The sequence below is a fragment of the Phyllobates terribilis genome, unplaced genomic scaffold (assembly GCF_046119375.1).
Source record: "Phyllobates terribilis strain yellow unplaced genomic scaffold, ASM4611937v1 Scaffold_5__5_contigs__length_657084704, whole genome shotgun sequence".
Lineage (NCBI taxonomy): Eukaryota > Metazoa > Chordata > Amphibia > Anura > Dendrobatidae > Phyllobates > Phyllobates terribilis.
Window position 1 is genome coordinate 416,051,517 of NW_027362765.1, and position 288,358 is coordinate 416,339,874.

Below are 288,358 nucleotides of genomic sequence, written 5' to 3' on the forward strand. Positions count from 1 at the left end.
ACGCACAAAAATCAAAGTATTGTGATCCATATGTAGCGCCCCTGCTGTGCATTAGTGTCACAGATCCTAGAGGGGTGCATGGATGGATTCCTCCACAAGAGGCCTTCGCAGCATACACGCACCTCCACCTTCCACCTCAGACCACCAGAGGGAGCCCGGATAGGGATATAAGTAGGGAAGGTGGAGCTAGGCAGTTCAGTCTAGTCCAGACAACACAGCTAAAAGTTCCTGCAGTAGTTAAGCCTGAGAGAGGTCAGCCTGCAGTGGAGCTCAGTCCACAGAGAGCTCAGTTTAGTGAGCCCAAGGCGTGCCGACGCCATAAGAGCGGTGAAGCGCGGCAAGCTGCCGCTACTGTGTATAGCCTAGTGAGGGCCCGAGCGAGGCCGAAGGCTAGAGGAGTGAGTAGCATTGGGGGCAGAGAAGCCGTACAAGCTCACCCCAGAAAACATATACCGGACACCAGGTCCGCGTCTACAGGGCCGTATATCCCCCTGTAGAGACAACCGGAGACCCCTGGAAGACTTCAGGTCCCAGGATCACCGAAGAGCTGATACGTATCAGAGCCAGGAGTTACAGAGGCCCCGCAAGCTGGGAGCGTGTACTCCAAGAGAAGGCCCTACCACAAAGTCAGCCGGTGCAGGACAGCGACAAAGTTAGGCCTAGCTCCAGGCAGGTGAGAAACTTACTACACAAAGGCAAGAAACAGGAGGCCCTATACCTGCTCACTAGGGAGAATCCTGATATGCACCCTTCACCCTACAGTGCTCCGGGATGTGCCTGAACTTCCATCAGTAAAAGGTACTGAAGTGAACTGTGTGTTTGCCTATCCTTCTGCAGACCCGGCTGGGTCTCCTCTGTCCTGCATCCCTTCTCCTACGCTGCCTTGAGGCCTAGCTCCACCTGTGGGGAGCTATACCACCCAAGCTGCCTTAACACCGGCCTCAGTGGGCTGCCGCAGCGCTGGTGATCCTCACCAGACACCACAGGTGGCATCACGAATAGAGATGAGCGTTGTTCTACTCGAACTGTTCGCCAATCTCAAATTCGAGCTGTTTTGGGCGGTGTTCGAGCCGGTCGGCGAACACGAACAATTTGAGAAAAATTCGGCTGTTCGAGGTTATGTTCGATAACTGTTCGTGCACCAAAATCATAACTGGATTTTTTCTCAGTAATGATGAAAATTAATGTTAATACGCAGTTTGAGTGTACAGCGGGGCGGGGGGAGGGGCAGGGGATGGATCTCTGCAGGAACAATGAAGATCTCCATTTTTTTTTCTCTTTCCCGCATTTGCAGTGGGGAGGTGCAATCTGTCAGCCTATCAGCAGCGCACACACGGAGCGAAGTGCTTTTTTTCACACAAGCAAGGGCATGTGTGATTGGCAGTGTATGTCACATGTCCTTGCCCTATAAGACCAAGCCATTTTCCCCGTCGCCACCATTTTCTCACTGCTGCAGCTGCGTGTTAGACGGCACCGCTGTTGCTGTGTGCGCTATACCTTGTTAATTTCAAGCCAATTTTCGCACAAATATACAGATAGCTTGGGAGTAGGGAATAGTTGTGATTGCAGTCCTTTTAAGGACTAGGTTAAAGCATTTCCTACGACTTTTATCAGGCAGGTCTGTGCTCTTAAATAGATAGATTGTGGGAGTAAAGACTAATTGTAATTGGAGTCCTTTTCAGGACTAGGTTACATCAGTTCCTATCAGTTTTTGCCAGGCAGGTCTGTGCCAGTGCTGTTCAAGTTTTTTTCACAGCATTTGGCTGAATCTAGCAAAGCTAATCCTTTTTGGCCTATTGCAGAGTGTGTTAGTCAGTGGAGTAGCCTATCTGTGTTGCAAGATATACCACCTGTGTATAGAATACCAATTTTTTTACTGCACCTAGTGAAGTAAAATCTTTTGGGCATAGCATCATTCTATTAGTCCATCTATACTGACCTCCATCAGGTTGCAAACTGAATATAATTTTTTTCTGCATCTAGCTCTGAAAAAATATTTGGGCTTCTAGCAGTGTGTGGGACTTGGTCTATTAGTCCATCTATACTGACCTCCATCAGGTTGCAAATTAAAAATAATTTTTTTCTTCATTTAGCTCTGAAAAAATATTTGGGCTTCTAGCAGCGTGTGGGACTTGTTCTATTAGTCCATCTATACTGACCTCCAACAGGTTGCAAATTAAAAATAATTTTTTTCTGCATCTAGCTCTGAAAAAATATTTGGGCTTCTAGCAGTGTGTGGGACTTGGTCTATTAGTCCATCTATACTGACCTCCATCAGGTTGCAAATTAAAAATAATTTTTTTCTGCATCTAGCTCTGAAAAAATATTTGGGCTTCTAGCAGTGTGTGGGACTTGGTCTATTAGTCCATCTATACTGACCTCCATCAGGTTGCAAATTAAATAAAAAAATTTTCTGCATCTAGCTCTGAAAAAATTTTTGGGCTTCTAGCGGTGTGTGGGACTAGGTCTATTAGTCCATCTATACTGACCTCCATCAGGTTGCAAATTAAAAATAATTTTTTTCTTCATTTAGCTCTGAAAAAATATTTGGGCTTCTAGCAGTGTGTGGGACTTGTTCTATTAGTCCTTCTATACTGACCTCCAGCAGGGTGCAAATTGAATATAATTTTTTTCTGCATCTAGCTCTGAAAAAATATTTGGGCTTCTAGCGGTGTGTGGGACTTGGTCTATTAGTCCATCTATACTGACCTCCATCAGGTTGCAAATTAAAAATAATTTTTTTCTTCATTTAGCTCTGAAAAAATATTTGGGCTTCTAGCAGTGTGTGGGACTTGTTCTATTAGTCCTTCTATACTGACCTCCAGCAGGGTGCAAATTGAATATAATTTTTTTCTGCATCTAGCTCTGAAAAAATATTTGGGCTTCTAGCGGTGTGTGGGACTTGGTCTATTAGTCCATCTATACTGACCTCCATCAGGTTGCAAATTAAAAATAATTTTTTTCTGCATCTAGCTCTGAAAAAATATTTGGGCTTCTAGCAGTGTGTGGGACTTGGTCTATTAGTCCATCTATACTGACCTCCATCAGGTTGCAAATTGAATAAAAAAATTTTCTGCATCTAGCTCTGAAAAAATATTTGGGCTTCTAGCGGTGTGTGGGACTTGGTCTATTAGTCCATCTATACTGACCTCCATCAGGTTGCAAATTAAAAATAATTTTTTTCTGCATCTAACCCAGCCAATAGTTTTGGCCTAATACCACAGTTTGGCCACTCAGCTCTGCTCGGTTACCATCCATTGTTTTTTTGTGCAAACAACTCCAGAGTTGTGAATTAGTTAACCACCAAAATGAGTGGAAAAAGGCCTGCTGCTGGTGGAAAGGGGAATAGGCGTGTTGGGAAGGGGAAAAAAGGTTGTGTCCGTGGGGTAGGTGCAGAAGAAAGACCATCTTCCAGCCAAACTAAAATGTCTACTTCTTTTAGCGGACAATGTGATAAGATCCCTTTCTTACGGCCACGCCAATCGCTACAAATTCCAGATGAGGCACAAAAACAGCAGGTGCTTCAACGGATATCAAGTGCTCCTTTAAGTGGGCTCTCCTCCACATCAACTTCAACATCACAAATACTCCAGTCCTCAAAGGTGTCACCCAAATCGCACTTGCTTCCTCACAGCTCCCAAATCTCCAGCTGCCCGTCTGAGTATGAGGTAGAACAGATGGTTGAGTCTGCAGAGCTGTTTACTCATACTATAGCCTGGGAATCAGAGGTCGACTCCAGCGCTTCTGTGAATCCAGACGAGGAAATGATCTGCACTGATGCCCAGAATCTTTATGAGTCGGATCCAGGACCAGACGCAGAAGGTTCTGACCATAATGTAGACCCTCATTCCCAAACTGTAACTCCTGTTGGTGGAGACAATGAGGAAGACGATGATAAGACTCAAATACCTGATTGGAGCGACAACTTTAGTTTTTTGTCAGGGCAGGAACAGGTTGGCTCTGAGGACGACGGGTGTGATAACGCACAGGGTGATGATGATGAGGTCGGAGATCCCACTTACTGTCAACCCACAGTCAGCCAAGAGATGAGGTCAGCAGAGGAGGTGGAGGAAGATGCTAGTGACGACGAGGTCAGGTTGCGCCTTCCTGGACAGAGACGTAGTACTGGAAGCACGTCAACAACTGCATCCTCAAACACAACTCTGCCTCTCACCACAAGTCGTGGTGGCTCTTCAGGTCGCATGGGTGCTAAGCCTTGCATAGCCTGGGCATTTTTTCAGATCGATAAAGATGACCCAACTCGTGTTATCTGTAACATTTGTCAGCAAAAGCTAAGTAGAGGCCAAAAAATACATAGTTTGAGTACTTCATGCATGAACCGGCACATGGACATGAAGCATAAGTTGCAGTGGGAAGCTCAGTGTGCTACAATGCGGTCTAGCCGGCCGGGCCAAACACCATCTGCCATATCTTGTGCATCCGCGGCCTCTTCATCCTCTGTGACTGGGGGGACAGCAGTCACACCTGTTTTGGGGCGCAGACCTGCCACCTCTTTACCCGCAACAGCCAGCATGATTGGCAGGTCATCATTTTCTTTGGAGGTGGTAACACCAGCTGGTCTTGAGCGCTGTCCGACATCGATAGCACCACTTTTGGATCAAGGCAACCTAACATGTCCGCCTGCATCTTCCTCACAGACCGGCAGTTTGCCGGGGACACCCTTATCAACCCCGTCTAAGCACAATAGCCAGCCCTCGGTCCCTCAGATGTGGACAAGTAAAAGACCATTTCCTCCTAGCCATGAGAAAGCTAAGAGGTTGAATTTCACCATCTGCAAGCTCTTGGCTACAGAAATGCTGCCTTTCCGCCTGGTGGACACAGAGGATTTTCGAGACCTTATGTCCGTCGCAGTGCCCCAGTACCAGATGCCCAGTCGGCACTACTTCTCAAAGAAAGGTGTGCCTGCGCTCCACCAGCATGTCGCACACAACATCACCGCTTCTTTGAGAAACTCTGTGTGTGACAGGGTGCATTTCACCACAGACACTTGGACGAGTAGGCATGGACAGGGGCGTTACATGTCGCTGACTGTGCACTGGGTAACTATGGTGACAGCAGGACAAGGGGCTGCTGTCCAAGTCTTGCCGTCCCCACGAGTTGTGCGTCAATCCTCTTTATGTCATTTTTCCTCCACTGCTTCTGCCTCCTCAACCTCCTCTCGGTCTTCCACCTGCACCCAAAGCCTGTCTGGGCATGCCACAAGCTTTCTAACTGCGCAGAAGGGATCCTGCACACCTCTTTACTATGCTGGCAGTAGGGCTCAACGTCATCAGGCGGTTTTTACGTTGAAATGTCTGGGAAATGTGAGTCACACAGCTGAGGAGTTGTGGTCAGCTCTGGAGAACCAATTTCATGAATGGTTGTCTCCACTGGACCTGAAACCAGGGAAGGCCGTGTGTGACAATGCTGCAAACCTGGGTGCGGCCCTTCGCCGGGGCAATGTCACACACGTGCCTTGTATGGCTCACGTGTTGAACCTGGTTGTCCAGCAATTTTTAGCCCACTATCCCAGACTAGATGGCCTTCTGCAGAGGGCACGGTCGCTGTGTGCTCACTTCCGCCGTTCGTATCCCGCAGCTCAGCGACTTACATCTCTACAGAAGTCGTTGGGCCTGCCACTTCACCGGCTAAAATGCGATGTGCCTACCCGGTGGAATTCAACTCTGCACATGTTGCAGCGACTGTGGCAGCACCGACAAGCCCTGGTGCAATACGTTCTGACGTATAGCCTGGGCCAACGAGATTCAGAGGTGGGGCAAATCACGCTGGAGGAGTGGTCTCAGATCAGGGACCTATGCACCCTTCTGCACAGTTTTGAAATGGCGACGAAGATGTTTAGTGCTGACGATGCCATTATCAGCATGACTATTCTGGTGATTTACATGCTGGAGCACATGTTAAACAGAATTCGGAGTCAGGTGGTGGCACAAGAGGAGGTGGAGGAAGTAGAGGAGGAGGAGTTGTATGCGGAAGGGCTAACATCTGCAAGGTCCAGACGGTCGGCAGCACCAAGGCGGCAGGCATGTGAGGGTGGGGGAGATGATTTTACCAGGGCGCATGGTAGCAGCCAAACTAGTGAGGAAGGTGCAGGAGCCCAGGAAGAAGTGGAGGACGAACTGATGGAAGACTCATCAGATGAGGGAGACCTTGATCACATTTCTGTTGTGCGAGGTTGGGGGGAGAGGACAGAGGAAGGAAGCATGATTGCTACCTCGCCACCAACACAACAGGGACTTGGTGCTCCTGGATGCGCAACACACATGAGTGCCTTCTTGCTGCACTACCTGCAACATGACCCTCGAATTGTGAGAATTAGAAATAATCCTGACTACTGGGTTGCCACACTGTTAGATCCCCGGTACAAAAGTAAATTTGCAGAAATTATTCCTGCCATAGAAAGGGATGCACGCATGCAGGAGTATCAGCAGAGACTGTTGCAGAATCTTACATGTGCTTTTCCACAAAATACCAGTGGTGCACGTAGTGAATCTCACAGTTCCAACTTGCCAACCGTGGGACCGTCAAGTGTTCAGCACTCAAACCGTAACAGAACCACAGTATCTGCTGGTAACATCAATTTTGCGGAATCATTTTACCACTTTTTTAGCCCATCCTTTGCAAGGCCACAGGAGACAAGAAGTCTGACACATAGTCAACGCCTAGAGACGATGGTACAGGAGTATCTCCAAGTAAACATTGAAGCCACGACTGTGTCACTGGACCCTTGCTCTTTTTGGGCTTCCAATCTGGATAAATGGCCGGAGCTAGCCACTTACGCCTTGGAGATCTTGTCATGCCCCGCAGCCAGCGTTCTGTCTGAACGTGTGTTCAGCGCTGCTGGTGGTGTGCTGACAGATAAGCGCACGCGGCTCTCCACTGATAATGTAGACAGACTCACGTTCATAAAGATGAACAAATCATGGATCCGAAACGACTTTTCTACCCCTGTGTCATCCTGGGGAGAGTAAAAGCTTGATGATTGGTTAAAATCACCCTACCAACCGTTTTAAGCTTTCAAATTACTAATCATGTTTATCTGTATCTTGACTGGAAAATAATTTGGGCTTTGTAGCAGTGTGCAGCACTGATCCTATTAGGCCATCTATAATAAGCTTCACCAGATTTAAAATTAAAAATAATTTTTAGCTGCATCTAGCCCGGAAAATAATTTTGGGGCTCCGAGATGCGCAAGACACATAAGTGCCTTCTTGCTGCACTACCTGCAGCATGACCCTCATATTGTCAGAATTCGAAGTAATCATGACTACTGGGTTGCCACACTCTTAGATCCCCAAAACTTTTCGATCAACCTTTTCATTTTAATAAAGACCAAAAAAATGGTCATTTTTGAAATTATAAGCATTAGCAGGTTGTTAGAAACTGAAATCAAACAGTTTTCAACTCAAAACTTTATTCTAGGTGATGTTACATTTTCACATAGGACCCCTTGTTCGAAAGGAGCTTCTGAACTCTCTCGTCCATTGAATTTGTCAGGTTTTGGATGGTTTCTGCTTCAATTGTTTTGCATGAGGACAGAATACCCTCCCAGAGCTGTTGCTTAGATGTGAACTGCCTCCCGCCATCATAGACACTCCTTTTAATGATGCTCCAAAGGTTCTGAATGGGGTAGAGGTCAGGGGAGCATGGGGGTCACACCATAAGTTTGTCCCCTTTTATGCCCATATCAGCCAGAGATGCAGATGTTTTATGTGCAGCATGAGATGGTGCATTATCATGCAGAAAAATGATCTTGCTGTGAAATACACGGTTCTTCTTCTTGAACCATGGCAGGAAGTGCTGTTTGAGAAAATCCACATACATTATGGAGTTCATCTTTAGCGCCTTCAGGGATCCTAAAGGGGCCGACAATCTCTCTCCCCATGATTCCAGCCCAAAACATTACTCCACCTCCTCCTTGTTGGCGCTGTAGCCGTGTTTGCGTGGGGTGTCCATCAACCAGCCATCCTCCACTCCATTCATCTGGACCATCGAGCGCTGCACGGCACTCATCCGTGAACAAAACAGTTTTGAAATCAGTCTTCATGTAATGTTTGGCCCACTGGAGCCGTTTCTGCTTGTGTGAAGTGGATAGAGGAGGTCGACAGGATGGCATATGCACAGCTGCAAACCTCTGAAGGACCCTGCATCTTGTTGTTCGGGGGACGTTGGAGGCACAAGCAGCTTCAAAAACTTGTCTGCTGCTATGACAAGGCTTTTTTGCCGCTGCTGTTTCAACCTGACGTAATTGCCTGTAGGAAAGAGTCCTCAATTTGCCCTTATCAGCATGCACACGTTTGTACTGTGAATCAGCTACATACTTCTTGATTGCCAAGACACTTCATCCTGATCATCGCACAATGTTGATTGTAGTCATGCCTTGACCTAAACACTCCACAATTTGTTGCTTCTCAGCAGCCGACACATCCTTTTTCTTTCCCATTTTGGCAGAAAATGTAGGCTGCTTAATAATGTGAGAGAGCCTTCTTAAGTAGTCTTGCCTTTCATTGGACACACCTGCCAAACTAATTAGCACAGGTGTCTGCAATTGCTTACAGTGATATAAAGAGCCCTGACACACATCACCATCAATGAGTTTAACTGACAAACAAACAAATTCTTCCCTTATCACTCCTAAACACTTTTTGCATAATAATTTGGAACGCGGTGTACATGTGCTTTTCCACAAAACACCAGTGGTTCACGTAGTGAATCTCACAGTTCTAACTTGCCAACCGTGGTCTGTATGGAATTGTTCAATAAAGGGCCCAAAATTAAGATAACATAGATGGGAGAGGTCTCTATGAATAGGAATTCCTAAGTATTTGATACCCTGTGAGGGCCAGGCAAAGGGAAAGTTGGACTGGATGGAATCCTATATGGATTTAGGGAGGGAGACATCGAGGGCCTCAGACTTCGCTGCATTGATTTTAAAATTTTACCATGTAACAAAGTGATCTATTTCAGCCATAACAGCAGGGATGGATATATGTGATTGAGTGATATATACTAGGACATCATCAGCAAATAGAGAGCACTTGTACTCGGTGCCTCCCACCTCAATCCACCTAATATTGGGGTTATGGCGAATTGATGAGAGCAGGTGCTCCGTCACTAGGATGTATAAGAGAGGGGACAGAGGACATCCCTGCCTTGTCCAATTGGTGATTGTGAAAGGTGATGAAAATGTTCTGACGCACCCCCTGTGCCTTGGGACACCCGGAGCCGGACCCTTTTGGTGGATGCTGGTGGTTGTAGTCTTCGTGGCGGCGATCCGGTTCCGTGGCTCAGGGCGGTCAAACCAGTGGCGGAACTATTTATGTGGTTTTGATGTTTAAATGTCCGACTACGCCACCCGTGGATTGCGGTCAGAGTGAACCGCCGCTACAGGGCAGACCGCTAAGGCTGGTGTTGTGGGTGCAGCAGAGCGTAGCATAACTCCCCACGGGAGGAGTGTAGCCTCAGGGCAGTGTATGCGGAGGATGGGGGTGATGGTGCAGGGCAGCAGCAGTAACGACACGGAGTCAGTGATGCAGTTCAGGGCCTTTACTCACAGTTCTTATTATCCAGACCACGTCTGCAGGTAACGGCTGCCCACGTCGTACTGTGCTCACCAGGTGAGGGGCTCAGACAACTCCCAGATAACTTTGGAGCGCTTCACAGGACCCCCTTTGTGTGTCCTTTGTCTGGCCTTTCTTACCAACACTTCTGTCCGGCTGCCTCGGGCCTCCTCTTGGTAAACTTGGCGCCAGTTTCCCTGACCCTATGTGGTGCCTTCCTAGCGGGTGGAGCAAGGGGCTGCGCCACATAAAATGTCAGAGCCTCCGGTTTCTAGCTGAGGGTCGTTTCCTGCCTCCACTAGTTCGGGTACCGGTCTCCCCCTTTGGCCTGACCCCTCCACGCAGGTGGATTCGGGCGTGCGGTGGCGACTCGCCCGTCCGCACCCCTGGGATCCCTTCATTCCTCGTTCCTGGAGCCTTCTCCGCTCCTCTTCCTTCCTTCTCCCTCTTGCAGGCCTGGGCCTCTGTTACTAGGCCCGCCTCCGGAGCAGAGCTCATGCAGAGCCCCTGCTCCCTGCCACTTCTGCTCAGACTTCTCTGCACTGAACTAAGATGGTGCCCACCTTTTATACTCCCTTCTCAATGCACCCAGGAACTGCTTCCTCTCTGCTCCTGCACTGCAGGGTTCCCCTTCCTCAGTGTTCCCTCCCCCCACTCCAGCCAGGGACAGGGACTGTCATGCCCATCTCAGGGGCATATTGGTCGCCCTGCCCCACGGCAATGTGGTGTAATGCATGCAGGTGTCGGGTCCTGATCCACACTCCATCCTTATCTGAGAGTGAGATATCACACCTCTGGGTGAGGTGCAATACGTCTGTAGCAACCGAGCCCTCGGTGCTACAGTTCCATTTATCTTCAGCCTAGGTGACGTATTGTGATACAGGGCCGTGATTTTGGCTATAAAAGGGTCCCCTAGACCCCTACCCCAAGCTTTTTAAGAGAATCATATATGGCGTGCCAGGAGACTCTATGGAATGCTTTCTCAGCATCCAACGAGAGTATCTACTTACAAATTTTTAACTGCATCTAGCCCAGGAAATACTTTGTGCCTAGTAGCAGTGTCTGCTAGTCAGCGGATTATCCCGGCTGTTAAGCAAGCTACACCACCTGTAGTTTGGACACTTAATTTTTTCAAAGGAAATGCTTCGGGACCACGGGATACTTAGTGAAGAGCATCAGGAGGCACCCCAAGGCATAGGGGCTGGGACTGGCACTAGGATGCCTTGCGGTGGACAGCCGAGCTCGATCCTTATAAAAGCTTTTTAACTGCAGCAGCTTTAGTGGACGCTACTGGAGCTGGAATTACGCGGCTGCTGGCATGAGACTTGCCCTCCAATAGATCCTTGTAAATGGATTTAAAGTGTATTCATTCAAATTAGAGGGACAATTTAAATTAAAAAGCTTAGAGCTGCCTCCACCACAGGGGGGCTCTCTCGACCCACCAGCGGACAGGCACCAGTATTGGGAGAGGGGGGCTGGCCGTCAGGGTTCACCGCGGCTCTGGCACAAACCCGGCGACACGGAGGTGGCACGGGCAGGAGCGGACTGGCCGTCTCGGCTTCTCACTTTTTGGATTTTAGAAGGGCATGACATGCCTATATCTGTGTCTCCCCCTCCTTTTACTCCTCCACCTCTTTTCTTTTCGCATGACTATATGTACTTGTCACTTTTCCATGTGTTAGTTGTGTCTTCTGAGCAGTTTGTCAGCTTTTGGACACCTTTGAAGGTGTTTTCTATGTGTTTCTATGTGTTTTTGTTTGCCTGCCATTGGTTTTAACGGTGTTCGAAGGTGTTCGACGAACAGTTCGACGAACAGTTCGGCGAACACAAGGGTGTTCGACGAACCGAACCGAACTCGAACACTACGGGGGTGGCTCAACACTAATCACGAACTTTCACATAATTATCCACCCTTTTAAAAGAGAGGCCCAGGGTACGGGCCCGGGAGCCGACTACCGCGACATCCCCCAAAACTAACAACAAGGCCCAGGCGCTGAGTCCTCCCCATCCCCATTGTCACATACACCATTTCACTCCAATTTGATTCCTCATGGCAGGAAAGATCAACATCAGCACACAAGGCCAGTACTGCTATACCATACTTTAGGTGCCGTATGTACGGAGTCATTGTTCACTAGACAAAATGCTTTTAGAGGAAAAGACTCCATACATAAGTCATTCAAGAGGACATGCCACAATTTTTTTCCCTGTCCTGTCAAATTAGTCTAAAATTTCAAAGAATAAAAACTATGTATGCTTTCACTTGAAATTAAAGGATGTCTGTAACCATCAAAACTGAATTATAACTACTTATACAGTCCCATAAGGGACTTAGTCTTTATAAAACCCATACCTGAAGCATAGATTTCACTTCTTTAGTTAGATCTAAAATGTTTTTATGTAATATCTATATGTGGGCTCCTCCGTGCACCCTTGGCATGGCCAAAGACTCAGTGCACCATTCTTCCCCCTCAATTAACATTTCACACACCCAAATGTCAGCACTGACACTGCAGGAGCTGAGCTCACTCACAGTGTCAATGTGGCTCACTCTCATCCTTCTCCGATTTTCAGGGAATATGCTCTAATTTTTGTTCATGCAGTGGGCGCAGCAGAAGGAAAGAAGCATGAGAGTGCACCCGCACTTACACTGTGTGTGCCCACTCGGCTCCGGTAGTGTCAGTGCGGACGTGCAGGGTGAGGGATTCAAATCAGGCAGTACTCTCTCTGAGCAAGGAGGCACTGTATAAGTAGTTTAAATCTCACTTTTGGGGTGATATACTCCCTTTAAAGGATATATGTGTATCCTATTATGGCTCCATACAAAACCTTGAGTATGAGGCCAAAGCTATTATTTCAAAAGTTGCATATCCACCCATACACACAAACTTACCATCTGGATATTTACTTCAGAATACCAGGGTTAATACCTACAGTTGTGTACTTTACCTTTTCTCTTGGCTTGACATGAGATGAGTGGTGCCCAAGGACCAGCTTTGAAAAACACAATTGGGCAATACTCTGTCAGAAGATGTCTATGCTAAGTAGGTCTATGTGTGATCACACAGTGGTACTAGTGCGAATTACAATCTGTCAAATGGTTTTGCTAGCACGTTGCAATACTGTTTTATTATATATAAGTATGTTTTGTATAGTAAGAAATTGGAGTTACTTCACAGAAAGGTTTAGCCAATTTTCATTTATTTTTGTGGAGTGTTTTGCGACTTTTCAGGTGTGTTTTTTTTCTTTTTGTTATATTTCTTATGTCTTTGCACCTTTTTTCCACTTAGTACTGTTTTCATCAGTTTGGATTTATTATTAGAAAAGGGGGCTTGTTTTAATGGACTGACAATTTTATCAGGATTTACTACTTGCAATTTTTTTAATTCTTATAAAAAAAAGTCACAAGTTGTTTTTCTGACGTTTGTGACTTTTTACACTTTGATGTCAACTTGCCACTTTTAATAAGGAGGTGGGAATGTGGACGGAGCTAGCTTAGTATATATGGTTTAAGAAAGATTAAAAAATCATTATTATTTATTATTATAGCACCATTTATTCCATGGCGCTTTACATGTTAAAAAGGGGTATACATAGCAAAAACAATTACAATAATCTTGAACACAATGTGACAGCGACTGGTACAGGAGGAGCGAGGACCCTGCCCTCGAGGGCTCACAATCTACAAGGGATGGGTGAGGATACAGTAGGTGAGGGTAGGGCTGGTCGTGGCGCGGTATGGTGGAGTGATGGTTAATGCAAGTTGTAGGCTTGTCGGAAGAGGTGGGTCTTCATGCTCCTTTTGAAGGTTTCCATGGTTGACGAGAGTCTGATATGTTGGGGTAGAGAGTTCCAGAGTAGGGTGAAGCACGGGACAAATCCTGTATGTGATTGTGGGAGGAGGAGATAAGAGGAGAGTAGAGAAGGAGATCTTGTGAGACTAGGTGAGAGATATATGTAGAAGACAGGTTGTGAATGGCTTTGTATGCCATGGTTAGGGTTTTGAACTGGAGTCTCTGAGCAATGGGGAGCCAGTGAAGAGATTGACAGAGAGGAGAGGCCAGGAAATAGCGAGGGGACAGGTGGATTAGTCTGGCAGCAGAGTTTTGGATGGATTGGAGGGGCGTGAGAGTGTTGGAAGGGAGGCCACAGAGCAGGAGGTTGCAGTAGTCAAGGCGGGAGATGATGAGGGCATGCACTAGTGTTTTTGCAGATTCATGGTTGAGCAATGTGCGGAACCGGGAGATATTTTTGAGTTGGAGTCGGCAGGAAGTGGAAAGGGCTTGGATATGTGGTTTGAAGGATAGTTCAGAGTCCAGGGTAACCTCAAGGCAGAGAGCTTGAGGGAATGGGGAGAGTGGGCAGCCACTGATGTTGATAGATAAGTCAGTAGGGGGGGTTGAATGAGATGGCGGGAAGATGATGAATTCTGTTTTGTCCATGTTAAGTTTTAGAAATCTAGCAGAGAAGAAGTATGAAATAGCGGACAGACATTGTGGGATTTTGGTTAGTAGGGAGCAGATATCGGGAGAGGTAGATCTGTGTGTCATCAGCATAGAGGTGATAATGAAAGCCATGAGACTCTATGAGCTGTCCCAGGCCTAAGGTGTAGATGGAGAAGAGTAGGGGTCCTAGAACTGAACCTTGGGGAACACCGACAGATAGGGGCAAGATGAGGAAGTGGTGTGTGAGTGCTAGACACTGAATGTCCTGTCTGTTAGGTATGAGGAGATCCAGGATAGGGCCAAGTCTGTGATGCCGAGAGATGAGAGAGTTTGAAGTAAGAGGGAATGGTCCACTGTGTCGAAGGCAGATGACAGGTCTAGGAGGAGGAGGACAGAGTAGTGTCGCTTGGATTTGGCAGTTAGTAGGTCATTGGTGATTTTAGTCAGTGCAGTTTCAGTAGAATGGTGCGGTCGGAAACCAGATTGTAGGCGGTCGAAGAGGGAGCAGGAGGAGAGGTGGGAGGACAGTTCAGAATGGACGTGTTGTTCCAGTAGTTTTGAGGCATAAGGGAGAAGTGATATGGGGTGATAGCTAGTCAGAGAGGATGGGTCAAGAGAGGTCTTTTTGAGGATGGGTGTGATTGAGGCATGTTTGAAGCATGAGGGGAAGATGCCAGTTGTTAATGACAGGTTGAAGAGGTGGGCTAGGGTTGGGATGAAGATAGTGGTAAGGTTTGGGATGAGGTGGGACGGGATTAGGTCAAGTTCACAGGTGGTGAAGCGTGATTTGCAAAGTAAAGAGGAAAGTTGATCTTCCGTAGTGGTGGAGAAGGTGGTTTTGGAGGAGAGGTATGAGTAGGTGTGGGGAGGGGCTGTGGGGGCTTTAGGCAAAAGCTTTGTCTGATGGTATCAATCTTCTGCTTTAAGAATGAGGCAAAGTCTTGGGCTGAAATAAGAGGAGAGGGAGGAGGCACTGGGGGACGGCGGAGTGTTGGCTGTCGGCTGACAGGAAGTGGGAGGAGGCCTGACAGGAAGTGGTGGAGGCGGAGCCTGCCGTGTGCTGCAAGAGTTGTGCTGTGTGTGGAGAGAGCTCCTGGGAAGGGAGGAGAGCCAGGCGGAGGTGACCGAGCGGACCGGGAGGACCAGTAGGAGGCGACCGGAGGGACGAGCGCAAGAGAGCGCTGTGGCAGCGTGCAGTGCCGGCCAGCGGAGGGTGCCAGGTGGTGGTGACCAGGAGGTGATCAGGAGGACCGGTAAGAGGCGACCGGAGGGACAAGCGCGCTGTGATAGCGTGCAGCGTCCCTAGAGGAGGTGAGTGAGGGGCAGGAGGCCGCGATAAGCGGCCCTACTGAACCCAAGTGTGTACTGTACTGTATTGTATTTGTATCTGTATTGTAATTGTATTGTATTCCCTAGTCCATATTTAATTGATTACCCCCCGTCCATATTTAAATTGATTCCCCTGAACACCCCCGTCCATATTTAACTGATCCCTCTGACCACATTAAATTGACCCCCCCGTCCTCATTTAATTGATCCCTGACCACCCCCCGTCCATATTAAAGTGATCCCCCTGACCACATTTAAATGATTGACCCCCCCAGCCCATAATTGATTGATCCCCCTTGTCCTATTTAATAGATTCCCCTTGTCCACTTTTACTCATCCCCTGTCCCTATCTATTTGCCTTATCCCCCACCATATTTAATTAACCCCTGTCCATAATTAATTGATTGATTCCCCAGACCACAATTAATTATTTCCCCAGTCCATATTTATTGATATTATTGATACTTATTGATCCCCAGTCCTTAGTTAATTGACCCACCGTCCATACCTATTTATTTGCTTTACCCCCCATCCTATTTAATTAAACCCCCTGTCCATAATTAATTGATTGAATCCCTAGTCCACAATTAATTATTTCCCCAGTCCATACTTATTGATCCCAGTCCATAGTTAATTGACACACCGTCCACACTTAATTAATCCACCTGACCCACTCAGCTGATCCCCCGTCCATACTTAATTGATACTTAATTGATCCCCCGTCCATACTTAACTGATCCCGCGCCGATATCTAATCGATACACTTGCACATCCCTAATTGATCCCCGTCCATACACCTATATATAAATAATTGTGTTTTGTACTTGTACATATATACTGACTGTATCCCCATATTTAGAATGACGTCCATGTTGGCCGGAGCCGTGCAGTGTACATCTTGCGCAATGTATGCATTCCCTGAGCTACCGCTCAGGGATCCATACTGCTGCGAGAGATGTGAGCATATCGTGCACTTGGAAGCCCAAATCCTGGATCTAAGTGCTCAGATAGCGGTACTGAGGAGCATCGACAACATGGAACGGAGTTTGCTGCTCACCGAGCAGACACTCAATGGGTCAACACTGGGGGTGGAGCTTAGTGGGGAAGCGCAGGCTGAACAGGCAGGGAGCTGGGTAACGGTTAGAAGGGATAGAGGGAAGAAGTATAGGAAGGCTGGTTCAGAACCGGCATTATTGGAGCACGACAGATCCTCTGACCGCCGGGGGAGTGTATGCTCCAGTAATGAGGGGGAGGGGGGAAGTGTAGGGCAGGCTAGACAGGTCCTGGTAGTGGGTGACTCTATTATTAGGGGGACAGACAGGGCAATCTGTCACAAAGACCGGGATCGCCGAACGGTGTGCTGCCTCCCTGGCGCTCGAGTCCGGCACATCGCGGATCGGGTTGACAGGTTACTGGGTGGGGCTGGCGAAGACCCAGCGGTCATGGTCCACATTGGTACCAATGACAAAGTGAGTGGTAGATGGAGGGTCCTTAAAAATGATTTCAGGGATCTAGGTAGGAAGCTTAGGGCAAGGACCTCCAAGGTAGTTTTCTCAGAAATACTACCAATCCCGCGAGCCACACAGGAGCGCCAACGGGAGGTTAGGGAGGTGAATAAGTGGCTAAAGAGTTGGTGCAAGGCAGAAGGGTTTGGGTTCATGGAGAACTGGGCCGACTTCGCTGTCGGCTACAGGCTCTACCGTAGGGACGGGCTGCACCTCAATGGGGAGGGTGCAGCGGTGCTGGGGAAGAAGATGGCTAATAGGTTGGAGGAGTTTTTAAACTAGAGACGGGGGGGGGGAACCAAGGAAATAGGTGGGATGTGAGGCAAGCAAGGGGGAAGGGGAGAAGTGAATATAATGAGGGTGGAGAGGGGGGTGGGGATAGTACAGTTAGATCGTTAGAGAAGAATAGGATGCTAAATAACCCCAAAGTTTTATCTTGCATGCTGACCAACGCAAGAAGCCTGACCAATAAGGCGGATGAGCTGCGGGCGCTTATATCGGAGGAGAGGTATGACATCGTAGGTATAACAGAGACTTGGCTAGACGATAGCTACGACTGGGCGGTAAATTTAACAGATTATAGTTTATTTAGAAGGGACCGGAAACAGGGGAAGGGCGGAGGAGTCTGCTTATATGTAAAGTCACGTCTAAAGCCCAGACTAAGGGAAGATATAGGAGAGGGAGAAGAGGGGGTCGAGTCCATGTGGGTAGAGATAGAGGGGGCAAAAAATAATAATAAAATATTACTGGGGGTCTGCTATAAGCCACCCAATATAACAGAGGAGAATGAGAAACTGCTATTAGGACAAATAGACAAAGTAGCAAAACATAATGAGGTGATTGTAATGGGGGACTTCAACTACCCGGATATTGACTGGGAAACAGAAACCTGTAGATCGCAGAAAGGAAAAAGGTTCTTGACAAATATCAAGGATAATTATCTCTCCCAACTAGTGCAGGAACCAACGAGAGGGAAGGCAGTGTTGGACTTAATATTGACTAATAGGCCTGATAGAATAACTGAGGTACAGATAGGGGGGCACCTAGGTAATAGCGATCATAATATTATCAATTTCAAAATGCCCTTCAGTAGGGTTATCAATAAGGGAACAACTAAAACATTAAACTTTAGGAGGGCGAAGTTTGATCAGCTGAAAGAAAACCTTCAACTTATAGACTGGGACAAAGTTCTTAATCAAGGAAATACGAATAGTAAATGGGAAACCTTCAAAAGAATTCTGAATACTCAGTGCGAGAGGTATATACCGTATGGGAATAAAAGGGCCAGAAATAAGAGGAAACCAATATGGTTGAATAAGAACGTAAAAGGGGCATTAAATAGCAAAAAAGAGGCATTCAAGAGATTAAAACAGGAAAACAGCAAGGAGGCACTAATGTGTTACAAGGAAAAAACGAGAACCTGCAAAAAACAAATAAAAATAGCAAAGGAGGAAACAGAGAGACGTATTGCTAGGGAAAGTAGATCAAATCCCAAACTGTTCTTTACGTATATAAATAGTAAAAGGATTAAATCGAATAATATTGGACCGATAAAAAGTGATGAAGGCAAAATCAAAAAGATGAGGATAAAGCTAATCTATTAAATAAATTTTTTTCGTCAACTTTCACAAAGGAAAAAGAACTAACAGGCGAAATGAGAAGTGACAAGCTTAATCCTCCACTAAGTATGACAAATCTAACCCAAGCTGGGGTACAGAAACGCCTCAGTAACATTAAAATAAACAAATCACCAGGACCTGATGGCATACACCCACGGGTACTAAGGGAACTAAGTAATGTGATAGACAGACCGTTATATCTTATATTTAAGGACTCTGTTGAGACTGGTTCTGTACCACTTGATTGGCGACAGGCGAATGTAGTGCCAATATTCAAAAAGGGAGCAAAAAGTAACACCGGAAACTATCGGCCGGTGAGTCTGACGTCCGTTGTGGGCAAAATTTTTGAAGGCTTTATTAATGAGGCAATCATGGAGCATCTTGACGCTAATAATCTATTAACCCCGAACCAACATGGATTCATGAGGAATCACTCCTGCCAAACAAACCTGATTGACTTCTACGAGGAGGTTAGCTCTCGAGTAGATCAGGGGGAACCAGTGGATGTCGTGTATCTCGACTTCTCAAAAGCGTTCGATAGCGTGCCACATAATAGGTTGGTATACAAAATGAGAATGATGGGGCTGGGGGAAAATGTCTGCAAGTGGGTAGCTAACTGGCTAAAGGATAGAAGGCAGAGGGTGGTTATAAATGGAATATACTCAGATTGGGTAAGCGTCACTAGTGGGGTACCACAGGGGTCTGTACTAGGCCCAATGTTATTTAATATCTTTATTAACGACATAGTCAACGGGATAAATAGTAAAATATCAATATTTGCAGATGACACAAAGTTATGTAAAACAATTAATACAAAAGAGGATAGTGAAGACCTACAGAGGGATTTGGATAAGCTGGGTAGGTGGAGCATTAAATGGCAAATGAGGTTTAACGAGGAGAAATGTAAGGTCATACATATGGGAAGGAAAAATGGAAGTCACCAGTACTCACTGAATGGGAAATCATTGGGGAATTCAGAGATGGAGAAGGACTTGGGCATCTTGATTGATAGCAAACTAAATTGAAGTGCCCAAAGTCAGGCCGCTGCTGTAAGGGCAAACAGGGTAATGGGATGTATCAGAAGAGGTATAGCTGCAAAGGATGAGAACATTGTTCTTCCACTGTACAAAGCACTGGTCAGACCACACTTGGAATACGGTGCTCAGTTATGGGCACCAATATATAGAAAGGATATAAATGAGCTTGAAAAGGTACAAAGGAGGGCAACAAAATTAATAAAGGGAATGGAGGGACTGCAATACCCAGAGAGGTTGGCAAAACTAGGACTATTCAGCCTGGAAAAGAGAAGGTTGAGGGGGGACATAATAAATGTGTACAAATATGTTAGGGGACAGTATAGAGACCTTGCCCGGGATTTGTTCAAAAGGAGGGATATTACGGTAACAAGAGGGCACTCACTAAGACTGGAAGAGAAAAGGTTTCAGCACCAGCATAGGAAGGGGTTCTTTACGGTAAGAGCAGTGAGAATATGGAATTCACTGAGTGAGGAGACGGTAATGTCGGATTCACTACACCAGTTCAAGCGGGGACTGGATGCATTTCTAGATACCAGGCAGATTTCAGCATATACTTAAAAATAAAATAAAATAGTAGGTTGATACAGGGATTTATTCTGACTGCTGGTTTCAGAGTCGGGAGGGAATTTTTCCTCAGGTGAAGATTGGCTAAATCATTTGGGGTTTTTGCCCTCCTCTGGATCAACTTTAGCAACTACAGAACTTACAGGTCGAACTTGATGGACGCAAGTCTTTATTCGGCTTTACAAACTATGTAACTATTGAAGGTGTTGAATAGTTGTTTGGGGTTGTGAGACAGGGAGGATATGAGAGATGTGAAGTATGTTTGTTTTGCTGTAGTGAGTGTGGACATGAAGGTAGTGAGGGACTGTTTGAATGTGATGAAGTGCCCATCTACGCTCAGCAACTCTGGAGGCCTGTCGCAATTCTTTAGTTAGGCTGGTGTGCCAGAGTTGTCTCTGTTGATTGTTAGCAATGTGTGAGGGCGGCGACCGAATTGAGAGCTGCAGCTGTTGTGGTGTTGTATAAAGTGGCACCAATATCTGCATCATGTAAGGAGCTAATGTCTGTAAGAGGGAGAAGGGATTCAGAGAGTGAGTGTTGGTCAAGGTGTTTAAGATTTCTGCAAGGGTATGCAAGTTTGTGGAGTGGGTATTGTTGCCCTGGTGAGGAGAGGGTAGAGAATGTAAGTAGGTTATGGTCAAAGAGAGGGAGAGGTGAGTTAGTTTGGAAACATAGGCGGGTGAAGATGAGGTCCAGTGTGTGGGCGCCTTTGTGGGTGGGTGCCGAAGACTACTGAGTAAGGCCGAAGGAGGAAGTGAGGGATAGGAGCTTAGAGGCAGCTGAGAGGGAAGTGTCAATGGGGATGTTGAAGTCGCCCATGAGGATAGTAGGGATGTCAACGGAGAGGACATCCCCACTAAAAAATTAAAAGCTTTTGAAAGAAAGTGTCAATAGACAGAAGCATTATATCTAAAGATGTGTCAAATTTGACAAGCAATGTGTGACTCTTTAAAGAGGACCCATCACTTGTCCTAAATATGTAATTTTTTAAATGGAATAAATGCCGCTGTTCTCTTGAATCTGTTTTTCATTTGTTTCTTTGCCTCTCGATTCCTTGGAAATGGGCTCCTTTTCCTTGTATGTAAATGTAGTCTTATTAGATGAGAAGGGGGGCATGGTCTACAAGAAGACACCTACAGAATAGGAAGAGTTGAGGAACATGCCCACTTAGCAAAGAATGCAAGATTTATATACAGGGAAGAGGGGGCCATATCTCAGGAATGGATTGGTGAAGGAACAAAAGGAAAACAACACCAGATAAATAATTGAAATATTTATTACAAGTGACATATCCTCTTTAATAAATTTGAGGCAATGAATTTGCCTGCTCTAAAATATTTTTATGATCATATGAAACTATCCCGTGCCATTCTAGCACTGCCAATTCAATAGTCCAACGCCGGTGTGTGTTTGACTCCGGAAGAAATGACTATTGGTAGAATATGTGTCTCTTGTTTCACAGCTGAAACTTTTAGAAAGGTTTCAGCCTAAGGTGAATGGAATGGTCTACTTGGTATTGGGCTTTGTAGAAGAAGTTTTAATCCTGATGACAATAATAAGTAAATAGGGAATTGCAGAGTTCAGTGTTAGCTATCTCCAGTGATCCCATTAACAATGAATTAAGAGGAGGTGCTCTGCTATATTCAGACGAGACTCTGCAGAACCTCATTTTTGGGATTGTTGGGGTTCCATTGGTCAGACCCTCAGTAATTGGGAAGTTATCACCTCTTCTATGAACAGGGTGTGACTTCTAATCTTGGTACGAACCCTTTAAATCAAAATTGCAGTACGTTAGTAATCAGAAGCAGATTTTGTAACGATCAATGTTCATCCAAAAACTGTCAAAATGCAAAATATATTATATCGCAACCAGTCTAAAGTCTGTTTATTTTGGCTCAGCAAATATTGGTCAGATGTTAGGCCATATTAAATCCTCCCAAAACCTTGATATGTTAGGATAAAGCAAATAAAATGACATAACTTCAGTTGTTAGCTTTAAGCAGAGGCGTAAATTGAAGTTACTGAGTGCCATTGTAAACAGTCTTACGATGAACCCCATGGTCCCATCATGCGCTATTAATAATACTGCTTACCAAGACTGGACTTTAGGTAATAGGGGACCCCATCTAACATATGGAAAACCAGAGAGCACTTAGTGGGATTTTCCTCATGCTAGTGACTCAGAAACCATTATTAAGGAATGTTTTTTGCCACTCAAGGGGACGTTCACTGCATATCAATTTATTATTGAAGGGAAGCTGTCATCGGGATATTATACCCCTAAATAAAGGCAGGTGTGTAAAAGGCATTTAATAATTATTAAATCCACACATTGATTGTAATATTATATTTGGAAATTGCACAGAAATACAGCATTGAAGTTTTAATCACAAGTGCATGGGCGGACACTGCATTTCCAGTTCTTCTGCCTCTCTCCCTATTTCCCTTCCTGTCACAGGCCTCTTAAAGACAGGTTTCTCTTCTCTCAGTGACCTATCTACCCTGCCTGAGAGTCTGCACAGGTGAAGTCATTGCTTGGGATCATCTCGTTACAGAGAGCAACTCAGATCAATAGTCTGGCTCGTCATTAGAAACCAACTGCGTATGCACCACCATCTCTGACGAAGCAATCATGTGCAATGACATCGCCAGCACAGAATCTCGCAGTGAGAGAAGAATGACCTAACAGTTGTTGGTTATTTTTAAATCCACCACAAGGTTCCTCTAATATGAGCTTTTTTATTAGTGCTAATTTTTATTGACTTTACCACTAGTGCATGGCTCACAGGGTAATAATGCAAAGCAGTCTAAAGACATGTCCCCAGAGAATCCTGTGAGCCACAGCCTCTTAGTAAAGACCATAAAAAGTAACACTAAAAAAAAAAATCACTGCATGCCCGAGTTTGATCAGATCGCACTTGGCCATGCAAGTCAACGGGTCAGTAGAAAACATTGAACCACACGCAGATGACTTCTTAGTGCAGACCTATTTCCATAGACTGACAGAATGGAAAAGATGAATAATTTTTCTTTCTCCTTCTTCTCCTCATCCGAAAGAATGAGATCACATTGTGATCTTACTCTTATTAAACTCTGATCAGAGTTTGATCACAGTGTGGTTTGTATAACTGATAGTGATGGGCGAGCACTAAAATGCTCGGGTGCTCATTGCTCGAGTCGAGCAAATCGTAAAGCTTGAGTGATCGACCAGAGCAACGAGCCCAATGTAAGCCAATGGGAAACTCGAGCTTATTTTCATCGGACCCCCCAGAGGTCTGGAGGTTGCCTATAAATTGGCTTAATCAATGGAAACAGTGCTCAAATTATATGGGAACAACATGGTGAAGACCCCTGGAAGCATCTCTGACTCCCAGGTCACTGCTGTGAACAAAGTTGTCAGAGTATTACTCCACTTTTACAGACTCACAATAAAACATACAAAAACGAAACCAAAATGGATTTTCCTGGAAAAAATGTTAAGGAACATTCTTTCCAGGGTAATGACTTGTATATAACGCAAAATAAATAACCAAAACCAAAAATACTCTTCCACACCTTGGGCTATGTTCACACGTAGCGTTTTTGATGCATATTTGCACTTTTGCATTGCTTTCAACGGTGAAAAATACATTCACCAGTAAATGTAATTTTAACATTTTACTACCTTATCTGGTCACGTGGTGTATGAGACATGATCAGACACATCCATGTAGTGTTGAAATGACATGGGAGCAGCATTGGGAAGACCCCTGGAAGCATCTCTGCATCCCAGGTCACTGCCTAAAACCGTGGTCATCAGATGTGATCCTATAATACTGCAGTAAAAATACAGACATTTTTGGCAACATGACAAATATAAAACTCCATTTAAAATGGGCATGGCGCGTGGCAAGGGATGGAAAAGTGGGCATAATGGTGATGGTGATGGTGCACGCAGAGGCAGAGGCTGTGGGCAAGATGAAACTGTGCATGCTGAGGGAGCACAACAAGTACCAACATCATGTCGACCTACCTCATCCTCATCCTGGTCCTCCTCCTCATCCTCCCCCTCTTCAGGCCATCCACGCTGAACAAACGGTATGAATGTGGTGTGGGTAGTACGGTTTGTAAAGCAGGAAACTAGCTCCTGTTCCTCCTCCTTCTGCTCCATCTCCTCATTATCACCCAATCCGTGTTGAGATGAGATGAGGCTGGGCTGTATAGCATCACCCTGTATAGTTCCTTGCTCCAGCTCATTGTGCTCCGCCTGCAATGCCTCCTCTTTAATTGTGAGCAGCGAGCATTTCAGTAGACAGAGAAGCGGGATGGTGATGCTAATTATGGCATTATCGCTGCTCATCATCTTGTTGGAGTCCTCAAAGTTTTGGAGGACGGGACAGATCTCTGACATCCATGCCTACTCATTAGCTCTTATGTGCGGAGGCTGACCTGAATACCGACAAGCGTGAAGCTGGTACTTAACAACTGCCCTCTGCTGCTCACAAATCCTTTCCAACATATGCAACGTTGAGTTTCAATGCATGTGGTGACATCACACACCAGTCGGTGAGCTGTAAGCTGCAAATGCTGCTGAAGTACTGTCAAGGCGGTGGAAGCTGTAGCTGACTTTCTGAAATGGGCACACACGTGGCGTACTTTCACAAGAAGCTCAAGCAGATCTGTTTAGGTTTTGAGAACCTGCTAATTCTCTAGGTTGAGCACATGGGCCAAGCATGGTATGTGTGCGAGGTCGTCAAGCTTCAGAGCCGCCATCAGGTTCCGGCCATTGTCACACACAACCATGTCTGACTGTAGGTTCAGCGGTGAGAGTCACAGATCTGCCTGATATGTTACAGCTTTCAACAACTCTGCAGCAGTGTGCATTTTTTCACCTTAGCAGATAAACTTCAGCACAGCATGTTGCCACTTGGCCGAGGCAGTGCTGCAGTGCTTCCAGCTTGCGACTGATGTGGTTATTTTGGAGATGGAGGCTGAAGAAGAGGAGGAAGATGACAAGTTGCAGGAGCTGTAGAATGTGGGAGCAACCCTGATTGATCCAGGGCACACAATCCTTGGCGTCGAAAGGACGTGTTCCTTCCCAGGGTCCGACTGGTTCCCGGCTTCCACAATATTAACCAAGTGTGCTGTCAGTGAAATGTAGTATCCTGGCCACAAGCACTTGTCCATGTGTCCGTGGTTAGGTGGACCTTCCCAGTAGCTGCTTTGTTGAGGGCACGGTAATGTTCTGGGACACGTGCCTGTATAAGGTGGGGATGGCACACCAGGAGAAATGGTGCCGGCTGGGGACCAAGTACTGAGGGAAAGCTGCCTCCATGAGGTGTCTGAAAGCTTCCGTCTCCACGAGCCTGAAGGGCAACATTTCTAGTGAAATCAGTCGAGAAATGTGGCAGTTTAGTATTGTGGCCTGTGAGTTCGTGGCTGTGTATTTGCACGGTGAGAGGCTTCTTCGCCTGCTTCATGGACAGAGGGTTGGCATGCACGCATAACCGGGTGAGAGGCAGTGGTGTCACCCGCAGACATTGTTTCTGGACCCTGGCATTTGGCCAAACTAGTCCAGTGCTTTGCTGTCATGCTGGTGGTGATCAGGCTGCTAGTTTTTCTGCCCCTGCTGATGCTGGCATGGCCAATGTTGCAAATGGCCTTTTTTGGGTTAACTGGACAGTCTTAAAAAAAACAGCCAGACTCGTGAAGACCTAACAGTTGGACTGGCAACTTCCCTGATATTGTTTTTTTTTCTGGAACAGTTGCCCACCTTTTGTCTGTGGCCACCCCACTGCTTCTTTCTGCCTGTTGTGGTGCTGCGCCTCCTTCCCCCTCTATGAAGCTGTCCTTGCTATGCATGTCACCTTAGCAGGTTGGGTCAGTGACTCCATCATCCACCACCTTGTCTTCCACGTATGCACCCTGGGCCTTCTCTTGACTTGATGGCAATTGTGTCTCATCATCATCATCCACTTCTTGAGACAGTATTTGCACATTCCCACCGTTGCCTTTGTGTGACCATGGCTGCTCAAATATTTGGGCATTGTTACATGCAACCTCCTCTTGCCCCACTTGAAGCACATCGAGTGAGATGCCAGAATCTATAAATGGAAATGACACTTGGCATGGAGGGAGGAAGGAGGATCAAGGTGAGGAATATGTGGTCCAGACTCACGACTACTGTGACTGGACCGTGTGGAAGATAGGGTGGTGATGGTGGTGGCAAACTGACTGGAAGTCAGTTTTAATCTGAATCTGAGTTGGTTGAATCTGCTATTCAACTAATAACCTTTTCATACTGCTCTGGCTTCAAGAGTTGTGTTCTGTGGCCCCCTAAAAAGTGGGACAGGAAGGTAGGTCGACATGATGTGGGTGTTTGTTGTGCTCCCTTAGCAGGCACAATTTCATCTTGCCCACGTCCTCGGCCTCTGCGTATGCCATCAGGATCACGTCCACTTCCCCGTCCCTTACCACGTGCCTTGCCCACTTTAAATGGAGTATAATTTTTTACAGCTTGCCAAAAAATGTCAGGATTAATACCGCAGCATTTGATCACATCAGATGACCAATTTTTTTGCTCAGCGATGGTATAGCGATGCTATTGGTCAGGGAACAAGTGTGGATATATTTTGGACACACAAGTAGCAGACTTTAAATGGAGTATAATATTTTGCAGCTTGCAAAAAAATGTCAGGATTAATACTGCAGTATTTGATCACGTCTGATTACCATTTTTTTTGCCCAGTGACGGTATAACTATGCTATTCGTCAGCGAACAAGTGTGGATATTTCTGGACACACAAGTAGCAGACTTTAAAAGCAGTATAATCTTTTGCAGATTGCAAAAAAAATCAGGATTAATACTGCAGTAATATTTGACCACCTGAGGTGATGGACAAGTTTCTGTGCTTTCACAATACAGCAATGCTATTCAAATCAACCAAGTCTGGCAGTATACTGCTAACAAGCAAATGGAGCAGTGAAAATTGTGTATTATATTGCTTTTCACCAAAATTAGCAGGATTAAGAGCAAAAACAATATTATCAGCCCTGATATCTAGGGCTATTGATAGAAGTTCCAGCAGTAGAAAGAACGTGCAATGGACCCTATTCTGTACTATACTAGCTCTTCACAAACTCTCGCTAACTAGTGCTATCAGCAGGATTAATATTTTCTTCAGAATGAGCCCTTACAAGGACTGTTAGAGTATATTTATAATAATGGTGTGGAATCCCTGATTAAAATAACCGCCAATTCTCTCCCTCGCTCACCTGCAGCTCTCTCTACTCTGTGTCTTTGACCGGTAGACTGTGTCGAGCATAGGGTTCTGGGTCTTATATAGACACGATGACACTACATGGATAGCCAATCACTGTAACGCCACAGCCAACATGTCTACGGCATTACACCAACTGTCAGACAATCCCTGCATGTTAATTGGCTGCTTAAAATGCGCCCAACAGCTCCCACCCGAACATTCAAAAAATACTCGCCAAGCATCTCGAGCATTTTGATGCTCGGGCGAGTAACGAATAGTGGAGAGCATGCTCGCTCATCACTAATCGACAGTTGTAACAGGCAATTGAATGACAATTTAAACAAACATATGATTGAAGACATAAGCAAAAACTGAGTGGCTGTAGAGCTATCAATCTATTTATGTTGCTATCAGCAATCACAGGTTTGTTTAACATGTCATTCAATTGTCTATTAGAACAGACAATCAATGTATGTACAAAGAGAGTTCCTATATTGTATGGCTATTGTTCTAAATAGACAAGGCCTTATCAGATGATAAAAGGCTCAAACAAATTGTGTTCCCACCCTATATATGCTCCTATATCCCTGATGAAGCCAGATTAACAGTGAAACATGTTGGGGACAGGGGCTTGTATGATAGGTTGTAACAATTGTGTGGCTTTCTCTGCTACGAGTAATGTGATGTATACTGCAGACTCACCATCAACACAAGTATTTCAGCAATTGGAGATATTAGAAATATTGGTAAATTAACACATTAGGGCCTTACTCCACCAGCTGGCTTTCAAGTCAATCACTTGCCATATGGGTCAGACCTAGCTGAAGCTGTGTCCTGTGTGCACAGTGGAGTCAACTCAGTTTACATTCAAGTTTAGATTTAGATTCAAGATTTAGTAGTGGACATGCACATGTACTGTATAGGTGGAGGTCGGTTCTTAATAGTCTTTTTTCCCATGTCACGCCAAGAGACTCCAGACTGGTACATTTTACTTAATATGAGTTGTATGTGGCAATGTTATTTATACTGGATTCTTTCCATCAACACAAACTCCACAGGAGATAACAGGTCACAGGTTAACGCTGAAATCTTGCTAATAAGCCAAAATTCTCCTACACAAGTTTATTGTCCCCACAAATCTCCACACAAGGGCTGAGATGGATTTGGAAAGAAACTGCTATATTGCTGTATTGGTCAGAGGATGATAGTGGCTCCTCCTTCATCTATCATTATTATAAGAGAGAGAACATTTCGGAGACCCAGTGAAGGTGACAAGTGATCCAACATGTGGCTTCTTTTGTTATCCGTCTGCCTGGCAATCTTCCACTCATCCTGTACATCATCATCAGAACCGTAAGATCCAAATTATGATTGTTTGTAACACAAGTTACTATTTTATCACAAGGTGTATAATACATCAGAATAATGTTTTATCTGAAAATTACTAGATTGAAAGCAGAAAATAGTTATCCATAGACGATATGTTGTAAGTTGCTCTCAGAGGCATTGCTGCTTCTTTTGGAGTTTCAGCTGACAGTAATGTTACTGGAAAAGTGTGTGAAATAGCTCTCCACCAGAGGAATAAAATGGTGCCTCAAGTGCCACATATTAATGGATATTCTGTAAATGTATATCTAGCTCTTTAATAAGTAAAAAAAAAAAGTTAAATCAGTTGAGCGGTTGTCAGAAAAATTAGCATAATCAGTGCTATTGCCGAAACCGTGCTGTCTAGAAATGTCTTGGCTGATAAAGTGTCATGTTTAAAGCTCTTTAAACTTGGACATGTTCTTACATAGAATAAATTTTCAGCCCAGACAAAGGGCGGCCACACCCTTTTATATGCACTAAAGCATACTGACTGCAAAAGACAAAACCTGAAGGTCTGAACTGAAACGTAAGTTGATGTGCATGCAAAATGTAAATGCATGTTCACACAAGGCCATTAAACATTGAGAAACCAAAGACAAGAAAAATACCCAAATAACTGAAAGTAAATGTATAAATCGAACAGTGCAAAAATAATAATAAATAATAAAGGGTATTTAGTTAACATAATTTTGATCAAAATAATGTGAAAGCCATCCCGCCACTTCATAAGGGTTGCCGTGAAGTGGCGGGATGGCTTTCACATTATTTTGATCAAAATTATGTTAACTAAATACCCTTTATTATTTATTATTATTTTTGCACTGTGCGATTTATACATTTACTTTCAGTTATTTGGGTATTGTTCTTGTCTTTGGTTTCTCTCTATAGAATAAATTTTGCATTTGTTTGTGCAGAAAAACTGTTGCATTTAACTGTTCAAACTCTATTTGATTAAATGACAATTCCTACCTACTGTGCATCTAAAGCCACTGTTTAACTGCAATTTTGGTGTGTGTTTTTCTCTATAGGGAGCCTGAAAACTGGGGAAACAACACATATAAAAATAACCATGCATAAAGTTGTTTTTAAGTGCAGAAAGAAAGTTTTTCTGTAACCAAATGAATTAAAAATTTTGCTGCTTCAGTTCTGCACAAAAATGCATCAAATAAAGATGAAAATGCATTAAAAAATGTAGAGCAAAACACAATAATCAAATATGGTTGTTATTGCATATTATGGTGCGAATATATGTAGATTTTCCAGTTCTCTTAATGCTGAGCTCTGTATAACCTCGCCCACACCACTGATTGGCAGCTTTCTGTGTACACTGTGCATAGGCAGAAAGATACCAATCAGTGGTGGGGCGGAGCTCCTGAACATGGAGGACTACAAGGCAGCAGGCTTAATAGTCCTCTAGTGATAGTCTCCTGCTGATAATACAGTGATTTTATCAAAACTACAGCAAGCAGCTCAGTAACTAACACATCGCTGGAATCAGGGTCTCTACATCATGCTGCTCTCAGATTAGCTGATAAAAACCTGGTGACAGATTCCCTTTAATTCTTTATTTCCATTATTTTATTTTTAATATTTTACCACAAATATTTTACCAATTTAATTATAATATGCGATCAAAATAAAATCAATGGATATGAAAAAATAAGGAGAGGAATTAGTTGGATATTTGGGGGGAATTTTCCTTATTTTGTATTTATTTGTAGTTAATAAATATACATTTGTCAGCCATCAACAGTAGCAATAAATACACCTCTACTGTCATTCTACTTGTTTTCTGATATATTGACAATTATTTTTCTTCCCTTACAGCCATTATGTGATTACAACTCCGAATAACTTCCTATCGGGGACAGAGCAGAAACTCTGTGTGACCTTCCTAGATTTTAAGGGAAAAATTGATATTGAAGCAGAACTAGAGATAAATGATGAAAGTCACGTGCTAGTGAAACATAGAATAGATGACTATCAGCATTCTGAGTGCTTTGTCTTCCAGGTCAGTATACATTTCTAAAACTAGCCCAAGTTGACAGAACAATGTACAATACATACTATGTGAAAGTTTTCCAAACATATCTAAAATAAAATACAGGTCATCAGAAATGTCCCATTGACATGAGGATGATATTGATTGAGTGACATGTAGTGTACATTGTACTGTCCGATACCTCAGTTGATTTAACATTATATTATATACAATCAATGTTATTTTTTTGGAAAATATGAAGGAGTTTTATATCAATCAGTTGTGGACAGCTATCCCCCCCCTACATTAGCTGTTGCAGAATCTCTTTTTTAAAAGGTTTAAGCTTCCTATCCATTAAGATTAATATAAAGGTTCCCACCAGGGCAGGTCAAGCTCTCTTGGCCCCTGAGGCAAATTCTACAAAATATGTCACCCCCTCTTTCCAACTTTTCTGCATTTCAGTGAGACAGCATACACTTATGTCATGCTTTTGACAACCGCTTCTCTGAGACAATCCTGACAGCTGGATGGCAAATAGATAAGGGATTAGTGAAACCATGCCCAAAAGCTGAGACACACACAAATTAGTAACATCACGCGTACTGCACGCTATACAGATTCTCCAGTGCTGGCGCGGAGAATGGGCGTTCAAGTGACCACAAGTATATGATATGCCCAGGGTTGAACTGGGACACCGGAGAACCGTAGAATCCTTCGGTGGGCCCGCCATATGCATACTCCCGGACACATTCTGACTAGACTATTTCCGGCCTGCTCAATACACTTGCATTGAAAGAGGCCGCACCCATCTAGTCTGAGTGTGGCCAGGAGTATGCATAGCACATACACGTGCATCTCACAAATTAGAATATCCTCAAAAATGTAATTTATTTCAGTTCTTCAATACAAAAGTGAAACTTATATATTATATAGAGTCATTACAAACGGAGTGATCTATTTCAAGTGTTTATTTCTGTTAATGTTCATGATTATGGCTTACAGCCTATGAAAACACAAAAATCATTATCTCAGTAAATTAAAAATAATTAACAAAAAACACCTGCAAAGGCTTCCTAATCATTTAAAAAGGCCCCTTAGTCTGTTCCAGTAGGCTCCACAATCATGGGGAAGACCGCTGACTTGACAGATGTCCAGAAGGCAGTCATTGACATGCTCCACAAGGTCACAGAGTTCCAATTTTCATTTGGAAATCAAGGTCCCAGAGTCTGGAGGAAGAGTGGAGAGGCCAAGCTGCTTAAGGTTTAGTGTGAAGTTTCCACAATCAGTGATGGTTTGGGGAGCCATGTCACCTGCTGGTGTAGGTCCACTGTATTTTATCAAGACCAAAGTCAGCGCAGCGGTCTACCAGGAAATTTTAGAGCACTTCATGCTTCCCTCTGCCAACAAGCTTTTTGGATATGGAAATTTCATTCTCCAGCAGGACTTGGCACCTGTCCACACTGCCAAAAGTACCAATACCTGGTTTACACACAACAGTATCACTGTGCTTGATTGGCCAGAAAACTCACCTGACCTTAACCCCATAGAGAATCTAGAAGAAGATGAGAGACACCAGATCCAACAATGCAGACGAGCTGAAGGCTGCTATCAAAGCATCCTGGGCTTCCATAACACCTCAGCAGTGCCACAGGCTGATCGCCTCCATGCCACATTGCTGCATTGATGCAGTAATTGATGCAAAAGGAGCCCCGACCAAGTATTGAGGGCATTTACTGAACATACATTTCAGTAGTAGTTACATTTCGGATTTTAAAAACATTTTTCAAGCTGCTGTTATATAGTATTCTAATTTACTGAGATAATGACTTTTGTGTTTTCATTGGCTGTAAGCCATAATGATCAATATTAACAGAAATAAACACTTGAAATAGATCACTCTGTGTGTAATGACTCTATATAATATATGAGTTTCACTTTTTGTATTGAAGAACTGAAATAAATTAGCTCTTTGATGATATTCTAATTTAGTGAGATTCACCTGTATGTGCTGTCACATCACTGCCGATTCCTGGCTCTGGCACAGGAGAATGTGCACAGCGAGCAATTCGCACAATGAGAGGATTCACAAGTCTTCAGTCACAAAAGTGACTGCAGACTTGTAGTTTAGGACTGTACAATCTCTTTAAATGTGTCATATTACCTTTTCATGTACTTTAATGTGCATAATACATTAGTACATCAGGCCATGTACAAAGACCACAAGGGCTAAAAATCAGTCCTGGTCATGTAATGGACACCCAGGTGTGAAGCTTTGAGCAACGTACTTTCCATCTTATGACATGGACAGATTTTTAGTCCCAAAAGTAAAAAATGATGGGTTCCTATTGAATAATTACTTGCAGAGAGAATAAAGCTGTGAGGAACCCACATAGAAGTACACTGGAAAATAAAATAATTTTTTTATGATACATATAGAACACAGAAACTAGAATAGAATACCCTTTAAAGTTGTGGGTGGTCAGGTTTCACAAGACAAGTATAGCAAAAAACATGCTTCTATTTTTTTATCAGGTCCCAATATTAACAAGAGGTCGTGATTCACACGCCTTTCATGTATCTGCAGTAGGAGAAAACCTCAATGTGAGTGACAGCAAGAATGTGATGATTTTTGACAGACATATTCCATGCATCATTCACAATGATAAGTCGACTTACAAGCCAGGTGATACAGGTAAGTGATTCATGGAAAGGAAAATCAATTATATTATTTTACTTGCTTATGTAGCACCATTAATTCCATAGTACTTTACAGATATTATCGTCACTGTCCCCACTGAGGCTTCATAATATAAATTCCCTATCAGTATGTCTTTGGAATGAGGTAGGAAACTGGAGAACCCAGAGGAAGAAACCCACGCAAACACAGGGAGAACATACAAACTCCTTGCAGATGTCCTTGGTGGAATTTGAACCCAGGACCCCACTGCTGCAAAGCATCAGTGTTAACCACTGAGTCACAGTGCTGCCTTATCACTTAATGAGGCTATAATTATACAAAGTTATGGAAAAAAACAAACACTCCACAACATTATATAATGGAGGCCATACAGGTGCAAAACACTGGTGAATATCCACTCACCCATCAATTATCCACGAGGAAGGACCAGATGCTTTGTATTCAAATTGAAGATAAGGATTTTTTATGGTGGTCACGCTCATACTATTATATTAGCACCTTTTTAAGGGAATCTGTCACAGGTTTTTGCTACCTAATTTGAAATAACTATAATGTAGAGGCAGAGACCCTAATTCCAGTGCTGTACTACCTAGGGTATGTGCACACTACATTTTTTAAATGCCAGTGTACCCACATCATTTTTTAAGCAGAAGACCCTTCAGGAAAATGCCAGCAGTGTGTTTTCTGAAGCGTCTTCTTTGGCATCTTCTTTATCTTTACCACTGACGTATAGAAAATAGTGCTTGGAAGCCACGTAAAGACTGGTCAGGTCAGTTAGCTGCTGAAGCAGTTAAAATAATTTATAAAGGATGGAACATATGCACAGCAAGTTGGTTTGACACTGCAGTGGTGCATATGGCCATTATTTTTAATGTTTATTGAGCTCCTTTTCATGTGGGTTCCAAAACGGAATCTGCCTGAAAAATAAATTGTGTTCACATGCCTTAATTTGCTGCAGTTTTGATAAGAATCAGGTTTATCCATTCTCTGAATGCTGAGCTCAGTAAAACCCGTCCATACTATAGATTGACAGCTTTCTGCGTATAGGCATAAAGCTTCCAATCAGTGTTACTGGTGGGTTTATACCAAACTCCTAATTATGGAGGACTACATGGCAGAAGGTTTACTAGTCCTCTAGTGATAATCTCCTGCTGATAAAACAGTGATTTTATCAAAACTACAGCAAGCATCCTGGTAAGCGACACATTACTCTGTTTTCAGAGTCTATGGCAAAACCCTGGTGCTGACTGATTTCCATTTTCTTCACCTACAAAGAACGGACACTTTATTCTTCCACAACATCCCAAACTTCATCTTAGAAATATAATAAACATGATGTATTAGCCGATGTTTCGGCCAAAGTTTGCAATGTGTCAAGGAAGCTCATCATCTTACAAGTCACTAATCAAAAAGCAGTTTGTCAAACTAAGGTTCGGTGGACCTACCGGAGGAATCTATTGTACTGGCCCCTCTTATGTTTATAAAGAACTTTTGCATCATAAAGATTTCTATTTCATTGTACACAGAACCTAGAAATAAAAAGAAACAACTGATGAGCTCCTCATAGAGGGTCTTCTGGGGAATCTTTTAGGCTTTGTTTTATCTGGCGTCCATTATGGTGTCAGAGCCTAGGCCCATTAGAATCAATGATTATTTGTCACTTGAGTTTGCCAGAGGACCTGTCACCAAGTCAAAAGTGGCAAGTTTTGTTTTTTTTTATTCCCGATATGGCGTTTTTTAATCAATTAAAATCAATTACACAATTCCAGAAATATGGGAGATTATATTTTCTGCTGCTTTGAATATTTTTTACTAAGGGGATATAGTTCACAGGATTCTCGGGGCATGTCTATATGTGACGCCTCATGCTCGAAAAAGCCCTTTATTTTACCCTGGGAGATGGGGGACTCGGAGTCGGGTCCTGTGATGGAGAGATGGGGTGCAGCCGTGGCCCGGACCCGACCCGTGCTCAGGGCTGTCACATTAAAAGAGATGGTGTGGGCTCATCCGGGTTGAGTGGCTGATTTACGACTATGCCACCTGTGGCACCTGGTGAAGGCCACCAGCGCTGCTGCAGTCCGCTGAGGCATGATGTTATGGCGGCCCGAGTTATTACTACTCCCCAAAGGCGGAGCAAGGCCTCAGGGCAGAGAGACAGGAGTATGGGGGTAGTAGTAGAGTAAGACGGGTGCCGCGTCATGCGGTGTAGCGCAGAATAAACAGTCCGGAGGCCATAGGGGTGAACTTCCAAGGCTTTACTCACTTTAGAGATGGCAGAAGGAAGGCGACTCCCTGCTCCCCGCGGAGTCCTGCGGTCACCAGGGACGGGGGTCCGACAACCTCCGAGTAAGTCCAGCATTCAGTCGGGACCCTACACCAGAGTGTTCCTGAACTACAGACCGAATCCTTTCCTGTCCGTGTGTGTGCAAATAGGCCGGGACTCCCTCTGTGCTCCTCTCAGAACAAGGGCACGGGTGGCAGCTCCGCCCCATCCGATACCCAGTGGGATCCTTTGGGCCTACCGGGCTTTCCCGACCAGGACATAGAGTAGCAAGGTTGGGTGTCGGGGGCCGGTACCCCTCTTACAGCCGGAGTCCCTCTGAATATATCAGGTTGGCGAGGACAGGTGGCGTACAATGCTCCGTCTGCATCCTGCCTGGGATCAATTTGCTATGGAGCCACACTCTTGAGCTCCAGGCCTTCTTGGTCCTGGTCATTGGCCGGGTTGAGACATTCCTGGTCTGCAACCTGCCCCTCGTCCCAAGGCCGGGGTACGAGGGCTGTGTCCCTTGCCGATGCAGGCCCACACAGGATCTACGCTCCGGGAGGGAGGTCACATTTACACACAGTATATGACAGCACAGAGAACAGCCGAACGGACCTTGACTATCAAGGACCAGCAAAAGACCAAGACCAAGGATGGCTTTTTATTAAATATGAAATTTAAAGTATAACTAACTTGTAAGTCCTCCACCCTCACCCACTAACTGGTTCCCCTAACTCTTGGTTCCCCATTCTCCCTGTAACCAGGGGAGCAGCACCTAGTGCATACTAGCTCCCTCTGGTGGAGAAATGTGGTGTTGGATGCAAAGGTTGGGTCACGACTATCACACTGTTCTTACCTCAGAGGAGGAACACTACACTCCTTTAGAGAAGTGCAGCATCCCTGTGGCGGTCGAACCCTCAGGGGCGCCACATATACACTTCTCTGTATAATTACCCTTTTAGCCATGCCCCTGTGGCAGAGACTATAAAAATTAACACTGAATAAATATGCTCATATCTCTGACACCGTATGGTGGATTAAAAAAAAATACAAGAAACGGCATACTCAGTGGGAATAAAATCAGAGCAAAACCTGGTCACTTTTGACCTGGTGACAGGTCCTCTTCACAGTTAGCGGTACTTGATTTAGTGGAAACAGTTGCCAGCCTAATGTCTATAAAAGCACTCAAAACTTTTGGAGCACAAAATAAATGTAAATATAACACACCGACAAAACAAATGTCTATTTAATGGAGATGATCACACACTATAGCAATAAAATATCCAATAGAAGAAAAGACCATAGGGGCAACCGAATAATAAAGATACAATAACATAAACTTTATTGAATAATTACAAAAATACAAAAATTACAAATGAATGGGGAAAATGTCTGCTCAGGGAAAAGATGGAATAAAATCCCATAGAGATCAGTAAATTCCTAATGTAAGAGGCAATATATTCCCCCAAAAATGTGCTATACCAGATAATATAGATAGTGTATAATGAAACATGATAATGTGAATTGGCAGCAATAAATAACACAAAAATATAAGCAAATAGCAATTCACAAAAAGATAGTCATGGAGTCATGGAGTGAATAGGACAAATACATATATATATATATATATATATATATATATATGTGTGTGTTGGATTGTACCCCATATACCACACCATACCATCAAGATACGAGATGTGCAGCATCTGAAACAACAGATACTGGAAGCCTGTGCTAGCATTTCTTCTGCGGTGTTGCTATCAGTGTGTCAAGAGTGGGAGAAGAGAGTTATATTGACAATCCAACACAATGAACAGCACTTTGAACACATTTTATAAGTGGTGATAAACTTGTTAAAAACTCATGAAAGAATAAAGTTACGTTAAAACCAAGCACACCATTGTTTTTCTTATGAAATTCTCAATAAGTTTGATGTGTCACATGACGCTCTTCCCTTTGAAAAAAATAAAGTTGGATCCAAAATGGCCAACTTCAAAATGGCCGCCATGGTCACCACCCATCTGAAAAAGTTTTCCCCCTCCCATATACTAATGTGCCACAAACAGGAAGTTGATATCACCAACCATTCCCATTTAATTTAGGTGTATCCATATAAATGGCCCACCCTGTATATTCAATACCTTGAGACATGGCAGGCCAGTGAAAATATATGTCCTTGGTGAGATAGAATGATAGGGACACACAAGCACCTCAACAATCGTTTCCCGCGCACTGGGCTTTTTCAGAAGGCGTGAAAAATGCTCATATCTCTGGAACCATATGGGGAATTATAAAAAAAAAACAGAAAAAACACAAGAAATGGCATACTCAGCGGGAATAAAATAAGAGCAAAAGCTGGTCACTTTTAACCTGGTGGCAGGTCCTCTTTACAGTTGGGGAAGCTTCATTCAGTGTCAGTCTAATGTCTATTAAAGAGCGCAAAGCATTTGGAGTACAAAATAAATATAGATATATTGGATGTATCAATATGACAAAACTTGTAATGTCCTGTAATATATACTTCTTACAGTGAAATTTCATGTGCTATCCGTGGACAATGATTTCAAACCTTTAAATAAAAAGGTGAGAATATTTTTGCCTGTTTGCTAATTACTGTTCAATGTCAATTTAGCCAATAAATAAGATTAAAGAGAAAAAAAACATAATTCAGCTAAAAATATTGGAAAATATTTAGAAGCATGCTTTGGTATATTGTAAAGTAGAAGGATGGACACCTATACAACTTATGAACTTACAACTCATGAGACGGATCCGGGATCATGGAAATAAAGAACATCCATGATAACAGGGCCTATAATAAAAAACGCCCAACATATCACATAAACAAATTCATAGTCAGTTTATGAGTAGTAAGCATAGTGATTAGCAAAACACGAATCGTCATATTTCAATTATCTAATACTGTAATTTTTAAAGGGAGTCTGTCAGGCCAAACAGTGTAATCTAAGCACACAGTCATTTTGGGCGTATACAGTGGGTACGGAAAGTATTCAGACCCCTTTCGATTTTTCACTCTTTGTTTCATTGCAGCCATTTGGTAAATTCTAAAAAGTTCATTTTTTTTCATTAAAGTACACTCTGCACCCCATCTTAACTGAAAAAAAACAGAAATGTAGAAATTTTTGCAAATTTATTAAAAAAGAAAAACTGAAATATCACATGGTCATAAGTATTCAGACCCTTTGCTCAGACACTCATATTTAAGTCACATGCTGTTCATTTCCTTGTGATCCTCCTTGAGATGGTTCTACTCCTTCATTGGAGTCCAACTGTGTTTAATTAAACTGATAGGACTTGATTTGGAAAGGCACACACCTGTCTATATAAGACCTCACAGCTCACAGTGCATGTCAGACCAAATGAGAATCATGAGCTCAAAGGAACTGCCCAAGGAGCTCAGGGACAGAATTGTGGCAAGGCACAGATCTGGCCAAGGTTACAAAAGAATTTCTGCATTACTCAACGTTCCTAAGAGCGCAGTGGCCTCCATAATCCTTAAATGGAAGAAGTATGGGACCACCAGAAGTCTTCCTAGACCTGGCCGTCCAGCCAAACTGAGCAATCATGGGAGAAGGGATTTCGTGAGAGAGGTAACGAAGAACCCCAAGATCACTGTGGCTGAGCTCCAGAGATGCAGTAGGGAGATGGAAGAAAGTTCCACAACGTCAACTATCACTGCAGCCATCCACCTGTCGGGCCTTTATGGCAGAGGGGCCTGACGGAAGCCTCTCCTCAGTGCAAGACCTATGAAAGCCTGCATAGAGTTTGCTCAAAAACACATGAAGGACTCCCAGACTATGAGAAATAAGGTTCTTTGGTCTGATGAGATGAAGATAGAACTTTTTGGTGATAATTCTAAGTGGTATGTTTGGAGAAAACCAGGCACTGCTCATCACCTGCCCAATACAATACCAACAGTGAAACATAGTGGTGGCAGCATCATGCTATGGGGGTGTTTTTCAGCTGTAGGGACAGGACAACTGATTGGAATTGAAGGAAACATGAATGCGGCCAAGTACAGAGATATCATGGAAGAAAACCTCTTCCAGAGTCCTCTGGACCTCAGACTTGGCCGACGGTTCACCTTCCAACAAGACAATGACCATAAGCACACAGCTAAGATAACAAAGGAGTGGCTTCAGAACAACTCTGTGATCATTCTTGACTGGCCCAGCCAGAGCCCTGACCTAAACCCAATTGAGCATCTCTGGAGAGACCTGAAAATGGCTGTCCACCAACGTTCACCATCCAACCTGACAGAACTAGAGAGGATCTGCAAGGAATTTTGGCAGAGGATCCCCAAATCCAGGTGTGAAAAACTTGTGGCATCATTCCCAAGAAGACTCATGGCTATACTAGCTCAAAAGGTTGCTTCTACTCAATACTGAGCAAAGGGTCTGAATACTTATGACCATGTGATATTTCAGTTTTTCGTTTTTAATAAATTTGCAAAAATTTTATACATTTCTGTTTTTTTTCAGTGAAGATGGGGTGTAGAGTGTACTTTAATGAGAAAAAAAATGAACTTTTTAGAATTTACTAAATGGCTGCAATGAAACAAAGAGTGAGAAATGTAAAGGGGTCTGAATACTTTCCATACCCACTGTAGCTCCTGTAAAAATTGCACATTTAGTGTTCTAAGTGCTGCCTCCATTTTGCAGAAACTGTAGTTTAACTAGATATTCTAATTAGGGTGTTCGGTCCACCGTGGCCAAGATGTGGTGCACCACCTTGGTGTGGCCAAGAGAATTGGTGCACCATTACGCCCCCTGACTCTGCATGCACTGCCTCCCTGCTGACTGACAGCACTGGCTTGCCTAAAGCAAGCACTGTCTGTACAGAAAGATCAGGTAAGTCAGTATAAACTATTCAAGTAGACTTGTAGGAGATATAGTCCATATGAAAATCTCACCTTTGAACGCATTGTTCTAATCACTGCTTCTTTTTTGAAGAAATAAAAGTTTATTTAAATATGCTAATTATGGAGCTCTGTGCACCCTCGGTGTGGCCACGGGGCTCAGAACACTGTTGTATCCACTGGTTTTGCATGTCCCCGCCTCCCTTACTGGTTATTGACAGCAATGGCTTACCTTAGCTTTCTGTTCAGACAACTCTGACTCCAGGTAAGTCATTGCTGTCAATCACCAGTAAGGGAGGTGGGGACATGGAAAATCATTGGCTGGAATGGTGCATGAGCCTCATGACTACACCAAGAAGACCTGTTGTCCCAGGCCACACCTGAAACAACAAGCGGAGTGGTTGGCAGTTGTAGTATGCAGCATCAGATGGCTTATACCAGTGCTGCAGAGTGGCCAAGATACCATGTTCAGCCAAAAGCTGTAGCTACAGTCTAGTACATGAAAAAGGGAGAAATGGAGCTGATTATTCCATTTTTGACCTCTTCTTTGCTGCTATGTGGCAAATCTTGAAAGTGTAACTCTTGTTTTAGGAGAATTTGCAGCAAAATGCCTATGTCTTCCTCTAGCTCCTCCCTCATCCCCATCCCCTCCATAAAACTTTATAAGCACCAGTTGTCATCGCTTATCTCAATAGATTTTCTCTATTCTCTCATTATGATTCATTACTAATCTAGAATTAATTCTACCTTCTCAGATTATATTCTAGTAATAGTATTAGTAGAAGTAGTGTTTTTATTTCACATCATCTATTGTGGTTCTGTCTATAAAACATGTATAAGAAATACATAAATACTATGCAGAAGAAGCAAAAAAAGCTGGAGACAAAATAAACTGGTTGCTATAGATAACATTTTAAAGGGATTGTCCATTATTGAACCACCCTTACTTAATTATTTCAGTTCCCCATGGACAAGAAAAACAATCTATATTCACCTCCCAAATTAACGCCATTCCAGTGATGTCCTTCCAGCTATTTTGGGTAGGTCAGGTGTCATTGTTGTGTCAAGTGACCACTGCAGGCAAACAGTGGCAGCTCATCAATAGTCCATCACACTGGATGTTCAATCTGATGAGATAGTAAGGATTACAGCTAATTAGAGGTCACTAATTAGAGGCCACTCAAGAGATACAATAATGTCACCTGACCCATGCAGAATAGTAGTGCCTACATCGATGGATCAGCATCATTGTGGGAGGTGAATATACATTGTTTTCTTTTCTATTGGGTCATGAAGTGATACCACTAATGTGGTCCAGTAGTGGACAACCCCTTCAACTTTTCCTTTCAAAATATTTGAATCATCTATCCATTATATGTTTCACATAAAGGTTATTCGTACCCAAGTTTTATTGCTGCAATGCAACAATTAAATACAAGACTAAGCACCATGGTATTTTCTAAAATATCGTAATGGTTTTTGTCTCTAACTACCATGCAGACCTATTTATTTCCATAGTTAGAGACTACAAAACATATGTAGTCGGCTCCTACAATAATGTGGTACTCCTTCCTGTCATACGCCCCCCAAGGAGGCAGATGAGGGGGATATATATGATGGATTTTCAGACCATATGGGGTTTGCTTGTAGTTTTAATAAACATTTTATAATAAATGCTATACATGACATTTTACAACATTCATATTTGTTACTATTTGTATTTTACATGTAATAATATATTTTTTTCTTTTTTAGTTTTCTGAGGTTGAAATAATAGTAAGTATCAAGCACATCCTCCCAGAGCTAGATAAGTTATATTTCTGCATTATGAATTTTCTTGCACAAATCTTTGGACTGGTGATAATAAGACCAGTTTTAGCCCTGTAAGCACAGATCTAAACCTGAACAGATCACTAGAGTGCACCTTCCAATCAGCTTCAGTGTTCCTGCGTTCACCTAATTTTGAAGCAGATTCGAAGAGTGCACAATTCAGACCAGCAGGACAATTATGTCGCTAGTCCGAACTGTCAGTCTTCAGGAACGCACCGCCCCCTGCAGATCGGAACCTGGGAGGATGTTGAGTGGTGCTCTACAGAAGATTAACACATGAAAACAATCTTTTAAATGGAAACTATGGTCAGAAAATGACTTATAGTTCAGGCAGAGGGACGCTACAAACGCTACAACCTCGTCTCTATGGGTGTGATATCGTCTGGCTGGGCTGAACTGCTCAACACTAAGTGAATGCCATTCTGACTAGTCCAGCTAATTAGAATATGCAGTAACACAAGATTAAAATGCTAATTTTACATTTTTGGTAGCAACTATCCCTTAACATTGGGGCTGCTAGAAATTCATGATTACTGAAAAATGCAGCTCTGTAATTAGTTAATAGGGGTAGATCATGCTGTCAGGTTCCATGTAAGAGGTTAATTAGGTTAAATTGTAACACCAGACATTACCCATGAACTAGCAGGGCTTGCTCTGTTTCTTGAAAGCATTAGGCCTTTTTCTCTAATCTTACACAAACACTCCGGGCTCGGTTCATCATTGAATTTTCACCATTATTTTAGCATAAATACTTCTCAACTTATGACTTATTGTTTTGCGCCAAATTCGTCAAACAATTTGCGCCTATCTCAAGTTGTCTTATGTAGCTTAGTTAGCTTTCTGAATTTTACATCAATGTGATCTTTCCAAATATTTTAGACACATTCATCAAATTTGCCGCAATACTACTGAACTCTACTTCAGTCATGCCTCCCCGAGTGATTTATCTACGCCAGTTATTCTTACGCATTTTTGTGACATTTTGCGAAATGTGCAACTTTTCTTCCTAAAAAGTTGCAAAACCAGTTAAAGACAGTAAAGAAAGGTAATTTGGGGTTTTGCAATTCCCGAATTGCCTCATATTTTTCAATTTAGCACAAACAACTTCATCAAAAACCACAATTAAAAAAATAGTGACAGAAAAAACCTGCAGATGATAAATTGAGATCTTTAGAGGACTTTTCATCAAATTTTTCATGATGAACTGAACGCACGATGTAATAATGGCTGCAAAGTGGAGAAAAACATCTTTTTTTTAATTTCACCTCTCCATGGCGGAGATATTGGCAATCAAAATATTTGGCACCTAATGAGTTAACTTTTATTAAATCTAAGGGGGGTGTTACAGCAACTAATACAGGGAGAAGAAATACACTCCGTCCATTGAAAACACCCACTTGGACTTAAAGGGGTATTCCCATCTCCAAGATCCTATCCCAATATGTAGTAGGTGTAATAATAATATTAGCAAATAACTCCAATTAGAAATGTAGTATAGTACTTCCGATTCACTATGTCGATTTCCCCAAGTGCAGGGCATTGCTGTAGCTTAGATATCCATGATTACGACCAAGTATATAGTGACAATCAGTTAGTTAGTTCATATCGGAGAGGTGAAATTAAAAAACAAGCAAAAAAGTTTTTTTCTGTTCTGCAGCCACTGTTACATCCTATGTCCAGCTGCACATGGAAAATTTGGTTAAAGGACCACTGGTCTCTTTCCGTTGACTGGGAAATGCTTAAAGAGATTGTAAAGGCTTGGGGCTCAAGTCTTCGGTCAAAGCCTGGACAACCCCTTTAACAAACTTTGTCTCCCACTGCAGACAAAGCATTAGGAAATGATCATTCTGCAGACAGTTGACTTAGAGACAGATACAGTGGCATGTAAAAGTGTGTGCACCCGTGGTCAAAATTACTGTTATTGTGAACAGTTAAGCAAGTTGAAAATTAAATGATCTCTAAAAGGACTAAAATTAAAGATGACACATATCCTTTGTACTTTAGGCAAATATATATATATATTGTAATTTTTTACATTTTAAAAATTACAAAAGGAACATGGGCCAATGCAAACGTTTGGGCACCCTTGGAGATTTGTGTGCTCAGATAACTTTGACCAAGGTTTCAGACCTTAATTAGCCTGTTAGGGTTATGGCTTATTCGCTATCATCATTAGGAAAGGCCATGTGATGCAAAATTGCCAGCTTTATAAAAACTCAGCCTCCTCTAACCTTGTGCCAAAAAACAGCAGCCATGGCTCTTCTAAGCAGCTGCCTAGCACTCTGAAAATGAATATGGTGGAGACCCACAAAGCAGGAGAAGGCTATAAGAAGACAGCAAAGCATTTTCAAGTTGCCCTTTCCTTAGTTTCATATGTCATTAAGATATGGCAGTTAACAGGAACAGTGAAGGTCAAGATAAGGTCTAGAAGACCAAGCAAAATTTAAATGAGATCTACTCGTAGGATTGCTAGAGAGGCAAATCAGAACCCTCGCTTGACTGCAAAAGACCTTCAAAGATATTTAGCAGACTCTGAAGTTGTGGTACATTGTTCTACTGTTCAGAGACACCTGCACAAAAATGGCCTTCATGGAAGAGTTATCAGAAGAAAAGCTCTCATACCATAAAATTCAGCGTCAGAAGTATGCAAGAAAACATCTAAAACTGGAAGAATTTTCCAAAGAAGAATGGATGACAATCCCTCAAACAAAAATTGAAAGACCCTTGTTTGGCTACAAAACGTGTTTACAAGCTGTGATACTTTCAAAATGGGGTGCTACTAGGAAGTAACCACGCAGGGTGCCCAAACTTTTGCATCAGCCCATTTTCCTTTCTTGTAATTTTTAAAATGTAAAAAATAGAAATTGTGTCATCTTTAACTTTAGCCCTTTTAGAGATCATTTCATCTTCAACTTGCTTAACTGTTCACAATAACAGTATTTTGACCAGGGGAGCCCAAACGTGTACATGCCACTGTATATAATTGTGAGAAGGATCAGGAAATGGGCTCATAATACATAGAGAATAATATATTATTTTTCCGTTTTCATTACAATATGTAGCAGAATAGGATCAACTGAAAGGTTTCATCTGATCTGGTTCTTATCTATCCAATCCTAAGAAGTTTATAAGTAAATGCTAATTTCCCTTTTTTCTGCAGGATCCAAATAAAAACCGCATAGCACAGTGGCGGAATGTAACAACAAAGCAAGGATTTGCTGAATTCAGCTTTCATCTGGCCAATGAATTAGCTTTTGGAACTTATAAAGTTAACATACCTGATCGTTGTGAAAAAACTTTTAGAGTTGATAAATATGGTAAGATGGCATGAAAATAAGTCTATAAAATTTATATAACAAGGATAAAATATAACTATCACGTTTTCCAATTATCATAAAACCGGCTAAAGGCCAGTTCTGTACTTTTATGTACTTGATACAGATGCACATAGAGAGAACAAATTAGGCTATTCTCTGTAGCCACTTAATCTCCATAATAAATAGTACACCTAGAGGGGACTATGATGTGTTTCAGAACCCAGAAAGTGCCAATTGTTCTTCCGAATACCAAAACTGTGCCGCCATACAGGGTCAATACACAGGTCTCAAAATAGAAAGTTTTTCTGCCATGATATCCCATCTGCCCCACTCCCTCTGAAAAATAAAGAAATAAAAAACAAGATCAAAAGTTTTTTCAAAAATATCAAATGAGAAATCCAGGAATAAAGTGTAAAATTGGATGTTTTAATTTCAGCTCGGTCCCGATCACTTCCAATGGACGAAGGTGTAGTGAGTTGTAATATTAGATACAGCCCCTACTAACTATATAGGGCTGTGTCTTTAAACAATTAAGGGGTTAACACCATCCCACATCAATCAGCAGATTGGTGGGGGTGCCAAAACTTCACTATTATGAGATTTATCCCCTATACTAAGGACATGGCCACAATTTGGTATTTCTGAATGAACCCTTTAAAGGGGTTATTCAAAATTGATGGTCTATCCTTATGGGCCCCACAAAAATTATACTAAAGTTTTTCAAACCCAATGATATCGGTGGGATTGGAAGGCAGTCTAATTCGTATGGGTGCCCACCAACTCCTCCCAGCAGATGATATTGGGAATAGAAAGATCTGGCACGTCGGATTTCCTACGACCTATTCTTTTTTTTTTCCGGGAGATAAGCCACCAACATAGAATTCAGCAGCACCAGCCAAACCGCTAAAAGCAATATTAACAATGAAGAGTCTGCAGCTCCACCATGAGCAGCTGTGGTTCCTTTTAAGCATTTTAAGTATGTTCACACGAGATTTCAGAAATCTCATTGATTATGCTGGTACTGTACAATGCTGCATATTTTATGCACCAAATATGCTGTATAAAACATGCAGCAAAAACACTACGTATGAACATAACATAATATCTCGTTCTGACATGCACCTCACTAGTTGATAACACCTTCCAATCATATGAACTGAACATGTGTGCTGTCTACACTTCCAGATTCCGTAAGCCCAGCATCCCTTATTAATCATGTGAGTTTTATTGAGTTTATGGATCCAACTCATTATGTCTGATATAAAGTATTTCCATTTATTTGATAGCATCTTCCCCTGAGGAAGCTGCCTTTACAAAGTGAAACGTGATATTCTCACTGACACTACCTGCCCTGACCTATTGCCCTATTCTTCCAAATATTGGGATCATACATTTTCACACATCTTGCTCCTGGACTATTAATTTTTACTTAGCCTATATGCTTCTTTATGAGGGTACACCTTTGTGAGAATAGTCCAACTAATACCTATTATTTGATTTCTCCGCCCGATTTGATACTTAGTATTTTGAATTAGTGATTGTGCTGTCTGAATTTTTCATGCATCCCTTGACTTGTACTGAAGATTCTGATCAGTAACTAGGATAAAAAAATGGACAATTCTCCATTTTGATTTTTTTTCCACATCACTGAACAGAATCATAACTATATGCTACAGTTGAAACCAGAAGTTTACATACACTATATAAAAAGACACATAGGCATATTTTTCTCAATATCTGACATAAAATCAGAATAAACCTTTCCTATTTTAGGTCAATTAGGATTACCATAATTTGTAATATTTGCCAAATACCAGAATAATGAGAGAGAATGTTTTAAGGCATTTTTATTACTCACTGCAAAGTCAAAAGTTTACACACACTAAGATTACTATGCCTTTAAACAATTGTGGACTGCCCATATGATGATGTTATGTGTTTGGAAGCATCTGACAGGCTTTTTTGGCAACATCTGAGTTAATTAGAGACACACCTGTGGATGTATTTTAATGTACACCTGAAACACACTGCTTCTTTGTGTAGCATCATGGGAAAGTCTAAAGAAATCAGCCAAAATATCAGGAAGAGAATTGTGGACTTGCACAAGTCTGGCTCATCCTTGGGTACGATTCTATGCAAGTTCAAACAAGATGGGAATGTCCAGTCATCATATTGCTCAGGAAGGAGATAGGTTCTGTGTCCCAGAGATGAATGTGCTTTGGTCCGACGTGTGCATATCAACCCAAGGACAACAGCAGAAGACCTTGTGAAGATGATGGCAGAAGCTGGTAAGATTGTGTCAATATCCACAGTGAAACAAGTACTATATCAACATGGGCTGAAAGGCCACTCTGCCAGGAAGAAGCTATTTGTCCAAAAGAAACATAAAAAAGCCAGATCAATATTTGCAAATGCACACAGGAACAAAGATCTACATTTTTGGAGACATGTCCTGTGGTCTAATGAAACTAAAACTTTTTGGGCGTAATGACCATCGTTATGTTTGGAGGAAAAAGGGAGAAGCTTGGAAGCCTAAGAACACCATCCCAACCATGAAACATGGGGGTGGTATAATTATGTTGTGGGGTTGTTTTGCTGCAGGAGGGACTGGTGCACTTCACAAAATAGATGGCATCATGAGAAAAGAAGACTATGTGGCAGTACTGAAGCAATATCTCAAGACATCAGCCAGGAAGTTAAAGCTTGGGCGGAAATGGGTCTTCCAAATGCACAATGACCCGAAGCATACTGACAAAATGGTAACAAAGTGGCTTAAGGATAACAAAGTCAATGTTTTGGAGTGGCCATCACAAAGCTCTGATCTCTATCCTATTGAAAATTTATGGGCAAAGCTGAAAAGGCAGGTGCAAGCAAGGTGACCTACAAACCTGGATCAGTTACACCAGTTTTGTGAGGAGGAATGGGCCCAAATTCTGACCAACTATTGTTAGAAGCTTGTGGAAGGATATCCCAAACATTTGACCCAAATCATTCAGCTTAATGGTAATGGTATCAAATACTAATGAAATGTATGTAAACTTTTGACGTTGCAGTAAGTAATAAAAATGCCTTAAAACATTCTCTCTCTCTCATTATTCTGGCATTTAGCAAATATTAAAAATTATGGTAATCCTAATTGACCTAAAATGGGAAAGGTTTATTCTGATTTCATGTCAGATATTGAGAAAAACATGCATATGTGTCTTTTTATATGGTATATGCAAGCTTCTGAGTTCAACTGTATATCAGAAAAAATCAATGAAACATGGACGTCTGACTGAGCCCTTGTGTGGCGCTCTCCTGTAGAACATACTGATCTTTGGTAGCGCCCACTTTCTGTTGTCCTTCATGCTCCTTGAATCCACTGATGGGCAGAGGTTCTGAAAATAGGACCCACCAATTGATTGGCCAACAGCTACCCTTCCAAACTCTCCCATACACAGAGCCAAGTCTTGGCCAAGTGTTCCTGTGTTCACTACAGGGAAGCTGCTGCCACAGTCATATGGCAGCGACTTGTCTCCCTGCCAAATCAGAAGAATTTCAAATGCCAGCTCCATATGTTCTCCTACAAAATCTGACAGTCAAGAGGCCCTCATGCACATAGGATGGTTGGCTGATCCGGCCGAAATCTCGGCAGATTCGGCCAATTTTTGCCTAATGTGTATGAGGACTTAAAAAATAAACTATGAATTGAATAAGCCTGGATAACTCCATAAAGTTTCTAAAAAGATGACAATATTGTCAAAAAATAAACAATACCCAATAAGCAATATTTTTTAAATAAACATTAAGAAAGTAAATGATGAAAAAAGGTCACATGTGGATAAAAATAGGAACATTAATGATTCTACGCATAGCATCACTGGCGAATTGTAGAAAGGGTGAGCACATAAATTTGAGCCATCAGGGTTCCAACTGTCATTGCATTGCACATGGCCATACCATAAATCTAAAATCTGTCCTGCTTATCTGCTATGTTCACTGTTGTAAATGCCATAGCAAGTAGTAATAACTCAAGTATTAATAACATACTGCCAAGAGCAAAAAGTGCTATTAAACAATAGTGAGAATTTGTAACAATTGACATTTCTATTCCATTTAGCTACAAAGAGATTCGAGTTAAATATCAGTGCACCATCCGAAGTTGTCCTCACAGATGCATTTTTGAATCTGCACGTTTGTGGCAGGTAAGAAGCCCAATAATGTTACTGCATGACTCCCAAACCTCATAATTACCAATATGGTCAATGGTCACTAGTAGATGTAAAAGTTCCAGCATTGAGAGCATTAAAATGCACAGTCAGCCAAAACAAAGGGATCATTTTTAGATTGTAGATTAATTTTTTTTGTGAACTCATTACAGTGAATCTATCAAATCATTCTACAATTTAAGCTTCATACATTTTCACATAGACCTCTTAGACGAGGTGGGATTGGTGTACTTCCTACAAAATAATCATGTCAGAATGGCTGTATAATTCTAATATTACAATGAACATTTTACAGAGTCCACCTAATGAGTGAGAGAGTTCTTGAGACCAAATTTATTTAGTTTACACAAAAAAATGAGCAACTGCCCTGTAGTAAGTGAATAAATAAATAAAATAGTGCAAGTAAAAAACACAGGGTACTTAGTTAACACTAGTTTGATCAAAAAAGCGTTAAAGCCATCCCACCACGACAAGGTGCGCCCATTAGGCATATGATTAGTTATGCAGATTTTTATCATGTCACTACATTGTTACTGTTTTGCTACTGGTGGTGGAAAAATCTTTTTCTTCCTGTACACTACAAATTACAACCTGTTCTCACATTCCCTAATAGCTCAGTGTGTTATTACGGTAGGTTAATTTCTCAAGCGAAAGGTCACTGGTTCGAATCGAGGAGCAGCCATAAAGAAGATTCCCCAAGAAAAGTGAAACAGCATCATCCTACTCATTGATAGCGGTCTCTCAGCCAAGAAAATTGCCAAACTGCATCATGTGAATGGCATGATAGTTGGATCCATTCAAAAGACAAAAGGTGGACGTCCAGGCAAAATATCAGAGTCAACAAGTCAGCTCATCACAAGGTAAACATGGCAGTAGAGGTGGCTCATACGTTTCGTAATAGTGAGATCACAGAGGTCAATGCAAGTACCGTGCGACTCATGTTACACAAGTCTGGAATGGTGGCCCGAAAAAAGGAGAAGCCTCAACTTCAATATCATCATAAGGAGCATCGGCTTGAGTTTGCAAAAAAGTACAAAAAGTGGACAGTAGAAGATTGGAAACAGGTGATTTGGAGCAATGAGACAAAAGTTAATAGACTAGACTTTGATGGGAGCAAATGAGTCTGGAAGAAACAAGGGGAAAAGGGTCTAAAGGATCGAAAAATTGAAGGTGGAGGAAGATAGATGATATGGGGTTGTTTATAAGCCAAAGGCGTTGGCTACTTGCCCAAGATAGATGGTGGTGTCAATGCTGAGCTATATGTGAGTATCCTAGAAGGCAAGTTACTTTGTACACTCAAGTACTATGGGTATGAAAAGGATGACATAATGTTCTAACAGTTCCAGCAGGACAACGACCCGAAGCATACGTTGAAATTGGAAAAAAAATAGTTTAATAACAAAGAAGTAATGGTGCTGGATTGACCCCCACAGTCCCCAGACCTCAACCCAATGGAAAACTTGTGGGTAGAGTTGAAGAAAAAGCTGTAGACATACCCACATGAGTCGACCAGTATGCACTAACTTTTGGAACATGTAGAAGAGACCTGGTGTGACAATACAGCGTAAAATCTTAATTATGCCACACATCACACCAGGGATCAGATTTTGGTCAAAATATGCTTGAATCTGATTGATAGCATGCCCAGAAGGATTTACAAAATACTAATAAAATACTAAAAAAAATAAATTTGATTTTTAGCAGCAAAACAGTAACAATGTATTGAAATGATAAGAATCTTCATAACTAATCATATGCAAAATAGTTGTAAGTCAAAGTAATGTATGAGATAGCCAAGATAATTGTCTATAAAATGATGGTAGTCTCACGTTCAAAACTGTAGTGGATGGAGCCTGAAAGTCAAAAGTACAAAACATCGTTTGGTTTTGCTCATCAGTGTTTATAATATGATGATTGCAATATATTAAGAGGATAAAATCTTTGATGGGAGTGCTTCTTTAATCGTTAAATAACTTCTTATTTTTAGCTATATACACATATGAGAAAAACTAACTACACTTTTTTTTAATTCTATGGTTGTACCTTTATTGGCATAGCAACAAAACAAGACTCAAATGAACAAGTAGTGTGTGAAAAATTAAGTACACCTTTACTGCTTCCATTGGAATCAGCGAGTGTGACCCCCCTCAATAAAAGCAGAAGTTCTGACATTTTGCTAGTCTGGAGCAGGGGTGGGGACCCTCAGCTCCGTGGACAATTTACAGCCTTCGATGATCTTGTATCCGGCCTCTGGGCAGATTCTCAGGGACCGCAGTGCTTGGGCAGGCGGTAGTGATGAGTGAGTGTATTCGTTACTATTCGCTATTTGCACGAATAGTACAGTATTCGGGTTAATCGTTATTCGGCAAGTATTTGTGCACTCACTTCACTATATTCGGATGTCCCGCCCTTCAGTTTTGACACCTTCTTTGCAGCCACTAAGCATGCTGGGCTTCTTAACCATTCACAGTAATGACGCAGACATCTTGATTGTGACAATACGGTGATTGGCTGGCTGCTCAGTGTCATAGGGTCTATTTAAGCCCTGCCGCCGCCATTTTGTGCACATTGCGTCTGGAGCCGGCGTTGTAATAGCCTAGGGAGAGATCGCTGAGCTGCTAGGGAAAGTGTTTAGGCCTCTTGATCAAACAAAAGCCCTTGTAAGGGCTACCTGCAGTGTGTACTAGTCCTGTGTTTAAAGGAGCCGCTCACTAGCTCCATAAAGCCACCAAAAAATAGCTCTTTTCATAGCTGAAGACTCACAACAAAGTCACAGTACAGGGGAGAGCTTGTGTATTAGCTAGGGAGAGGATAAAGTATTCTTCCAGTGCCCATCTTAAAATATCTCTTGTCAGAGGAAAAGCAATATTTTCCTGCACACATAGAATTAGCATTTTGTGCTGCCTTTTTTTTTTTTAGCACTGGTCTATTTTCCCTGCTGTTTTAGGGGTCAGAGCCTGCCTTCTGTCCATATTAGTGTACGTAAAAAAATTTTGATTGCCCTGCACAAAGCAGTAGTCCAAACATTTCCTACTGTCTGCTACAAACAAGCATCAGGTCATTTTAACCACTATTTTGAGGTGTCAGCCTGCCTTCTGTCTGTATTAGTCTACGTAAAGAATCTTTGATTGCCCTGCACAAAGCAGTAGTCCAAACATTTCCTACTGCCTGCTACAAACAAGCACCAGGCCATTTTAACCACTATTTTTGGGTGTCAGCCTACCTTCTGTCTTTATTAGTCTATGTAAAAAATATTTGATTGCACTGCACAAAGCAGTAGTCCAAACATTTCCTACTGCCTGCTGCAAAGCATGCACCAGGCCATTTTAACCACTATTTTGGCTGTGACAGCTAGCTTGGCTTGTGCCATCAACATCTGAAAATCTGGCAACAAAACCCAAAATGACAAAATAGCCTGTTGTTAAAGGACGTGGATGTGGTGTTGTCCGTGGTGAGCAAGAAGGCACTCAGTCTGTGTCAGGTCAGAAGAAGCTTGCAACATCCACTATGTTCCTGGAAAATATTCCCGGTCTGGAACGTAAATGTGTGTGGAAGCCAGGAGAGCGAGAGCAGATTCTGTCTTGGATAGCAGACAAGGCCTCTATGCATTTGTTAAGCAGCAACAAATCTTCCACGACCACACAGACTACTGTGAATACGCAGAAGGCTGGCCCATCCAATCCTGAAGCTGGTTCTCCTGCCTGCCGCCATTATCAGTCACAGGAGACATATGACCCCAAGGTTGGCCACTTCGAGGATCTGTTTGGTACCTATCCTTTGGTTGGCTCTGGCCTATCACTGTGCAGCATTGAAGAGGGACAAAAGGAGGTGGTGTGCGTTGATGCTCAAGTATTTGATGGAACGTCATTTACTGTCTCCAGAGGTGGAGGCTGATGATGATGAGACACAGTTGCCATCAGGTCAGCCTACAATGTCAACTGGGAATGACGATGAGATGGAAGATGAGGTGGTCGATGATGTGTCCACTGATCCGACCTGGACCGTTGGCATGCATAGCCATGACAGCAACACAGAGGAAGATGGATATGTAGCACCAACACAGGCACCAAGGGGTCGTGGTTTGCCCAGAGTGAGAACTGGGTCAACTGTTCCCAAGAGTACGCCCACTGTGTGCTAAGTCAGGGCAAGGGGGCGTTCAGCTGCTACGTGGAATTTTTTTTCTGAAAGTCCCTCAGAGAAAAACATTATAGTCTGTAGCATCTGCCATGCCAAGTTGAGCAGAGGCCAGGGCAGAGGCAACCTAAGCACCATCAGTATGCGAAACTACATGGTAGCCAAGTACCCCAGAAGGTGGGCGGAACACCAGGGTACCAAATCTGCATATGCGGGTCAAACCAATGCCGTGTTGCCTGGGCTATGTCCTTCAGAATCTGCTGTTCAGGAAGCAGGCGCTCATACCTTCTACCCATAAGCTGAGGTTGCTCATGCACAACATCAACCACATCTATTTCCTTGTCCCAGCAAAGCGTCCAATTGTCCGTGCCTGAGAGCTTGGAAAGAAAGTGTAAATACTCAGCCACGCACCCACAGGCACAAATACTAAACTCGAAGATTGCCAAATTGCTAGCTGTGGAGATGTTGCCGTTTAGGCTTGTGGGAACACAGTCTTTCCGTGATCTCTTGGCTGTGGCTGCCCCACTATACAGTGTTCCCAGCCGCCACTATGTTGGCTGGGAACACGTGTTAAACAATCTGAACTGTGCTCTCACCAACGCCATAACCGGAAAGGTCCACCTAACAAAAGACACCTGGACAAGTTGTTGTGGACAGAGACGATACATTTCTGTCACGGCACACTGGGAGAACCTGGTGGAGGTTGGGACAAAGGCGCAAACGGGAATAACACACATCCTACCCACACCAAGAATAGTGGGCCCAACTTCTGTCAGGATTTCACCTCTTCATATTCCACTTCCTCTCCTGCTCCTCATCCTCTGCTGAATTACCCTCCCCATCACTGCCAAGCTGGGACCTGTGCAACAGCGCATCGGCAAAGTGGCAACACGCTCTGCTGAAGCTTATCTGTTTAGGTCAGAAAGCATACACTGCAGCAGAGCTGTGGCAAGCTTTAAAACAACAGACCGATCAGTGGCTCTCCCCGCTGCACCTCCAACCTGGTCTGGTCGTCTGCGATAATGGGCGGAACCTGGTGGCAGCTTTAAAGGTCGGCAATTTGGTACACGTGCCATGCATGGCTCATGTGCTGAACCTAGTTGTTCAGAAATTTCTGAAAACTTACCATGACTTGCCGTACCTACTTGAGAAGGTGCGTCGCATTAGCGCCCATTTCCACCATTCTTCTACCGCTTTTGCTGCTCTTACAGCACTGCAAAAGTGCTTGAATTTGCCAAGTCACCAACTCATTTGCGACCTGCCCACGTGGTGGAACTCCACCTATCATATGTTTTCGAGTGATTAGTGAAAAGCAGAGGGCAGTAGCTGAATACCAGCATCAGCACGCCCGTCAGACTGAAAGTCAGTCACCACACATAACAACTGTCGAGTGGGTGTGGATCGCTGACATTTGTGAGGTTCTTGAGTACTTTGAGTACTGCACCAACCTCGTGAGCGGTGATCAGGCTATTATTAGGGTAACCATCCCGCTGCTGTGTCTCTTGAAGCAATCACTGCAGAATCTCAAAGAGGAAGCTTTGAGTGCCCAGCATGTTGGTATGGAGCCAGATTTCCCAATGGGTGTTACTACCCAGCCCTGCCAATATTCTGAGGCAACAATGGGTGATGATGAGCAGTGAGAGTACTTGTTTTTCTGTGCTACCAAGGGGTCTCGTAATGCTACAGAGGGGACACCCAACCCAAGCTTCATGTCTGTCCAGCCTGGATGGGCTGGAGAGGAGGAGGTGGATGAGGAGGAGGAGACGAGTCAGCGTGAGGAGAGGATGGGTAATGTTTCTACTGTTGGGGACACAGAACATTTGCCTTTTTGCAGCTTGGCCCACGTGGCACAGTTCATGTGTAAGTGTCTGTGGCAAGACCATCGCGTGATACACATTTTATCCAACAACCTATACTGGTTGGCCACCTTTCTCGATCCACGGTACAAGGAGAAATTTCCTTCTCTCCTTTTGGAGTCACCAAAGAGTTTTACAGCGGAATCGTTCAAGAGGACCATTGTAGATCAATTGCTGAAAACATCACCCTCAATGCCGGTGGCAAAGGTAGCGGCTCTTTTCAACATCAAGGGATAATGGGGAGGAACACGAACATTTGCTCCAACAGAGGTGGGGGGAAAATTAGCACAAATTGGGCAATTTTCAATAAACCAGCACAACAGCAAGGGCTATCTGTGCCTGTAAAAATGCCAAGGAGGGATAAGTTGCCGAACATGGTCAGAGGGTACTTAAGTGACCATATGTACGTCCTTTCTGACGCTTCAGTTTCCTTTAATTATTGGGTGTCTAAGCTGAACACTTGGCCCAACCTCTCCTTATATGCCTTGCAGGTGCTGGCCTGCCCGGCTGCTAGTGTGGTGTCTGAGCGTGTTTTTAGTTCCACTGGGGAAATCATCACTGATAGCCGCACCCGCCTTTCCACGGAAAATGCAGACAGACTTACTCTAATTAAATTCAACAAGGACTGGATATCTTCACAGTTTGTAATCCCAACAGTTGACAGCAAGCCAACCTAAATTCACCAAATAAACAGAATCATGCTACTGCTGTTAACATCACCCCCCTCCCATAAAAAAACGTTTCCTTCCTTCGTCAACCATTTTTAGAAACCCTATGCACATTGTGCAGTGGACAAACCAGGACAGTATTCCTACTCCAGCCTAACTACTATTTGTGATTGGAGGCCCTTGTGATGATGGCTTCCTGCTTCAACCATGACTCAGCCCAGAGGGCTAATTTTTAGAAACCCTATGCACATTGTGCAGTCGACAAACCAGGACAGTATTCCTACTCCAGCCTAACTACTACTTGTGATTGGAGGCCATTGTGATGATAGCTTCTTGCTTCAACCATGACTCAGCCCAGAGGGCTAATTTTTAGAAAACCTATGCACATTGTGCAGTGGACAAATCTGAAATGTACAGTGGTCCTACCAAACTAATATTTGTCATTGGAGGCCCTTGTCACAGGTTGTGCCACATTGTGACTGAGATAGGGTATACATATTCAATAGAAATTTATACTGACTGTTGATGACCAACTGATGGCCCTCTGAAAACTTGAATTGAGGGCCACAACTACTACAGTACTCCATCGTACATAAAGTTTGACAAGGGAGGCCCTCGTCATGGAATCTCCCTGCTCCTGTGACACAGCCCCCAGGAGTAATTTTTGGAAATAAGATGCTGCACATTCTGCACTGGACCAAGTAGTACAGTATCAAGAAGTCTTCTCTTCCTATATAATCGGTCGAATATTGACAATCAAAATCTCTGAGCCATTCGGAGAAGCTTTTCCAACTGATCCTGGAGGGGGGCACCATATATCCTTTGTTCTTTGACTTGCACAAGTGATATAATTGATATTGCAATTTTGGCCTGTTACATGCAATTTAGGTTAGGCTTGATAGTTGTTCTTGTGTGTCTGTATAGGGCGTAACATTGCGACAAACCTATTCCCAGAAACCATATACGAGTCAGAAATGCATGCAGGCACATTCTCCAGGCTCATCCCATTCTGTTTCATCACTTTCCTATCCATTTCAGACTTTTCCTCAGGCCCCCAGGGTCCAGAAGAAAATTACTCGCATTTCCCATTGACTTACATTGTACTCGCTATTCGGAACGAATACGCAATTATTACAAAGTACTCGTTATGAGTATAGCGATTACGAATATTACAGTACTCGCTCATCACTAGCCGGCAGCTGTATTTTTCCGGCCGCTGACCCTTTAATTTCGTCTTGCTCAGTGAGCATGAGCACGAAGTGCTCACTACAGAAGTGCAATGAAAGATTATGTCCTGACACCAGTGCCGGCCTCAGGACGTACTTTGTGGGTGGCGTTAGCGCTAGTTAGCGCTCGCCCAAGCATCTCACTGCTCGACATGCTCGGCGCTCGCCGATTATTTCCCTGTGTTGCTCGGCGGGACCTCTGGTCTCCTCCCTGCATGTTTGGCACTCTTTAGAGAGCCAATGAACATGCAGGAATTGCCTGCCACTCACTGTAATGCCGTAGCCATGTTGGTTGTAGTATTACAGTGATTGGCTGGCCGCACAGCGTTATCAGGTCTATATCAGACCTGGCGCCGCCATGCTCATCACAGTCACTCCGGATCAGGCAGTGTAGGGAGACCTGCTGCTGCATCAGGGAGAGATTTGCTTGTTTCTAGTTAGTGTAGGTGTATCAAATTATATTAGAGACACATATTCATCTCAACAAACAGTCCTTCTGAGGACTAATCCATCTGCAGAGATATAAAGCAGGCGGTGTATATAGGCAGGCAGGGTATATAGCAGACTGCAGTGCACATAGCACAAGAGGCTCCATTCCAGTTCTGTCTGCTGCTGCTGTTATATTTCTAGAAATAGGCCCAGGTCTCAGGGGCCAGGAATATTTTTTTTTTCATCTTAATCCTTATTATTTGCTTAAAAAGCAATCCAGAGAACACAGTTTTTCTGCACCATTTGCTTGTTGGCACTGCAGAATACAGCCAGGTCCTTTCCATATTACAACGCTAAAAATCCAGCTATTTAAAACTGTGTTATCTCCGTCACACGGATCACATATACGTTTTCAGAAAATACTGCCATTTCTAGCCTCCATTAAAAATTTGTTTCAGTGTGTCAGCAAAGTTTTTGATACCAGATTGCTGTTCACAATAGTTACCTACATGCCAGGTATTTAAAACTGTCTTTTCTCCGTGACACGGATCACATATACGTTTTCAGAAAATACTGCCATTTCTGGCCTCCATTAAAAAAAATTTTCAGTGTGTCAGCAAAGTTTTTGACACCAGATTGCTGTTCAAAATAGTTACCTACAGCCCAGGTATTTAAAACTGTGTTTTCTCCGTCACACGGATCACATATACGTTTTCAGAAAATGCTGCCATTTCTGGCCTCCATTAAAAATTTGTTTCAGTGTGTCAGTGAAGCAATTGACACCAGATTAATGTTCAAAATAGTTACCTACAGGCCAGGTATTTAAAACTGTGTTTTCTCCGTCACACGGATCACATATACGTTTTCAGAAAATATTGCCATTTCTGGCCTTCATTAGATATTTGTTGCAGTTTGTCAGAGAAGCAATTGACATCAGATTGCTGTTCAAAATAGTTACCTACAGGTCAGGTATTTAAAACTGTTGTTTGTCCGTCACACGGATCACATATAAGTTCACTCCAAATTCAGTCATTTGTTGTGAGCGTGAAAGATATTGTTCTCCATTTAAAATGGGCAAGGCACGTGGCAAGGGACGGGGAACTGGACGTGATGGTGATGATGGTGCATGCAGAAGCCAAGGCCGTGGGCAAGCTTAAATTGTGCCACAACAAACACCCACATCTTCTCACTCGACCTTCCTGTCCCAATTAATAGGGGACCGCAGAACACCACTATTGAACACAAGCAGTGTCAAAAGGTTATTTGTTGGATAGCAGATAATGCTTCCAGTCACTTAGCCACCACCACCACTTTGTCTTCCACACAGTCAAATCTCAGTAGCTGTGAGTCTGGACCGCATATTCCTCACCCTGAGCCTCCTTCCTCCCACCATGAGTGCCCAGAGACAACTGATCCCACACTTGGACACTCCGAAGAGCTGTTCACTTTCCCATTTATAGATTCGGGGCTCTCTCCCGATCCACTTGAAGCGGGGCAAGAGGAGATCGCATGTAGCGATGCCCAAATATTTGAGCAGCCACGGTCACACAAAGACGACGGTGGGAAAGTGTCACAAGAGGTGGACGATGATGAGACACAATTGCCAGAAAGTCAGGAGGAGGACCAGAGTGCGGAAGTGGAAGACGAGGTGGTGGATGATATATTAACTGACCCAACCTGGCAGGAGGACATGCAGAGCGAGGACAGCAGCACACAGTGGGAGGGAGGCAGAGCACCCCAACAGGCAGGAAGAAGCAGTGTGGCGGCAGGCAATCGTTTCCCATAACACCAACACGAAGGAAGTTGCCAGTGCAACTGTTAGGTCTTCCCGAGTCTGGTTGTTTTTTAAAGACTCTGCCGATAACCCCAAAAAGGCCATTTGCACCACCTGCCAGGCCAGCATCAGCAGGGGTGACAAAACGACCAGCCTGAGCACCACCAGCATGATCAGGCACATGGCAGCAAAGCACCCGACTTTGTGGGCCGAACCCCAGGGTCCAGGAACAGTGTCTACGGGTGGCACCATTGCTTCTTCCGCTGTTGTGCATGCAAGCCAATCTCCTGTCCATGGTGCATGCGAAGATGACTTCTGCCCTGCACCTGTCGTTGCACACTCTCAAATAGCAGCACCAGGAAGCACGTCCACGTCCTTGCCCCAGCGCAGAGTTCAGTTGTCCATGCCCGAGTCCTTGGAATGTAAGAGCAAATACGCTGCCAACGCCCCACAGACCACAGTATTAAATTCCAACATTTCACGACTGCTTGCGCTCAAAATGTTGCCTTTTAGGCTCATGGAGATGGAAGCATTCCGCAACCTGAAGGCGGTGGCCGTCACTCGGTACTCTGTCCCCAGCCGCCACTATTTCTCCCGGTCTGCCATCCCCGCATTACACAAGCACGTATCCCAAAGCATTAGCCATGCCCGCAACAACGCAGTTACTGGGAAAGTCCACCTAACAACGGACACGTGGGCAAATGCTTGTAGGCAGGGACGGTACATCTCACTAACGGCACACTGGGTTAACATAGTGGAAGCCGGGACCCAGTCGGACCTTTGGACGGAACATGTCCTCCCGACGCCGAGGATTGCAGGTCCTAGGTCAATCAGGGTTGCCCCCACAGTTTACAACTCCTGCACCTAATCCTCCTCCTCCACTTCAGCCTCTATATCCGAAATGACCATATCAGTCACAAGCTGGAAGCACTGCAGCACTGCCTCGGCCAAGCGGCAACAGGCTGTGCTGAAGCTAATATGCTTAGGTGACAAACCACACAACGCTGAAGAGTTGTGGACAGCTCTGAAAAAGCAGGCAGATCTGTGGCTCGCTCACGGCACTCTGGGTTAACATAGTGGAAGCCAGGACCCAGTTGGATCTTGGGACGGAACACGTCCTCCCGACGCCGAGGATTGTGGGCCCAGGGTCAATCAGGGTTGCCCCTACATTCTACAGCTCCTGCACCTCCTCCTCCTTCTCTTCAGCAACCAACTCCGAAATGACCACATCACTCTCAAGCTGGAAGCACTGCAGCACTGCCTCAACCAAGCGGCAACAGGCTGTGCTGAAGCTAATATGCTTAGGTGACAAACCATACAACGCTGAAGAGTTGTGGACAGCTCTGAAAGAGCAGCCAGATCTGTGGCTCACACCGCTGAACCTACAGCCAGGCATGGTGGTGTTTGAAAATGACGGGAAACTGGTGGCGGCTCTGAGGCAAAGCGAGCTCACACATGTACCATGCCTGGCCCATGTGCTTAACCTCGTTGTTCAGCGGTTTCTCAAATCCTACCCGGAGCTGCCTGATCTGCTTGTTAAAGTACGCCGCCTGTGTGCCCATTTTAGAAAGTCACCTACAGCTTCCGCCGCCCTTGCCGTGTTTCAGCAGCGTTTGCAGCTTCCAGCTCACAGACTGGTATGTGATGTCCCCACGAGTTGGAACTCTACACTGCAGATGTTGGGAAGGATTTGTGAGCAGAAGAGGGCAGTTGTTGAGTACCAGCATCAACAAGGCCGTCGGTATACAGTTCAGACTCCACACATATGACCTCATGAGTCGACATGGATGTCAGACATATGTACCATCCTCCAAAACTTGGAGGACTCCACCAAGATGGTGAGCGGCGATGACGCCATAATTAGCATCGCCATCCCGCTTCTCTGTCTTCTGAAATGCTCTCTGCTCACAATCAAAGAGGATGCATTGCAGGAGGAGCACGATGAGATGGAGCAAGGAACCATACAGGGTGATTACACACCGCCCAGCCTCATCTCATCCCAACGTGGATTGGGTGACAATAAGGAAGAGGAGGAGGAGGAAGAACAGGAGCTAGTTTCATGCGCTATAGACGGTACTACCTGCACAACTGTCATACCGTCTGTTCAGCGTGGATGGCCAGAGGACAGAGAGGAGGAGGAGGAGGAGAGCATGGTCAGTCATCCTCTTGGTGAGGACACGGAAGTTTTGCCTGTTAGCAGTCTGGCACGCATGGCTGAGTTTATGTTATGCTGCCTTTCCCATGACCCTCGCGTTCACAAAATTTTGGGTGACAGTCATTACTGGTTGGTGACACTTCTAGACAGATGCTACAAGGAGAACTTTATATCTCTTATTCCTGAGGCGGACATGTCTGCAAAAATGGGGCAGTACTAGAAGGCCCTTGTTGCGGAACTATTAAAAAAATTTCCATCTGAAAACGCTGGCGGCAGAGGTCACAGTTAATTTGGACAACCAAGGAGTACAGGCGAGAGAGACATAAATGCAATCCAGCAGAGGCAGGGGAACACTGTTAAAGTTCTGGGACAGTTTTCTCAGACCCTCCCATCGCACAGGCCTTGAGGTGCGGAGTACTCTCACAAGGAGTGTAAAGTTTGGGAAGATGCTGAGAGAGTACCTTGCCGAAGGTACCAACATCCTCCGTGATTCCTCTGTGCCTTTTAATTATTGGGTATCCAAGCTGGATACGTGGAATGAACAGGCTCTCTACGCCTTGGAGGTCCTGGGCTGCCTTTACGCTAGTGTTTTATCAGAGCGGGTTTTTAGTGTCACTGATGGAATTATAATTGATAAGCGCATCCGCCTGTCAACTGAAAATGCTGACAGGTTGACTCTTATAAAAATGGACAAGGGCTGGACTGGGCCAGACTTCTCAACACCACCGAATAATAGCAGCATAACATAAACTCAAATCCAGTGTCTTTTTTTGAGAGGTCTACTCCCATGCACATCTTCACACCCACACATGGGTATGCGCTTCCTGATTTTGGCTATTTGCACTTATCCTCCTCTTTCTCCTCATCCTCACCCACATAATTTTTTTAAAGGGTGTTTATGATGCCCGTAAAAAAAATGTTTTATACAGTATGTTCATGTATACCCCCAGGGGTAAATGTTTGTCAGCCCATGCACTTAGTGCATGGTCATTACAAGTATAGGAGGCCCGCTCCTTTCTAATGGGAACATTTTTTTATGAGGCACTCTAAGTGTCTTCCAAGGGACATTGGAGTGCCTCCCAATTTTTGGCAGCCCTTGCACTCACTTCATATTCAAACACTATGGGAGACCCTCTCATTTCTAATGGAAATTTGTCGTTACTGAGGCCCTACTCTATGTGTCTTTAAATTATTAGTGGGGTTTTTCCTAAATTTGGTCAGCAATTGGACTGACTGCGCACCGTATAACTGTATAGCAGGCTCTCTCCATTCTAATGGGAATTTGTCGTTTCTGTGGCCCTGCTCTATGTGTCTTTAAATTCTTAGTGGGGTTTTCCTTAAATTTGGTCAGCCATTGGACTCACTGCATACCCTATAACTGTATAGCAGACCCTCTCTTTTGTAATGGGAACATATTTTACTTGTTACTATGGCCCTGCTCTCTGTGTCTTTAAATTCTTAGTGCGGTTTTTCCTAAATTTTGTCTTCTGTTGGACTCACTGCATACCTTATAACTAGTGTTGAGCGATACCTTCCGATATCGGGAAATATCGGATCGGATTGGATCGGACCGATACCGAAAAAGTATCGGATATCGCCGATTCCGATACCGGAAACCAATGCAAGTCAATGGGACAGAAATATCGGAATGAAAATAAACCCTGTGTTTCCTTGTAGGTTAATTCTACATGAAGGAAAACAACTAAGAATAATGTAGAATGTATTGGGGGAGGTGGGGGAGACAATAAAGGCATAGAGGTTTAGCCCAATCAAATGGAATAGCAGGAATTAATATTTTTTTTAAGACGTTCTGAGTTACGCAAATATTGACTATGTTAAGTATTTTTATATTTTGTCAGATATTTATGTTTCACTACTTCCATGCTCTTCACCTTCTTTTTTACTTCTCCCACACTTTCTCCTTCATCATCCTCAGCATCTTTTTCATCCACTTCTTCTTCACGTTCTTCATCTTCTTCTTCTTCACCTTCTTCGTATTATTCTTTTTTTTTACATTCTTCATATTCTACTTCTTCATCTTCTTCATATTCTTCTTCTTCATCATATTCTTATTTGTGACAGGCATTCCTGTAGTTGTTATCTATAAAAGGTTGGACATTACACCTTTCGTTCTGCCCGTCACAAAAGATTTACAACAGGATTTGTCCGCGTTCAGTTTGGCCTGCAGCAGCAGGTCTTTTCCAGGGGCACCACGAGGAGGAACGGACTCACCCCCATACACTGCTTAGTCATCTTCTGCTTATAATTTAGATATTATCTTTTGCTCTGATTTTTAGTCTTATGCTTAATGTTCTTCAGCTTTTTGTTCTGCAGCTTCTTGTATTTCTGCTTCTTGGTTTTCTGTCCCTTGTTCTTCTGTATCTTGGTGCTTGTCTTCTCTTCTTTGTCCTCTTGGTCAACTTCTTCAGGGTCATCTTCTTGGTCTTCTTCGGGGTGGTCTTCAGGGTCCTCGTCTTCTTCGGGGTGGTCTTCAGGGTCCTCGTCTTCAGGGTCCTCGTCTTCGGGGTCATCGTCTTCTTCGGGTTGGTCTTCAGGGTCCTCGTCATCAGGGTCCTCGTCTTCAGGGTCCTCGTCAGGGAGATCCAGAGTGATTACCAAGAACCATTTCAAAAAGCTTGAACTTGGAAACGTAGCAGAAGGTACAAGAAGGCTGAGGAACTACCGAGGACCAGCTGACGGTACTGGAACCCGGATGGGTAGAAGAAGGTACAAGAGCCAATGGAACTACCGAGGACCAGCTGATGGTACTGGAACTCGGTTACTAAGCAGGAGGTACCTGTGCCAGAAAGCACTACTAAGGACCAGCAGACGTTGGTGGAACTTGGATACCGAGAAGGAGGCACCTAATCCAAAGGCACTGCCGAGAACCAGCTGACGGTACTGGAACCCGGAAGGGTAGCAGAAGGTACCCATGTAAAAAAAGTTTCAAGGCCGCGAGCCGGCCGCAGTTACCAAAACCCACAGTCCTACAGGGGGTGCTTGTCCTATTGGCACTATGGAACCAGCCTTCATTGCCAGATCCCGCAGCCCACATAGGAGTCACCTAAACTGCAGGCACCATAGAGTCGGCTAACCCGACCGCAACACGACAGGACAACGCATTGGAGGCAAAGTGACGTTGACACTACCCGGAAACAGCTGGCGTGCTGGAACCAGGCTGGGCAGGAGGGAGTACCCGTGCCAAAGACACTGCTGGGAAACAGCTGGCAGTGCTGGAGCCCAGGGTAAATACTAAAAACAGAGTGGAGCCAGAGGCGTAATTGGAGCAACTTTAAAATCTGTAGTAGTGTGAATGAGGACAAAACAGGAGAATTTGCCGGACACACAGCTGGGGATCAGCTGACGTTACTGAACCCCAATAACACTGGAGCAAGCGTTGACTGTGCAGACGGCACTTCTGAGCAGCAACTAACGGTATTGGAGCCCAGGGTAAATACAAAAAACAGAGGAGCCAGAGGTGTATTTGGAGGAGGTTTTAAATCAGTAGTACAGTGGATATGGACAAAGCAGGAGAAATTGCCGTCCGCACAGCAGGGGAACAGCTGACGTTACCGAACCCCAATAACACGGCAGCAAGTGTTGACTGTGCAGACGGCACTTCCGAGCGCCAACTGGCGGTGTTGGAGCTCAGGGATAATACTGAAAACAGATGAGCCAGAGGTGTAATTGGAGCAACTTTAAAATCTATAGTAGTGAGAATGTGGACAGAGCAGGAGAAATTGCCGTCCGCACAGCAGGGGAACAGCTGACGTTACTGAACCCCAATAACACAGCAGCAAATGTTGACTGTGCAGACGGCACTTCCGAGCGCCAACTGGCGGTGTTGGAGCTCAGGGATAATACTGAAAACAGAGGAGCCAGAGGTGTAATTGGAGCAACTTTAAAATCTATAGTAGTGAGAATGTGGACAGAGCAGGAGAAATTGCCGTCCGCACAGCAGGGGAACAGCTGACGTTACTGAACCCCAATAACACGGCAGCAAGTGTTGACTGTGCAGACGGCACTTCTGAGCGCCAACTGGCGGTGTTGGAGCTCAGGGATTACAGTTCAGGTGGTAGAAGCATGAGCAGAACAGGAGACCTGGATACTGTTGCCAACCAATTATTTATTCTGGAAGAGGACTGGCAAATTCATGAGAGATCCAGGCCTTGTTCATTTTGAGAAAAGTAACGTTATCGGAGGATAGTCGCATGCGACGGTCTGTTAGTACACCACCTGCGGCACTAAAGACGCGTTCCGATAATACACTAGCAGCAGGGCAAGCTAGCACCTCCAATGCATACTGACTAAGCTCTGGCCATGTATCCAGCTTACAGACCCAAAACTTGAAGGGAGAAGAGCCGTCTGGGAGTACACTAAGAGGGCAAGACATGTAGTCTGTCACCATCTGACGAAAACGTTGCCTCCTGCTGACTGGAGACGTCTGTGATGGTGTAGACATTTGTGGCGGCGGGGACACAAAACTTTGCCACATTTCGGCCATACTGGCCTTGTGCTGAGGCCCTGCTTCTGCTCCCTCTTTGTGCAGAGCTTCCTCCACTGCCTCGACGCACTGAGCTGCTTTGTAAAGCACTAGCAGCACTGCTCTCGGTTGGAATGGAGAACATGATGGAATGCACCAGTGTGTCTTGGTACTCCCGCATTTTACGCTCCCGGTTCAACGGTGTTATAAGGCTTTGTAAGTTGTCCCAGTAGCGAGGATCTAGGAGGGTGGACACCCAATAATCAGCCGTGTTGAGAATGTGGGCGATGCGGCGGTCGTTTCTCAGGCACTGCAGCATGAAATCAACCATGTGCTGCAGACTGCCAACTGGCCAAGAAACGCTGTCCCCTGCTTGAGGCGTGATCTCTGCCTGCTCTGCATCACCCCAACCTCGCTCTAGATACTGACTACTAGAGCATTGTGTACCTCCCTCCTCTGGACAGATGTCTTCCTCATCCATTGACTCCTCCTCATCCTCCTCACAAAGTGTCCCCTGCCTAGGCCTTTGTGAGGAACCGCGTTGCGCAGACTGTAGAGAAGCAGATGGCATTTGTGACTCCTCATCCTCCACCTCTTCCAAAACCTCGTCCCTTAGTGCTTGCAGTGTTTTTTCAAGCAGGCAGATAAGGGGGATAGTCATGCTGACTAATGCATCATCTGCACTCGCCATCCGCGTGGAATAATCGAAGGCACGCAAAACGTGGCAAATGTCCTTCATAGAGGCCCACTCAGTGGTGGTGAAGTATGAACGGTGCGCACTGCGACTTGTTTGCGCCTGCTGCAGCTGGTACTCCATTACTGCTGCCTGCTGCTCACACAACCTCTCCAACATATGTAACGTTGAATTCCACCTGGTGGGTAGGTCACATATGATGCGATGTTCCGAAAGACGTAATCGGCGCTGCAGAGCTGCAATGCGTGATCTTGCATTGCTGGAACGCCGCAAGTGAGCGCACTCTATGCGGACCTTGTGAAGCAGTGCATCAAGATCCGGATAGTCCCTCAAAAAACTCTGCACGACCAAGTTGAGCACATATGCCAAACATGGGATGTGAGTGAGGTTGCCTAGGCCCGGAGCTGCCACCAGATTTCGGCCATTGTCACACACTACCATGCCTGGCTGGAGATTTGCTGGCACAAACCACACGTCGCTCTGCTGCTTGATGGCATTCCAGAGCTCCTGCGCTGTGTGGCTTCGATTCCCCAAAGAAATTAATTTTAATACGGCCTGTTGACGTTTGGCCACGGCTGTGCTCATATTGGTCATCATAACAGGTAACCGTTCACGGGTCGATGTGGAGGTAGACCGTGACGGCTCCTGCAGCGCTGATTCAGAGGAACTGGAGTATGAGGAGGAGTCAATGTGTACAGACTGGATTCCTGCAATCCTTGGAGTTGGCAGAACACGTACAGCGCCACTCTCAAGATCTGTACCCGGCTCCACAACATTTACCCAATGGGCAGTGTGGGAAAGGTATCGTCCCTGTCCATGCTTACTGGTCCATGCATCGGTGGTCAGGTGGACCTTGCTACTGACGGTGTTTTGTAGCGCATGTTTAATTTTTCCCTCCACATGATGTTGCAGGGCAGGGATGGCTTGCCTGCTGAAATAAAAGCGGCTGGGCACGTTGTATTGTGGGACTGCCAATGCCATAAAGTTACGGAATGTGTCAGTCTCCACCAGCCTGAATGATAGCATTTCAAGGGCCAGTAGTTTAGCAATGCCAGCATTCAGAGCCTGTGCTCGGGGGTGGTTTGCCGAGTATGGGCGCCTTTTCTCCCATGCCTGTGCTAACGATGGCTGTAGACTGGCCTGGGAGTGTGAGGATGACTGGGAAAGTGGTGCTGTGGGTGGAATTATACTGTGTCTCTGTACAACAGTGCCAGAGATTCTTCCATGGCGATCCTGTGAGGAAGCCGAACCAGCTGTGTGTGAGCTGGAGGAAGAGGCTACAACATGAGCTGAAGAGGTGGTAGGTGGCGCTGTAGGTTGGCCTAGGTCTTCAGTGTGTTTTTGTAACTCCACCATGTGCTTGGTCCGCACATGTTTCCACATATTTGTGGTATTGAGGTTGCTGACACTTTTCCCTCTTTTCACCTTCTGATTACACAGCTTGCATTTGACAAAGCAAATTTCATCTGCAACTGTGTCAAAAAAGGACCAGGCACTGCAAGTCTTGGGAGCGCCCGCTTTGGATTTTGGAAGAGCCATGCTCCTAATGGGTGCCGAAGTGGAGGCTACAGGCAACCAAGTCTGCCCCCTCCCTCTCCCTCCTTTTTGGGCTGTTCGGGGAATCTCTTCCTCAGAGCTGCTCCCACCACCTTCCTGTCCCTCACGCCATGATGGGTCAAGGACCTCATCATCTACACCACCCTCTTCAAACAACTGCTTCTCCTGGGTAGTCTCGACAGCACAGTACGCACCAGAAAGTGGCACCTGAGTCTCATCATCAGATGCGTACTGAGGTGTGCTGCTGACCATAGGCACCCGCCTCTTCAGAATCAGAGAGACAAAACGGTTGCGCATCACTGCATACTACCTCTTCTTCAAATTCTCGAATTCTGCTTGGCTGGCCCCCTCTTTCCAAGCCAAGAGATTCAGAGAACAGAAGTAGAGATGGCTCCTGTCCAGAGCTCTCTGACTGCCTGGGCAATTTGGCAGGTGGTGAAGAGACAGATGGGTGCTCTTCAGTGCTCAGGACCTGAGAGGATCTGGAACTAATTGAAGTCGATGCGTTAGCTGCCATCCATCCGACAACAGCTTCAATTTGGTCCTCCCGCAGCAGTGGGGTACGGCTAGCTCCTACAAAGCTGCGCATAAAGGACTGTTCCCTGGTAAAACTGGGGGATGCTGAGTCACTGGTGCCCGCAGCAGGCACAGAATCCCCACGTCCTCTCCCTGCAGGCACAGAATCCTCACGTCCTCTCCCTGCAGAAACTCCACGCCCACGCCCACGCCCACGACCACATGCCTTACTCCCTGCCTTCTTCATCTTGGTAGACTGATAAAGATAGGCAGAAAAGTACTAAGGGCTTAGTGTGCTTATTCCTGAACAGCTGCTAACAGGTATAAGAAACACTAATTTTATAAAGTGTGGACTAGACTTTAATATGAGCTAATGTGGCCTACACAACTGTAAAGTGGAGTGTTTGGTGAACTTTATTTAGGTTTTTTTGTCACAAAAAGACACTGGATGTGCCTAAAGATGTAATAACGATAGTACACAAACTTTTTGTAGCTATTACAATGTAGGAGGGTAACCTACAATGCAATAGATGAGGCTACAAAAAATAGGCTAATACTAATCTGGCTGGGGCTGCAGGGCCCAATGCTGCAGAAAGGCTCCTCTAACTACTCCTATATAGTGTGTTTGGAACCAATTTAGCTGAATACGGATGGAACCACCACACTAATAGGAGAAATCAGGAAAAATTATGAATTGGCAAAAAAGGACAATGTATGAGGCAGTGACACACACTGAGTGCACTACAACCAGACGTGGTTGAAGCACACACTACAGGGTGAGCTGCACTCACACACCAGACCTTGCAGACAGCGGTGAACAGTACAGATGCAGAGCACTGTGCACTAGCGCTGTAAGACCAAAAAAATTTCTCTATCTACTCCTATATAGTGTGTTTGGAACCAACTTAGCTGAATACGGATGGAACCACCACACTAATAGGAGATATCAGGAAAAATTATGAATTGGCAAAAAAGGACAATGTATGAGGCAGTGACACACACTGAGTGCACTACAACCAGACGTGGCTGAAGCACACACTACAGGGTGAGCTGCACTCACACACAGAGACCTTGCAGAAAGCGGTGAACAGCACAGAAAACTAGCACTGCAAGGCACAGCGATTTATAAAGTAGCTTGGGTAAAGCAGAATAGACCAAATAGGTAGCTAAAACTGTCCCTCAGAACAACAGCGTCCTATCCCTAACTGAATTCACAGCAGAGTGAGCTCAAAATGGCGGCGGCGGCTTTTATAGTGCATCATGACATCATTTCAGCAGCCAATCACAGCCATGCCATTAGTTAAGATGCCTACATGCCTAACAGGATGTGCCCACACTTCTTAGGATCCTCATTGGCTGAATAAAATGAAAATGGCTCATTGCATTATGGGAATTTCCGATTCCGGTATACGATATTGCAAAAGTATCGGAATTAAGTATCGGAAGTCCGATACCGCGAATATCGGCCCATACCCGATATTTCGGTATCGAAATGCTCAACACTACTTATAACTGTATAGCAGACCCTCTCCTTTATAATTTGAACATGTCGTACTTCTTACTGTGGCCCTGCTCTATGTGTCTTTAAATTCTTAGTGGGGTTTTTCCTAAAATTGGTCAGTCGTTGGATTCACTGCATACCCTATAACTGTATAGCAGACCCTCTCCTTTCTAATGGGAATTTGTCATTACTGTGGCCCTGTTTTATGTGTCTTTAAATTTTTAGTGGGGTTTTTCCTAAAATTGGTCAGCCGTTGGACTCACTGCATACCCTATAACTGTATAGCAGACCCTCTCTTTTCTAATGGGAACATGTCGTACTTGTTACTGTGGCCCTGCTCCATGTGTCTTTAAATTCTTAGTGGGGTTTTTCCTAAAATTGGTCACCCATTGGACTCACCGCATACCCTATAACTGTATAGCAGACCCTCTCCTTTCTAATGGGAACATGTCGTACTTGTTACTGTGGCCCTGTTCCATGTGTCTTTAAATTCTTAGTGGGGTTTTTCCTAAAATTGGTCACCCATTGGACTCACGGCATACCCTATAATTGTATAGCAGATCCTCTCCTTTCTAATGGGAGCATGTCGTACTTGTTACTTTGGCCCTGCTCTATGTGTCTTTAAATTCTTAGTGGGGTTTTTCCTAAATTTGGTCAGCCGTTGGACTCACTGCATACCCTATAATTGTATAGCAGACCCTCTCCTTTCTAATGGGAATTTGTCATTACTGTGGCCCTGTTTTATGTGTCTTTAAATTCTTAGTGGTTTTTTTCCTAAATTTGGTTAGTTGTTGGAATCACTGCATACCCTATAACTCTATAGCAGACCCTCTCCTTTCTAATGGGAACAAGTCGTACTTGTTACTGTGGCCCTGCTCTATGTGTCTTTAAATTCTTAGTGGGGTTTTTCCTAAAATTGGTCAGCCGTTGGCCTCACTGCATACCCTATAACTATATAGCAGACTCTCTCCTTTCTAATGGTAATTTGTCGTTACTGTGGCCCTGCTCTATGTGTCTTTAAATTCTTAGTGGGGTTTTTCCTTAAATTGGTCAGCCGTTAATGACTCGCCCCCAGAGCTGTGGGGTACTCGGCAGCCGTGCCTCTGGATGCCGGTGGGGGGTGTCACGGTGGCTGGCCCGGTCCGTGGCCCAGGGCGGTCACCAAAAAGGGGATTATTTATAGGGGATTTGTAAAGTGTTCGTGACGCCACCTGTGGAATGTGGCTAAAGATAGCCGCCGCTGCGGAGCAGTCCTCTGAGGCAGATGTTAGGGCAGCTTATGATGGAATGGCTCCCCACAGGTGGAGTGGGCCTCAGGGCAGCGTGGGGTAATGGATGGTGGTACAGGTGAGAGACAGCCAGGACGGGTCAGGGAGAAATGACGGACACTCACACGGGGGTTCACTTCGGTACCTTTACTGGTGTAGTTGCAGGTATGGTCCAGGGTACTCAGTATGCAGGGTGCACTTCTGGACTCTCCCCAGTGAGCGGGTATAGGGCCTCCTGATCCATTGCTTCCACTTGTTAAGCTTCTGACCTGCCTGGAGCTAGGCCTGGCTTAATTACTGTCTCTCTCTCTTGCACCTGCTGACCCGATGATAGGGCCTTCTTTTGGAGATCACTCTCCCTGGATGCTGGGGCCTCCGTGACTCCTAGCCCTAGTACTGTAGTCAGCATTGGTCGACCTGGGACTTGTAGTCCTCCAGGTGTCCGGTGGTCCCTACTGGGTATAAAGTGACCCTGTAGGCGCGGACCCGGTGTCCGGTGTATCGTTCGGGGTGAGCCTGGTACGCTCCTCTGCCCCCTCAACTCCTTTCTCCTTTCCTCTTTGCCATCAGCCACACTCAGGGCCCTCACTAGGCTTCAGTGCGTGCTGTAGGCCTAAACTTGCCTCACACAGCAGCCTGCGTGCTGCTCTCTCGCTGAGCACACTAAACTCTAAACTGAAACTCAACTGAGCTTCCTGGCTCCACCCTCCATATATATATCCCTAACGTGCTCCCTCTGCTGGTCTGAGGTGGTAGGGTGGGGGTGTGTGAATGTGTGAGGGCCTCTTGTGGAGAAGTCCATCCATGCACCCTACTGGGTTCTTTGGCACCTGTGCGTAGCAGGGCGCCACATTAGACTCACTGCATACCCTATAACTGTATAGCAGACCCTCTCCTTTCTAATGGTAACATGTTGTACTTGTTACTGTGGCCCTGTTCTATGTGTCTTTAAATTCTTAGTGGGGTTTTTCCTAAAATTGGTCAGCCAGTGGACTCTCTGTATACCCTATAACTGTATAGCAGACTCTCTTCATTCTAATGGGAATTTGTCGTTTCTGTGGCTCTGCTCTATGTGTCTTTAAATTCTTAGTGGGGTTTTCCTTAAATTTGGTCAGCTGTTGGACTCACTGCATACCCTATAACTGTATAGCAGACCCTTTGTTTTGTAATGGGAACATATTTTACTTGTTACTATGGCCCTGCTCTCTGTGTCTTTAAATTCTTAGTGGGGTTTTTCCTCAAATTGGTCACCCGTTGGACTCATGGCATACCCTATAAATGTATAGCAGACCCTCTCCTTTCTAATGGGAACATGTCGTACTTGTTACTTTGGCCCTGCTCTCTGTATCATTAAATTCTTAGTGGGGTTTTTCCTAAATTTGGTCAGCCGTTGGACTCACTGCATACCCTATAATTGTATAGCAGACCCTCTCCTTTCTAATGGGAACATGTCGTACTTGTTACTGTGGCCCTGTTCTATGTGTCTTTAAATTTTTAGTGGGCTTTTTCCTAAAATTGGTCAGCTGGTGGACTCTCTGCATACCCTATAACTGTATAGCAGACTCTCTCCATTCTAATGGGAATTTGTCGTTACTGTGGCCCTACTCTATGTGTCTTTAAATTCTTAGTGGGGTTTTCCTTAAATTTGGTCTGCCGCTGGACTCACTGCATACCCTATAACTGTATAGCAGACCCGTTCCTTTTAATGGGAACATTTTTTACTTGTTATTATGGCCCTGCTCTATGTGTCTTTAAATTCTTAGTGGGGTTTTTCCTAAATTTTGTCATCCGTTGGACTCACTGCATACCTTATAACTGTATAGCAGACCCTCTGCTTTCTAATTTGAACATGTCATACTTCTTACTGTGGCCCTGCTCTATGTGTCTTTAAATTCTTAGTGGGTTTTTTCCTAAAATTGGTCAGCCGTTGGACTCACTGCATACTATATAACTGTATAGCAGACTCTCTCCTTTCTAATGGGAATTTGTCATTACTGTGGCAATGCTCTATGTGTCTTTAAATTCTTAGTGGGATTTTTCCTAAAAATGGTCAGCCGTTGGACTCACTGCATACCCTATAACTGTATTGCAGACTTTCTCCTTTCTAATGGGAATTTGTCGTTACTGTGGCCCTAGTCTATGTGTCTTTAAATTCTTAGTGGGGTTTTTGCTAAATTTGGTCAGCCGTTGGACTCACTGCATACCCTATAACTGTATAGCAGACCCTCTCCTTTCTAATGGGAACATGTCGTACTTGTTACTGTGGCCCTGCTCTATGTGTCTTTAAATTCTTAGTGGGGATTTTCCCAAATTTTGGCAGCCCTTTCTGCCACAACATGGGCATTAAAACTATAGGAAGCCCTTTCCTTCATAATGGGAATTTTTTTTTTACTGAGACCCTTCTCTATGTCTCTTCAAAGGGGTATTGGGTTGCGTCCAAATTTTTGACAGCCCTTGTAGTCACTGCATACGCAATAACAGTATAGGAGATCCACTTGTTAATAATGTGAACAACAAAGCATAGCCAGCTGATGGCTCTCTGACAATAGCGAGGGCTGACTGTTGGCCTTTTAAGAATAGTAAACGCCGTCTGATGGCCATATAAAAATAGGCTTTATAACTTTCAGAGTCCCTCCATTATACATAAAACAGAATGTGTCTAATGATGTGTCACACACCACATTGCCAGATAAGGTTGTAAAATGTTAAAATGACATTTCCTGGTGAATGCATTTGTCTTAAAAATGACGTAAAAAAAAACAAAACAAAAGGATCTTTCTTTAGTATAAAAAATAGCATCACCAATTTATCCTCAATGTAATCACATTGTTCAGCGCCTGCACCTCCTCCTCCATCTCTGAAATGACCACATCAGTCACAAGCTAACAGCACTGCACCATTGCCTTGGCCAAGCGGCAACAGGCAGTGCTGAAGATAACATTCTTAATGCTTAGGTGACAAACCGCCCAGCGCTGAAGTGTTGTTGAAAACTGTAACACAGCAGTCTGAGCTGTGGTTCTCACCGCTGAACATACAGCCAGGCATGGTCGTGTGTGACGGAGAAATGACAGCCGGAGTAGATATGGTTTACCTCTATGCCAATCCTTTCACCGAGCTAAAGAATATGACTGTGTTGAAATACAACTCCCACTGAGCTGTTTCAGATTGAAAAACATTGTGCCCACCAGAGGATTTGATTCTGAGGGCTCACCTTTCTCTCCCGCTCAAGAGCCCCATAGCAGCTGCAAAGTTAGCGCTATCATGAACTCTCCTGAGGTAGAAGCCAGGGCACACCAGAGGATTCTCTGGTGGGACCGTCCAACCCTGCCGAGAAGCAGTCCTGGCTAAGATTGTGGACAGCTTCCGTCTCCACGAGCCTAATAGGCACATTTCAAGTGCAAGCAGCTGCCCAGAAATCTGGCAGTTTAGAATTGCGGCCTGTGGGTGGTTGGGTGGCTGGCTACATACTTGTGCTTGCATTCCAAGAAACAGAAAACTATGCAGATGGTGATCTCTATCATCATCATGGCCTCACCTCAGCACTATGAACTCTCCTGAAGGAGTAGCCAGGGCCCATCGGAGGAGTCTCCGGTTTTCTGGTGGGTCTGTCCATCCCTGCCGAGAAGCAGTCCTGGCTAAGAAAAGTGTGGGGGAAGGTTCCCGGACACTATGGCTGCTTTTTTAATGTGGATCGGACGTGCTTATGCATGTTATTTCTCAAACCGCATTGCAGATCAGGCCATTGCCCAACTCTGTAGTCATGAAATTAAATGCGCAAAGAAAGATGTGTGTGTGTCAAAGCACCACCGACAAGTGCGAGCTGATGTTGGACGGGCTGCCATCGCTTCTGCAATAAGCTGCATTAGAGGACTTCCTGGGAGAAATGACACCCAGAGTAGATACGGTTTCCCTCTATGCCAGTCCTTTCACTGAGCTAAATACAACTCAGAAAAAAAAGCTGTGGACTGGCTCCATACCATCCCTTGCCACATTCACCTGTCCACATGTTTGTGGTTAGGCGGTCCTTCCCAGTAAGTGCACTGGGGAGGGCATGGGTAATGTTTTGGGACCCGTGCTTGTGGAAGGCGGAGACGATACCGGGAGAAATAGTGGCGGCTGGGGACCGAGTATGGACACCTGGCTGCCGCCGGCATGAGGTTCTGAAAAGCTTCCTTCTCCACGAGCCTAAAAGGTCACATTTCAAGTGAAAGCAGCTTTAGAGGCCTTCCTGGGAGAAATAACAGCTGGGTAGATATGGTTTCCCAAGTCCTTTCACCAAGCTAAAGAATATGGCTGTGGTGAAATACAACTCAGCAAAAAAAGCTGTGGACTTGCTCCGTACCGTCCCTGGCCACATTCACCTGTCCACTCGTTTGTGGTTAGGCGGTCCTTCCCAGTAAGTGTACTGGAGATACGGGCAATGTTGTGGGACCCGTGCCTGTGGAAGGCGCAGACGATACCGGGAAAAATAGTGGCGGCTGGGGACCGAGTATGGATACCCGGTCGCCACCGCCATAAGAATGTTGACAGCTTCCGCCTCCATGAGCCTACAAGGTCACATTTCAAGTGCAAGCAGCTGCCCAGAAATCTGGCAGTTTAGTATTGCTGCCTGTGTGTGGGCGGGTGGGCGGCTGGCTGCATACTTGCGCTTGCATTCCAAGTAACAGAAAACTAAGCAGATGGTGATCTCTATCATCATCATGGCCTCACCTCGGCACTATGAACTCTCCTGAAGGAGAAGCCAGGGCCCACCGGAGGAGTCTCCGTTTTTTTGGTGGGTCCGTCCATCCCTGCCGAGAAGCAGTCCTGGCTAAGAAAAGTGTGGGGGAAGGTTCCCGGACACTCTATGGCTGCTTTTTTAATGTGGATCAGATGTGCTTATGCATGTTATTTCTCAAACCGCATTGCAGATCAGGCCATTGCCCAACTCTGTAGTCATGAAATTAAATGCACAAAGAAAGATGTGTGTGTGTCAAAGCACCACCGACAAGTGCGAGTTGATGTTGGATGGGCTGCCATTGCTTCTGCAACAAGTTGCATTATAGGACTTCCTGGGAGAAATGACACAAAGAGTAGATGTGGTTTCCGTCTATGCCAGTCCTTTCACCGAGCTAAATACAACTCAGCAAAAAAAGCTGTGGACTGCCTCTGTTCCATTCCTGGCCACATTAGCCTGTCCAGGTGTTTGTGGTTAGGCGGTCCTTCCCAGTAAGTGCACTGGGGAGGGCACGGGTAATGTTGTGGGACCCGTGCTTGTGGAAGGCGGAGACGATACCAGGAAAAATAGTGGTGACTGGAGACTGAGTATGGATACCCGGTCGCTGCCGCCATAAGATTGTTGACAGCTTCCTTCTCCACGAGCCTAAAAGGCCACATTTCAAGTGCAAGCAGCTGTCAAAAATTTGGCAGTATAGTATTGCAGCCTGTGTGCATTCCAAGGAATGGGATAGGGATAACTGAACGCTGCACTGGGACAAGGACGTGGACGGTGATTGTTGCAAGTCTGTAACGACAGGTGCATGGCGGGAGACATCTTCGCATGCTCCAAGGATCACTTATGATGGGCACACTTTTAGGCAGTGACCTGGGTGTCAGAAATGCTTCCAAAGGTCTTCCCCATGCTGTTCCCATGTCTTTTCAGCACTGTATGCATGAGTCTGATGATGTGTCACACACCACATGGCCAGATAAGGTTGTAAAATGTTAAAATGACATTTCCCAGTGAATTCATTTGTCGTGGTTGAAAGCAATGTAAAAGTGCAAAACCGCATCAAAAACGCTACGTGTGAACATAGCCCAAGGTGTGGAGGATTATTTTTGGTTTTGGTTATTTATTTTGCTTTATATGCAAGTCATTACCCTGGAAAGGATGTTCCTTAACATATTTCCCAGGAAAATCCATTTTGGTTTCTTTTTGCATGTTTTAATTTGAGTCCGTAAAAGTGGCGTAATACTCTGACAACTTTGTTGACAGCAGTGACCTAGGAGTCAGAAACGCTTCCAGGGGTCTTCCCCATGCTGATCCCATGTCATTTGAGCACTGTTCCCATCGATTTGGACAATTCTTAGGCCCTCTGCAGACCGCCAGGGGGAGATGCCTGAAAAATACTCGAGTTTCCCATAGACTTACATTGGGCTCGTTGCTCGGGTCAAGCACCCGAGTTTTCGAATTTGCTTGACACAAGCAACAAGTACCCGAGCATTTTAGGGCTCGCTCATCACTAGTTAGCGCGCAATTTGTACGGTCCCCAAAGAATGGTATAAGTACCCAAGTGGCCTTTGGCAGAAAAATGATTCCCCACCCCTAAGTCTGGAGCAATCAGGCATGTTTAAAACAATGCCGAGGAGGAAAGACATCAGCAATGATTTTAGAGAAACAATTGTTGATGCCCATTGATGGAGAGAGGATAATAAGGCCATTTGCAAACAATTTGGAGTACTTCATTCTACAGTAAGTGGAAAACATTCAAGACAGTTGATAATTTCCCAGAAATGGCTATCCTAGTAAATTTATCCCAAAGTCAGATTGTACAATGCTCAGAGAATTTAGAAAAAAAAAACTCAAGAGGGAAGGTACAAATTCCACAGGCCTTTGTAACAATCTGTCTTCACTAACTACAGATTTTAGCAGTGAATTGAGAATCTTGAGAAAAGAATGATCAATCCAGGAGGAAAAAGAAGCAGTTTCTTATTTTCATGTGTATTATTGATTTATGAAATAAAACTTGACGATTACTCTATAATAGCGTGCACAATATACAGATGAGCTCTATTACTCTGAAACAGAGCTCCAAATCCCTTGATTTGACTAACAGTCTAAAGGTTCCCAAAAGAGAAGGATTATCTTTAACCCTTTTCACAGCCTATGACATACTATTGCATCATATTACTGGTTGGGTGTATGGTGCAGGCTCAGGAGCTGAGCCAGTTCCACACAAGGCAGACAACGAAGCAGTAAATGGAACAGAGCTCAGTTCACCGCGATTATCTATTTAAATACCACAATCATTCTCTGACAGGAGTATTTAATGCTCACAAACTGGGGAAGAGAGATCCATCATTCATCGATGGCCTGCTGAAGGCCCCAGTGACTGCTATGATGATGCTCTATTGAAACCCAGCCTATGATTTTTATTATACATTTCAATATTATTGTACTGTGGTATATAGTATAATCAATCAGAGGTTCAGGTTTCTTAAGAGGACTAAAAAAAATATAAAAATATATATGAAAATTTGAATCACCTACCTTTACCGTCATTAAAAGTAAAGAAATAAAATCTATTAAAATATGACATTTGTTAACCTGATCTGTAAATGCTGTAAAGAGAAAAAAATCAAAACACCAGAATTGCCATTTTTTTCAGTCACCGCAACATCTAAAAGAAATATGCAAAAAGAAGCTAACAAAATATTGTACCTACCCCAAAATTATATTGATAAAAATATCAGCTCGCCACACAAGACATAGGCTCTTATGCAGCTCCGTTGATGGAAAAATGAAAACATTACGGGTCTCAGAATTAGGCAATACAAGCAAAATGTTATTTATATACAAATTTCTTTTCACCACTTAAAAAAGATAACTGTACAAGTTTGGCATCACGATAATTGTGCTGACTTGGAGAGTCATATTGCCAGGCCATTTTTACAGCACACTGAATGTTGTATCAAAAAAAAATTACAAAAAAAAAAAAGTCCTGGCTGAGAATATAGAAAAATGCAAGTTATGGCTCTTGGAAAAAGGGGAAAAATGAAAATTTGTCTTTGTCCTGAAACATGTCAGAAAATGTAATCATGGTGTTTTGTGTCTTCTAACCACTTTGAATTGTTAGATCAGAGAGACTGTGGTTCTCTGTTCAGATCTATGGACCTCTGTAGTCATTAATTTCCATACACTTCATGACTTCAACATTTACTTTGATAGTTTACTACATTAACACTGGACAGTGAGTTTATTTTAGTGAGAATTAAACTGTTAAGCTGGATTGAACATGTAATGAATAGCTGAACAACCCATGAGAAGGCACCATCATCTATAACTTGTGTCTTAATTTCTAGGTATACTTATGGAAAGCCGGTAGAAGGGTTAATCGATATTTCAGTGTGTGTACAAGAAACCTCTAATGTATGGTACTACCAATCCGAACATGACAGCAATGAAGAAGACACAAGTGACACAAATTGCATGAAAATTAAGGGAGCGAAGGTGCGGAAAAGTTTATTACAAAAACAAATTTGTTGGTTATTTTATATTTTCCTTTTAAGAGAATGTGCCGTCATAATAAGACCTATTTTTAATCAAATTTTTATCTTAAATCTACAACATTTTTTAAAAAAAAATTTTTTTTGCATAATTTATAGTTTAAAAACGTCAAAATCTTGCAATTTTCACACTAGTCACTAAGTCTAAACTGAAACACATTACTAGATTCATTCTACAGGTACATAGGCAGTTATAGACTTGCTCTGACTCGCTGACTTTTACAGGCGAGCTTTCTATGAAGGGATGGTGAGGATGTAGGTTGTGATCATCTCCCAATGCTAATGGTGGATCCTATGTTATTTACTCTATATACAGTCATGGCCAAAAGTTTGAGATACACCAATATTTGCTTCTTTAGTGTTTTTAGATCTTTTAGTCAGATATTTCTATGGTTTCTGAAGTACAATTATCAGCTTTTCATAGGTTTTTTCCTAGTTTTTATTGACAATTACATCAAGTTTTAGAAACACTCAGTACTTATAGTGTTGACTATGATTTTTCACGACTTCTGCCCTTCGCTGTGGCAGCTGAATATCAACTTCTGGGCCAAATCCTGACTGATTACTGCCCATTCTTTTCTAATCAGTGTTTGGAGTTTATCACATTTTCTCTGTTTTTATTTGTCCACCTGCTTTTTGAGAATTGACTGGTTCAGAAATTGATTGAAATCTGTAGAATTTCTTCGCCATAGACTAAAGTGTCAATGTTTTGTTCACCAAACCGTTTAGTTATCACTTTTGCCTTGTGACATAGTTTCCAACATGCTGGAATAAGCATTGTTCATCACCAAATTGCTCCTGGATCTTTGAGAGAAGTTGATCTTGGAGGAGGTTTAGATCCCATTCTTTATTCATGGCAGTGTTTTTAGGTAAAATTGTAAGTGAGCCTCCTCCATGGATGAAAAGCCCCCACACATGAATGGTCTCAGGATGCTTTACTGTTAGCATGACACAGGACTCATGGTAGCACTCACCTTTTCTTCTCTGGTTAGTCTTCATCTAGATGTTCCAAATAATCTGAAGGGGTCTTCATTAGAGAAACCAATAATTATGCAAAACAGGAATTGGACTGCAGAGGAATGAGATAAAGCTATTTTTTGTGATGATACCCCCTTCGGACTGTTTGGGACTTATGGAAGAATGATGGCTTGGAGAACAAAAAGGTGATAGGTAAAGTGTACAGGGAACCTAGAAAAAAATTATAGAACCTGACTACAGAGAAGATTGTTTGTAGTCAGGATTAGAAATGAGCTAATTTCCTGAAATTTGGTGTTCCATAAGTCTGAATTGGACAAAAAATTTGCTTTGGATTTGTCACAAATAAAACTGATGTTAACAAATATTGATAAGAGTACAAAAACAGTTATCATTGTGAAAGTTTACACCTTCAGAAAAAAATGTGAAGAAACATCCAGTTGGACTGCAAAACAGATTTAATATACTGCGCTCTAAAAGCAACAAACGTTAATATTTCGTCAATCAAGTGACGCAGCACAAAACAAAAAAGAGCAGCAGAATCAAGAGAGGTCAGGGATTTTTTGAGCAAGTGACAGGTCTTCTTAACTACTTCTGGATAGCCCATATACTCTAATTGTCCACATAGTCTACACTATGAACTGGAAGTTATAAAGGGCTTCAACCTACTTGGATCAATGATTACTCAAGATGCAGTAATGACACGGGAAGTCAACATGAGTATAGCTATGGGCAAATCAACATTGAAGTCACTGGACAAGATCTTCAAATTGAGGAATATTTCACTAGCACTGAAGACATGGCTTGAACATAGTTGGGTCTTTTCTGTGGTAACATATGGATGCGAAACCTGGACGATAAAGAAAAGACAGAAGAAGAATCTATGCCTTCGAAAAGTGGTGCTGGAGAAGGATGTTATCAATACCATAGATGGCAAGAAGAACAAATAAATCAATTTTGGAACAAATCAAGCCAGACATGTCATTTGAAGGAAGGACGATCCAACTACGACTTGCCTCCTTTGGACACATCATGTGAAGACAGCAATAACTGGAGAAGGACCTCATGGTTGCAAGAATAGAAAGGGAAGACCAGCAACTCAATAGCTTGATACTATCAAGATAACAGCGGAGAAGACCCTGGTGGACCTATCAAGGTTTGCACAAGATCTTCCTACAGATCGTTCATCAAATTGCCATGGGTCAAGATCGAACTAAAGGCCATTATAATAAAAATAAATAAGTCTACACTATGCTTTGCACTGTTCTAAGACGTCCATGCAGTGTAAGCAGCTTGCACAAGATTATGCAGCTGTAGGGATGGGAAATCGGCTGCCAGATTCTCCAGAGAGAAGATAAATATGATTTATTACCATGTTTACCTTCTTGTTCATTGTATTCACAAGATGAACCAGGACTTAAGAAGCAGTAACAGCGCTTCCTTCTGCTATGCAGCCAGAAGGCTAAAACTCACCTGGAACCTGTCTGGTATATTAACATGAAAAAAAGTATTAATATGTTAAAAAATAAATTAATTAAAGAAGCAAAGCTAAAAAAGCATAAGTAAATAAAACAAAACTAAATGGCCAGTCTGAATCGTTGTTTCTATCCTTGAACACAATTTTAAATATTTTTGCGGTCCTTTGTAGTCATAAAAAAAGAGGAAAAGATAGTTATGTATTTTCTCTTTGTCTTTACATTTTTTTTCCAATGTCAGCAAAAAAAAGTCAAATATAGCAAAGATAGAAAAAAAAATGTAGGAGTTAAAAGCGCATTTACAGAACCTGAAAATGAGCCTGAAACTTCACATTAGGAATTTCTGAATTGTTTTGCAATGTAGAAGATAGAATATAACAACCAAGCTCCTGTGATATATCCTGTTGATTAACATATATTTTTTATCTGTAGACTGACAGCAATGGATGTTTCTCTGGTGGTATTGGTCTTCAAACATTTAATTTCACAGCTACAGCATTCCATACTTTATTAAACATCAAAGCAAAACTGACAGAAGGCACCACAGGTAAGTGATGGGTGGGAAACCCTGCAACAGTGATGACATTTTTAACAATAACAATACCTGCACATAAAACTGAGTCTGTCACCACAAAAATTCATTTCAAATAACCTATACAGTGATATAGAAATGTAGCCCCTATAAATATACCCATGTAACATATAGTAACATACCCATTGGATAGTAACATACCCACGCTCAGTACCTAAGAAAATAAATTTTAATTGGAACGCAATTAATGAACCTTTGGTATGGCCAAGAGTTTTTTGCACAGTTACGAGATAGATAGATAGATAGATAGATAGATAGATAGATAGATAGATAGATAGATAGATAGATAGAGCAAAGCAGTTAGGTCCAGAAATATTTGGACAGTGACACAAGTTTTTGCATTTTAGCGATTTACCAAAACATATTCAAGATACAGTGATATAATGAATATGGGCTTAAAGTGCAGACTCTCAGCTTTAATTTCAGGTATTAACATTCTAATTGGAATAAGGGTTTAGGAATTACAGCTCTTTAATATGTAGCTGCCTCTTTTTAAAGGGACCAAAAGTAATTGGACAGTTATCTCAAAAGCCCTTTAATGGGCCACACTGGCTATTCCCTTAATCCATCATCATTTAAGCAGGTAAAAGGTATGGAGCTGATTCCAGGTATGACATTTACATTTGGAAGCTTTTGCTGTGAACCCGCAACAGACAAAGGTGCTCTCAATGGCAGAGAAACAGACCATTATTGGGCTGAAAAAGAGAAAATCAAACAAACAGCAGAAATGTTAGGAGTAGCTAAATCAACAGTTTGGTACATTCTGCAAAAAAGAATGCACCAGTGAGCTTGGAACTCAAAAAGGCCTGGACATCCACAAAAGACACCAGTGGTGGATGATCACAGAATTCTTCCAATGTTGAAGAAAAACCACTACACAACATCTACCCAAGTGAAGAATACACTCCAGGAAGTAGGTGTTTCAGTAGCTAAGTCTACCATAACGAGAAGACTTAATGAGAGCAAATATGGAAGGTTCGCCACAAAGTGCAAGCCACTAATCAACCTTTAAAAATAGAAATACCAGATTAAACTTAGCCAAAAAAAACATCTAAAGAAGCCAGTCCAGGTCTTGAAAAGCATTCTTTGGACAGATGAAACTATGATCAACCTGTACCAGAATGATGGGAAGAAGAAAGTATGGAGAAAGTTTGGAACGACTCATGATCCAAAGCACAGCACATTCTCTATAAAACAAGGTGGAGACAGTGTGATGGCATGGGCATGCATTGCTTCCAATGGCGATGGGTCACTAGTGTTTATTGATGATATGACTGAAGACAGAAGCAGCCGGATGAATACTGAAGTGTACAAGGCGATGTTTTCTGCTTAGATTCAACCAAATGCAGCAGGGTTGATTGTTTTGGGTCATTGTCCATCTGTGCTGTGAAGAGCTGTCCAAACTGCGAAAGCAACTTAAGGACCCTGGGATTTTCCATTTTTGCATTTTCGTTTTTTGCTCCCCTTGTTCCCAGAGCCATAGCATTTTTACTTTTTTCTCAATATGGCCATGTGAGGGCTTATTTTTTGCGGGACGAGTTGTACTTTTGAATGATGTTACTGGTTTTACCATATCGTTTACAGGAAAACGGGAAAAAAATTCCAAGTGAGGTGAAATTGCAAAAAAAGTGCAATACCACAGATGTTTTTTTGGCTTTTTTTTAAATCACGTTCACTGAATGCTAAAACTGACCTGCCATTCTTATTCTCCTGGTCATTATGAGTTTGTAGATACCAAACATGTATAGATTCTTTTTTATTTACCGTATTTTTCGGACCATAAGACGCACTTTTTTTCCCCAAAATTTTTTGGGGAAAAAGGGGTGCGTCTTATGGTCTGAAAGTAGTCAAAATATAGTTATTATGGTGCTTACTGTGGCGTGGCAGTGTGCGGCGGAGGCGGCAGTGATTGAGTTTGGTCGTACTGCAGGTAGCAGGTGGCAGGACAGGAAGAGGGATCACACACAGCAAAATCAGTGGCGCCACCATTAATGCACTATGCTGTGTTACACAGGAGTTAGTGGGCAGTCCCGGGCTAGATCACATGCTGCAGTGAGGATACAAAGGAGGCCCTGCCTAGAATATAAGACATATTTTCAGTTGTTTCACACTTTTTTTTTAACTATATAATTCCACATGTGTTAATTCATAGTTTGGATGCCTTCAGTGTGAATGTACAATTTTCATAGTCATGAAAATACAGAAAAATCTTTAAATGGGAAGGTGTGTCCAAACTTTTGGTCTGTACTGTATATATATATATATATATATATATATATATATATATATATATATATACATTTTTTGTTTACTTTTCATTGCTGTATGCTTTTCCTCCAGGTCCCGTAGCTGATATCTGTGACCTAAAGTCTTCTGTGAGCTTAAAGGGGTTTTCCATTGCCTTAGATTACCCCTCCAATGTATCCCCCTGGGGCCCCTAAGACTTTTTGTAAATACCTTCCGTTGCAGATAATGCCTGTTAGCGGCGCTATCACTGGCCGCTCACAGGCATCATGTGACCCCCGGCTGCAGCCGGCTCTGACATCCGCTGATGTCACGACAAGTGCTGGCAGTAGACGGGGGTCTTTGTCTTCCTGGTGTAAGGTGCCCCAGCGAGGTAGTCATGGGCGAGCTGTAGCCCCCTCTCACTCTGGCACCCTACAGACAATGCATGTCCTCCCTCTGGTGTGTTGCTGTGTATGTGGTGCTCTTCACTTACTTCAAGCCATCCGATCGTGGCTGTCTCCAGGCATTTCTCTTCTGGGACCAGGGCAGCAATAAATTCAGAGGACACGAGGTTCTTAACCAGAACTTGGACTTTACTTGGGGAAGAAAAAGAGGAATATGTACAATATTTACAGGCAGATATAATGGATAAGGCCCGACAGGTTATCATCTCTTTCACAGGCGCTGGTAACTCCTTCAGCCCTGGCTCCCTCTTTAAGTGAAGCATCTCTGTGACTCTAATCTCTGGCCCAAGAGACTCTTCTGTAACACTGACAGTGACCTGGATCTGATCTCTCCCCCACGTCTTAGCCTGGAGTCCTATTTGTCTTCCTCTGCTCCCTGCAGACTAGAAGTGCCCCGGGTTCTCACTACCTCTGATGAGCTTCTCCGGCCGGCTAACAGGACTCTTGCTCTTGCGTAAGGAGACTGTAACACTAGTGATCCCACTGTCTGAGGGTATGGAGCTCCCATCTACCCTAGCAGCCACTATAGTCAGGCTGCCTGAACGATTTATTGTCCAATCTCTTACTGAGTGACTCCTCCTGCTTTCTGGAAACTTAAGCAGGAATTTTCCTAAAGTGCCCACCCTCGGTGAGCTGTCATCACACAGCATTAACTCCTCACTGCCTGTAACCCTGCTAGCAGACTCAACCTGACATCTGCACCCAGAGCAGTGGCATCTTGTGGCTGTTTACAGGTACTGCAGCCCACAAGGAATTATGCCAGGAACAAGCTCTATGTTACTCAAGGCTTGATCAGGCACTAAGTTCCCCCTCTACTCTACTAACTGGACCACTAAAGCTAACCCCCTTAGCTTGGTCTACCACAGTTAGAGAGGTCTGACTTCAGGAACATTTCCTTTAACTATCTCAGTACAAAGGGAAGGCTACGCCCTTCCCCACTATTACACTGGTTCCACGGTGGATGCCAGGCAGTGGGCGGGGTTACCCCCCGCGTCACACCCGACATCCACCGCGCGCTCTGCCTCTCCCCATTCATTGGGAAAGTGTGCGGTGGATGATGGGTGTGACTCCCACAAACCAGCCGCCACCGCGGGGACACCAGCACTGAGTCACGCCTCACTTGTCGTGACGTCAGCGTGGGGTCACGTGATGCCTGTGAGCGGCCATCGATAGCGCCGCTCACAGGCATTATCTGCAACGGAAGGTATTTACAAAAAGTCTTAGGGGCCCTGGGGGGATACATTGGGGGAATAATATAAAGTAGTGTACAACTTCTTTAAGTTGCAGGTTGCTGCTTCTGTCCAGGAAGAATGATGTATTTGGCTAGCTTTATGTCCTCTTGAGCTCTCAGCGCAAGTGTTGGACAACTTGTGAATTCTTACCTTACGTGGCCGCTATCTTAGTTGGGGCACTAACTCCTTATTTTTTCCATACAAAAACCATCAAAAATTCCACCTGTTCAGTCAGCTAGTAGGGTGAAGCATTTCTCCATATATTGTGTTGCTGAAAAGACTAAGAGAAAAAAGATTTACATTATAAATCATAACAGAGTCTGCCATAGACCAAAATTATAGTAATGAACATCTCCAATGTCGCTAATTATAATACTTGGACAAAGTTTGCTTTCCTTCCCTCCAAAATATGTATTTATTGTTTTAGGTCATAGTGAAAAAGCATCAGCTGTTGTGCATGGCAAACAAAGCAAACCAATTGAATTTATGGAATGTAAAAATTATTACATTAGAGAATCTCCATATCATTGCAAGGTAAGGTAAAAACAAGAGAATAATTCTATATTTTAAGGGAGAGAAAATGCTTTACTTATGTGGTTATGATGTAATACAATATGCTCATTAATCTATGAAAAAGCCGTTAAAAATATGAGACGATCACATTGTGGAAATTCGTGACCTTGGAATCCTCTACAGATATCAAGAATAAAGGGATTTATAGCATTGTGAAACCCCTTTGCTATTGCTCAGAGCTAAATGTTACTATAAATCTGACTCATCAATCTGTGTGTAGCAGAGGCGATCAGACAATCCCAGCTTCTAGTCTCCCATGAAGACTATTGAAGCATGTTTAAAGTTAAAAAAAAAAAGTTTTTAAAAATGTAAACTTTTTAAAAAAAAAATTAAATCAACCACATTTCGCCCCATACAAAATAAAACATTAAAAAAAAATCACGCATACACATATTTGGTATCGCCGAGTTCAGAATCGCCTGATTTATCAAAATATAATAAGAATTAATCTGATCAGTAAACGGCATAACGAGAAAAAAAGTAAAAACACCAGAATTACGTTTGTTTGGTCGCCGTAACATAAAATGCAATAATAAGCGATCAAAGCATCATATCTACCCTAAAATGGTATCAATAGAAATGTCAGCTCGGCACGCAAAAAATCTCCCAGCCCCAGATCCCAAAAAATGGAGACGCTATGGACCTCGGAAAATGGCAATTTTTTTTTTTTTTTACATTTTAAATTTTGGTGAGCTGATTTTCTTTTTCTTTCTAATTAGGAATAAAACAATGATACAAAACTGATAAAGTAAAATATTTTTTTTTTTTTTTTAAAAAAAATAAAAATTTGATTTGTGCTTCCAAATTTTCAGACGCTTTAGGAGTATATATATTTTTGTGATCAGTATGTTTTTTTTATACTTTTTTGAGGTTGAGCACTGGCCTAAAAAAACAGCAATTTTGGCAGGATAAATCACAAAATAATTATGTCTGACTTTTATGAACGCAGTGATATCAATTATATTTTTTGCATTTTTTTAAATGCTTTTTTTATCCAATGGAAAAAAGTGTAACTTTATTTGAACTTTTATATTTTGTTTTTTTATATTTTCAAAAAGTTACTGGTAAAATTCACTGTAATACTTCTGTACTACAGTGATTTGTCCTAACAATTCTCTCCTATGCATCCCTGTTAACTCAGGAGCATACATTAGGCCACCATTTGTCAGGAAAACCCATAGGTCCCCTGCAATTACATCCTGGGGATTGGGGATGGAAGGGTAAACAGTTTAATCACTGTCTAACCACTTAGATGACATGGTTACTATTTACTTAATAGGTTAAACCAGGGCCAGACTGATATTTGAAAGCCACTCTAGCACACAAACCACACCAGACCACTTTTACAATATGCCCCCCATGCAGAAAAACAGCGTTGTGCAATACACCCTTCAGAAAATCTTTAAGTTCTGTCAACTTTCCTGATGTGTGTTAAAGAGCAAGGGGGTATTCCAATCTTAGACTTTTTTGGTACATCTCTCACCGGTCTACCTTCCAGAAGTGGCAACTGATTGATGAACCTCGAAGTTTAGCGAGTGATTAGCTTTAGTGAGGAGGAGAGGGCATTGTGACCTGGCGCATGCTGCCTGCTCACTTCAATACTCACTTTTCCTCACTGAAGCAGCTCGAGTGGTGGCTAAAGACAGGCAAGAACCAGGTATTGGAATGGGCCCACTGCCACATTGCGCACCCGCACTGACAGTTTGAATGTGTCACTGTACTCCTTCAGTGCTTACCGCTGTGCTCCTCCAGTGAGCAATGAAACTCTGTCAATCAAGAAAGGGACTGTCCTAAATATGCAAATCGAAAGGCGTAACAGTGCACCAAGACATAGGCCACTCCAAAGTTGCACTGTAGTGCCCTCATTATCATGTAGAATAAAAGTAGAATTTTCAGCAAATATTACGTTAAACTCTATATGCCTGGTTTGACTTTTATAGGGGCTACGTCCCATATATAAATGTTTATGAAGTTTTATTTGCATTTTGGGGCTGACAGACTCCCTTTTAGCCAACATTATTCCAAACATCTATTACTACCAAAAAAGCTGCATAAAAAGCTCCAAATTGTCAGAATGTATTCCTATACCTCGGTACCTACTGTATGATGACCATTTCTGATTGCATTAAAGTGCTCACAGCCTCACATCAACTACATCCTTGTTGTGTGGATACCTTTGACCAGAGGTGATAAAAGCTGAGGATCTCGAGAACTGCACTTCTGAATTGGAATAGTGAGGATCAATATGGGGATGATATGGAGATAATTTTGGGGCTTTATGTCAGAAGAATACGCTGCTTGAAAGAAGTTTTCTCAGCTGGTTCCTTTACTCACCCTCAGCTTCAAGTCAGAGATGAGATGGGACAACCCAAAGTTAATGAAGACATAACCCTATATATAAATGAAGACGAGTCTTCTAATGCGACACATGTAAAACTGGTGACGAATTCCAATGGAATAGCAGAATTTACACTCAGTACCTCAGACTGGGAATCGCATGTAGCTATAAAGGTAAGTCAGAAGATCGTTACATAGAAATGCATTGAATTTCCATGCAAAAGAACAGTGTAGATTCTCTCTAGCAATGGGATCCATGAGCATTTGCATTTACGAGAAAAAATTGTACAATCAACATATTTCAAGGATACTGAATTTGCAGGGATTTAAAAACAATGTCCAGAAGTGCACTGTAACCCTTCTGTTTAATAATTATTGGGGGTCTCAGGCCCTATCCCAAATATAACATGCCAGATGATTAAAATTAGAGTTTGTACAATGCATACCCCTGTAATAAGCAAAGCAAAGCTGACTTGAACCTTTATTCTATTCCTAACATTCTGGTCCATGTAAGGTGAAGGGAGACTATTCCAACCTTTAGGTGGCAGGACAAGAAGTAAAATATAGAGATTAGAGGACATAGATTTTTTTCTAGCCAACTTTCCTCTTTCTTCTTTACCCTCACCAATTGGTCAGGTAGTGCTGATGAAATGCATAGGGAGATATTGGGAATTAGTGAATTTATAACAGCTTTTTAGGCAGTTGGTACCTACATTGGAGGCAGCCCCATTTAATGTGTAGTATAAGGAAATAAACTAATACTATCTGACTAACTGGGATCAGAATGACAGTGATTGACTACAAAATCCCAAATTTATTGTTTTACATGCTATATTGCACATGGCACTTTGTATGTGGATCGTATAATGAACTTGAGCTCAAAATACTTCAACAAGGATACGTATGAGTACATTATACTGTATAAAAGTACGTTAATCAGCAAAAAAAAACAATTTACATGCTGAAATGTACTTGTTGATTCTTTTGAATTATGTCATGGATTACGCATAGTTAGGCTGATATCTATAGACAAAAATAAAATTTAGCAAAATTATTATAGATTTTCAAATATATGCCTAATTTGCCTTTTTTCTCTTTTTTTGTGTGTTCTAATACACATAAAGGAAACAAACATGTGTATAACAAAACATGTGTAATTGCAATAATTTTCTGGGAAAAATACTTCATTTTCTGGAACAACTTCAAGGGTGTCAACACTTTGGGCCATGACTGTAAATCATTGTATTGTCCCACCAAGATAGGAATATTTTTAGATAATAAGATACATAAAAGTCTTAAAGACCCAGTTGTTTCTTCTTCTTTCAGGCACGTTTTTCATCTGATGTTCATGATGATGATGATCAACAGTATGAGAATGTTTGGCATTATCGTTATTTTTATGAAGCTTTTCCCCAAACTATGTTGTGGCTTTCACCTTATGACCCTAAAACGGAAAGCTCATTGACAATCCAAAAGCATCTGATGGATATATCCTGTAACACTGATCAGACGGTGACCGTGGAATATGACATCCATAGGAAGAACCTCAATGCTGACACGGATCATCTTGACTTTTTCTATGTTGTAAGTATTCTTATTCTTGGAATTAAAATAGTACATTTTGTAAATTTGGCATTAATATTATAGCTTTCTTGTTAACAGGATCCATAACAAATATGATGGGATCATTATGATCTTGCCATGATTTATCTTATATATGACACTGTTTTTTTCATTGATCATATTTAGCAGTTTTGCATGATACAAGCTTACCATTCAGTTCCATATATATTTATCTTTATATTAGCACTTACAGAAGCACTTTATAGTTTTTTGTTTGATTGACACTTTGCTTTCAACATTTCATCAACAGTGTTCTTTTGAAGGTGCTAAGGGTGGTAACGCAAGCAGATACCTTGATCAGAGTGTAGATGTGCAAGACAAAATAAAACTCTCCCACAAAGCCTGGCCTAGATATGGTCAGATCCATATTTGAGATCATAGCTGCAAACTTAGTAAAGTGGTCAATAATGATCAATGAAAAGCTTGTAACTAGTGATGAGCGAGCTTACTCACAAGTACTCGGTACTCGCCCGAGCATCTCAGTATTCGAGATGCTCGGAGCTCGCCGAGTACTTGCGAGATGCTCGGGCGGATGATCGGGTCCCCTCCCTGCATGTCTGGCGCTCTTTAGAGCACCAATCAACATGCAGGGATTGCCTGCCACTCATTGTAATGCCGCAGCCATGGTGGTAGTGTAGGTAGAAAACAAGTACATTACACATATCCATCTCAACAAACAGTCCTTCTGAGAACTAATCCATCTGCAGAGATATCAGGCAGGGTGTATAGGCAGGCAGTGTATATAGCAGACTGCAGGGCATATATCACAAGAGGCTCCATTCCAATTCTGCCTTCTGCTGCTGTTAGATATTTCAAAGGCCAGGTCTCAGGGGCAGGAATACGTTTTTTGAATCTTAATCCTCATTATTTGCTTAAAAAGCAATACAGAGAACACAGTTTTTCTGCGCCATTTGCTTGTTGGTACTGCAGAATACAGCCAGGTGCTTTCCATATTACAGCGCTAAAAATCCAGCTATTTAAAACTGTGTTTTCTCCGTCACACGGATCACATATACATTGTCAGAAAATACTGCCATTTTTGGCCTCCATTCAATTTTTTTTCACTGGGTCAGTGAAGATTTTGACACCGGTTTGCTATTCAAAATAGTTACCTACAGGCCATGTATTTAAAATTGTATTTTCTCCATCACACGGATCACATATACGTTTTCAGAAAATACTGCCATTTCTGGCCTCCATTACAAATTTGTTTCAGTGTGTCAGTGAAGCAATTGACACCAGATTGCTGTTCAAAATAGTTACCTACAGGCCAGGTATTTAAAATTGTGTTTTCTCCGTCACATGGATCACATACAGTACAGACCAAAAGTTTGGACACACCTTCTCATTTAAAGATTTTTCTGTATTTTCATGACTATGAAAATTGTATATTCACACTGAAGGCATCAACACTATGAATTAACACATGTGGAATTATATACTTAACAAAAAAGTGTGAAACAACTGAAAATATGTCTTATATTCTAGGTTCTTCAAAGTAGCCACCTTTTGCTTTGATGACTGCTTTGCACAATCTTGGCAAGGCAACCTTTCCCTGTAACACCAACACGAAGGAAGTTGCCAGTACAACTGTTAGGTCTTCCCGAGTCTGGTTGTTTTTTAAAGACTCTGCCGATAACCCCAAAAAGGCCATTTGCACCACCTGGCAGGCCAGCATCAGCAGGGGTGGCAAACGACCAGCCTGACCACCACAAGCATGATCAGGCACATGGCAGCAAAGCACCCAACTTTGTGGGCCAAACCCCAGGGTCCAGGAACAGTGTCTGCCTGTGGTACCATTGCTTCTTCCGCTGTTGTGCATGCAAGCCAATCCCCTGTCCATGGTACATACGAAGATGCCTCCTGCCCTGCACCTGTTGTTGCACACTCTTAAGTAGCAGCATCATGAAGCACGTCCTTGTCCCAGTGCAGTGTTCAGTTGTCCATACCCCAGTCCTTGGAACGCAAGCCCAAATACACAACCAACGCCCCTCAGGCCACACTACTAAATTCTCACATTTCACGAATGCTTGCGTTCGAAATGTTGTCTTTTATTCTCATGGAGACGGAAGAATTCCTCAACCTGATGGTGGCAACCGTCCCTCAGTTCTCGGTCCCCAGCCGCCACTATTTCTCCCAGTTTGCCTTCCCCGCATTACATAAGCTCGTGTCCCAAATCATTAGCCGTGCCCTCAACAACGCAGTTACTGGAAAAGTCCATCTAACCACAGACAAGTGGACAAGTGCTTGTGTGTGTACATCTCGCTGACGGCACACTGGGTTAACATATTGGAAGCCGGGACCCAGTCGGACTTTGGGACGGAACACATCCTCCCGACACCAAGGATTGTGGGCCCTAGGTCAATCAGGCTTGCCCCCACGGTCTACAGCTCCTGCACCTCATCCTCCTCAGCCTCCTCCTCCTCTTCAGCCTCCATCTCTGAAATGACCACAACAGTCACAAGCTGGAAGCACTGCAGCGCTGCCTCGGCCAAGCGGCAACAGGCTATGCTGAAGCTAATATGCTTAGGTGACAAACCACACAATGCTGAAGAGTTGTGGACAGCTCTGAAAGATCAGGCAGATCTGTGGCTCACACCGCTGAACCTACAGCCAGGAAAGGTCGTGTGTGACAATGACCGGAACCTGGTGGTGGCTCTGAGGCGAGGCGAGCTCACACACGTACCATGCCTGGCCCATGTGCTTAATCTCGTGGTTCAGCGGTTTCTCAAATCCTACCCGGAGATGCCAGATCTGCTTGTTAAAGTACGCCACCTGTGTGCCCATTTTAGAAAGTCACCTACAGCTTCCGCCGCAGTTGCCGTGTTTCAGCAGCATTTGCAGCTTCCGGCTCACAGACTGGTGTGTGATGTCCCACGCGTTGGAACTCTACACTGCAGATGTTGGGAAGGATTTGTGAGCAGAAGAGGGCAGTTGTTGAGTACCAACATCAACAAGGCCGTCGGTATTCAGTTCAGACTCCACACATATGACCTCAGGAGTGGACATGGATGTCAGACATATGTACCATCCTCCAAAACTTTGAGGACTCCACCAAGATGGTGAGCGGTGATGACGCCATAATTAGCGTCACCATCCCGCTTCTCTGTCTTCTGAAATGCTATCTGCTCACAATCAAAGAGGATGCATTGCAGGCGGAGCACGATGAGATGTAGCAAGGAACCATACAGGGTGATTACACACCGCCCAGCCTCATCTCATCACAACGTGGATTGGGGGACAATGAGGAAGAGGAGGAGGAGGAAGAACAGGAGCTAGTTTCATGCGCTATAGACGGTACTACCTGCACAGCCGTCATACCATCTGTTCAGCGTGGATAGCCAGAGGACAGGGAGGAGGAGGAGGAGGGGGAGAGCATGGTCAGTCATCCTCTTGGTGAGGACACGGAAGTCTTGCCTGTTAGTAGTCTGGCACGCATGGCTGAGTTTATGTTATGCTGCCTTTCCCATGACCGTCGCATTCTCAACATTTTGGGTTACAGTCATTACTGGTTTGTGAAACTTTTAGACCCACGCTACAAAGAGAACTTTATATCTCTTATTCCTGGGGCAGACAGGTCTGCAAAAATGGGGTTGTACCAGAAGGCCCTTGTTGCGGAACTATTAAAAAAATTCCCATCTGAAAGCGCTGGTGGCAGAGGTCACACTTCATTGGAAAACCAAGGAGTACAGGCGAGAGAGAAACACCTTCAATCCAGCAGAGGCAGGGGAACACTGTCAAAGTTCTGGGAGAATTTTCTCAGCCCATCCTATCGCACAAGGCCTGAGGCGCGGGGTACTCTCACAAGGAGTGCAAAGTTTGGGAAGATGCTGAGGGAGTACCTTGCCGACCGTACCAACATCCTCTGTGATTCCTCTGTGCCTTATAATTATTGGGTATCCAAGCTGGATACGAGGAATGAACTGGCTCTCTACGCCTTGGAGGTCCTGGCCTGCCCTGCCGCCAGCGATTTATCAGAGCGGGTTTTTAGTGCCGCTGGTGGAATTATAACTGATAAGCGCATCCGCCTGTCAACTGAAAATGCTGACAGGCTGACTCTTATAAAAATGAACAAGGGCTGGATTTGGCCAGACTTCTCAACACCACCGAATGATAGCAGCGTAACATAAACTTAAATCCAGTATCTTTTCTTGGGAGGTGTATTCCCATGCACCTTTTCACACCCACACATGGGTATACGCTTCCTGATTTTGGCTATTTGCTCTTGTCCTCCTCCTTTTCCTCATCTTCCACCACCATATTACCAGGGTGATCGTGGTCCGTGATGCAACACCCATATAATTTTTTAAAGAGTGTTTATGATGCCCGTAAAAAATTTTTTTTATACAGTATGTTCATGTATACCCCCCAGGGGTAAATGTTTGTCAGCCCATACAGTTAGTGCATGGGCATTACAAGTATAGGAGGCCCGCTCCTTTCTAATGGGAACATTTTTTTATGAGGCCCTCCTCCACGTGTCTTCCAAGGGGCATTGGAGTCCCTCCAAATTTTTGGCAGCCCTTGCATTCACTGCATATTCAAACACTATGGGAGACCCACTTCCTAAAAATGGGAACATTTTTTCATGAGACCCTCTACGTCTCTTCCAAGGGGCATTGGAGTGCCTCCAAATTTTTGGCAGCCCTTGCATTCACTGCATGGGCAAACACAATGAGAGACCCACTTCCTAATAATGGGAACATTGTTTTCAGGAGGCCCTCTGACCTCCACGTCTCTTCCAAGGGGCATTGGAGTGCCTCCAAATTTTTGGCAACCCTTGCATTTACTGCATTGGCAAACACAATGAGAGACCTATTTCCTAATAATGGGAACATTGCTTTCAGGAGGCCCTCCTCTAAGTCTCTTCAAAGGGGTATTGGGGTGCATCAAAATTTTGGGCAGCCCTGCCACTCACTGCATATGCAATAATAGTATAGGAGACCCACTCTGTAGTAATGGGAACAATAAAACATAGCCGGCTGATGGCTCTCTAAGAATAGTGAGGGTCGACTGCTGGCACTATAAAAATAGGCTTTGTGACTTTCAGAGTCCCTCCTTCATAAATGAAACACGATGTGTCTGATGATATCTCACACACCACATGGCCAGATAAGGTTCTAAAATGTTAAAATGACATTTCCTGGTGAATGCATTTGTCACGGTTGAAAGCAATGCAAATGTGGAAAAAAATGCATCAAAAAAGCTACGTGTGAACCTAGCCCAGGGTGTGGAGGAGCATTTTTGTTTTTGGTTATTTATTTTGCTTTCTATAAAAGTCATTACACTGGAAAGGATGTTCCTTAACATATTTCCCAGGAAAATCCATTTTGGTTTTGTTTTTGTATGTTTTATTGTGAGTTTGTAAAAGTGGCGTAATACCTCTGACAACGTTGTTGACAGAAGTGACCTAGAAGTCAGAAATGCTTCCAGGGGTCTTCCCCATGCTGTCCCCATGTCATTTGAGCACTGTTCCCATCGATTTGGGCAATTTTTAGGCCCTCTGCAGACCGCCGGGGGGAGCTGCCTGAAAAATGCTCGAGTTTCCCATAGACTTACATTGGGCTCGTTGCTCCGGTTGAGCACCCGAGTATTTCAATGTACTCGACACGAGCATTGAGCACCCAAGCATTTTAGTGCTCGCTCATCACTACTTGTAACGACTCTTTCATAGCAAGATAATTCATTAGCATGAATGCTATGAGGTTGGAAATTGGGTGGCTATATAGTCCTGCTTTGTTCCCCTTTTTTCTTCTTCCAATAACTCTTTCACTAGTTCTTATACTTCAAATATGGAGATCATGTTAACATCTTCCTCTGAAGTTTCCCTTTTCACTGTGCAAAAGCTGCATCCTGATAAGCTCTAAGCCCTAAGTCTTCTTTTTTATTTCTGTTATTAGTCTTCAAGATACATTAGCAGAAATATTTATTACAGTTCAATATCGCAGTTATACCACCACACCTGAGAGCAGACCAAATGGAGGTGTTAGTCTTCTCCTTTAAGCACAATGTGCTTTTCAGGTTATCCCCTGTGTAAACCCGGGGTCTTCCGTGGGAATAATACTACTCAGACAACACAGGGTGAGGGTTAACAGTGTGGAAATACTTTATTGAACCACCAAACAGACAATAACATATAGAACAGTCCCAGATACACAAGATGGTGCAAAATTACACAGTCTCACCCTTTCTCTGGCCCACTCGGAATAGAGCAACTGTGATTTTGGGACTTCCAGGGCCAACTACCTCAACCATTGTCCCCCGTTTTTGGCGGGCACCCACAGAGAGGAGGTAACGGTAAGCTTAGGAACCTGACAGTCCATTGAGGTACGTGGCCAGGTGACCTGAAGTCCCCACCCTGGCTTTCTCCAAACATATCCATGGATCCAGGTGACCGGATGGTCCCAATCTGGATTTCTCTGGATGTATCCATGGGTTCCAGGTGAACAGATGGTCCCAACCTGGCTAACCCAAAAATATCCATGGGACCAGGTGACTGGAGGATCACAATCCTGGCTTTCCTCAAATGTCTCCATGGGACCAGGCGACCGAATGGTCCCAACCTGGCGGACCAGGCGACTGAATGGTCCCAACCTGGGGTCTCAGAATATATCCATGGAACCAGGTAACTGGAGCGTCACAATCCTGGTTTCCCCAAACATCTCCATAGGGTCAGTGATGGTCAATGTAGAAGGTCTGTATCCTTCCAGCCTGGGCAGTGTTCCCTTAGGCTGGCATCCTGTAGAATCCAAATCTGTGTCCCTTGGGATGGAGCCATGCTACCAAGCTGTATTCCTGAAGAGTCTCTCTGATTCTCTTAGCTGTACTATAGAAATCCCTTTGTACATATATCCATCTGTGGCCCAGGTCATCATTCACAGGCCAGGTTGAAAGGTGCAGGGCTCATGTCTCATTGTTTGAGCATTTAATCAATTTGCATAGTTTGTATCCCCCTGCTCTTTAAATGAATAAACTAGCTGGCTTAGTTAAATATGTAATTAGCATATTAATAAACAGAATTGTTCCCCAACCCTGAGTCTCTGTCCTTCATACAATAATAAAGGATTTACAGATGCCCTGCTATAGCAAAAATGTAAAAAAAAAAAAAATAATATTTTGCTGTTAAAACAAAATATTGAACTGGAAATAAACAACTACAGTATATAATGCACATTTATAGTTACAGGTATATTTTTTGAAATAGTGACAGCTTTGTTTGCATGTTTTTTATACCATGAAAAATAGTGCCAAATTCTGATAATGAAGGACAGGTAAAGTAATAAAGGAATGGGGCAAATCAAAATTGATTAATTAGCACCATAATTAAGTGGTCTACAGAGGTGAGAAAGATTTAAAAATCTTGATAAGGGTTTTAATTATATTCAAGTATTGAGAAAGTTATCTGTGGCATACTATATTTGATAATAGCATGAATTCCCTCATATTTCATCACCTAAGAAACACAAAATTTCAATGAGGATAAACATAGAAGAAAATAATTCCTTCTTCCTGCTTTAATTATCCAAATAAATTGGGAGAGTTTGTGTGGTCACTTAAGACCAGGACAAAACCATACAAGTTTATGCATACCAAACATAACGACTTGTGGCAAATTCATGTAAAACCTTAAAGAGAACCTGTCATCAGGATTATGAATGTTAAACTAAAGGCATGCCCATAATGGCACTGTATAGAGATTCAATAGATATCTTCAGTGAATAAATCTGCATCCTGGTTGTTGTTGTTCAATCAACATTTGAAGGTTGGGTTTCCTAAGCTTTCGGTGAACTTGGGCATGGACTGTGGGTTGGGGCTTCAGCTCCATCCCCACCCTCTGCCTGACTCTGGTGTCTGCATCTCCCTCCTGTTTTAAAGTTTGCGTCAGCATCTTTCTAGCAGTGGACAGCGCTTGCGCAGATTGAGTTTTTCAGTAAAGTGGCGCCAGTGACGGTACATGTGCAGATTGTGATCTCGGCTCGTCATTGAGCCATAATGTAAATCTGCACATGTGCCACCACAGGCTCCATTTTCCTGAAGACTTCTGGGATATCAGCAGCGAGGACGGACTTGGCGCAAACTTTAACATAGGTGGAGGAGCCGGGACAGAGCAGAAGACCTTACCCACAGTCCCTCCCCACTGTTCCGCCCCAATGCACAATAAGCTTAGGAAAGGCAAACTTCTAATGATGAATAAACAACCAGAATGCAGATTTCCTCACTGAAGGTATCTATTGAATTTGTATAACAGTACCATTATGTCCATAACTTTTATTTAGCATGCCTAATCCTGATGACAAATTCTCTTTAACTGATATATAAGCAATGGTAACCTCTTGTCCAAGCTATATTTAAGCTTTTTTCATTATAGACAAAGGCTCAGTTTTGTACCCCAGCTGTGTATCTATTTTCTCTGGCTTAGTTTAAGTAACTTGTTGGAGCCAATATTTAACAACCCTAGCGATTCCCCAGCCTTTTGCTATAGAAGTACAGCAATTATGAGAACAACGTATTTCTTATTCATATGTTACCTGCTTTCTATGTTTTCACAGCTTGTAGACAGAAATGGAATCTTCTCTTATAATGAACATAAAGTAAACATTAAAGACCAAGAAAAAAGCCAAAGTGAGTATAATGGTTTTCTTCCAACAGAAAAAAAATATAAGCAGAATTTAAAAATCATGATAAATGGACCCTGCCTAATTCCTGGAGGCATAACAGACCCGAATTCTTCTTGAGTATATTCACTTAGGTTTACCATTCATCTGGGACCACAAAATTAATAATCATGTTCTTGCGGCCACTTTATTCATTCTGTCTTATATACAGTTGTAATTAAAAACTATTCAACTGTCATTACAAATAGGTTTATTACCAAAATGGACACATTTTCTGCTGTCTGCAATTAACTAATCAAACATGAACACTAAATACTACAACAAACAAATATAACAAGTGGTTTCTCCAAATGCAACACAAAATGCCACTTTTAATGACTATTTTAGTTTCATAATAATACAACCCCTTCTTGACAAGCATCTTAAGTACTCAGTAGAGCCGATTGACTGCACTAACCTGCTGAAAATATGATGAATAGCCAGACACCGGCATCTGGCAGCCTTCCTGAGAAATCTTAGTCTATTCCTTATGGGCAACGACCTCCAGTTTACTGATTTCCAAGGATTTCCATGCTGTAACTGCCTTGTTCAAATCCCACCAAAGATTTTCTATAGTGATTCAAGTCAAATGACTGTGCAAAGCTGCTCCAAGATTTTCCAGCACTACTTCTGAAACCAAGCCGTGGTGGAGTTTGAGGTATGCTTGGGATCATTGTCCTGTTGGAAGGTCTAATAAAGCCCAAGCCTCTTCATGGAAGGCATGACGTTTTCTCTTTGGATTTCCCTATGCTTGAATGAATCTATCTTCCCCTCCGCACACTGCAGGTTTCCAGTTCCAGACAAAGCAAAGCTGTGCAAGAGCATCACCAAGCCACCGCCATGGTTCACTGTAGGCAGGGTGTTCTTTTCAGAATTTGCCTCTTTCTTCCTCCCTACTCCATACATCCTGCTGATCCATATGCCTGAAAAGTTCCACTCTATTTCATTACTCCTCAGAGCAAAATTTTAGAACTACTGTGGCATATTTATATGGTTTTCAGCAATTTAGTGCTTCCAATTATTCTTGGGTTTTTGAATCAGCAGAGGCGTACATATTGAATTCCGGGTATAGAGACCTTGAGTGTTTAGTATGCGCCTTACTGTTCAGACTGAAACCTCATTATCTGCTGAAGCCACATCTTCCTGCTGGTCTTTTGCAATCACTGGATGGTTTTTGACAATTTAAATCCTCAGGAATCTGCTAGCAGCTGGGTGACAGCTTCCTGTTTCTGACACATCCAGATAGTGCAGCCAGTGTTCCTTTACATTTCAACTTGAAAACCATGTTTCCACTCTATTAGTAGAAATATGGGTCAGTGCAATGCCTTAGCTATCTGTTTTAATCTTTTTTCTTTGTGCAAGGCAATTACTTCACTAGAGTAATACTGGTGAGGGTCAGCATAGGGTTATATTTCTATACACACAAATTGCCTTAGGCAAATAAAGATACCTTATTAAAGACCCTAATAAAACATAACTTTAATTTTTAATTATTAAACAACAAAAAAAGACCCTATTCATTAAAAACACATGGTGCTATGAAGTGGATAGTATTCAACAGGTCAATCCTGATCATAAAGTGCTAGTGCTTTAATTTGTGGCAATCTCTTTAACAGGAGGACCTACAGGTGCTTCTCACAAAATTAGAATATCATCAAAAGGTTAATTTATTTCAGTTCATCAATACAAAAAGTTAAACTTATATATTACAAATAGAGTGATCTATTTCAAGTGTTTATTGCTGTTAATGTTGATGATTATGGCTTGCAGTCAATGAAAACACAAAAGTCATTATCTCAGTAAATTAGAATACTTTATAACAACAGCTTGAAAAAAGTTTTTAAAATCCGAAATGTTGGCCTACTGAAATGTATGTTCAGTAAATGCACTCAATACTTGGTCGGGGCTCCTTTTGCATCAAATACTGCATCAATGCGGCGTGGCATGGAGGCGATCAACCTGTGGTACTGCTGAGGTGTTATGGAGGCCCAGGTTGCTTTGATATCATCCTTCAGCTCGTCTGCATTGTTGGGTCTGGTGTCTCTCATCTTCCTCTTGACAATACCCCATAGATTCTCTATGGGGTTAAGGTCAGGCGAGTTTGCTGGCCAATCAAGCACAGTGATACTGTTGTTTTTAAACCAGGTATTGGTACTTTTGGCAGTGTGGACAGGGGCCAAGTCCTGCTGGAGAATGAAATTTCCATCTCCAAAAAGCTTGTCGGCAGAGGGAAGCATGAAGTGCTCTAAAATTTCCTGGTAGACCGCTGCGCTGACTTTAGTCTTAATAACTGACTTTGGTCTTAATAAAACACAGTAGACCTGCACCAGGAGATGACATGGCTCCTCAAACCATGATTGATTGTGGAAACGTCACACTAGACCTCAAGCAGCTTGGCTTGTGTGCCTCTCCACTCTTCCTCCAGACTCTGGGACCTTGATTTCCAAATGAAAATTGGAACTCTGGGACCTTGTGGAGTGTGTCAATGACTGCCTTCTGGACATCTGTCAAGTGAGCAGTCTTGCCCATGATTGTGGAGCCTACTGAAACAGACTAAGGGACATTTTTAAATGCTTAAGAAGCCTTTGCAGGTGTTTTTTGTTAATTATTCTAATTTACTGAGATAATGACTTTTGTGTTTTTATTGGCTGTAAGCCATAATCATCAACATTAGCAGAAATAAACACTTGAAATAGATATCTCTGTTTGTAATGACTCTATATAATATATGAGTTTCATTTTTTGTATTCAAGAACTGAAATAAATTAAATTTTTGATGATATACTAATTTTGTGAGATGCACGTGTATCTCTCTGTGTATACAATAAGTATCATGCAATATAACTTCATTAAGTGATAATACATTCACAGCTCTAACTATCTATCTAATTGCTTCGTTCCTTACTTTCAGGCAATCTCTTTGCCAGATGCTATCTGTACATCATTATTACCTAATTTAACTTTATAAAGTGCTGCTAATACATTCAGGTCCTGGCCATCTATCTAGTAGCTTACTGTCTCTTTCCATCACATTCCAGGAGCTAACTTCCTATTACATTCCATATTATCCCTACTACCTAGTACATGCTTTTAAAACTTACACAGCCATTAGCCTCACCAACATGTTTCGCCACATAGGCGTCATCAGGGGAATGAGGCTATAAAAGATGGAAAGATCATAACATCCAGAGGGACTTTAATAAATACCAAAGCCTCTTGTTATGTAGATAAAAAAGAGCAACAATTGTGATTCCTCCATAGTTGTTGATACTTTTCAATGGCTCATAACAAATAACAAGCTTCTGAGACTACTTAGGTCACTTCATCGGGCATGGTTTAATACAGTATCAGAAAGTCACATATTACGTGACTTGCATATTATACTGCACTATTCCTGAGTCCTATTGTGGAGGAAATATAAGGAAAGTGATGTGAAGCAGAACTATTAATAATGAAAGGGGAGAAAAAAGTTGTAAGAGTAAACATTGGAGAAGTTCATAAATAAGGAACTTGGGTGTTTTATTATCCACTGATGGAGGTCTGGTCCGGGGTTGTGATGCTCCAACGAGGTCTAAGGAGCACATTCTTTAAGTGATGTACGAGATTGATGTAAATCTATTTGACACATTCATTTCAGCCCTTAAATGTGTCACAGTTTGTCATGAGCTTGTACTCCCAATATCATTCTTCTCTCTTGGATTTGAAGTTATCTTTCAATACTTGTAGCATCATTATTATTATTATTATTATTATTATTATTATTAATATTATTATTCTTTTTATATTAAGATGTTGAATGTTTCTGAGACTGCAGTAATCAGTAAAAGTTGCATTATCTGTTGAATTTTAAAAAACATTTATTATATTAGTTTAGTGAGCTATATAAATTGTTTTTCAATAGATTTATTGCTAACAGCAGAAAGTTTGTAAATGCTGCTAAACCAAATTTGGGGGGTTGGGTAAGGTGTTGAATAATTTTGATTGCAATAGTATAAAGCCTGACCCTTATTAAAAACATGAGAGAAATGTTGGCAAAATGCTCACTCAACAGAAAGCTGACTTGCAAAACTCCTTCATAATTTTGCTTACATTTATTGGCCAAGCTTGCATGTCTGTTTCAACAGGGTCATGGGGATAAGTAACTCTGTAATTTATAGAATCTCTTGTGGATGATTGATTGACCAACTGATTTATTTCCATTTTTCACATTTTTAGAGCTGCATGGTTCATTCTCTCTCAGTTTCCATGTTGAAAATTTCTTCCCTATACTCCGATTTCTTATTTTCTCTATTCTGCCTAATGGAGAGACCATTGCTAGATTTACCACTTTCTTTGTTTCACCGTGTATAGAAAACAAGGTAAGGCGCTTACCTGAAAACAACACTTGCTTTCCTGACAATGACAAATAGAAATACTACGCTTTAGCAGGACAAGCCACAATGTTATCTGAGTACTTATTTCAGGAAAAAAGCAAAAAGAAAAAGGAACCAGTAGGGTCAATATTTATGTGCACATTTTTTTGTTTAATGGTCTGCATTAAAGAGGTCCTTTCACCAATTTTTTCATGTTGAACTGGACATATGACATAACAGTGAATGCAGAGCAGAATAAAATATATATATATTTTTTTTTACATTTTGCCTCTCTGTTGTGGCGATATTAGCCATCAAATATTTGGCACCTAATGAGTTAACTTTAGTGAAGTCCAGGTGGGTGTTAAGGTATAGTTTTCACTAGGGGAGTATTCTTCTGCCTTTTGTATGTAAATGCAGTAGGACCTGTGATAATGTCATCAGGGTCACATGACCAAAGTCCACAGGTCCTGCAGCCTAGTATACATAACACGCCACAGCTGTTGCAGAATATCACAATACACAGCCCTGATGCTACAAATCCCCCTAATATATATTAACTGCTGCAGAACCTCTTAATACACCTCATCTGCTACAGAACCTCATAATACACCACAGTTCCTGGAAAATCTCATAATATCCTGTATATGAGACTCTGCTACAAAATGATTTCACTAAATGACTGTTCACTCAAATACCCCCTGTCCATCAGTGCACTCTGTACTGCTCCCTTCATTTATTTTCCACCAGTTATTTTTGTTCAGAGCCCTGAATAGACTTTCAAATCCACCAACGTAACAATTATGATCAGTTTCATCACAAGTTAATGGCTTCAAACTTCTGTGCTTTGTAATGTATTTTCAGTGCTAAGTTAGGCTGCATATTCTGCCTGGCAGGAACTGTGAACTCAGGTCATGTGAACCTGATGACAAATTTAATCTCACAGATCCTTCAGCACTTCTATGTTGCTGCCTGCTTATGATTGGTCAGCATCATACAAGAGGCAGAAGTAGATGTCCAAGTGAAAACTATCTGAAATTGAAAAAAACAAACAAAGAAAAATGTTTTATGCCGCCCTGCAGCCACTATTACATTGTGTGTTCAGCTGTTCAATATTAAAAATTTGTTGAAAGGTCCTCTTTAAGTGGGGCTCACTTTATCATTTGTGCTCAAAGCTACAGTAAATGTATATCATAATCAGTGCAGCCAAAGCCCCAAACCCTTCTTCAATGGGTGCAACGCTTTATCCAGACTTTTCAGACAGTAGTATTAAAAGTCTTTAATAAAAGTCTCAGCTTACAATGAGAATTTGAGATTCAAAGGGTGTATTTGGCAAGTAATGGAGACATCTTGAACATAAAAACATATTGGCCCCAATCCATCAAAAATTTTACCCCAGAAAATTATCATAAAACACTTTGAAAAGGTGCAAAACTTTTGCGCAATGCAAAGTTGAAGAAAGCGTTGCAAATTTCTGCATTTTCATCTGAGTTTTGGACAGCTTTATCAAAATGAGTGGAACTGGGAAGGAGCTGGGTGGGATGCGGTGTAGCTACATCTGCATGTCAAATTCTTCAAAAGTGTGGTGTCTTTTACTTCAGAAATATTACTCCAATAACATTTTTGCTGAGGCGCACGCCACTGATAAGATGAGATTAATTCATCAAGTGGTGTGTGCCACTTAGAGAGAACCTGTCATGTCTAATAACACTACTATCCTGCAGAAGGTGCCCAGACTCAGGTGAATATTAACTTTATTTCTCCCAGGAGCTGCCAGCTTTCAGTCTTGCAGGTGTGCCTGAAGCAATTACAGTCACCACTCATAGCACAGAAGCTTTAAGCACGCTCCCGGCACTGAATGACAGTCAGCCCTGAATTATTGCATAGATGATACAAACTTGGCTTCAAATATACAATAACCCCCTTTTTTATTTTCTTTCTATGGTATAAAACACATTTTTTCACCATTTATTACAAATAGATGAAACTTACCTTTTCTGAAGAACAAGTCCGACCCGGGGAAAATGTTAATCTGAAAATCACAGCAGATGGTGGAGCACTTTGCTCTGTGAGATCTGTAGATAAAGGATACTTGCTTGACAAGCCTCATGAAGACAATCATATGATAAGGATAATGGTAAGTTCGATAAACACATATATATTAATTTATTTCTGAACTTGTCTTTTTTTCTGATTAGATATTAATGGGAGTACTGTAGATTATATGCAGGAAACTCACAGTGAAATACAACATATGTACATGGCTTATAGGATGCTGTAGGTAAGAGCACATAGGTCCATGTAATTTCACAACAGCCAGAGAACTTTTGTATATGAGTGGAGAAAGTGGTCTGTAAAATAGTAGAGAACACTTCAAAAATAAGCACTAAATACAGGTTTTAGAGCAGGTGGTCACCAATAACTGTTTACCACATCATGTTGTATACAGCAGATTTTCAGTATAAATCAGATTTTTGCCACCTTCAAAAATTCTCAAATGACTTTGTTGTAGTCGAATTTATTTGGGGGGTGGCTAAGGAGGATTATAGGAGGGTGGTGTCAGATTTTGTGGATTGGTGCCAGGCTAACTATTTAAAACTAAACATAAAACTAAAGAGTTGGTCGTGAACTATAGCAGGAGAAAGATGGACTGTTCACCTGTCACTATTCCTGGTCAGGAGGTGGAGCAGGTTGAGAGTTACAAATATTTGGGGGTCCACTTGGACAGTAAACTTGATTGGAGGTGGCATACAGAGTGGGTTTACAAGAAGGGGATGAGAAAACTGTACTTCCTACTGAAAATAAGGTCATTTAATGTGTGTGGGAAAATGTTAGAAATGTTCTACCAGTCAGTAGTGGCAAGTACCATCTTATTTGAAATCATATATTGGGGAAATAGTTTTCAGATGTCTGATACTAATAAGCTAAATAAGCTTAAAAGAAGGCAGGCTCCGTTCTTGGCCGCCATCTTGCCACTTTTGAGGAGGTAGTGGAGAAAAAAATTCAGAAGAAGTGTTTGGCGATAATGAATAAGAACGCACACCCAATATATGAGCTGTTCATGAGAGAGGAGCAGCTTCACTAACCGTCTAATCCTACTAAGGTGTAAGAAGGAACTGTTGGAATAATGCTTATTATTGAGTTTGTTTATTGCAAGACTGACCAGATGATAGCTGATGTTATGAGAAAGCCACTTCCAAGAGCCAAATCTGAAGAATTCAGAACCACTATGGGACTGATAGGATAAGTAGTTATTGAGTGGGGGTGTTGAAATAATGCTTACTATTTTATATATTGCAATAACTACTATTTACTACTGTTTAATAGTGCATATGTTTCTGTCTCCAGCAAAAGTGTAATATTGCCAGTAAAGCACTGTTGAAAAAAGAAACCAGGAAGTTCTTGTTTTATAAGAAATATAAGTTGTAAGCTGTGCTATCTTTGTTCCTGAATAAATATATATTCACTGCTTAACGGCTGGACACTACAGAGTTTAATCCACTGCCAACAGGAACTATACAGGAAATCATTTGTGCCGGCTGCTATGGGAATGTGTCACAATTCCAGCCCTTAGTGTGTCTGGGATGCAGTTACTGATGGCTCAGCCATCCAATCTGGTAGAGGAGCGTGCTGAAGCTGTTGTTGTTTTGATTGACAGCTCGGCTGTCCAGTCTGAGATTGGGAGGTGCTGGCTATCTCCAGGTGTTCATTGTCCCAGGTGATTGCTTGAATACTTTACTGGGCTATTAGTCCCAGACTTCTGCCAGACGTACATTCATCATTTGTGTGGTTTGTCTGTGCCCTGTGTTCTCTTTGTTGATCTTTCATTGCATGATCTTGGACCTCGTTCTTTTTTTTTAATAAATTTATCTTTATTAAGTTTTGAAAAGGGAATACAAATACAAACACCAGGTACTAGTTGTGAAGCAAGCTCTTGGACCTCGTTCTGACCATCCGTCTGTTTAACTCATTTGTTCTGATCTACTATCTTCCTGGTATTTTGACCTTGGACCGTTACCTAATTACGACTTTGTCTCATCCTTTTGTTTACGACTTACCCTCTTGGCTTTTGACCTCGAACTCCTTGACTATCCCGATTCATGGCTTGTCGATGAGACGTGACTCAGTGTCAGCGTCACTCATTGTATAACAATTACCAAAGTGGAAAATGTACAAAATGAACTGCTGTTTTATTGGGCACCAAGTGTGTGTAAACTGTGGATAATTGTGTATGACCTGTGTATAACATATCAGGAATAATTGTAATGTATGACATTCTTCTGTCAATTCTACTACTGATTTTTTTTATAAATTAACCTCGAAACACAGTGTCTGCAAACTGAGTTTCTGGTAATGGCTTTCATTCTAAGTCATGTGATAAGGCTCGTTAAAGTGTCACTATTGACTTTTAGGATTGCTACTTCCTGTAGGTGGCACTAGAGTTCTAGTCCTCTTCCTCTCTGAAGAGACAATTTTTATAAATTAAGTAATTCATGTTCTTGTTTATGTTGTGCTGCTGTGATACTACAATTTCCCGCACGATCAATAAAGTGTATCGTATGGTGCGGTATTGTATAAAATCAGTGCAGGATATGCGGAGTCTTTACAATTGTGGTCAAAACTTTTGAGATTGACACAAATTTTGTTTTTTACAAAATTTGCAGCTTCACTTTTATAGTGCCAATTTGCATGAACTCTTATTGTAAGATTGTTAGCAAGAGTAATCAGACGAATTGTAAAACAAAATGCAAAGTCATTTTTTGCAATGACAATTATATTAATCATACAAAAAAAAACATTTCCATTAAATCTCAGCCTTGCGACAAAGTGACCTGCATACATCATTTCAGCGATCTTCTGAAGATTAGAAAGTGTTAATGAGGACAAGGCAGCTCATATCACTCATTCAAGGTGAATGTGTAATAAAAGCAGACTGCTCAGATCAAGGCATGAATCAGAGTCTGACTTCATGATTGCAGCCTGGTGTACCTTCCTCTGAAATGCTCCAGTGTTCAGAGAAAATATACTTTAAAGGTCCAGCCGGGGACCATAGGTGGAGACCATAGCCAGGGACAAGACTAGTCCAGTGACGCCATCTGTCAATTACCTCTAGCAGCACTGGAAAAAGCCATCCAGGGGCACAGCCAGTTTGGACAGCATGAATCCCTTTAAAGGAAGTCTGTCACCCTGAAAATGAAAATTAAACTTCTTAAACATTTATATAGGGAATGCTGTTTCTATAAATATCACACCAATCATGTATATTTTAAAATTATATTTGCAGCAAAATGTACTTTTAAAATGTATTTTTTAATCTGCAAATGAGGGTACTTCAGTGTACTCTTGGCATGGCCTATGGCTTAGTGCACCGTTGTGTCCTTTGATTTGCATATTAAGCACAGTCTCTTACATTGATTGACAGCACTTGCTAGGTAAGAGCAACCATTGATTGACAGCACTTTCTAGGTAAGAGAAAATTTACTGACACTGTAAGAGCGCCACTGTGATCAGTGTCATTGCACAATTGCAGAAACAGGGATTGATTTTAGACAGCAGTCAATTCAGATAAGGGACTGGGCTTATTATGCAAATCGGAGAGTGCAACAAGCCATGACCACGCCAATGTTGCACCAAAGCTCCCCCATTTGCATCATGAATTAAGTAAATTTTTCTGCAATCATTAAAATGTATATGCTTGGTATGATTTTTATATAGGGTGAGTCCCCTATATAAATGTTTAAGTAGTTTCATTTGCATTTTGGGGATGAGAAACCTTCTTTAGAAGGGGCCTGTTTAAAATCACTGTACTCTTCTGTTAATCATGGTTACCTTCAAGGAAACATACTATATGTAGTCATCATTGCTTTGCATCTAAGGGGCTTTACAGGCAAGGGCATTGCTGTTTGTAAGATTATCCCTAACTCAACTATCTGATGGATCATCAAGAACATCACAGATAGAGGTTCAATTGCTGTGAAAAAGGCTTTGGGCACACAAAAAAATCCAGCAAGTGCCAGGATTCAACTACGGGCTCAATTCAAAACCAGTGCAGGGCTTACTCAGGAATGGCAAAAGGCAGGTGTTAGTGCATCTGCATGTACAGATAGGCAAAAGCTTTGGAGAATGGCCTGATGACAAGAAGGTCAGCAAAGAAGCCACTTATTTCCAAGAAAAACATCAACAAAAGTCTGACATTCTGCAAGAAGTGCAAGGTTTTTACTGCAGATGATTGGGGAAAAGTTATTTTCTCTGATTTAAGACTGACACATCTGGAAGAATGATTGCTTGGTGAAGAAAAGGTAAGTCCTTCCATGAGTCCTGTGTCCTGTCAACAGTAAAGCATCCTGAGATCAATCATTTGGGGTTGCTTTTCATCCAAAGGAGTGGGCGCACTCACAATTCTGACTAAGAACTCTACCATGAATAAAGAATGGTATCTAAACATCCTCCATGAGCAACGTCTCTCAATAAACCAGGAGCAATTAGGTGATAACAATGCGTTTTCCACCATGATGGAGACCATGTCACAGGGAAAAAAAGTTATAACTAAGTGACTTGGTAAATGAAACACTGAAATTTTGGATCCATAGCCAGGAGACTTACCAGATCATTAGCCCATTGAAAGCCTGTCATCAAAAAGTGGGTGGACGAAAAAGGATGGAAATTGTGATATTGTGAAAATGTGATGACTCCAAGACTGATTAGTCATGAATGAGTTGTCATCAGTAAGGATTTGGCACCAAAGCTGCTATCCAGCATGCCAGAATGAATTGCAGAAGTCTTGAAAAATAAGTGTCAACACTGTAAATATTGAGGCCCCAATTCATTATGTTTCTAATACCAGAAATCTGGCATATAACATCTTCAAATATTGCAGAATTTTTGTGTAATGTGAAGTTGCCCAAAAATATAGCGACTTTTGATGCTTACACGCCAATGGCGTGAGGAGCTGGGTGTGAGATGGAGCATGGCAACACCCATCGACAAATTTATTACATTATGGTGGCAATCCTTAGGTCAGCAATGTTATTCCACTCTCTGACTGCAGTAATATTTCTAGCAAGGCACACAGAGCTGCATGCCACTAATAAGATGCGCCAAATTCATTAAGTGGTATGTGCCATGTTATGAACATTTTATTTCTGTATGCTCAGCATACGTATGAAACACCAGTCTTAATGAATCAGAGCTTGTGTCTTTGCATAGACGTGAAATATTGGAAATAAGAGCCTAAAAATGTAGAACATCTGGCGACAGAAAAATCTGCCAAAAAGTCCTAAGAACATTGAAACACTGAAACGTGAAAATTGAAATTTGCGTCAGTCTCAAAACTTTTGGCCACAACTGTAGAAAGTCTTTTGTGGGCCGATATTATAAAAGAGAGAACAATGCTATTACCCAAATGGGTCCATTTTACAATATAGAGAGGTATTCACTATAGCCTGGACATTAACAGATTAAAAAATCCAAGGAAATCTGAGGCACCAGAAAACTTTTCATAGGAATAAAATATAACTTTTATTCTGTCTTTAAACGAATATGGCAGTAGTTACAAATGAGGTAGATGAATCAAGCAACGTTTCAGCCATGATAGACCTTTCTCAAGCCAAAATTACAGATTACAAATGTTACAAAAAGTCGGCCATAACATTACTTTTCGTAATTTGTAATTTTGGCTTGAGAGAGGCCTACCATTGCTGAATTCTTGATTCTTCTACCTCATTTGTAACTACTGCCATATGCTTTCAAGAACAGAATAAAAGTTATATTTTATCCCTATGAGCAGTTTTCTGGTGCCTCGGATTACCTTAGATTTTTGAAGCTGATTTGGACCTTGTGGGGGGTCAGTCCAAGCCTGCACAAAGTGGCCTTTGGAGCATGAGAAACATCCACTGGACTCTGGACATTAACAGATGTTACATTACAGTTTCAAAGAATGTGTCATAAATTACTTTTGGTTTTGCTGGCAGGAAAATTTGAAAGACGCTTATACTAGCCATGAATTGAGACGAGCAATGAACTCTGATGATCGCGAGTTTGATCTTTTGAAGTTATTCGAGGTAAGCCAAATTTACTAAATATCACATTTAGACTAAATTTTTGTATTTTTTGTGAGTTAAAAGGATTGTCGGGACCTTTATTTAATTTTAGAAACAGGATCAATTTGAAATAAAAATTAAAACTAAAATAACCCTCTAAAGATCTTTCACCGCTTCTTAGCCGGAAAAAGAAACATGAAGACTGGTGGGGGACCCTCACATGAAATATCCAGATAACAATGATTAATCTTAAATGTCATAACTAGCATTATACTTACGCCATGATGATGATTGTAGAAGGGGGCATGCCCCTCAAAACATCCAGGTGTGTTTTTCCTGCAGTCACTGATTCAGTGTCTCATTGGCGGATAATATCATCTCTTACTACCAAGTTAACCATAATGTGGTGAAGATAATTATGAATATAATGTTCTGACATATTCCTTGATAAATGTGATTTGGTTGTAAAATTCCCCTAGAGATACTATTTTATGATTGATCATCATTGTCTGGATATTTCATGCAAGGTTTGATTATTTACTAAGTGGCAAGATCCCAGCAGATTGGATGATTACACCAGATGCTACTTGTTGTTATATGGTGTATGTATTTTCAAGATTGGTGAGAAACTCTGTAAGCACTGAGGAAGAGGTCAACCCCTTTATCAAGGCTATATGTTCCAAATGGGAAAAATCAAATTTAACATATTTTATCATTTTTTTAGCGTTATTAATTTCAAAAATGAAAATTTTACTATAAAACCAGAAAGAAGAATAGATTGAAACTGTGCATCTTGCATCTTTATTTGTGCTGCCTTGGGGGTAGTGAGTGCACCAAATATCAGTCACATCTTAATGAATTTATGTTTCCCTGACAAACTATTTTAGTGGCTTATGCCAATAGTTGTCTGTGTGTGTGGGGTGGGTGGCATTATTTCTTGGTGTCATGAATGCAGGTTGCCAACAATGTATAATAAAAATGTATCCCATGTTCATGGAAGTAATGTTGCCTGGCGAATTACTGGCGTTAGGGGACCTATGGCAGGGCGGGTTTGGGGGTCAATAGTCCCCCGTGATCCACTTCTTCATAGCCAGTTATTGTATTTTATTACAGGTCTAGTGCATTTATGTTGGATTGACTTTTTGCGTTCTGAACCTGCTTATGTTCCATATATTCTTTATTGTGTAATCCATATGTTGATTTTCTGGACTTGACTCTAGGACTAATTTGATTATTTTTCTGCCTAACGTCATTGTAACGGGTCTGGGAGGCGGAACCTCTGAGCTACTATACAAGGGGGCGGTCCTTGTAAGGGAGCGGGTGGCGACCAGGCAGGCAGTCACAGCAGGTGACCGGGACAGTCTCTGGAAGAACGGGCAGGAGATCATGGCAAGTGACTGGGGCAGTCTCTGGATGAACGGGCAGATGGTCACGGCAAGTGACCGGGGCAGTCTCTGGATGAACGGGCAGACGGTCACGGCAAGTGACCGGGGCAGTCTCTGGGTAAAGGGTTGGTACGACCTGTGGCGGCTGATGGTAGACGTGAGCTCCCAGGTGAGCAGGCGAGAGTCTCTGGATAAACGGGTGGTCACAGCATGTGACGGCGGAGCCTCCAGGAAGACCAACAGACAGGCGGCAGATGAGCGCTCCCAGGTGAGCGGGCAGAAGTCTCTGGACAGGCGGGTGGTCACAGCACGTGACGGCAGAGCCTCCAGGTAGGCTAGCAGACAGGCAGCAGATGAGCGCTCCCAGGTGAGCGGGCAGGAGTCACTGGACAGGCAGGTGGTCACAGCACGTGACGGCGGAGCCTCCAGGTAGGCTAGCAGGCAGGTAGCAGATGTGCGCTCCCAGGTGAGCGGGCAAGCTGGTCCATAGACAGACTGACAGGAGTTGGAAGGCAGACCGTCGGACCTCAGGCAAGCAGGCAGGTAGCTGATGTGCGCTCCCAGGTGAGCGGGCAAGCTGGTCCTTAGACAGACTGACAGGAGTTGTAAGACAGACCGTCGGACCTCAGGCTAGCAGGCAGGTAGCAGAATATCAGGCAGGAATAAGACAGCAAGCTGGCAGGAATCTGGCAGGTATCTGGCAGGTAACTGGCAACGGGACCTGAGGGCTGAAGCAGAGTAGTGAACAGTGCAACAACATTGCTCGGGCACCTCCATTTTGGAGGAGGTGCCTTATATATGGTGAAGTCCTCCGGCCATTGGCCGGGGACTCCTTAGGACGGCGCGCGCGGCCCCTTTAAGAGGGAGGGAGAGCGCGCGCCCTAAGCACAGTGGCCGGGAAGGAGCGCGCGCTGCCAGCAGAGCGGGAGGAGGACGCCGGGCACGGAGCAGAGAGGTGAGGGGAACAGCGTCCCTGCCTAGCAGAGGGCAGGGACGCCGGCGCTACAGTACCCCCCCCTTTAGGCCCCCCTTTTTTAGGCCAGACAGAAATTTAGCAAGGATGAGAGGGGCATGGATGTTCTCCCGGGGCTCCCACGTTATCTCCTCAGGACCAAACCCCTTCAAATCTACTAGAAAAAAGGTCTTTCCTCTTACCCTTTTGGTGGCAAGAATGTTCTCTACCTCAAAATCGTCCTCAGCAGAAACCGGAGCAGGAGGCGTACCTGTAGACTTGGAAAAAGAGTTAAGTACCACAGGTTTGAGGAGAGATACATGGAAGGAGTTAGGGATCCGTAAGTTGGCCGGGAGTTTCAATTTATAGGCCACCGGGTTGATCTGACTGATGACCTCCAGAGGACCGATGAACCGAGGCCCTAACTTGTAAGAAGGTATCTTGAGTCGGACATATTTAGATGAGAGCCAGACTTTATCTCCAGGACGAAATTGTGGAGGATCCAGGCGTTTTTTGTCAGCGTGTCTTTTCATCCGTTCGGACGACTGAAGGAGTGCGGATCGGGTACTCTCCCAAATGGAGGAAAATTTGCTAACGAGAGATTCCGCAGCCGGTTTGTCCACAGAGGTGGAGACAGGAAAAGGAATCCGAGGATGCTGACCGAAGACTACAAAAAACGGGGATTTGGAGGAGGATTCGCTCTCGTGATTGTTATAAGAGAACTCGGCCCATGGTAGGAGATCCACCCAGTCTGAATGATGGGCATTAACGAAGTGCCGGAGGTAACTGGTCAGGTTCTGATTGATCCGCTTCACTTGACCATTGGACTGTGGGTGGTAAGCGGAAGAGAAATCCAGGGTGACGTCTAGCAGTTTACAAGTGGCTCTCCAGAAGCGTGAGGTGAACTGTACCCCACGATCCGACACGATGTGGAGGGGCAGGCCATGAAGACGAAAGATGTGACGAATAAAGTCTTTAGCTAGCTCGGGTGCAGACGGGAGGCCTGGCAGGGGAACGAAATGAGCCATCTTGGAGAAGCGGTCAGCGACCACCCAAATGACCGTACAACCGGCAGAGACTGGGAGGTCAGTTATAAAGTCCATTGCTATATGCTGCCAGGGGGCAGCAGGTACAGAAAGCGGAAGTAGGCGACCGGCTGGCAGATGTCTCGGAACCTTGTTGCGGGCGCAGGACACACAGGCAGAAACAAAGTCTATTACGTCCTTGTGCAGGGTAGGCCACCAGTAGTGCCGGGTAATAAGCTGGAGGGTCTTTTTCTGACCGTCATGGCCAGCCAGTTTAGACGAGTGACCCCAGTGAAGGATCTTCTCCCGATCAGGTACTGATACGAACGTCTTTCCGGGAGGGAGACGATTTAGACTCACGGGAGCCACCTGCATTACTCTGGCGGGATCGATGATGTGTTTCGGATCTTCCTCGAGATCAGACACCAGAAAGGATCGAGACAAGGCGTCCGCCTTGACGTTTTTGTCAGCCGGGCGAAAATGAAGAACAAAATCAAAGCGAGCAAAAAACAAGGACCACCGGGCTTGGCGCGGGTTAAGTCTCTGGGCATGCTGGAGGTAAGCCAAGTTCTTGTGGTCAGTGTAAATTATTATCGGGTGAAGAGCCCCCTCGAGCAGGTAACGCCACTCCTCCAATGCCAGTTTGATGGCCAATAACTCTCGGTCTCCTATGGAATAATTGCGCTCTGAGGAGGAGAAGAGTTTAGAGAAGAAGCCGCAAGTTACCATCCTCCCGGAAGATGATTTTTGAGTAAGTACCGCTCCGGCTCCAGAGGAGGAGGCGTCAACTTCCAGGAAGAACTGCTTGTTGCTGTCCGGGCGATGCAGCACCGGGGCGGAAGAGAAGGCCTGTTTTAAGGAAAGAAAGGCCTCCTCTGCTTCGGGCGGCCACTCTTTGGGATTAGTACCCTTACGGGTGAGCGCGGAAATTGGGGCAGTCCGGGAAGAGAAGTGTGGTATGAAGAGGCGGTAGTAGTTGGCGAAGCCCAGGAACCGCTGAATGGCCTTCAACCCCTCCGGTCGAGGCCATTTCTCGATGGCAGACAGTTTCTCTGGATCCATTCGTAGGCCGGTCTGAGAAATAATGTAGCCCAAAAACGGAAGCGAGGTCTGCTCAAAGAGGCACTTCTCGTATTTAGCGAAGAGGTGATTCTGCCTGAGCCTGAGCAGGACCTGACGAACGTCCCTCCGGTGAGTCTGGAGATCCGGAGAGAAGACCAAGATGTCGTCCAGGTACACCACTACGCAGGAGTAGAGAAGGTCCCGGAAGATGTCATTGACCAACTCTTGAAAGACGACAGGAGCGTTACAGAGACCAAAGGGCATTACCAGATATTCATAGTGGCCGTCCCGGGTGTTGAATGCCGTCTTCCATTCATCCCCCTGACGGATACGAACCAGGTTGTACGCCCCACGGAGGTCCAGTTTGGTGAAGATTCTAGCCCCCATCAGACGATCAAATAACTCCGGAATGAGCGGAAGGGGGTACTTATTCTTCACCGTGATCTGGTTAAGGCCTCTATAGTCTATACAGGGACGGAGAGAGCCGTCCTTCTTTTTGATGAAAAAGAAGCCTGCTCCCGCCGGGGAGGTAGATTTCCGGATGAATCCCCTGGCCAGATTCTCCTCAATATATTCGGACATCGACCGGGTCTCAGCAGCGGATAATGGATAAATACGCCCACAGGGAGGAGTAGTACCGGGTAACAGGTTGATAGGGCAGTCGTATGGTCTATGAGGGGGTAGTGTCTCTGCCTCCTTTTTATTAAAGACATCAGCATAAGACCAATAAGGAATCGGAAGTCCAGGTAGATTAGCTGGGGTAGGAGAAGGATGGACGGGATGGACGGGAACCAGACAGGTCTTATGGCAGTCCTGTCCCCAGCGAAGGACCTCTCCGGTCTGCCAGTCAAGCACGGGTGCATGTCTCTGGAGCCAAGGTAGGCCTAGCAAGAGAGCGTGAGAGAGTCCAGGCAGAACATGAAAGGAGATACTCTCAGAATGCAGCATTCCCACCTGCAGAGTAATGGATTCGGTGATGAGTTGGATGGGGCGTGGTAAGAGACCCCAATCCACGGCAGCAACAGACAAGGGTACAGCCAGAGGTTTGGTGGGGATGCGGTATTTCTCTACCAGGGACTGTGAAATAAGATTCCCGGCTGCTCCAGAGTCAAGTTGGGCTAGTTCGAAATAACGGTTCTCCCCGCAGACGATTGAGACTGACAGCAGCAGAGATGGAGAGGATTTATTCTTGTCTAGGTCGACCTCTCTGAGCGAACCTAGACACAGGCGTTTCCCGACCTCACCGGGCAGGCACGGATCCGGTGCTCCTTACTGCCACAGTAGAAGCAGCTCCCCTCGGCACGGCGTAAGTCCTGACGGGTTTTGACCATCTTGGTCTGGTCGACCTGCATAGGCACAGGAGAGTGTACCTGGGGAGAGACGGAGGGAGTGACGGGTTTCTGAAAAGTAGGAGCTAGACGTGGAAACCTCCTCTCACGGGTGACCTCTTTGGCACGCTCCTGGAACCGTAGGTCAATCCGGGTGGCAAGAGTTATTAGGTCATCGAGAGTGGTAGGAATGTCCCGACCGGCAAGTTCATCTTTAATACGGCCGGACAGACCCTCCCAGAAGACGGATACCAGAGCGTCGTTATCCCAGGCCAGCTCCGAGGCAAGGGTACGGAACCGTATGGCATATTGGCCCACGGTGAGACTTCCCTGATGGAGGCGTAGCAGAGATGATGCGGATGAGGTCCTCCGTCCGGGTTCGTCGAAGACTTTCCGGAAAGCCGTGAGAAAGGCAGGCAAGTCGGACACCAGGGGGTCTCCTCTCTCCCATAGAGGATTTAGCCAGGCCAGGGCCTCCCCGGTGAGATGGGACATGATGAAAGCAATTTTGGCCTGGTCGGAGTTAAACTGGTGGGACAATAGTTCAAAGTGCAGGGTGCACTGATTTATGAAGCCCCGAGCCTGGGCGGAGTCGCCTCCGAAGCGAGGAGGTGCAGAAAGCCGGGGTCCGGGGTAGGATACCATGGTATTAGTGGGCAGCGGAGCTGCCGGATTGCGAGTCATGGCACTGGCGGAGGTTGCTGGCGGAGCAGTCAGAGTGTCCAGGCGAGAATTGACATTCCGCAGGTGACCCAGGATGGACTCCTGTTGGGACCTCTGACGGGACAGTTCATGACACAGGTCCGAGAGCGAGGGAGCTTGGGTGCCACCGGGTTCCATGGCCCGAGCAAACTGTAACGGGTCTGGGAGGCGGAACCTCTGAGCTACTATACAAGGGGGCGGTCCTTGTAAGGGAGCGGGTGGCGACCAGGCAGGCAGTCACAGCAGGTGACCGGAACAGTCTCTCGAAGAACGGGCAGGAGATCACGGCAAGTGACTGGGGCAGTCTCTGGATGAACGGGCAGATGGTCACGGCAAGTGACCGGGGCAGTCTCTGGATGAACGGGCAGATGGTCACGGCAAGTGACCGGGGCAGTCTCTGGGTAAAGGGTTGGTACGACCTGTGGCGGCTGATGGTAGACGTGAGCTCCCAGGTGAGCAGGCAAGAGTCTCTGGATAAACGGGTGGTCACAGCATGTGACGGCGGAGCCTCCAGGAAGACCAACAGACAGGCGGCAGATGAGCGCCCCCAGGTGAGCGGGCAGATGTCTCTGGACAGGCGGGTGGTCACAGCACGTGACGGCAGAGCCTCCAGGTAGGCTAGCAGACAGGCAGCAGATGAGCGCTCCCAGGTGAGCGGGCAGGAGTCACTGGACAGGCAGGTGGTCACAGCACGTGACGGCGGAGCCTCCAGGTAGGCTAGCAGGCAGGTAGCAGATGTGCGCTCCCAGGTGAGCGGGCAAGCTGGTACATAGACAGACTGACAGGAGTTGGAAGGCAGACTGTCGGACCTCAGGCAAGTAGGCAGGTAGCTGATGTGCGCTCCCAGGTGAGCGGGCAAGCTGGTCCTTAGACAGACTGACAGGAGTTGTAAGACAGACCGTCGGACCTCAGGCTAGCAGGCAGGTAGCAGAATATCAGGCAGGAATAAGACTGCAAGCTGGCAGGAATCTGGCAGGTATCTGGCAGGTAACTGGCAACGGGACCTGAGGGCTGAAGCAGAGTAGTGAACAGTGCAACAACATTGCTCGGGCACCTCCATTTTGGAGGAGGTGCCTTATATACGGTGAAGTCCTCCGGCCATTGGCCGGGGACTCCTTAGGACGGCGCACGCGGCCCCTTTAAGAGGGAGGGAGAGCGCGCGCGCGCGCCCTGAGCACAGTGGCCAGGAAGGAGCGCGCGCTGCCAGCAGAGCGGGAGGAGGACGCCGGGCACGGAGCAGAGAGGTGAGGGGAACAGCGTCCCTGCCTAGCAGAGGGCAGGGACGCCGGCGCTACAGTCATTACATGATTACCTGTATTTGAACCTGGTTATCCCCCTAATTACACTATTCATATATAATTCTGTTATTGTCATTGCCCCTAATTCTATTTGACTCAGCTAGCAGACACCTATTTCCTCAAGGTGCTCCACCGGCCAGCCGCCACTTTGTGGACCAGATCCATGTAGAAGGTGAATATCAGAGTGCCTTTAGGACTTGCTATGCAGAATAGCTATGGCATGTCTGTACTTGAAGACTTATTTTAGTATGTGGATATATATCACACATGTCCTGTCCCTGACTGGACATCTGATAGTTACCTATTACACACATGGACAAAATTGTTGGTAACCTTCTGGTAAAGTAAGAAAAACCTACAATGGTCACTAAAATAACTTGGAACTAACAAATATAATTTTTTATGTAAATTTACTGAGTTTAGAAAATTAAAAAAAAAACAAAACTAATAAATATAGCCTAGATAAAAATGGTGCCCCTAGAAAAGATTGAAAATATTTTGATTATACAGACTAGTGATGAGCGAGCATGCTCGCTACTTCTTGGTGCTCGCCCGAGCATCTCACTGCTCGAGATGTTCGGTGCTCGCCGGGTATTTCCGGGGTTGCTCGGCGGGAGCTTGAGTCCCCTCTCTGCATGTTTGGTGCTCTTTAGAGTGCCAATCAACATGCAGGGATTGTCTGCCACACAATGTAATGCCGCAGCCATGTTGGTTGTGGCATTACAGTGATTGGCTGGCAGCACAGCGTCATCAGGTCTATATCAGACCTGGCTCCGCCATGCTCGTCACAGTCTACTCCGGAATCAGGCAGTGTAGGGAGAGGTGCTGCTGAGCTAGGGAGAGATTAGGTTGTTTATTATTTAGAGTAGGTATTCTATAAGATTCTCTGCATATCCATCTCAACTAACAGTCCTTCTGAGGACTAATCCATTGATTTGGGCAATTTTTAGGCCCTCTGCAGACCGCTGGGGGCAGCCGCCTGAAAAATGCTCGAGTTTCCCATAGACTTACATTGGGCTCATTGCTCGGGTCGAGCACCCGAGTATTCCAATGTGCTCGACCCGAGCAACGAGCATCCGAGCATTTTAGTGCTCGCCCATCACTAATAGAGGCATGTTAAACTTGTCATCAATCAGTTTGCCTATTTAAAGGGTGAAAAGTAGTCACTGTGCTGTTTGGTATAATGGCATGGAACATGGACTGCATGAAACTTAAGGAGAGAATTGTTTAAGGAGATTTTAAAGAAAATTACAGCTGAACATGTTAAAGGTAAAGGTTATAAGATCACCTCCTTTTTTTGGTAAATTGAAGCTCCCCTGTAGAAACCTGTGCAGAATTTGAAAGATGAGAAGCTAGTGTTTCTATAGTTATGTGCCTTGTACTCAATAGGAAGCAAATATCAGGTAGTTTAGGAGACAGCAACTCAATGCTGATCGACAAGAGATGACAATATTAAACAGTTATCTTGAGAAGGCTTTGCTTCTTCAAGGATTTCAGGTTCAACAGAATTTAATTTACATTAGTAATGGCTAATTATTCTGGTGCTGAAATGTCTATTGAGAGTTCTTCAGCAAAATCACAATTACCAAATACAGGTTCTTCAATCCAGGGTGTCATTTGTCGGTACTAAGTCACATGTATGGAGAGGGTGAAAGAATAAAACCATCAAATTAAAAAAAAAAAAAAAAAAGAACCTCTTGATGGCTGTCTAAATATAAAGTAAGTTGGTTAATGTGACCAAATCAATATTTTTCTTTCTTTTTTAGGAAAACTCCGTACTCGTTTTTACCAACATTGGCTCAAAAGACTTGACTCCCCGAATGTCTGTAACAAAGAAAAAAACGAAAGGTAGTTCCATAAATCAGAATCCTTATGTAAGCGTCACACGGGTCAAGGTTTAGTACTGTGACCCCAGGCACCAGTAGAACGGGTGGGTACCTTTGAGTGTGTGGGTGTAATTAGTGCATTGAAATGTTCTCCATTCAGGCCGCAAACCTTCAGATGATGCAGGATCTCCCAATGTATTATGTTCACAAAGAAGCAGGCAATCCATTTAATAAAAATAAAGTCTTCACTGATGAAACCAGTATAACATATGTACAATAGACAGCAGGCACAAAACTTAGTATTCACATCTTCATATGTTTTCACAGAGGCATAGACATTTTGGTTACATGTGGCGGCACTGCACTTGTAAGCAACAACATTTCAGAGATATGGCTTGCCTGACTTGAATACTCTCTTTCTTTTGTCTGACCTTCACTGACTACAGCCCTCTGCAGTGATTCCCTTGCCCAGGGGCATACATAGACATCATGGGGCCCCATAGCAGAAGTTCTAGCTACCCCCTCCCACCCAAGAAAAGAAAATTTATATTCAGCGGGTTCACATAAGTGCATATCTCACACCTTTGCAGCCCTCACAAAGTACTTTTGCACCTATTGAAGACCCTTAGTGTTCCCATGCACTAAGATACCTCTCTGATGGCCCCCATAAAGTATGATGCCAGCAAAAGTGCCCCCGACAGTAAGATACCCCCATAGTGATTTCCTCCTCAGTACCCTCCACACACACAGTACCAGTACCTACAGTACCACCTACAAAGTATGATACCCCCACAGTAACCCCAACACAATCTTCCACAAAATATGATGCTCCCCCAAACAGCCCTTCAAATGGTATAATATCCTCTCAAATGGTATAATGGCTCCACATATCCCTCCAAATAGTATAATGACCCTCACATAGCCCCCCAAATAGTATAATTGGCCCTCACCAGTCTTCCAAACAGTATAATTGTCCTCACAAAGTATTCACTTAATAAAAAAAAAATACCTGTTTCTCCCTGTTCCTCTGCTACGCCAGGCTCTGCAATGTGTAATCTAAAGCCCTGCGCGTCTCAGTGCAGCAAGTCATCGCCCCTGCTATGCTGAGACTTTAGATGCACAGCGAGAATGATGGAGAAGGGAGAGGACAGCTCCCTCTTCCATCATTACTTTCAAGTGCATCTGCATCCAGGGTGCCGATACAGTTGAAAATGTGATGCCGTGTGGGGGCCAGAATCTGGTGCTGATACGGGGTCCTATCGACTCATAGTCCCTATAGCAGCTCAATAGTCTGCCAGTATTAGGGGTACATCACTGCCCTTGTCTCGGCTTGGCAAGTCCATTATTTATTCACTATGCCTCCCAGGTCTGGCCTACAAGTTGCTTCTTCAACCCACTCCTCTACTATCTGCCTTGGGCCCACAGCCCACAGCTCTATTTCTGGCTCTAGGCCGTACTCACTGCAGCTCAGTTCTCTTTCTGTGTCTCTTCTATTCACCACACAGGGTCCAGGTTGCTTTGGCTGCCGCTGGATCCAGTTACATAATTTTACTTTCTTTTTTCTGCTAATTCCTTTCACACACTCTTCTATATGTAGCCTAATCTGATATATGGCCCAGTCTGTCACAATGCCTGTGACTGCCTTCAATTCACTACTAACAGCTGACTCACTGTAACTGGGAAGCGACTCTTCTTTTAAGCCCCCGTTTCACATAGCGAGATCGCTAGCGAGATCGCTGCTGTGTCACTGTTTTGGTGACGCAACAGCGACCTCACCAGCGATGTCGCTATGTGTGACACTTTGCAGCAATCAGGCCCCTGCTGTGAGGTCGCTGATCGCTGCAGAATGTCCTGGACCTTTTTTTGGTCGTTGCCCTCCCGCTGGTCAGCACACATCGCTGTGTGTGACCAGTGGGAGCAGCGATCAGGCTGGTAACCATGATAAACATCGGGTTACTAGGGGCACATGCGCACCTAGTAGCCTGCTGTTTATCATGGTTACGAGCCTGCTAAAGTGAGTGGTAACCTCCTGCTCACCGTAGCAGGCTGGTAACCATGATAAACATTGGGTTACTAGGAGCGCGTGTGGCCCTAGTAACCCGATATTTACTATTGTTACCAGCCTGCTCCTGCTTCAGCAGGCTGGTAACCAGGAGCAGGACATCGTGGAAAGATTCTTTCCACTATGTCGCTGCTCCCCTGATCGTTGGTGAGCCTGCCTGTTTGACAGCTCACCAGCGACCACATAGCGACGCAGCAACGATCCCTGACAGGTCGTATCGTTGTCGGGATCGCTGCAGCGTCGCTACGTGTGATGGGGCCTTTACTCCCAAACATTCCTCCCATCTAGAGGACAGTCTGACTGTAAACTCTTCCTTTCCCAGCTCTAATGGGAGAAGTTAACTAAATTCAGCATAAAACAATGCTCAACAATAAAATATTTTATAATATCACATAAAAGTCTTCAGGGAGGGTGTCAGACATCTTCTCGTTCCTTTATACTTAGATTAGACCATTTTTAGTAAAATACTAAACATAAAAGAGAAAGTTTAAAGGTGTCCCAGCTAAATCTATCCGGTACCCAGTGTTGTACTGAGGTGCCAAGGGCCCACCAGTAACCAACTCCAGGGCCCCACTTTTCAGATACATGCAAATGTGATATTAGTCTCAATCACAAATTTATATACAAGTGCATGTCACTAAATTAGAATATCATCAAAAAGTTAATTTATTTCAGTTCTTCAATACAAATAGTGAAACTCCTACATTATATAGAGTCATTACAAACAGAGTGATCTATTTCAAGTGTTTATTTCTGTTAATGTTGATGATTAACACAAAAGTCATTATCTCAGTAAATTAGAATACTTTATAACAACAGCTTGGAAAATGTTTTTAAAATCCGAAATGTTGACCTACTGAAATGTACATATGTTCAGTAAATGCACTCAATACTTGGTCGGGGCTCCTTTTGCATCAATTACTGCATCAATGCGGCGTGGCATGGAGGCAATCAGCCTGTGGCACTGCTGAGGTGTTATGGAAGCCCAGGTTGCTTTGATAGCAGCCTTCAGCTCGTCTGCATTGTTGGGTCTGGTGTCTCTCATCTTCCTCTTGACAATACCCCATACATTCTCTATACTAGATTCTCTATGGGGTTAAGGTCAGGCGAGTTTGCTGCCAATCAAGCACAGTGATACTGTTGTTTGTAAACCAGGTATTGGTACTTTTGTCAGTGTGGACAGGTGCCAAGTCCTGCTGGAGAATGACATTTCCATCTCCAAAAAGCTTGTCAGCAGAGGGAAGAATGAAGTGCTCTAAAATTACCTGGTAGACGGCTGCGCTGTCTTTGGTCTTGATAAAACACAGTGGACCTACACCAGCAGATAACATGGCTCCCCAAACCATCATTGATTGTGGAAACTTCACACTAGACCTCAAGCAGCTTGGCTTGGGTACTTCTCCACTCTTCCTTTAGACTGGTACCCTGATTTCCAAATGAAAATTGGAACTCTGGGACCTTGGGGAGTGTGTCAATGACTGCCTTCTGGACATCTGTCAAGTCAGCAGTTTTCCTCATGATTGTGGAACCTACTGAAACAGACTAAGGGACCTTTGTAAACGCTTAGGAAGCCTTTGCAGGTGTTTTCTGTTAGTTATTCTGATTTACTGAGATGATGACTTTTGTGTTTTCATTGGCTGTAAGCCATAATCATCAACATTAACAGAAATAAAAACTTGAAATACATCACTCTGTTTGTAATGACTCGATATAATATCTGAGTTTCACTTTTTGTACTGAAGAACTGTAATAAATTAACTTTTTGATGATATTATAATTTAGAGAGATTCACCTGTAACAATGAACTGGGTAGATTGTTAAATGAATAAGAAGCTGTATTTGTCTGTACATACTGACTCAAGTACATTGTAATAAGTACTGCTCATGTAAGAGGGTGGTGGTCCGCTCTTGCATAGGGCCCACCAGAGGATTCTCCTGTTCTCCTGTGGGCCAGTCCAAGCCTAGCGGTACCTCATTACAAATATGATTTCAGCAGCTAACTATTATTCGCAGGAGAAAGTTACCAGTACATATGCCAAATGTAGCCATGAGTCCTCACCCAATGATCTTTTGAACTCCGTTGGGTGTAGTATACTTGTTTTAATTACTGTATGAGGTAGCACTGTTGACTTTGCTTTCCCAAACAGTGGTCAACTCCCAAATAGTATGCAGTATTTTTTTTTTTACATTGTGGCCAATGACCAAATGTTGCATGCCACTATAAAGCTATACATCAGGGAATATTCATAACGTACACTTATGTAGAGCCATAGTGTATAGAAAGAGCCAAACAGTGGGAGCAGTTTTTTTAACAGTTAACTATTAATTAATGGTTAAAGAACACACATATATACTATTAATTATTATGATAATGTGCATAAAAGTATAAAATCTAATAATACTTTAAAATCATATCATATAGAAGTGCTTTATATTAATAGTATAAAGAAAACAGCATAATAATGAAACTGAAAATGCTGCAATAATGTGCTGTGACAGATATATCCATCATGAGCTCTTGGTAATCATTATGTGTCCCCGGTGTACATGTTTGTCAGGGTGTAGATGTATGTAACGAGCTCAGAAGCTGAGGACACCACATACAGGGCAGGTGCTGGGTATGCTATACAACTGGCACCTGCTTCTAAGAGCAGGGATCAACTCAATCTCTGTTTGCTGATGTTTAACAATTGAAGTGTCAATGTTAATAATTAAAAGTGGCATTTAAATGATGTGAATGTCGGTTGATATGCACACCAACTCCCATCAGCATCAAGCCACCATTAGGCAATCTCTGAGTGAGGATGGGTTGTCATGACCTGTTGAAGGCCCCCATTGCTGCCACCTTAATCCTTAGAAGAATGAAGCTACTTAAAAGAACTAAAAAGTAAAAGAAAAAAAGAAAATTGAAAAAAATCTAAAAATTAAAATCGCCCCCTTTTTCCTCATTAAAAATAAAAAAAGCATAACTGGTATTGTCGCTTTCTTCAAAATATACAATCTAGCAAAAGATAAAATATATTAAACCATGCGTTAACACCATGAAAAGAAAAAAATAAACTCTAGAATTGCGTTTTTTTGGTCTCCATACCTCCCTAAAAACTTGATGCAATGCAATCAAAATGTCATATGTACCCAACAACAACGTCAACTTGTGGTGCCTCTGCGGATTCAGTCGCCACAGAGGTACTGCATCTCACCCAGAGGTGTGGTATCTCACGCTCAGGTAAGGATGGAGTACTGCCCGGAACCCTAACACCTGCATCCAACACTACACTACTCCAGACCGGCAGGAGGGGCAAGATGCGTCACTTTCCTGCTGAGCCCTGTCCCTGGTTGGAGTGGGGGGAACCAAGTGAGGGGGAACCATGTAGTGGGTGTGGGTGGAGGAAGTAGTTTAGGGGAGCACTTCAGTAGGAGTATAAGAAAGAAAGGAACCATCTAGAAGCAGCCAGTCCTGCTCAGGAGAGCAGTGGAGGAGGTCTAGGCTCCTGGCTCCAGTGCTTGGAGCAGGAGTTGAGAGGAGGAGGGCCTAGTAAGAGAGGCTCAGGAGAGAGAGAGAGGACGGAGCAGAGGAAGGCTCCAAAAGGAACAGAAGGGATCCTAGGGGCACGGGAAGTGTGGATGCCACCCGTGCGCCCGAATCTGCAGGAACGTAGAGGGATCAGGCCGCAGAGGGGACCGGCCCCTAAGTTAGTGGAGAACTACAAGGCTCAGCTAGAAACCGGAGGCTTCTGTACTTTCAGGGTGCAGCTGCCAACCACCACAATTACATCGCCGAAAAGGTGGCCACAGATAGTCCAGGGGACTGCAGGTCGCCCGACAAGATCCGAGGCTACCGGCTTGGGACACTGATTGTGAGGCACAGGGCAGGAGGGTGAGAGCCTGAGCAGGAAGACGATCGAGGAGGGAACATAGAACGGGGTGCCGTTTAAGTACTCCTGAGTTACTTGAGAGATTGCTGAACCCCTTCCTTGGTGAACGCAGGATGACGTGGGAGGTTACTATAGTACTGGTAACCTGGAGTTCAACAACTGTGAGTAAACCTTGAAGACTGCACCCCACTGTGTCCTAGAATTATTGCTGCGCCATTATCTGCACTACACTGCACAGCAACATCTACCTCATCATTAACCATCACAGCACCGCTCTGGAGCTTAGCTCTACCTGTGGAGAGCTGAACCAACTCTGCTGCATTACCAACAGCTCCAGAGAATCGGCAACGCAGCGGCGGCTCCATATAGCCGAATACCACAGATAGCGTCACAAACATTAAACTTTAAAAACTATAATCCCCTTTTATTGACTGCCCTGGGTCACGGACCGGGTCACCGCCACTGTGACATCCCCCAGCATCGACCGGCCCAGCTACTGAGTATCCTACGGCCCAGGGGGCGAGTCATACTCACTACACAAAACAAGCCCTCACACAGCTCCATAAAAAAGAAAAAATGGCAATACAAGACAGATTTTTTTTTTACAAATATTTGAATTTTTTTTCACCACTTAAAGGGAATGTCACCCCTCTGGGCGATATCAGACCTCTACTATGGGCATACAGGTGTTTGAAATGTAAATCTATACATACCTGTATGGCCTATAGTAGAGGTTTGATTGCAGAAAAATCAGTTTTAATCAATTCTATTTTCCACAGGTTTGGCGTCCGGAGAATGCCAAAAAATCCCTGCCTATCTCTTTATTATTCCCCTGAATCCTCACCTCTCTATCATATTCCCACCCTCCACTACATGTCACAGGGCCTTGTGACGTGCACTATTGTCCTTCACTAGCTGGGCATACGCAAAGTGCCGCTCACATAGAGCACGCTTTGCTTTCTCCTGGCCCCGTCTTTCTGTGCTCCGCGCCGCAGGGTTCTATTGCGCAGGTGCCGGGGAGTCACTGTTACTGTGACATGCGGGGGAGGGGAATATGATAACTAAGCAGATAGGAGGGGACTTAGGGAAATAATAAAAAGGCGGGGATTTCTTGGCGTCTCCCGGACACCAAGCCTGTGGAAATCAGAATTAACAGATTTCTCTGCAATCAAACCTCTACTGTGGGCCATACAGGTAAGTTTAGATTTTCATTTCTATAACCTGTATGCCCATAGTAGAAGTCTAATATCGCCCAGGGGGGTGACCGATTCCCTTTAAGTAAAAGAAAAAAAAACTATGCAAGTTTGGTGACACTGCAATCAAAGTGGGAAATTATGTTGCCAGGTCCTTTTTACTGCACAATAAACATCTGAAAACATCAGAAAAAATAGAATTTCTTTTTTTTTATCATTTCATCAAACTTGGAATTTTTGTTTTCCTTTAAAAGTACATTACATAGTAAATGTAATGATATCATTCAAAATTGCAACATATCCTGCAAAAAATCAACCATCATATGGTCATGTCGACAGAAAAGTAAAAAAAGTTAAAGCGCACCTGTCAGCAGGATTGTGCTCAGTAAACTACATACACTGTCAGGTGGGTGACATTACACTGATTAAAATGATACCTTTGTTGATTAAATCCATTCTGTGGTTCTTGTGAAATCTTTACTTTCAGTTTGGAGATAATGATATGCTCGTGCTCCGGGGCAGCCTGTGGGGGGTCACTCTATCTGGTGCTCTGCTTACATATTCATCTGTATGCTCTCGTGGTACTGTAGGTCACTGATTGTTCACTGACCTGCCTCCTATTTTACATAATGCATCTAGTAGTGCGGGGCTAGGTAAAATAGGAGGCAGGTCAGTGAATGATCAGTGACCTACAGTACCACGAGAGCATACAGATGAATATGTAAGCAGAGCACCAGATAGAGTGCCCCCCACAGACCGCCCACAGGACGGATTTCATCTACCAACGTATCATATTAATCAGTGCCCACCTGACAGTGTATGTAGTTTACTGAGCACAATCCTGCTGACAGGTGCACTTTAAGTATATTTTATAGTAAATGTAATGATATCACTCAAAATTTGCACTTATCCTGCAAAAAACCAACCCTCATATGACCATGTTGACAGAAAAGTAAAAAAAGTTATGGCTCTTGAAAGAAAAGGAGAAAAAAACAAAATTGCAAAAAGGAAAATTGGCCGCTAGGGGTTTAAGAGTCAAATGACTTGACTACATTTATTTTTAATGTAACACTTGCCTTTCCTAGATGATGTCAAAGAAAGGCCAAAACATTTTACAACAAAAAGAAGTTATTTTCCAGACATCTGGCTGTTTGAGTTAGTTCCTGTAGGGTGAGTATGACACCACTTTATTACATCAATGTCTTTAGTTGTGTGAAATATACATTATTATATTAAGGCCACGTTCACACATTCAGTATGTGGGCAGTATTTTACATCAATATTTGCAAGCCATGCTGGGCATGCTAACTTGGTCACCATGACTGACTATCAACCTCCTGATGAACCTGTTGGGGAAATGAGTCGGGGCTATAGCTGAGGCTATCATCATGAATATGAGCTGATAATTATTATTTATTATTTACCATATATTATTTGTCCCTGTTTTTGCCCAATTAGAGATAGTTATTTGGTATATCATTGTACTACTATTGGAAATACTACACACTAGTGCATGTGCCCATTCACATATTATTACCTATGATAGGGACATATTGGGCAATTATAGCGACAGCCACCGATGAGTGGGGGCGCCATTCTCATTCATCAGTAGGGTGCCAACCTCCGTGTATAGGCAGTTACAGATACTTGGGATACAACCTAGTTTAATTTAGCGCATCTTTATTGCCTAGTATTTTTGACATATTTTATCAAATTTTCTTAGATTATCTTTCCTGTTTTTTGTCTTTTTTGTTCTTAATTTTTTAACATACAGTGAAGGAAATAATTTTTTGATCCCTTGCTGTTTTTGTAAGTTTGCCCAATGACAAAGACATGAACAGTCTATAATTTTAAGGGTAGTTAAATTTATTTGCATTTTGCAGTGAGAAATAAGTATTTGATCTCCTACATACCATTATGAGTTCTGGCTCCTACAGAACAGTTAGACACTCCTAATCAACTCGATACCTGCATTAAAGACAGCTGTCTTACATAGTCACCTGTATAAAAGACTCCTGTCCACAGACTCAATTAATCAGTCAGACTCTAACCTCTACAACATGGGCAAGACCAAAAAGCTTTCTAAGGATGTCAGGGACAAGATCATAGACCTGTACAAAGCTGGAATGGGCTACAAAACCATAAGTAAGACGCTGGGTGAGAAGGAGACAACTGTTGGTGCAATAGTAAGAAAATGTAAGAAAAAAAATTACTGTCAATCGACATCGATCTGGAGCACCATACAAAATCTCACCTTGTGGGGTATCCTTGATCATGAGGAAGGTGAGAGATCAGCCTAAAACTACACGGGGGGAACTTGTTAATGATCTCAAGGCAGCTGGGACCACAGTCACCATGAAAACCATTGGTAACACGTTACGTCTAAAGGTTTAAAATCCTGCAGTGCTCGCAAGGTCCCCCTGCTCAAGAAAGCACATGTGCAGGCCCGTCTAAAGTTTGCCAATGAACACCTGGATGATTCTGTGAGTTATTGGGAGATGGTGCTGTGGTCAGATGAGACAAAAATTGAGTTCTTTGGCATTAACCCAACTCACCGTGTTTGGAGGAAAAGAAATTCTGCCTATGACCAAAGAACACCGTCCCCACTGTCAAGCATGGAGGTGGAAACATTATGTTTTGGGGGTGTTTCTCTGTTAAGGGCACAGGACTACTTCACCACATCAATAGGAGAATGGATGGAGCCATGTACCGTAAAATCCTGATTGACAACCGCCTTCCCTCTGCCAGGACATTAAAAATGGGTCATGGCTGGGTCTTCCAGCAAGACAATGACCAAAAACATACAGCCAAGGCAACAAAGGAGTGGCTCAAAACAAAGCACATTAAGGCCATGGAGTGGCCTAGCCAGTCTCCAGACCTTAATCCCATAGAAAACTTATGGAGGGAGTTGAAGCTCCAAGTTCACAAGCGACAGCCTCAAAATCTTAATGATTTGGAGATGATTTGCAAAGAGGAGTGGACCAAAATTCCTCCTGACATGTGCGCAAACCTCATTATCAACTGCAAAAAACGTCTGACTGCTGTGCTTGCCAACAAGGGTTTTGCCACCAAGTATTAAGTGTTGTTTGCCAGAGGGATTAAATACTTAGTATTTTTTTGGGATATTCTATCTCTCAATGTTAAAATTAACCTACCCTTAAAATTATAGACTGTTCATGCCTTTATCAGTGGGCAAACTTACAAAACAGGAAGGGATCAAATAATTATTTCCTTCACTGTATATCTAATAAAAACATTCATTCATTCATCACAGCATTTGTCTTGTCTTACAGCTCAGATGGACACGTTGTGCTGAATCGAACAACTCCACACAGTATCACTAGATGGGTAACCGATGCCTTCTGCTTGGGCAAGAATGGTTTAGACAGTGTCACCGATGTTGACCTCACCACATTCCAACCATATTTCATTGACTTGATTGTCCCCTCCTCTGTGGTACAAGGAGAGAAATTTACAATACAAGCCTTGGTCTTCAGCTATGAGAAGAAATGCATTCTGGTGAGAAATATTATGCACATTTTTAATGTTAAAAAAAAAGTTTGCCCTTGTCCTTGGCTGACAGATTCGTGAACCCTTTGTACCTGAACTCTCAACATGACAAGTGTAAAACATGTTTACCCATCTCACCAGAAGCTCCCCAAGCACAAGTGGCCCTGGCATCAGCCCTGGTTTGCCTGAAGTTAACATTAACCTTGTTTTATTTCTATAGTAAGAGGTCACATTGCCATCATTAGTCAAATTATCCCTTCACAGCATGGCCAGCAGTAGACTAAGTGGACTGTACCTTTAACTAGTTGGTCAAAAATTTTAACCACATGCATTTGGTTCATAAAATGAAAGATAAAGCCATGCAATTGACATGGCCAAACATCAAGAGCAGAATAAGATATTCTCCCTGCGTGTAGCTGGGAGGGAAATAAACAGGAGATAGAACTGAATTACAGTCCTAATTAAGCAGGGCCATATTATAAATTTTGCAGTATGGCTGCAAAATTAGTTATTACAGTCCTGTATAAATTTCTTATAAATCTAGTAGACAACCTTTCCATCGTTGTGGTGTCGACAATTGAGGGAAAGTGAAGGTAAATTTTATACTACAACTCATAATTTTACTAAGTATCTCAAGGATTTTATGTTCAGGTCACCAAAAACCTCAACTGTACAGAATAAGAACATGTTTTATCTTTTTTGCATTTCTGAAGTGTGTATTAATTTGCTTTATTGTTATAACAGATTGGTGCGGCGCTGGGTGACTCAGAAGATCTGATAACAGCCCAGGACAAGGAGCAGGCCCGATGTGTCTGTGAGGGGCATTCACACAGTTTCACCTGGGATGTTTCAGCTGTAAAACTAAGTACTGCAATGATTCATTATTTTATGTATAACTGATGTTTTTTTTTAATAATCAAAACGATTTGACTTTTGTTTTCTCAAATCCATACAATGTGGTTGTTGTTTTATAAACTACTCCATGTGTAAAACATATTGCCTTAGGTGTCTTCACATGTGAAGGCATATGGAGAGACAGTAGGAGCCCAATTAATTTATATGAGAACCCCATTACCACGCCTTACAACCTTGTCAATGAGCCCTTAGTGGTAGTATTAGGTTCCTTTAGCCCAACATCTTGTGATCCAAAAAGTTTGATATTCCGGTTCTTGATTCGAACACAGAAATGATAGATAATTTACTTTATACTCCATAATATGTCCCTTACTTTGGACTCTAAATTCATGTTTCAGAAACCCTAAAGATTCATGTTGAGAGTGGGTCCTTAGACGTGAAAGGAGATTGCACCGAGGATGTTCTTCTCATAGGAAAGGATCTCAGAACGGACTCTGTGGAGAAAACTATTGAGGTCAAGGTGAGAGACAATAACCACAATGCATATATAATGTGCTACAACATTTTAGGGTTATCTAAAGAGGACCTGAATACTTAGTAATTGTAAGCCCTCGTACAACTATGTTGGATTGCTGATTGCCATGTATTTACCGGGAAGGTCAATTTTGTGGCAATATAAATTCTCATAGATTCTGCAGCAATGAGCACATTTTAAAGTATATTCTGCCAGAGTCAATCTTAAAGGGAACCTGTCATTTCCAGAAACATCTGAATCATTTATTCCCAAAGCTGGACCGCACTGATATCTTCAGAAATAGAATGATGGCTACACATGTGTGGCTCTATCCATTCATTATCATAGGAGCTTACTTGGCAGGTTTTGGAGATTACATAGGAATGAATGGAGAGAGCTATAATGTACCATGTAGTGCTCAAATAATATAATGTACTACTAACACATAGTGACATTGCCAGATACTGTCCAAACAACAGTCCAATAAAAAAGTAATACATTGTAGAATAGATTCAAACATCAAGTATGAGATTGAGGTATAAACTCTAGTTGTTCCAAGTACCCAAAGCATCAGGACCAGTTGCAAACTTTCTGTAAAGAAAATACAGTAGGTTAAACATATATGGACTGTACATAAAGTTATTTCTTTCTGTTTAGCCAAAAGGATATGAAGAGGAAAAGACGAAGTCATTCCTTATTTTCCCAGCAGGTAATTAAAATAAGAACATGAACACAATCTGAGATAAATGCAGATGCTGCACAAACAATAAATTAACGCTGATATGTTTAGGTTTTAGATTCTCTATTCACACATTCATCTGCAATAAATAAGGGACATGAGACAAACATGGAGATTAAGTCCTCTCTTATTCTATTAATCTTGTGACTTTAAAAAAATGTCCCTCTGGAAATATTCCCCTAAAGTGCATAGTCCCACTCTGTTGTAACATTACAGGACATGTATACTGCCTATGTAACACATATTAACATCAAAATTTATTGGGGTGGCTAATTTCCTTCATCTCTCCCATAGACATCACCAACCAGTAGTTATAGTCTACGGCCCACAGCTTGCTGGTTACAGTTTATTGCCCACAGCTTGGCGATTACAGTCTATGGTGGACAGTTGGGTGGTTACAGTATATGGTCCAAAGCTTGGTGGTTACAGTTTATGAAACACAGCTCAGTGGTTACAGTCTATGACCTACAGATTAGTGCTTACAGTTTATGAAACACAGCTTGCTGGTTACAGTCTATACAACACAGATTGGGGCTTACAGTCTATGGCCCACAGCTTGCTAGCTACTATACATGGCACAGAGATTGGTGATTATAATTTATGAAACACAGCTTGGTCGTTATAGATAATTTACAGCACCACAACCAGTGAAAGTTTAGAAAGGCAGTGGTAAATCTTTCTAAGCAAAATGACTCTCTAAGTTAGTGAACAAAAATATTTGTGGGTTTGTGGTGGCCGTTTCTGAGACCAGTCCTTAGTATATTTTTCTGTTGTTTTATCTGTGTGAGGTCTTGTTTTTTGTTTGATGAGCAGACACTTTTATTGATATTATTTTGGCGTACATATGTGTTATGCGCTGTGCAGAGGGACCCAGGAAGACTGGCACAAAACCAGCAAAGGTGCAGCCACAGACGCACTTGGCACAATCTGCCCAGCTAGGCGAGCCCTTGAGGGCCGGAAATACTCTTCACGCAGCTATCAGTAAGGCTATGTGCCCACGATGCAGAAATGCTCAGGATTTTTTCCTGAGCGTTTCTGCATCTCCCTGGCAGAAAAAAACGCATGCGGATTGTACATGCGGATTGTATATGCGGATTGTACATGCGGATTGTACATGCGGATTGTACATGCGTTTTCCTGCCAGGGACATGCGGAAGTGAAGCGTTCTTCACATGCATTTCCGCATGCGGGTTGACAAGCGCTTTCCAATCGATTTTAGCATCACTTGGAAAGTGCTTGTCAACTTGGTCACACTATATAAATCCATGCAAACAGCATGGATTTATATAGTATGACCCCCAAAGAATGTCAAAAAATAAAAAATAATCTATACTTACCCTCCGATGGCTCCTGTGTCTTGCTTCGCGCTCCGTCCTGGCTGCCAGCAGTGGTACACTGAAGGACCTGCCGACGTCAGCGTCGCGTGACCCGTCACATGACTCTGACGTCAGCGCAGGTCCTTCACTCCACCGCTAAGTGCCGGGAAGCAAGGAGGAGAGCACCGCGGGCCGCCAGAAGGTAAGTATATATATATTTTTTATTTTATTCTTTATTTACAGGTTTTTTAATGGTACCTGGGAATGGAGGAAAGTCTCCTCTCATCCACACCCGGTACCATCCGCACATTAGAACATGCCAATTATGCAAGTACAGATGCAGTCTAGCGGAATTGGCGCGTTCTAATGCAAGTCAATGGCGGCGAAAACGCAGCGCTTCTGCAAAATAATTGGTAGTGCTGCGTTTTTTTCTGCAATGATACTCCGCAGCGGAAATTTCAGCAGCATGTGCACAGCACATGCGGATTATCATTGGGGAACATTGCTGCCCTTCTACCATGCATTTTTAATGTGTTTCCGCAGCGTTTCCGCAGCTGCAAAAAAGTGGAGAAACGCATTAAAAATGCATCGTGGGCATACAGCTGACGCGCCCCCTGGGCCAGTGCTGTAGTGCGGCGCACGTGTGCGCGGGGGAATACCCGGAGCCGGATCCGATGGGGGTAGTAGTCTCCGAGTGGCGGGGACCCGGTCCGTGCCCAGGGTGGTCAAACTAAGTGTGTGGCAGTCTTTGTAGATGTTGTTTAAGTGTCGACTACGCCACCCGTTGATTTGCGGTCGCAAGGCCGCCGCTGCAGAACAGTCCGCTGAGGCCGGTGGTATGTGTGCAGCAATGGTGGTATAACCCCCAACGGGAGAGGTATGGCCTCAGGGCAGCTGGTGCGGGTGAAGGGAGTGATAGAAAGGGCGTCCCGGTACCTTTAGTGCTGGTAGTGCGATGGAACACAGAGACTGATTGCAGTTTTCAATGCTTTACTCACAGATGTTATCAGTGTCAGTCCTGCAGGTGATGACGACCCGAGCCGTGCTGCGTCCACCAGGTACGGGGCTCGACCAACCCCCAGGCAGTTCCAGAGTGTGACCTTGAACTCCTTTCTCCGTTCCTTTCTCTGGCCGTCCCCACTAGGGACCCACCCATGTCCAGCTTCCTCGGGCCTTCTGGTGGCGAAACCTATCTCCGGTTTCCCTGACCCTATGTGGCGTGCCTTCGTGGTGAGTGTAGTGAGTGGTCGCGCCAAGACGTGGCCACGACCTCCAGTTCCTGGCTGAGGATAAGTGGCCTCCACCAGTTCGGGATCCGGTACCCTGATCTGCCAACCCTTCACCCGCTGACTCCTAGCGTGTTCGGGTTCCCTCTTCCTTCATGTCTCTGGGCCTTTCTCCAGGTTCCATTCCTTCCTTGTTCCTTTCCTCTTGTCTTTCTCTCTCTTGCTCCCTTCAGGAGCAGCACCCAGACAGGGCTGCTGCTCCCTGTCACTACTCTTCTTCTCTTTTTCTGTCTGACTGAACTGAACTCCTAAGATGGTGCCCACCTTTTATACTCCCTCTGACACCCGAGCCCAGGTGACTAGCCACCAATGGGCTCCTTCCTATGCCCAGAGTCCCTCCCCTCTCTGCTCCTGCACCACTGGGATATTCCTCCCCCCCTCCCACTCCAGCCAGGGACAGACGCTGTCGTACCTGCACATCTATCTGGTGGGAGTACCGTTGTTCTGTCCCCCAGAAATGGGATGTATGTGGTGCATGCAGCTAACTGAGTTCTAGTCCACACTCCATCCTTACCCGGGAGTGGAATACCACACCTCTGGTTCGAGGTGCAATACCCCTGTAGCAGCCGAGCCCTCGGGGTGCTACACAGCCTTAATGGAAGGGGGACTTTGGCTGAGCCCTTCCTAGGCCCACTGTCACCTGGTATAAAGTGTAGAGGCTGGAAAGATAATGAGCGCAAATAGGGCTTTACCTGATTACAACCAGTATAAATTAATTAAATTCTTGCACTCACCTTAGTAAGTTGCAGCCTGCAACTATATGTAAGCATGTACCAGCTGCTGCATAGCCTTGGATCTGTCGGATAAAGAGTTGATGCAGTATGGAGTAAAAATGGTTTGTACTGCGCTGCTGGCTGACCACGTGGGAAAGACACATCAAATCCAAAGGAATTCCAATAAGGATTTTTTACTTTTTTATGTCCTGTCTGCTAAAGATTAAAATCAACCCATTTTGAAGTTTTATCCAACTTCTTCATCAGGATAGGATAGGACAAATCATATGGTCAGCCAACAGTGCAGTAAAAAACGTTTTTACTCCATATCGCATCACTGTCACCTGGTGACGCAGTCAGTGCCTGCCTAGTCAAGAACCTGCTGAGTACCTCTGCAAGAACTCCAGAAGTAAAGCCAGAAGAGAAAATGAGAAAACCCCTGAAAAGATATCAACACTAATGCTAGCACCACTCACCACCAAGCACATGGGAACTGCAATAAACAGCAAAGGACTGAGCAGGGAGCAAGATTAAATAGCCTGCCTAATGATCAGGTGTTGCATACCTACAAATCATCCCAAGACAGCCACTCCCTGCTAGTTTGAACAGCAGAATGGATAACATCTCACCATTGCATAGTGCCAGGCACCGCAGCGTCCTGCGTTGCCTGCAAATCAGAGAAATCAGTGAAAGACATGGTGTCCTGCATCCTCACACATCTTACAACACCAGAATATGATCCTCCATAAGATTGGGACAGTTGTTCAGGACAATTGTGGCGCCTGCGACCAGAGTAGCGTAACACTGGACCTGCTCCATTCCAAGGTGGGAGCATAGAAACACGATTCATAACAATATGATGTATTAATTGCTTTTTACTGCATTTGTTATTTTTGGGGTGGAGATGTGCCAACCAAAAATGGCTATTCTTACTTTTCCTCCTCCCCATACACCAGTTACTGCTACTGAGTAAATTATTACTCAATATTTTTATTTTTTTAATTTATTTTCAATTGGGGATAAAAGGGGTGATTCGTGCTTGCATGTTTTTATTTTTTTTATTTGTTACTGTTTATTTTATTGTTTTATCTATATAATGCAATACTATAATATGACACTGGTAGAAAATGACTAGTTATGAGCGAGCATGCTTGCTACTGCTCGGTGCTCGCCCAACCATCTCACTGCTTGAGATGCTCGGTGCTCGCCTGTTATGTTCTGCTACCAGAGCTAAGGAAAGAGAGGAGATCTGTCCCTACGATAGAACTCAGCTGAATCCCTACGATGTAACAGGGGACCTGATCCTGCGATCAGACCTGCTAAAGTCCTAAGCTAGTCTGTACGGAGACCTATAGATGTGGGGAAGGAATCCCTACAAGTACTAAGGACTGGGAGGAATATGGGACACCTCCTAACAGAAATAGTAGCAGACAGACGAACAAACAAAATATATAGAACATAGAGGTCAGTAGACCAAGCAAACTAACAGAGCAAGACACAGAGCACAGGCTAGCTAGAAAGTAGATATACAATGAAGTCCAGCAAAGCCAGAAGGGCGGAGCAGGATTAAATAGGCCAACAAGGTCATGTGACCAGCAAAGGAAAAAAAACCTAAGAGCAAGGTTCTAACAGTACCCCCCCTTCTAAGAGGATCCTCCGGATCCCCTAGGACCAGGCTTATCAGGAAATCTCCTGTGAAACGCTCTGATAAGTCTGGACGCGGAAACATCATCCGACCTCACCCAAGACTTATCCTCGGGACCGAAACCTTTCCAGGCCACAAGATACTGCAAACTACCTCTATACCGTCTAGAGTTAAGGATGCGAGAAATTTCATATTCCCCGTCCTCCACCACCGGAGGAACAGAGGCAGAGGCGTCACAATCCGATACAACAGCTTTTTTCAACAGAGAGACATGAAATACCGGATTAATTCTTCAGGAGGTAGGAACCTCCAACCTAACAGCAGATTGGTTGACAACCTGAAGCACCTTAAAGGGCCCTACAAACTTGGGACCCAATTTCTTTGAAGGAATCCTCAACCGCAGATTCCTAGAGGACAACCAAACCATGTCACCAACAGCGAACAAAACCTCCTGTCGTTTCCTATCAAAGTAGTCTTTAGATTTTCTGTTGGCCTCCTGAAGATTACCACGCACATCCGTCCAAACTCTCTCCAAATCACCGGAAAAATTCTCCTCCTCAGGCACGGCAGACCCCAACTTGGAGAACGACCCAAACGACGGATGTCTCCCAGAACAACAAAAAAAAGGCGAACAACCAGCAGAAGAAGATGTATGATTGTTCAGAGCAAATTCAGCAAGTGGCAGAAACTCAGACCACCCCTCTTGATTGTCTGCCACAAAACAACGCAAGAACTGCTCAACATCCTGGTTTTTCCTTTCTGTCTGGCCATTAGATTCAGGATGATATCCGGACGAGAACGACAAATGAACTCCCAACCTATCACAAAAGGCACGCCAAAAACGAGCCACGAACTGAGGACCCCTATCAGAAACAATGTCAGTAGGAACGCCATGAAGTCTGACAATTTCCTTGACAAAGGCTTTAGCGAGAGTTTTAGCGCAGGGCAGTTTGACGAAAGGAACCAAGTGACACATCTTGCTAAAACGGTCCACGACCACCCAGATGACAGTAAAACCCTCAGAGGGGGGAAGGTCAGTTATAAAGTCCATAGCCAAATGTGTCCAAGGAGCACTGGGAACCTCCAAAGGATAAAGCAACCCCGCAGCAGGAGTATGTGAGGACTTAGATCTAGCACATATAGTACATTGACGCACCCACTTAATGACTTCCTTCTGCCATCCAGGCCACCAAAAACTGCGACCCACCAGTCTCTTGGTCTCAGAGATTCCGGGATGACCTGCCAACCGAGATTCGTGACACTCAACAAACAAATCTCTCCTAAAGGTCCCAGGCACAAACAACCTCCCATGAGGAGTGTTAGAAGGGGCATTCTCCTCTGCTTTAAGAATCTCATTTTCCAAAACGGAGTCCAAAGCAGCTATCACAACACCTTCTTGTAAAATGTTCTCCTCTTTCTCAGCACCGACTATGGGAGAAAAACTGCGAGACAAGGCATCCGCCTTAACATTCTTAGTACCAGGGATGTAAGTAACGGAGAAATTAAACCGCGAGAAAAACAGTGCCCACCTAGCCTGACGGGCATTCAGGCGCTTGGCAGCATCAAGATATATCAGATTTTTATGATCCGTAAGAACCTGAACGGGAAATTCCGCACCTTCCAAGAAGTGGCGCCAGTGTTCAAATGCGAGTTTAATAGCCAATAATTCCCGATTACCAATATCGTAATTCAGTTCAGTCTCCGAAAATTTTTTTGAAAAAAAGGCACAGGGATGTAATCCATCCCCGTTATCCTGAGACAATACTGCCCCCACAGAGGAAGCATCAACCTCAACCAAAAACGGCCTAGTAACATCAGGCTGCATAAGGATGGGAGCAGAGGTGAACCTCTCCTTGAGATACACAAAAGCTTCAATGGCCTCAGAAGACCACTGAACCGCATCAGCACCTTTCCTGGTGAGATCAGTCAGAGGTTTGACAATACTAGAAAAATTTTTTATGAATTTTCTGTAGTAATTGGCGAAACCCAAAAACCTCTGTATCGATTTCAAACCAATAGGCCTAGGCCATTCCTGCACAGCCTGAACCTTAACCGGATCCATCTCAAAACCTTTGCTGGAGATAATGTAGCCCAAAAAACTAATTCTCTGTACAGCGAACTCACATTTCTCCAGCTTAGCAAAAAGCGAATTGTCCATTAATAACTGTAATACCTCACGCACGCTCCGCCAATGAGACTCCAGATCCGGCGAATAAATCAAAATGTCATCCAAATACACAACCACATTTTTACCGATCAAAGGTCTAAGGATGTCATTAATCAGATTCTGAAAAAATGCAGGAGCATTAGTAAGACCAAAAGGCATAACCAGATTCTCAAAATGACCCACAGGAGTGTTAAAAGCAGTCTTCCATTCGTCACCCTCCTTCATGCGCAACAGATTGTATGCCCCCTTAAGGTCAATTTTAGAGAACCACTTGGCCCCCATTAACTGGTTAAACAGATCAGGAATCAATGGCAGTGGGTAAGGATTGCGTACAGTAATTTTGTTAATCTCACGAAAATCCAGACAAGGACGTAAACCGCCATCCTTTTTTTTTACAAAAAAAAATCCAACCGCCACAGGAGACTTAGAGGGCCTAATGTGACCGGCGGCCAAACTTGTCTGTATGTATTCCTCCAAAGCCTTCCTCTCAGGAATAGTAAGGTTAAATAAACGACTTTTAGGAAGAGTCGCTGCAGGGACAAATTCAATAGAACAATCATAGTCTCTATGGGGAGGCAAAACCTGCGATTCCTTCTCAGAAAAAACTCTCCAAAAATCCTGAATAGGAACAGGCAATTCTCCCCTATCCAAAGCTGCAATACGCCCGTTACAACACTTGTCATAACATTTATGGCTCCAGGATTTAATTTCACTGGTAGACCAATCCAGTACAGGATTGTGAAATTTTAACCAGGGCAATCCCAATATTACTGGAGAAGGCAAGTTATTCAACACTACCAAATCCAATTTCTCATGGTGAACACCATTAATAGTGAGAGGAAATTCACAGACCTTGAGAGTAATATTCTTCAAAGGGGAACCATCCACAGAAACCACAGCAATGGGGGATGATAAAGGTTCAGGTTTTAAATTGAGTCTTTCCACGAATCCCCCATCAATTACATTCAGAGTAGACCCGCAATCAACAAACACCCAAAATTCCATTAATTTTTTCTGAGCAATCGTGGAAGCAGCTAAAAATATACCCTTGGAATTTAAACAGGCAATACGGGCGTGACTGACCTTTTTTTTTTCTTTCTTCATACGAAGCTCACAGCCTTTAATCAAATGACCAGATTTTCCGCAATAGAAACACAAGCCTTCAGAAAATCGACGGTCTTTTTCTTGAGAGCGAGGTGCCACCGATCCAATCTCCATCGGTTCACCACTGTTAGTACACACATTCTCATAACCAGAAACTGACATAGCAGAGGATTTGCTCTCATTAACCCTTGCACGCAGTCTTCTATCCACCCGTATAGCTAATTGCATAGCCTGTTGCAAATCTTCAGGTGTAGGATAAGCAATTAGCAGGTCTTTAACCCTTTCACTGAGCCCAGCAAGAAATAGACTTTTCAGAGCAGAATCGTTCCACCCTGTTTGAGTAGACCAACGACGGAAATGAGTACAATATTTTTCCACATTACCTGATCCCTGTTTTAAACGTCTCAACTCAGTCTCAGCTGATGCGACACGGTCAGGATCATCATATAATAGTCCCAAAGCAGAAAAAAAACTATCCACTGATAGTTACATAGTTACATAGTTAGTAAAGCCGAATAAAGACTTGCGTCCATCAAGTTCGACCTGTTAGTTCTGTAATTGCTAAAGTTGATCCAGAGGAGGGCAAAAACCCCAAATGATTTAGCCAATCTTCACCTGAGGAAAAATTCCCTCCCGACTCTGAAACCAGCAGTCAGAATAAATCCCTGTATCAACCTACTATTTTATTTTATTTTTAAGTATATGCAGAAATCTGCCTGGTATCTAGAAATGCATCCAGTCCCCGCTTGAACTGGTTTAGTGAATCCGACATTACCGTCTCCTCACTCAGTGAATTCCATATTCTCACTGCTCTTACCGTAAAGAACCCCTTCCTATGCTGGTCCTGAAACCTTTTCTCTTCCAGTCTTAGTGAATGCCCTCTTGTTACCGTAATATCCCTCCTTTTGAACAAATCCCGGGCAAGGTCTCTATACTGTCCCCTAACATATTTGTACACATTTATTATGTCCCCCCTCAACCTTCTCTTTTCCAGGCTGAATAGTCCTAGTTTTGCCAACCTCTCTGGGTATTGCAGTCCCTCCATTCCCTTTATTAATTTTGTTGCCCTCCTTTGTACCTTTTCAAGCTCATTTATATCCTTTCTATATATTGGGGCCCATAACTGAGCACAGTATTCCAAGTGTGGTCTGACCAGTGCTTTGTACAGTGGAAGAACAATGTTCTCCTCCTTTGCAGCTATACCTCTTCTGATACATCCCATTACCCTGTTTGCCCTTACAGCAGCCGCCTGACTTTGGGCACTCCAATTTAGTTTGCTATCAATCAAGATGCCCAAGTCCTTCTCCATCTCTGAATTCCCCAATGATTTCCCATTCAGTGAGTACTGGTGACTTCCATTTTTCCTTCCCATATGTATGACCTTACATTTCTCCTCGTTAAACCTCATTTGCCATTTAATGCTCCACCTACCCAGCTTATCCAAATCCCTCTGTAGGTCTGCACTGTCCTCTTTTGTATTAATTGTTTTACATAACTTTGTGTCATCTGCAAATATTGATATTTTACTATTTATCCCGTTGACTATGTCGTTAATAAAGATATTAAATAACATTGGGCCTAGTACAGACCCCTGTGGTACCCCACTAGTGACGCTTACCCAATCTGAGTATATTTCATTTATAACCACCCTCTGCCTTCTATCCTTTAGCCAGTTAGCTACCCACTTGCAGACATTTTCCCCCAGCCCCATCATTCTCATTTTGTATACCAACCTATTATGTGGCACGCTATCGAACGCTTTTGAGAAGTCGAGATACACGACATCCACTGGTTCCCCCTGATCTACTCGAGAGCTAACCTCCTCGTAGAAGTCAATCAGGTTTGTTTGGCAGGAGCGATTCCTCATGAATCCATGTTGGTTCGGGGTTAATAGATTATTAGCGTCAAGATGCTCCAAGATTGCCTCATTAATAAAGCCTTCAAAAATTTTGCCCACAACGGACGTCAGACTCACCGGCCGATAGTTTCCGGCGTCACTTTTTGCTCCCTTTTTGAATATTGCCACTACATTCGCCTGTCGCCAATCAAGTGGTACAGACCCAGTCTCAACAGAGTCCTTAAATATAAGATATAACGGTCTGTCTATCACATTACTTAGTTCCCTTAGTACCCGTGGGTGTATGCCATCAGGTCCTGGTGATTTGTTTATTTTAATGTTACTGAGGCGTTTCTGTACCCCAGCTTGGGTTAGATTTGTCATACTTAGTGGAGGATTAAGCTTGTCACTTCTCATTTCGCCTGTTAGTTCTTTTTCCTTTGTGAAAGTTGACGAAAAAAATTTATTTCATAGATTAGCTTTATCCTCATCTTTCTCTATGATTTTGCCTTCATCACTTTTTATCGGTCCAATATTATTCGATTTAATCCTTTTACTATTTATATACGTAAAGAACAGTTTGGGATTTGATCTACTTTCCCTAGCAATACGTCTCTCTGTTTCCTCCTTTGCTATTTTTATTTGTTTTTTGCAGGTTCTCTTTTTTTCCTTGTAACACATTAGTGCCTCCTTGCTGTTTTCCTGTTTTAATCTCTTGAATGCCTCTTTTTTGCTATTTAACGCCCCTTTTACGTTCTTATTCAACCATATTGGTTTCCTCTTATTTCTGGCCCTTTTATTCCCATACGGTATATACCTCTCGCACTGAGTATTCAGAATTCTTTTGAAGGTTTCCCATTTACTATTCGTATTTCCTTGATTAAGAACTTTGTCCCAGTCTATAAGTTGAAGGTTTTCTTTCAGCTGATCAAACTTCGCCCTCCTAAAGTTTAATGTTTTAGTTGTTCCCTTATTGATAACCCTACTGAAGGGCATTTTGAAATTGATAATATTATGATCGCTATTACCTAGGTGCCCCCCTATCTGTACCTCAGTTATTCTATCAGGCCTATTAGTCAATATTAAGTCCAACACTGCCTTCCCTCTCGTTGGTTCCTGCACTAGTTGGGAGAGATAATTATCCTTGATATTTGTCAAGAACCTTTTTCCTTTCTGCGATCTACAGGTTTCTGTTTCCCAGTCAATATCCGGGTAGTTGAAGTCCCCCATTACAATCACCTCATTATGTTTTGCTACTTTGTCTATTTGTCCTAATAGCAGTTTCTCATTCTCCTATGTTATATTGGGTGGCTTATAGCAGACCCCCAGTAATATTTTATTATTATTTTTTGCCCCCTCTATCTCTACCCACATGGACTCGACCCCCTCTTCTCCCTCTCCTATATCTTCCCTTAGTCTGGGCTTTAGACGTGACTTTACATATAAGCAGACTCCTCCGCCCTTCCCCTGTTTCCGGTCCCTTCTAAATAAACTATAATCTGTTAAATTTACCGCCCAGTCGTAGCTATCGTCTAGCCAAGTCTCTGTTATACCTACGATGTCATACCTCTCCTCCGATATAAGCGCCCGCAGCTCATCCGCCTTATTGGTCAGGCTTCTTGCGTTGGTCAGCATGCAAGATAAAACTTTGGGGTTATTTAGCATCCTATTCTTCTCTAACGATCTAACTGTACTATCCCCACCCCCCTCTCCACCCTCATTATATTCACTTCTCCCCTTCCCCCTTGCTTGCCTCACATCCCACCTATTTCCTTGGTTCCCCCCCCCCCGTCTCTAGTTTAAAAACTCCTCCAACCTATTAGCCATCTTCTTCCCCAGCACCGCTGCACCCTCCCCATTGAGGTGCAGCCCGTCCCTACGGTAGAGCCTGTAGCCGACAGCGAAGTCGGCCCAGTTCTCCATGAACCCAAACCCTTCTGCCTTGCACCAACTCTTTAGCCACTTATTCACCTCCCTAACCTCCCGTTGGCGCTCCTGTGTGGCTCGCGGGATTGGTAGTATTTCTGAGAAAACTACCTTGGAGGTCCTTGCCCTAAGCTTCCTACCTAGATCCCTGAAATCATTTTTAAGGACCCTCCATCTACCACTCACTTTGTCATTGGTGCCAATGTGGACCATGACCGCTGGGTCTTCGCCAGCCCCACCCAGTAACCTGTCAACCCGATCCGCGATGTGCCGGACTCGAGCGCCAGGGAGGCAGCACACCGTTCGGCGATCCCGGTCTTTGTGACAGATTGCCCTGTCTGTCCCCCTAATAATAGAGTCACCCACTACCAGGACCTGTCTAGCAGCCCTACACTTCCCCCCTCCCCCTCATTACTGGAGCATACACTCCCCCGGCGGTCAGAGGATCTGTCGTGCTCCAATAATGCCGGTTCTGAACCAGCCTTCCTATACTTCTTCCCTCTATCCCTTATAACTGTTACCCAGCTCCCTGCCTGTTCAGCCTGCGCTTCCCCACTAAGCTCCACCCCCAGTGTTGACCCATTGAGTGTCTGCTCGGTGAGCAGCAAACTCCGTTCCATGTTGTCGATGCTCCTCAGCACCGCTATCTGAGCACTTAGATCCAGGATTTGGGCTTCCAAGTGCACGATATGCTCACATCTCTCGCAGCAGTATGGATCCCTGAGCGGTAGCTCAGGGAATGCATACATTGCGCAAGATGTACACTGCACGGCTGCGGCCAACATGGACGTCATTCTAAATATGGGGATACAGTCAGTATATATGTACAAGTACAAAACACAATTATTTATATATAGGTGTATGGACGGGGATCAATTAGGGATGTGCAAGTGTATCGATTAGATATCGGCGCGGGATCAGTTAAGTATGGACGGGGGATCAATTAAGTATCAATTAAGTATGGACGGGGGATCAGCTGAGTGGGTCAGGTGGATTAATTAAGTATGGACGGTGTGTCAATTAACTATGGACTGGGATCAATAAGTATGGACTGGGGAAATAATTAATTGTGGACTAGGGAATCAATCAATTAATTATGGACAGGGGGTTTAATTAAATAGGATGGGGGGTAAAGCAAATAAATAGGTATGGACGGTGGGTCAATTAACTAAGGACTGGGGATCAATAAGTATCAATAATATCAATAAATATGGACTGGGGAAATAATTAATTGTGGTCTGGGGAATCAATCAATTAATTATGGACAGGGGTTAATTAAATATGGTGGGGGATAAGGCAAATAGATAGGGACTGGGGATGAGTAAAAGTGGACAAGGGGAATCTATTAAATAGGACAAGGGGGATCAATCAATTATGGGCTGGGGGGGTCAATCATTTAAATGTGGTCAGTGGGATCACTTTAATATGGACGGGGGGTGGTCGGGGATCAATTAAATGAGGACGGGGGGTCAATTTAATGTGGTCAGAGGGATCAGTTAAATATGGACGGGGGTGTTCAGGGGAATCAATTTAAATATGGACGGGGTTGTTCAGGGGAATCAATTTAAATATGGACGGGGGTGATCAATTAAATATGGACGGGGGGGTAATCAATTAAATATGGACTAGGGAATACAATACAATTACAATACAGATACAAATACAATACAGTACAGTACACACTTGGGTTCAGTAGGGCCGCTTATCGCGGCCTCCTGCCCCTCACTCACCTCCTCTAGGGACGCTGCACGCTATCACAGCGCGCTTGTCCCTCCGGTCTCCTCTTACCGGTCCTCCTGATCACCTCCTGGTCACCACCACCTGGCACCCTCCGCTGGCCGGCACTGCACGCTGCCACAGTGCTCTCTTGCGCTCGTCCCTCCGGTCGCCTCCTACTGGTCCTCCCGGTCCGCTCGGTCACCTCCGCCTGGCTCTCCTCCCTTCCCAGGAGCTCTCTCCACACACAGCACAACTGCTGATCTGAAGCATGTATCACTAGGTTGCAAAGAAAAGGCCCACTCCTGAGGCTCTTTGCGCAAAAGTGACATTATGAACCCTACGCGCTGGGATTCATCCCCAGAGGACTTAGGTCTCAAACGAAAATACAATAAGCAAGCATTTTTAAATGAAAAAAATTCTCGGTGTTCACCAAAAAATAAATCCGGCAAACATACCTTAGGCTCCAAGAAATGTGCTCCAGGACAGCTACTCACGTGCTGACGGAGCTCGGCCACCTCCAGAGAGAGTCCCTGCAGGCGATGAGCCAAATCCTGAACCGACACCATGATGGAACAGAAAAATCTTTCCTTAGAGAATTTGCAGGCTGGACTTACTGTTATGTTCTGCTATCAGAGCTAAGGAAAGAGAGGAGATCTGTCCCTAGAACTCAGCTGAATCCCTACGATGTAACAGGGGACCTGATCCTGCGATCAGACCTGCTAAAGTCCTAAGCTAGTCTGTACGGAGACCTATAGATGTGGGGAAGGAATCCCTACAAGTACTAAGGACTGGGAGGAATATGGGACACCTCCTAACAGAAATAGTAGCAGACAGACGAACAAACAAAATATATAGAACATAGAGGTCAGTAGACCAAGCAAACTAACAGAGCAAGACACAGAGCACAGGCTAGCTAGAAAGTAGATATACAATGAAGTCCAGCAAAGCCAGAAGGGCGGAGCAGGATTAAATAGGCCAACAAGGTCATGTGACCAGCAAAGGAAAAAAAACCTAAGAGCAAGGTTCTAACATCGCCGAGTAATTCCAGGGTTGCTCGGCGGGAGCTTGGGTCTCCTCCCTGCATGTTTGGCTCTCTTTACAGAGCCAATGAACATGCAGGGATTGCCTGCCACTCACTGTAATGCCATAGCCATGTTGGTTGCGGCATTACAGTGATTGGCTGTCCGAAAAGCGTTATCAGGTCTATATCAGACCTGGCGTCGCCATGCTCGTAACAGTTACTCCGGAATCAGACAGTGTAGGGAGAGGTGCTGCTGAGATTTGCTTGTTTCTAGTTAGTGTAGGTGTACCAAACTATATTAGAGACACATATCCATCTCAACAAACAGTCCTTCTGAGGACTAATCCATCTGCAGAGATATCAGGCAGGCAGTGTATATAGACAGGCATGCAGGGTATATAGCAGACTGTAGTGCACATAGCACAAGAGGCTCCATTCCAGTTTTGTCTGCTGCTGCTGTTAGATATTTCTAGAAATAGGCCCAGGTCTTGGGGGGCCAGGAATAATTTTTTTTGGATCTTAATCATCATTATTTGCTTAAAAAACAATCCAGAGAACACCGTTGTTCTGCGCCATTTGCTTGTTGGCACTGCAGAATACAGCCAGGTCCTTTCCAAATTCCATATACTGTCATTTCTGGCCTCCATTTATTTTTTTTTTCAGTGTGTTAGTGAGGCAATTGACACCAGTTTGCTGTTTAAAATAGTTACCTACAGGTCAGGTATTTAAAACTGTGGTTTAGCCATCACATGGATCACATAAGTTTGCTCCAAAATCAGTCATTTGTAGTGAGCGTGGAAGATATTGTCCTCCATTTAAAATGGGCAAGGCACGTAGCAAGGCACGGGGAACTGGACGTGATGGTGATGGTGCATGCAGAGGTCGAGGCCATGGGCTAGCTGAAATTGTGTCACAACAAACACCCACATCTTCTAGCTTGACCTTCCTGTCCCAATTAATAGTGGACCGCAGAACACCACTATTGAACACAGAGCATTGTGAAAAGGTTATTGGTTGGATAGCAGATAATGCTTCCAGTCACTTAGCCAAAACCACTACCACCTTGTCTTCCACACGGTCAAGTCGCATGAGCTGTGAGTCTGGACCGCATATTCCTCACCCTGAACCTCCTTCCTCCCACCATGCCGAGTGCCTGGAGACAACTGATCCCACACATAGACACTCCGAAGTGCTGCTCACTTTTCAATTTATAGATTCGGGCCTCTCGCCCCGTTCACTTGAAATGGGGCAAGAGGAGATCATATATAGCGTTGCTCAATTATTTGAGCAGCCACGGTCACACGAAGGCGACGGTGGGAAAGTGTCACAAGAGGTGGATGATGATGAAACACAATTGCCAGAAAGTCAGGAGGAGGACCTGAGTGTGGAAGTGGAAGACGAGGTCATGAATGATATAGTAACTGACCCAACCTGGCAGGAGGACATGCAGAGCGAGGAGAGCAGCACACAGGGGGAGGGAGGCAGAGCACCCCAAAAGGCAGGAAGAAGCAGTGTGGTGGCTGCAGAATGAAGGCAGGCAACCGTTCCCCGTAACACCAACACGAAGGAAGTTACCAGTACAACTGTTAGGTCTTCCCGAGTCTGGTTGTTTTTTAAAGACTCTACCGATAACCCCAAAGAGGTCATTTGTACCACCTGCCAGGCCAGCTTCTGCAGGGGTGGAAAAACAACTAGCCTGACCACCACCAGCATGATCAGGCACATGGCAGCAAAGCACCTGACTTTGTGAGCCGAACCCCAGGGTCCAGGAACAGTGTCTGCGGGTGCCACCACTGCTTCTACCGCTGTTGTGCATGCAAGCCAATCCCCTGTCCATGGTGCATGCAAAGATGCCTCCTGCCCTGCACCTGTCATTACACACTGTCAAGTAGCAGCATCAGGAAGCACATCCATGTCCTTGTCCCAGCGCAGCGGTCAGTTGTCCATACCCCAGTCCTTGTATCGCAAGCGCAAATATGCAGCCAACGCCCCACAGGCCACACTACTAAATTCCCACATTTTGCGACTGCTTGCGCCAGAAATGTTGCCTTTTAGGCTCGTGGAGATGGAAGCATTTCACAACCTAATGGCGGCGGTCGTTCCTTGGTACTCGGTCCCCAGCCGCCACTATTTCTCCCGGTGTGCCTTCCCAGCATTACACAAGCACGTGTCCCAAAACATTATCCATGCCCTCAGCAACGCAGTTACTGGGAAAGTCCACCTAACCACAGACACGTGGGCAAATGCTTGTGGGCAAGGATGAAACATCTCGCTAACGGCACACTGGGCTAACATAGTGGAAGCTGGGACCCAGTCAGACCTTTGGACGGAACACGTCCTCCCGACGCCAAGGATCGCAGGCCCTATGTCAGTCAGGGTTGCCCCCACAGTCTACAGCTCCTTCACCTCATCCTCCTCAGCCTCCTCCTCCTCTTCAGCCTCCATCTCTAAAATAGCCACATCAGTTACAAGCTGAACGCACTGCAGCAGTGCCTTGGCCAAGCGGCAACAGGCTATGCTGAAGATAACATGCTTAATGCTTAGGTGACAAACCTCCCAGCGCTGCAGAGTTGTTGAAAGCTGTAACACAGCAGCCTGATCTGTGGCTCTCACCGCTGAACATACAGCCAGGCATAGTCATGTGTGACAATGGGCGGAACCTGATGATGGAGAAATGACAGCCGGAGTAGATACGGTTTCCCTCTATGCCAGTCCTTTCACTGAGCTAAAGAATATGGCTGTGGTGAAATACAACTCCCACTGAGAAGCCGTTTAAAATTGAAAAACATTGGGCCCACCAGAAGATTTGATTCTGAAGGTTCACCTTTCTCCCCCGCTCAAGAACCCCATAACAGCCGCAAAGTCAGCGTTATCATGAACTCTCCTGATGTAGAAGCCAGGGCGCACCAGAGGATTCTCTGGTGGGACCATCCAACCTTGCCGAGAAGCAGTTCTGGTTAAGAAAAGTGTGTGGGAAGGTTCACGGACACTGTATGGCTGCTTTTTTACTGAGGTGGAAACCCACGCAAACACGGGGAGAACATACAAAATCCTTGCAGATATTGTCCTTGCTGGGATTTAAACCCAGGATCCCAGCGCTGCAAGGCCTCAGTGCTAACCACTGATCCAGTGCTCTGCCGTTCACCTTCTGATATCTAACAGGCTGGAGAAACTTGCACCTCCTGCCACTCTATCTTCAGCTCCTTTGTGAGAAACTAATGTATTTGGGCCGCCACTCAGTCTACCAAATAAAATTCCTGAGAAGGAAATTGGGGAAATTCGCTACTGGTACTGGGAGCAGTGCTAATAACATGGCGTTGTAACATATCTTCTGGAAATATTCCAGGCTGGTAGGAGTCAAGCAGATTCCCACAGAAAAGTACCAGCAGTAATTTTCAGGGACCCGCCTTTGTAGAAGGTGGAGACAACACCAGGAGAAATAGTGGTGGCAGGAGACCAAGTATGGACACAAGGCATGAGGTTGTGAAAAGCTTCCACCTCAACGAGCCTAAAAGGCCACATTTCAAGTGAAATCAGCTTTAGAGGACTTCCTGGGAGAAATGACACAAAGAGTAGATATGGTTTCCCAAGTCCTTTCATCAAGCTAAAGAATATGGCTGTGGTGAAATACAACTCAGCAAAAAAAGCTATGGACTGGCTCCGTACCGTCCCTGGCCACATTCACTTGACCACGTGCTTTTGGGTAGGCGGTCCTTCCCAGTAAGTTCACTGGGGAGGGCACGGGTAATGTTGTGGGATGCATGCTTGTGGAAGGCGGAGACAACACCGGGACAAATAGTGGCGGCTGGGGACTGAGTATGGATACCTGGTCGCTGCCGCCATAAGATTGTGGACAGCTTCCACCTCCACCAGCCTAAAAGGCCACATTTCAAGTGCAAGCAGCTGTCAAAAATCTGGCAGTATAGTATTACAGCTTGTGGGTGGGTGCTGGCTGCATACTTATGCTTGCATTCCAAGGAATGGGGTAGGGACAACTGAACGCTGCACTGGAACAAGGATGTGGACGGTGATTGTTGCAAATCTGCAACGACAGGTGCATGGCGGCAGCCATCCTCGCATGCGCCAAGGATCACTTATGATGGGCACACTTTTAGGCAGTGACCTGGGAGTCAGAGATGCTTCCAGGGGTCTTCCCCATGCTGTTGCCATGTCTTTTCAGCACTGTATGCATGCTTATGATGATGTGTCACACACCACATGGCCAGATAAGGTTTGAAAATGTTAAAATGACATTTCCCAGTGAATGCATTTGTCTTGGTTGAAAGCAATGCAAAAGTGCAAAACCGCATCGAAAACGCTACGTGTGAACATAGCCCAAGGTGTGGAGGAGTATTTTTGGTTTTGGTGATTTATTTTGCCTTATATACAAGTCATTACCCTGGAAAGGATGTACCTTAACATATTTCCCCAAAAAATCCATTTTGAGTTTGTTTTTGTACATTTTATTGTGAGTCCGTAAAAGTGGCGTAATACCTCTGACAACGTTGTTGACAGCAGTGACCTGGGAGCCAGAAATGCTTCCAGGGGTCTTCCACATGCTGCTCCCATGTTATTTGAGCACTGTCCCCATCGATTTTGGCAATTTTTAGGCCCTCTGCACACCGCCGGGGGAAGCCGCCTGAAAAATGCTCGAGTTTCCCATAGACTTACATTGGTCTCGTTGCTAGGGTCGAGCACCCGAGTATTCCAGTTTGCTCGACCCGAGCAACAAGTACCCGAGCATTTTAGTGCTCACTCATCACTAAAATTGACAACCTCATAGGAACATGAGGAAGGCCGCCACAAGGACTTTTAGCTGGCCTATGGATTCCATAGTCACCAAATATATAAAACCAAATTTAATCCTATCTCACTTGTTTATGTTCACCAGGTAAACTAATATCAGTGCACAAAATTTAGAAATAAACATTTCTGACATGCAAAACAAAAACCAAAAAATTAGTGATCAATATAGCCACCTTTCTTTATGATGACACTCAACAGCCTTCCATCCATAGATTCTGTCAGTTGCTTGATCTGTTTTCGAACAACATTGCATGCAGCAGCCACCACAGCCTCCCAGACACTGTTCCGAGAGGTGTACTGTTTTCCCTCCCTGTAGATCTCACATTTTATGATGGACCACAGGTTCTCTATGGGGTTCAGATCAGGTGAATAAGGGGGCCATGTCATTATTTTTTCTTCTTTTAGACCATTACTGTCCAGCCAGGCTGTGGAGTAGTTGGATGCATGTGATTTAGCATTGTCCTGCATGAAAATCATGTGTTTCTTTAACGATACCGACTTCTTCCTGTACCACTGCTTGAAGAAGTTGTCTTCCAGAAACTGGCAGTAGGCATGGGAGTTGAGCTTCATGCCATCCTCAACCCGAAAAGGTCCCACAAGTTCATCTTTGATGATACCAGCCCATACCAGTACCCCACCTCCACCTTGCTGGCGTCTGAGTTGGAGTGGAGCTCTCTGCCCTTTACTGATCCAGCCTCTGGCCCATCCATCAGGCCCATCAAGAGTCATTCTCATTTCATCAGTCCATAAAACCTTTGAAAAATCAGTCTTAAGATATTTCTTGGCCCATTCTTGACGTTTTATCTTATGTTTCTTGTTCAAAGGTGGTGTTTTTCAGCCTTCCTTACTTTGGCTATGTCCCTGAGTATCACACACCTTGTGCTTTTTGATACTCCAGTAACGTTGCAGGTCTGAAATATGGCAAAACTGGTGGCGAATGGCATCTTGGCAGCTTCACGTTTGATTTTCCACAATTCATGGGCAGTTATTTTGCGCCTTTTTTGGCCAACACTCTTCTTGCGACCCTGTTGGCAATCACCATGAAGCACTTGATTGTTCAGTGATCACGCTTCAAAAGTTTGGAAATTTCAAGACTGCTGCATCCCTCTGCAAGACATTTCACAATTTTGGACTTTTCAGAGCCCGTCAAATCTCTGCTCTGACACATTTTGCCAAAGGAAAGGAAGTTGCCTAATAATTAAGCACACCTTATAAAGGGTGTTGATGTCATTAGTCAACACCCCTCCTCTTTACAGAGATGCACATCACCAGATTTATTTAATTGGTAGTTGGCTCTCAAGCCTATGCAGCTTGGTGTAGGACAACATGTATAAAAAGCATCATGTGATCAAAATACTCATTTGCCTAATAATTCTGCACACAGTGTATTGTGTTCCTCCTAAATAAAATATTAGCAGCTGGACTCACCTCCGGTGTAGATGTGTGACATTGTTATTATGTAACTTCACTTTCCCCTCCTTCTGACGTAACTGACGTTTGGAGGAGGCAAGAGAACAGCCACAACTCTGACTTTCTCCAGATATCAGTTACATCCAAAGTAGAGGGGAGTGAAGCTGCCGCTGTTTGGCCTTACAGACAGCTTGATATAATAATGTCACGTGAGCCTTGGGAGAGCCAGTGTCGACACCACTTTAGCGGCGCAGCACCAGAGGTGAGTATAGCTGTTATTGTTTTACTTGGTCGAAACATAGTGATTGAGAAGGGGTTGTCTAAGTAGTTGACAACCCCTTTAAGGGCATGATAGAATTTTTCTATGTATATTTCGTATGGAATTCCAAAATATCTTGTGGACCTAGACTACCAGTCAGTGAAGTGTCTGCTGCTCTGGTGGATTCAAGCTATTCCTTTATTACATGGGCAGCCATGTCAGCAAAAAAAACCTACACTGCTTGTAGCTTCCTCTGTCAAAATCAGTTATCTGCCCAAGGATCTGAGGAGTCACGGCACCACCCATATGAAAAGTTGTTCATGAAGCGACTACGGTGGCAGATACATGTAGTAATGTCTACTCTACTTTCCAGCTGGAGTAGTCAGCTAAATTCTTCAGCCTATTGTAAAGCATCACACCCTACTAAAGCTCCCAGCATATTGCTGGAAGCAGCCAGATATAGTCTTGTGCTCCTCGAGTTCTGTCCTGTGTTTGCAGCTCCTTATTAGTGTTTTGTTTTGACATCAACATGTTTAGTAATTACTCTTCCCCGTCTTTTGATTTTGTATATACTCTGCCCTTTCGGTTCTGATCCAGCTACCTGACCATTCCTGCCAGCCTGCACCACCGGCAAGCTGTTGACTTCATGGCCCCAGCTTAGGGGCTCCTTTGTAAGTCCAGATCCCTATACATGAGTTAAAGGGCAAAGGCCTGGACTACCCCTTGGAGCTGGTAAATAGAGTGGCTTGCACTAAGCTAGTCCATGGTAGACATTTTTAAAGCTGCCAGACCACCACTGACAGAGCTACATGACACCTGGTAGAGAATTTTGACTGAAAGTATTTGTGAACCTGTCCTTAGGTAAATAGTAAGGCTCCATTCACATGTGTGTTCAGGTTGCCAATGTTGTTTAATTGCTACAGTGTAGCACTATTTGGGATGTACTGTAGAATGGATGTAAGAAATGTAAACCTGGAAGACCCATTACAGGTCATTGTGGGTATGGGGACAGACCCAGATAAAATTCTAACTTTAATTTTATCTCTTCTCTTATAAGATGACACTGAGGCGATTGCTATTAACATCGATGTTCCAGCGAGACTAGTCCCAGGTTCTGAACGTGCGCACATCATAATTATGGGTGAGTCCTTTTCAACAATAAAAATATTACCTGGGAAATCTTACATTTGAGAGAAATATAATGCTATTGTATATGCTATTCTATATTATTTATTTAATATTTTGCTAGGTGATCTGCTGGCCAATGTTATTCCTAATTTGGCTGATCTGGTCTATTTGCCTGATGGATGTGGAGAACAGAACTTAGCAAAGTTTACAAGATATGTTTCCACAATGGAGTATCTCGAGAGTACAGAAGAACTGACACCTGAAACAAAAGCAGAGGCTATACAAGCAATGACTGAAGGTGAGTGACATGAATAAAACATAATATCATGATTAAAACAGGGTCATTGTGCCCAACTCCCTGCTCAATGCAGGAGTCACTAAACCATCTCAGACAGATGTCTGTCCAGCCTCTGTTTGAAGACTTCCATTGAAGGAGAACTCACCACCTCTCGTGGCCGCCTGTTCCACTCATTGATCGCCCTCACTGTCAAAAAATTTTCTAATATCTAATCTGTGTCTCCTCCCATTCAGTTTCATCCCATTGCTTCTAGTCTTTCCTTGTGCAAATGAGAATAAAGATGATCCTTCTACAATGTGACAGCCCTTGAGATATTTGTGGACAGCTATTAAGTCTCCTCTTAGCCTTCTTTTTTGCAAGCTAAACATTCCCAGATCCTTTAACCTTTCCTTGTAGGATATACTTTGCAGTCCACTCACCATCCTGGAAGCTCTTCTCTGAGCCTGTTCCATATACGCATACTGGAGGCGGACGCAGAAGACCGTGCAGGGTGTCCGCCTCCAGTAGGCGTACACGCCCGAAAATGATGCACAACAGAGCACATGTTCACTCTGTGAGCACCATTACAGTCTATAGCCCCGTTGGCGCATACACCCAAATCCTGGGGGTTCGGACGTAAGCCCCGATGGGGCCATCTGGCGGTTGACAAAATGCACTGTGAAAGCCTTATGCTTCTCAATAAAACATTTCTCTACAGACTGATAGTGTTCAGCTAATGCTGACCATGTCAGACTGCCTAGGGACACACAGTATTGAAACACTATTAACAATGTCTTCTTCCATTTTTAGGAGTATTAACAAAGAAATAACACAGCACAAATTTTTATTATAAAGGGAATAGAAGAATATTTATGACAGCAGATGTATCAGTAGAGCTGAAAGGTCTATTTTATACTAAGTTGTGGAGTGAATCTTGTGGCATAAATCCTTGTTTTGATTTGAGACATGAATTGTATGACAAAATATATTATTAGTGTGACTGCAAAATTTTTTCTATCTATAGGCTACCAAAAACAACTCACACATAAGGTAGAAAATGGATCCTATGCAATGTTTTATGGTGATGGAAATATATGGTAGGTATGAAAAATGCAGAACAAACACCTGTATAGTAAGCTTACATGAGAATATTGGGAATGATAGGTATTCTGTGTCTAACTCCTTTGGTTTTCATATTTTGAGCTCCTCAATAAAAACAGAGTGATAATATAATGAACTAATTTATAAATGAGCGCCAATCTTTCTAAAAACTTGGCTTGATCGCACCAGAAATATGTTATATACGCCAAAAGTATGGTCTAATGAATACAATCATGTTCTATACAGTTGCCTACTGGCTCTGAAGTGCAGTATGTTCTTTTTTTGTGAGGTCCACCTATATAAAAAGAGTAGTCAATTAAATAGAAATGATCAAATCTTTTGAAATTTGAATTCTCCAAGTTCAGCAAATATTTCCCAAAAATTAGATTCATTGTAAATTGCCATCTTTAATTGCCCAGAAAAGATGTCTAATACCTTGAGTTTTCCTAGAACTGTATTGAACCCCTTTAGAGCTCTTGAATGTAAATACAGTCTTAGAAATGTCAAAGAGACTTTACCATATAAATGGATAGTAACCTCTGGTAACCAACAGCCTGTTTAGCAACACACAGCACTCACAGACTTTTTTTTAATTAAAAAAAGTCCAAAAATATTCTTTTGAGGGGGCAGATACCTGCCTTACAGGTGTTTATACACTCCCGGTGCACACGGAAGAAGGGGTGTTTTTTTCACAAGGGGGAAGAGCAAAAATTATCTCTTTTTGGGGAGTATCAAGGGGTTTGACTTTGCTAAATGAAAAAGTGACAACTTTTTCACAAGGTTTTCAGATTAGCAGACAGCAACACGTTTTTTGGATAGAGACTATAGCTTATTCTTAAGAAGCCATATAAAAAAACTATCCCTATTTTCCACAGTTTGCAATTTGAGAAATGAAGAAACAATGGTGCATTCTCAAACATTGAAAAAATTACCCCTTTATTTAGGGAACAAAAGCAAGTGAAGAAGCTATGAATTCTCAACTGGGAATGAAAACGTTATCCCTTTTTTGAGATCTGCAATAGCTTTGCTATTAGAAAAATGAATAAGCAATCGCAAAGGATTTTATCAAGCCATCCAAGAATTAACCCTTCATTTACTGGTCAGTGACAGGTTAGCTGTTTTCAAATACAATCAGCAATGTCTTGTCAACAAACCATGAAAAAAGTATCCATATTTTGGATGCAGTCTTATATTTGTGTACCTTGAGGAGAGTGAGTTTCCCTACAACAGTACAGTACAGCTATACAACTCCCTCTACAAGCACAGTAGATGTGTGTGGGGCAAATTTCAAGCTGAGGTAGCAGCAGCCGAACAATGTAGAATATGGTGAAGCAGGCAAGAGGATGTTTGACAGTTTAGGTCCAGCTCTGGCAGTCCCAGCAGCAGCAGTACAGTATTGCACCATAAAATACTGTGTGTAAGTAGGAGATATATTTCTGGCATGGCTGTCTAGTGGTAGTGTCAGGAGCAGAAGCTTCACAGTATAGAAATATGAAGGGCAAGCAAAGAAATATCTGCCAGTGTATGGTCAGCATTAGTAGCAGCAGATCATCGTAGGTGACGTGATGGATCTGGAACAGATGTCCAGCTGGGTGAAGGCCATCAGTAATGATGGCAGCAGAACAATGTGGAAGATGATGGAAAGGCAGTCAGATGCTATAGCTGATCTAGGCAATGTCATCAGTCAAAGGTGAAAGAAAATCAATACTAATCCATGCCAGCTTCATTTTAACAAATATAAGGTTGCAAGGAATAACCTGGTCTGCTATGGCGTGAAAAAGCCACTGGCCACACAGTATACCCTCTTTGACAGTACACTGAAGGATGGACATGAGAGTACCAGTATATCCATAGAAAACAGGGCCAGTTCTTGCCACCTGTCTAATCTGCTCACCTAAAAGTCCATGTGATCAAGGAGAAGGGTCAATTGAACCTGGTTATTGAACTCAATATTTTAGTTGCCGCTGCACCATCCTAAGGCACCCCAGAAAACATGGGTGAACCTGCAAATAAAACATTGAGTCATCATGTCAAATATACTGTACTGCCTGCTTGTGGTCTTTCCTCAGCTACTTCTTCTAGCCTTTGCACTGGTACAGATGGAACAGTGTTGGCTCTACTGTATGTAGAGATGGGTCTTCTTGTCAGCTGTGCATTCAGCTGGTGTCCACTCAGCGGACGCTTCACTGTGTAGGGAACACAGCTTATCCTCTTAATAAGTTCATTTGAACTCCCTTTTGGTAGCTGGACAAAATGCTCCCATTTTGCTTTTACAATGGATGTCTAAAAGCATGCCTATCCAAGAGTCATCCCTTTGCTTGATAGTAATAATATGATTGTCATCCCACAAGCATTCCAGCTTATAGCCTGCCATGCTGGCTAGAATCACTGAGGGATATGTTGGTACACTATCTGCACCCTGTTGTTACTGTTGGTTGTCATGCCCAGCATCATACTCATCATTTTCACTCTGTCAACCTCATAACGTGCCTGGGATAGTTCATTGTCACCTGGTGCTGCCCCTCCTTGTCTACATCTTTCTGCATGAAACATGGACCCTCAGGGTCCCCAACAGTGGCAGGTTTGTGATAAACATATACAGTTGATGTTCTTCCTCTAACCCCTGTTGCATCCTGGAGAGTGTGTTCTTCCAAGATAAATATGATTGGGATGACAAAGTTGATGTCACAGTTGTCGATGCTGCCAAATTAAGTAGCCTCTTCAAAAAGCTTCAGTAGGAGGCATGCGTCCCTTATCAACTGCCAATGGCAGATCTCAAAGTAATATACTCTTCAGTTTGCCTCTTGCATGATGTAGTCTGTCATCGCTTTCCATTTCTCGGGCAGATGCACCAACTTATGGACAAATTCTAGCAGGTGACAGCAATGCAAATCAAGCGGTGCTTATGGAGAACATTCTGCTTTTACAAAGTCAGGAGGGCATGATTCACCATGTAAAAGTGGTTGAATTATCCTGGAATCTGACAAGCATATAGCATCCAATGCGAGAGCATTGGGTGTGCTATGCTAATGACACTCAGTTCTAGCTTGGCTGCGAACGTGATCTGAGTGTCCATTCACTATGCTCCGATTCTCTCGCATGAGAGAATCGCAGCACAGGTGTGGAGGAAACGGAGAAATTAATTTCTCCATCTCCTCCATTGCCTGTCTTGAAGTATATCGGACTACATTAGGATGATATCTGAGTGCAGTCCAAAGCTCATACAAGTGTATGAGTGCATGTGAGACGAGTCTCGCTGCCAATCGAAGCATGCTGTGATTGTACTCTCATGCTGAATCGGCATGAGAAAATAATCACAGATGTAAGCTACCCCAAAGAATAACACTGGGCCAAGTGCTACGCGACGTTTTATCGCATAGCACTTGGCAGTGTTATATGCTCGTGTGACCCTGGCCTTAAGCAGACAAATTGCTGGCAACAGCCATCATATAAATCAAGCGTGCATACTATTTTAAGAAATTTTACACAATTAAATGCAGGACATGTGCCATGTAGTGTTGAGCCACCCCCGTAGTGTTCGAGTTCGGTTCGGTTCGTCGAACACCCGTGTGTTCGCCGAACTGTTCGTCGAACTGTTCGTCGAACACCTTCGAACACCGTTAAAACCAATGGCAGGCAAACAAAAACACATAGAAACACATAGAAAACACCTTCAAAGGTGTCCAAAAGCTGACAAACTGCTCAGAAGACATAACTAACACATGGAAAAGTGACAAGTACATATAGTCATGCGAAAATAAAAGAGGTGGAGGAGTAAAAGGAGGGGGAGACACAGATATAGGCATGTCATGACCTTCTAAAATCCAAAAAGTGAGAAGCCGACACGGCCAGTCCGCTCCTGCCCGTGCCACCTCCGTGTCGCCGGGTTTGTGCCAGAGCCGCGGTGAACCCTGACGGCCAGCCCCCCTCTCCCAATACTGGTGCCTGTCCGCTGGTGGGTCGAGCGAGCCCCCCTGTGGTGGAGGCAGCTCTAAGCTTTTTAATTTAAATTGTCTCTCTAATTTGAATGAATACACTTTAAATCCATTTACAAGGATCTATTGGAGGGCAAGTCTCATGCCAGCAGCCGCGGTAATTCCAGCTCCAGTAGCGTCCACTAAAGCTGCTGCAGTTAAAAAGCTTTTATAAGGATCGAGCTCGGCTGTCCACCGCAAGGCATCCTACTGCCAGTCCCAGCCCCTATGCCTTGGGGTGCCTCCTGATGCTCTTCACTAAGTATCCCATGGTCCCGAAGCATTTCCTTTGAAAAAATTAAGTGTCTAAACTACAGGTGGTGCAGCTTGCTTAACAGCCGGGATAATCCGCTGACTAGCAGACACTGCTACTAGGCACAAAGTATTTCCTGGGCTAGATGCAGTTAAAAATTTGTAATTAGATACTCTCGTTGGATGCTGAGAAAGCATTCCATAGAGTCTCCTGGCACGCCATATATGATTCTCTTAAAAAGCTTGGGGTAGGGGTCTAGGGGACCCTTTTATAGCCAAAATCACGGCCCTGTATCGCAATACGTCACCTAGGCTGAAGATAAATGGAACTGTAGCACCCTGAGGGCTCGGTTGCTACAGACGTATTGCACCTCACCCAGAGGTGTGATATCTCACTCTCAGGTAAGGATGGAGTGTGGATCAGGACCCGACACCTGCATGCATTACACCACATTGCCGTGGGGCAGGGCGACCAATTTGCCCCTGAGATGGGCACGACAGTCCCTGTCCCTGGCTGGAGTGGGGGGAGGGAACACTGAGGAAGGGGAACCCTGTAGTGCAGGAGCAGGGAGGAAGCAGTTCCTGGGTGCATTGAGAAGGGAGTATAAAAGGTGGGCACCATCTTAGTTCAGTGCAGAGAAGTCTGAGCAGAAGTGGCAGGGAGCAGGGGCTCTGCATGAGCTCTGCTCCGGAGGCGGGCCTAGTAACAGAGGCCCAGGCCTGGAAGAGGGAGAAGGAAGGAAGAGGAGCGGAGAAGGCTCCAGGAACGAGGAATGAAGGGATCCCAGGGGTGCGGACGGGCGAGTCGCCACCGCACGCCCGAATCCACCTGCGTGGAGGGGTCAGGCCAAAGGGGGAGACCGGTCCCCGAACTAGTGGAGGCAGGAAACGACCCTCAGCTAGAAACCGGAGGCTCTGACATTTTATGTGGCGCAGCCCCTCGCTACACCCGCTAGGAAGGCACCACATAGGTTCAGGGAAACTGGCGCCAAGTTTACCAAGAGGAGGCCCGAGGCAGCCGAACAGAAGTGTTGGTAAGAAAGGCCAGACAAAGGACACACAAAGGGGGTCCTGTGAAGTGCTCCAAAGTTATCTGGGAGTTGTCTGAGCCCCTCACCTGGTGAGCACAGTACGACGTGGGCAGCCGTTACCTGCAGACGTGGTCTGGATAATAAGAACTGTGAGTAAAGGCCCTGAACTGCATCACTGACTCCGTGTCGTTACTGCTGCTGCCCTGCACCATCACCCCCATCCTCCGCATACACTGCCCTGAGGCTATACTCCTCCCGTGGGGAGTTATGCTACGCTCTGCTGCACCCACAACACCAGCCTCAGCGGTCTGCCCTGTAGCGGCGGTTCACTCTGACCGCAATCCATGGGTGGCGTAGTCGGACATTTAAACATCAAAACCACATAAATAGTTCCGCCACTGGTTTGACCGCCCTGAGCCACGGAACCGGGTCGCCGCCACGAAGACTACAACCACCAGCATCCACCAAAAAGGGTCCGGCTCCGGGTGTCCCAAGGCCCAGGGGGTGCGTCAGAACATTTTCATCACCTTTCACAATCACCAATGGGACAAGGCAGTGATGTCCTCTGTCCCCTCTCTTATACATCCTAGTGACGGAGCACCTGCTCTCATCAATTCGCCATAACCCCAATATTAGGTGGATTGAGGTGGGAGGCACCGAGTACAAGTGCTCTCTATTTGCTGATGATGTCCTAGTATATATCACTCAATCACATATATCCATCCATGCTGTTATGGCTGAAATAGATCACTTTGTTACATGGTAAAATTTTAAAATCAATGCAGCGAAGTCTGAGGCCCTTGATGTCTCCCTCCCCAAATCCATATAGGATTCCATCCAGTCCAACTTTCCCTTTGCCTGGCCCTCACAGGGTATCAAATACTTAGGAATTCCTATTCATAGAGACCTCTCCCATCTATGTTATCTTAATTTTGGGCCCTTTATTGAACAACTCCATACAGACCACGGTTGGCAAGTTAGAACTGTAAGATTCACTACGTGAACCACTGGTGTTTTGTGGAAAAGCACATGTACACTGCGTTCCAAATTATTATGCAAAAAGTGTTTAGGAGTGATAAGGGAAGAATTTGTTTGTTTGTCAGTTAAACTCATTGATGGTGATGTGTGTCAGGGCTCTTTATATCACTGTAAGCAATTGCAGACACCTGTGCTAATTAGTTTGGCAGGTGTGTCCAATGAAAGGCAAGACTACTTAAGAATGCTCTCTCACATTATTAAGCAGCCTACATTTTCTGCCAAAATGGGAAAGAAAAAGGATGTGTCGGCTGCTGAGAAGCAACAAATTGTGGAGTGTTTAGGTCAAGGCATGACTACAATCAACATTGTGCGATGATCAGGATGAAGTGTCTTGGCAATCAAGAAGTATGTAGCTGATTCACAGTACACACGTGTGCGTGCTGATAAGGGCAAATTGAGGACTCTTTCCTACAGGCAATTACGTCAGGTTGAAAGAGCAGCGGCAAAAAAGCCTTGTCATAGCAGCAGACAAGTTTTTGAAGCTGCTTGTGCCTCCAACGTCCCCCGAACAACAAGATGCAGGGTCCTTCAGAGGTTTGCAGCTGTGCATGCGCCATCCTGTCGACCTCCTCTATCCACTTCACACAAGCAGAAACGGCTCCAGTGGGCCAAACATTACATGAAGACTGATTTCAAAACTGTTTTGTTCACGGATGAGTGCCGTGCAGCGCTCGATGGTCCAGATGGATGGAGTGGAGGATGGCTGGTTGATGGACACCCCACGCAAACACGGCTACAGCGCCAACAAGGAGGAGGTGGAGTAATGTTTTGGGCTGGAATCATGGGGAGAGAGATTGTCGGCCCCTTTAGGATCCCTGAAGGCGCTAAAGATGAACTCCATAATGTATGTGGATTTTCTCAAACAGCACTTCCTGCCATGGTTCAAGAAGAAGAACCGTGTATTTCACAGCAAGATCATTTTTCTGCATGATAATGCACCATCTCATGCTGCACATAAAACATCTGCATCTCTGGCTGATATGGGCATAAAAGGGGACAAACTTATGGTGTGACCCCCATGCTCCCCTGACCTCTACCCCATTCAGAACCTTTGGAGCATCATTAAAAGAAGTGTCTATGATGGCGGGAGGCAGTTCACATCTAAGCAACAGCTCTGGGAGGGTATTCTGTCCTCATGCAAAACAATTGAAGCAGAAACCATCCAAAACCTGACAAATTCAATGGACGAGAGAGTTCAGAAGCTCCTTTCGAACAAGGGGTCCTATGTGAAAATGTAACATCACCTAGAATAAAGTTTTGAGTTGAAAACTGTTTGATTTCAGTTTCTAACAACCTGCTAATGCTTATAATTTCAAAAATGACCATTTTTTTGGTCTTTATTAAAATGAAAAGGTTGATCGAAAAGTTTGGGGGATCTAAGAGTGTGGCAACCCAGTAGTCATGATTACTTCGAATTCTGACAATATGAGGGTCATGCTGCAGGTAGTGCAGCAAGAAGGCACTTATGTGCCTTGCGCATCTTGGAGCCCCAAAATTATTTTCCGGGCTAGATGCAGCTAAAAATTATTTTTAATTTTAAATCTGGTGAAGCTTTAGTATAGATGGCCTAATAGGATCAGTGCTGCACACTGCTACAAAGCCCAAATTATTTTCCAGTCAAGATACAGATAAACATGATTAGTAATTTGAAAGCTTAAAACGGTTGGTAGGGTGATTTTAACCAATCATCAAGCTTTTACTCTCCCCAGGATGACACAGGGGTAGAAAAGTCGTTTCGGATCCATGATTTGTTCATCTTTATGAACGTGAGTCTGTCTACATTATCAGTGGAGAGCCGCGTGCGCTTATCTGTCAGCACACCACCAGCAGCGCTGAACACACGTTCAGACAGAACGCTGGCTGCGGGGCATGACATGATCTCCAAGGCGTAAGTGGCTAGCTCCGGCCATTTATCCAGATTGGAAGCCCAAAAAGAGCAAGGGTCCAGTGACACAGTCGTGGCTTCAATGTTTACTTGGAGATACTCCTGTACCATTGTCTCTAGGCGTTGACTATGTGTCAGACTTCTTGTCTCCTGTGGCCTTGCAAAGGATGGGCTAAAAAAGTGGTGAAATGATTCCGCAAAATTGATGTTACCAGCAGATACTGTGGTTCTGTTACGGTTTGAGTGCTGAACACTTGACGGTCCCACGGTTGGCAAGTTGGAACTGTGAGATTCACTACGTGCACCACTGGTATTTTGTGGAAAAGCACATGTAAGATTCTGCAACAGTCTCTGCTGATACTCCTGCATGCGTGCATCCCTTTCTATGGCAGGAATAATTTCTGCAAATTTACTTTTGTACCGGGGATCTAACAGTGTGGCAACCCAGTAGTCAGGATTATTTCTAATTCTCACAATTCGAGGGTCATGTTGCAGGTAGTGCAGCAAGAAGGCACTCATGTGTGTTGCGCATCCAGGAGCACCAAGTCCCTGTTGTGTTGGTGGCGAGGTAACAATCATGCTTCCTTCCTCTGTCCTCTCCCCCCAACCTCGCACAACAGAAATGTGATCAAGGTCTCCCTCATCTGATGAGTCTTCCATCAGTTCGTCCTCCACTTCTTCCTGGGCTCCTGCACCTTCCTCACTAGTTTGGCTGCTACCATGCGCCCTGGTAAAACAATCTCCCCCACCCTCACATGCCTGCCGCCTTGGTGCTGCCGACCGTCTGGACCTTGCAAATGTTAGCCCTTCCGCATACAACTCCTCCTCCTCTACTTCCTCCACCTCCTCTTGTGCCACCACCTGACTCTGAATTCTGTTTAACATGTGCTCCAGCATGTAAATCACCGGAATAGTCATGCTGATAATGGCATCGTCAGCACTAAACATCTTCGTCGCCATTTCAAAACTGTGCAGAAGGGTGCATAGGTCCCTGATCTGAGACCACTCCTCCAGCGTGATTTGCCCCACCTCTGAATCTCGTTGGCCCAGGCTATACGTCAGAACGTATTGCACCAGGGCTTGTCGGTGCTGCCACAGTCGCTGCAACATGTGCAGAGTTGAATTCCACCGGGTAGGCACATCGCATTTTAGCCGGTGAAGTGGCAGGCCCAACGACTTCTGTAGAGATGTAAGTCGCTGAGCTGCGGGATGCGAACGGCGGAAGTGAGCACACAGCGACCGTGCCCTCTGCAGAAGGCCATCTAGTCTGGGATAGTGGGCTAAAAATTGCTGGACAACCAGGTTCAACACGTGAGCCATACAAGGCACGTGTGTGACATTGCCCTGGCGAAGGGCCGCACCCAGGTTTGCAGCATTGTCGCATACGGCCTTTCAGGTCCAGTGGAGACAACCATTCATGAAATTGGTTCTCCAGAGCTGACCACAACTCCTCAGCTGTGTGACTCACATTTCCCAGACATTTCAATGTAAAAACCGCCTGATGACGTTGAGCCCTACTGCCAGCATAGTAAGGAGGTGTGCAGGATCCCTTCTGCGCAGTTAGAAAGCTTGTGGCATGACCAGACAGGCTTTGGGTGCAGGTGGAAGACCGAGAGGAGGTTGAGGAGGCAGAAGCAGTGGAGGAACTTTGACATAAAGAGGATTGACGCACAACTCGTGGGGACGGCAAGACTTGGACAGCAGCCCCTTGTCCTGCTGTCACCATAGTTACCCAGTGCCCAGTCAGCGACATGTAACGCCCCTGTCCATGCCTACTCGTCCAAGTGTCTGTGGTGAAATGCACCCTGTCACACACAGAGTTTCTCAAAGAAGCGGTGATGTTATGTGCGACATGCTGGTGGAGCGCAGGCACACCTTTCTTTGAGAAGTAGTGCCGACTGGGCATCTGGTACTGGGGCATTGCGACGGACATAAGGTCTCGAAAATCCTCTGTGTCCACCAGGCGGAAAGGCAGCATTTCTGTAGCCAAGAGCTTGCAGATGGTGAAATTCAACCTCTTAGCTTTCTCATGGCTAGGAGGAAATGGTCTTTTACTTGTCCACATCTGAGGGACCGAGGGCTGGCTATTGTGCTTAGACGGGGTTGATAAGGGTGTCCCCGGCAAACTGCCGGTCTGTGAGGAAGATGCAGGCGGACATGTTAGGTTGCCTTGATCCAAAGGTGGTGCTATCGATGTCGGACAGCGCTCAACACCAGCTGGTGTTACCACCTCCAAAGAAAATGATGACCTGCCAATCACGCTGGCTGTTGCGGGTAAAGAGGTGGCAGGTCTGCGCCCCAAAACAGGTGTGACTGCTGTCCCCCCAGTCACAGAGGATGAAGAGGCCACGGATGCACAAGATATGGCAGACGGTGGTTGGCCCGGCCGGCTAGGCCGCATTGTAGCACACTGAGCTTCCCACTGCAACTTAGGCTTCATGTCCATGTGCCGGTTCATGCATGAAGTACTCAAACTATGTATTTTTTGGCCTCTACTTAGCTTTTGCTGACAAATGTTACAGATAACACGAGTTGGGTCATCTTTATCGATCTGAAAAAATGCCCAGGCTATGCAAGGCTTAGCACCCATGCGACCTGAAGAGCCACCACGACTTGTGGTGAGAGGCAGAGTTGTGTTTGAGGATGCAGTTGTTGACGTGCTTCCAGTACTACGTCTCTGTCCAGGAAGGCGCAACCTGACCTCGTCGTCACTAGCATCTTCCTCCACCTCCTCTGCTGACCTCATCTCTTGGCTGACTGTGGGTTGACAGTAAGTGGGATCTCCGACTTCATCATCATCACCCTGTGCGTTATCACACCCGTCGTCCTCAGAGCCAACCTGTTCCTGCCCTGACAAAAAACTAAAGTTGTCGCTCCAATCAGGTATTTGAGTCTTATCATCGTCTTCCTCATTGTCTCCACCAACAGGAGTTACAGTTTGGGAATGAGGGTCTACATTATGGTCAGAACCTTCTGCGTCTGGTCCTGGATCCGACTCATAAAGATTCTGGGCATCAGTGCAGATCATTTCCTCGTCTGGATTCACAGAAGCGCTGGAGTCGACCTCTGATTCCCAGGCTATAGTATGAGTAAACAGCTCTGCAGACTCAACCATCTGTTCTACCTCATACTCAGACGGGCAGCTGGAGATTTGGAAGCTGTGAGGAAGCAAGTGCGATTTGGGTGACACCTTTGAGGACTGGAGTATTTGTGATGTTGAAGTTGATGTGGAGGAGAGCCCACTTAAAGGAGCACTTGATATCCGATGAAGCGCCTGCTGTTTTTGTGCCTCATCTGGAATTTGTAGCGATTGGCGTGGCCGTAAGAAAGGGATCTTATCACATTGTCCGCTAAAAGAAGTAGACATTTTAGTTTGGCTGGAAGATGGTCTTTCTTCTGCAGATGTTACTGTTGCTTTAACACCTACCCCACGGACACAACCTTTTTTCCCCTTCCCAACACGCCTATTCCCCTTTCCACCAGCAGCAGGCCTTTTTCCACTCATTTTGGTGGTTAACTAATTCACAACTCTGGAGTTGTTTGCACAAAAAAACAATGGATGGTAACCGAGCAGAGGTGAGTGGCCAAACTGTGGTATTAGGCCAAAACTATTGGCTGGGTTAGATGCAGAAAAAAATTATTTTGAATTTGCAACCTGATGGAGGTCAGTATAGATGGATTAATAGAACAAGACCCACACACAGCTAGAAGCCCAAATATTTTTTCAGAGGTACTGTAGATGCAGATAAAAATTAGTTTTAATTTGCAACCTGATGGAGGTCAGTATAGATGGACTAATAGAATGATGCTATGCCCAAAAGATTTTACTTCACTAGGTGCAGTAAAAAAATTGGTATTCTATACACAGGTGGTATATCTTGCAACACAGATAGGCTACTCCACTGACTAACACACTCTGCAATAGGCCAAAAAGGATCAGCTTTGCTAGATTCAGCCAAATGCTGTGAAAAAAACTTGCACAGCACTGGCACAGACCTGCCTGGCAAAAACTGATAGGAACTGATGTAACCTAGTCCTGAAAAGGACTCCAATTACAATTAGTCTTTACTCCCACAACCTATCTATTTAAGAGCACAGACCTCCCTGATAAAAGTCGTAGGAAATGCTGTAACCTAGTCCTTAAAAGGACTGCAATCACAACTATTCCCTACTCCCAAGCTATCTGTATATTTGTGCGAAAATTGGCTTGAAATTAACAAGGTATAGCGCACACAGCAACAGCGGTGCCGTCTAACACGCAGCTGCAGCAGTGAGAAAATGGTGGCGACGGGGAAAATGGCTTGGTCTTATAGGGCAAGGACATGTGACATACACTGCCAATGACACATGCCCTTGCTTGTGTGAAAAAAAGCACTTCGCTCCGTGTGTGCGCTGCTGATAGGCTGACAGATTGCACCTCCCCACTGCAAATGCGGGAAAGAGAAAAAAAAATGGAGATCTTCATTGTTCCTGCAGAGATCCATCCCCTGCCCCTCCCCCCACCCCGCTGTACACTCAAACTGCGTATTAACATTAATTTTCATCATTACTGAGAAAAAATCCAGTTATGATTTTGGTGCACGAACAGTTATCGAACATAACCTCGAACAGCCGAATTTTTCTCAAATTGTTCGTGTTCGCCGAACGGCTCGAACACCGCCCAAAACAGCTCAAATTTGAGATTGGCGAACAGTTCGAGTAGAACAACGCTCATCTCTAGTGCCATGCAGGAAGCGTGAGTTTCTGTTCTCAATCTTAAGGCAATTAGAATGTCCTGGGCAATGTTGCTCATGACAATACCCATTTGCAATTGACAGGGAGCCATTTACTGCAACTTGCTCCCTTTATCACTTTTGTCACTCAAGCTTTCTAGATGTAAAACCTTATGGCAGCTCTTTAAAGGGGTTGTCTGGTCTAAATTGATAAGTCTGCAGTCACTCTGTGTGTCTGCAGACCTATGAAATCCCCTAGGGCACGCACTGTGCGCTGCTGGGATTTGCCGGTTTCTGAGCCAGGAACGGCGGTGATATAGGCGTTATGCATACTCCCGGCCAAAACCCAACTAATGGGCATGGCCTCGTTCCATAAACTTGTATAGATCGAGGATGAACCCAGTGGACAGCCACATCCACTGGACTGGGTTATAGGAAGTTTCGCCCCCAGCAGTTCGCCCCCAGCAATTTGCCCCCATCATTTCGCCCCCGCACATTTCGCCCCTGCACATTTCGCCCCTGCACATTTCGCCCCCGGACGTTCTCGTAGACCAACTTCTTCCTCCCATGTTTGGATAGAACTGAATTCCTAGTTGTAGACAGTGAATTGCTATGAAAGCTGACTGATTTTTTTGTGCTCGTACACCTCTCTCTTTGTAGAGATTTTAGACACTGCTATATTCTGATGTAAAGATGGAATAAAAGCTAGTCTAATGCAACTTGCAGGACACCTGACATGCAAATTGTTACATCTGCAACAAAACTTGCAAAAAAGCAGGTCAGTGCTGGGTCAGGTAAAAGTTCACAAAATGTTTAGATTTTAGAGTGGTTTACATTCCCCACATAAATCAGGCTTCATTCACACTACATTTTTTGAATCCATTTATTTTTTTTACATTCCCCACATAAATCAGGCCTCATTCACACTACATTTTTTGAATCCGTTTATTTGTTTCGTGTTATGTTTTTGTGACACAAAAGCGTTTTAGAAACGTTTTGGAAAATGTCTTGTTAAAATTGCGGGCAAAATGCTTTGACACTATAATGCAATCAGTTGTGAGGTTTACAGATGGAAACAGTTGATTTAACTTGTCACAACAGTGCAGCACTCTGTACAGTACTTTGGTGACATGTGGTTTGCTGACGGACGGGAATTTATAAACCACAAGGACAACTGGTGAAACATCCAAACACAAAATTCTGGGGGCAAAACAGGGTACAAACATCCAGGGTCGAACTGCTGGTGGCGAAACATCGAGGGGCGAACTGGGGGCAAAACATCCTGGGGGCCAAATGCTGGGGACGAAATGTGCGGGGGCGAAATGTACCTGGGGGCGAATTGCTGGGGGCGAAACATCCAATTCCCCTGGACTGCTATATCACTAGACAGATAATACTGTAACCTGTAATTTACTTGATCAGATGTTGAAAATCCTCCAAAAGAGGCAAAACCCAAAAATATGTACCTTTTTTGCCCATACAACACCAATATTTAGGATCTTCTGAGGCGGTTGATCTATGTAATTGTAGCAGGATTCTGTACCATCTATACAAAATTTTGTAATTAGCATCTTGCAATCATGAACCAATAGAAGTTTTATGCTCTAACGACAGAGCTCTATACCTTTGTCAGTGAAAAGTGACATACCCTCTTCCCACTGAGAAAGGAATTTGGGTGCGATCTGGGGAGTAGATTAACAAAGTATATATTAAATATAAAGTATGATGGGCAGGTCCCTTTCCCATAGATAAGACTTTGAATTGGAGGAAAATATTTTCCCTGCTTGAAAATTAAAAAGAAAAAAGTGTCTAAGCTGAAGCATATACAACCATCCTAGTGGAACTGGGTCAAAAATTACTTATCCATAATTGACCCAAATAATTAACATAAAAACAGCCCCTAGCCATCCATAATTCATATATTTGATCTTCCAATCTTGAGGGGAAGGCCAGGTTACTAAATAGAGGATATAGAGAGGAAGGAAATTAAATGTTTTTGGATTTCTGAGTTGGAGCAACAGGCAATCATAGAGCCTACAACAGAATGATTACGGAGACAAGAAAGATCGTTATGAGGCAACCATGGAATGGAAGTAAAATAAATAGAAGTAAAGTTCTGTTAAGTTTGCACCCAGTGCTTAAAGTGGAAATGGCTACACCAACTGATATAATAGGTATCCAATATATATAAAATAGGAGGTAATATGTTACATTTATTAATCATACACATGCCAAATTACATAAAGATATTTTTGGACCACAACTTGCAGTCAACTTCTATAGACTTCAGCAAATCCAAAAGATTAAGCTTGAATGTTTCTTAAACACTTGTAGAGAGATTTATGCCTATATATTTTTGTGATTTCGAGGCCCATCTGAAACTAAAGGAGGCTTCTAGTGTGTTTATTAAGGACCTCATTGGCAAAATATTCAGAACTTTTGATTTCGGAAGATTAATTTTAATTTGATAGAATGGCAAAACATCTAAACTTAGATTGTTACCTCCTTTCCCAATATAATGTTTATGTTAAAAAAAATAAGTCCCCTGCATATGCAGCTATCTTATTGAAGGTATAAGAGACGAGTCCTGTACAAACACTGTTGTTTTTTTCAAATATGTCAAAGGAATTATTTAAGAGTGATTATAAAAATCAGGGGTGAGAAGGGACAACCCTGATGTGTCCCATTTTGAATAGTGAAATGTTTTTGAGAGGACACTATTCACCCAGACACAAGCTTAGGGGGCAATATATAGAGATCTAATCAATTTCAACAATTTTAAGACATAAACCTTTAAAAGATTACTCCATAAAAATCCAACAAACCAAATCAAAAGCTTTCTCCACATCAGCTGAAAGAAACAGCATTGGGATAGGCTTTAATTTGGATTTATGGTTCAAATTCAATGCCTTAATAGTCTTATGTGTCTCACTACTTACCGTGAACCCTGCTTCGTCAGATAGGATAGATATGATTTTCTAATTACGTGCAATTCCATTAAATCTGCAATGTTCTCTTTGAAGGGTCACTGCATTCGTAGTCAAGGCTTATAATGGAGCTAAGAAATTTGTTCCTATCGATGAGAAAGATATTCAAGAGTCTGTGAAGTGGCTGCAGAGCAAACAACAGCCTAATGGCTGCTTTGAAGTCGTAGGAAATTATTTTAACAATTACCTACAGGTAAATATTGATTACAATTATATGTATTAACGCACATAGTTCAACAAATCATATACATCCCAGCACTGTACAAAATTTTTAGAAAGGTTTGAAAAAAAGTGCTGCAAAGTAAAATTGCTTTAAAAAAATTAGAAGTGTTAATAGTTTATTTTTATCAATTAACAAAAATCAACAAAAATGCAAAGTGAATGGACACACAAAAAAAATCTAAATCAAATCAATATTTGGTGCCACCACCTTCTTCTTTCATAACAGTATCTATTCTTCTAGGTACACTTGTATTTATACACAGTTTTTGAAAGAACTTGCCAGGAAGGTTGTTCCAATCATCTTGCAGAACAAACCAGATCAGGGATGTAGGCATGCACAAATCCTTCCATCTTTTCATGTAATCCCACACAGAGTTGAAGATATTGAGATCATGGCATGATGAAGGTCATATTGTCACTCCCAGGACTCTTTGTTCTTCTTTACACTGACGGTAGTTCTTAATGAAATTGATTGTACATTTGGAGTCATTGTTCTGCTACAGAATAAATTTAGAGCCAATCAGATGCCTTCTTGATGGTAGTGGATTACATTCCAAATAGTTGGGAAACTGTATAAAATGTAAAGAAAGCAAGAATGCAATGATTTGAAAATCTCTTTTAGACATATTTTATTTACAACAAAACATATCAGAAGTTGAACATTAGATATTTTTCCTTTTCATTTGATCACCTAAAACTACATCAGATTTTTACTCAAGTCCCTTAAATAATCCGGAGAACCAAAAAAAATAAATGAGTAAAAATTATTAGACTTTGTAATTTTTAAATGAAGAAAACGATCCACTATCACATGTGTTAGTGACAAATGTATGTGAACCTTTTGGACTAGCAGATAATTTGGAGGTGAAATTAGTCTTGTGTTTTCAATCAATGGGATGACAATCAGGTGTGAGTGGGTGATCTGTTTTGTTTAAAGAACAGGAATTAATGTCTGCTTTCACAACATATCCTTGTGGAAGTAGATCATGGCACAAAGGAATTACATATCTGAGGACCACAAAAAAAGAATTATAGATGCTCATTAGGCTGGAAAAAGTAAAAAAAAAACTATCTATAAAAAGTTTTTAACTCCCATCAGTCCAGAGTAATTTAGATTGTGTGCAAGTGGAGGAAATTAAAGATCATTATTACCTTGCCCCAACAAAAACCACTTCAAGAGCATGGTGTATAATAGTCTGCAAGGTTACAGAGGAACCCAAGGTTACCTCTAAGCAACTAAAGGCATCTCTCTCATTAGCGACTATAAATGTTTAGTTTTCCACAATCAGAACAACACTGAACAACAATAGTTTACATGACAGGATTACATGGAGAAAGCTAATTCTCTCTATAAAGAACATTGTTGCCCAGCTGCCAGAAACCTTGTTTGTGGATGGTTGAAACCAATATATAGCTTTCTGTTTTAAATGAGAAATGAGAAATTTCTCATGTTTGGAGAAAGAAAATACTGCACTACAGTATGTAAACCTCATACCATCTGTGAAACATTGTGGTGGGCGCATCATGAATTGGGCTTGTTTTGCTGGAACAATGAATTCTGAATTGTATCAGAAAATCCAAAAGGAGAATGTCAGGACATTTATCCATGAGCTGAATTTAATAAGAATGTGAGTCATGCAGCAAGGAAAAATTTCATTCCTCCCGGCAGCGTGGGTCTAAGTGCCTGTAGCGGGCAGGTTCAGAATGCTATTAATCTGCAGATTAACCCATTATCTGAAGGTTGATAGTGTTTTTTCAGGTAACAGGTTCCCCTTTAACCTCATAATCTACACTTATAATGCAAGACTGGCATTATCAGTTCAGTGTCAGTGTTTTTAAGTCAGGCATCTCAGGGACTGACTGTTCAACCAAACCTGTATAAGGCCTTGCAAGGGCCACTTTGTAGATGGGAGAAAGTGATATATGCCTAATTTGTCCTTCCAACGCCAATCTCGTACATATGTACACAATGATACACACATTTAGTATGCACACTGTAACAATGCTACTCACTTGGGAGCAGGACAAGGTACCACAGGAACCGTTTCCATTTAAAAGTCCGGCTGGTTTATTTCATTTCTCATAAGCCACATCAAAGGAAAACTTAAATACAGCCATTGTCTGGCATTCAGTAAAACATAAAGTAAAAAGTCCATACAATAGTGTGGGTTCGCCAGCTAGGGTAAGAGTCCAGCTTCCTAGTCCTTTAGCAACGGCACACAATCCTGGAGGTCTGCACACCTTCACGCACAGAAACATGTGTGAGACAAACAGGTCCCCTTTTACAATGTGAACCACACCCAGGGGTGGAGATATGGTGAGCAGCCATCCAGCCCAACTCTTCAGCTGCTCACATTATACCCAGCCCTGTCATGGCCGATTAATCCCTCTTAGTACTATGTATATTAGAGCATTACTCCAGGTTTACATCACAGAGGACAACCACCTCTTTGACACATATTTCCCATCCGCTATTTGTTCACCATCTACCTTACAACATACAGACACACACACCCATGCACACAGATTGTTTTAGGATTGTATGATCTCCTAAATAAAATTGCAAAGTATCTGAAACATGTCTGATTGTTGTTATGTGTGTCACCATCTCTAAATTTTGCCCTAATTTCTGTTCATAACCCTGTTTATCATCTCCCCAAAAAACTTTCACAACCGGTTGAGTTCTGTCTCCTGCAGAAAAGTGCATACCTCCATAAACTACAGATCCCAGAATCCTTGTTCAGCACTTATTCTTTCTTCCGCTTCACTCTTTTTCCCACCTACACAACAAAGTGTGCTCCAGAAACTCTGCCCCTCTTTTTCCCATCGCCATGTAATTATTTTTCTCTGCCCACTGCTGTTTGCTTTTATAGGATTCTGCTTGCAGGAAAGGGTTCTCATTGAGCGCTGCAGCGTCAGAAAAAGTGCACTACACACTGTCATATCCCATGCACGGCACACAACACACCAGTATAGTAGAGGGGTGGTAATTGTCAAGTGCAATGATGAGTAATGGGATTTAATGAAGCCATACTCCTAAAGCTGTGAAGCAGCATGTCAAACGGGAGGGGGAGTAATGAAACGCAGCTTCTCTTAGGTGATGTGATGTAACCAGCAGATCCTAGAACGACTCAGCTTCTGGCCAATGGTGAGTAGTATGAGATCTTCAAAAAAAACCTGGCTTGGGCCATGTTCATACATTGTGCTTTTGCTGATTTTTATGTGCCATTTTATACAAATTAAAAGCTGCTTTTTACCGTAACAGCAAAAGCTATGAAATTTCAAAAATCTCAAGAATATACTTGTTTTTTTTCCTGACTGACTTGGAAAACTGCAGTGTTTTTAAATCTGCAGCATAACAATTCTTTCAGCATTTTTGCAGCATTTTTCACTCATATAAAGTAAAGAGAACATTCAAAACTGCTTAGTTTAGTTTCTGTAGCATTTTTGCTGAATTTACGGTGAATAAAACTAACTTCAATAAATATATACTGTAGGCAATGACACAAATACTCTGCACCAAAAAAAAAGTTGCGAAAAAACACTGCTAAAACGCTGAAAAACTGGCATTTTGAATCCAGCATTTTTACTGCCAAGAGAGGGGATTTTAGCTGCTGAAAAAAATGCTGCAAAAACGCAATGTGTGAATGTAGCTTTACAGTTGTGATGGGAGACACTTTTTCCCGAAATTGCTTAAATTAGAAAATGTTTGGACTTATTGGAGTACCCCCTGAACTATATAATACTGACCACTCCTAAATATGTGCACTGTAATGATAAAACTAAGTTTTCCAAACTTTTTTAACTGTAGGACGATGACGAGATCACATGTACGGCCTATGTCACTATCGCTCTCCTTGAACATCACGCCGTTTATAATGTGAGTAATTTTAGGCTCATGTGCAAAACTGTAAACATATGAAAAGTATTTTATGGAGTTACAAATTTCTCATTCCTAAAAAAGTCTTAAACAGTTATTCCCACTGTATATATATTTGGCATATACACAGAAGCCCAATCTTCCATCTCCAGAATGGGGCTGTGTCACACACCGCTGACACAGGAGAGGTGGCCGCTCATGCACAGATCTCTATCAACTTCTATAAGGGTATGTGCACACGATGCAGAAATGCTCAGGTTTTTTTCCTGAGCGTTTCTGCATCTCCCTGGCAGGAAAAAAATGCATGCGGATTGTACATGCGTTTTCCTGCCCGGGACATGCGGAAATTAAGCGGTCTTCACTTTCATTTCCGCATGCGGGTTGACAAGCGCTTCCCAAGCATTACTTGGAAAGCGCTTGTCAACTTCACACTATATAAATCCATGCAACCGTCATGGATTTATATAGTGTGTGAATGTCAAAAAATAAAAAAATAAATATATATTTACCCTCTGATGGCCCGCGGTGTCCTGCTACCCTCCGTCCCGGCTGCCGGCAATGTAAGACTGAAGGACCTGCCGACGTCAGCGTCACGTGACCCGTCACATGACTCTGACGTCAGCGAAGGTCCTCATTCAACCGCGAAGTGCCCGGGAAGCAAGCAGGAGCGCAGCGCGGGCCGCCAGAAGGTGAGTATATATATATTTTTTATTTTATTCTTTTTTTTTTAATGGTACCTGGGTCTGGATGAGAGTCTCCTCTCATCCACACCCGGGTACCATCCGCACATTAGACCGCATGAAAAGCGCATCAACATATACAGTGATGCGGATTCCCTGCGTTCTAATGCAAGTCAATGGCGGCGAAAAAGCAGCGTTTCCGCAAAATTAATGGACATGCTGCGGATTTCTGATCGCAGCGTTTACGCTGCGGAAAAATCTGCATCATGGGCACAGCACATGCGGATTTCCATTGGGGAACATTGCTGCCCTTCTACCAAGCGTTTTTAATACGTTTCCGCGGCGTTTACGCAGCTGAAAAAACGCTGCGGAAGTGCATTAAAAACGCATCATGTGCACACAGCCTAAGAGTTCTGAAAGTTGCCTGGAAATTACAGATCACTTGTAGAAATTAATGGCGAGAGATGCATTTGATTGGTCATCTCTCGTCTATCAGAGGCAGGCAGCAGTGTCAGCAGTGGGTGCTAATGTGTTTTATACTGTACATCCATGATAGGAAAAAACTGGGAGTCTGAGCTGAAACGTAAATTAATGTGCATGCAAAATGTAAATGCATGTTCACACAAGGTCATTAGACAGAGAAAAACCAAAAACAAGCAAAATACCCAAATAACTGGAAGTAAATGGATAAATCGCACAGTGCAAAAATAATGATAAATAATAAAGGGTATTTAGTTAGCATAATTTTGATCAAAATAATGTAAAAGCCATCCCACCACGTCACGGTAACCCTTATGGGACAGTCCTAACTCTAATATTAAAACCTTACCATTTGTCAAGCGACATACATATGGACAAGGGCAGAGAGTCTGAACCCGAAGTAGAAGCATAGACCTAAGAGGCAGAATGAACCTTTCAGCTCAGACAAAGGGAGGCCACACCCTTAAATGCACTAAAGCACACTAAACTGCAAAGAAAAAAACTGGGAGTCCAAACTGAAACGTAAATTAATGTGCATGCAAAATGTAAATACATGTTCACACACGGCCATTAGACAGAGAAAAACCAAAAACAAGCAAAATACCCAAATAACTGGAAGTAAATGGATAAATCGCACAGTGCAAAAATAATGATAAATAATAAAGGGTATTTATTTAATATAATTTTGATCAAAATAATGTAAAAGCCATCCCACCACGTCACGGTAACCCTTATGGGACAGTCCTAACTCTAATATTAAAACCTTACCATTTGTCAAGTGACATACATATGGACAAGGGCAGAGAGACTGAACCCGAAGTAGAAGCATAGACTTAAGAGGCAGAGTGAACCTTTCAGCTCAGACAAAGGGAGGCCACACCCTTAAATGCACTAAAGCACACTAAACTTCAAAGAAAAAAACTGGGAGTCCGAACTGAAATGTAAATTAATGTGCATGCAAAATGTAAATGCATGTTCACACAAGGCCATTAGACAGAGAAAAACCAAAAACAAGCAAAATACCCAAATAACTGGAAGTAAATGGATAAATGGCACAGTGCAAAAATAATGATAAATAATAAAGGGTATTTAGTTAATATAATTTTGATCAAAATAATGTAAAAGCCATCCCACCACGTCACGGTAACCCTTATGGGACAGTCCTAACTCTAATATTAAAACCTTACCATTTGTCAAGTGACATACATATGGACAAGGGCAGAGAGACTGAACCCGAAGTAGAAGCATAGACCTAAGAGGCAGAATGAACCTTTCAGCTCAGACAAAGGGTATATATATTTGGCATATACACAGAAGCCCAATCTTCCATCTCCAGAATGGAGCTGTGTCACACACCACTGACACAGGAGAGGTGGCCTCTCATGCACAGTTCTCTATCAATTTCTATAGGAGTTCAGAAAGTTGCCTGGAAATTACAGATCACTTGTAGAAATTAATGGCGAGAGATGCATTTGATTGGTCATCTCTCGTCTATCAGAGGCACGCAGCAGTGTCAGCAGTGGGTGCTAATGTGTTTTATACTGTACATCCATGATAGGAAGTCTATGAAAATTATGCTTTATTGTTTCTTGTTTATATTATGTTTAGGGAAGTATTGTGGAAAATGCCCTGAGCTGTCTTAGGAAGTCAGTGGACAGAGCTGAATTGGTATATACCCAGGCTCTTCTGGCGTATGCCTTCACCTTATCAGGAGACAGCGAGCTGAGACATCAGACCCTGGAGAAACTGGAACAGAGCATTATAAAGGAAGGTGCGAAAAAGAAATATATTTACAAATTTACTATTAAAGAAACAATCATATCGTAGTTTTTATCATATTAATATATTGCATTCATCATATTAAATAGCACTGTGTACTTACAATTGCTCAATTTGCCCTTCTACCCAGCTAATTCTTTTCTCTGCTCTATGTAGAACCAGGAAGTCTCTTGTCCCTGCAATTCATACCTGTATTTAACTCCTGACCCAGATGATCCCTTTCCCTCTGCTAGCGACTTTTTCAGTGATTCATGAGTGATACAGGGAAAACTGACCTTCTTTTTGTACATAGAGTTTAGAAGGATTCAGCTAGTCAGTATTTAATCATGTGATGTCATAGACCTAATGGAAAAGAGAAAAATTAGTTGGGTAGAAGGGCAAAATGAGCAATTGTAATTATGTGAACAGGTTGCAACACGCAGATAGAGATGAGGTGGGAGTAACCAACTAAGCTATTTATTTTCCTAACACTGAAATTAAGGTGTCAGTTATGGAGACAGTCAGTTATTCGGGTACAGGGTATCAAGTCACACAATATTAGCAGCAATGGCAATAACGACAGTTTACCAGTTCAACATCTTATTCTCCATTCTATCTATCTCTCAATATGAACAGCCCTTTAATGTTCTTCTCCTTTAACTTCCCCCTATGCCGCAAGTCTTTAGTAGCCAGTCCCAAAATACTTACACTGTCCGTATGATTCACTCATATCTCCTGGTCACCACAGCAGATGTCCAGCCCTGTCTGATGATCAGGGATCGACCTTCGGTGCTTGACCTGCGGGGTGCAGATATCGGGTCTCAAGCGGGGAAGACTGGGCTTTGGGCCTTGACTGGCACAGTCTTGATCTGGGGTCTTGACCGGCGGCATTTGAATTTCAATGCTTGGCCATTGATGTCCCACTGGTCTCTGTCCTCAACCACTCCTCGGTCGTTCTGCCTCTGCGTTTCACTGCTCACACATTCTTCATCTCTCATTGGTTGGCGTCGACTGCCTTCCCGCCTTGCCACTTCACCCTTTTATATTTGGCATCTGCACCAGAGCTACCACCTGACCTGGTGCTCTCTTCAAATTCATTCCCCCAGGAATGCTTCTTCCATCTTCCAGTTCTATCATATGCAGCTTACTCATTGGATGGACATTTGTGGACAAGTGTCGTGGAACTTTGATGTACCTTATCTTCGACTCTACACCCCCTTACAAGTACACAGTGCAAAATAATATAATGGTTGCAATATATTAAGAGGATAAAAATTTTGATGGGGGGTGCTTCTTTAAATAAGCACTCCCATTAACTTTTTTTTATCTTTAAACCTGTACATATCTGTGTGTATTGTAGTGTCAGTGTGTTAACATGCTCACCTATAACCGTATTCTCTGGCGTCCAGCGCCGGTCCTCTTCTGAGTCACGTGACAACAATTCAGACTATCTGGATCGCACTGTGCTCTATGTGAGAGACAGAAGTTTCTTTTAAAATAAAATATTTGGAGCCTCAGTCTGGCGCTCCATAGACTAACATTTGTAAAAGCCACTTCCATGACACATAGAGCGTAGTGTGATCTGGACAGTTTGAAGAGCCACCTCGTGACTCAGAAGAGGAATGGATCTTTGCTGAATATAGGATAACTTTTTGGTTTGTGGAGAACACTGACTCAAACTGATGGTGTCGTTATCAAAGGTAACATCATCCTGCTGTGGCTGATATGAGTGGTGTGTCATATATTCCATAACACTGTTTTTTCCCCACTAGTATGCTTAGTGGAGACAAAAGAGGTGACGGTTGGGCTCCCACATTTTTAGCAATGGTATGGTTTTTTTTTTTAACAATACACCATCCACTGCCATTAACACTTTTTCTTATACCATACATTTTGTACAACACTACTTTTAAATTTTGACAATCTTTTCAACTCCAATTATTCAACACTTGACAAAAAAGATGTAACAAGTAATGCTACATAGGCAGGTACATAAACAGAAAGCAAACTGTAACAGCAAGCCAAGTATAGGTGTGGCATGTCAATTTGAACTAGTAAACCAGTTGTGCAAACAGCGACAAGCGCAGTTAACTGTCTACATTTTATTTTGCTTACATTTTTTTTTTATCAAAAATCAACCCTTGTCCCCAAAATTACGAAATAAGAAATGTTAGGCTTGTACATGCCCAAAAAAACAGCATCAAATTAATTCACTCATCTCTACTGGCCATCATCAAAACTACAGCTTTACCTCTAACTGGCTTGAATCTAAATTCAGGTTGTCTTCAAGACAGTGTTCTCAGAAATGAATGTTGCACATCTGTTTGTACAGTTCACTGATAACTATGATTTAATAGGCTGTTACCATAAGAGCCCTGTTACCAGCAATCCGTATGTGGTAACCTCATGTGGTGCACGGCAGAGAGTTGTACTCCTGGCAGTGTATACTGTGCCTCACGGTGGCCCAGCTTTCTGTCAGGATGAGTTGCTTCCACTCTCAGATTATAAGCACACAAAGTTCTACAGTATAAGGTTTGCACAGTAGCTGCCTCTTTAAGTAGAGGATGATGGTGGTGATGGTAGTTTGTGCAACTGAGCCCCAATCAAGAAGAAGCGTATGAACTTAAACAGAGCAGTCTTTTTACTAGTGATAAAGGGGGCAAGTAATTATTTACACACAGTAGGGAATTGGTGTTCGGGTTTACACTCACAGTTGAAGATTGCTTTGTACCTACAGACAGGCCGATGGTTCCATAAAATCAGAATATTTCTTCCTTAGAGCTGAGCTATGATTTTGCCCTGAGGTAGTTTTTCATCCCAGAGACACAATAAGAATCTTCCTAAAATGAAGGCTGTCAGCTCCCCTTATTTAATTAGTCCCTTCTAGATCTAGCAGTCAGGGGGAGGAAAGTCCTTCTCCTACAAAATGGCTTCCTCTTCTCACTCCTCTCACAAAATGTCTGACCTTCAACTGCCACCTGAATTCTTAACTACCTCATAGGATTTAGCTCCTCCCACTCTCATGTGACTTTTACAGCTGCAGTCATTGGCTCACTACACAGGGTCATTTATTCCAGAAGCTTCTGCATACTAAGCAGGGCTGGGTCACATGATCAAGCCACTTTAGGGAAGATGAATCCGTTTTGTGCTGCCTGTTAGCAGGTCTCACATGTGTTTACAATGTACAGTTTACACAGAAATCACACCATTAGTATAGAACAGATTATACATCCGGTATCCCATGGAAATGGCCACCTTGTAGGATACCACACATACATAGAGAAAGCAGTAAACACACACAATGTGACCCCATAATAAAAATAAAAGTTGATACATAAATGTAGGAAAATATCAATAAATGAAATAAAAAAAGAAAGCTAAAAAAAAAGAAAAGTGTAAACTAAATTAATACAATTTTCCTCAACATAAAAAGTGCACACCACCTCAAACTAACATATTCCAATTTTGGTGCAAAAATTATTTTTAATAGCAAGTAACCCAAACAGTCCATGTAAACCCCAACATGCAGGACTGTGTCTGCTGAAATAGAATAATTTAATTAATCTTATTTTTTAGTAGCCACTAGTGATGAGCGAGCATGCTCGTTGCTCAAGATTTACGAGCATGCTCGGGCGAGCACCTATTATCTTCAGCGTGCTCCAGCTTTAAGTTTTTGTCTCTTCATGAACATGGTTTGCGACTGTTTGACAGCTTTAATACATGTGAGGAATACCTGTTTTTCCAGCATTCCTCACATGTATTAAAGCTGTCAAACAGTCGCAAATGATTTTCACTGAGCGACGAAAACTTAAAGCCCGAGCACAACTTAAAGCCCGAGCACACTGAAGATAATAGGTGCTCACCCGAGCATGCTCGTAAATCTCAAGCAACGAGCATGCTCGCTCATCACTAATGGCTACTAAAAAATAAGATTAATTAAATTATTGAATTTTAGCTACTACTGTAATATTTATAAATGTTCTATGAATTCTGAAAAATAGGTGGATATAAAGACGTTGAGACGGCCTCATATGCTGTTCTGACCTTGCTTTCTGATAAGACAACAACCATGAAGAATTTGGAAGACAGTGTGGATATCATCCGTTGGATGGTGAAAGAGCAAAATCCATGGGGCGGCTTCCGTTCTTCTCAGGTTACCATTTTTCTAAAACTGTTCTTCTTTTCTTGCAGACAACACAATCATGTATCATTCTTCAATGCATATTCTTATTGACTCTTTTCATAATGATTCAAGGAGAATGTATGAAAAGGGTTACGTCAATGGTTACCAAGTTCAACCAGGGGAAGGGAGAAAACCTAAGTAAGGACATGTTCACACATTCAGTATTTGGTCAGTATTTTACATGAATAGTGGTGACGTGTTTCTATGATACTTTTCTTCTGACTGTTTCACTCCTGATTTTGGCTTACAAATACTGATGTAAAATACTGACCAAATACTGAATGTGTGAACGTGGCTTAAAAGAAGGGTTGGGAAGGGGTAAATCTTTTTTTTATTCTCTCCATTTGATCAAGAGAAATTAAAAAAAAAAGTAAAAAAACATAAATAAAAATAAATCCATAAGATATAAGTTAGTATTGACCTTAGAGTGACAACAATCTTTAGAGACTCGGAGAGATGATTAGACTTCTTACAAAGAATCTATGCATTTATGTAAGTCATCAATTTTGCTAAAAATCAGTTCCTGAGATAATTATTTCACAGCTTCACCACTCTGACAGTAAAGAAGCATTATCATCTCTGGAAAATGAAGGTTGTATCTTCTATGCTCAGTACGTGCTCCCTTGTTTTTTGAGTGAGCTTTACATTGAACAAATTTTAATGTATTGTCAGCATGCAACATTTTTAGACTATTTTTTGTGTCCTCCCTTGGATATCTCTTCTGAAAATGTAATAAATGAAATAAATTTAATCTATTAAATAACTGATGTCTGAAGGCTTGTTTGGTTCACCGACTTTTATTTTTCCCAAGTTACCCATCATATGCTTGTTGAAATCCAACATCTTCACTCCTTTTCCCCAAAATCTTTCATCAAGGGATAGGAACCCTATGCACTGTGTTCACTGGCTTATCCCAGTGTGCACATTAAGTTGCTGTAGAATCTCTGCCTAAAATTTTGCAATTTTTTTTTTCAACTGATTTCTTTTTCTTTATTTTGCACTTGGTTCTGCAGGACACAACCATGGCTCTCCAAGCTCTGGCTAAATATGCCAAAGCCATCTACCGCAAAAAGGGTGATTCAACAGTGACAATTCGTTCAAAGTCCGGTTTTGAGGAGATCGTCCATGTAGCCAAAAGCAACAGTCTTAATGTACATACTGTTAATCTTCCTGAAGTCCCTGGAGAATATAGTGTCGCTGCTACAGGCGAAGGATTCCTCTATTTACAGGTACAAGTTAATAATTAGTATTCCACCAAAATTAAAATACCAAAATCTGAAATCAATATTGTTGGAAAGACAACTGATGATGGTTTCCTCCAAAAATGTTTAATTCTTGATATTTTAATCATTTATTCACAGTCACATTTACATTGCAATGTTCTACCTGAGGATACTGAAAAAGAATACTTTTCTTTCAATGTGAGCACTGAGCCGTCAGACTGGACTCATGCATCTAAGAAAAAGTTTAATGTCCATTTGGACGTTAGGTAAGTTGAAAGATGCCTGAAATTGATTGTCAGTACACAAAGTGGTAATTTGACAATCTTTTATCCATATAAAACTTAAGTCATTATTTAATGGGCTTTATCGACCATACAAGTAATAATGGCATATCATTCGGATAGGTCATTAGTTTCTGGTCAGTGACTGTCCAACTGCAGTGACCCACAGTATCCTCTGAATAAACGGTCTGCAGCACTAGTTAAGTGATTTTAGTGCAACTTCATACACTCAAATCACTTCAATTGCTCAACGCAAGTTCCTGAGAGCAGACCTCTAATGATCATATTGTTATGGCTAGTGGTGTAACTTGAAACATGTGAGCCCCAATGTAAAATCTCCAACAAGGCCCCCATCTTTTAGACAACTTTAATAATATGTGGCATCTCATGTGAGCCGAAGAGATCTTTTGGACCTCTCTAGACTCCATGGTCAAGGTGCGATTGCAACCCTTACACCCACTATGGTTATGTCCCTGGTTATAGCTCATCCTAGTGATATTCCATAACATTACATGATGGCAATACTCTTTTAATGGATTTGTGTCATCAAAACTATCAACATTATACAGGAGGTCCTCTCTAGAGACCAGAGCAGGTAAGAGCAGCTCCTGCCATAGTGAGCTCAGCTTATCCATGCTTTATATACGTGACTGCTATGTAATAATACAATAATATCTCCCCTTCGGTCACTAGACCTTCACCACAAAGGGATTGTCCACTAAGCAACTAAAACAAATGCATCCCATTATCCTAGACGCGCTTTTGACTTTTCTTCTTTCCATTCTTATTGTCTGTGATATATTACTAGTCTTTCTAATTTCCTTAGGTATTTAGGAAAACGAGAAAACACCAATATGGCGCTGATTATAGTGACGATGGTATCTGGCTATGTTCCTGACAGAGAAAGTGTGAATAAGGTGAGAAGCCTGACGCGGGATTCAGTTGTTTGTAAAGTAGTGAAATGAATATACAGTAAAATAATAATCTTTATTATAACCTGTATAATAAAATATTGGCCCTTAATGCAGAAACTCATTTAATTAAATTCCAGCTTTGTTTTTATTTTTCGGGGTAAGATTTGGCATAAAATAAGGGGTTAAATTGATTGGAGTGGGCAACATAGGTACATGTCAAAAGCTCTCAAACACATTAGATAGCTGTCAGCCAACAGATAACTCTCCCAACCCATTCATACACAGGGGGAAAGCTTGGCTCCTAAGTTCTCTATAAGAGAGCCATCACAAAAAGGGTTGGCTGCTGAAATTTAGCAGGATGGATCCTTTTCTCCCCTAACATCATCTTCTGAGGGAGCTTTGGGAAGCCCAAATTCACATTAGACTGTTGGCTGATCCTGATGATAATGGAGGGTTTTGGACAATTTTATTTTCAATGTGTTTGATGGCTTCAAGACTTCTGAGTAAAAGAAAAACTTGAAATAATTTATGTTCATCAAGTGTGGTAATAGATTTTAATTTATCAATTAATGTTACAGCAGATGGGTGCCAATATGTTCCTGGTTGCAATATCATAGCTTCCTCTATAGAAGACACAATCTTGATCCACACAAATATTCTACTGTTGGTTGGTAGTAAGGATCTTTCTTAACCACATCAATGATTTTCTTTAATAATTCTGACTAGGAGACTAGAAATGTTGCCAAAGTGATCCGAATGAAAATAGCATGTGATAGAAGATCAGAATTTTGGGTACTAGTGAAGCATTTTTATAAAAAAAAAAAGGAGTTGTATGAGGTTAGCAAAAAGGTCTACTTTTCTACATCTGTAGGATGTACCTAAAATTACTGCTCAATTTACAAAGCAATTATATTTTACTAATCTTAGATAACACATTTAAGGAAGAAAAGTAATACTGTTACCACATTTGAAGAATAAGAAAATTTTATTAAAAAAAATTCTAATGTTACTTATTGAAAGGTTAACTTATCAACCATTTTAACACTAACCAAAAGTTCAGAATTCCTGTGTAATTATTTGTATGACAACATTCAAACTTATGATAATTCTGTATCGCAAAATGTTATAAAAAGTTTTGAAGAATTTTTAATCGCTATCAGAGACCAGCAAATAGATTGGATGTGAATCATATTCGTGTCGAATTTTGCCAAATATTTACTTGATCTGGAGAATTCAAACAATTTATGATTCAATTTATGTGAATTGCCAAAAATGCCCACCTCTATTACAGAATGCAGGAGATTACAGTATCCACATATCTCCGGCAGATTTGACCTCAGGCTCACAGCGGGCAGGCTTCCCTATAATGTCTTGCACCTATCACATCGCATGGTATGGCACAGCCATTAGAAGGGACTGTCATAGCCAGTATAAAAGCTGAAATAAGAATGCACAGCGGCAGCCATTTTGGGGTGAATCTGAATAGTGAGAGGACGTCACAGCCCCACAGCTAAGCAATAGAGATAGGGAGAAAAAGCCCCCAAACTCTGAATAAACTGTACAGATTGTGTTTAACAGTGAATAAAGGTTACCATCAGTTTACCCATAGTCATATTTGTTGAGATAATATTTCCATTAAGCAGCTTGAAAGGGGTAGGATGCAATCACAGGACATCTCAAAGAAGTATACACATTTTTTTAGGCAAATGGTGGAGAGAAAAAGTCCAGCATCCAATATGGGAAAAAAAATTTTTTTTCGTAAAAGCAACCTTTAATGAAAAATCTTTTTAAAAAACATGTGAGGTTAAAAACTGGTCGCGGATGCAACCGCACCGCAACCAGTTTTTAACCTCACATGCGTGAGGTTAAAAACTGGTTGCGGTGCGGTTGCATCCGCGACCAGTTTTTAACCTCACATGTTTTTTTAAAAAGATTTTTCATTAAAGGTTGCTTTTACGAAAAAAAATGTTTTTTCCCATATTGGATGCTGGACTTTTTCTCTCCACCATTTGTTTCATTTCTTGTGGCCGATACAAGCTTTCAGCCCCTGCACCGCTTTGGGATAACTACTTAATCGTGAGTGAGCTGGATACAATTGTATTTTTTTCATGTTTGAACATTTTTTTTAGGGTAGAGCAAATTTATCCATGTGAAATGTTTTTTTGTTTTTTTAGAAAAGTTCACCAAAACTGACGAATTTGAATTTCAAAAGATTTGCTCATCTCTAGTCATTATCATTGCTAATTGATATCCTTGCAGAACTGACATTTACATGTCCTCTTTTTTTGTTTAGCTGATGAAAAATCCTTTGGTGGCAAGAACAGAAATATTACCGCAAAATGTTTCCATTTACTTAACAAAGGTGAGACAGATTGTTTTTTTTTTTCTAAAGCATTAGACGTCATTGAAACAGTTTTGATTATTGAGGCCCAGTATATTCATATCTTGTTGCTTTAAAGGGAATATGTAGAATGAAAGTAACGTGTTGTTTAAAGTTTTTATGTTAAATGTATTTTTTTTTTTTTTACATTTTTCGTAATTTTTCTCTAATTTCCCATGCCATGACCACTGAGCCTCAAAATCGGCTGACACTTTCCAAAGAGATTTCTATAGAGATTTCTCCTTAACAGTCATCTTATTAGTATGACATGCAGTAATATATAAAGCAACACCTATGTTAGACAGCTGGAAGCCGATAACCCCAAATTCACCACTGACACAAGGTAATGGTCACAGCCCACCTCCCCCTACCTCTGCACAGTGACCTCTGCACAGCACACAACACTCTCCAATAGAAGTTAAAGAAGTTGTCCACTACTTTTACATTTATGCACCCCCGCCGATCAGCTGTTATCGGTGCCGATGGCGGCCTCCACCGCCCGGAAGTGTTCACCTGCGGGGCTCCGCGGTGTACTGCACATCCGCCTCCTATTCGATTAAATGGGAAGCGGATATGTAGTACACCGCAGCGGCCACTACCACTTCCGGCCGGCAGCTGCCGCCACCGGCACCAATAACAGCTGATCGGCAGGTGTCGCGTGAGGGACCCTAGCCGATCATACATTGATGCCCTATCCTGTGGATAGGGCATCAATGTAAAAGTAGCGGACAGCCTCTTCAATCAGTTATCGTCTGACAGCAGTTTCCTGTGTAGCTGCGATATAGCATCTCTGAAATCCTGTTTATGGAGTCGAACAGCTGCTTTAGCAAATTGTAGAGGTTCAGAAAATAAAATCCCTACAAATAGAAATCTAGTGAAGTTAGGACAGTGGCCTCTGTTCAATAAATGTTTTCTTTATATGCAGGAGCATTGGTGTTTTTCTATTCAGTCACAGAAAGTGCAACCATTTTGTAGTCATTAGAGATACGTTTTTTAGTAAAAACTATCTTGTCTGCGCTTTGCTTCAGTGCAAAGTATATATTATGGAGTCCTATTCACTGATTAAAGGGAATCTGTGAGCAGTTTATACTATGTTATCTGAAAGCAGTATGATGTAGGGACAGAGACGCTGCTTCCAGCGATATATCACTTAGTTGTGATAGAATCACAGTTTTCTCTGAAGCAGATCTAGTAGAGTTCGGAATGGTGACCCCGCCCACATCATTGATTGACAGCTTTTTGTATACACTGTATATTGACAGTAAGCTGCTAATGAGGTTGGACTAGGAGGCATGAGACACCTAGTCCTCTAGTAATAATCTCTTGCTGATAAAACACTGATTTTATTGAAACAGCAACACAGCCTAATAAGTGACACATCACTGGAATCAGGGTCTCTGCCCCTACATCATGCTGCTATCAGATTAAATAGCAAAAACCTCCTGATAGATTCCGTTTAAGACAATGGAAGCCAATAAATAGATCCAAGATAGAAAATTTGCCCTTGGATAAAATGCCAATAACCTGAATTTTCAGGTTTTCTTCAGAACTAAAAGAAACTGATTATGCCTTACCAGTAACTTATTTTTCTAAGTTTTTCTAATTCGTTTTTGCTGTTTTATGGTGTTTTGGGGTATTTTCAAACACAATATCTAGGATGACACCATATTGACCCAGCTATCCCATTCTTATTGCTTTTCTAGTGCTGACGTATTCCATAACACAGTAAAAATATGTATACACAGCCAATTAGCTTATCAGCTGATGTACCAGTCTCTTTTATATACAGACATTTTATTTTTCACATTTGATTAATTTGCAGTTGACCCATGAAACTATAAAGTTAGACTTTTCTGTGGAACAAGAAGCTCTAGTGGAGAATCTGCAGCCTGCCACTGCTTTTGTGTTGGATTACTATGATCCAGGTATGTAATGTAAAGAATTCAATTTATTTTCAGTATTGTGCCTAATTTTTAGTCAAGTGTGGAAAAAAGTACTGCAAAGTAAGAATGCTTTAAAAATCGAAGGGTTTAGAGTTTGTTTGTTTTTAATTACCAAAGGTGATGAAATCTAAATCAAATCAATATTTGATGTGACAGCCCTTTGCCTTCAAAATGGCATTCTTCCAGGTTCACTTATCACTTGTACACAGTTTTTGAAAGAACTTTACAGGGAGGTTGTTCCAAACATCTTGAAGAAATAACCACAGATCTTCTGTGGATGTCACTTGTGCAAATCCTTCTGTCTCTTCATGTAATACCAGACAGACTCGATGATGTTGAGATCAGAGTTCTGTGGAGACCATATCATCACTTTCAGGACTCATTGTTCTTCTTTATGGTAAAGATCATTCTGTATTTGTGGCGTCGTTGCTCAGCTGTAGAATAAATTTGGAGCCAGTCAGATTCCTTCTTGATGTTATTTACGCATGCCTACATCCACAGGAGATCTGTGGTTAGTTCTCCAAGATGTTTGGAACAACCTCCTTGCCAATTTCCTACAAAAACTGTGTACAAGTGTACCTACAAGAAATGATGCTGTTTTAAAGGCAGATGGTGGTCACAACAAATACTAATTTGATTTAGATTTCTCTTTTATTCATTCACTTTGCGTTTTGTTAATTGATAAAAATAAACTATCAACACATATTTTCAAAGCATTCTTCCTTTGCAACATTTTATACATACCTGGCTAAAACTTTTGCACTTTTGAATCTTTCAGAATATTGTTCACTGGATTAAAATGTGTCACAATAGTGTCAATACACTCTTTGCTGTTGAACAAGCTTGGGAGTTTAATTTCATTGCTGTCTTCTCTATGCAAATAGATCAGCTTGGCACTTGCTATAGCTGAATACTATATAATAATTATATAGCAGCATCATGTAGCGTTCGCAATCAATAACACAATACAACATGTATTGTGACCTAATAAAATTTCCATACATTTGTCAAAATACTGCTACATAACGTAAAAAACATCCTGTAATATTCCAAAAAATGCAAAAGTAAATACCACAATTCAGTGCTCTAATAATACTGTCATACCTAATACCAGTATCATATGTAAAGTACCCTCATAACAGTGCAATATAATGTCTAGAAAATAATGATAGATAATTAATATTCAAATTCTCCAAAAGTTCAAGGCACCAGATAATTTAATGAGAAAAATGTAGCTTTAATTTAATCAGTCTATAAAAAAAAAACTTTACAAATTCTATAATAATATAGGTGAATGTTAGCGAACTGTGTCTTCCAGGACTGACAATGACAACAATGAGAACAACTCAAACTCTGATTTTATTAGATAAACGTTATGCCCACATGCCTCCCCATATGTAATGTTAACCTTCTGTCCGATATTAATTTGGTATAAATCCTATAAGAAAAAGGAAATACCAAAGATACATACAATCATATACTCAAAATGCCTCAATAAATTAGAATTGAAACCACCGGAAAGGTATAATGAAAACCACAATGATATTAATAAATGTAAAATATTTTATTAATCAATTAAAATTAAAAAATACACAGGACTTAAGACAAATAGACATTAAAAACAAAAACAAAGAAGCTCATGAGGGGGGAGGGGTATGTCCCTAAAAGTTTATACAAATGTCTAGTATAATAAACCTCTCACAAATATTGTTGCTAGAAAAATATAACTAATTATATATATATATATATCTATCTATAATATAACCGGGAATGCGTGTTTCTGTCCGAAGCATCGATAGACTGCGCATGCGTGACACGCAGTCTGACTCCAGACAGAAGCAGGCATCCAGCCGTTACAGGTAAGAGGAAGTATATGGCGCCGGAGATCGCGCAGTATGGGTAGACACTGAACGCATACTGCGATCTCCGGTGCCATACTTACATACTTACCTGACCGGGAGGAGCGTTGCCGCGGCGCCTCTCTTCGCTGGAGACCGGGGGCGGAGTGAAGGCGTCGGACCGGCGCGTGCGCATATCGCTATCCGGCGCCATTTTACTTAAGACACATTTACAGTGTGTCTTCAGCAAAATGGTGCTGGACAGCGCGGTGCTCCGGCGCCGCACTCCTCCCCTGGCTTCCGGCAGAAGAGGACACAGCAGCGCTGGAGCACAGAGAAGAAAGGTGAGTATAACTGTTTATTTTTTTCATATGTGTGTACAGTGTGAAAGGGGTGAAGGGACCATGCATATATCAGGATTGGGGGGGTGAGGGGTACCACACTTACCAGGATTGGGGTGTGAGGGGTACCACACATACCAGGATTGGGGGTGAGGGGTACCACACATACCAGTATTGGGGGTGAGGGGTACCACACATACCAGGATTGGGGGTGAGGGGTACCACGCATACCAGGATTGGGGGTGAGGGGTACCATGCATACCAGAATAGGGATGAGGGGTACCATACATACCAGGATAGGAATTCGGAGTACTATGCATACCAGGATAGGGATGAGGGGTGCCATGCATACCAGGATAGGGATGAGGGGTACCATACATACCAGGATAGGGATGATGAGTACCTTACATACTAGGATGAGGGATGGGGTGCCATGCATACCAGGATGAGGGGTACCATGCATACCAGAATTGGGGGATGAGGGGTACCATACATACCAGGATAAGGATGAGGGGTACCATAAATACCAGAATAGGAATGCAAGGTACCATGAATACCAGGATAGGGATTGGGTACCGTGCATACCAGGATAGGGGGATGAGGGGTACCATATATACCAGGATAGTAATGCAGGGTACCATGCATTCCAGGATGATGGATGGGGTGCCATGCATACCAGGATGAGGGGTACCAAGCATACCAGGATTGGAGGATGAGGGGTAGCATCCATACCAGGATAGGGGGATGAGGGGGCCACACATACCAGGATAGGGATGAGGGGTGCCATACATACCAGGATTGAGGGATGAGGGGTACCATACATGCCAGGAAAGCAATGCGGGGTACCATGCATACCAGGATGATGGATGGGGTGCCATGCATACCAGGATGAGGGGTACCATGCATACCAGAATAGGGATGAGGGGTACCATGCATACCAGTATAGGGATGAGGAGTGCCATGCATACCAGGATAAGGGATGGGGTGCCATGCATACCAGGATAGTGATGAGGGAGCCATACATACCAGGATTGGGGATGAGGCGTGCCATGCATACCAGGATGAGGGATTGGGTGCCATGCATACCAGGTTTCTGGGATGAGGAGGCCATACATACCAGAATTGGGATGAGAGGTGCCATGCATACCAGGATGAGGGGTACCATACATAGGGATGATGGGTACCATGCATACCAGGATAGGAATGCGAGGTGCCATGGGTACCATGCATACCAGGATTGGGGATGAAGGGTGCCATGCATACCATACCAGGATTGGGGGATGAGGGGTGCCGTACATACCAGAATAGGGATGCGGGATACCATGCATACCAGGATGAGGGATGGGGTGCCATGCATACCAGGATGAGGGGTACCATACATACCAGGATAGGAATGTGGGGTACCATACATACCAGGATGAGGGATGGGGTGCCATGCATACCAGGATTGGGGGATGAGTGGTGACATGCATACCAGGATAAGGAATTGGGTACCATACATACCAGGATTGGGGGATGAGGGGTGCCATGTATATCAAATTTAGAATGAGGTGTGCCATGCATATCAGGATGAGAGATGGGGTGCCATGCATACCAGGATTGGGATGAGGGGTGCAATGTATACCAGATTTGGAATGAGGGCTGCCATACATGCCAGGATTGTGGATGAGGGGTGCCATGCATACCAGGATTGGGGATGAGGGGGCCATACATACCAGGATTGGGGATGAGGGGTGTCATGCATAAGAGGATTGGGGATGAGGGGTGCCATGAATACCAGGATTGGGGATGAGGGGTGCCATGTATACCAGGATTGGGATGAGGGGTGCCATGCATACCAGAATTGGGGATGAGGGGTGCCATGCATACCAGGATTGGGGATGAGGGGTGCCATGCATACCAGGATTGGGGATGAGGGGTGCCATGCATACCAGGATTGGGGATGAGGGGTCCCATGCATACCAGGATTGGGGATGAAGGGTGCCATGCATACCATACCAGGATTGGGGATGAGGGGTGCCATGCATACCAGGATGGGGATGAGGGGTGCCATGCATACCAGGATTGGGATGAGGGGTGCAATGTATCCCAGATTTGGAATGAGGGTTGCCATATATACCACAATTGGGGATGAGGGGTGCCATGCATACCAGGATGAGGAATGGGGTGCCATGCATACCAGGATGAGGGTACCATGCATACCAGGATAGGAATGAGGGGTACCATACATACCAGGATGAGGGATGGGGTGCCATGCATACCAGGATTGGGGGATGACTGGTGACATGCATACCAGGATAAGGGATTGGGTACCATATATACCAGGATTGGGGGATGAGGGGTGCCATGTATGCTAGATTTGGAATGAGGTGTGCCATGCATATCAGGATAAGAGATGGGTGCCATGCATACCAGGATTGGGATGAGGGGTGCAATGTATACCAGATTTGGAATGAGGGGTGCCATACATACCAGGATTGTGAATGAGGGGTGCCATGCATACCAGGATTGGGGATGAGGGGGCCATACATACCAGGATAGGATGGTGGGGACAGGATGGGGGCAGCACAAATACCAGGATGGGGGCAGCACAAATACCAGGATGGGGGCAGCAGAGATACCAGGAGGGGGGTAGCACATACCAATATGGGAGACCATATACCAATAAAAATGCTTGCCACCCGGACATAGAACGGGTTCAATAGCTAGTATACATACATATATATATACATATAATCAAATATGCCCCCAGTGAAGACAAGGAAATAAATAATAATGAATTACTGATGGTATTAATAATACATACTGGAATACATTATGAATAAAATTATATCAATTTATATAAAGTGCTTGTACAAATAAGTTAAATATATACTCAATTAATATCCAATATCCATTACATCTATAGAAAAAATCCTGCTCTATTAGAGACTACGAGATGCCATAGCTGGAAACAATACCAGAGCTAGTGTTCAAGTCAAAAATAGGAAGGCATATACGACATAATAAGATGGCAACAATCAGAGGGACCTCAAAAAATTGTAGTCAAGACATACCCCAGCCCCCTCACACCATTCCAACGCTGTTTCGCTCTTGCTTCGTCAGGCATCTTATTATGTCATATATGCCTCCCTATTTTTGATTTGAACACTAGCTCTGGTATCGTTTCCAGATATGGCATCTCATAGTCTCTAATAGAGTAGGATTTTTTTCTATAGATGTAATGGATATTAGATATTAATTGAGTATATATTTAATTTCATTGCATATTTTTATACTTAATTTATTCCAGTATGTATTATTAATACCACCAGTAATTTGTTATTATTTATTTCCTTGTCTTCACTGGGAGCATATTTAAATATATACATATATATATATATATATATATATTGTATATAGATATTAGTTATATTTTTCTGGCAAACATACAGTATTTGTGAGAGGTTTATTATAATAGACATTTGTATAAACTTTTAGGGACATACCCCTCCCCCCTCTTTGTTTTTAATGTTGTCTATTTGTCTTGAGTCCTGTGTTGTTTTCAATTTTAATTGGTTAATAAAATATTTTGAATTTATTAATATCATTGTGGTTTTCATTATACCTTTCTGGTGGTTTCAGTTAGATATTAATTTGAGGCTGATCGGCAGGTAACACAGTGATGTAAGTAATTGCGTTACGTTCGCCACTTGGTCACAACGCTTAAAATATGTCTTCCAATACTGTAGGAGCTATACCTTTCACAAAAAAAACAATATTCATAACTGGAGTCTGGGCTCGAAGCAGTTTGTTTGCAGTTCTCTGAACATAGGAATGCAAGGGCGATAAGGCATCTCCACAGGCCATAAATCTGTCACCTTCTATATTCTTCTGTAAACTGTGTCTGGACTTCGTGTCTGTGATCCATGAGATAACCTACTCTAATTACCTGTTCACAGCAGGGGGGATCCCAGCTACATGTATGTATAGTGTCTTAGAGTGTGAGCTCTTTTCCTTTCAATCCATGATGAAGCCATGCTTCAATCTTCAATATGAGGGAGACCTTCACCAATATTAATTCTGCTCTGGTGCCAACAGCCTATTTTCTTGAAGGGACTAGATATTTTAACCCAACATATGTCAGTCTTTTTGCTCCTGAATTATATTCAATATATATTTCTATTGCAGATGAGCATACAGTGGTGGAGTATAATGCCCCGTGGGATTTTGGTAAGGAATCATCCCTGAATATTTTGTCATTGGGTTTAATATCAGTGGTTGGTTGTCTTTGCATGTGAATTACAATACTAATTACTCCGGAATGCAGTCACAGGTAGAAGAATTAAAGGTGTCAATGAATTTACATTGCAAAGACTGCACAATATGCCGTTTTGGTGGGTTGATCTTACAGATTCCCTTCATGGCGAAAGCTACATGGTGACTTTGGCCACAATAGCAATTGAGCGACTGAAGCTAACTCAGTGCCGCTGCTACATCACAGCGCTTTAGAAGTGAATGGAGCGGCATTCCAACTACTGCACTACAGCAACCACAAGAAAAAAGTCGCAGAAAATCAGACTCAGTTGGATTTTTTGTGACTTTGTTGTCACAGTACTGTAGGTGTCACAATGCGACAACCCAAAGTTGCCATGTAGCCCTAGCCTAAAGTAACACAAGTATAAGAGCGATATGAATGCATCGGGCCACTGGTTGAATACATAGATTCCAAAAATAGACAGTTCTCTAGAAAATATCTCCAAGAATAGAGAACTTTTTAGCCAATCAGCTAAAATCAGCTTTTCTCAAGCAAGAAAGGCTCATATTTTTGTCCCCAAACGTCACCACATATGGGCTATTAAAGACTGCTCTTTTCCAAAATATTTTCTGGAGTGCTGTCAATTTTTGGAATATATACAGTACAGACCAAAAGTTTGGACACACCTTCTCATTTAAAGATTTTTCTGTATTTTCATAACTATGAAAATTGTACATTCACACTGAAGGCATCAAAACTATGAATTAACACATGTGGAATTATATACTTAACAAAAAAGTGTGAAACAACTGAAAATATGTCTTATATTCTAGGTTCTTCAAAGTAGCCACCTTTTGCTTTGATGACTGCTTTGCACACTCTTGGCATTCTCTTGATGAGCTTCAAGAGGTAGTCACCAGAAATGGTATTCCAACAATCTTGAAGGAGCTCCCAGAGATGCTTAGCACTTGTTGGCCCTTTTGCCTTCACTCTGCGGTCCAGCTCACCCCAAACCATCTCGATTGGGTTCAGGTCTGGTGACTGTGGAGGCCAGGTCATCTGGTGTAGCACCCCATCACTCTCTTTCTTGGTCAAATAACCCTTACACAGCTTGGAGGTGTGTTTGGGGTCATTGTCCTGTTGAAAAAGAAATGATGGTTCAACTAAACGCAAACCGGATGGAATAGCATGCCGCTGCAAGATGCTGTGGTAGCCATGCTGGCTCAGTATGCCTTCAATTTTGAATAAATCCCCAACAATGTCACCAGCAAAGCACCCCCACACCTTCACACCTCCTCCTCCATGCTTCACGGAGAGAAATATAGGCATGTAGAGTCCATCCATTCACTTTTTCTGCGTCGCACAAAGACACGGTGGTTGGAACCAAAGATCTCAAATTTAGACTCATCAGACCAAAGCACAGATTTCCACTGGTCTAATGTCCATTCCTTGTGTTCTTTAGCCCAAACAAGTCTCTTCTGCTTGTTGCCTGTCCTTAGCAGTGGCTTCCTAGCAGCTATTTTACTATGAAGGCCTGCTGCACAAAATCTCCTCTTAACAGTTGTTGAAGAGATGTGTCTGCTGCTAGAACGCTGTGTGGCATTGACCTGGTCTCTAATCTGAGCTGCTGTTAACCTGCGATTTCTGAGGCTGGTGACTCGGATAAACTTATCCTCAGAAGCAGGTATTCCTTTCCTGGGGCGGTCCTCATGTGAGCCAATTTCTTTTTAGTGCTTGATGGTTTTTGCAACTGCACTTGGGAACACTTTCAAAGTTTTCCCAATTTTTCGAACTGACTGACCTTCATTTCTTAAAGCAATGATGGCCACTCGTTTTTCTTTACTTGGCTGCTTTTTTCTTGCCATAATACAAATTCTAACAGTCTATTCAGTAGGACTATCAGCTGTGTATCCAACTGACTTCTGCAAAACACAACTGATGGTCCCAACCCCATTTATAAGGCAAGAAATCCCACTTATTAAACATGACAGGGCACACCTGTGAAGTGAAAACCATTTCCGGTGACTACCTCTTGAAGCTCATCAAGAGAATGCCAAGAGTGTGCAAAGCAGTCATCAAAGCAAAAGGTGGCTACTTTGAAGAACCTAGAATATAAGACATATTTTCAGTAGTGTTGAGCCACCCCCGTAGTGTTCGAGTTCGGTTCGGTTCGTCGAACACCCGTGTGTTCGCCGAACTGTTCGTCGAACACCTTCGAACACCGTTAAAACCAATGGCAGGCAAACAAAAACACATAAAAACACATAGAAAACACCTTCAAAGGTGTCCAAAAGCTGACAAACTGCTCAGAAGACACAACTAACACATGGAAAAGTGACAAGTACATATAGTCATGCGAAAATAAAAGAGGTGGAGGAGTAAAAGGAGGGGGAGACACAGATATAGGCATGTCATGCCCTTCTAAAATCCAAAAAGTGAGAAGCCGACACGTTCAGTCCGCTCCTGCCCGTGCCACCTCCGTGTCGCCGGGTTTGTGCCAGAGCCGCGGTGAACCCTGACGGCCAGCCCCCCTCTCCCAATACTGGTGCCTGTCCGCTGGTGGGTCGAGCGAGCCCCCCTGTGGTGGAGGCAGCTCTAAGCTTTTTAATTTAAATTGTCTCTCTAATTTGAATAAATACACTTTAAATCCATTTACAAGGATCTATTGGAGGGCAAGTCTCATGCCAGCAGCCGCGTTATTCCAGCTCCAGTAGCGTCCACTAAAGCTGCTGCAGTTAAAAAGCTTTTATAAGGATCGAGCTCGGCTGTCCACCGCAAGGCATCCTACTGCCAGTCCGAGCCCCTATGCCTTGGGGTGCTTCCTGATGCTCTTCACTGAGTATCCCGTGGTCCCGAAGCATTTCCTTTGAAAAAATGAAGTGTCCAAACTACAGGTGGTGTAGCTTGCTTAACAGCCGGGATAATCCGCTGACTAGCAGACCCTGCTACTAGGCACAAAGTATTTCCTGGGCTAGATGCAGTTAAAAATTTGTAATTAGATACTCTCGTGGGATGCTGAGAAAGCATTCCATAGAGTCTCCTGGCACGCCATATATGATTCTCTTAAAAAGCTTGGGGTAGGGGTCTAGGGGACCCTTTTATAGCCAAAATCATGGCCCTGTATCGCAATACGTCACCTAGGCTGAAGATAAATGGAACTGTAGCACCCTGAGGGCTCGGTTGCTACAGAGGTATTGCACCTCACCCAGAGGTGTGATATCTCACTCACAGGTAAGGATGTAGTGTGGATCAGGACCCGACACCTGCATGCATTACACCACATTGCCGTGGGGCAGGGCGACCAATATGCCCCTGAGATGGGCACGACAGTCCCTGTCCATGGCTGGAGTGGGGGGAGGGAACACTGAGGAAGGGGAACCCTGTAGTGCAGGAGCAGGGAGGAAGCAGTTCCTGGGTGCATTGAGAAGGGAGTATAAAAGGTGGGCACCATCTTAGTTCAGTGCAGAGAAGTCTGAGCAGAAGTGGCAGGGAGCAGGGGCTCTGCATGAGCTCTGCTCCGGAGGCGGGCCTAGTAACAGAGGCCCAGGCCTGGAAGAGGGAGAAGGAAGGAAGAGGAGCGGAGAAGGCTCCAGGAATGAGGAACGAAGGGATCTCAGGGGTGCGGACGGGCGAGTCGCCACCGCACGCCCGAATCCACCTGCGTGGAGGGGTCAGGCCAAAGGGGGAGACCGGTCCCCGAAACTAGTGCAGGCAGGAACCGACCCTCAGCTAGAAACAGGAGGCTGTGACATTTTATGTGGCGCAGCCCCTCGCTACACCCGCTAGGAAGGCACCACATAGGGTCAGGGAAACTGGCGCCAAGTTTACCAAGAGGAGGCCCGAGGCAGCCGGACAGAAGGGTTGGTAAGAAAGGCCAGACAAAGGACACACAAAGGGGGTCCTGTGAAGCACTCCAAAGTTATCTGGGAGTTGTCTGAGCCCCTCACCTGGTGAGCACAGTACGACGTGGGCAGCCGTTACCTGCAGACGTGGTCTGGATAATAAGAACTGTGAGTAAAGGCCCTGGACTGCATCACTGACTCCGTGTCATTACTGCTGCTGCCCTGCACCATCACCCCCATCCTCCGCATACACTGCCCTGAGGCTATACTCCTCCCGTGGGGAGTTATGCTACGCTCTGCTGCACCCACAACACCAGCCTCAGCGGTCTGCCCTGGAGCGGCGGTTCACTCTGACCGCAATCCACGGGTGGCGTAGTCGGACATTTAAACATCAAAACCACAAAAATAGTTCCGCCACTGGTTTGACCGCCCTGAGCCACGGAACCGGGTTGCCGCCACGGAGACTACAACCACCAGCATCCACCAAAAAGGGTCCGGCTCCGGGTATCCCAAGGCCCAGGGGGCGCGTCAGAACATTTTCATCACCTTTCACAATCACCAATGGGACAAGGCAGGGATGTTCTCTGTCCCCTCTCTTATACATCCTAGTGACAGAGCACCTGCTCTCATCAATTCGCCATAACCCCAATATTAGGTGGATTGAGGTGGGAGGCACCGAGTACAAGTGCTCTCTATTTGCTGATGATGTCCTAGTATATATCACTCAATCACATATATCCATCCATGCTGTTATGGCTGAAATAGATCACTTTGTTACATGGTCAAATTTTAAAATCAATGCAGCGAAGTCTGAGGCCCTCGATGTCTCCCTCCCCAACTCCATATAGGATTCCATCCAGTCCAACTTTCCCTTTGCCTGGCCCTCACAGGGTATCAAATACTTAGGAATTCCTATTCATAGAGACCTCTCCCATCTATGTTATCTTAATTTTGGGCCCTTTATTGAACAACTCCATACAGACCACGGTTGGCAAGTTAGAACTGTAAGATTCACTACGTGAACCACTGGTGTTTTGTGGAAAAGCACATGTACACTGTGTTCCAAATTATTATGCAAAAAGTGTTTAGGAGTGATAAGGGAAGAATTTGTTTGTTTGTCAGTTAAACTCATTGATGGTGATGTGTGTCAGGGCTCTTTATATCACTGTAAGCAATTGCAGACACCTGTGCTAATTAGTTTGGCAGGTGTGTCCAATGAAAGGCAAGACTACTTAAGAAGGCTGTCTCACATTATTAAGCAGCCTACATTTTCTGCCAAAATGGGAAAGAAAAAGGATGTGTCGGCTGCTGAGAAGCAACAAATTGCGGAGTGTTTAGGTCAAGGCATGACTACAATCAACATTGTGCGATGATCAGGATGAAGTGTCTTGGCAATCAAGAAGTATGTAGCTGATTCACAGTACACACGTGTGCGTGCTGATAAGGGCAAATTGAGGACTCTTTCCTACAGGCAATTACGTCAGGTTGAAAGAGCAGCGGCAAAAAAGCCTTGTCATAGCAGCAGACAAGTTTTTGAAGCTGCTTGTGCCTCCAACGTCCCCCGAACAACAAGATGCAGGGTCCTTCAGAGGTTTGCAGCTGTGCATACGCCATCCTGTCGACCTCCTCTATCCACTTCACACAAGCAGAAACGGCTCCAGTGGGCCAAACATTACATGAAGACTGATTTCAAAACTGTTTTGTTCACGGATGAGTGCCGTGCAGCGCTCGATGGTCCAGATGGATGGAGTGGAGGATGGCTGGTTGATGGACACCCCACGCAAACACGGCTACAGCGCCAACAAGGAGGAGGTGGAGTAATGTTTTGGGCTGGAATCATGGGGAGAGAGATTGTCGGCCCCTTTATGATCCCTGAAGGCGCTAAAGATGAACTCCATAATGTATGTGGATTTTCTCAAACAGCACTTCCTGCCATGGTTCAAGAAGAAGAACCGTGTATTTCACAGCAAGATCATTTTTCTGCATGATAATGCACCATCTCATGCTGCACATAAAACATCTGCATCTCTGGCTGATATGGGCATAAAAGGGGACAAACTTATGGTGTGACCCCCATGCTCCCCTGACCTCTACCCCATTCAGAACCTTTGGAGCATCATTAAAAGGAGTGTCTATGATGGCGGGAGGCAGTTCACATCTAAGCAACAGCTCTGGGAGGGTATTCTGTCCTCATGCAAAACAATTGAAGCAGAAAGCATCCAAAACCTGACAAATTCAATGGACGAGAGAGTTCAGAAGCTCCTTTCGAACAAGGGGTCCTATGTGAAAATGTAACATCACCTAGAATAAAGTTTTGAGTTGAAAACTGTTTGATTTCAGTTTCTAACAACCTGCTAATGCTTATAATTTCAAAAATGACCATTTTTTTGGTCTTTATTAAAATGAAAAGGTTGATCGAAAAGTTTGGGGGATCTAAGAGTGTGGCAACCCAGTAGTCATGATTACTTCGAATTCTGACAATATGAGGGTCATGCTGCAGGTAGTGCAGCAAGAAGGCACTTATGTGTCTTGCGCATCTCGGAGCCCCAAAATAATTTTCCGGGCTAGATGCAGCTAAAAATTATTATTAATTTTAAATCTGGTGAAGCTTTAGTATAGATGGCCTAATAGGATCAGTGCTGCACACTGCTACAAAGCCCAAATTATTTTCCAGTCAAGATACAGATAAACATGATTAGTAATTTTAAATCTGGTGGAGCTTATTATAGATGGCCTAATAGAATCAGTGCTGCACACTGCTACAAAGCCCAAATTATTTTCCAGCCAAGATACAGATAAACATGATTAGTAATTTGAAAGCTTAAAACGGTTGGTAGGGTGATTTTAACCAATCATCAAGCTTTTACTCTCCCCAGGATGACACAGGGGTAGAAAAGTCGTTTCGGATCCATGATTTGTTCATCTTTATGAACGTGAGTCTGTCTACATTATCAGTGGAGAGCCGCGTGCGCTTATCTGTCAGCACACCACCAGCAGCGCTGAACACACGTTCAGACAGAACGCTGGCTGCGGGGCATGACAAGATCTCCAAGGCGTAAGTGGCTAGCTCTGGCCATTTATCCAGATTGGAAGCCCAAAAAGAGCAAGGGTCCAGTGACACAGTCGTGGCTTCAATGTTTACTTGGAGATACTCCTGTACCATCGTCTCTAGGCGTTGACTATGTGTCAGACTTCTTGTCTCCTGTGGCCTTGCAAAGGATGGGCTAAAAAAGTGGTGAAATGATTCCGCAAAATTGATGTTACCAGCAGATACTGTGGTTCTGTTACGGTTTGAGTGCTGAACACTTGACGGTCCCACGGTTGGCAAGTTGGAACTGTGAGATTCACTACGTGCACCACTGGTATTTTGTGGAAAAGCACATGTAAGATTCTGCAACAGTCTCTGCTGATACTCCTGCATGCGTGCATCCCTTTCTATGGCAGGAATAATTTCTGCAAATTTACTTTTGTACCGGGGATCTAACAGTGTGGCAACCCAGTAGTCAGGATTATTTCTAATTCTCACAATTCGAGGGTCATGTTGCAGGTAGTGCAGCAAGAAGGCACTCATGTGTGTTGCGCATCCAGGAGCACCAAGTCCCTGTTGTGTTGGTGGCGAGGTAACAATCATGCTTCCTTCCTCTGTCCTCTCCCCCCAACCTCGCACAACAGAAATGTGATCAAGGTCTCCCTCATCTGATGGGTCTTCCATCAGTTCGTCCTCCACTTCTTCCTGGGCTCCTGCACCTTCCTCACTAGTTTGGCTGCTACCATGCGCCCTGGTAAAACCATCTCCCCCACCCTCACATGCCTGCCGCCTTGGTGCTGCCGACCGTCTGGACCTTGCAGATGTTAGCCCTTCCGCATACAACTCCTCCTCCTCTACTTCCTCCACCTCCTCTTGTGCCACCACCTGACTCCGAATTCTGTTTAACATGTGCTCCAGCATGTAAATCACCGGAATAGTCATGCTGATAATGGCATCGTCAGCACTAAACATCTTCGTCGCCATTTCAAAACTGTGCAGAAGGGTGCATAGGTCCCTGATCTGAGACCACTCCTCCAGCGTGATTTGCCCCACCTCTGGATCTCGTTGGCCCAGGCTATATGTCAGAACGTATTGCACCAGGGCTTGTCGGTGCTGCCACAGTCGCTGCAACATGTGCAGAGTTGAATTCCACCGGGTAGACACATCGCATTTTAGCCGGTGAAGTGGCAGGCCCAACGACTTCTGTAGAGATGTAAGTCGCTGAGCTGCGGGATGCGAACGGCGAAAGTGAGCACACAGCGACCGTGCCCTCTGCAGAAGGCCATCTAGTCTGGGATAGTGGGCTAAAAATTGCTGGACAACCAGGTTCAACACGTGAGCCATACAAGGCACGTGTGTGACATTGCCCCGGCGAAGGGCCGCACCCAGGTTTGCAGCATTGTCGCACACGGCCTTCCCTGGTTTCAGGTCCAGTGGAGACAACCATTCATGAAATTGGTTCTCCAGAGCTGACCACAACTCCTCAGCTGTGTGACTCACATTTCCCAGACATTTCAATGTAAAAACCGCCTGATGACGTTGAGCCCTACTGCCAGCATAGTAAGGAGGTGTGCAGGATCCCTTCTGCGCAGTTAGAAAGCTTGTGGCATGACCAGACAGGCTTTGGGTGCAGGTGGAAGACCGAGAGGAGGTTGAGGAGGCAGAAGCAGTGGAGGAACTTTGACATAAAGAGGATTGACGCACAACTCGTGGGGACGGCAAGACTTGGACAGCAGCCCCTTGTCCTGCTGTCACCATAGTTACCCAGTGCCCAGTCAGCGATATGTAACGCCCCTGTCCATGCCTACTCGTCCAAGTGTCTGTGGTGAAATGCACCCTGTCACACACAGAGTTTCTCAAAGAAGCGGTGATGTTGTGTGCGACATGCTGGTGGAGCGCAGGCACACCTTTCTTTGAGAAGTAGTGCCGACTGGGCATCTGGTACTGGGGCACTGCGACGGACATAAGGTCTCGAAAATCCTCTGTGTCCACCAGGCGGAAAGGCAGCATTTCTGTAGCCAAGAACTTGCAGATGGTGAAATTCAACCTCTTAGGTTTCTCATGGCTAGGAGGAAATGGTCTTTTACTTGTCCACATCTGAGGGACCGAGGGCTGGCTATTGTGCTTAGACGGGGTTGATAAGGGTGTCCCCGGCAAACTGCTGGTCTGTGAGGAAGATGCAGGCGGACATGTTAGGTTGCCTTGATCCAAAGGTGGTGCTATCGATGTCGGACAGCGCTCAACACCAGCTGGTGTTACCACCTCCAAAGAAAATGATGACCTGCCAATCACGCTGGCTGTTGCGGGTAAAGAGGTGGCAGGTCTGCGCCCCAAAACAGGTGTGACTGCTGTCCCCCCAGTCACAGAGGATGAAGAGGCCGCGGATGCACAAGATATGGCAGACGGTGGTTGGCCCGGCCGGCTAGGCCGCATTGTAGCACACTGAGCTTCCCACTGCAACTTATGCTTCATGTCCATGTGCCGGTTCATGCATGAAGTACTCAAACTATGTATTTTTTGGCCTCTACTTAGCTTTTGCTGACAAATGTTACAGATAACACGAGTTGGGTCATCTTTATCGATCTGAAAAAATGCCCAGGCTATGCAAGGCTTAGCACCCATGTGACCTGAAGAGCCACCACGACTTGTGGTGAGAGGCAGAGTTGTGTTTGAGGATGCAGTTGTTGACGTGCTTCCAGTACTACGTCTCTGTCCAGGAAGGCGCAACCTGACCTCGTCATCACTAGCATCTTCCTCCACCTCCTCTGCTGACCTCATCTCTTGGCTGACTGTGGGTTGACAGTAAGTGGGATCTCCAACCTCATCATCATCACCCTGTGCGTTATCACACCCGTCGTCCTCAGAGCCAACCTGTTCCTGCCCTGACAAAAAACTAAAGTTGTCGCTCCAATCAGGTATTTGAGTCTTATCATCGTCTTCCTCATTGTCTCCACCAACAGGAGTTACAGTTTGGGAATGAGGGTCTACATTATGGTCAGAACCTTCTGCGTCTGGTCCTGGATCCGACTCATAAAGATTCTGGGCATCAGTGCAGATCATTTCCTCATCTGGATTCACAGAAGCGCTGGAGTCGACCTCTGATTCCCAGGCTATAGTATGAGTAAACAGCTCTGCAGACTCAACCATCTGTTCTACCTCATACTCAGACGGGCAGCTGGAGATTTGGGAGCTGTGAGGAAGCAAGTGCGATTGGGGTGACACCTTTGAGGACTGGAGTATTTGTGATGTTGAAGTTGATGTGGAGGAGAGCCCACTTAAAGGAGCACTTGATATCCGTTGAAGCACCTGCTGTTTGTGTGCCTCATCTGGAATTTGTAGCGATTGGCGTGGCCGTAAGAAAGGGATCTTATCACATTGTCCGCTAAAAGAAGTAGACATTTTAGTTTGGCTGGAAGATGGTCTTTCTTCTGCAGATGTTACTGTTGCTTTAACACCTACCCCACGGACACAACCTTTTTTCCCCTTCCCAACACGCCTATTCCCCTTTCCACCAGCAGCAGGCCTTTTTCCACTCATTTTGGTGGTTAACTAATTAACAACTCTGGAGTTCTTTGCACACAAAAAACAATGGATGGGAACCGAGCAGAGCTGAGTGGCCAAACTGTGGTATTAGGCCAAAACTATTGGCTGGGTTAGATGCAGAAAAAAATTATATTCAATTTGCAACCTGATGGAGGTCAGTATAGATGGACTAATAGAGAAAGTCCCACACACTGCTAGAAGGCCAAATATTTTTTCAGAGATAGATGCAGAAAAAAATATATTCAGTTTGCAACCTGATGGAGGTCTGTATAGATGGATTAATAGAACAAATCCCACACACAGCTAGAATCCCAATATTTTTTCAGAGGTAGATGCAGAAAAAAATATATTCAGTTTGCAACCTGATGGAGGTCAGTATAGATGGACTAATACAACAAGTCCCACACACAGCTAGAAGCCCAATATTTTTTCAGAGGTAGATGCAGAAAAAAATATATTCAGTTTGCAACCTGATGGAGGTCTGTATAGATGGATTAATAGAACAAGTCCCACACACAGCTAGAAGCGCAATATTTTTTCAGAGGTAGATGCAGAAAAAAATATATCCAGTTTGCAACCTGATGGAGGTCAGTATAGATGGACTAATACAACAAGTCCCACACACAGCTAGAAGCCCAATATTTTTTCAGAGGTAGATGCAGAAAAAAATATATTCAGTTTGCAACCTGATGGAGGTCTGTATAGATGGATTAATAGAACAAGTCCCACACACAGCTAGAAGCCCAATATTTTTTCAGAGGTAGATGCAGAAAAAAATATATTCAGTTTGCAACCTGATGGAGGTCTGTATAGATGGATTAATAGAACAAGTCCCACACACAGCTAGAAGCCCAATATTTTTTCAGAGGTAGATGCAGAAAAAAATATATTCGGTTTGCAACCTGATGGAGGTCAGTATAGATGGACTAATACAACAAGTCCCACACACAGCTAGAAGCCCAATATTTTTTCAGAGGTAGATGCAGAAAAAAATATATTCAGTTTGCAACCTGATGGAGGTCTGTATAGATGGATTAATAGAACAAGTCCCACACACAGCTAGAAGCCCAATATTTTTTCAGAGGTAGATGAAGAAAAAAATATATGCAGTTTGCAACCTGATGGAGGTCAGTATAGATGGACTAATACAACAAGTCCCACACACAGCTAGAAGCCCAATATTTTTTCAGAGCTAGATGCAGAAAAAAATTATATTCAATTTGCAACCTGATGGAGGTCAGTATAGATGGACTAATAGAATGATGCTATGCCCAAAAGATTTTACTTCACTAGGTGCAGTAAAAAAATTGGTATTCTATACACATGTGGTATATCTTGCAACACAGATAGGCTACTCCACTGACTAACACACTCTGCAATAGGCCAAAAAGGATTAGCTTTGCTAGATTCAGCCAAATGCTGTGAAAAAAACTTGCACAGCACTGGCACAGACCTGCCTGGCAAAAACTGATAGGAACTGATGTAACCTAGTCCTGAAAAGGACTCCAATTACAATTAGTCTTTACTCCCACAATCTATCTATTTAAGAGCACAGACCTCCCTGATAAAAGTCGTAGGAAATGCTGTAACCTAGTCATTAAAAGGACTGCAATCACAACTATTCCCTACTCCCAAGCTATCTGTAGATTTGTGCGAAAATTGGCTTGAAATTAACAAGGTATAGCGCACACAGCAACAGCGGTGCCGTCTAACACGCAGCTGCAGCAGTGAGAAAATGGTGGCGACGGGGAAAATGGCTTGGTCTTATAGGGCAAGGACATGTGACATACACTGCCAATGACACATGCCCTTGCTTGTGTGAAAAAAAGCACTTCGCTCCGTGTGTGCGCTGCTGATAGGCTGACAGATTGCACCTCCCCACTGTAAATGCGGGAAAGAGAAAAAAAAAATGGAGATCTTCATTGTTCCTGCAGAGATCCATCCCCTGCCCCTCCCCCCACCCCGCTGTACACTCAAACTGCGTATTAACATTAATTTTCATCATTACTGAGAAAAAATCCAGTTATGATTTTGGTGCACGAACAGTTATCGAACATAACCTCGAACAGCCGAATTTTTCTCAAATTGTTCGTGTTCGCCGAACGGCTCGAACACCGCCCAAAACAGCTCGAATTTGAGATTGGCGAACAGTTCGAGTAGAACAACGCTCATCTCTAATTTTCAGCTGTTTCACACTTTTTTGTTAAGTATATAATTCCACATGTGTTAATTCATAGTTTTGATGTCTTCAGTGTGAATGTACAATTTTCATAGTCATGAAAATACAGAAAAATCTTTCAATGAGAAGGTGTGTCCAAACTTTTGTTCTGCACTGTATATGTATATATATATATATATATATATATATATATATATATTATATATAATAATTTTATATGTATAAATAATAGTATATTGTATATGCAACCTATACTATAGCTATGATATAACTGTTTTCTTTCCATTACATCAGAAAATTTGGTGTTACATGTAATCAGTAAAAAAATGCTAAGAAAAATTATAAACCAAAAATTAATTAATAATTAAGATATTCATATGAACTCCAAATAGCAATGAAATTAATAACATGAATAATAACAAAAAACAAAGCCGCATACACCCACGTCACAAGTTATGGCTGCTCAGATGGTTTACAGCCAAAACAATATTGCAGAATATTAAAAGTGTTTTCCGGTTTAAAAAAAAAACCCAGGTGCAGTTTAAAAAAAAAAAAAAAAAATTGTGTTTTACTCACTCCTCTGGGGTCTTTGCCAATGCTCACCGTATCTGTTATCATCTGCAGTGCTATTGTTACCTCAGCAGTGCTACAGCCAAAACGTGAGTCCAGCAGCTCTACCCAAGTTGACAGCACGTGCTGCTGAGCTCACTGATTGACTGCAGTTCTGTCGATGTGACATCAGCACTGCAGGCTATCACAGACATAGGGCACAGACTCGTGGACTTGAGCAGGGTGAGTAAAGAACCGTTTTTCTTTTTTAAATAAATTGGAGAACCCCGTTTAGGACCAAATATAGATAAGTAGCATGCAAAACCAAAATTCCTATAAGAACTGTACAGCAAGATAAAATGTACTGAACTGTTGTGCAGTGTACCTTGTGTGAGATGCAATAAAAATTAATACAATTAAAATATCATAACACAAGCAAGAAGAAAAAGTAACTTTACAAGAAAACGGGGAAATAAAGAGTGGATGACAGGATATAAAGAGGGTACAGTAATTATTGATGGTCAGGCTGAAGTTGTGCTCTATGGAAATCAAAGGGTTAAAACAACATAATAATGATTAAGAGAAGTCCTAATTGGATTTATTGACACAGTAGATTCTTACCAATTTTTTGTAAAAATCATAACAGTATACCCACAATGTACAGTAACTGCGAAGTGTTAATACACCCTAATATCTGTAATCATGTGAAGGGTGTGCGATTATTAGCTCTAATTTGTAGAGCACATAACTCATACAGCACAGGGGTCATAGTTAAAGAGGCTGTCTGCTCTGTGTGACTGCAGACTTATGAATCCCCGCAGCGCACAGTGCTGGTTTCAAACCCGGGACCCGAGGGTATGTATGTGACTCGCTGTCACGGGTGTGTTGCCACGAAGATCGTCACGAGTACACAGCCTGACTTCTCGCAGCTGACTTGTTGGTGCTTTGTGTTTTCTCGGCAGTGAAGGAGTTAATTCTCTCTCTCTCTGGGCTAGCTGAGGTCCAGCCTCGCCCAGCTGCAATCAATGCTTCGTTAGTGAGACTCCTTTATATTCCTGCAGGTCTGTTTGTGAGGTGTCGGTGAAAGCTTTTCATTCAGACTTACAGAGCGGATCGTGGTGTTTGGAGTTGCTGAGATAAGTGTATTTGGAAGTTTTATTTCCCTTTCCTCGCTTTATCATTTATCTCCTCTCCCGTTGGTGTTCCCTCTGTTGTAGTTGTGTTGAAGTTGTATGCAAGGTGGTTTTGGGTTTTTCCCTTGTACTGTCTCGTTCGTCTAAATACTGTGTGTGGGCATATTATTGCTGGTTCCCAATTGTTGTGATCGGGGTCCTTCTCAGGACTAGATTACTGTGGTGCAGGGATCCTCAGGAGGTAGGGGTTACGCTGGCGGCCTGGACCTCTGTACCTTTAACAGTACCTCCAGGATGAGGGATTAGTCAGGGCCCCAGCTTAGGGTCAGCTTAGGCCCCCTACCTCCAGTATTCTGTGACAGTGTGACATTTTCACCGACCCACTTAGTTTTTCTCCAGCTACCATGGATCCAGTAGCCGGTCTAGCTCGGCAGTTGCAGAGTTTGTCCATGGGGCTGGCGGACGTTAGGTCCAAGGTTTTGCATCCTCTGGAGCAAGCCGGACCAGAACCTAAAGTAGCTCTCCCTGACAGGTTCACTGGGGGGCGGGACAAGTTTTTTGTTTTCCGGGAGGCATGCAAATTGTACTTTCGGCTGCGGCCTCGGTCATCGGGCAGTGAAGAACAAAGGGTGGGAATTGTCATCTCGCTCCTACAAGGGGACCCACAATCTTGGGCGTTCTCTCTTCCCCCAAGCTCCCCGGTTCTCCAGTCAGTGGATAGGTTTTTCGCTGCTTTGGGACTCGTATATGATGACCCAGATCGGATCTCCCTTGCTGAGTCTAAGTTACGTAGGATTCAGCAGGGAGATCGTCCGGCGGAGGAATTCTGTTCAGAGTTCCGTAGGTGGGCCACGGACACCCAGTGGAATGACCCGGCTCTTAGGAGCCAGTTTTGTCATGGTTTATCCGACAAATTACAGGATGTGTTGGCACAGTGACTCTCCCGCGTCACTGGAAGCCGCTATGGCCCTTGCTATTCGCGTTGACAGACGGCTTCGGGAGAGGTGCGGGATAACTCTACCCCCTGTAATGTCTCCACCTCTTACAAGGTCCCCTCATATGGTGGTTCCCCTGGTCAGTCCGGAGGAGCCTATGCAATTAGGAGGGACATCATTTCGGGGAAGGGGACCGGTGGTGTGCCATAAGACAGGAAGGTGTTTCCTCTGCGGGAAAAAGGGACATTTTATTGGGGGGTGTCCATCCCGCCCCTTGCTGAGTAAAGAATCGTCGAAAAAACTGTTGATCCCAGGTTGTGTGGTGGACGGCAATCTGGGAGTAGGTATTTCGTCCCTAGGTTCGTCTCAGTTTCTCGTACCGGCGGAGGTGGTGGTGGGTACGAGAACTGAGAGGATATCTGTTCTTCTGGATAGTGGGGCCGGGGCTAATCTGGTTGATGCTCGGTTTGCCCGGGTTCAAGGTATGCGATTGAGTGAGTTGGCTAAACCCATCCCCATATTCTCGATCGATGCCAGGCCTCTCGGTCAGGGAAGTTTTTTGCAAGCTGTGCATGGCGTAAAACTTCAAGTGGGGGCAATACATAAAGAACTGTTGTCTTGCTACGTGTTGGAGGGTCTTCCCACTCCTATAGTGTTGGGCCTTCCTTGGTTAGCTAAGCATAACCCTGTTATTAATTGGCAAACCAGAGAGATAAGCCAATGGAGTAAATTCTGTAATAAAAACTGCATGAACACGGTCATCGGTGCGGTTACTCCTTGGGTCTTACCTCCATTTCTGGCAGACTTTGAGGATGTATTCTCGGAGAATGGGTGTCAGGAACTACCTCCTCATCGCGAGTATGACTGTTCTGTAAAACTGCTCCCTGAGGCCAAGTTACCTAAAGCTAGGTTGTATAACCTTTCTGGTCCTGAGAGGCAGGCCATGAAGGATTATATTTCAGAAAGTCTGGCTAAGGGGCATATTAGACCTTCATCTTCACCGGTGGCCGCGGGGTTCTTCTTTGTTAAGAAGAAAGATGGAGGCCTACGCCCTTGCCTGGATTTCCGTGAACTTAATCGGATTACGGTCCGAGATCCGTATCCGCTCCCACTTATTCCCGATCTCTTTAATCAGATCGTGGGCGCCAAATGGTTCTCTAAGTTGGATCTCAGGGGGGCGTACAATCTGATTAGGATGAAGGAGGGGGATGAGTGGAAGACGGCTTTTAACACTCCGGAGGGGCATTATGAGAACCTTGTCATGCCATTCGGTCTGACTAATGCCCCGGCGGTGTTTCAACACTTTGTTAATGATATTTTTCGCCACCTGGTGGGACAGTTTGTTGTCATATATCTGGATGATATCTTAATTTACTCGCCGGATCTGGTGTCTCATCAGGAGCACGTTAGACAGGTGTTACAGATCTTGCGGGATAATAAACTGTATGCCAAATGGGAAAAGTGTGTGTTCGCCGTACAGGAACTCCAGTTTTTAGGCTTCCTGGTTTCTGCGTCCGGTTTTCGTATGGACCCTGGGAAAGTGCGGGCAGTTCTTGAGTGGGATCGGCCGGAGAATCTTAAGGCACTACAACGTTTCCTGGGGTTTGCTAACTATTACCGGAAGTTCATTCGTAATTTCTCGTCCATGGTTAAGCCTCTCACAGACATGACTAAAAAGGGGACGGATTTTTCTAGGTGGTCTGACAAGGCTTGTCAAGCATTCTCCTCCTTGAAAAAATGTTTTGCCTCGGCACCCATACTCATTCAACCTGATGCGTCTCAGCCATTCTTTGTAGAGGTAGACGCTTCCGAGGTAGGGGTGGGAGCAGTATTGTCACAGGGTTCGTCCCCTGGTAAGTGGCATCCGTGCGCCTTTTTCTCTAAAAAATTGTCGTCCGCTGAGAGGAATTACGATGTCGGCAATAGGGAACTCCTGGCCATTAAGTTAGCTTTTGAGGAGTGGCGCCATTTTTTGGAGGGGGCAGTTCATCCGGTCACCGTCATCACCGATCACAAGAACCTGCTATATCTGGAGTCCGCTAAACGTCTGAATCCCAGACAAGCTAGGTGGTCATTGTTTTTTACCAGGTTTAATTTCGTCGTTACATATCGTCCTGGGTCTAAAAATGTAAAGGCGGATGCCTTATCTCGTAGTTTCCCTGGGGCCGGGAATACAGACGACCCGATTCCTATTCTTCAGGAGGGGGTGGTGGTTTCGGCAGTATGCTCTGAGCTGGAGGAGGAGATATTGGAGGCTCAGGGGGACGCCCCTGTTGGACCTTCGGGGAGACTGTTCGTTCCAGATCAGTTGCGACAAAAGGTGATCGAGGCACACCATAACTCAGTTTTTGCAGGACACCCGGGGAGTAAAGCAACTGTGGATCTCCTCTCGCGTTGGTTTTGGTGGCCTAACTTACATAAAGAGGTGGTAACTTTTGTCGCGTCCTGTGGGGTTTGTGCGCGCTCTAAGACCTCACATACCCGTCCGTCTGGGGCCCTCTTACCTTTGAAGATCCCGGAGCGTCCTTGGACTCATCTGTCTATGGACTTTATTACGGACCTCCCTCCGTCTTCGGGTAAAACGGTCATACTCGTTGTAGTGGACAGGTTCAGCAAGATGGCACATTTTATCGCTCTTCCGGCTCTCCCTAATGCTAAAACTCTTGCGCAGGTGTTCATTGGGGAGATTGTGAGGCTTCACGGGGTACCCTCCGAGGTGGTGTCTGATCGGGGGTCTCAGTTTGTGTCCAAGTTCTGGAAGGCGTTTTGTGCACGGCGGGGGATGCATTTGTCATTCTCGTCGGCTTTTCATCCTCAGACCAATGGTCAGACGGAACGTATGAACCAGAGCTTGGAGACATATCTTCGGTGTTTTGTGTCAGAGAACCAGGAGGACTGGGCTTCTTTCCTACCTCTGGCAGAGTTTGCTCTCAATAATAGGCGAAGCGAGTCCACTGGTAAGTCCCCGTTTTTTGGGGCATATGGTTTTCACCCCCAGTTTTGTACTTTCAGTAGGGGGGGCTCTTCGGGGGTTCCGGAGGAGGAACGATTTTCCTCATCTCTCGCTTCAGTATGGAGAGGGGTGCTGAAGAATCTGAATACTATGGGGAACCAATACAAACGTATGGCTGATAGGTCCGGACCAGACACTCTCCTCCTAAGTGTGAACGATCGGGTATGGTTGTCTACCAGGAATATTAAACTTAAGGTTCCCTCCTGGAAACTGGGTCCCAGGTTCATCGGGCCGTACAGAATCAGTTCTGTTATTAATCCGGTGGCATTCCGTCTTGACCTCCCCCCTACGTTTAAAATTCACAACGTGTTTCACAGATCATTGCTTAAGAGGTATGTGGCGCCGGTGGTACCGTCACCTTTACCTCCCCCTCCTGTGGTTGTCAATGGTAACTTGGAGTTCCAGGTATCGAGGGTCATTGATTCACGCTTTAATCGCCGGTCCCTTCAGTACTTGGTTCATTGGAAGGGGTATGGTCCTGAGGAGAGGATGTGGGTTCCTGCGTCGGATATTAACGCAGACCGATTAGTTCGGGCCTTCCACACGACTCACCCGGATAAACCTGGCCCTGAGGGTCCGGAGGCCCCTCGTAGAAGGGGGGGTACTGTCACGGGTGTGTTGCCACGAAGATCGTCACGAGTACACAGCCTGACTTCTCGCAGCTGACTTGTTGGTGCTTTGTGTTTTCTCGGCAGTGTAGGAGTTAATTCTCTCTCTCTGGGCTAGCTGAGGTCCAGCCTCGCCCAGCTGCAATCAATGCTTCGTTAGTGAGACTCCTTTATATTCCTGCAGGTCTGTTTGTGAGGTGTCGGTGAAAGCTTTTCATTCAGACTTACAGAGCGGATCGTGGTGTTTGGAGTTGCTGAGATAAGTGTATTTGAAAGTGTTATTTCCCTTTCCTCGCTTTATCATTTATCTCCTTTCCCGTTGGTGTTCCCTCTGTTGTAGTTTTGTTGAAGTTGTATGCAAGGTGGTTTTGGTTTTTCCCTTGTACTGTCTCGTTCGTCTAAATACTGTGTGTGTGGGCATATTATTGCTGGTTCCCAATTGTGATCGGGGTCCTTCTCAGGACTAGATTACTGTGGTGCAGGGATCCTCAGGAGGTAGGGGTTACGCTGGCGGCCTGGACCTCTGTACCTTTAACAGTACCTCCAGGATGAGGGATTAGTCAGGGCCCCAGCTTAGGGTCAGCTTAGGCCCCCTACCTCCAGTATTCTGTGACAGTGTGACACTCGCCCCTGGGCCTGCTGTGTCGTGCGGCATCGCGCGCACGGGGGCTTACCCGGAGCCGGATCAGATGGGGGTAGTAGTCTCGTGGCGGTGACCCGGTCCGTGCCCAGGGAGTCAAGCTGAGCGGCAGTCTTTAGCAGTAGATGTTAGAATGTTCGACTACGCCACCCGTTGAATGCGGCTATGAAGCCGCCGCTGCAGGGCAGACCGCTGAGGCCGGTGGTAAGATTGTGCAGCGTAGCTGGTAGAACCCCCAACGGGAGGGGTATGACCTCAGGGCAGCAGATGTGGAAGATAGTGGTAGTGATGGTGCAGCAAGGAAGCTCAGAGACGTGTGGTGCAGTTTCAAGGCTTTTACTCACAGGTGTTGCTCCGGTCACTTTGGCCAGCAGTGACCACCCGAGCCGTGCTGCGTCCACCAGGTGCGGGACTCGGCCAACCCCCAGGCAGTTCCAGAGCGTGGTCCCAAGCTCCCCTCTATTCCTTCCTACGGGCCGTCCTCACCAGGGACCCACCTTTGTCCGGCTCCCTCGGGTCTTTTAGTGGCGAAACCTTTCCCGGCTTCCCTGACCCTATGCGTGGTTTGCCTTCCTGGTGGATATGGTGAGGGGTTGCGCCAAAACTTGTCCACGACCTCCGGTTCCTGGCTAAGGATGTTTAGCCTCTACCAGTTTGGGATCCGGTACCCTCTTCTGCCAACCCTTCACCCGTCTTAGTTCACTTGTGGGATCTCAGGGTTCCCTCTAATTGTGTCTCTGGGCCTTTCACTGGGTTTTTCCTCTACTTCCTCTTTCTCTGCGCTTCAGGCCTGGCCCTGGAGCTGGGCCAAGCCGGAGCCACAGCTCCCTGTCAGCCCTCTCTGGCTGAACTCTCCCTCAGCTTCTCCTCAGACTCAACCCTGTCTCAAGATGGTGCCCACCTTATATACTCCCTCTGACACCCGAGCCCAGGTGACTAGCACCCAATGGGCTCCTTCCTATGCCCAGAGTCCCTCCCCTGTCTGCTCCTACACTACTGGGATGTTCCTCCCCCCCTCCCACTCCAGCCAGGGACAGACGCTGTCGTACCTGCACATCTACCTAGTGGGAGTACCGTTGTTCTGTCCCCCGGAAATGGGGTGAGTGTAGTGCATGCAGCTAACTGAGCTCGGTCCCACACTCCATCCTTACCCGGGAGTGGAACACCACACCTCTGGTTTGAGGTGCAATACCCCTGTAGCAGCCGAGTCCTCGGGGTGCTACATTCCCCCCTGGTAAACCACAGCACGTCCTCGGGCTGTAAAAGAATAAAACAAAACATACAAAAATTTTTTAAAGTACACACTAAGATATAAAACATTATAAAAAACATTATCAGAAAAATATAACGTTACAGGTAACTTTTTTTTTTTTTAGATTACTATCTTAGCAGCATAAACTTTTGATATAAAACTTTTCCATATAAAGCATTCTTGTTCCTCCGGCCACGGTGCAACTTATGACCGGGTAAAGTGCAACAGTCACTAGAGAAAAACAGTTCTTTATAAAACCAAAAGGGGGCGCTTTAGGAAGCGCAACTATTTACAGGGTATGGCCGCTCTCAGTCCTCGGCCAGTGGGGAATAGGGGAATGGCTGCTCACAGTCCTCAGCCTGGTAAGGGATAGGGGCACACAGGAAACAGTTCTTTTAAACAGTTCCACACTAGTCCCAACGGGGACCATACTCTGATTAGCAACAACTTAGGTACCCCTACGGGTAACTTATCTACAGTACTTTGCTTATGCTACTCCCCTTTAGTAGCGGTGTCCTCTCCTTGTCTCCTCCTGAGGGTAGTCTTCAGACCCGTCCGGGTCCTCTTGATCTTCCCCATACTGCAACTCCTCCTCCGTCAACCGGTGCACGTGAAGGGCGTATGGTCCTTTGGCACACTGATGCCGGGTGAAGGTAACCTCATCACCCGGGTAGAGGTCACGTCCTCGGTGTCCCTCCGGCAGGTGGCTCTCAACATCCCTGCGGGTAACAAAGACATCGCCGGGGGTTCTGTGATCCCGGATAAAGCCCCAGCCGTGCTCCATTTGAAACTTTATGACAGTCCCGGTGGCGCAGGGACCGTGGGCCGCACGGTTTCGTCAGGTCCGGCTTTTCTGCTCCGCGCTTTGGACCTGCAGCCGCTCCTCGCGGACCCGCCTCTCTTGCCGTTCCCTCTGAAAGACCTCCAGCTGTTGACGACAGCACTCCTCACGTTGGGCTGCGGCCTCCCGGGTCTCTTGGGTGAACCCCATGAGGTCTTCGCCGGTGGGGTCCCACGCAAATTGGGCCTCTTCCAATGGGAGCGGGACAATGTTGGAGGGCGCCGGAGCCGGGATCAGAGGCTCACACTGGGGCCACTCCTTCCGGAGTCGGGGGTTGACGTACTCCGGTGGCCAAATGAAAGGCAGCCCGTCCGGGCTAGTGTGCTGTGCGAATAGATCTTCACCCAGGGGCAGCATTGTGGAAGTTGAGGGCACTGGAGGGGCAGCGGCGCCCGGATTCACCAGGCCTTGCGACCAGGCCGGTGGCACTCTGAAGGTGAAGGGTACTGTGGAGACGGCAGCGCCCGGGGGTACTCGGCCTTGCGACCAGGCCAGGGGGCACTTCCTCTTTTGCCGCGCTCAGGGTCAAGGGGCGTGGCGTAACAGAGGGCACGACCGCGGCTCCTGCCGCTTGAGGCCTAGTTGGAAGCAGCGGCGGTGCGGCAACGGGCGCGGTAAGTGGAACTTCGGGCTCTGCGACGGGGAGCTGGGGCAGGCTTGCGGCTACGGGGCACGGGGTGATGACGTCCCCATTACCTGCTTCCATCTCTGCAGCTCCCTCCGCGGCGTCGCCTCCGGCCTCCGCTCCTCCTGCACCATCCTCAGGGGCAGACACGCTCCACGTTGCGGGTGGCATCCTCTGCTGGCGGGTTCCAGCCTGCTGGACCATCTCTCTCCTCCACTCGGCCAGCGCTTCTTGCTGTACCCGGGCCATCTTCCGGGCCAAGGCCTCCAGCGCGGTCTGTGCACGCTCCCGATTTCTGGGGAGCTGTGCCAGGATCTCCACCAGGCCTTCTGGGGTGGCAGCCTGTAACATGTTCCGGACCACAGGGTCGGTGCTGATCGACTCTCCCTCCATCTCCGGGTGCGATCTGTCCAGACTCCTCCAGGCCGCACCCATCTTCTCTGTTTTGTTCTGTATCCGCCCCCATTGAGGGTGGTCCCGTGGCAACTTAGTGATTGTCAGTTCCAGGGGCAGCCCTCTCACACTGATGGACATTTCTATCATTGCAGTCTCTGCTGGTGGGGGCGGTTTCCGCTTTTGGCGCCATTCCTGGACCTGGCCCACGATGGGAGGTGGCCTCTTGCCACCCTCTGGCACGCCCATAATGGAGTCCGCTCTGCCAGGGCGGGAAACCGTCTCAGATGGCGGGAATCGTCTCCTTATGGCGGGAAACTCCGTGGATGGCGGGAAAAGGCTGCAGATGGCGGGCAAACGGCGGGAAACGACCCGAGATGGCGTCCGATGGCGGGAACCCTCTGGAATTGGCGGGAGACTCCTTTTTACGGTAAATGTGAACTTTTCTTCAGGCACGCAGTACCCGGTGGTTGCGGGCACGTAATCCTGCCGACTACGCCAAAGTTGACGCGCCCCTGGGCCTGCTATGTCGTGCGGCATCGCGCGCATGGGGGCTTACCCGGAGCCGGATCAGATGGGGGTAGTAGTCTCGTGGCGGTGACCCGGTCCGTGCCCAGGGAGTCAAGCTGAGCGGCAGTCTTTAGCAGTAGATGTTAGAATGTTCGACTACGCCACCCGTTGAATGCGGCTATGAAGCCGCCGCTGCAGGGCAGACCGCTGAGGCCGGTGGTAAGATTGTGCAGCGTAGCTGGTAGAACCCCCAACGGGAGGGGTATGACCTCAGGGCAGCAGATGTGGAAGATAGTGGTAGTGATGGTGCAGCAAGGAAGCTCAGAGACGTGTGGTGCAGTTTCAAGGCTTTTACTCACAGGTGTTGCTCCGGTCACTTTGGCCAGCAGTGACCACCCGAGCCGTGCTGCGTCCACCAGGTGCGGGACTCGGCCAACCCCCAGGCAGTTCCAGAGCGTGATCCCAAGCTCCCCTCTATTCCTTCCTACGGGCCGTCCTCACCAGGGACCCACCTTTGTCCGGCTCCCTCGGGTCTTTTAGTGGCGAAACCTTTCCCGGCTTCCCTGACCCTATGCGTGGTTTGCCTTCCTGGTGGATATGGTGAGGGGTCGCGCCAAAACTTGTCCACGACCTCCGGTTCCTGGCTAAGGATGTTTAGCCTCTACCAGTTTGGGATCCGGTACCCTCTTCTGCCAACCCTTCACCCGTCTTAGTTCACTTGTGGGATCTCAGGGTTCCCTCTAATTGTGTCTCTGGGCCTTTCACTGGGTTTTTCCTCTTCTTCCTCTTTCTCTGCGCTTCAGGCCTGGCCCTGGAGCTGGGCCCAGCCGGAGCCACAGCTCCCTGTCAGCCCTCTCTGGCTGAACTCTCCCTCAGCTTCTCCTCAGACTCAACCCTGTCTCAAGATGGTGCCCACCTTATATACTCCCTCTGACACCCGAGCCCAGGTGACTAACACCCAATGGGCTCCTTCCTATGCCCAGAGTCCCTCCCCTGTCTGCTCCTACACTACTGGGATGTTCCTCCCCCCCTCCCACTCCAGCCAGGGACAGACGCTGTCGTACCTGCACATCTACCTAGTGGGAGTACCGTTGTTCTGTCCCCCGGAAATGGGATGAGTGTAGTGCATGCAGCTAACTGAGCTCGGTCCCACACTCCATCCTTACCCGGGAGTGGAACACCACACCTCTGGTTTGAGGTGCAATACCCCTGTAGCAGCTGAGTCCTCGGGGTGCTACATATGCGTTATACATACTCCTGGTCAATGGGCATGGTTTCACTCCATACACTTGTATGGAGCGAGGCTGTGCCCAGTCTAGTGACAAGACCGGCTGGTGGCCCATTATGCGTATGGATCAAGGCCATGCCCACTGACCGGGAGTATGCATGACTCATACATACCCTCAGGTCCCGGGTCTGAAACCAGCACTGTGCGCTGCGGGGATTCATATAAGTCTGCAGTCACACAGAGCAGACAGCCTCTTTAACTATGACCCCTGTGCTGTATGAGTTATGTGCTCTACAAACCACTACAAAGTCACTAACTTTACCATAAGTTAATTGACAAGAAATCATTCCAATAAAAAAAGTTGAACACAAGCATTTTCTGGCCTCATACAACATAGGAATGCATAATTCTGCAGAAGTTTTACAGAGGTTGTTCATTACTTTTACATTGATGGCCTATCAAGATTATATGTTGTAACAGATAACATTTTAATAACTTGTCCATGTTCAGTCGTAGCTCACTGTGCATTATCTGCTACCGAAAGAGAAGATTGTGGGTACGCAAGGATAACAAAGGAGCAATGTGAACATAGAGGCTGCTGCTACGACACCAGCATCCCTGAGACCAAATGGTGTTTCCACCATGGTATGACTTCACATTTTATCTTCTTTAGACTCTTAACTTTTTTTTTTGTCTTTGTATTACTTTTATCAATTCCTGTTATAATATCAGAAAGAACCCTTTATTGTACACTGATGTAGTTTGATGTACAAAGTTCTGTGGCTAGAGATCTCTAACTCCCTTAGGACAGCCCCTAAACATGAACAACATCTATTCAACATTACTATATGGATCGGGCTCAGGATCTGTAGATTTGTTGTTTGATCTACAAAATGTTTCTATTTTTCACAGGTTTTAAGAAGATAGTAGGCCAATAACCAAAGCATATTGCCCCAGTGACCTCTTCTCTTTGGAACAGACCAAGAAAATTATATGAAGAGCGGGAAGAATGTTCAGACATACACACCATCACATTCTGTTGCTTTTAAATAATCATTAAAGTGAAAGTGTCCTTCTAACACGAGTCTTGTCTTATGTCAGACTGTTGCGAACTTAAAAAGGAACAAAAATAGATTATGTATACAAGTGTACATTTTTGCAAATATGAAATTTTAATCGTCAGAACCCTCCATAGTCTTAAAAAATTCCTCTAAAAGTGGTGGAGAGTGGAGATTGACTGGATAGTGCTTAAACAGTCCAGCTCTACGACTCCACACCAGAACAAGCCCATCCACCAAGGACAACTCTAGAAAAAAAATTCACATAGTAATACAAAAGAACGTAAAAGACTCAAGATATAAAGGTTTAATACAATATCCTTGGTTGCACTATATTTAATACATACTTACACTGTTGTATACTTATCGAATGAACTACCACTGTATTGTGGAGCCTAGTTTTAATCAGAGCACTGCATGTCAACAAGCTTGTAAATGGTTTCCAATACTAGTCAGAGAAATTTAAAATGCAGTCCTGGGGTATAATACATTATATAAGTCAGGATTGCTTGAAGAGAAGTAATTTAATGTTTGTATACAATGCAAATGTATATGCATACGAATAATTAAACAGAAATACTTGCAGGAGGGTCAGTTTTCACATGTGGCCTTTAGATACCAGATACGGGAATGGAGCAATGTTGGACACAGACAAGTCAGAGTTACATAGGGAATGGTTTCACTTCAACATCAGATAAGACAGAATAACAGTTACAGTCTCTCAATAATGTTTGGAAATTAATTGTTACTCATTGGGTAAGTGGTACACAGTTTGCTGTTTATAAAATAATATAGATCATAGTAGTTACACTTCACTATCAAGGCACAGAGATTGGTGGTTACAATTTTTGATACCAGCGTACCCGCTAACTTTTTCTAGCAGAAGATAGTTCAAGGAAACGTTAGTGTAGGTTGTTTTTTTCTTTTTTTTTACTTTCATGCATAAATTAATTAGCGGCTTTCAAGCGAAAGCCATCTGAAGAATGGTAAATTCACTTATTTTTATTGCTTCCCGTCTTTAAAAACATGAAGCAGAAAACAGAAGTTCAAAAGAATAAACATATCCACAACTCACAAAACCTATGCAGACAATGCAAAAACTCCAAAAAATTTGGAAGGAAGAATTACTCTGATATACCTGTATTAGACATAAAGGAAGGCCTCATACACACTCTATTAAAATTGTTAGGTAGTAGGACCCCTAGACTCATAAAACCTATGCACTAAATGTGAGGGCTTCCAAAAATTAGAAGTGGGGACTGTAAAACACCCTGGAAGACACATAGGGCCTCAGAAACATTTTTTTTCAATTTTAAGGAGTGGAACTCCTAGACTGGTAAAGCATATGCACTAAGTCCAAAGGCTAAATATAATTACCCCTGGTGGTGTATACATATTTATGTAAGAGCATTGTAGAGGCAAGCCTCATACACATCCTGTAAAAGTTATGAAGAAGGGCATCATACACACCCTGGAAAAATTAAAACTGAGGGTCGCATGATTACCATCTAAAAATTATGAGCGAGGGCCGCCCGATGACCCGCTAAACATTTTGAGTGAGGGCCACCTGATGACCTTCTAAAAATTATGACTGAAAGCTGTCTGATGACCCTCTAAAAATTTGGAGCGAGGGCTCTGTTGATATGGTGGAGGAGGAGGACAAGAAAAAGAAGAAACCATGAACCATATACTCTTTTTTGGGTGGGAATGGGTGCATGGTAATACAACAGAAAAAAAGGAATATTTAAATTGGTTTTATGTTCTGCTGTTGTCATCTGGTTACGTTGAGAAGTCTGGGCCAATCCAGGCCTTGTTCAGTATTTTCAGTAGACAGGCAGATGTGCCTATCAGTTATCATGCCCCCGGCGGCACTAAAAACCTACTCTGACAAAACTCTAGTGTCAGGGCTAGCTAGCTCCAAAGCGTAGAGGGAGAGTTCATCCAACGTGTCCAGCTTGGACACCCAATAGTTGTACCGCACAGAGGAATCACAAAGGACGCTGGTACGGTTGGCTAGGTACTCCTTCACAATCTTCACAAACATTTCCCTCTTTGTCACATTACCCCGCGCATCAGAGCCTGGATGTTGGGAGTGACTAATGAAACTGTCCCATATTTTTCATAGTGTTCCCCTGCCTCTGTTGGACCTGGTCTGTGTCTCCCTTGTCTCCCCTTCTTGATTGCCCAAGGTTCTATGAATTCTGTAGCCAGTGTTGTCAGATAGGAATTTTTTTGATTATGCCTTCTGATATTACACCATTGGAAAGTTGTCCTTGTAACATGGGTCGAGGAGGGTGAACAGCCAGTACTAAGTGTTGGCCAAAATACATATAAGGCAAGAGTCTCGGGAAAGGCAGCGGGACATAAGTCAGCCATGTCTGTCAGACTCCCAACAGGCAAGAGTTCCCTGACCCCACCAGGAGGATAACTTTCCATCTCCTCCTCTTCAGTAGTGTTGAGCCACCCCCGTAGTGTTCGAGTTCGGTTCGGTTTGTCGAACACCCGTATGTTCGCCGAACTGTTCGTCGAACACCTTCGAACACCGTTAAAACCAATGGCAGGCAAACAAAAACACATAGAAACACATAGAAACCACATAGAAAACACTTCAAAGGTGTCCAAAAGCTGACAAACTGCTCAGAAGACACAACTAACACATGGAAAAGTGACAAGTACATACAGTCATGCGAAAAGAAAAGAGGTGGAGTAGTAAAAGGAGGGGGAGACACAGATATAGGCATGTCATGCCCTTCTAAAATCAAGAAAGACTGGGGTAAAATTCTAAAATCAGCCTACCAACACCCAGACGTCGTGACAAGAAAATTAAAAAAATAAATATCTTTAGGTAGAATGGCGGTTCCATTCAGAACACTTTCCTTACAAGACGTAGTGGTATCCCCGTTGTGAGTTGTGCCAAAAACGGAACCCAATACATTCGGACTAATCCACCATTTGTCATATCCAAGGGGCAGGTCAGTAAACGACAACATCGACGCGGAACCAAGTACAGTAGTATATACTGAACATCCTTTGACAAGGCAATCAGGTGGATCAAGAAGTTGGGAAGGGTCACCCTAATGGCCAAAATAGACATTGATGCGGCGTTCCGGTTACTTACTACCTGTGCCTCCGAATAGTGTCCACCTATTGGGCTGCTTCTGGGAAGGAGCATACTATATAGATCGCTGTTTGCCCGTGGGGTGGTCCAGATCCTGCTCACTATTTGAGGCATTTAGTTGCTTCCTCGAATGGGTTGTAATGGACGTTTCTAAGGGGGCACATATTATCCATTACCTCGACAACTTCTTATGCCTGGGCCCAAAAGATTCGCCACAGTGTGAATACACGTGGTAGTCCACCTGTGAGAAGGAGAGAGCTGGAGGGAGAGCAGACATCACATAGCTGAGGGGTTAGACGTAGAACGGAAGAAGGAAAGAGGGCGAGGGAGGTAAGGGAGTATAGTGGAAGGCCGACCTGAGCTCCCCCACATTCCTGCTGGGCGGGTAACAGCCCTGGGAAGAAAAGCCGCTTGGGCATCCCTTTGAGGTTACGGGCGCGAGCGGGCAGAGGGACTACACTGGAGTGCGAAGCCGACACGGCCAGTGCGTTCCTGCCCGTGCGACATCCGTGTCACCGGGTTTGTGCCAGAGCCGCGGTGGACCCTGACGGCCAGCCCCCCTCTACCAATACTGGTGCCTGTCTGCTGGTGGGTCGAGCCCACCCGCGGTGGGGGGGAGTAACATCTGCAGAAGAAAGACCATCTTCCAGCCAAACTAAGATTTTCATGGACAATGTGATACGATCCCTTTCTTACGGACACGCCCATCGCTACAAATTCCAGATGAGGCACAAAAACAGCAGGTGCTTCAACGGATATCAAGTGCTCCTTAAAGTGGGCTCTCCTCCACCTCAACTTCAACATCACAAATACTCCAGTCCTCAGAGGTGTCACCCCAATCGCACTTGCTTCCTCACAGCTCCCAAGTCTCCAGCTGCCCGTCTGAGTATGGGGTAACACAGATGGTTGAGTCTGCACAGCTGTTTACTCATACTATAGCCTGGGAAAAGGAGGTCTGCTCCAGAGCTTCTGTTAATACAGATGAGGAAATGATCTGCACTGATGCCCAGAATCTTTATGAGTCGGATCCAGGACCAGATGAAGAAGGTTCTGAGCATAATGTCGACCCTCGTTCCCAAACTATAACTCCTGTTGGTGGAGACAATGATGAAGACGATGATGAGACTCAAATACCTGATGGGAGTGACAACTTGACTTTTCAGTCAGGGCAGGAAGAGGTAGGCTCTGAGGATGACGGGTGTGAGAACACACAGGGTGATGATGATGAGGTTGGAGATCCCACTTACTGTCAACCCACAGTCAGCCAGTCGATGAGGTCAGCAGAGGAGGTGGAGGAGGATGTGACTAGCCCAAAGGATGGGGATGACTCGGTACCCGGGCCTTTGCCTGGCCTTTGGGATGTCACGGTGGTCGGCTCCAGGACCCGTACCCTGGGGTCACTCTTTAAAAGGGTGGATAATTGTTAATTTTATAAGAGTTTGTGACGCCACCTGTGGTATCTGGTGAGAAGCACCAGCGCTGCAGCAGTCCACTGAGGCCGGTGATAAGGCAGCTCGATGGTATAGCTCCCCACAGGTGGAGCTAGGCCTCAGGGCAGCGTATGCAGGGGGAATGCAGGACAGGCGAGACCCAGCTGGGTCAGAGCAAGAACGGGAACGGACACGGTAGTCACTTCAGTACCTTTTACTGGTGGAAATTCAGGCACATCCCGGAGCACTGTAGGGTGAAGGGTGCATATCAGGATCCTCCCCAATGAGCGGGTGTAGGGCCTCCTGTTTCTTGCCTCTGCGTAGTAAGTTTCTGATCTGCCTGGAGCTATGCCTAACTTTGTCTCTGTCCTGCGCTGGCTGACCTTGTGGTAGGGCCTTGCCTTGGAGTTCACGCTCCCAGTATGCGGGGCCTAAGCATCTCCTGGCTCTGTTACGTATCAGCACCTTAGCGATCCTGGGACTTGTAGTTCTCCAGGGATTCCGGTTATGCCTTACTGGGTCATAGAGATCCCGGTAAGCTTGGATCTGGTGTCCGGTAAATGCTTCGGGGTGAGCTGGTTAAGCTCCTCTGCCCCCTATGTACTAACTCTCCACTCACCTTTGGCCTACTCGGGCCCTCACTAGGCTATACACACTAACGGCAGCTTGCCGCGTTTCACCGATCTTATGGTGCCGGCACACCTTAAGCTCTAACTGGGCTCCCTGAATCTAGCTAGCAGGAGACTCGTGCTCCACTGCTGAACAATTAACTGAGTTCTCTAGACTAGACTGAGCTCCACTGCAGAATGACCTCTCTTAGGCTTCTCTACTGCAGGCACTCTTCAGAGGAACTGAACTGCCTAGCTCCACCTTCCCTATTTATATCCCTAACGGGCTCCCTCTGCTGGTCTGAGGTGGAAGGTGGAGATGTGTGAATGTTTATAGGGGCCTCTTGTGGAGGATTCCATCAATGCACTCTTCTAGGATCTGTGATACCAAGTTCAGCTGGGCGTCACAGATGCTATTGACGACGAGGTTAGGTTGCGCCTTCCTGAACAGAGACGGAGTACTGAAAGCACGTCAACAACTGCATCCTCAACCACAACTCTGCCTCTGACCACAAGTCGTGGTGGCTCTTCAGGTCGCATAGGCTCTAAGCCTTGCATAGCCTGGGAATTTTTTCAGATCGATATGGATGACCCAACTCGTGTTATCTGTAATATTTGTCACCAAAAGCTAAGTAGAGGCCAAAAAAGCCATAGTTTGAGTACTTAATGCATGAACCGTCACATGGATATGAAGCATAAGTTGCAGTGGGAAGCTCACTGTGCTACAATGCGGCCTAGTGGGCCGGGCCAACCACCGTCTGCCCCATCTTGTGCATCCGCGGCCTCTTCATCCTCTGTGACTGGGGGGACAGCAGTCACACATGTTTTTGGACGCAGACCTGCCACCTCTTTACTCGCAACAGCCAATGTGATTGGCAGGTAATCATTTCATTTGGAAGTGGAAACACCAGCTGGTGTTGAGCGCTCTCTGACATCGAGAGCACCACCTTTGGATCAAGGCAACCTAACATTTCCACCTGCATCTTCCTCACAGACCGGTAGTTTGCCGGGGACACCCTACTCAACCCCGCCTAAGCACAACAGCCAGCCCTCGGTCCCTCAGATGTGGACAAGTAAAAGACCATTTCCTCCTAGCCATGACAAAGCTAAGAGGTTGAATTTCACCATCTGCAAGATGTTGGCTACAGAAATGCTGCCTTTCCGACTGGTGGACACAGAGGATTTTCGAGACCTTATGTCCATCGCAGTGCCCCAGTACCAGATGCCCAGTCGGCACTACTTCTCAAAGAAAGGTGTGCCTGCGCTACACCAGCATGTCGCACACAACATCACCGCTTCTTTGAGAAACTCTGTGTGTGCAGTGTGCATTTCACCACTGACACTTGGACGAGTAGGCATGGACAGGGGCGTTACATGTCGCTGACTGGGCACTGGGTAACTATGGTGACAGCAGGACAAGGGGCTGGTGTTGAAGTCTTGCCGTCCCCACGAGTTGTGCGTCAATCCTCTTTATCTAGAAGTTCCTTCACTGCTTCTGCCTCCTCAACCTCCTCTCTGTCCTCCACCTGCACCCAAAGCCTGTCTGGTAATGCCACCCCCTTTCTAACTGCGCAGAAGGAATCCTGCACACCTCATTACTATGCTGGCAGCAGGACTCAACGGCATCAGGCGGTGTTTACTTTGAAATGTCTGGGAAATGTGAGTCACACAGCTGAGGAGTAGTGGTCAGCTCTGGAGAACCAATTTCATGAATGGTTGTCTCCACTGGACCTGAAACCAGGGAAGGCCGTGTGCGACAATGCTGCAAACCTGGGTGCGGCCCTTCGCCGGGGCAATGTCACACACGTGCCTTGTATGGCTCACGTGTTGAACCTGGTTGTCCAGCAATTTTTAACCCACTATCCCGGACTAGATGGCCTTCCGCAGAGGGAACGGTCGCTGTGTGCTCACTTCCGCCGTTCGTATCCCGCAGCTCAGCGACTTACATCTCTACAGAAGTCGTTGGGCCTATCTACAGAAGTCGTTGGGCCTGCCAGTTCACCGGCTGAAATGCGATGTGCCGACACGGTGGAATTCAACTCTGCACATGTTGCAGCGACTGTGGCAGCACCGGCAAGCCCTGGTGCAATACGTTCTGACGTATAGCCTGGGACAACGAGATCCAGAGGTGGGGCAAATCACGCTGCAGGAGTGTTCTCAGATCAGGGACCTCTGAAGATGATGCGCCCCCTGGGCCGTGGGGTACCCGGAGCCGAGCCGGTAGACGCTGGGGGTTGTAGTCACTGTGGCGGTGACCCGGTCCGTGACCCAGGGCGGTCAATCCAAGGGTAATTTGTATATATGGGTTTTATAATGTCCGACTACGCCACCTGTGGAGTGCGGCCAAAGGGGCCGCCGCTGCGGAACAGTCCTCTGAAGTTGGTGGTTTTGCAGCAATGGTATTATTATTCCCCACAGGAAGAGTGTAGCTTCAGGGCAGTGTGGGTGGATGATGGTTGTTGTAGTGCAGGGAGTCAGTAATGAACACAGAGTCCGTGTGATGCAGTCCCAAGATCTTTACTCACAGTTGTTGCAGTCCAGATTACAGGTACCAGAGCAATCTCCCCCGTCGTGCTGTGCGTACTCAGTGAGGGGCTCAGTCCACCCTCTGATAGCTCCGGAGTACCTAGCAGGACCTCCTTCTGTGTGTCCTTTCTCTGGCCTTTTCCCTGCACCTCACACCCAGTGACACTTCTATCCGGTTTCCTCGGGCCTTGGCGGGCGACATGTGTTCCGTCCCCTGGGTCCTATGTGGCTACCTTCTTAGTGAGACTGGTGTGGACTTTGGCCTGCAGTACATGAAATTCTGCAACCTCCGGTTTCTAGTTGAGCCTTGCTGTTTCTCCGCTAGTTGAGGTACCGGTTCCCCTTATCTGGCCTGACCCCTCTAACTCCTGGTAGCAGCGGGCGTTCGGGTGGCCTTCTACACGGCCCATACCCCTAGGGTCCCTTCGGTTCCTGGAGCCTTCCTGCTCCCACTCCTCTCTTCTCTCCTTCAGTCCTGGGCCTCCCAGGCTAGGCCCGCCTCCGGAGCAGAGCTCATGCAGAGCCTCTGCTCCTGTCACTTCTCCTCCTCTGACTGGCTTGCTCTTTCTAAGATGGCTTCCTATTTATACTCTCCCTGTCATGTGTTCCCCTAAGCTGCTTTCTCCACCCACACCCACTACATAGGACCCTCCCGCCAGCTAGGGACCTGGGACTGTGCTCTCCCTTAGGAGCAATCTCGCCCCACTGCGGGTATGTGTTGGATGCAGGTGTTAGGGTCCCGAGCCATACTCCTTCCTTACCTGAGGGTGAGATACCACACCTCTGGATGAGATGCAGTACCTCTGTGGTGACTGAACCCTCAGGGGTGCCACACACCCTTCTGCACAGTTTTGAAATGGCGACGAAGATGTTTAGTGCCGACGATGCCATTATCAGCATGACTATTCCAGTGATTTACATGCTGGAGCACACGTTAAACAGAATTCAGAGTCAGGTGGTGGGACAAGAGGAGGTGGAGGAAGTAGAGGAGGAGTCGTATGCGGAAGGGATAACATCTCCAAGGTCCAGACGGTCGGCAGCACCAAGGTGGCAGGCATGGGAGGGTGGGGGAGAGGGATTAACCAAGGCGCATGGTAGCAGCCAAACTGTTGAGGAAGGTGCAGGAGCCGAGGAAGAAGTGGAGGACAAACTGGCTATGGGCATGTAAGACTCATCAGATGAGGGAGACCTTGATCACATTTCTGTTGTGTGAGGTTGCTGGGAGAGGGCAGAGGAAGGAAACATGATTCTTACCTCGCTACCAACACAACAAGGACTTGGTCCTCCTGGATGTGCAAGACACATGAGTGCCTTCTTGCTGCACTACCTGCAACATGACCCTTGGATTATCAGAATTCGAAGTAATCCCGACTACTGGGTTGCCACACTCTTAGATCCCCAGTACAAAAGTAAATTTGCCAAAATAATTCCTGCCATAGAAAGGGATTCACGCATGCAGGAGTATCAGCAGAGGCTGTTGCAGAATCTTATATGTGCTTTTCCACAAAACACCAGTGGTGTACATAGTGAATCTCACAGTTCTAACTTGCAAACCGTGGGACTGTCGAGTCTTCATCACTCAAACCGTAACAGTAACACAGTATCTGCTGGTAACAGCAATTTTGTGAAATCATTTCACCACTTTTTTAGACCATCCTTTGCAAGGCCACAGGAGACAAGAAGTCTGACACATAGTCAACGCCTAGAGAGGATGGTACAGGAGTATCTCCAAGTGAACATGGAAGCCATGACTGTGTCACTGTACCCTTGCTCATTTTGGGATTCCAATCTAGAAAAATGTCCGGAGTTCGCCACTCACGCCTTGGAGATCTTGTCATGCCCTGCAGCCAGCGTTCTCTCTGAATGTGTTTTCAGCGCTGCTGGTGGTGTGCTGACAGATAAGCGCACGCGGCTGTCCACTGAGAATGTAGACAGACTCACGTTCATAAAGATGAACAAATCATGGATCCGCAAGGACTTTTCTACCCCTGTGTCATCCTGGGGAGAGTAAAAGCTTGAGGATTTGGTAAAATCAGCTCACCAACCGTTCTAAGCAACTCTGGAGCAATTGATGCCACTTAAGTGGTGTCTGTGCCACAATTTTTGGAAAAAATAGAGACTCTATTTGGAGTCCCCTTGCTGTGTTTTACGTGACGTTAGCATCGTCAATTCGAGGTGGGTTGGGTCGCCCCCCCCCCCCCCCTTTAACTGTAAGAAACTACATACACTATGGCTTGGGGTAACACAGATGGTTGAGTCTGAAGAGCTGTTTACTCAGAGGTCTGCTCCAAAGCTTCAGTGTCTGCTAGTCGGCGTAGAATTTTTAACTGCATCTAGCCTAGGCAATACTTTTGGCATAGTAGCCCAGCTGCGAAGCAAGCTGCACCGCCTGTGTATCTAATAAGAATTTTTAAATGCATCTAGCCTAGGCAGACTGTGGCGACCCCCAATCAAACCCAGACGCTCATCCCCCCTACCGCCCCCCTTTCCTTGACAATATAATAATGTAACTCTTACAACTGGATGGGTGAGGATCGGTCACAGCTTTATTAACTCTTTATACTCATTCCATTAGAAAGGCATTTTATTTCTAAAATAATTCAGCTTGTTGCAGCATGCCCTGGGTCTCCACACCGGCAAGTTGGCCAACAAGTGTAACTCTCCAACATGTCCTTTCTATTTCCAGTCCACGGAGGATCCTGCGTACTCGTATGCAGGACTCTGACCCCCATCCATCACTCTTAACGCTTGTTCCACTCCGTCCTGGAGTCCTGACAGGAATATGTCCAGTCCAATATCCATTAAGTGAACACCGTCGGGCCGTATGAGGCCTGCTTTATCTCCTTCCAGTTGTCGGTGTTGTATCACTACACCGCCTCTGTCTCTTCCAAATTTTGCCATCCGAATATTTATTACCCGCCTTGTCCGTTCAATGGCCGTGATGTCTCGCGCACTTTGCCATACCACTATCGGCACAATCTCTGAACATACTATTGTTAGTTTTGTGAAAAATTCTCTGAAGCGCTCAGTGTCTAGTTTCATTATTGCCATTAGTCATGTGCTCTTGTGATGACCTAGGTCGTTTCCCCCGGCCTGTATTACTAAGATGACCGGACCTCTTGCCTCTCTCCCTACCTTGATTACCTCCATTAGTACCTGTGGCCATAGCAGGCCTCTAATAGCTCTCCAGTTGAAATATGTGTTATGAAACTCTAATTTCCTCCCGCCTGGGCGGACTTTCGCCCTTTTTTCTGCCCAATATATATACGAGTGGCCTATTACTCACACTGTTGGCTTAGCGTCACCTGTAAAAGAAACAAACCACGTTAGGATAACAAGTCCGGTCTTATGTATCTCGCCAAACACGTGGATCGCCATCTCCCTATCTTCTGAACTTCCGTTTCTGACAGTCCTGCTCTTGCTGCTTCCGTGGCCGCGCCTATGCGGAATGAGTGTGTCCATAATCTTTGGGGCGGTTCCCCGCCGATGTTATTCATTTATTAAATATAGCTTGGAACTGGTATCTTGATAATGACATTCCATCAATGTGTGATAGGAAGAAATTACTTTGTGATCTGATGGTTATATATGTTTTTACTATTGTTACCCGACTCAGTGTACTGTTTGTGGGTTGTAGAAGTACCCAAGTGCCCCTGCCCGCTGCAACCGTTTTCGATTGGCGTATGCGTAGACGTATTCCATTATTGGCTATGACTACGTCCTGTTGTAATAAGCCTCCACTGGTGGTAATTTTGGATTGACGGACTAATTCGCTTATGCATAGCGCCCCGATGAAGGTGACTGCAAATGCAGTAGACAGTAGTGTTGCTTCAAATTGTGAGTGTCATGTTAATGGTGTTATGGATATGATAGGAGAAATCAGTTTTAGTGACACGGGACGGGACGTCTACACTCCTGACTTGGCTGACCCCTTTTCCACCCTTTTATGGATTGTCTGATGATGAATCTCTTTGTCACATCTCCCCAATTCAGTAGTTGGAAGTGAAATGCTACTCCGGTCAGACACCACTTCGCTGACGCCCCTGATATGCCCCTCATCATTAGCTGGTGGAGAAATTCTATGGTGACTTGTAATCTGGCTTGTTCACATTGGTCAACCCGTCTGCTTGCTAAGAGTCGTGTCCACTCTTCCCATGCCTTACCGTATGCTTGCCACGTCGACGGGGCAACTGACGCTCTGATTAATGGCATCAACTATTCGCCACTAGAACCCATAGGGAGGGTGGGCAACTGTTGCCCGATGGGTGGGCATTGGGGAGGAGCTCTGTGAAAATCTGCCAATTGAATTGTGATAAAGCGTTAGCAGCAGCTTTAGACCCCTCAGCATCGTGGCTAGCGCGGACCCATACATTGTGTTTTAGGCACAGGAATGCTAGCCGGCGTAGTAGGCCTAGCACTGGAAGAGACAATGATGCCATCTTATTAATGCAATGAGCTAGCCTGGTGTTTTTTGTTATGAAGCGTATATTCTTGTTAGCCAGGCGCGCGCCCTATATTTCTATTGCTACCACTATTGGGAAGAAAAATTATTTTCCGGGCTAGATGCAGCTAAAAATTATTCTTAATTTCAAAGCTGGTGGAGCTTGGTATAGATGGCCTAATACAATGAGTACCACACACTGCTACTATGCCCAAAATTATTTTCCGGGCTAGATGCAACTAAAAATTATTATTAATTTCAAAGCTGGTGTAGCTTGGTATAGATGGCCTAATACAATGAGTACCACACACTGCTACTAAGCCCAAAATTATTTTCCGGGTGAGATGCAGCTAAAAATTATTATTAATTTCAAAGCTGGTGGTTCTTAGTATAGATGGCCTAATACAATGAGTACCACACACTACTACTATGCCCAAAATTATTTTCCAGGCTAGATGCAGCTAAAAATTATTAGTAATTTGAAATCTGGTGGAGCTTAGTATAGATGGCCTAATAGAATGAGTACCACACACTGCTAATATGCCCAAAATTATTTTACAGGCAAGATACAGCTAAAAATTATTATTAATTTCAAAGCTGGTGGAGCTTGGTATAGATGGCCTAATACAATGAGTACCACACACTGCTACTAAGCCCAAAATTATTTTCCGGGCTAGACGCAGCTAAAAATTATTATTAATTTTAAAGCTGGTGGAGCTTGGTATGGATGACCTAATACAATGAGTACCACACACTACTACTATGCCCAAAATTATTTTCCATGCAAGATGCAGCTAAAAATTATTAGTAATTTGAAAGCTGGTGGAGCTTAGTATAGATGGCCTAATAGAATGAGTACCACACGCTGCTAATATGCCCAAAATTATTTTACAGGCAAGATGCAGCTAAAAATTATTATTCATTTCAAAGCTGGTGGAGCTTGGTATAGATGGACTAATACAATGAGTACCAAACACTGCTACTAAGCCCAAAATAATTTTCCGGGCTACATGCAGCTAAAAATTATTATTAATTTCAAAGCTGGGGGAGTTTGGTATAGATGGCCTAATATAATGAGTACCACACACTAATATTATGCCCAAAATGCAGCTAAAAATTATTAGTAATTTGAAATCTGGAGGAGCTTAGTATAGATGGCCTAATAGAATGAGTACCACACACTGCTAATATGCCCAAAATTATTTTACAGGCAAGATGCAGCTAAAAATTATTAGTAATTTCAAAGCTGGTGGAGCTTGGTATAGATGGCCTAATACAATGAGTACCACACACTACTACTATGCCCAAAATTATTTTCCAGGCAAGATGCAGCTAAAAATTATTAGTAACTTGAAAGATGGTGGAGCTTGGTATAGATGGCCTAATACAATGAGTACCACACACTGCTACTAAGCCCAAAATTATTTTCCGGGCTAGACGCAGCTAAAAATTATTATTAATTTTAAAGCTGGTGGAGCTTGGTATGGATGACCTAATACAATGAGTACCACACACTACTACTATGCCCAAAATTATTTTCCATGCAAGATGCAGCTAAAAATTATTAGTAATTTGAAAGCTGGTGGAGCTTAGTATAGATGGCCTAATAGAATGAGTACCACACGCTGCTAATATGCCCAAAATTATTTTACAGGCAAGATGCAGCTAAAAATTATTATTCATTTCAAAGCTGGTGGAGCTTGGTATAGATGGACTAATACAATGAGTACCAAACACTGCTACTAAGCCCAAAATAATTTTCCGGGCTACATGCAGCTAAAAATTATTATTAATTTCAAAGCTGGGGGAGTTTGGTATAGATGGCCTAATATAATGAGTACCACACACTAATATTATGCCCAAAATGCAGCTAAAAATTATTAGTAATTTGAAATCTGGAGGAGCTTAGTATAGATGGCCTAATAGAATGAGTACCACACACTGCTAATATGCCCAAAATTATTTTACAGGCAAGATGCAGCTAAAAATTATTAGTAATTTCAAAGCTGGTGGAGCTTGGTATAGATGGCCTAATACAATGAGTACCACACACTACTACTATGCCCAAAATTATTTTCCAGGCAAGATGCAGCTAAAAATTATTAGTAACTTGAAAGATGGTGGAGCTTAGTATAGATGGCCTAATAGAATGAGTACCACACACTGCTAATATGCCCAAAATTATTTTACAGGCAAGATGCAGCTAAAAATTATTATTAATTTCAAAGCTGGGGGAGCTTGGTATAGATGGCCTAATACAATGAATACCACACACTGCTACTATGCCCAAAATTATTTTCCGGGCTAGATGCAGCTAAAAATTATTATTAATTTCAAAGCTGGTGTAGCTTGGTATAGATGGCCTAATACAATGAGTACCACACACTGCTACTAAGCCCAAAATTATTTTCCGGGCGAGATGCAGCTAAAAATTATTATTAATTTCAAAGCTGGTGGTTCTTGGTATAGATGGCCTAATACAATGAGTACCACACACTACTACTATGCCCAAAATTATTTTCCAGGTAAGATGCAGCTAAAAATTATTAGTAATTTGAAATCTGGTGGAGCTTAGTATAGATGGCCTAATAGAATGAGTACCACACACTGCTAATATGCCCAAAATTATTTTACAGGCAAGATGCAGCTAAAAATTATTAGTAATTTCAAAGCTGGTGGAGCTTGGTATAGATGGCCTAATACAATGAGTATCACACACTGCTACTAAGCCCAAAATTATTTTCCGGGCTAGATGCAGCTAAAAATTATTATTAATTTCAAAGCTGGTGGAGCTTGGTATGGATAGCCTAATAGACTGAGTACCACACACTGCTACAGGCCCAAAAGATTTTACTTGGCTAGGTGCAGTAAAAAATTTATATTACATACACAGGTGGTGTAGCTTGCCACACAGATAGGCTACTCCACTGACTAACACATACTGCAAGAGGCCCAAAAGGATTTGCTTAGCTAGATTTAGCCAAATGCTGTGAAAAACACTTGCACAGCACTAAAACACACCTGCCTGGCAAAAAGTGATAAGAACTGATGTAACCTAGGCCTCAAAAGGACTGGAATTACAACTAGTCACTAATCCCAACCTATCTGTCGATTTAAGAGCACAGACCTGCCTGCTAAAAGTGCTAGGAACTGCTGTAACCTAGCCCTCAAAAGGGCTGCAATTACAAACTAGTCCCTACTCCCTAAACCAATATAGCGCTAACAGCAGCAGCAGTGCCGTCTAACACTCAGCTGCAGCAGTGAGAAAATGGTGGCGACGGGGAAAATGGCTGGGTCTTATAGGGCAAGGACATGTGACATACACAGCCAATGACACATGCCCTTGCTTGTGTGAAAAAAGCACTTCGCTCCGTGTGTGCGCTGCTGATAGGCTGACAGACTGCAGCTCCCCACTGTAAATGCGGGAAAGAGAAAAAAAATGGAGATCTTCATTATTTCTGCAGAGATCCATCCCATGCCCCTCCCCCCAACCTGCTGTACACTCAAACTGTGTATTAACATTAATTATCAGCATTACTGTGAAAAAATCCAGTTACGACTTGGGTGCACGAACAGTAGAGATGAGCGGTGTTCGACTCGAACTGTTCGCCAATCTCAAATTCGAGCTGTTTTGGGCGGCGAACACGAACGATTTGAAAAAAATTTGGCTGTTCGAGGTTATGTTCGATAACTGTTCGTGCACCAAAATCATAACTGGATTTTTTCTCAGTAATGCTGAAAATTAATATTAATACGCAGTTTGAGTGTACAGCGGGGCGGGGGGAGGGGCAGGGGATGGATCTCTGCAGGAATAATGAAGATCTCCATTTTTTTTTCTTTTTCCCGCATTTACAGAGGGGAGGTGCAATCTGTCAGCCTATCAGCAGCGCACACACGGAGCGAACTGCTTTTTTTCACACAGGGCATGTGTCATTGGCAGTGTATGTCACATGTCCTTGCCCTATAAGACCCAGCCATTTTCCCCGTCGCCACCATTTTCTCACTGCTGCAGCTGCGTGTTAGACGGCACCGCTGTTGCTGTGTGTGCTATACCTTGTTAATTTCAAGCCAATTTTCGCACAAATCTACAGATAGCTTGGGAGTAGGGAAGCGTTTTGATTGCAGTCCTTTAAAGGACTAGGTTACAGCATTTCCTACGACTTTTATCAGGCAGGTCTGTGCTCTTAAATAGATAGGTTGGGAGTAAAGACTAATTGTAATTGGAGTCCTTTTCAGGACTAAGTTACATCAGTTCCTATCAGTTTTTGCCAGGCAGGTCTGTGCCAGTGCTGTGCAAGTTTTTTTCACAGCATTTGGCTAAATCTAGCAAAGCAAATCCTTTTTGGCCTATTGCAGAGTGTGTTAGTCAGTGGAGTAGCCTATCTGTGTTGCAAGCTACACCACCTGTGTATAGAATACCAATTTTTTTACTGCACCTAGTGAAGTAAAACCTTTTGGGCATAGCATTATTCTATCAGTCCATCTATACTAACCTCCACCAGGTTGCAAATTGAATATAATTTTTTTCTGCATCTAGCTCTGAAAAAATATTTGGGCTTCTAACAGTGTTTGGGACTTGTTCTATTAGTCCATCTATACTGACCTCCATCAGGTTGCAAATTAAAAATAATTTTTATCTGCATCTAGCTCTGAAAAAATATTTCAGCTTGTAGCAGTGTGTGGGACTTGTTCTATTAGTCCATCTATACTGACCTCCATCAGGTTGCAAATTAAAAATAATTTTTATCTGCATCTAGCTCTGAAAAAATATTTCAGCTTCTAGCAGTGTGTGGGATTTGTTCTATTAGTCCATCTATACTGACCTCCATCAGGTTGCAAATTCAATATAATTTTTTTCTGCATCTAGCTCTGAAAAAATATTTGGCCTTCTAGCAGTGTGTGGGACTTGGTCTATTAGTCCATCTATACTAACCTCCATCAGGTTGCAAATTCAATATATTTTTTTTCTGCATCTAGCTCTGAAAAGATATTTGGGCTTCTAGCAGTGTGTGGGACTTGGTCTATTAGTCCATCTATACTGACCTCCATCAGGTTGCAAATTAAAAATGATTTTTATCTGCATATAGCTCTGAAAAAATATTTGGGCTTCTAGCAGTGTGTGGGACTTGTTCTATTAGTCCATCTATACTGACCTCCATCAGGTTGCAAATTGAATATAATTTTTATCTGCATCTAGCTCTGAAAAAATTTTTGGGCTTCTAGCCGTCTGCGGGACTTGTTCCATTAGTCCATCTATACTGACCTCCATCAGGTTGCAAATTGAATATAATTTTTTTCTGCATCTAGCTCTGAAAAAATATTTGGGCTTCTAGCAGTGTGTGGGACTTGGTCTATTAGTCCATCTATACTGACCTCCATCATCAGGTTGCAAATTAAAAATAATTTTTATCTGCATCTAGCTCTGAAAAAATATTTTAGCTTGTAGCAGTGTGTGGGACTTGTTCTATTAGTCCATCTATACTGACCTCCATCAGGTTGCAAATTCAATATAATTTTTTTCTGCATCAAGCTCTGAAAAAATATTTGGGCTTCTAGCAGTGTGTGGGACTTGGTCTATTAGTCCATCTATACTGACCACCATCAGGTTGCAAATTGAATATAATTTTTTTCTGCATCTAGCTCTGAAAAAATATTTCAACTTCTAGCAGTGTGTGGGACTTGTTCTATTAGTCCATCTATACTGACCTCCATCAAGTTGCAAATTGAATATAATTTTTATCTGCATCTAGCTCTGAAAAAATATTTGGGCTTCTAGCAGTGTGTGGGACTTGTTCTATTAGTCCATCTATACTGACCTCCATCAGGTTGCTAATTCAATATTATTTTTTTCTGCATCTAGCTCTGAAAAAATATTTCAGCTTGTAGCAGTGTGTGGGACTTGTTCTATTAGTCCATCTATACTAACCTCCATCAGGTTGCAAATTCAATCTAATTTTTTTCTGCATCTAGCTCTGAAAAAATATTTCAGCTTCTAGCAGTGAGTGGGACTTGTTCTATTAGTCCACCTATACTGACCTCCATCAGGTTGCAAATGCAATATCATTTTTATCTGCATCTAACCCAGCCAATACTTTTGGCCTAATACCACAGTTTGGCCACTCAGCTCTGCTCGGTTCCCATCCATTGTTTTTTTGTGCAAGCAACTCCAGAGTTGTGAATTAGTTAACCACCAAAATGAGTGGAAAAAGGCCTGCTGCTGGTGGAAAGGGGAATAGGCGTGTTGGGAAGGGGAAAAAAGGTTGTGTCCGTGGGGTAGGTGTTAAAGCAACAGTAACATCTGCAGAAGAAAGACTATCTTCCAGCCAAACTAAAATGTCTACTTCTTTTAGCGGACAATGTGATAAGATCCCTTTCTTACGGCCACGCCAATCGCTACAAATTCCAGATGAGGCACAAAAACAGCAGGTGCTTCAACGGATATCAAGTGCTCCTTTAAGTGGGCTCTCCTCCACCTCAACTTCAACATCACAAATACTCCATTCCTCAGAGGTGTCACCCCAATCGCACTTGCTTCCTCACAGCTCCCAAATCTCCAGCTGCCCATCGGAGTATGGGGTAGAACAGATGGTTGAGTCTGCAGAGCTGTTTACTCATACTATAGCCTGGGAATCAGAGGTCGGCTCCAGAGCTTCTGTGAATCCAGACGAGAAATGATCTGCACTGATGCCCAGAATCTTTATGAGTCAGATCCAGGACCAAACGCAGAAGGTTCTGACCATAATGTAGACCCTCATTCCCAAACTGTAACTCCTATTGGTGGAGACAATGAGGAAGACGATGATGAGACTCAAATACCTGATTGGAGCGACAACTTTAGTTTTTTGTCAGGGCAGGAACAGGTTGGCTATGAGGACAACGCGTGTGATAACACACAGGGTGATGATGATGAGGTTGGAGATCCCACTTACTGTCAACCCACAGTCAGCCAAGAGATGAGGTCAGCAGAGGAGGTGGAGGAGGATGCTAGTGACGACGAGGTCAGGTTGCGCCTTCCTGGACAGAGGCATAGTACTGGAAGCACGTCAACAACTGCATCCTCAAACACAACTCTGCCTCTGACCACAAGTCGTGGTGGCTCTTCAGGTCGCATCGGTGCTAACCCTTGCATAGCCTGGGCATTTTTTCAGATCGATAAAGATGACCCAACTTGTGTTATCTGTAACATTTGTCAGCAAAAGCTAAGTAGAGGCCAAAAAATACATAGTTTGAGTACTTCATACATGAACCGGCACATGGACATGAAGCATAAGTTGCAGTGGGAAGCTCACTGTGCTGCAATGCGGCCTAGCCGGCCGGGCCAACCACCGTCTGCCCCATCTTGTGCATCCGCGGCCTCTTCATCCTCTGTGACTGGGGGGACAGCAGTCACACCTGTTTTGGGACGCAGACCTGCCACCTCTTTACCTGCAACAGCCAGCGTGATTGGCAGGTCATCATTTTCTTTGGAGGTGGTAACACCAGCTGGTGTTGAGTAGTGTTGAGCCACCCCCGTAGTGTTCGAGTTCGGTTCGGTTCGTCGAACATCCGTGTGTTCGTCGAACTGTTCGTCGAACACCTTCGAACACCGTTAAAACCAATGGCAGGCAAACAAAAACACATAGAAACACATAGAAAACACCTTCAAAGGTGTCCAAAAGCTGACAAACTGCTCAGAAGACACAACTAACACATGGAAAAGTGACAAGTACATATAGTCATGAGAAAAGAAAAGAGGTGGAGGAGTAAAAGGAGGGGGAGACACAGATATAGGCATGTCATGCCCTTCTAAAATCCAAAAAGTGAGAAGCCGACACGTTCAGTCCGCTCCTGCCCGTGCCACCTCCGTGTCGCCGTGTTTGTGCCAGAGCCGCGGTGAACCCTGACGGCCAGCCCCCCTCTCCCAATACTGGTGCCTGTCCGCTGGTGGGTCGAGCGAGCCCCCCTGTGGTGGAGGCAGCTCTAAGCTTTTTAATTTAAATTGTCTCTCTAATTTGAATGAATACACTTTAAATCCATTTACAAGGATCTATTGGAGGGCAAGTCTCATGCCAGCAGCCGCGTAATTCCAGCTCCAGTAGCGTCCACTAAAGCTGCTGCAGTTAAAAAGCTTTTATAAGGATCGAGCTCGGCTGTCCACCGCAAGGCATCCTACTGCCAGTCCCAGCCCCTATGCCTTGGGGTGCCTCCTGATGCTCTTCACTGAGTATCCCGTGGTCCCGAAGCATTTCCTTTGAAAAAATTAAGTGTCCAAACTACAGGTGGTGTAGCTTGCTTAACAGCCGGGATAACCCGCTGACTAGCAGACACTGCTACTAGGCACAAAGTGTTTCCTGGGCTAGATGCAGTTAAAAATTTGTAATTAGATACTCTCGTTGGATGCTGTGAAAGCATTCCATAGAGTCTCCTGGCACACCATATATGATTCTCTTAAAAAGCTTGGGGTAGGGGTCTAGGGGACCCTTTTATAGCCAAAATCACGGCCCTGTATCGCAATACGTCACCTAGGCTGAAGATAAATGGAACTGTAGCACCCTGAGGGCTCGGTTGCTACAGAGGTATTGCACCTCACCCAGAGGTGTGATATCTCACTCTCAGGTAAGGATGGAGTGTGGATCAGGACCCGACACCTGCATGCATTACACCACATTGCCGTGGGGCAGGGCGACCAATATGCCCCTGAGATGGGCACGACAGTCCCTGTCCCTGGCTGGAGTGGGGGGAGGGAACACTGAGGAAGGGGAACCCTGTAGTGCAGGAGCAGGGAGGAAGCAGTTCCTGGGTGCATTGAGAAGGGAGTATAAAAGGTGGGCACCATCTTAGTTCAGTGCAGAGAAGTCTGAGCAGAAGTGGTAGGGAGCAGGGGCTCTGTATGAGCTCTGCTCCGGAGGCAGGCCTAGTAACAGAGGCCCAGGCCTGGAAGAGGGAGAAGGAAGGAAGAGGAGCGGAGAAGGCTCCAGGAACGAGGAACGAAGGGATCCCAGGGGTGCGGACGGGCGAGTCGCCACCGCACGCCCGAATCCACCTACATGGAGTGGTCAGGCCAAAGGGGGAGACCGGTCCCTGAAACTAGTGGAGTCAGGAAACGACCCTCAGCTAGAAACCGGAGGCTGTGACATTTTATGTGGCGCAGCCCCTCGCTACACCCGCTAGGAGGGCAGCACATGGGGTCAGGGAAACTGGCGACAAGTTTACCAAGAGGAGGCCCGAGGCAGCCGGACAGAAGGGTTGGTAAGAAAGGCCAGACAAAAGACACACAAAGGGGGTCCTGTGAAGCACTCCAAAGTTATCTGGGAGTTGTCTGAGCCCCTCACCTGGTGAGCACAGTACGACGTGGGCAGCCGTTACCTGCAGACGTGGTCTGGATAATAAGAACTGTGAGTAAAGGCCCTGGACTGCATCACTGACTCCGTGTCGTTACTGCTGCTGCCCTGCACCATCACCCCCATCCTCCGCATACACTGCCCTGAGGCTATACTCCTCCCGTGGGGAGTTATGCTACGCTCTGCTGCACCCACAACACCAGCCTCAGCGGTCTGCCCTGCAGCGGCGGTTCACTCTGACCGCAATCCACGGGTGGCGTAGTCGGACATTTAAACATTAAAACCACATAAATAGTTCCGCCACTGGTTTGACCACCCTGAGCCACGGAACCGGGTCGCCGCCACGAAGACTACAACCACCAGCATCCACCAAAAAGGGTCCGGCTCCGGGTGTCCCAAGGCCCAGGGGGTGCATCAGAACATTTTCATCACCTTTCACAATCACCAATGGGACAAGGCAGGGAAGTCCTCTGTCCCCTCTCTTATACATCCTAGTGACGGAGCACCTGCTCTCATCAATTCGCCATAACCCCAATATTAGGTGGATTGAGGTGGGAGGCACCGAGTAGAAGTGCTCTCTATTTGCTGATGATGTACTAGTATATATCACTCAATCACATATATCCATCCATGCTGTTATGGCTGAAATAGATCACTTTGTTACATGGTCAAATTTTAAAATCAATGCAGCGAAGTCTGAGGCCCTCGATGTCTCCCTCTCCAAATCCATATAGGATTCCATCCAGTCCAACTTTCCCTTTGCCTGGCCCTCACAGGGTATTAAATACTTAGGAATTCCTATTCATAGAGACCTCTCCCATCTATGTTATCTTAATTTTGGGCCCTTTATTGAACAACTCCATACAGACCACGGTTGGCAAGTTAGAACTGTAAGATTCACTACGTGAACCACTGGTGTTTTGTGGAAAAGCACATGTACACTGTGTTCCAAATTATTATGCAAAAAGTGTTTAGGAGTGATAAGGGAAGAATTTGTTTGTTTGTCAGTTAAACTCATTGATGGTGATGTGTGTCAGGGCTCTTTATATCACTGTAAGCAATTGCAGACACCTGTGCTAATTAGTTTGGCAGGTGTGTCCAATGAAAGGCAAGACTACTTAAGAAGGCTGTCTCACATTATTAAGCAGCCTACATTTTCTGCCAAAATGGGAAAGAAAAAGGATGTGTCGGCTGCTGAGAAGCAACAAATTGTGGAGTGTTTAGGTCAAGGCATGACTACAATCAACATTGTGCGATGATCAGGATGAAGTGTCTTGGCAATCAAGAAGTATGTAGCTGATTCACAGTACACACGTGTGCGTGCTGATAAGGGCAAATTGAGGACTCTTTCCTACAGGCAATTACGTCAGGTTAAAAGAACAGCGGCAAAAAAGCCTTGTCATAGCAGCAGACAAGTTTTTGAAGCTGCTGGTGCCTCCAACGTCCCCCGAACAACAAGATGCAGGGTCCTTCAGAGGTTTGCAGCTGTGCATATGCCATCCTGTCGACCTCCTCTATCCACTTCACACAAGCAGAAACGGCTCCAGTGGGCCAAACATTACATGAAGACTGATTTCAAAACTGTTTTGTTCACGGATGAGTGCCGTGCAGCGCTCGATGGTCCAGATGGATGGAGTGGAGGATGGCTGGTTGATGGACACCCCACGCAAACACGGCTACAGCGCCAACAAGGAGGAGGTGGAGTAATGTTTTGGGCTGGAATCATGGGGAGAGAGATTGTCGGCCCTTTTAGGATCCCTGAAGGCGCTAAAGATGAACTCCATAATGTATGTGGATTTTCTCAAACAGCACTTCCTGCCATGGTTCAAGAAGAAGAACCATGTATTTCACAGCAAGATCATTTTTTTGCATGATAATGCACCATCTCATGCTGCACATAAAACATCTGCATCTCTGGCTGATATGGGCATAAAAGGGGACAAACTTATGGTGTGACCCCCATGCTCCCCTGACCTCTACCCCATCCAGAACCTCTGGAGCATCATCAAAAGGAGTGTCTATGATGGCGAGAGGCAGTTCACATCTAAGCAACAGCTTTGGGAGGGTATTCTGTCCTCATGCAAAACAATTGAAGCAGAAACCATCCAAAACCTGACAAATTCAATGGACGAGAGAGTTCAGAAGCTCCTTTCAAACAAGGGGTCCTATGTGAAAATGTAACATCACCTAGAATAAAGTTTTGAGTTGAAAACTGTTTGATTTCAGTTTCTAATAACCTGCTAATGCTTATAATTTCAAAAATGACCATTTTTTTGGTCTTTATTAAAATGAAAAGGTTGATCGAAAAGTTTGGGGGATCTAAGAGTGTGGCAACCCAGTAGTCATGATTAATTCGAATTCTGACAATATGAGGGTCATGTTGCAGGTAGTGCAGCAAGAAGGCACTTATGTGTCTTGCGCATCTCGGAGCCCCAAAATTATTTTCCGGGCTAGATGCAGCTACAAATTATTATTAATTTTAAATCTGGTAGAGCTTAGTATAGATGGGCTAATAGGATCAGTGCTGCACACTGCTGCAAAGCCCAAATTATTTTCCAGTCAAGATACAGATAAACATGATTAGTAATTTGAAAGATTAAAACGGTTGGTAGGGTGATTTTAACCAATCATCAAGCTTTTACTCTCCCCAGGATGACACAGGGGTAGAAAAGTCGTTTCGGATCCATGATTTGTTCATCTTTATGAACGTGAGTCTGTCTACATTATCAGTGGAGAGCCGCGTGCGCTTATCTGTCAGCACACCACCAGCAGCGCTGAACACACGTTCAGACAGAACGCTGGCTGCGGGGCATGACAAGATCTCCAAGGCGTAAGTGGCTAGCTCCGGCCATTTATCCAGATTGGAAGCCCAAAAAGAGCAAGGGTCCAGTGACACAGTCATGGCTTCAATGTTTACTTGGAGATACTCCTGTACCATCGTCTCTAGGCGTTGACTATGTGTCAGACTTCTTGTCTCCTGTGGCCTTGCAAAGGATGGGCTAAAAAAGTGGTGAAATGATTCCGCAAAATTGATGTTACCAGCAGATACTGTGATTCTGTTACGGTTTGAGTGCTGAACACTTGACGGTCCCACGGTTGGCAAGTTGGAACTGTGAGATTCACTACGTGCACCACTGGTGTTTTGTGGAAAAGCACATGTAAGATTCTGCAGCAGTCTCTGCTGATACTCCTGCATGCGTGCATCCCTTTCTATGGCAGGAATAATTTCTGCAAATTTACTTTTGTACCGGGGATCTAACAGTGTGGCAACCCAGTAGTCAGGATTATTTCTAATTCTCACAATTCGAGGGTCATGTTGCAGGTAGTGCAGCAAGAAGGCACTCATGTGTGTTGCGCATCCAGGAGCACCAAGTCCCTGTTGTGTTGGTGGCGAGGTAACAATCATGCTTCCTTCCTCTGTCCTCTCCCCCCAACCTCGCACAATAGAAATGTGATCAAGGTCTCCCTCATCTGATGAGTCTTCCATCAGTTCGTCCTCCACTTCTTCCTGGGCTCCTGCACCTTCCTCACTAGTTTGGCTGCTACCATGCGCCCTGGTAAAACCATCTCCCCCACCCTCACATGCCTGCCGCCTTGGTGCTGCCGACCGTCTGGACCTTGCAGATGTTAGCCCTTCCGCATACAACTCCTCCTCCTCTACTTCCTCCACCTCCTCTTGTGCCACCACCTGACTCCGAATTCTGATTAACATGTGCTCCAGCATGTAAATCACCGGAATAGTCATGCTGATAATGGCATCATCAGCACTAAACATCTTCGTCGCCATTTCAAAACTGTGCAGAAGGGTGCATAGGTCCCTGATTTGAGACCACTCCTCCAGCGTGATTTGCCCCACCTCCGGATCTTGTTGCCCCAGGCTATACGTCAGAACGTATTGCACCAGGGCTTGTCGGTGCTGCCACAGTCGCTGCAACATGTGCAGAGTTGAATTCCACCGAGTAGGCACATCGCATTTTAGCCGGTGAAGTGGCAGGCCCAACGACTTCTGTAGAGATGTAAGTCGCTGAGCTGCGGGATGCGAATGGTGGAAGTGAGCACACAGCGACCGTGCCCTCTGCAGAAGGCCATCTAGTCTGGGATAGTGGGCTAAAAATTGCTGGACAACCAGGTTCAACACGTGAGCCATACAAGGCACATGTGTGACATTGCCCCGGCGAAGGGCCGCACCCAGGTTTGCAGCATTGTCGCACACGGCCTTCCCTGGTTTCAGGTCCAGTGGAGACAACCATTCATGAAATTGGTTCTCCAGAGCTGACCACAACTCCTCAGCTGTGTGACTCACATTTCCCAGACATTTCAAAGTAAAAACCGCCTGATGACGTTGAGCCCTACTGCCAGCATAGTAAGGAGGTGTGCAGGATCCCTTCTGTGCAGTTAGAAAGCTTGTGGCATGACCAGACAGGCTTTGGGTGCAGGTGGAAGACCGAGAGGAGGTTGAGGAGGCAGAAGCAGTGGAGGAACTTTGACATAAAGAGGATTGACGCACAACTCGTAAGGACGGCAAGACTTGGACAGCAACCCCTTGTCCTGCTGTCACCATAGTTACCCAGTGCCCAGTCAGCGACATGTAACGCCCCTGTCCATGCCTACTCGTCCAAGTGTCTGTGGTGAAATGCACCCTGTCACACACAGAGTTTCTCAAAGAAGCGGTGATGTTGTGTGCGACATGCTGGTGGAGCGCAGGCACACCTTTCTTTGAGAAGTAGTGCCGACTGGGCATCTGGTACTGGGGCACTGCGACGGACATAAGGTCTCGAAAATCCTCTGTGTCCACCAGGCGGAAAGGCAGCATTTCTGTAGCCAAGAGCTTGCAGATGGTGAAATTCAACCTCTTAGCTTTCTCATGGCTAGGAGGAAATGGTCTTTTACTTGTCCATATCTGAGGGACCGAGGGCTGGCTATTTTGCTTAGACGGGGTTGATAAGGGTGTCCCCGACAAACTGCCGGTCTGTGAGGAAGATGCAGGCGGACATGTTAGGTTGCCTTGATCCAAAGGTGGTGCTATCGATGTCGGACAGCGCTCAACACCAGCTGGTGTTACCACCTCCAAAGAAAATGATGACCTGCCAATCACGCTGGCTGTTGCGGGTAAAGAGGTGGCAGGTCTGCGCCCCAAAACAGGTGTGACTGCTGTCCCCCCAGTCACAGAGGATGAAGAGGCCGCGGATGCACAAGATATGGCAGACGGTGGTTGGCCCGGCCGGCTAGGCTGCATTGTAGCACACTGAGCTTCCCACTGCAACTTATGCTTCATGTCCATGTGCCGGTTCATGCATGAAGTACTCAAACTATGTATTTTTTGGCCTCTACTTAGCTTTTGCTGACAAATGTTACAGATAACACGAGTTGGGTCATCTTTATCGATCTGAAAAAATGCCCAGGCTATGCAAGGCTTAGCACCCATGCGACCTGAAGAGCCACCACGACTTGTGGTGAGAGGCAGAGTTGTGTTTGAGGATGCAGTTGTTGACGTGCTTCCAGTACTACGTCTCTGTCCAGGAAGGCGCAACCTGACCTCGTCGTCACTAGCATCTTCCTCCACCTCCTCTGCTGACCTCATCTCTTGGCTGACTGTGGGTTGACAGTAAGTGGGATCTCCAACCTCATCATCATCACCCTGTGCGTTATCACACCCGTCGTCCTCAGAGCCAACCTGTTCCTGCCCTGACAAAAAACTAAAGTTGTCGCTCCAATCAGGTATTTGAGTCTCATCATCGTCTTCCTCATTGTCTCCACCAACAGGAGTTACAGTTTGGGAATCAGGGTCTACATTATGGTCAGAAGCTTCTGCGTCTGGTCCTGGATCCGATTCATAAAGATTCTGGGCATCAGTGCAGATCATTTCCTCGTCTGGATTCACAGAAGCGCTGGAGTCGACCTCTGATTCCCAGGCTATAGTATGAGTAAACAGCTCTGCAGACTCAACCATCTGTTCTACCTCATACTCAGACGGGCAGCTGGAGATTTGGGAGCTGTGAGGAAGCAAGTGCGATTGGGGTGACACATTTTAGGACTGGAGTATTTGTGATGTTGAAGTTGGTGTGAAGGAGAGCCCACTTAAAGGAGCACTTGATATCCGTTGAAGCACCTGCTGTTTTTGTGCCTCATCTGGAATTTGTAGCGATTGGCGTGGCCGTAAGAAAGGGATCTTATCACATTGTCCGCTAAAAGAAGTAGACATTTTAGTTTGGCTGGAAGATGGTCTTTCTTCTCCAGATGTTACTGTTGCTTTAACACCTACCCCACGGACACAACCTTTTTTCCCCTTCCCAACATGCCTATTCCCCTTTCCACCAGCAGCAGGTCTTTTTCCACTCATTTTGGTGGTTAACTAATTCACAACTCTGGAGTTGTTTGCACAAAAAAACAATGGATGGGAAAAGAGCAGAGCTGAGTGGCCAAACTGTGGTATTAGGCCAAAATTATTGGCTGGGTTAGATGCAGAAAAAAATTATATTCAATTTGCAACCTGATGGAGGTCAGTATAGATGGACTAATAGAGAAAGTCCCACACACAGCTAGAAGCCCAAATATTTTTTCAGAGGTAGATGCAGAAAAAAAATATATTCAGTTTGCAACCTGATGGAGGTCAGTATAGATGGACTAATAGAGAAAGTCCCACACACTGCTAGAAGGCCAAATATTTTTTCAGAGGTAGATGCAGAAAAAAAATTATATTCAGTTTACAACCTGATGGAGGTCAGTATAGATGGACTAATAGAACAAGTCCCACACACAGCTAGAAGCCCAAATATTTTTCCAGAGGTAGATGCAGATAAAAATTATTTTTAATTTGCAACCTGATGGAGGTCAGTATAGATGGACTAATAGAGAAAGTCCCACACACTGCTAGAAGGCCAAATATTTTTTCAGAGCTAGATGCAGACAAAAAATTATTTTCAGTTTGCAACCTGATGGAGGTCAGTATAGATGGACTAATAGAACAAGTCCCACACACAGCTACAAGCCCAAATATTTTTTCAGAGGTAGATGCAGAAAAAAATTATATTCAGTTTGCAACCTGATGGAGGTCTGTATAGATGGATTAATAGAACAAGTCCCACACACAGCTAGAAGCCCAATATTTTTTCAGAGCTAGATGCAGACAAAAAATTATTTTGAATTTGCAACCTGATGGAGGTCAGTATAGATGGACTAATAGAGAAAGTCCCACACACTGCTAGAAGGCCAAATATTTTTTCAGAGCTGGATGCAGATAAAAATTATTTTTAATTTGCAACCTGATGGAGGTCAGTATATATGGACTAATAGAGAAAGTCCCACACACTGCTAGAAGGCCAAATATTTTTTCAGAGGTAGATGCAGAAAAAAATTATATTCAGTTTGCAACCTGATGGAGGTCTGTATAGATGGATTAATAGAACAAGTCCCACACACAGCTAGAAGCCCAAATATTTTTCCAGAGGTAGATGCAGATAAAAATTATTTTTAATTTGCAACCTGATGGAGGTCAGTATAGATGGACTAATAGAGAAAGTCCCACACACTGCTAGAAGGCCAAATATTTTTTCAGAGCTAGATGCAGACAAAAAATTATTTTCAGTTTGCAACCTGATGGAGGTCAGTATAGATGGACTAATAGAACAAGTCCCACACACAGCTACAAGCCCAAATATTTTTTCAGAGGTAGATGCAGAAAAAAATTATATTCAGTTTGCAACCTGATGGAGGTCTGTATAGATGGATTAATAGAACAAGTCCCACACACAGCTAGAAGCCCAATATTTTTTCAGAGCTAGATGCAGACAAAAAATTATTTTGAATTTGCAACCTGATGGAGGTCAGTATAGATGGACTAATAGAGAAAGTCCCACACACTGTTAGAAGGCCAAATATTTTTTCAGAGCTGGATGCAGATAAAAATTATTTTTAATTTGCAACCTGATGGAGGTCAGTATATATGGACTAATAGAGAAAGTCCCACACACTGCTAGAAGGCCAAATATTTTTTCAGAGGTAGATGCAGAAAAAAATTATATTCAGTTTGCAACCTGATGGAGGTCTGTATAGATGGATTAATAGAACAAGTCCCACACACAGCTAGAAGTCCAATATTTTTTCAGAGGTAGATGCAGAAAAAAAATATATTCAGTTTGCAACCTGATGGAGGTCAGTATAGATGGACTAATAGAGAAAGTCCCACACACTGCTAGAAGGCCAAATATTTTTTCAGAGCTAGATGCAGACAAAAAATTATTTTTAATTTGCAACGTGATGGAGGTCAGTATAGATGGACTAATAGAGAAAGTCCCACACACTGCTAGAAGGCCAAATATTTTTTCAGAGCTGGATGCAGATAAAAATTATTTTTAATTTGCAACCTGATGGAGGTCAGTATAGATGGACTAATAGAGAAAGTCCCACACACTGCTAGAAGGACAAATATTTTTTCAGAGCTAGATGCAGAAAAAAATTATATTCAGTTTGCAACCTGATGGAGGTCAGTATAGATGGACTAATAGAACAAGTCCCACACACAGCTAGAAGCCCAAATATTTTTTCAGATGTAGATGCAGATAAAAATTATTTTTAATTTGCAACCTGATGGAGGTCAGCATAGATGGACTAATAGAGAAAGTCCCACACACTGCTAGAAGGCCAAATATTTTTTCAGAGCTACATGCAGACAAAAAATTATTTTCAGTTTGCAACCTGATGGAGGTCTGTATAGATGGATTAATAGAACAAGTCCCACACACAGCTAGAAGCCCAATATTTTTTCAGAGGTAGATGCAGAAAAAAAATATATTCAGTTTGCAACCTGATGGAGGTCAGTATAGATGGACTAATAGAGAAAGTCGCACACACTGCTAGAAGGCCAAATATTTTTTCAGAGCTAGATGCAGACAAAAAATTATTTTTAATTTGCAACCTGATGGAGGTCAGTATAGATGGACTAATAGAGAAAGTCCCACACACAGCTAGAAGCCCAAATATTTTTTCAGAGCTAGATGCAGAAAAAAATTATATTCAGTTTGCAACCTGATGGAGGTCAGTATAGATGGACTAATAGAACAAGTCCCACACACAGCTAGAAGCCCAAATATTTTTTCAGAGGTAGATGCAGAAAAAAATTATATTCAGTTTGCAACCTGATGGAGGTCTGTATAGATGGATTAATAGAACAAGTCCCACACACAGCTAGAAGCCCAATATTTTTTCAGAGGTAGATGCAGAAAAAAAATATATTCAGTTTGCAACCTGATGGAGGTCAGTATAGATGGACTAATAGAGAAAGTCCCACACACTGCTAGAAGGCCAAATATTTTTTCAGAGCTAGATGCAGACAAAAAATTATTTTTAATTTGCAACCTGATGGAGGTCAGTATAGATGGACTAATAGAGAAAGTCCCACACACTGCTAGAAGGCCAAATATTTTTTCAGAGCTGGATGCAGATAAAAATTATTTTTAATTTGCAACCTGATGGAGGTCAGTATAGATGGACTAATAGAGAAAGTCCCACACACTGCTAGAAGGCCAAATATTTTTTCAGAGCTAGATGCAGAAAAAAATTATATTCAATTTGCAACCTGATGGAGGTCAGTATAGATGGACTAATAGAATGATGCTATGCCCAAAAGATTTTACTTCACTAGGTGCAGTAAAAAAATTGGTATTCTATACACAGGTGGTATATCTTGCAACACAGATAGGCTACTCCACTGACTAACACACTCTGCAATAGGCCAAAAAGGATTAGCTTTGCTAGAGTCAGCCAAATGCTGTGAAAAAAACTTGCACAGCACTGGCACAGACCTGCCTGGCAAAAACTGATAGGAACTGATGTAACCTAGTCCTGAAAAGGACTGCAATTACAATTAGTCTTTACTCCCACAATCTATCTATTTAAGAGCACAGACCTGCCTGATAAAAGTCGTAGGAAAAGCTGTAACCTAGTCCTTAAAAGGACTGCAATCACAACTATTCCCTACTCCCAAGCTATCTGTAGATTTGTGCGAAAATTGGCTTGAAATTAACAAGGTATAGCGCACACAGCAACAGCGGTGCCGTCTAACACGCAGCAGCAGCAGTGAGAAAATGGTGGCGACGAGGAAAATGGCTTGGTCTTATAGGGCAAGGACATGTGACATACACAGCCAATGACACATGCCCTTGCTTGTGTGAAAAAAGCACTTCGCTCCGTGTGTGCGCTGCTGATAGGCTGACAGATTGCACCTCCCCACTGTAAATGCGGGAAAGAGAAAAAAAAATGGAGATCTTCATTATTCCTGCAGAGATCCATCCCCTGCCCCTCCCCCCACCCCGCTGTACACTCAAACTGCGTATTAACATTAATTTTCATCATTACTGAGAAAAAATCCAGTTATGATTTTGGTGCACGAACAGTTATCGAACATAACCTCGAACAGCCAAATTTTTCTCAAATCGTTCGTGTTCGCCGAACGGCTCAAACACCGCCCAAAACAGCTCGAATTTGAGATTGGCGAACAGTTCGAGTAGAACAACGCTCATCTCTAGTGTTGAGCGCTCTCCGACATCGAGAGAACCACTTTTGGATCAAGGCAACCTAACATTTCCGCCTGCATCTTCCTCACAGACCGGCAGTTTGCCGGGGACACCCTTCTCAACCCCGTCTAAGCACAACAGCCAGCCCTCGGTCCCTAAGATGTGGACAAGTAAAAGACCATTTCCTCCTAGCCATGAGAAAACTAAGAGGTTGAATTTCACCATCTGCAAGCTCTTGGCTATAGAAATGCTGCCTTTCCGCCTGGTGGACACAGAGGATTTTCGAGACCTTATGTCCGTCGCAGTGCCCCAGTACCAGATGCCCAGTCGGCACTACTTCTCAAAGAAAGGTGTGCCTGCGCTCCACCAGCATGTCGCACACAACATCACCGCTTCTTTGAGAAACTCTGTGTGTGATAGGGTGCATTTGACCACTGACACTTGGACGAGTAGGCATGGACAGGGACGTTACATGTCGCTGACTGGGCACTGGGTATCTATGGTGACAGCAGGACAAGGGGCTGCTGTCCAAGTCTTACCGTCCCCACGAGTTGTGCGTCAATCCTCTTTATCTCAAAGTTCCTCCACTGCTTCTGCCTCCTCAACCTCCTCTTGGTCATCCACCTGCACCCAAAGCCTGTCTGGTCATGCCACAAGCTTTCTAACTGCGCAGAAGAGATCCTGCACACCTCCTTACTATGCTGGCAGTGGGGCTCAATTTCATCAGGCAGTTTTTACTTTGAAATGTCTGGGAAATGTGAGTCAAACAGCTGAGGAGTTGTGGTCAGCTCTGGAGAACCAATTTCATGAATGGTTGTCTCCACTGGACCTGAAACCAAGGAAGGCCGTGTGCGACAATGCTGCAAACCTGGGTGCGGCCCTTCACCGGGGCAATGTCACACATGTGTCTTGTATGGCTCACGTGTTGAACCTGGTTGTCCAGCAATTTTTAGCCCACTATCCCGGACTAGATGGCCTTCTGCAGAGGGCATGGTCGCTGTGTGCTCACTTCCGCCATTCGCATCCCGCAGCTCAGCGACTTACATCTCTACAGAAGTCGTTGGGCCTGCCACTTCACCGGCTAAAATGCGATGTGCCTACCCGGTGGAATTCAACTCTGCACATGTTGCAGCGACTGTGGCAGCACCGACAAGCCCTGGTGCAATACGTTCTGACGTATAGCCTGGGCCAACGAGATCCAGAGGTGGGGCAAATCACGCTGGAGGAGTGGTCTCAGATCAGGGACCTATGCACCCTTCTGCACAGTTTTGAAATGGCGACGAAGATGTTTAGTGCTGACGATGCCATTATCAGCATGACTATTCCGGTGATTTACATGCTGGAGCACATGTTAAACAGAATTCGGAGTCAGGTGGTGGCACAAGAGGAGGTGGAGGAAGTAGAGGAGTAGGAGTTCTATGCGGAAGGGCTAACATCTGCAAGGTCCAGACGGTCGGCAGCACCAAGGCGGCAGGCATGTGAGGGTGGGGGAGATGGATTTACCAGGGCGCATGGTAGCAGCCAAACTAGTGAGTAAGGTGCAGGAGCCCAGGAAGAAGTGGAGGATGAACTGATGGAAGACTCATTAGATGAGGGAGACCTTGATCACATTTCTGTTGTGCGAGGTTGGGGGGAGAGGACAGAGGAAGGAAGCATGATTGTTACCTCGCCACCAGCACAACAGGGACTTGGTGCTCCTGGATGCGCAACACACATGAGTGCCTTCTTGCTGCACTACCTGCAACATGACCCTCGAATTGTGAGAATTAGAAATAATCCTGACTACTGGGTTGCCACACTGTTAGATCCCCGGTACAAAAGTAAATTTGCAGAAATTATTCCTGCCATAGAAAGGGATGCACGCATGCAGGAGTATCAGCAGAGACTGTTGCAGAATCTTACATGTGCTTTTCCACAAAACACCAGTGGTGCACGTAGTGAATCTCACAGTTCCAACTTGCCAACCGTGGGACCGTCGAGTGTTCAGCACTCAAACCACAACAGAAACACAGTATCTGTTGGTAACATCAATTTTGCGGAATCATTTCACCACTTTTTTAGCCCATCCTTTGCAAGGCCACAGGAGACAAGAAGTCTGACACATAGTCATCGCCTAGAGATAATGGTACAGGAGTATCTCCAAGTAAACATTGAAGCCATGACTGTTTCACTGGACCCTTGCTCTTTTTGGCCTTCCAATCTGGATAAATGGCCGGAGCTCGCCACTTACGCCTTGGAGATCATGTCATGCCCCGCAGCCAGCGTTCTGTCTGAACGTGTGTTCAGCGCTGCTGGTGGTGTGCTGACAGATAAGCACATGCGGCTCTCCACTGATAATGTAGACAGACTCACGTTCATAAAGATGAACAAATCATGGATCCAAAATGACTTTTCTACCCCTGTGTCATCCTGGGGAGAGTAAAAGCTTGATGATTGGCTAAAATCACCTAACCAACCGTTTTAAGCTTTCAAATTACTAATCATGTTTATCTGTATCTTGGCTGGAAAATTATTTGGGCTTTGTAGCAGTGTGCAGTACTAATTCTATTAGGCCATCTATACTAAGCTCCAACAGATTTAAAATTACAAATCATGCTTATCTGTATCTTGGCTGGAAAATAATTTGGGCTTTGTAGCAGTGTGCAGTACTGATTCTATTAGGCCATCTATACTAAGCTCCAACAGATTTAAAATTACTAATAATGTTTATCTGTATCTTGACTGTAAAATAATTTGGGCTTTGTAGCAGTGTGCAGTACTGATTCTATTAGGCCATCTATACTAAGCTCCACCAGATTTAAAATTACTAATCATGTCTATCTGTATCTTGGCTGGAAAATAATTTGGGCTTTGTAGCAGTGTGCAGTACTGATTCTATTAGGCCATCTATACTAAGCTCCACCTGATTTAAAATTAATAATAATTTTTAGCTGCATCTAGCCCGGAAAATAATTTTGCGGCTCCTAGATGCGCAAGACACATGAGTGCCTTCTTGCTGCACTACCTGCAACATGACCCTCAGATTGTCAGAATTCGAAGTTATCCTGACTACTGGGTTGCCACACTCTTAGATCCCCCACACTCTTCGATCAACCTTTTCATTTTAATAAAGAACACAAAAATGGTCATTTTTGAAATTATAAGCATTAGCAGGTTATTAGAAACTGAAATCAAGCAGTTTTCAACTCAAAACTTTATTCTAGGTGATGTTACATTTGCACATAGGACCCCTTGTTCGAAAGGAGCTTCTGAACTCTCTCGTCCATTGAATTTGTCAGGTTTTGGATGGTTTCTGCTTCAATTGTTTTGCATGAGGACAGAATACCCTCCTAGAGCTGTTGCTTAGATGTGAACTGCCTCCCGCCATCATAGACACTCCTTTTGATGATGCTCCAGAGGTTCTGAATGGGGTAGAGGTCAGGGGAGCATGGGGGTCACACCATAAGTTTGTCCCCTTTTATGCCCATATCAGCCAGAGATGCAGATGTGTTATGTGCAGCATGAGATGGTGCATTATCATGCATGAAAATCATCTTGCTGTGGAATACACGGTTCTTCTTCTTGAACCATGGCAGGAAGTGGTGTTTGAGAAACTCCACATACATTATGGAGTTCATCTTTACCCCTTCAGGGATCCTAAAGGGGCCGACAATCTCTCTCCCCATGATTCCAGCCCAAAACATTAATCCACCTCCTCCTTGTTAGCGCTGTAGCCGTGTTTGCGTGGGATGTCCATCAACCAGCCATCCTCCACTCCATCCATCTGGACCATCGAGCGTTGCACGGCACTCATCCATGAACAAAACAGTTTTGAAGTCAGTCTTCATGTATTGTTTGGCCCACTGGAGCCATTTCTGCTTGTGTGCAGTGGATAGAGGAGGTCGACAGGATGGCTTACGCACAGCTGCAAATCTCTGAAGGACCCTGCATCTCGTTTTTCGGGGGACGTTGGAGGCACCAGCAGCTTCAAAAACTTGTCTGCTGCTATGACAAGGCTTTTTTGCCGCTGCTCTTTTAACCTGACGTAATTGCCTGTAGGAAAGAGTCCTCAATTTGCCCTTATCAGCACGCACACGTGTGTACTGTGAATCAGCTACATACTTCTTGATTGCCAAGACACTTCATCCTGATCATCGCACAATGTTGATTGTAGTCATGCCTTGACCTAAACACTCCACAATTTGTTGCTTCTCAGCTGCCGACACATCCTTTTTCTTTCCCATTTTGGCAGAAAATGTAGGCTGCTTAATAATGTGGGACAGCCTTCTTAAGTAGTCTTGCCTTTCATTTGACACACCTGCCAAACTAATTAGCACAGGTGTCTGCAATTGCTCACATTGATATAAAGAGCCCTGACACACATCACCATCAATGAGTTTAACTGACAAACAAACAAATTCTTCCCTTATCACTCCTAAACACTTTTTGCATAATAATTTGGAACACAGCGTACATGTGCTCTTCCACAAAACACCAGTGGTTCACATAGTGAATCTTACAGTTCTAACTTGCCAACCGTGGTCTGTATGGAGTTGTTCAATAAAGGGCCCAAAATTAAGATAACATAGATGGGAGAGGTCTCTATGAATAGGAATTCCTAAGTATTTGATACCCTGTGAGGGCCAGGCAAAGGAAAAGTTGGACTGGATGGAATCCTGTACGGATTTGGGGAGGGAGACATCGAGGGCCTCAGACTTCGCAGCATTGATTTAAAAATTTGACCATGTAACAAAGTGATCTATTTCAGCCATAACAGCAGGGATGGATATATGTGATTGAGTGATATATACTAGGACATCATCAGCAAATAGAGAGCACTTGTACTCGGTGCCTCCCACCTCAATCCACCTAATATTGGGGTTATGGCGAATTGATGAGAGCAGGTGCTCCGTCACTAGGATGTATAAGAGAGCGGACAGAGGACATCCCTGCCTTGTCCCATTGGTGATTATGAAAGGTGATGAAAATGTTCTGACGCGCTCCCTGGGCCTTGGGACACCGGAAGCCGGACCCTTTTTGGTGGATGCTCGTGGCTGTAGTCTCCGTGGCGGCGACCCGGTTCTGTGGCTCAGGGCGGTCAAACCAGTGGCGGAACTTTTTATGTGGTTTTTATGTTTAAATCTCCGACTACGCCACCCGTGGATTGCGCTCAGAGTGAACCGCCGCTGCAGGGCAGACCACTGAGGCTGGTGTTGTGGGTGCAGCAGAGCGTAGCATAACTCCCCACGGGAGGAGTATAGCCTCAGGGCAGTGTATGCGGAAGATGGGGGTGATGGTGCAGGGCAGCAGCAGTAACGACACGGAGTCAGTAATGCAGTCCAGGGCCTTTACTCACAGTTCTTATTATCCAGACCACTTCTGCAGGTAACGGCTGCCCACGTCACACTGTGCTCACCAGGTGAGGGGCTCAGACAATTCCCAGATAACTTTGGAGCGCTTCACAGGACCCCCTTTGTGTGTCCTTTGTCTGGCCTTTCTTACCAACGCTTCTGTCCGGCTGCGTCGGGCCTCCTCTTGGTAAACTTGGAGCCAGTTTCCCTGAACCTATGTGGTGCCTTCCTAGCGGGTGTAGCGAAGGGCTGCACCACATAAAATGTCACAGTCTCCGGTTTCTAGCTGAGGGTCGTTTCCCGCCTCCACTAGTTTCGGCGACTGGTCTCCCCCTTTGGCCTGACCCCTCCACGCTGGTGGATTCGGGCGTGCGGTGGCGACTCGCCCGTCCGCACCCCTGGGATCCCTTCGTTCCTCGTTCCTGGAGCCTTCTCCGCTCCTCTTCCTTCCTTCTCCCTCTTCCAGGCCTGGGCCTCTGTTACTAGGCCCGCCTCCAGAGCAGAGCTCATGCAGAGCCCCTGCTCCCTGTCACTTCTGCTCAGACTTCTCTGCACTGAACTAAGATGGTGCCCACCTTTCATACTTCCTTCTCAATGCACCCAGGAACTGCTTCTTCCCTGCTCCTGCACTACAGGGTTCCCCTTCCTCAGTGTTCCCTCCCCCCACTCCAGCCAGGGATAGGGACTGTCGTGCCCATCTCAGGGGCATATTGGTCGCCCTGTCCCACGGCAATGTGGTGTAATGCATGCAGGTGTCGGGGTCCTGATCCACACTCCATCCCTACCTGAGAGTGAGATATCACACCTCTGGGTGAGGTGCAATATCTCTGTAGCAACCGAGCACTCGGGGTGCTACAGTTCCATTTATCTTCAGCCTAGGTGACGTATTGCGATACAGGGCCGTGATTTTGGCTATAAAAGGGTCCCCTAGACCCCTACCCCAAGCTTTTTAAGAGAATAATATATGGCGTGCCAGGAGACTCTATGGAATGCTTTCTCAGCATTCAACGAGAGTATCTAATTAAAAATTTTTAACTGCATCTAGCCCAGGAAATACTTTGTGCCTAGTAGCAGTGTCTGCTAGTCAGCGGATTATCCCAGCTGTTAAGCAAGCTACACCACCTGTAGTTTGGACACTTAATTTTTTCAAAGGAAATGCTTCGGGACCCCGGGATACTAGGTGAAGAGCATCAGGAGGCACCCCAAGGCATAGGGGCTGGGACTGGCGGTAGGACGCCTTGCGGTGGACCGCCGAGCTCGATCCTTATAAAAGCTTTTTAACTGCAGCAGCTTTAGTGGACGCTACTGGAGCTGGAATTACGCGTCTGCTGGCATGAGACTTGCCCTCCAATAGATCCTTGTAAATGGATTTAAAGTGTATTCATTCAAATTAGAGAGACAATTTAAATTAAAAAGCTTAGACCTGCCTCCACCACAGGGGGGCTCGCTCGACCCACCAGCGGACAGGCACCAATATTGGGAGAGGGGGGCTGGAGGTCAGGGTCCACCGCGGCTCTGGCACAAACCCGGCGACACGGAGGTGGCACGGGCAGGAACGGACTGAACGTGTCGGCTTCTCACTTTTTGGATTTTAGAAGGGCATGACATGCCTATATCTGTGTCTCCCCCTCCTTTTACTCCTCCACCTCTTTTATTTTCGCATGACTATATGTACTTGTCACTTTTCCATGTGTTAGTTATGTCTTCTGAGCAGTTTGTCAGCTTTTGGACACCTTTGAAGGTGTTTTCTATGTGTTTCTATGTGTTTTTGTTTGCCTGCCATTGGTTTTAACGGTGTTCGAAGGTGTTCGACGAACAGTTCGACGAACAGTTCGGCGAACACAAGGGTGTTCGACGAACCGAACCGAACTCGAACACTACGGGGGTGGCTCAACACTAACGAACAGTTATCGAACATAACCTCGAACAGCCGGATTTTTTTCAAATCGTTCGGGTTTATCGAACGGCTCGAACACCGCCCAAAACAGCTCAAATTTGAGATTGGCGAACAGTTCGATTCAAACACTGCTCATCTCTACTCTTCAGGCCATCCACGCTGAACAGAGGGGATGAAGGGGATGTGCGTAGTACCATCTGTAGCACAGGCAACAAGATCCTGTTTCTCCTCCTCCTCTTCATTATCACCCAATCCATGCTGAGATGATGAGATAAGGCTGGGCTGGGTAGTATCACCCTGTGTACTTTCTTCCTCAATCTCCACTTGGTCCACATGCAAATCTTCCTCTTTAATTGTAAGCAGCGAACATTTAAGCACACAGAAGTGGAATGGTTATGCTGATTATGGCATGAACACTGCTCACTACCTTGGTTGATTCTTCAAAGTTTTGTAGAACCTCACAGATGTCAGACATCCATGCCAACTCATCAGTTGTTATGTGCAGAGGCTGACTGTAATATTGATAGGCATGTTACAGCTGGTATTCAACTACTGCCCTCACAAAGTCTTGCCAACATGTGAAATGTGGAGTTCCAGCACATGTTCATGTCGCACACTAGTCAGTGAGCTGGCACTTGCAAGTGCTGCGGCAGCACTGCCAGACCGGCGGCAGCTGTAGCAGACTTGTGGAAATTGGTGTACACACAGCGTACCTTCACAAGTAGCTCAGGCAAGTCTGGGTAGGTTTTCAGAAAGTGAAAGCTTGTGGGCCATGCATTGTACGTGTGCTAGCTTGCCAAGCTTCAGAGCCGCCACCAGGTTATGGCCATTATCACACACGACCATGCCTGGTTGTACATTCAGCAGCAAGAGCCGCAGATCTGTTTAGTCTGTTATACCTTTCCACAACTCTGCGGCGGTGTGCGGTTTGTCACTTAAACAAATTATTTTCATCAGAGCCTATTGCTGCCTCACCGAGGTAGTGCTGCAGTGATTCCAGCTTGCGACTGATATTGACGACATGCTCTGAGAAGACAGTTGGAGATGGAGGATGATTAGGAGGAGGGGATGCAGGAATTGGTGTGGGAGGTGGAGGAAACCCTGACATAACTAGGGCCCGAAATCCTCGGAGTCCGTAGCACATGTGCCGTCCCAGGGTCCGACACGATCCCTGTCTCCACAGGGTTCACCCAGTGTATCATCAGGGAAATGTAGCATCTTAAGCACTTGTCCACATGTAGGTCATTAACTGGACTTTCCCGGTAACTGCATTGGTCAGGGCACAGGTGATGTTATGTGACACGTGCTGGTGTATGGGGGGCAGCAAACTGGGAAAAATAGTGGCTACTGGGACCAAGTACGGAGGGATGGCCACCGTCATGAGGTTGCGGAGAACCTCTGTGTCCACAAGCCTAAATGGCAGCGTTTCCAGGGCAAGCAGTCTGGAAATGTGCCCAATAGTGTTTGGGTCTGTGGTTGGGGAGCTGGATATTTACATTTGCATTCCAAGGCCTGGGGTAGGAACCACTGAATGATGCGCTGGGACAAAGAACTGGACGTGGTTGCTGATGGTGCTTGTGAATGTGCAACAAAAGGTGCAGGGCGGAAGGCATCCGCACCTACATCCTGGACAGGGAATTGGCAAGCATGTAGCACAGGGGAAGAGGCAGTGGTGTCACCTACAGACACTGATTGTGGACCCAGGCATTCGGCCCATCTAGTCAGATGCTTTGATAACACATGCCTAAGCAGGTCTCTGCTGATCTTGGTATGGCACAGGTTGCAAATGATCGTTCTCTTATCATCCACGTCTTCTTTAAAAAAGCGCCAGACTTGGGTACACCTAACCCTTGGCCTGGGAACTTGCCATTTGTCTGTGCTTTGGGGAACAGTTGCCGCCTTCTTCCTCTGGCCACCCCACTGCCTCTCCCTGTCTGTTGCAGTGCTGCGGATCCTATCCCCTCTGCACTGCTGTCCTCACTCTGCATGGTACTTTCCCAGATTGGGTTAGTGACTTCATCATCCACTACCTCGCTTTCCACTTCCACACTCTGGACTTGTTGATTAGCAACATCATTTGTTGGTAACTGTGTCTCATCATCATCTACCTCTTGAGACACTAATTGTGGTTCCCACCGTTGTCTTCTTCTAACGTGGCTGCTCAAATATTTGGGCATCACTACACACAATTTTCTCATGTTCCTCTTGAAATGTACATGGCAAGAGGCCAGAATCAACGAATGGAAATGTAAAACGCCCCTCAGAGTGTCTGAGCGTGGGATTATTTATACATTGAGTGTTTACTCTGTGGAAAATGGCACCAGACCAGTGACATGCATTGCCCAAACTTTGGCTGGAAGCATGTAGATATCAGATCAACCAAAAGTGATTTTAAAGAGCTTGGCCACTTTATAATTAATAAATGTGCTGGGGACATGATTTTGTGGTACTTGTCTGTATATAAGTCTTATATTTTAACTTATCCCATAGATTTCTTTAGGATTGCTTTCACAGCAGTACTGTCTGAAAATGGATGCTGATAGAGGAGGATATGACTAACTCTGTCCAAGAGTATTCTCCAATTCAAAACCACTTAAGAAAAATATTTTTCATTTAGAGGAGGCTGATGAAAATGTCTGATTTGATGACTCTCCATCAGCAGACATTTTGAGAACAGTAGTCCTGTGTAATCTGTGAGAAAGTAGGAAAAACAGTACTACCTATAAAAGCCATGTCCATAAAAGCATGTCCCCAACACATTTGTAAAAAAAAAGTTGGCCAGGCGACATGCTGCTCATGCTAATATGAGCAATCTGCATCACCCAAATGTTCTACCATGGCCTGTAGCATCTCCGGACTTGTCTCCCATCAAGCACATCTAGGATATAATTGGTGGTCAATTTCAAAGTGAACTAACAGCAATGAATCTTGATTATTTGCATATCTATACGCATTCAGAGTGGTAGAACATTTCTTTAACTACCATTGGTGACCTAATATTTAGCATGCCAAGACGGGTGTGTGTATTTCTGTGTGTGGCTCTCATTCTTGATACTGAACAAATTGAGATGTTTTGGAAACTTAGTTTCCATTTCCATTCCACAATTCTCCCATGAAGCCCAATTCTGGAAAGACTTCTCTTAACAGTAGATGGGTGTAGCTGGGATCCACTGGTTGCAGCCAGTTTTGAGCTAATTGCACGGCTGGACGTCTTCCATTTTTGAAGGGAAGTAAGCATGATGTGTCTTTACAAAAAAACAATATATGCCTCACCATGCATTTAATTCATCCTGCTGCTCATATCTTCTGGGCTCAGACCCACACTGCCGTGACTCTCGGCCAGTATACATAAAGAAAAAGTGGGAAAAGTCTCCAATAAAAATTAATTCTCACTTTATTTGTGCAAAATATTAAAATATATAAAGGTCCATGATAGCGGACCGACAGCGGAAAGCAGTTAGGCCTGGTTTGAGGTGGGATCAAAAAGACAAAGCATTGTGGATGCGTCTTATGGTCTCTGCTCGTGCGCCGCAGCCTTTTCAGCAAGGGGCTGGGAGTGCGGCCTCGGGGTCAACACCTTCCGCCAATCAGAGGCCAGGATGTTGCTGGCAGTTTAACGACGGCCAGTGCAAATATGGCACCAACTGTCGCTTTAAACATGAGTGTTCATTCTGCATTGGAAATCACGCCCAATCAAAATGTTTTAAAAAATCTAGGGGGCGGGGAAATGAGGCTAACCAAAAAGGGAGCGACTCCAGTGAAAATAGGAGCAATGCTGCCATTACTAAGGGAATATACAGATAGGGCAGCCTCAGATCTAATAAAAATTGGTTCCCTTTTTTTGTCAGATGTTCACCCAAAAAATCTCAGGTCTGCACGTCTCCACCAAACGGTGGTGACGGACAAATTTGAGAAGGAGGTAGCCCTGGGGTGCATGTCGGGTCCATTTGGGGAACTGCCTTGGCCTCACCTGCGAGTTTCTCTTTTGTGGGTAGTCCAAAGAAACCGAACCAGTTTCAGTTGATCCATCACTTATCCTTTCCGGCGGGTCAATCGGTAAATTATGGTATTAGTGCCGAGTAGTGATGAGCGAGCATGCTCGCTACTGCTCGGGGGTTTCATAGAGGGAGCTCGGGTCCCCTCTCTGCATGTTTGGCACTCTTTAGAATGCCAATGAATAAACAGGGATTGTCTGCCACACACTGTAATGCCGCAGTCATGTTGGTTGTGGCATTACAGTGATTGGCTGGCCGCACAGCGTCATCAGGTCTATATCAGACCTGGCGCCACCATGCTTGTCACAGTCTACTCCGGAATCAGACAGTGAAGGGAGAGGTGCAGCTGAACTAGGGAGAGATTTGCTTGTTTCTTAGTTAGTGCAGCTATACCACAACATATTCTACACATATCTATATCAACTAACAGCCCTTCTGAGGTCTAATCCAGCTGCATAGATATCAGTGCTAGGCAGGCAGGCAGTGTATGTGGCAGACTGCACTGCATATAGCAAGAGGCTCCATTCCAGTTCTGTCTGCTGCAGTTCCCTACAGGAAGTGGTGGAGGTGGAGCCTGCAGTGAGCTGTGCTGAGTGTGCTTCCTGGACTGTGTGGCTGCGTTTGGAGAGAGCTCCTGGGAAGGGAGGTTTTTTTTTCCATCTGGGACTTTTTGTCTGCCCCCTTCCCAGGAAGGAAAGCTTGTGGTGGGACTGGCCTCCGGGGCCGGGCCCCCGGCTCCCACCTCCCGGTCCAAGCTGGCGGGGGGTGGGAGAAACACCAAGCCGGCTAAGGCAACAAGATCTGGCCAAGACAGCAAGGGGTCCGGCATGAGGACCCGGAGGACCCCCGAGGCTATGACCGCGGCGGCTCCTCCCTCCGGAGGTGGGTCGAGTATGAGCGGAGGTGCTGCAGCGGTGCCCCCTGATTGGGGTACCAAGGCGTCGAGGGAGGCAACCGTCACCTATGCCTCCCGTATACATGCACACCTCTGCGAGTATGAGGACGCCACAAAGAAGCTAAGTTCCCTCTGGGGGGAGTTGAGGGTGGCTCAGGAGAGGTCCGTGAGGGCCTCTGGCAGTAAGAAGCCTGAGCTATCCGCCGCGGTCCGGAAGATCAAGCGGGCCATACAGGACCTGGAGGACCGCAGGAACACCATCATGGCGGGCAGCGGACCATTTAAGGAAAAGCTGCAGAATGATAGCCGGTTCAGAGCCATGACCGGTGGGGCTCTGGAGGGGTCGCAGGGCCCCGGCCAGGCGGTGGAGGAGGAGGAAGAAGAGGTATGCGTGGAGGAGGTCGCACCCTACCCGCCGCCTGGTGGCCTGGTAAGTGATCTCCAGGCATCGTATAGCGGGATAGCCCCTGAGCAGATGGCTCTCCCGTCGGATTCTAGCCCTTCAGAGGGCAGCGGGAGCGAGGGGGAGGATGAGGAGGATGGGAGCAGTAGCAGTGAGGGGGGCTGCCTTATCATGCAGCAGATCCAGCAGATCGAGTCCCCGATACGTTTTGGTCAGCTTACGTTCGGGGATGAGATCTGCGAGGATGAGGCACCCGTGAGGGGGATGAAGAGAAAAGCAAAAAAAAAGAGAAAAACAACTGTTGCGCACAAATTTGTGTATGTCCCCCTCTCTGGGGCCCCCCTGTCCCGTTGTGCGGCACCCGCTACCCACCCCGGCTTGGACTCTGTTGTGGGTCCACAGCGAGGGAGCGGGGAGAACATAGGCCATGGCACGCAGAACGCTGCCTCTGTTTGTGGTAATGGAGGCAGTGGGTCCAAGGTGTCTGATATGGAGCATGGCGCGGAGGGCGGCCCGATGGTGGGAGTCATCAGTGGAGGTGCTCAGGCTGGATCCCCTGTAAAAGGGGGGTCTGGCCTGGCACCTGGTGCGCCTGCTGGCGTGCGGGGGGCGGCGTGTACATCCGCCGCTGCCTCCTGCGCTGCCGGCGGTGCACCGACAGCCGGGGCCGCATCTCCGGCGGCGTGTGCTGGGGTGTCTGGGTCCCTCACGCACGGATCCACTAAATCTGGATCACTTTCAGGGACCCAGAGACCTGGTAAGGTGAAGGGCGCGGGGCCTGCGGCTCCGGCAGAGCCGGCTCATAAACGAAAGGTGGGGCTTGCTCCCCTGGCAAAATCCGTGGCGAGGTCGGGGCCCCCTGCGCAGGGGCCCAGTAATGGGTCAGCGCGGGGGGCTCCACCGCCGCTGGGTGCCGAGGGGGAGTGGCCTAGCCTGGGGCCGGCCACCGGAGCTGGGGTGGCCAGGCTTTTTGTGGCAACGGGTGTGACGGTAGGGGGTGCTATGCCCCTGAGAGCTGGTGCCGCTGGTCCAGGGGCCCCTGTGAGTAGACCCGGCTCCGGGTCAGCTTCGGGGGTCCCTGCGCGGCCGGCTTCGGGGTGTGTGGCCTCCCAGCCGTCCACAGCGCCAGTGGGAGTGGCCTCTGGGGCCCCCACCGTGCTGCCTGGTGCGGGGGGCGTGGCCTCCCTGTCACCAAAGGCACCGGTGGGAGTGGCCTCTGGGGCCCCCGCCGTGCTGCCTGGTGTGGGGGGCGTGGCCTCCCTGTCATCCACGGCACCGGTGGGAGTGGCCTCTGGGGCCCCCACTGTGCTGCCTGGTGCGGGGGGCGTGGCCTCCCTGTCACCCACTGCACCGGTGGGAGTGGCCTCCGGGGCCCCCACCGTGCTGCCTGGTGTGGGGGGCGTGGCCTCCCTGTCATCCACGGCACCGGTGGGAGTGGCCTCTGGGGCCCCCACTGTGCTGCCTGGTGCGGGGGGCGTGGCCTCGCGGGTAAATCCCGCACAAGTGGGCGTGGCTTCACCCGAAAAGGGGCGGGGCTTAGCGCCGGCAGCTGCTGGGAGCAGTGGTGCCACAGTTGTGGCTAAAAATGGAGGTGGTGCCTGCCTGCCGGTGTCCTCTGTGCCCACGGGCTTATCTGGGGCAGGGGCGCCGGCAAAAATAGCTGCAGCACCAGGCTCCCAAAACCCCCCGGCAGGGAAGGTGCTGCCAGCAGGTGGCAGCAGTAGTAATGCTGGTGGAAAACCTGCTGGCAGAAAGTGTGTGGAGAAAAGAAATAACTGTGACCCCAGTGTGCATGTGAGTGGGAGTGGGGCAAGTGGGGTCACTGTCGGTATGGATGTGTCTGTGGTGGAGGAAGCGAGTGCTGGTGTGTCTGTTGCTAGTGGGGGGAGTGGGGGTGGGGCTGGTCCATCTGCCCCCCCGGCTGCTGGTCCCCGGAGTTTTGCGGGGGTAGTAGCCGGGGCCTCGGGGTCTTCTCGGGGGGCTTCCTCACCTCTGGACCTCAGGGATGGTGACTTGCGACGCCGTTTCCTGGAGGCCCTCAAGAAGGGAGAACGGACGATCCAGGTAGAGGGAAGAGAGGTGGACCTGGCCTTTTGGCTAGATAGGCATGGCCTGGCCGCCTTCCAAGATAAAAAGGAGGGGGAGACAGCGTGGTCCCTCCCGACAGCCGGGCAGGGGGTGGCCAGGAGGAATGTAGTTCGTCTTCGGTGGAGGGGCAGTGAAGCGTGCCCGCCAAGAGCAAGGGTCGTGGAGCTCCTCCTGAAGATGAACTTCAGGGCGACTGACATCTTTGCCCTGATCCATCCTTTTGGTACCCCCATCTTCGACATCAGTTTTGTTCGGCCGGAGGGCCTAGAGCTTTTTTGGTCGAATTTTGAACTGGTGAAGGGGGAGCCCGGCTGGCGAGACTTTGCCGTGCAGGCGGTGTCTCGCCAAAATGGAGTAAAGAGAGTGACCGTTCTAACTAATAACGAGTCACTCTCTGGGGTTGATATTATGACGTGGCTTTCCCGCTATGGGGAGGTCACGGACGTCCCAAAAAAGAACAGGGACGAGTTTGGCATCTGGTCAGGGGGCTGGACCTTCATGATGAGGTTGAAGGTCTCAGGCGGTACTGTCACCCACATCCCCTCCTCAGCATTCCTGGGGAGGGACAGGATCCTGATCTTCTACCAGGGGCAACCAAAGGTCTGCCACAGGTGCGGTGATCCCCGCCACTTCAGCGCGGGCTGCAAGGTGCAGAAATGTGCCTTGTGTGGCGGGGTAGGTCATCTTGCCGCGGCCTGTGGTGACATTAGGTGTCACCTGTGTGGTGACCTAGGTCACCCGTACAGCCGCTGCCCCCGCTCCTTTTCTAACACCATCTCTGGTCAGGCGGGGGAGAGCCATGGGGGGGTCCCCAGCGGTGCATCCTCTGCTGGAGCCGGAGGTGGGGGCGGGAGAGGAGCTGAGGGGTCGGTGAAGGAAGGCGTGGCCAGTACATCTGCCCACCAGTGGCATCAGGTGAGGCGCCGTGGGGGTAGGGGGCAGGATAAGCCCCAGGCGACTGGGGTGATGTCTGTACCCTCCTCGGAAGCGGCAGCCGGTGCCCCTGAGGCCCTGGGGGAGGAGGCGGTGAGCGAGGAGATCAGGAGGATGGAGAGGGAGGAGGTGGCTGCTTCTGATGACTCCTCCCAGTATGAAAGTCTGGACGAGGAGGTGGTGGAGCAGCCTAAAACAAAAGGTGACAATAAGACCAGTAAGAGTCGGAGGAGGAAACGAAAAGGGGCAAAAACATCTAAGGCCCCCCCCCTGGCCACTAAGGTGCCTACGGAAGGGCTCACCGGCTCCCCTCTGATCCCCCTCTCCAACCGGTTCCATGCCCTCGATGACTCTGCTGTGTCGGAGGTCGGGGGTGAGGGACCGGCAGTAACATCTGAGGTGCCTTCAGGGAGCGGCGGGGTCCGTCCTCCGGAGGGCTCACTTTCCTCTGGGGGGGGGACTGCCCTGGGGTCCAGGGGTGAGGAACCCGGTACTGGGAAGGTGGTGACGGGTGCTATGGACACCTCGGTGTCACTAAAGAGGAGGGGAGAGTCTGGCTCCTCCTCTGAGGGTGAAAAAGGTAAATTGAGGGGTGCGGTTAAAAAGAAGGCCGTCTAACTCAATCACCCATGATGGCGGAACCTACCCCGTTGACTCTGGCGTCGATTAATGTCGCCAGTATAAAGTCAGATGCGGCCAGATTTATGGCCTTTGATTTTTTCAACCGAGTTGAGGCTGACATTTTATTTTTGCAGGAGACCAGACTAACAGACATGGGGGCCATTTACAAAGCAAGGAGGGAGTGGAGGTGCGGGCCCTCATACTGGTCTCTTGCGGCCGAGCCGTATAGCGGGGTAGCGGTCCTTTTTAAGGCCGCTTCGGTGGAATGCAGACGGGTGATCGAGGTAGAAATGGGGAGGTGCTTGGTCCTTGACGTCTTCATGGGGGGACAGGAGCTCCGGCTCATTAACATCTATGGTCCACAGTCAGAGTGGGACCGTAAATGTCTCTTCCTGAAGATCAAGCCCTATCTTTTTACCAGCCGGCAGGTGGTCTTCGGTGGGGACTTTAATACTATAACTAGACCCCGTGATAGGGGAGGCCCCGGAGACCGAAGGCTGGCTTTTGATAGTAATACCCTCAACAGCATAGCAAGCGAAGCTCGCCTGGTGGATGTCCACATCCGGCACACCCCAGGTCACGGGGGTTTCACCTTTCATAGGGGTAGTTGTAGGTCTAGGATAGATAGGTTTTTTTTAAAGGAGGAAGCCGTCTCTTCTGCAGTGTCCGCTGTTGAGGTGGAATTCTCCGATCACTGTTTCATTTCCTTTTCTTTGAATGTTGCAGAGACTCCCCGGATAGGGAGAGGCCTATGGAAGCTGAATTCGTCCCTGTTGGAAGAAGCGGATGTGAGACAATCCTTTGAGGAATTTCTTCAGAGCCAGGTACCTCTCTTGGGTCTCTGTAGCAGTAAGTCTGAGTGGTGGGAGATCTTCAAAACAAGGGTTGCGGGGTTCTTCCGTCAGCTTTCGAGCCTCAGAGGCCTGAACAGGTACCGCCTGTATCGGGAGCTGGGGAGGAAACTCGAGCAGCTCGTCTCGACTGGAGGGGACCGTGAGGAAATCTCCAGGGTGAAGGCCTTGCTCAAGGGGTGCCAGTATGATAGGCACACATCCTTAGTTTTTGAGAGGGATTTCGGGAGGTACCGCTCGCCCGACCCCTACAGGAACTGCAGGATGTCAGTGAGTTGCAAGATGGTAACAGGACTGATCGACAGTACGGGTTCCCTGAACAGATCCAAATCAGGGATCCTGGAGGTGGTCAGATCCTTCTACTCGCATCTCTTGGGAAGGAGGGATCCAGATCGGGATGAGATGTCGGCTTTCCTGGCTGAAACCATCCCTGAACCAGGGGATGACCCCTCTCTTCATGGTTTGGCAGAAGCAATCAGGGAAGAGGAAGTGAGACGGGCCATTGATGGGCTCCGGCCCAAAAAATCGCCCGGTCCGGATGGCTTAACATCCGAGTTTTACAGGACTTTTAGGGACTCTTTGGTCCCCCTCATGACTGAGGTTTTTAATGAATGTCTTTCCTCGGACATTCTTCCCGGTTCAATGAGGAAGTCCGCCCTGATTATCCTGTCAAAGGGTAAAGACTCGTCCCGTATTGAGAATTGGCGTCCCATAGCGCTTCTCAATACGGACCGAAAGGTTCTGGCAAAGGTGCTTTTCAATCGGTTGGTGAAGTTTGCACCCCGGCTCCTTTCGGGGGCCCAGCACTGCTCTGTTCCAGGCCGCAGTACTTTTAGTGCTGTGCTCGGTGTCCGGGAGGCAGTGGAGCAGGGCAGGGCAGGTCTCTGGAAGGGGTACTTGCTGTCCTTAGACCAAGCGAAGGCCTTTGACCGGGTTAACCATGAGTACCTCTGGTCCGTCCTTCTGAGGTACGGTCTGCCCGGGAGGTTTGTTGATTGGTTGAGAGTATTATACAATGGGGCAGAGACTTTTCCGCTTGTGAACGGTTGGGTCGGACCCCCTTTTGAGGTGAGGTCTGGTGTCCGCCAGGGCTGTCCTCTGAGCCCACTGTTATACGTGTTCGCGATCGACCCCTTTTTAAGGAGAGTGGAACGCGGACCGTTGGTGGGAGTCGGGATGGACCGGGCGGAGCCAGAGGCCACCTTGAGGGTAGTGGCGTACGCCGACGACGTTTCCCTCTTTGTATCCTCGAGAGAGGAGGCGGACTGGGTCATGTCTGAAGTTGAGCGCTACTCGGTGGCTTCTGGGTCCATGATCAACCGGGATAAGTGTGAGAGTCTCTGGCTGGGAGGGGGAGATCCAAGTTTCGATCTCCCGGACACCCTTCCAGGGCCTCAGGCCACAGCAAAAATTTTAGGCATCAGTTTCGGCCCGGGGGACTATCCCCAGCAAAACTGGGAGGGCAGACTTAAGATTGCCGCCCAGAAGGTGGATCAGTGGAAGGGTTGGTCCTTGACCCTGAGGGAAAGGGTTAACCTGGCCAAGGGGTATTTGCTCCCTTTATTAATATACCTGGGCAGCGTCTGCATCTTGCCAGAACCTCTTTGGACACGGGTCTACAGCCTGTTCTTCCAACTATTATGGGGGAATAGGCTGAACCTGATCAAGAGGGAGGTCACGTACCGCACGAGGAGACTAGGAGGGTTGGGTATGGTCAACCCGGTGGTGTTTCTAGTAAACACCTTTCTTAAGGCAAACATCGCCAACCTCTGGTTAGAGAGGGCTCCTCCGTGGGTATTCTCCTGTAGGGGGTGGTTTCGGCCTTTCTTCCAGGAATGGGAGACAGGAGGGCGGGTGAAGGACCTTCGCACGCCTCATGGGCATCTTCCGGCTTATGCTACCCTGGTTGTGAAGGCGATCCGCCGGTGGGGTCTGGGAGTGTGGGAGATCAGGACCTTGTCAAGGAGGTTACTTGACAATAGGGTTCTGTTGACCCACTTCCAGAAGCCCCTGGCCCTCAAGGATTGCCCAAGCCGGGATCTGGAGGTGGGGCTCGGGTTATTAAACTCTAAGCGGATCCCCTTGAAGTTTTGGGACTTGACTTGGCGCTGCTTCCATGGGAGACTGTATGTGAGGGGCAACCTGAAGTACAGGAACTCTGATGACCGGGATTGTCCCCGCGAGGAGTGTGGCGGCATGCTTGAAAGCATGGAGCACTTCCTGCTTCAATGTCCCTTTAATACAGAGGTCTACAGTAGGGTGGGTGCTTCCATTGGCTGGCCTAGGCTGGCAGGCCTTTCCTATGCGGAGTGGGCCTATGGGGCATTCAGATCCCTTGGTGGCCGAGATCGGGGCACTGTCTTCTTAGTTAGTTTAGTGACTAGGTTTTACACGTGGAACGCACGGTGTTTAGTGTCCACCCAGCATAAAGTCCTCCCCCGGGAAGAGGTGATTAGGAACATCCTGGGTGACCTGGCAAAAGTGCGCTCGCTGGAGTATGAGAGGCTGGGTGCAGGGAGGGCTTCCCTTCTATGGAGGGGGTTCTCATTTAATGTGCCCTAGGGAGAGTTAGGGTATGTGTGTCTGTGATAGGGTTAGTTTAGTCCTTTCTATATTTTATATTTATTTGTAGGGTCAGATGGATGTGTAGGGTCAGGGAGGGACAGGTAGGGACAGTCTTTAGGGATAGGTAGTTAGCATTAGGTTGGTAGTGAGGGTCAGAGAGGGACAGGTAGGGACAGGTAGGGAAAGATTGGTAGGGCGGTAGGGACAGGTTTTTCTTTTTCTTTAATAGGGAGGGACAGGCTGTTTGTGTGTTAGAGCAGGGTGAGAGCCTCTGTAGTCTCCAGTTTCCTGGTGGTGGGCTGCTCCCCTCACATTTGTAGTTTTTTGTTTTACGGTTCAGAATCTGAATATAGGGCTTGCAAGCACTGAACTTGGGTCTGATCCTTTGGTTCATGTTTAGTAGTCTTAAAAAATCGGTTAAGTTGTTATGTCATGATGATTTGGTTAGTTGTTGTTACATCGTTATGTTGTGTTGTATATAAATAATGTATGTGTATTGTGTGTGTGGGGGGGTTAGTTTAGGTTGGGTGGGGGGCTTTAGGGGGGAGGGGGGAGGGGTTTGCGGTGGTTTTGTGAAAAATGTGGACGTCCTGCGGGATGCCGGAAGAGGCAAAGGGACCTTTTTGTGTGTGAAATGGCCACAAACTTTAGTGGGGCTTGTTGTGATAAGGCCACAGACTCTCGTGGGACCTTGGGTGTTAAAAAATGGTGGTGGGGGAAAAAAAAAAAAAAAAAAAAAAAATAAAAAAAAAAAAAAAAAAAAAAAGGTTTGCTGTGCATTAAGTTTTGTTTCGGCCAGGTGGCCTATTTCTTTGTTTTTGGCAGTGGGCCAGTTATTTAGTTTTCCTTTTTTGTTAGGGGGTTAGGTATGAGTGTGCAGGTATGGATGTTGTGTATGCTGGGGGTCGGGTGCGTTTTAGGGCGCACCCTGGAGTTATGGTAGGGTCTTCCCTTGCTGGGGGGTCTCCTACAGAGTCTGCTGGAGGACTTGAACTTTGTGTCGTCATATATTTCTTTGTTGGACTCTATATAATTTCAGATTTTAGGTTATGTCTTGCTGGGGTTTTGTTGGTTGTTAGTTGTTTGTTTGTTGTATAATTGTATCTGTGGTTTGGTTTTTGTGTTTTGTATATGTGTTTTTGTACTTTTATAATAAAAGAGCTCCAGTTCTGTCTGCTGCAGTTCCCTACAGGAAGTGGTGGAGGTGGAGCCTGCAGTGAGCTGTGCTGAGTGTGCTTCCTGGACTGTGTGGCTGCGTTTGGAGAGAGCTCCTGGGAAGGGAGGTTTTTTTTTCCATCTGGGACTTTTTGTCTGCCCCCTTCCCAGGAAGGAAAGCTTGTGGTGGGACTGGCCTCCGGGGCCGGGCCCCCGGCTCCCACCTCCCGGTCCAAGCTGGCGGGGGGTGGGAGAAACACCAAGCCGGCTAAGGCAACAAGATCTGGCCAAGACAGCAAGGGGTCCGGCATGAGGACCCGGAGGACCCCCGAGGCTATGACCGCGGCGGCTCCTCCCTCCGGAGGTGGGTCGAGTATGAGCGGAGGTGCTGCAGCGGTGCCCCCTGATTGGGGTACCAAGGCGTCGAGGGAGGCAACCGTCACCTATGCCTCCCGTATACATGCACACCTCTGCGAGTATGAGGACGCCACAAAGAAGCTAAGTTCCCTCTGGGGGGAGTTGAGGGTGGCTCAGGAGAGGTCCGTGAGGGCCTCTGGCAGTAAGAAGCCTGAGCTATCCGCCGCGGTCCGGAAGATCAAGCGGGCCATACAGGACCTGGAGGACCGCAGGAACACCATCATGGCGGGCAGCGGACCATTTAAGGAAAAGCTGCAGAATGATAGCCGGTTCAGAGCCATGACCGGTGGGGCTCTGGAGGGGTCGCAGGGCCCCGGCCAGGCGGTGGAGGAGGAGGAAGAAGAGGTATGCGTGGAGGAGGTCGCACCCTACCCGCCGCCTGGTGGCCTGGTAAGTGATCTCCAGGCATCGTATAGCGGGATAGCCCCTGAGCAGATGGCTCTCCCGTCGGATTCTAGCCCTTCAGAGGGCAGCGGGAGCGAGGGGGAGGATGAGGAGGATGGGAGCAGTAGCAGTGAGGGGGGCTGCCTTATCATGCAGCAGATCCAGCAGATCGAGTCCCCGATACGTTTTGGTCAGCTTACGTTCGGGGATGAGATCTGCGAGGATGAGGCACCCATGAGGGGGATGAAGAGAAAAGCAAAAAAAAAGAGAAAAACAACTGTTGCGCACAAATTTGTGTATGTCCCCCTCTCTGGGGCCCCCCTGTCCCGTTGTGCGGCACCCGCTACCCACCCCGGCTTGGACTCTGTTGTGGGTCCACAGCGAGGGAGCGGGGAGAACATAGGCCATGGCACGCAGAACGCTGCCTCTGTTTGTGGTAATGGAGGCAGTGGGTCCAAGGTGTCTGATATGGAGCATGGCGCGGAGGGCGGCCCGATGGTGGGAGTCATCAGTGGAGGTGCTCAGGCTGGATCCCCTGTAAAAGGGGGGTCTGGCCTGGCACCTGGTGCGCCTGCTGGCGTGCGGGGGGCGGCGTGTACATCCGCCGCTGCCTCCTGCGCTGCCGGCGGTGCACCGACAGCCGGGGCCGCATCTCCGGCGGCGTGTGCTGGGGTGTCTGGGTCCCTCACGCACGGATCCACTAAATCTGGATCACTTTCAGGGACCCAGAGACCTGGTAAGGTGAAGGGCGCGGGGCCTGCGGCTCCGGCAGAGCCGGCTCATAAACGAAAGGTGGGGCTTGCTCCCCTGGCAAAATCCGTGGCGAGGTCGGGGCCCCCTGCGCAGGGGCCCAGTAATGGGTCAGCGCGGGGGGCTCCACCGCCGCTGGGTGCCGAGGGGGAGTGGCCTAGCCTGGGGCCGGCCACCGGAGCTGGGGTGGCCAGGCTTTTTGTGGCAACGGGTGTGACGGTAGGGGGTGCTATGCCCCTGAGAGCTGGTGCCGCTGGTCCAGGGGCCCCTGTGAGTAGACCCGGCTCCGGGTCAGCTTCGGGGGTCCCTGCGCGGCCGGCTTCGGGGTGTGTGGCCTCCCAGCCGTCCACAGCGCCAGTGGGAGTGGCCTCTGGGGCCCCCACCGTGCTGCCTGGTGCGGGGGGCGTGGCCTCCCTGTCACCAAAGGCACCGGTGGGAGTGGCCTCTGGGGCCCCCGCCGTGCTGCCTGGTGTGGGGGGCGTGGCCTCCCTGTCATCCACGGCACCGGTGGGAGTGGCCTCTGGGGCCCCCACTGTGCTGCCTGGTGCGGGGGGCGTGGCCTCCCTGTCACCCACTGCACCGGTGGGAGTGGCCTCCGGGGCCCCCACCGTGCTGCCTGGTGTGGGGGGCGTGGCCTCCCTGTCATCCACGGCACCGGTGGGAGTGGCCTCTGGGGCCCCCACTGTGCTGCCTGGTGCGGGGGGCGTGGCCTCGCGGGTAAATCCCGCACAAGTGGGCGTGGCTTCACCCGAAAAGGGGCGGGGCTTAGCGCCGGCAGCTGCTGGGAGCAGTGGTGCCACAGTTGTGGCTAAAAATGGAGGTGGTGCCTGCCTGCCGGTGTCCTCTGTGCCCACGGGCTTATCTGGGGCAGGGGCGCCGGCAAAAATAGCTGCAGCACCAGGCTCCCAAAACCCCCCGGCAGGGAAGGTGCTGCCAGCAGGTGGCAGCAGTAGTAATGCTGGTGGAAAACCTGCTGGCAGAAAGTGTGTGGAGAAAAGAAATAACTGTGACCCCAGTGTGCATGTGAGTGGGAGTGGGGCAAGTGGGGTCACTGTCGGTATGGATGTGTCTGTGGTGGAGGAAGCGAGTGCTGGTGTGTCTGTTGCTAGTGGGGGGAGTGGGGGTGGGGCTGGTCCATCTGCCCCCCCGGCTGCTGGTCCCCGGAGTTTTGCGGGGGTAGTAGCCGGGGCCTCGGGGTCTTCTCGGGGGGCTTCCTCACCTCTGGACCTCAGGGATGGTGACTTGCGACGCCGTTTCCTGGAGGCCCTCAAGAAGGGAGAACGGACGATCCAGGTAGAGGGAAGAGAGGTGGACCTGGCCTTTTGGCTAGATAGGCATGGCCTGGCCGCCTTCCAAGATAAAAAGGAGGGGGAGACAGCGTGGTCCCTCCCGACAGCCGGGCAGGGGGTGGCCAGGAGGAATGTAGTTCGTCTTCGGTGGAGGGGCAGTGAAGCGTGCCCGCCAAGAGCAAGGGTCGTGGAGCTCCTCCTGAAGATGAACTTCAGGGCGACTGACATCTTTGCCCTGATCCATCCTTTTGGTACCCCCATCTTCGACATCAGTTTTGTTCGGCCGGAGGGCCTAGAGCTTTTTTGGTCGAATTTTGAACTGGTGAAGGGGGAGCCCGGCTGGCGAGACTTTGCCGTGCAGGCGGTGTCTCGCCAAAATGGAGTAAAGAGAGTGACCGTTCTAACTAATAACGAGTCACTCTCTGGGGTTGATATTATGACGTGGCTTTCCCGCTATGGGGAGGTCACGGACGTCCCAAAAAAGAACAGGGACGAGTTTGGCATCTGGTCAGGGGGCTGGACCTTCATGATGAGGTTGAAGGTCTCAGGCGGTACTGTCACCCACATCCCCTCCTCAGCATTCCTGGGGAGGGACAGGATCCTGATCTTCTACCAGGGGCAACCAAAGGTCTGCCACAGGTGCGGTGATCCCCGCCACTTCAGCGCGGGCTGCAAGGTGCAGAAATGTGCCTTGTGTGGCGGGGTAGGTCATCTTGCCGCGGCCTGTGGTGACATTAGGTGTCACCTGTGTGGTGACCTAGGTCACCCGTACAGCCGCTGCCCCCGCTCCTTTTCTAACACCATCTCTGGTCAGGCGGGGGAGAGCCATGGGGGGGTCCCCAGCGGTGCATCCTCTGCTGGAGCCGGAGGTGGGGGCGGGAGAGGAGCTGAGGGGTCGGTGAAGGAAGGCGTGGCCAGTACATCTGCCCACCAGTGGCATCAGGTGAGGCGCCGTGGGGGTAGGGGGCAGGATAAGCCCCAGGCGACTGGGGTGATGTCTGTACCCTCCTCGGAAGCGGCAGCCGGTGCCCCTGAGGCCCTGGGGGAGGAGGCGGTGAGCGAGGAGATCAGGAGGATGGAGAGGGAGGAGGTGGCTGCTTCTGATGACTCCTCCCAGTATGAAAGTCTGGACGAGGAGGTGGTGGAGCAGCCTAAAACAAAAGGTGACAATAAGACCAGTAAGAGTCGGAGGAGGAAACGAAAAGGGGCAAAAACATCTAAGGCCCCCCCCCTGGCCACTAAGGTGCCTACGGAAGGGCTCACCGGCTCCCCTCTGATCCCCCTCTCCAACCGGTTCCATGCCCTCGATGACTCTGCTGTGTCGGAGGTCGGGGGTGAGGGACCGGCAGTAACATCTGAGGTGCCTTCAGGGAGCGGCGGGGTCCGTCCTCCGGAGGGCTCACTTTCCTCTGGGGGGGGGACTGCCCTGGGGTCCAGGGGTGAGGAACCCGGTACTGGGAAGGTGGTGACGGGTGCTATGGACACCTCGGTGTCACTAAAGAGGAGGGGAGAGTCTGGCTCCTCCTCTGAGGGTGAAAAAGGTAAATTGAGGGGTGCGGTTAAAAAGAAGGCCGTCTAACTCAATCACCCATGATGGCGGAACCTACCCCGTTGACTCTGGCGTCGATTAATGTCGCCAGTATAAAGTCAGATGCGGCCAGATTTATGGCCTTTGATTTTTTCAACCGAGTTGAGGCTGACATTTTATTTTTGCAGGAGACCAGACTAACAGACATGGGGGCCATTTACAAAGCAAGGAGGGAGTGGAGGTGCGGGCCCTCATACTGGTCTCTTGCGGCCGAGCCGTATAGCGGGGTAGCGGTCCTTTTTAAGGCCGCTTCGGTGGAATGCAGACGGGTGATCGAGGTAGAAATGGGGAGGTGCTTGGTCCTTGACGTCTTCATGGGGGGACAGGAGCTCCGGCTCATTAACATCTATGGTCCACAGTCAGAGTGGGACCGTAAATGTCTCTTCCTGAAGATCAAGCCCTATCTTTTTACCAGCCGGCAGGTGGTCTTCGGTGGGGACTTTAATACTATAACTAGACCCCGTGATAGGGGAGGCCCCGGAGACCGAAGGCTGGCTTTTGATAGTAATACCCTCAACAGCATAGCAAGCGAAGCTCGCCTGGTGGATGTCCACATCCGGCACACCCCAGGTCACGGGGGTTTCACCTTTCATAGGGGTAGTTGTAGGTCTAGGATAGATAGGTTTTTTTTAAAGGAGGAAGCCGTCTCTTCTGCAGTGTCCGCTGTTGAGGTGGAATTCTCCGATCACTGTTTCATTTCCTTTTCTTTGAATGTTGCAGAGACTCCCCGGATAGGGAGAGGCCTATGGAAGCTGAATTCGTCCCTGTTGGAAGAAGCGGATGTGAGACAATCCTTTGAGGAATTTCTTCAGAGCCAGGTACCTCTCTTGGGTCTCTGTAGCAGTAAGTCTGAGTGGTGGGAGATCTTCAAAACAAGGGTTGCGGGGTTCTTCCGTCAGCTTTCGAGCCTCAGGGGCCTGAACAGGTACCGCCTGTATCGGGAGCTGGGGAGGAAACTCGAGCAGCTCGTCTCGACTGGAGGGGACCGTGAGGAAATCTCCAGGGTGAAGGCCTTGCTCAAGGGGTGCCAGTATGATAGGCACACATCCTTAGTTTTTGAGAGGGATTTCGGGAGGTACCGCTCGCCCGACCCCTACAGGAACTGCAGGATGTCAGTAAGTTGCAAGATGGTAACAGGACTGATCGACAGTACGGGTTCCCTGAACAGATCCAAATCAGGGATCCTGGAGGTGGTCAGATCCTTCTACTCGCATCTCTTGGGAAGGAGGGATCCAGATCGGGATGAGATGTCGGCTTTCCTGGCTGAAACCATCCCTGAACCAGGGGATGACCCCTCTCTTCATGGTTTGGCAGAAGCAATCAGGGAAGAGGAAGTGAGACGGGCCATTGATGGGCTCCGGCCCAAAAAATCGCCCGGTCCGGATGGCTTAACATCCGAGTTTTACAGGACTTTTAGGGACTCTTTGGTCCCCCTCATGACTGAGGTTTTTAATGAATGTCTTTCCTCGGACATTCTTCCCGGTTCAATGAGGAAGTCCGCCCTGATTATCCTGTCAAAGGGTAAAGACTCGTCCCGTATTGAGAATTGGCGTCCCATAGCGCTTCTCAATACGGACCGAAAGGTTCTGGCAAAGGTGCTTTTCAATCGGTTGGTGAAGTTTGCACCCCGGCTCCTTTCGGGGGCCCAGCACTGCTCTGTTCCAGGCCGCAGTACTTTTAGTGCTGTGCTCGGTGTCCGGGAGGCAGTGGAGCAGGGCAGGGCAGGTCTCTGGAAGGGGTACTTGCTGTCCTTAGACCAAGCGAAGGCCTTTGACCGGGTTAACCATGAGTACCTCTGGTCCGTCCTTCTGAGGTACGGTCTGCCCGGGAGGTTTGTTGATTGGTTGAGAGTATTATACAATGGGGCAGAGACTTTTCCGCTTGTGAACGGTTGGGTCGGACCCCCTTTTGAGGTGAGGTCTGGTGTCCGCCAGGGCTGTCCTCTGAGCCCACTGTTATACGTGTTCGCGATCGACCCCTTTTTAAGGAGAGTGGAACGCGGACCGTTGGTGGGAGTCGGGATGGACCGGGCGGAGCCAGAGGCCACCTTGAGGGTAGTGGCGTACGCCGACGACGTTTCCCTCTTTGTATCCTCGAGAGAGGAGGCGGACTGGGTCATGTCTGAAGTTGAGCGCTACTCGGTGGCTTCTGGGTCCATGATCAACCGGGATAAGTGTGAGAGTCTCTGGCTGGGAGGGGGAGATCCAAGTTTCGATCTCCCGGACACCCTTCCAGGGCCTCAGGCCACAGCAAAAATTTTAGGCATCAGTTTCGGCCCGGGGGACTATCCCCAGCAAAACTGGGAGGGCAGACTTAAGATTGCCGCCCAGAAGGTGGATCAGTGGAAGGGTTGGTCCTTGACCCTGAGGGAAAGGGTTAACCTGGCCAAGGGGTATTTGCTCCCTTTATTAATATACCTGGGCAGCGTCTGCATCTTGCCAGAACCTCTTTGGACACGGGTCTACAGCCTGTTCTTCCAACTATTATGGGGGAATAGGCTGAACCTGATCAAGAGGGAGGTCACGTACCGCACGAGGAGACTAGGAGGGTTGGGTATGGTCAACCCGGTGGTGTTTCTAGTAAACACCTTTCTTAAGGCAAACATCGCCAACCTCTGGTTAGAGAGGGCTCCTCCGTGGGTATTCTCCTGTAGGGGGTGGTTTCGGCCTTTCTTCCAGGAATGGGAGACAGGAGGGCGGGTGAAGGACCTTCGCACGCCTCATGGGCATCTTCCGGCTTATGCTACCCTGGTTGTGAAGGCGATCCGCCGGTGGGGTCTGGGAGTGTGGGAGATCAGGACCTTGTCAAGGAGGTTACTTGACAATAGGGTTCTGTTGACCCACTTCCAGAAGCCCCTGGCCCTCAAGGATTGCCCAAGCCGGGATCTGGAGGTGGGGCTCGGGTTATTAAACTCTAAGCGGATCCCCTTGAAGTTTTGGGACTTGACTTGGCGCTGCTTCCATGGGAGACTGTATGTGAGGGGCAACCTGAAGTACAGGAACTCTGATGACCGGGATTGTCCCCGCGAGGAGTGTGGCGGCATGCTTGAAAGCATGGAGCACTTCCTGCTTCAATGTCCCTTTAATACAGAGGTCTACAGTAGGGTGGGTGCTTCCATTGGCTGGCCTAGGCTGGCAGGCCTTTCCTATGCGGAGTGGGCCTATGGGGCATTCAGATCCCTTGGTGGCCGAGATCGGGGCACTGTCTTCTTAGTTAGTTTAGTGACTAGGTTTTACACGTGGAACGCACGGTGTTTAGTGTCCACCCAGCATAAAGTCCTCCCCCGGGAAGAGGTGATTAGGAACATCCTGGGTGACCTGGCAAAAGTGCGCTCGCTGGAGTATGAGAGGCTGGGTGCAGGGAGGGCTTCCCTTCTATGGAGGGGGTTCTCATTTAATGTGCCCTAGGGAGAGTTAGGGTATGTGTGTCTGTGATAGGGTTAGTTTAGTCCTTTCTATATTTTATATTTATTTGTAGGGTCAGATGGATGTGTAGGGTCAGGGAGGGACAGGTAGGGACAGTCTTTAGGGATAGGTAGTTAGCATTAGGTTGGTAGTGAGGGTCAGAGAGGGACAGGTAGGGACAGGTAGGGAAAGATTGGTAGGGCGGTAGGGACAGGTTTTTCTTTTTCTTTAATAGGGAGGGACAGGCTGTTTGTGTGTTAGAGCAGGGTGAGAGCCTCTGTAGTCTCCAGTTTCCTGGTGGTGGGCTGCTCCCCTCACATTTGTAGTTTTTTGTTTTACGGTTCAGAATCTGAATATAGGGCTTGCAAGCACTGAACTTGGGTCTGATCCTTTGGTTCATGTTTAGTAGTCTTAAAAAATCGGTTAAGTTGTTATGTCATGATGATTTGGTTAGTTGTTGTTACATCGTTATGTTGTGTTGTATATAAATAATGTATGTGTATTGTGTGTGTGGGGGGGTTAGTTTAGGTTGGGTGGGGGGCTTTAGGGGGGAGGGGGGAGGGGTTTGCGGTGGTTTTGTGAAAAATGTGGACGTCCTGCGGGATGCCGGAAGAGGCAAAGGGACCTTTTTGTGTGTGAAATGGCCACAAACTTTAGTGGGGCTTGTTGTGATAAGGCCACAGACTCTCGTGGGACCTTGGGTGTTAAAAAATGGTGGTGGGGGGAAAAAAAAAAAAAAAAAAAAAAAAAAAAAAAATATAAAAAACTACAAAAAAAAGGTTTGCTGTGCATTAAGTTTTGTTTCGGCCAGGTGGCCTATTTCTTTGTTTTTGGCAGTGGGCCAGTTATTTAGTTTTCCTTTTTTGTTAGGGGGTTAGGTATGAATGTGCAGGTATGGATGTTGTGTATGCTGGGGGTCGGGTGCGTTTTAGGGCGCACCCTGGAGTTATGGTAGGGTCTTCCCTTGCTGGGGGGTCTCCTACAGAGTCTGCTGGAGGACTTGAACTTTGTGTCGTCTTATATTTCTTTGTTGGACTCTATATAATTTCAGATTTTAGGTTATGTCTTGCTGGGGTTTTGTTGGTTGTTAGTTGTTTGTTTGTTGTATAATTGTATCTGTGGTTTGGTTTTTGTGTTTTGTATATGTGTTTTTGTACTTTTATAATAAAAGAGCTCCAGTTCTGTCTGCTGCAGTTCCCTACAGGAAGTGGTGGAGGTGGAGCCTGCAGTGAGCTGTGCTGAGTGTGCTTCCTGGACTGTGTGGCTGCGTTTGGAGAGAGCTCCTGGGAAGGGAGGTTTTTTTTTCCATCTGGGACTTTTTGTCTGCCCCCTTCCCAGGAAGGAAAGCTTGTGGTGGGACTGGCCTCCGGGGCCGGGCCCCCGGCTCCCACCTCCCGGTCCAAGCTGGCGGGGGGTGGGAGAAACACCAAGCCGGCTAAGGCAACAAGATCTGGCCAAGACAGCAAGGGGTCCGGCATGAGGACCCGGAGGACCCCCGAGGCTATGACCGCGGCGGCTCCTCCCTCCGGAGGTGGGTCGAGTATGAGCGGAGGTGCTGCAGCGGTGCCCCCTGATTGGGGTACCAAGGCGTCGAGGGAGGCAACCGTCACCTATGCCTCCCGTATACATGCACACCTCTGCGAGTATGAGGACGCCACAAAGAAGCTAAGTTCCCTCTGGGGGGAGTTGAGGGTGGCTCAGGAGAGGTCCGTGAGGGCCTCTGGCAGTAAGAAGCCTGAGCTATCCGCCGCGGTCCGGAAGATCAAGCGGGCCATACAGGACCTGGAGGACCGCAGGAACACCATCATGGCGGGCAGCGGACCATTTAAGGAAAAGCTGCAGAATGATAGCCGGTTCAGAGCCATGACCGGTGGGGCTCTGGAGGGGTCGCAGGGCCCCGGCCAGGCGGTGGAGGAGGAGGAAGAAGAGGTATGCGTGGAGGAGGTCGCACCCTACCCGCCGCCTGGTGGCCTGGTAAGTGATCTCCAGGCATCGTATAGCGGGATAGCCCCTGAGCAGATGGCTCTCCCGTCGGATTCTAGCCCTTCAGAGGGCAGCGGGAGCGAGGGGGAGGATGAGGAGGATGGGAGCAGTAGCAGTGAGGGGGGCTGCCTTATCATGCAGCAGATCCAGCAGATCGAGTCCCCGATACGTTTTGGTCAGCTTACGTTCGGGGATGAGATCTGCGAGGATGAGGCACCCGTGAGGGGGATGAAGAGAAAAGCAAAAAAAAAGAGAAAAACAACTGTTGCGCACAAATTTGTGTATGTCCCCCTCTCTGGGGCCCCCCTGTCCCGTTGTGCGGCACCCGCTACCCACCCCGGCTTGGACTCTGTTGTGGGTCCACAGCGAGGGAGCGGGGAGAACATAGGCCATGGCACGCAGAACGCTGCCTCTGTTTGTGGTAATGGAGGCAGTGGGTCCAAGGTGTCTGATATGGAGCATGGCGCGGAGGGCGGCCCGATGGTGGGAGTCATCAGTGGAGGTGCTCAGGCTGGATCCCCTGTAAAAGGGGGGTCTGGCCTGGCACCTGGTGCGCCTGCTGGCGTGCGGGGGGCGGCGTGTACATCCGCCGCTGCCTCCTGCGCTGCCGGCGGTGCACCGACAGCCGGGGCCGCATCTCCGGCGGCGTGTGCTGGGGTGTCTGGGTCCCTCACGCACGGATCCACTAAATCTGGATCACTTTCAGGGACCCAGAGACCTGGTAAGGTGAAGGGCGCGGGGCCTGCGGCTCCGGCAGAGCCGGCTCATAAACGAAAGGTGGGGCTTGCTCCCCTGGCAAAATCCGTGGCGAGGTCGGGGCCCCCTGCGCAGGGGCCCAGTAATGGGTCAGCGCGGGGGGCTCCACCGCCGCTGGGTGCCGAGGGGGAGTGGCCTAGCCTGGGGCCGGCCACCGGAGCTGGGGTGGCCAGGCTTTTTGTGGCAACGGGTGTGACGGTAGGGGGTGCTATGCCCCTGAGAGCTGGTGCCGCTGGTCCAGGGGCCCCTGTGAGTAGACCCGGCTCCGGGTCAGCTTCGGGGGTCCCTGCGCGGCCGGCTTCGGGGTGTGTGGCCTCCCAGCCGTCCACAGCGCCAGTGGGAGTGGCCTCTGGGGCCCCCACCGTGCTGCCTGGTGCGGGGGGCGTGGCCTCCCTGTCACCAAAGGCACCGGTGGGAGTGGCCTCTGGGGCCCCCGCCGTGCTGCCTGGTGTGGGGGGCGTGGCCTCGCTGTCATCCACGGCACCGGTGGGAGTGGCCTCTGGGGCCCCC

At 45.2% G+C, this 288,358-nt stretch overlaps 1 protein-coding gene across 1 annotated transcript; it reads left to right on the forward strand.

The window, feature by feature from the left end:
- Positions 1 to 28,483: 28,483 nt before the first annotated feature.
- Positions 28,484 to 224,611, forward strand: LOC141273398 (alpha-2-macroglobulin-like protein 1). Its single transcript, XM_073685168.1, has 37 exons — positions 28,484 to 28,671; positions 30,514 to 30,697; positions 33,200 to 33,359; positions 38,162 to 38,214; positions 42,266 to 42,286; positions 45,501 to 45,657; positions 49,760 to 49,844; positions 80,191 to 80,338; positions 83,277 to 83,391; positions 87,786 to 87,892; positions 90,272 to 90,442; positions 91,595 to 91,852; positions 100,438 to 100,510; positions 104,758 to 104,900; positions 106,876 to 107,031; positions 112,865 to 112,954; positions 122,452 to 122,533; positions 130,727 to 130,811; positions 132,935 to 133,160; positions 133,896 to 134,016; positions 134,405 to 134,526; positions 135,178 to 135,229; positions 157,526 to 157,609; positions 157,718 to 157,894; positions 158,898 to 158,970; positions 174,890 to 175,046; positions 178,887 to 178,955; positions 181,724 to 181,886; positions 185,875 to 186,026; positions 187,070 to 187,285; positions 187,418 to 187,545; positions 188,387 to 188,477; positions 190,768 to 190,836; positions 192,677 to 192,779; positions 199,147 to 199,188; positions 224,043 to 224,177; positions 224,445 to 224,611. The coding sequence occupies exons 1-37, from the start codon at positions 28,604 to 28,606 to the stop codon at positions 224,468 to 224,470; spliced, it is 4,362 nt and encodes a 1,453-aa protein (XP_073541269.1). The 5' UTR covers positions 28,484 to 28,603; the 3' UTR covers positions 224,471 to 224,611.
- The last annotated feature ends 63,747 nt before the right edge of the window (positions 224,612 to 288,358 follow it).

Excerpts from the sequence above, each read along its gene's own strand:
- LOC141273398 (XM_073685168.1), top strand. The coding sequence starts at position 28,604 with ATGTGGCTTCTTTTGTTATCCGTCTGCCTGGCAATCTTCCACTCATCC. Across the intron at positions 135,230-157,525 it reads ATTCCTTATTTTCCCAGCAG|ATGACACTGAGGCGATTGCT; the intron begins GTAATTAAAATA and ends TTCTCTTATAAG. Across the intron at positions 175,047-178,886 it reads ATTTTAACAATTACCTACAG|GACGATGACGAGATCACATG; the intron begins GTAAATATTGAT and ends TTTTAACTGTAG.